The sequence below is a fragment of the Thalassophryne amazonica genome, chromosome 12 (assembly GCF_902500255.1).
Source record: "Thalassophryne amazonica chromosome 12, fThaAma1.1, whole genome shotgun sequence".
NCBI classification, from domain to species: domain Eukaryota; kingdom Metazoa; phylum Chordata; class Actinopteri; order Batrachoidiformes; family Batrachoididae; genus Thalassophryne; species Thalassophryne amazonica.
The window spans coordinates 43,752,022-44,040,379 of NC_047114.1; the positions used below are offsets into that span (position 1 = coordinate 43,752,022).

Sequence of the window (288,358 nt, forward strand, 5' to 3'; positions counted from 1 at the left end):
CCCGTCCAGCAGGCTGTACAACCTCTCACGTCCTGAACGCGAGACCTACATCCGGGACTCATTAGCTGCCGGGCTGATCCGGAACTCCACCTCCCCAATGGGTGCTGGTTTCTTTTTGTGTGCAAGAAAGACGGTGGACTCCGTCCATGCATTGATTACAGGGGGCTGTACGAGATCACGGTTCGCAACCGATACCCTCTGCCCCTGTTAGATTCAGTGTTCACGCCCCTGCATGGAGCCCAAATATTTACAAAACTGGATCTTAGGAATGCGTGCCACCTGGTTCGGATCCGGAAGGGAGACGAATGGAAGACGGCATTTAACACCCCGTTAGGTCACCTTGAGTACCTGGTCATGCCATTCGGCCTCACAAACCGCCCCTGCGACGTTCCAAGCTTGGTAAACGATGTCTTGCGGGACTTCCTGCATCTGTTTGTCTTCGTATATCTAGACGATATACTCATCTTTTCCCCGGATCCTGAGACTCATGTTACGCATGTACGTCAGGTCCTGCAGCAGTTGTTGGAGAACCAGCTGTTGTGAAGGGCGAGAAGTACGAGTTCCACTGTACTTCTTGTCCTTCCTGGGGTTCATCATCTCCTCAAACTCCATCGCAACCCGATCCGGCCAAGGTAGCGGCGGTGAGAGACTGGCTCCAACCAACAAACCGTAGGAAACTGCAACAGGTTCCTTGGTTTTGCTAATTTTTACCGGAGGTTCATCAAGGGCTATAGTCAGGTGGTTAGTCCCCTGACAGCCCTGACCTCCACAAAAGTCCCCTTCACCTGGTCGGATAAGTGGTTAGACAGGAGCTGCACGAGTGTGTGATTGGAGGTGGAGGTGCTCCCTCCCAAAAGAACACAGACGGTGGAATTACTGAGTGTGCGAACTCACACTCATCAAAACTGTTTCTGTTCTCTGCCAGCAGTACCCGGTCTGACAGCTGGAGACGGTGGCCACCTGGGGCTCCAGAACTTGGCGGCTCCGGTGTTCTCTTCGGATCCGTTGGCAGTGAAGGCGTGTGGGATCCGGCTCGGTTCTAGACGGAGGTCTCCTATCCTCAAGCCTGCCCACACGTCACTTAACATTTAATTGTCTGTGGTACCAAAACTGTGTTTGTCTGTATTCCGTTGTGCATTTCACAACATTAAATTGTTACTGTTTGGCTTATCCATTGTCCGTTCATTTAGCACCCCCTGTTGTGGGTCCGTGTTCTTACACTTTCACAACACTTTGCCTCAATTTAGATGATGGACTGCTTCAAGTTTAGAGCACATAAACAATGTCAAATGTATATGTGTTGTCTTTAATTTTGATGTGTGCCATTATTATGGTAAACAAGTAATAATTATAGATTAATTGCTGTATCTTGTCTGAGATAATTGGAGTGTAAATGTAATTGTCCTTTTAGGGATCAATAAAGTTGTCTGAAGTTTCTGAAGTATGGAGCATTTTAAACTGTATAAGATTATGTTTAACATTAACTGAACATCTATCCACATTCTGTGCATTCTTCAACTCCCCATTCAGCTCATCTACAACCCCTGGCAAAAATTATGGAATCACCGGCCTCGGAGGATGTTCATTCAGTTGTTTAATTTGTAGAAAAAAAGCAGATCACAGACATGACACAAAACTAAAGTCATTTCAAATGGCAACTTTCTGGCTTTAAGAAACACTATAAGAAATCAAGAAAAAAGATTGTGGCAGTCAGTAACGGTTACTTTTTAGACCAAGCAGAGGAAAAAAATATGGAATCACTCAATTCTGAGGAAAAATTATGGAATCACCCTGTAAATTTTCATCCCCAAAACTAACACCTGCATCATATCAGATCTGCTCATTAGTCTGCATCTAAAAAGGAGTGAACACACCTTGGATAGCTGTTGCACCAAGTGGACTGACATGAATCATGGCTCCAACACGAGAGATGTCAATTGAAACAAAGGAGAGGATTATCAAACTCTTAAAAGAGAGTAAATCATCACGCAATGTTGCAAAAGATGTTGGTTGTTCACAGTCAGCTGTGTCTAAACTCTGGACCAAATACAAACAACATGGGAAGGTTGTTAAAGGCAAACATACTGGTAGACCAAGGAAGACATCAAAGCATCAAGACAGAAAACTTAAAGCAATATGTCTCAAAAATTGAAAAATGTACAACAAAACAAATGAGGAACGAATGGCAGGAAACTGGAGTCAACGTCTGTGACCGAACTGTAAGAAACCGCCTAAAGGAAATGGGATTTACATACAGAAAAGCTAAACGAAAGGCATCATTAACACCTAAACAGAAAAAAAACAAGGTTACAATGGGCTAAGGAAAAGCAATTGGGGAGTTGGGAATTGGGAAAAAGGCACTGCGGAGATGGCTGTCATTACATCATCAATAAATGCACAAGTTTACATTGATATTTTGGACACTTTTCTTATCCCATCAATTGAAAGGATGTTTGGGGATGATGAAATCATTTTTCAAGATGATAATGCATCTTGCCATAGAGCAAAACTGCAAAAACATTCCTTGCAAAAAGACACATAGGGTCAATGTCAATGAGCAGATCTGATTTCATGCAGGTGTTAATTTGGGGGATGAAAATTTACAGGGTGATTCCATAATTTTTTCCTCAGAATTGAGTGATTCCATATTTTTTTCCTCTGCTTGGTCTAAAAAAGTAACTGTTACTGACTGCCACAATTTTTTTTTTCTTGATTTCTTATAGTGTTTCTTAAAGCCAGAAAGTTGCCATTTGAAATGACTTTAGTTTTGTGTCATGTCTGTGATCTGCTTTTTTCTACAAAATTAAACAACTGAATGAACATCCTCTGAGGCCGGTGATTCCATAATTTTTGCCGGGGGTTGTATGTGTAGCCATGCTGGACAAGAATCTGACATGGGGAGGATTTTCTCCACCAAGCAAGCATAGACCGATGAACAGCTCAATAATGCATTTTATAATTTGGAAGGGCAAAGCCTCCAGCTTCTTCTGGTTTACAAGGATGCTTCTTGGAGATCCTAATGGATTGATAGCTCCAAATAAAAAGGTACCACATTAAATCTAATTACTTAAAGTAAGACTGAGCCACAAACTTGGACTAGACTTGAAGAGATGTATGAACATGGCAGTACAACCATCTTAATTGCATTAATCTACCTACAGAAAATTGAAAGAGCTTTCCAAAAATTATACTTTATTTAAGCAGTTCAGTCTTGTTATACCAGTTTTTCCTCACAAGCTCCTTCAGTTTTTTTGTCACAGTCACTTCAGAAAAGTTCTCATAAACCTTCTTAAAAGGACTGGACTGTAGATATATCATATAGACTTCCTTGGAGACTGACATTAATCACCTTTTCCCATTAACAGAAATTCAGACAATTTACCAAAGTTTCTAATTAATGCCAAAAGGGGTGTTAATGGCTTTGAGTGGCTTGAGGCCAAAAGAAGAATGTTGTTTGCACATAAAGAGATATGTGTCATGCATCTGTCCCGTCTACTGCACTTCCTGTGTTATTTTGTATTCTCTCGTCTCGTGCGTTGTCATGGCTTCTTCCTGTTGTGTCTCTCCAGGTTTTTCTCATCAGTGTAACTATGTCTCTGTCTATTTAACCTCTCTCTCCTCCTACACTCTTTGCTAGACTGTCTTATTGCATCATGCTGAGCTTTCCTGCATTCCTTGTCTTTGATCCCCCGGTGTTCAACCTCTGCTTCTTGTCTGGTTCCAAGTATTTGCCTGCCTTACCGACATGAGAACCTGTCTGCACCACAATCGAGCTATCCGTTCCGTGTCTTGGGTATCACAATATGGTGTTTTTGTACAAACATATCAATAGGGAATACTGATTGGCTTTGTCTAATACTGGCAGCAAATGGTTCAATAATAATTGAAAAGGTGTGAGATACTTTTACTGGTAATCATTGAGGTGGCTGGTCGTGTATAAATTATCTCAATCCACTTGATAAAGGGCAGGGGGATCCAAATCCAAATTTTTGAGTGTAAACAACTTATAGCGCCACTCCACTTTGTCAAAGACACACTGCACATCGAAAGAGACTATTACTGCCTCATCTGTATGTGCTGTGTAGTGGTGTAAATTTAACTACATATGTCTACCTCGTATAAAGCCTGTTTGATCAAGATAAATAATAGAACATATGTCCCCCTTTAACCTGTTGGCTGTGACTTTCCCCAAAATTTTCATAGGCAACAGTGAAATAGGATGATATGATGAAACAAGACTAGGGTCATGACCTGATTTGCCTTATAGAGGGTAGGGGTAACTTTAAATTTAGCTTTGAGTGATTCAGCATACATAATAAGAGAAGTGATATTTTAGAGTTGAACACCTTGAAAATTCAGTATTAAAGCCATCTGGTCCCACTGATTTATTGTTGGGAAGAGAAGAAATCACTTCCTTTATCTCATTCAAATTTATATCCTTAACCTGCGAGAGAGATGATTCTATTGACAATTTGCATAAGCGCAAACACTCAAAACATTTTTCTATTGCACCGAGACTGGGTTCACCTTCTGACTGATCTTCTTTGTCTTTCGGCTGTTCCCGTTAGGGGTCACCACAGCAGATCAATCGTTTCCATCTCACCCTGTCCTCTGTATCTTCCTCTGTCACACCAACCACCTGCATGTCCTGCCTCAGCCAGGGCTGGACTGGGGAAACTTTTCAGGCCGGGCATTTTTAACCAAGACCAGGCCACCACCAGGTATCGAAGGGGAAAAAAATTAAGCCTGCTGTGACAGTGTGTTTTTTTTTTTTGGTCCCTTAACCGATCAATGTGCACCAGGAGACACATACATTTTAACACTATAAGAAGCATTATGAAAAGTTCTCCCGAAATACAGTTATCATAGGACTGGATGACTGAACCAATGACTGGATACAAAGGTTGAACTTTTGAAACTGCAATACACAAAAAGGCCACAAGATGTAGACAGTTGTCTATCTCACTACAAGCTACAAGTAACATCAAGGATTTCTTTTATTACCAATTTGTGTTGCTAATCAACTTAGGGAATGACTCTCAATTTAAAGTAAAATGTTAGGTATGTGAAATTATGCCAGGACTTGGGAAAATACATTTTAGACAGGGATGCCATTATACCACGGCACTGCACCGCAGACTGTGCAAAACAGCATACTTCGTATGACCGACGCACGACCGTCACACAAATAGAATAAAGAATAAAGAAACAACCTGGCAGCGGCAGCATGGTAGCTAGCCATGCACACCATTTGCACAGGTTACATTGCTAGGCTAGGTTACGTGACTGGCAGAGTTAGCACGAACAAAAATTATATCCAACCTTAATTCATATCTGAGTGACCAAGTTAGACAGCGCTTTACTTCAGACCAGAAGATCAGAATGTCTCTTTCACACGCAGATGTCTGATTTATGAACAAGTTAGGTTGCTGTTCATCAATTAATAGCTGAAGTTAACCTTCACTTACCCTCATGGCCGTAGTGGTCCCCGCCTTGTCCACCTGTTGAACTTCTTCTCTGCCACTTGCTGAGGCTGCCTGCCGCAGATGTGGATGCTCCGCATCCATGTGGAGCAAACATATCTGTTATTTTAAGACATTTTGCAGCATCTGCCTGAAGGGCTACTCTCTTCTGATCCCTGGCTCTTTCAGCGCCACCTTTCCTCTTCTTGCCACCATCCATATCGCTCGTTATCGCTCTGTCCGGCACTGGCACACTGTGTAGCCCAACCGAGGCCCGAGATGGAGGGGTAATTGGCCTGCCCCTCACCTCATTGGTCCAGGCCACAATCAATCATGACTAAAGGACCGATCTACCAGTTTATGCACCAATAGGAGGGTTTATATACCGGTATCCAGTGTTGCCACAGTTACTTTGAAAAAGTAATCCAATTACTGATTACTGATTACTCCTTGAAAAAGTAACTTTACTGATTACTCAATTGTAAAAGTAACTAAGTTAGATTACTAGTTACTTTTTAGTTACTTTCCCCAGCTGCCCACAAAAACCCTCTGCTACCTCAACATGACAATGATACTTGTTTTGCCAAAACTCACTTTATAGTCACCCTTTCTTGACTTCAATGAAAATATATACTTGTTTTATAAAAAGTCAAATAAAGACCTCTTTCTTGACCTCATATTTAACTGTTGACAGCACTGTAACAGTAAAACTTGTAATTTCTAACCTACATTGTTAATAAATAGATAGATAGATAGATATATACTTTTAATGTCCCCATGGGGAAATTTGTCTTGGACTTCTCAAAAATCATGACCCATACAAAGATACAGAACAAGACATAAACAGTTCATAACAATAAATAAATAAATACATAAATAAAGAATAAAAATAAATAAAAAAACATACAAGTACTAAAACCTCCTAATGTGCCTGATTGTTAGCGGTGTTTATTATGATATTTGTTAAGGGCTATGATTGATATAGGAACAAAAGAGTTCCTATATCTATTCAGTCTGCAATGGGGGACTCTGAAACGCCGGCCTGATGGTAGCAACTGGTATTGCGTGTGCAGAACATGGGAGGAGTCAGAAAGAATTCTGTCCGCTTGCTTCATCACGCACTGATCAAAAATTGACTGAGGATTGTTATACTGTTTCAAACCAATGATTTTCATTGCTGTGAGAACAAGGTAGTTTAATTTTGATCTTAGGGACACAGGAAGGTTCCCAAACCAAGTGGTTTTTAAAAATATAGTTCCCAGGGTGCTTGGCTGAACACTCATTAGTATATAAAGTAAAAAGGACAGGTGAGCTCACACATCCCTGTGGTGCTCCAGTACTGATGTCTTTGATTTGGAAAAGGCTAGAATTTACCTTAACCTGCTGTGTTCTGTTTGTCAAAAAAGAGTGAAACCACCGTATAAGTGACGGGTTGACATCCAAAGCTTTAAGTTTCTGAATTGTAACTGTAAATTGTAAATTGTAAATGTAACTATTAAATTCTTTCTAACATTTTTTTAACATTTAAATTTTCTCTAAACATTTTACTTGTCGAAATTATTATTTTAAGTAGTATTAGTAGTTGTAGTAAAAAAAAGGCTTCAAAACTGGACCTTTAATCTAGGGGTGTTGTGAGGGGGGGAACATCCTTGCCCCATGCCCCCATTCCATCTGGATTCGCCCCTGCTTTGGCGTTTGAGCACAAAGAATGGATAACATTTATTTATGCAGAAAACATGACCAGATTTACAGGTAAGAAAGTTTTATTGTGTTTTCACATCATGTGGTCCTCAGAAAGAGAGTTTATGTGCATTTGAGTGGAAAATAGTGTTAGTTGTTGACGCGTCGCGGAGGATCAGCTGTTTTTAACGAGTAGATACGGAGCGGCTCAGATCAGCTCTCCAAACCGTCCCACCTGAGCTGTCCCTCTGATATGTTCATTCCTAATCTTGTCCATTCTTGTCACTCCCAAAGAGAATCTCAACATCTCCAGCTCTGCCTCCTGTCTTTTTGTTAGTGCCACCGTCTCTTAACCGTACAACATAGCTGGTCTCACTACTGTCTTGTAAACTTTCCCCTTCACTCTTGCTGATATTCTTCAGTCACAAATCACTCCTGCCACCTTTCTCCACCCACTCCACCCTGCCTGCACTCTCTTCTTCGCCTCTCTACCACACTCTCCATTACTTTGAACAGTTGACCCCAAATATTTAAACTCATCTACTTTCACCACTTCTACTCCTTGTAACTGCACTATTCCACTGGGCTCCCTCTCATTCACACACATGTACTCAGTCTTGCTTCTACTGACTTTCATTCCCTTTCTCTCCAAAGTATATCTCCACCTCTCCAGACTAGACTCAACTTGATCTCTACTCTCACTACAGATCACAATGTCATCTGCAAACATCATAGTCCATGGGGACTCCCGTCTGATCTCATCCATCAATGTGTCCATCACCACTGCAAACAAGAAAGGACTCAGAGCTGATCCTTGGTGTAATTTCACCTCCACCTTGAATGAGTCTGTCATTCCGACTGCGCATCTCATCGCTGTCACACTATTCTTGTACATGTCCTGCACTACCCTAACATACTTCTCTGCCACTCCAGACTTCCTCATACAATACCACAGTTCTTCTCTTGGCACCCTATCATAAGCTTTTTCTAAGTCCACAAACACACAATGTAACTCTTTCTGGCCTTCTCTGTACTTCTCCAACAGTATTCTCAGAGCAAACATTGCATCTGTAGTGCTCTTTCTCGGCACAAAATCATATTGCTGCTCACAGATCTTCACCTGTTTTCTAAGCCTAGCTTCTACTACTCTTTCCCATAACTTCAGGCTGTGGCTGATCAACTTTATGCCTCTGTAGTTACTGCAGCTCTGCACATCACCCTTGTTCTTGAAAATAGGAACCAGCACACTTCATCTCCACTCCTCAGGCATCCTCTCACTTTCCAAGATTTCATTAAACAATCTGGTTAGAAACTCTACTGCCATCTCTCCTAGACATTTCCATGCCTCCACTGGAATGTCATCTGGACCAACTGCCTTTCTACTTTTTATCCTCTTCATAGCAGCCCTCACTTCTTCCTTACTAATCTCTTGTACTTCCTGATTTACTCTCACCACATCATCCAGCCTTTTCTCTCGCTCATTTTCTTTATTCATCAGCTCTTCAAAATATTCCCTCCACCTTCTCAGCACACATCCTCACTTGTCAGCACATTACCATATGCATCTTTTACCACCCTAACCTGCTGCACATCCTTTCCAGCTCTGTCCCTTTGTCTGGACAAGTCCTTTTCTTCTTCCTTACTATTCAACTTCTTGTACAGCTCGAAATATGCCTTTTCCTTCGCTTTTGCCACTTCTCTTTTCACCTTACACTGCATCTCCTTGTACTCCTGTCTACTTTCTTCATCTCTCTGACTATCCCAAAACCTTTTCGCCAACCTCTTTCTCCTTATGCTTTCCTGGACCTCTTAATTCCACCACCAAGTCTCCCTGTCTTCCTTCCATTGTCCAGATGTCATACCCAGTACTGCCCTAGCTGTCTCCCTCACCACATCTGCAGTACTTTTCCAGTTGTCCAAAATTGCTTCCCCTCCAACCAGTGCTTTGCTCACCTGCTCGCTAAATTTCACACAACAGTCTTCCTCCTTCAGCTTCCACCATCTGATCCTTTGTTGAACTCTCACTCTCTTCTTCTTCTTTACCTCTAAAGTCATCCTACAAACAACCATCCTATGCTGTCTAGTGACACTCTCTCCTGCCACCACCTTACAGTCTCTGATTTCTTTTAACTTGCATCTCCTATAAATAATGTAGCCCACCTGTGTGCACCTTCCTCCACTCTTATATGTTACCCTGTGCTCCTCCCTTTTCTTAAAGTAGGTATTCACCACAGCCATTTCCATCCTTTTTGCAAAATCAACTACCATCTGTCCTTCCCCATTCCTATCCTTGATACCATAATCTACCCATTACTTCCTCATCACCTCTGTTCCCTTCACCAACATGCCCATTGAAGTCCGCTCCTATCACCACTCTTTCATGCTTGGGCACACTCTCCACCACCTCATCTAACACACTCCAGAAATCTTCTTTGTCCTTCATCTCACAACGGTGGGGCATATGCACTGATGATATTCATCATCACCCCTTCAATTTCCAACTTCAAACTCATCACCCTGTCAGACACTCGCTTAACCTCCAACACACGTTTAACATACTCTTCCTTTAAAATGACCCCAACACCATTTCTCTTCCTGTCCTCACAATGGTAAAACAACTTGTACCCACCGCCGATGCTCCTGCTCTTACTTCCCTTCCACTTGGTCTCTTGCACACACAATATGTCTACCTTTATCCTCTCCATCATATCAGCCAGCTCTCTCCCTTTACCAGTCATACTACCAACATTCAAAGTCCTCACTCTCATTTCCACCCTTCTAGTTTTCTTCTTCTCCCGCTGTTTGTGGAAACGTTCTCCTCTTCTTTTTCGTCGTCTTCGTTCACCTTCTGACTGATAGACATTTGTAAAAGGTAGCAAAGCATGTATTAGTTTCTTCAGGGTCTGCAGGGTTGGGTAGGATTACTTTGAAATGTAATCCAAAAGTAATCAGATTACAAGTCATCCAAATGTATGTACATACATACATGTAATTCACACGTATTATTTCAAAGTAATCCTACCCAACCTTGAGGGTCTGTCAAGTGAGTGCCGTCACTCATCTTAATGGAATGTATGGCTCTGGAAGCCTGAGAGTGCCTTAAATGAGGGGTTAACAGCCAATGTGGTTTATCATCAAGATCAAAAAACATTTGTTTTACTTGGCCCAGTTGATTGTCTACTTCAGTTGGCCTTTCTTGCCCGTACAAGACAATAAAGTATTCTATTCTATGTGACCCCTAAGGACAGTCTTCAATGGCTTTCCAACATGTAGAATTGTCAACTTCACCCATGCCATTAGAACTAATGTAAATGTTTATTTTAAAGGAGTCAGTTGAGGTGGCTCGGGCATCTTTTCCGGATGCCCCCTGGACGCCTCGCTGGAGAGGTGTTCCGGGCACGTCCCATTGGGAGGAGGCCCCGGGGAAGACCCAGGACACGCTGGAGGGACTACATCTCTTAGCTGGCTTGGGAACGCCTTGCTCTACACCAAACAAGAGGTGAGACTAGATGAGAGACTAAATATGTATAAAAGTTGAATTAAGATGTTTGGTGAAACAAAGATGTTTAAAAACACACTGAGATTTTTAAATGTTAAAAAATGATGTTTAAAATATGACAAAAGGTAAAAATAGAAGAATAGAAAGTTTTCAAAACACATTTAAAATGTTTGAAAAGGGTATAAAATGTGCAAAATAATAGAAAGTTCTTTAAAGACATGTTTAAAATGTTTATAAAAGCTGTAAAATGTGTAAATGCAGAGGGAGCGCCTTCAAAACAAATAAATATATTTAAAATGTTTTTAATCCACTAAATGGTGGATGCAGCCCGTGAGCTGTTGCCAGACAGACGACATCTTGCTTAGCGTTATTATGCGTTGTCAGACATACACTGACTTAAACTTGGGTTAACCCTCTGGAGCAGACGCCATCGTATATGACGGCTGAGTACAAGTTTTACTAAATTATAAATAACTGTTGTGTGGGCCGCCAGAAGAGGAGGTACTGCTGGCCCACCACCAGAGGGCGCCCTGCCTGAAGTGCGGGCTTCAGGCACGAGAGGGCGCTGCCGCCATGGACACAGCCGGGGGTGACAGCTGTCGCTCATTACCTCTTGACAGCTGTCGCTCATTACCTCTTGACAGCTGTCACCCATCTACTCAACATCATCTCACTCCATAAAGACCAGACGTCATCTCCACCTCGTTGCCGAGATATCATACTTCATTGGAGGTAATATCCTCAGCCGTTTTGTAATTGCAATATTTGTATATTGTGAGTGTTTGCAGGAGTACCAGTTCCTCCGTCGGTGGAAGCTGTGAGAGCGCTGAAGGCACTCTTTTCCCCTGAGGAATCTACAGTACTCTGCAAGTTATTGAGTGAGAGGTGGAGGTGGCATTCTCACCGTTGTTGTTACTGGGTGTACACACACCCACACTTGACTGTCTTTGTTCTTCGCCAGCAGTACCAGATCCGACAGTCGGGGACGGTGATCACCTGGGAATTCGGGACTTGGCGGCTCCAGTATTCACCAGGTTCTGGGGCGGCGGAAATCGTGTGGTTCCGGCTCTTCTTAGGACAGACGTCTTCTATCCTCGAGCCTGCCCACACGTCACCTTTGTGGATTGACTGTTATGATATTCTGAGATTGTCTGTATGTTCGTTGTGCACATTCACAACATTAAATTCTTATATTTTGGCTCATCTATTGACCGTTCATTTGCGCCCCCTGTTGTGGGTCCGTGTCACTACACTTTTCCAACAATAACTTTTTAATGATATGAGATAGAAACTTACTTTTTTTTTACTGAAAAGGGAACTCCGCGCACTTTTGAGACAGCCATCCACCATGTTATTACTCCTCATAGAAGCTGTGTGATGACGTGCACAATGTGAGTGTTCAATCGGAATTGGTTCACCATCACATCGTTTTCCAATATCCAATCGTAGGGCAGAGGAGTCTCACATGGTATCCCAAAGACTGTTAGGAGCAGCCATATGTTACTCTTTGGGATGTGAATGCTGTTTGAACAGCCCTCTGGCTGCTGGCTCCATGTGTAAAAGTGCAGCGTTGTGCATATGAATGAATGATCAGCATAAGGACTCATACAACCTCAGGTGGTGGACCAAAGAGTGCCACTGCAAGCAACCCAAGAGAGAGTCAACGCCATAGAATTAAAAAGTTTGTGTTGTAAGCCTTTCTATAATAGAAGACAGAAACTGCTTTGAGATGTGGCATAAAGACAAACAAAACACATGGACCATTTTGCATATATTGTTCAAAATGTGCATTTGTGTTTATTGTTAGAACATTTATTTTGTAAATTCTCTTTGTACAAGATCCAAAACTGCCTTTATAAAGTGTCAAAATAGTTGTTTATTATAGTTTGTGTGTTTTGAATAAATGTGTGAAAATTATTCTGCTTTATTTTTTTTCCTTTCTTATTTCTGATTGTAAACCTTTATTACACTTATAAAAAAAAACACCACTATAGCATAAATATTCTGAAAGTACAGGTTGTCCTGAAAAAAAAAATATCTATGCCAGGCGAGTGAACTGCCCAAAAAATGCCCTCGGACCCCAGAGGGCTAAAGTGATCTGAAAATGCTGTTTTGTGCAGTATTCGGGTGCAGCGACAAGCTGACAAAGGACTGTGGAGTGAGCTTTCATAAGTGAGTATTATATGTAATATTAATGATAGGGGGGTTACTGAAATTGCTGAACAAAGGTTAGAATCTTTTTTTTTTGTCAATTTCTATTCTGTAATGTAGTGACTTCAGTTTTACTGCCTGAATGCTTTGTCATGATAAATATCTCACCATTCGTTTAGCGATTTAATTAGAAGTCTGTCTCATAAGTCTCAATTTGTCACTTTTTAATTAACCTCTGTTTTTTTCTTCCTGGGATATTCTGTAAGATCAAATTCATAGAATGGAAATGTTTCTGTTGTGAAAGTGTAGGAACACGGACCCACAACAGGGGGCGCAAATGAACGGACAATGGAGTAAGTCAAAATAACGCTTCACTGTTGTGAACGTGCACAACGAATACAACCAATCACGGAAATGAACAACAGTCAATTCACAAAAGTGTCGTGTGGGCAGGCTCGAAGATAGGAGACGCCTCTCCAAGGTAAGACCGGAACCACACGGCTTCCTCCGCCACAGGACCCCGGGAATACTGGAGCCGCCAAGTCCCGAACTCCCAGGTGGCCACTGCCTCCGCGTGTCGGACCTGGTACTGCTGGCGAGGAACAAAGGACAGTTAGATGGGGGCGCGTTTGCACCCAGGACTCCGAACAGCAGGGAAGTTACCTCCACCTCTCGTTGGAACAGTAATCCACAAACTAGCACAATCCAAAAAGATACACTCCGTTAGCTTCGATACGTTACCTCTCCGGTAGAAACGATATCTCGGCAATGAAGTGGAGGTGCCGTCCTGCTGATATACCCCACTGATGATTGCCGTCAGCTGTCTCAGGTGATGGGTGACAGCTGTCACCGTAGCTGCTCCCGTGAGGCGGCGGCGCCCTCTGGTGCCTGGAGCCCGCACTCCAGGCAGGGCGCCCTCTGGTGGTGGTGGGCCAGCAGTACCTCCTCTTCAGCGGCCCACACAACAGTTTCTTTCTCTCTCTCTCAATTTGATGAACTCTTTAAAGTTAAGATAAAATTAACTTTTAATTTTTTTAGGCATTTCATTTGGTATAACCAACTCAAACAATCAATTGAATGAGTTTCAGATATTTTATTAAGTTAGTATAGCTATTTCTTTTTGTGATATATATACAAAGCCACTGAATTACTTTTTAGAGTGCACACCAGAGGTGGGATGAAGCCACCATCAAGTCACTCTCAAGTCATGAATCAGCAAGTCCCATGTCAAGTCTCAAGTTATAATGACAACCAATTGTTTGCAAGCTGACTTGAGACTTGACTTGGGACTTGCTGATTCATGACTTGAGAGTGACTTAACTGTGACTTCATACCACCTCTGGTGTATACACACACACACACACACTTGCATATGCAGGCTAATGACACAGCAGAGGAGCAAACATAAGATAAAATAGAGGAACTTTATTTGAATTAAGTCAGTGAGCACATCTATTTATCCAAGTCTTTACAATCTGATAGTCACATTTACAAAATTTCACTTACAAATTCAACTGATTCATATTCAGGGAACAACTACATTCTCAGAGATGTTAATTACCTATTTGGATTGTAATTGTTATGGTTTCAGCAGAGCAGTGAGTGTGTATTTGTGCACTACTTACACATTCAGGCAGTCTGTTTGCCACACTTTCTGTTGTTTTATAACTGTGGCAGTGTATTTTTATTATTATTATTATTTTTTTTTTTTGCTGTGCCGGTGTTACCTTTCTTTTTTATTTGGTTGTTTTGGTCAGCCATGAGGATTTCTGCCTCCTGCCAGGGTGAAGCATATGGGGTGTTAGAACTAAATTCCTTCCATTTCCAATCCCTCCAAAGTATTAAGAAATACACTTCAAAATGCTAAATGCAATTTATCCTTCTAATGAGTTCATATGAAAAAGATAATTTGATGTAAATAATTGTTACCTATGCAAAGACTTTGAATGTAGCACAATACAAAACTTGTGGAAATCGGTACACCAATGGCTGATCTCCGGTTCTGCGAACATAAACTCTTTTTATAAAACCATGCAAACTGGTATTTCCTGGAAAATAAACATCTTGAGTTTCTAGTGAATATTCTTATAATAATCAAATTTTATATACATAAATCTTGTATGTCAAAATCTCCCCATCTTGGCCTGCACTAAAAAAATTAACTTTTTCTGTTACTGAAATGTATGAAAAAGGTTTAAACTGCCCAAGCTGATAAATTCTGTATGCTTGTATCCGAATACTACATACTATAACCCCTTGTATCTGTTTATCTTTTCTGTGTTATTATATAGTCTTTGTTTATTTTTTTTTATCTTGGTCTTATTTCTATATTTGTTTAATTTTATTTATTTAGGAATTCTTCAATTGTTTAGTTTTTCTTTTTTATTTATCACCATTATTTTATTTTTTATTTTTTATTTTTTTTTTTTTTTTATGCTTTAGATAATAGTTTGCTACTGCATTATAACGGATACAGTCCATGTGACCCAATGAGAAAATGATGTAATGCAGACTGATTTTTTTTCTTTGGAGGTGTGTTTATCATGTTTGCTGTTATATCTTTCTGCTATATATACTGAGAACTGTCATTGCATTATTTTGTTCCTTTAGGTTCCTTTAATCATCGGCATAATCAGCAGCAGCTCACTACCTTTGCACTGTCAGGGTACATGTGATCTATAAAAAGAGAACATACGATTAGAAATTACCTGTTCTATTAAGTGCTGATACGATGGCTCATTATATCTACAGCTACAATGAATTATAAGAAACTGGTGTTAACACTTATCACACCTGAACAAACCAAAGACTACACGGCTAGCATGCACTGGTTGTTACTAGCATTAGCATGTAATGTACTCCTACTGCTAAATGGTCTCAAATACAACAGAACTAAGAACAAATAGTATGAAACCCAAACTACACTTTGCTCATACAGTGACAAACACATAACAATCATTCATGTAGCTCTCATGATATTACACTTATGTTTGTCAGCTACACACATAACTTGAGCTGCCAATGTGGCTGCACATGTCCTAGCAACATGTTGAAGTAATTACAGTGTTGTGCAAGTCTTGAGCTAAAGAGCACACTTACCAGTGCTTGCCACTAGAGGTCTCACTACACCTTGCTATAACTAGAACATCTCTCAGTGAACTCACTGCCTTTCCAACACTGAGTAAAATGTATAGATAAATAAATGTATCCTTATTCTGCAGATTGCAATGCTTTATGCTACTGCTGTGGTGAGCATATTGAAGTTTCTTAGAGCTTGTTAAAATTATGTCTATTAGTGCTTTTGATGTCTAAATTATGAAACAACATGACACGATAAGTGAGTGGTTGGGGTGTATTATGTGCTTCAAAATGCCTAGCTTCGTGCCATTAAAGTGTGATGTTGGCACAATCCCAGAAATTTCTCCTGTTTGCTCACAAAAAGCAGATAATTTAACAGTTGAAACGTGTTTCTGTAGTCTGACTTGTATGTTTTAATCTTTAAACGAATGTATCACTCCATAAAAAAAAATGTAAACTTTTTGTTGTGGCGTGATACGCAGAATAGTAGGAGCTGCATGCTAATGCTAGTAACAACCAAGGCATGCTAGCCGTGTAGTCTTTGTTAGTTTAAATAACTTTGTGTTTTCATAGTGGTTTTTATGGAGTAATACATTAATTTAAATAACTTTAAACTAATGTATCACTCCATAAAAGAAATTAAAACTTTTTATGGCGTGATACCTTAAATAACTTCTTGTTTTCATATTGTTTTTTATGGAGTGATACGTTATTTAAACTAATGTATCATTCCATAAAAAAGCCACCAACCAATCAAAGGCTGTGAGAGAGAAGACAGTATCTGGCCCAATTCAGGGCCTGTTGTCAGACTAAGCCAGTGATTGTTCACCTTTCGGCGTGTGCGTACTGGTATGTTGATCGTATGTAATCGTGTGATGACGTAGTGGGTACTGACTTTCTGATTGGCTGAGAATTTACATACTACCAGAAGTATCCTACAAATAATATTCTCGCCACTGATCTGTATATATAACACTATCTGTGTTATATATAGAGATCAGTAATTCTTGCACGCCGCTGTGGTTGCCATGGTGCATCGGTGACTCTGTGATTGATGGCGGAGTCTGTTTGAGGAATCCGTGTATGCCTGCACTTATCCAGGATTGTCACCTGGCTCATACTATACATACATGCAATACATAGATGCCTCACCTTCCAAAGAATTTCTGAGACTTCGATTTGGTTTTGAAGAGAATTACTGCACCTTTTGTGAATGTGAAATTGAGACTGTTGATCACTTGTTTTTTGATTATGTATTTGTGAATGTTTTCTGGGAGGAATTCTGTTTCTGGTGTTCATCAAAATTTGCATCTCCGTCTCATTTGGGCAAAGAGAATGTCTTATTTGTTATAGCTGCAGATGATAGACAGCAAGATTTAGCTTTGAATGTTGATGATGGGGAAATGTTTCATCCACAAAACAAATATATGAAGACCAAACCAAACTTCAATGTTTTTCACAAAGCGCTTTGTATATTCTTTCAATCACTTAAATTTATGAAGAAGAAAAATGGTATTAAATTATATAATTTTGTTAAAAACTGTAAACTTAATGAAAACCCTGTATATGTAACTTCCTGTTCTAATTTGTTTTTTGTTTGTTTTTGTTTTATTCCCCCCAGCGTCTGCAGTTTGCTGTGTGTTCTGTGTATGTATTTTGTGCTTGAATTGAGTTGTCAATGTTGTTGCTTTGTTGTAGAATTGTCAATAAAGTTGTCTTAAAAAAACTTGCTGCAACGTAATCACTGAACGTATTCCAGCGTCGCCGCCATATTGGATGGGACTCCTCACAATAGGCTCGCACCAGAGTCAAGCGGAATCAATGGAGAGTGAGCAAATTTGCTAACTCTTGTGGGCCCTTCTGGAAATAAGTCCTTCATTGAAATTTTCGTTGGTTACTCACATTAAATAAGAGAACCTCTTTGCTGGTATTTTGTGCTGCTTATGGTTGCAATAATCGGCGCAGTATAGAAAGTATAGTATAGAAACCAGATTGTGTGGGATTACCTTTCATAAATAACATTGAACAATAATTTTGGTTATTTTACCATTTTACAGCAGGAACTGGTGCTCTCTCTCATTAGCTGCGTTTCCATCCAACTAGTATTGCAACTCAAGCGAATTTTCGTTAATGCGGCAAAAGGAAGAGTGCATTTGTGCGCATTTCCATCCACTTGTTATGCGCTTTTGTTTCACAGTTCTTTGGAATTGAGTGCTGTCTGTATTTCACAAAGTAAGGCTGCACCACATCGGAAAATTAACTCCACTGGAGTTACAGAGTGCCAGCACACGCAAGAAGCTGTGCAAAGCAGTTCTTTTTCAAGGCTTTTAGCTCTCCAGCACCAGTCAAAAGCCTAACAAGGTAGTTTAAGACCCAGGAATGACCTTGAACTTTCTTTTCTTGGCCTTGAAAAAAAAAATGTTCATCACTGTAACAAATATTAAAGCAAAAATTCACACAGCCCAAGCTCTCCCCTCGGGACATGAACTCCCAATCTCCAGCATGGAAGTCGGACTCCCTAACCAGAAGGCTAGAACCCAGAGCTCTGGCCTTGTGACCAGAGAATTCTTTTGAGCTGTTGGGAGTGAGGTTTACTAACTACATATGCACAGTGACACCTGCTGGCCTCCATTACATAAACTCAACTAAAATGAGTGAATGAAATGCACTGGAAATACATCACCGACACTTAAATGCACCAAAACTTTAAATGCAGTTAAAGGAACTGACTTGTTATAACAACAATTCATTTTTGAGTTAGTTTAATTAATGGAAATGAGTGACTATAACTTTTTTCAAAGCTTGAGTTACATTAACTTAATTATTGAATTAAAATGGCGTGTTCGGTTTAACAGGAGCGGCTTGGTGGTTAGCACTGTTGCTTCGCAGTGAGAAGGTCATGGGTTCAATTCCCGCGTGTGGCCTTTCTGTGTGGAGTTTGCATGTTCTCCCCATGTTTGCGTGGGTTTCCTCCGGGTGTTCCGGTTTTCTCCCGCATCCAAAGACGTGGGTTAGGTGGATTGGAATCTTTTAGTTGCCCATAGGTATGCGAGTGGGTGTGAATGTGTTTGTTTGTCTGTTTGTGGCCCTGTGACAGACTGGCGTCCTGTCCTGGGTGTACCCCACCTCGCCCTCTATGACTGCCGGGATAGGCTACAGCCCCCCGTGACCCTTGTTTGGACTTAGCGGTTGAAGATGAGTATGTGCGTGTGTGTGTATGGTTTAACTGTGTGTGTGTGTGTGTGTGTGTGTGTGAGAGAGAGAGAGAGAGAGAGAGAAATACATTCAAATCAATCAATCAATCAACTTTTTTCTTATATAGCACCAAATCACAACAAACAGTTGCCCCAAGGTGCTCCATATTGTAAGGCAAGGCCATACAATAATTATGAAAAACCCCAACGGTCAAAACGACCCCCTATGAGCAAGCACTTGGCCACAGTGGGAAGGAAAAACTCCCTTTTAACAGGAAGAAACCTCCAGCAGAACCAGGCTCAGGGAGGGGCAGTCTTCTGCTGAGACTGGTTGGGGCTGAGGGAAAAAAACAACCCAAACTTATTTCTTTACTAAATTATAAAATTAATTTATACATTTATCATATGCCATACCATACTTTGTTAAAAGAGCTTAAGACAAAGTCTTTCAGCAGGAAAGTACACATTTTTAATGTGTGACAGCATCCTGTATCGTAACTGAATCTCTGGTGTTTCTAACAAACCGAACCGTGGTTAAATCGGGTAAAAAATTCAGGGAGTTATGGATTATTGTAATTGGCTTCCGCAGTACAAATAAATTCACTGGGGGCGCAATAGGGACCCATCCAAGATGGCGGCCGCGCGGAATACGTCAGCTCCACTGATCTCTATATATCTATGCGGGCCGATCGTCGGGCTCGCAGCGGCCGCGCTTGGGGCGTCTACGTATATAATGTCTGTGGTAGTATCCATGTCTGCTCATCCTGGCTTGGTCTCTGCGAATGCTCCTGTTTTGGATACGACGATCCCAGCGCAGTCACTTATCCTGGATGCCTGAATGTCACGTTTTTGCAAGGGCCCAGCTCTCATATCAGTCCTTTCGGCACAGAGAAAAGGTAAACTTGGCACAGATTAGAACAAACGTCCCGTTTTCAGCGCATGCGTAGATAGGGAATAGTTTGGAAACTTGCAAAACGGTAAGAGCTCAATAACTAAAATATAACTTTCGTTTAATTTACACGTGATTCGATGCACTGTGATATGCTAATCCTGATTAACGAATAAATAAATAAATCGAAGATCATCAAATAATCCAAAATAACTTATTTTCTCGTACCATTAATGTAGTTTTCCACAGTTTTATACCATGGTCAGTGAGAATTCCATGTCTAACTGGCGTGCGTTATTTTCGTGTATATGCACACGTAGTTCGGTGAGTTAAGTCACTGTAATATCACTCCGCTCTGGTCGTCACCATAGCAACGCGCAAATCAGTTGGCGCAGATCAGCGACGTTTTGACAGGTTAATGACAGAAACGCGATAAAACATGGATTTCCAATGAATTTTAATATTTTTGGCCAAAGTAAAACGTTTGAGGAGAGCAAACGAGAAGAACGTACAGCAAAAGCAACGGCGTAAAGATTAAACATCGGACGAACTGGACAAGATTGAAGACGGGAAAGAGAAGAGAACACAAAAAAAGTTAACTTAAATAAATATTTGTGTATTAGCTCACTGTGTGGGACTATGGTATAAGCCAGTGGCGGCGCCAGGAAATTTTTGTTGTGTGGGCTGAGAGGGAGCTGGGGTAAAAGTTGGAGGGGCTCCACAAAATGTCATTGAAATTAACAATATATAGTAAATTGCTTTATAAATACCATGGTATATGTTTTAGTCACCTGTGCTCCTCTAAAATGTGGTATAAATGCACACACACATCACTTAGAATCACGTGCTTTGTGATCCACAAACACACATTTCTCATTTGTAACTTGTGTGTGGGTTTTTACAAATAAATGTTTATTTGCAAAACTGAAAATTCTGTTTGTGAAGGGTGATTCAGCATTGGTGGATCACCGAACACACACATTCATCACTTTGCTCAGTTACACAATATTGAGACATTCTCAGCGCAAAACTACAGTTGAGATCCACAAATACGAGGTCTGTGAGAAAAGTAACGGACCTTATTATTTTTTTCAAAAACTATATGGATTTGAATCAGACATGCTTGAACCCTCGTGGGCATGCAAGAGTTTTTTCACGCCTGTCGGTTACGTCATTCGCCTGTGGGCAGTCTTTGAGTGAGGAGTGGCCCACCCTCTCGTCGATTTTTTCATTGTTTAGGAATGGCTCAGAGACTGCTGCGACAGGAAAAACACCTCCGTTGGAAACCTTAACGGACAAGTTGGAACATGCCCAAGCTGTTAAACAATTTCTCAGATACTCACTTGTTGAAAGCCATCAAGAGCCGCCTGAATTTTACAAATGGTTTTCAACACGGAGGTGTTTTTCATGTCGCGGCGCAGACGGATTTGCCACGTCGTCACGGATCTGACTCGGCAAATTCGTCCGCACGTTCTTTCATTACAAAATCTCCTTTAACAGTGGAATGTCCGGGTAAACTCCTGATGCCGGGTCCTGGGTGAACAGAGCTTTAAATTAGGATGTTTTCAGCTCGAAACAGCCAGACGGACGCCACCTCCGACCGCGCCGCGCCGATCCGCTTTGTGGACTGTGCTTAAAGTGAAAGAAACTCCACAATCTCTCATCAGCCGTTAAACTTTACACCGAAAACCAGCTGAATTTCTCGAATAGTGTCCACACGGATATCCGTCACCGATCCTGAAAAAAATTTGATAAAGCAACGCACGCCGTCTCCAGCAGTGTCTCAGACAAAGAGATTCCGACGGGAGGGGGAGTCCACACCTCACTCAAAGCCTGCCCAGAGGCGAATGACGTCACCGACAGGCATGACAAAACTCACGCATGCACACGAGGGTTCAAGCTTGTCTGACGTAAAAACATATGAATCAAATCCATTTATTTTTTGAAAAAAATAAAAAGGACCGCTTTTTTTAATCACAGACCTTGTATGTCAGTCTCTATTCACATTATTGGCAGAATTATTGGGGGGGCTGAGGGGGGCTTGGCTCATTATTGGGGGGGCTTAAGCCCCCCCCAAGCGGCCCCCTTGGCACCGCCACTGGTGTAAGCGGATTAAGCAACGAGAAGCCGTGCATTATACGGTTTGAATGCACTTCTTGGAGTAACACTCCGCTTCGCGTCGTGGTATTTTAGACTCCGCATTGTGCATTCAAACCATATAATGCACAGCTTCTCGTTTAATCCTTACATATGCGCAGTGTGGACCAACTGAGAAAATCATTATCAAAAAGAAAGTGACGTCTCGTTTTCCAGAAGGAATACAGTCTCTCCTTTGTGCACAAGTTCATTTTTTTTTAGAGTAGCCACATACTCAGATTAGGGTTGAAAAAAAAAAGAAAAGCTTATTTTAATTTAACCCGGTTAGTCCCATGGAGATTGAGATCTCTTTTGCAAGGGAGACCTTGGACAATTACAACGTTTCCAAATCACCTAAGATGCATGTCTTTAAATACGGGAGGACCCCACGCAAACACAGGGAGAACATGCAAACTCCATACAGAAAGGCCATGAGTGGGAATCAAGCCCATGACCTTCTTGTTGTGAGGCAACAGTGCTAATCACTAAGCCATCATGCTGTGATAATAATCAACTAATTGAGGAAATAATTGATTAGATTCAAATCAATTACTTGTTTTTCCATGAAATATCAGAAAATTTTGAAATAGGTCAGTCATTGTTTTCCAGAGCCCAATGTCTGTCTTATTTGTCCACAACCCAGACACATTCAGTTGGAAGTGGCTACGCAGGAAACACAAACTGTATCCAAAATGTTTTGCTTTGGTATTAGAACGATTTCCCTACAAAATGCATTTTGAAAACACTGAAGTGTAGATTTTCCTTAACATCTTAACAAAATATTTCAGAATGTTTCATTAAGTTGTCTTGTTTTTATGTATATTTTCAAGAACTGTATAGGTTCTAGCTCTGGTTTTGATATCCGCCCTTTTGTTTAATCTTATCATTGAAGGTCAGCACATCCTGTTCTTGCAGGCTCGTCTGTTGCACTTATCATCTGTTCTGCATCTGCTTGGAGTGTCCTGTTTTGCGCAGCATAAGGTCATAAAGGTCACAACAGTCAAAATAAACAATGTAACAGATACCACACAACAGGCCTGTACAAATAAATGAACAAAAGAGAAAGGTACAAATGTTTAACAGTGATAACTTATATACAAAATCTTTAACAGTGGAGATGATCCCTCTTTTGTTCTGGACGAGGAACCATAGCAGGTGGATCCACCGACGTGCACACAGATCTTCACAGTGGGTCAGATCACACGCTTCTGTTTGTAGTTTCTCCAGGACTCAGACACTATGAGCTCCATCCCGGCACCGAGTCCTGGAACTCAGAACAACAACTCAGAGATGCAGACACACATTGCTCCAGCAGTGGCTCCAGGCACTTTTCATTTAAAGCGTCGAGATAAACGTTCCTCTTTCGTTCCTTTTGTGCTCTTGATTCGCAGGCTATTCGGTGATAAAGCTTGTTCGTCGACCTTTTCTGGATGATTTGTGAATATTTTATTTTATTCCATTCGTTCAGGAATCGTTGTATACCGTGTGACTGGGCCATTATATTCAAAGAAATTGCAAGTTCTGAAAGGTAACTGAAAATTATTTGTAGTACTTCTATAGTTATATGCTGAAGATGTGTGATTAGTACACATAATGGAAAAATGTTGGAGGGACTGGTAGCAGAATTTGAATTGGGAGCCATGCGAACTGTTAGGTAATCTAAGACCAAACGAATCCACAACAGTTTGTGGACAGGCTGGGCATCATGAAGGGCTGAGTCAGTCATGTAAATAACGACTGCATTTCACACCGACAGCTGTCAACTGATGACCTCAAAACTCAGCTTGTGCATTTTGATGACATCAGAGCTGTGAAAACTTTTGAAAATGTTTTGAAAACATTTTGATGAAACATCTTAACAAATAGATAATCAGTTGTATAAGTATGCAATTCATTTCTCTTAACTATTCCCTTATTCCTTGATATTATGTATATGTATGATTCCAAAATCTGTTATTACATCCACCATGGACGTAAAAAACAATCCGCATTTATTTATTTGTCTGTCTTTTAGCAGGATTACTAGAAAATTGCTGCACAGATTTTGACAAAGCTTTCACCACAGGTACATATTTGACCATGGAAGACTCCATTAAATTTTCAATCAATCAATCAATCAGTTTATTTATATAGCCCTTTCCACAGCCCAGAGGGTAACCAAAGCACAATAAGCAAATTTAAAATGGACATATCAATAAAAATATACATGCAAAATATTTGCAGATAGAATTGATCTTTTATTTACAAACAAAACAGATACAATAAACAAAATTTATAGTACGAGGTCTGTGATAAAAGTAACGGACCTTATTATTTTTTTCAAAACCATATGGATTTGAATCACGTGTGATTACATCAGACATGCTTGAACCCTCGTGGGCATGCAAGAGTTTTTTCACGCCTGTCGGTTACATCATTCGCCTGTGGGCAGTCTTTGAGTGAGGAGTCGCCCACCCTCTCATCGTTTTTTCATTGTTTAGGAATAGCTCAGAGACTGCTGCTTTGTTTGATAAAAAATTTTTCAAAAACTGTAAGGCACAACTGAGTGGACACCATTCGATAAATTCAGCTGGTTTTCGGTAAAAATTTTAACGGCTGATTGAGAGATTTTGGTCTGGTAGTGTCGCTTTAAGGACGGCCCACGGCGCCTGACGGCGATCTGCGCTTCGAGGTGGCAGCGTCTCGCCGTTTTAAGTTGAAAACTTCCACATTTCAGGCTCTGTTGACCCAGTAAGTCGTCAGAGAACAGAGAACTTTCAGAAGAAGTCGGCATGAGGAGTTTATTCGGACATTCCATTGTTAACGGACATTTTGTAATGAAAGAACGTGCGGGCAGAGTCGCATGTCGGGCCGGACCCGACCGCGGGGGTCGCGACAGGAAAAACACCTCCGTGTTGGAAACCTTAACGGGCAAGTTGGAACATGCCCAAGCTATTAAACAATTTCTCAGTTACTCACTTGTTGAAAGCCATCAAAAGCCGCCTGAATTTTACAAATGGTTTTCAACACGGAGGTGTTTTTCCTGTCGCGGTGCACACAGATTCGCCGACTCGTCACGGAAACAATTCGGCGAATTTGCGTGCACGTCTTTCATTACAAAATGTCCTTAAACAGTGGAATGTCCTCATAAAGTCCTCATGCCGGCCTCTTCTGAATCTTCTCTGTTCTCTCACGACGTCCTGGGTGAATTAAGCCTTAAATTAGAATGTTTTCAGGTCGAAACAGGCCGACGACGGCGCCTGGAAGCGCTGTGCGACGTCCCGCTCCGTGGGAAGTCCTTACAACGACAGAAACACCCCATAATCTCTCATCAGCCGTTAAACTTTTCACCGAAAACCAGCTTAATTTCTCGAATAGTGTCCACTCGGATATCCCTCACAGGTCCAGAAAAAATGTTGATAAAGCAACGCGCGCCGTCCGCAGCGGCTATTCAGACAAAGAGATTCCGACGGGCGGGGTGGAGCACTCCTCACTCAAGGCCTGCCCACAGGCGAATGACGTCACCGACGCGTGAAAAAACTCACGCATGAGCACGAGGGTTCAAGCTTGTCTGACGTAAAAACATATGAATCAAATCCATTTATTTTTTGAAAAAAATTAAAAGGACCGCTTTTTTCATCACAGACCTCGTATATTAACTTGTCTTTCAGACCATAACCTTATTATGTTCTCCAGGAAACTAAGCAAAAATCGCTCTCTCTAGATTTTTATAATGTTTCCTCCCCTATGATTACATCCCAAAAAACATGCAACAGTGTTTTGAGGATGAAATTAAAAAGACAAATTGGCAAGACATCCTCTCCTCAAAAAATACAGAGGATAACTGCAGGATACTGTTTCTTAATAGGATTTCTGAGATAAAAGATGCCTTTAGCAGTAGGGGCAAAAGAGAGCAAAAACACATCATCTCCCATGGTTAGACTCCACCTGTAGGACGTTAATGAAAAAAAGAGACTTATTACTTAAACAAAGTCTCAAGTCTGGGCTGTCTGTCGACAGACAGAGATTTACTCATACTCGTAACAAGGCAATACAACTGTTAAGAAGGACCAAGGCTAGTTTATTTTTTTTTTTAATACCATTGAAGGGGCCAAAGGGAATGGCAGAAAAGTTTGGCAACTATTAAACAAATTGCTAGGGAAAGAAAACAAGCAGGGGCACACTGTACATGAACTGAAAAATAATGATATCCTGGTTAAGGACCCTACAGTATTGGCCCAAACGTTTAATGAATACTTCCTAAACAGTGTGAAAGCTATAACAAAGGTTTTTGCCCCCTCTAATGTTTTGCCAAGATCAGTTTTAAATGATCATTGTGTTTTTAGACTAGAGCAGATTACTGAATCAGAGGTAAAGAACATTATTTCTGCTTTGAAATGTTCAAAGGCCAAGGATACATCTGACTTAGACACCAACTTCCTAAAAACATATTCTAACGCACTGATAAAACCAATCACTATTCTTGTTAATCAGTCAGTTATCTCAAACGAAGTACCATCATCCTGGAAATTAGCCACCTTAACGCCCATCTTTAAATTTGGGGATAAGACATCGGTGGTTAATTACCAACCAATCAGCATTCTCAAAATTACTGATCGAACATCTGAATAGAGGACCTAATCTACTTCATCCAATGCAATTTGGCTTCCATCCCCATCACTCCACTGAGTCAGCAAGCTGTGTGTTTTTAGAAAAGGTTAAGTATGTCCTGGATAAAAACTTGTATGTGGGTGCTGTGTTCCTAGACCTTAGAAAGGCATTAGACACAGCAGACCACCAAAAACGGGTTTGGGTCTGGAGACTGGCTTGTCCACTCCAGGACCTTGAAATGCTTTTTACGGAGCCACTCCTTCGTTGCCTGAGCGGTGTGTTTGGGATCATTGTCATGCTGGAAGACCCAGCCATGTTGCATCTTCAATGCTGTCACTGATGGAAGGAGGTTTTGGCTTAAAATCTCACGATACATGGCCCCGTTCATTCTTCCCTTAACACGGATCAGTCGTCCTGCAGAAAAACAGCCCCAAAGCATGATGTTTCCACCCCCATGCTTCACAGTAGGTATGGTGTTCTTGGAATGCAACTCAGAATTCTTCTTCCTCCAAACACAACGAGTTGAGTTTTTACCAAAATGTTCTATTTTAGTTTCATCTGACCACATGATATTCTCCCAGTCAATTTTTCAATTCAATTTCAATTTATTTTCCTTTATATAGCACCAAATCACAACAGAGTTACCTCAAGGCGCTTCACACATGTAAGGGCTAACCTTACTAACCCCAGAGCAACAGTGGTAAGGAAAAACTCCCTCTGAGGAAGAAACCTCAAACAGACCATACTCAAAGGGGTGACCCTCTGCTTGGGCCATGCTACAGACACAAATTATAGAACAATTCACAAAACGAATATACAGGAAATGCTGTTGGTGCACAGGACAGGAGGGTTGCCAGCACAAATACAACTCCCATCTCTGGATGGAGCTGCACCTTAAACAGAGTGAAAAAACAGAATCAGGCATCAGAAAGACAAGAAATACAATATAATTTCTCAGCATTAAACAACAAGAAAAACAGGAAATACAAAGTTGATTGCCGGCCACTAGCCTTAAGCTTCACTAAAAGACCCAGAATTTAGGTAAAATTGAGGCAGTGGCCTGCTGGGTTTCCTAATAAAATGAATTAAAAGAGTGAAAAGCACAGAACTATACTATGCCAGTATGCTAGCCATACGAAAGGGAAAATAAGTGTGTCTTAAGTCTGGACTTGAAAGTCTCCACAGAATCTGACTGTGTTATTGATGCAGGACGATCATTCCACAGAACAGGGGCATGATAAGAGAAAGCTCTATGACCTGCAGACTTCTTATTCACCCTAGGGACACAAAGTAGTCCTGCACCCTGAGAACGCAAAGCCTGGGCCAGAACGTAAGGTTTAATTAGGTCAACTAAGTAGGGAGGTGCCAGTCCGTGAACAATTTTATAGACTAGTAGCAGAACCTTAAAATCTGATCTCACTGGGACAGGGAGCCAGTGAAGGCATGCCAAAATGGGTGTAATGTGGTTGAACTTTCTGCTTCATGTCAAGTCTGGCTGCAGCATTTTTAACCAATTGAAGCGCCCTAATGCTAGACTGCGGTAAACCAGAAAATAGAACATTGCAGTAGACCAATCGAAAAGAGACAAACACATGAATCAGGGTCTCAGCATCAGTCATAGACAGGATGGAACGAATCTTCGCTATATTTTGCAGGTGGAAGAAAGCAGTCCTCATAATATTTCTAATGTGGAGGTCAAAGGAAAATGTAGGATCAAAAATTACCCCAAGGTTCCTAATTTGTCAGTGTGATGTATGATACACGAGCCGAGGCTGAGCGTTAACTGGTCAAATTGATGCCGATGTCTCACTGGACCCAGAACCATCCTTTCAGTCTTATCAGAGTTTAAAAGTAGGAAGTTTCTAGACATCCAACTTCTCACTGATGCAAGGCAATCTTCTAAGGATTTTATGTGAACGAGATTACCAGCAGTTACCAGCATGTATAACTGAGTATCATCAGCATAACAGTGAAAGGTAATCCCAAAACGCTGTATTATGTGTCCAAGGGGTGCTATATAAAGGGAGAAAAGCAGGGGGCCTAAGATGGACCCCTGTGGAACCCAAAATTTCATGTCACTAAGGTTAGAGGTAGTGTTACTGTACAAAACACAGTGAGAATGACTGGTCAAGTATGACGTCAGCCATGCAAGGGCACTCCCAGTAATCCCAAAATGATTTTCCAACCTATCAAGTAGAATATGATGATCCACGGTATCAAATGCAGCACTAAGATCTAACAGCACCAGAATGGTAGTGGTGTCCGAATCCATTGTAAGCAGAAGATCATTCACCACTTTAGTGAGAGCTGTCTCTGTGGAATGATATTTTCTAAAATCAGACTACAGTGGCTCAAAGAGATTATTCTTAGTTAGATAGTCCATAAGCTGCCGTGACACAACTTTTTCCAGAATTTTAGAGCAAAATGATAGATTTGATATCGGCCGATAGTTTTTCAATACACTGGGGTCAAGATTAGGTTTCTTAAGTAATGGTTTAATCACTGCATATTTGAAACATTTAGGAACAGTTCCAGAAGTTAAAGAAAGATTAATAATTTCCAGCACAGTCGGCCCAAGAGTGGTCCACAGGTCCTTAAACGGTTTTGTTGGTATAGGATCAAATAAACAGGTTGTGCTTTTTGTTGACATTATGAGTTTCATCAGCATGCCTAGTGAGATACTATCAAATTCTGTAAATCTAAATATCATGGTCCCACACAGTGAGCTAACAGACAAATATTTATTTAAGTTAACAGAACTTGATAAAAATGTGTGAGTATTTGGGACTATTTTATACCAGTCTCAAGATATTTTGTCTGCGATGCACTTACCGAGTCTGCGGGCTCGTGCCGCAGCGGGCCACTAGCACCACCCCCCCTCTCTGCTGTGTCAAGCTGCGGCCAACTCTGGTAACAAGTCCAGAAACTACGCTCGCTGTTTTGATGCGGGGCCCGCAAGGATAGAACCGTTCTCTTCTTCTTTCCCGTCTTCAATCTTGTCCACCGTTCTCTTCTTTCCCGTCTTCAATCTTGTCCAGTTCGTCTGACGTTAAATCTTTGCCGTTGCTTTTGCTGTCCTTCTTGTTTGCTCTCCTCCTCTTTACATTCCTCAAACATTTTATTTTGGCCAAAAATAATAAAATTCACTTGGAAATCCACGTTTTATCGTGCTTCTGTCATTCACTTGTCAAAACACAGCTGATCTACACCAACTGTTTTGCGCGTTGCTATGGTGATGACCAGAGCGGACTGATTATAACAGTGACTTAACTTGCCGAACTACATGTGCGTATACATGAAAATAATACACGCCAGTTAGACATGGAATTCTCACTGACCATGGTGTGTGTGTGTATATATATATATATATATATATATATATATATATATATATATATATATATATATATATATATATATATATATATATATATACGAGGTCTATTAGAAAAGTATCCGACCTTATTATTTTTTCAAAAACCATATGGATTTGAATCACGTGTGATTACATCAGACATGCTTGAACCCTCGTGGGCATGCGAGAGTTTTTTCACGCCTGTCGGTTACGTCATTCGCCTGTGGGCAGTCTTTGAGTGAGGAGTCGTCCACCCGCTCGTCGATTTTTTTCATTGTTTAGGAATGGCTCGGAGACTGTTGCTTTGTTTGATAAAAATTTTTTCAAAACTGTAAGGCACAACTGAGTGGACACCATTCAATTAATTCAGCTGGTTTTCGGTAAAAATTTTAACGGCTGATGAGAGATTTTGGTCTGGTAGTGTCGCTTTAAGGACGGTCCACGGCGCCTGACGGCGATCTGCGCTTCGAGGCGGCAGCGTCTCGCCGTTTCAAGTTGAAAACTTCCACATTTCAGGCTCTGTTGACGCAGTAAGTCGTCAGAGAACAGAGAACTTTCAGAAGAAGTCGGCATGAGGAGTTTATTCGGACATTCCATTGTTAACGGTCATTTTGTAATGAAAGAACGTGTGGGCAGAGTCGCATGTCGGGCAGGACCCGACCGCGGGGGGTCGCGGCAGGAAAAACACCTCCGTTGGAAATCTTAACGGGCAAGTTGGAACATGCCCAAGCTGTTAAACAATTTCTCAGTTACTCACTTGTTGAAAGCCATTAAAAGCCGCCTGAATTCTACAAATGGTTTTCAACACGGAGGTGTTTTTCCTGTCGCGGCGCACACAGATTTGCCGAGTCGTCACGGAAACGACTCGGCGAATTTGCGCGTACGTCTTTCATTAAAAAAAATGTCCTTAAACAGTGGAATGTCCGCATAAATTCCTCATGCCGGCCTCTTCTGAATCTTCTCTGTTCTCTCACGATGTCCTGGGTGAATTAAGCCTTAAATTAGGATGTTTTAAGCTCGAAACAGGCCGACGACAGCGCCTGGAAGCGCTGCAGGACGTCCCGCTCCGTGGGAAGTCCTTACACCGACAGAAACACCCCATAATCTCTCATCAGCTGTTAAACTTTTCACAGAAAACCATCGTAATTTCTCGAATAGTGTCCACTCGGATATTCCTCACAGGTCCAGAAAAAATTTTGATAAAGCAACGCGCGCCGTCTCGAGCAGCGTGTGAAACAAAGGAATTCAGCCGAGAGGGCGGGACCACATCTCACTCAAGGCCTGCCCACAGGGAAATGACGTCACCGACACGCGTGAAAAAACTCACGCATGCGCACGAGGGTTCAAGCATGATTGGTGTAATCGCATGTCATTCAAATCCATATAGTTAAAAAAAAAATAAAAGGGTCGGTTTATTATCTAAGAGACCTCGTATATATATATATATAGAGAGAGAGAGAGAGAGATGGGGATGTTGTCGGGCGGTGGAAGGAGTACTTCGAGGATCTCCTCAATCCCATCGTCACGTCTTCCGTAGAGGAAGCAGAGACTGGGGACTCAGAGGTGGACTCATCCATTACCCAGGCCGAAGTCAACAAGGTGGTTAGAAAGCTCCTCGGTGGCAAGGCTCCTGGGGTGGATGAAATCCGTCCTGAGTACCTTAAGTCTCTGGATGTTGTGGGACTGTCTTGGTTGACACGCCTCTGCAACATCACGTGGCGGTCGGGGACAGTGCCTCTGGATTGGCAGACCGGGGTGGTGGTCCCTCTGTATAAGAAGGGGGACCGGAGGGTGTGTTCCAACTATAGGGGGATCACACTCCTCAGCCTCCCCGGTAAGGTCTATTCCAGAGTACTGGAGAGGAGAATTCGACCGATGGTCGAACCTCGGATTCAGGAGGAGCAGTGTGGTTTTCATCCTGGTCGCGGCACACTGGACCAACTCTACACGCTCCATCGGGTGCTCGAGGGTTCATGGGAGTTCGCCCAACCAGTCCACATGTGTTTTGTGGATCTCGAGAAGGCATTCGACCGTGTCCCTTGGGGCACCCTGTGGGGGGTGCTCCGGGAGTACGGGATCCGGGGTCCTTTGCTAAGGGCTAGCCAGTCCATGTACGACTGCAGCAGGAGCTTGGTTCGCATTGCCGGTAGTAAGTCATACCTGTTTCCTGTACACGTTGGCCTCCGCCAGGGCTGTCCTTTGTCACCGGTTCTGTTCATTATTTTTATGGACAGAATTTCTAGGTGCAGCCAGGGTGTAGAGGGGGTCTGGTTTGGGAACTACAGAATCTCATCTCTGCTGTTTGCGGACAATGTGATTCTGTTGGCTTCGTCAAATCAGGACCTTCAGCGTGCACTGGGGCGGTTTGCAGCCGAGTGTGAAGTGTGCGGGATGAAAATCAGCACCTCCAAATCCGAGGCCATGGTTCTCGACCGAAAAGAGGTGCTTTGCCCTCTTCAAGTCGGTGGAGTGTCCTTGCCTCAAGTGGAGGAGTTTAAGTATCTCGGGGTCTTGTTCACGAGTGAGAGACGGATGGAGCGTGAGATCGATAGACTGATTGGTGCAGCATCTGCAGTGATGCGGTCGCTGTATCGGACCATCGTGGTGAAGAGAGAGCGGAGAATTTACCGATCGATCTACGTTCTGATCCTCACCTATGGTCATGAGATTTGGCTCATGACCGAAACAACGAGATCGCGAGTACAAGCGGCAAAGATGAGTTTCCTCCGCAGGGTGGCTGGGCACTCCCTTAGAGATAGGATTAGGAGCTCGGTCACTCGGGAGGAGCTCGGAGTTGAGCCGCTGCTCCTCCACATCGAAAGGAGTCAGTTGAGGTGGCTTTTTTTTTCTTTTCCGGATGCCCCCTGGACGCCTCGCTGGAGAGGTGTTCCGGGCACGTCCCATTGGGAGGAGGCCCCGGGGGAAGACCCAGGACACGCTGGAGGGACTACATCTCTCGGCTGGCTTGGGAACACCTTGGGGTTCCCCCGGAGGAGCTGGGGGAGGTGTGTGTGGATCGGGAGGTCTGGGCGGCTTTGCTTGAGCTGCTGCCCCCGTGACCCGACTCCGGATAAAGCGGAAGAAAATGGATGGATGGATATATATATATATATAGAGAGAGAGAGAGAGAGAGAGAGAGAGAGAGAGAGAGAACTGAATAAAATGTCAGAGCGCTGCTGGTTGTGCAAAAGCCATTCTAAAACAAGGTTTTTAATTTAGATTTAAAAAGACCCAGATCAGTGGTGGTGCAGATCTCGGAAGCTTGTTCCACAGTCTGGGTGTGACCACAGAGAAAGCCCGGTCTCCCCAGTGGCAGTATCTGGACCTCAGAACTTCTAGTGCACACTGGTTAGAAGATCTCAAAACTCTGGCTTGGTGCCGATGTGTCAGCAGTAAGTATGGCTAAGTATGGCAGGGCCAAGGGGGACTTTAAATAGGCTTTGAAGTATTACGTCAAAAATACTGCATGGATTTTGATGGCATTTTCACCACAGATACCTATTAGGCCTGGAAAGACGCCATTAAATTTTGGAGGTGATTCGAATCCAGATTCTGGGTCAAGTTTCACTTTATATAGGCTTTGAAGGATTATGTCAGAAATACTGCATGGATTCTCACCAAATTTGCAACACAGATACAACCCCTGGCAAAAATTATGGAATCACCGGCCTCGGAGGATGTTCATTCAGTTGTTTAATTTTGTAGAAAAAAAGCAGATCACAGACATGACACAAAACTAAAGTCATTTCAAATGGCAACTTTCTGGCTTTAAGAAACACTATAAGAAATCAGGAAAAAAAATTGTGGCAGTCAGTAACGGTTACTTTTTAGACCAAGCAGAGGGAAAAAATATGGAATCACTCAATTCTGAAGAAAAAATTATGGAATCATGAAAAACAAAAGAACGCTCCAACACATCACTAATATTTTGTTGCACCACCTCTGGCTTTTATAACAGCTTGCAGTCTCTGAGGCATGGACTTAATGAGTGACAAACAGTACTCTTCATCAATCTGGCTCCAACTTTGTCTGATTGCTGTTGCCAGATCAGCTTTGCAGGTTGGAGCCTTGTCATGGACCATTTTCTTCAACTTCCACCAAAGATTTTCAATTGGATTAAGATCTGGACTATTTGCAGGCCATGACTTTGACCCTATGTGTCTTTTTGCAAGGAATGTTTTCACAGTTTTTGCTCTATGGCAAGATGCATTATCATCTTGAAAAATGATTTCATCATCCCCAAATATCCTTTCAATTGATGGGATAAGAAAAGTGTCCAAAATATCAATGTAAACTTGTGCATTTATTGATGATGTAATGACAGCCATCTCCCCAGTGCCTTTACCTGACATGCAGCCCCATATCATCAATGACTGTGGAAATTTACATGTTCTCTTCAGGCAGTCATCTTTATAAATCTCATTGGAACGGCACCAAACAAAAGTTCCAGTATCATCACCTTGCCCAATACAGATTCAAGATTCATCACTGAATATGACTTTCATCCAGTCATCCACAGTCCACGATTGCTTTTCCTTAGCCCATTGTAACCTTGTTTTTTTCTGTTTAGGTGTTAATGATGGCTTTCGTTTAGCTTTTCTGTATGTAAATCCCACTTCCTTTAGGCAGTCTCTTACAGTTCGGTCACAGACGTTGACTCCAGTTTCCTCCCATTCGTTCCTCATTTGTTTTGTTGTGCATTTTCGATTTTTGAGACATATTGCTTTAAGTTTTCTGTCTTGACACTTTGATGTCTTCCTTGGTCTACCAGTATGTTTGCCTTTAACAACCTTCCCATGTTGTTTGTATTTGGTCCAGAGTTTAGACACAGCTGACTGTGAACAACCAACATCTTTTGCAACATTGCATGATGATTTACCCTCTTTTAAGAGTTTGATAATCCTCTCCATTGTTTCAATTGACATCTCTCATGTTGGAGCCATGATTCATGTCAGTCCACTTGGTGCAACAGCTCTCCAAGGTGTGATCACTCCTTTTTAGATGCAGACTAACGAGCAGCTCTGACTTGATGCAGGTGTTTTGGGGATGAAAATTTACAGGGTGATTCCATAATTTATTCCTCAGAATTGAGTGAGTCCATATTTTTTTCCCTCTGCTTGGTCTAAAAAAGTAACCATTACTGACTGCCACAATTATTTTTCCTTGATTTCTTATAGTGTTTCTTAAAGCCAGAAAGTTGCCATTTGAAATGACTTTAGTTTTGTGTCATGTCTGTGATCTGCTTTTCTCCTACAAAATTAAACAACTGAATGAACATCCTCCGAGGCCAGTGATTCCATAATTATTGCCAGGGGTTGTAGATATTAGAGCACGGAAGACTCAAATGAATTTTGGAGATGATCTGGATCCAGATTGTCGGACGTCAGAAATCTTGGTTTGCTCTTGTGGTAACTGATTATTTTTATTTTTAAATTTTTGCACAGAAAGGCAGCAATGACATCCTCACTCACTCCTGCAGAGTCTCACCATGATGAGAGTACTGATGAGGAATGAATAGACAATATAATCAATCTAATATCCCTGTATAGACAATACTCACTCACAATACATACAAGTATAGATCTGGCATTTAATTGTAAAGATGTATATAAATGGCTATAATAAAGATATACGAGGGCTGTCAATAAAGTAATGGTCCTTTTTATTTTTTTCAAAAACTATATGGATTTCATTCATATGTTTTTACGTCAGACATGCGTGAACCCTCGTGCGCATGCGTGAGTTTTTCCACGCCTGTCGGTGACGTCATTCGCCTGTGAGCACTCCTTGTGGGAGGAGTCGTCCAGCCCCTCGTCGGAATTCCTTTGTCTGAGAAGTTGCTGAGAGACTGGCGCGTTGTTTGATCAGAATTTTTTCTAAACCTGTGAGACACATCGAAGTGGACACGGTTCGAAAAATTAAGCTGGTTTTCAGTGAAAATTTTAACGGCTGATGAGAGATTTTGAGGTGATTCTGTCGCTTTAAGGACTTCCCATGGTGCGAGACGTCGCGCTGCGCTCTCAGCCGCCGTCGTCAGCCTGTTCAAGCTGAAAACCTCCACATTTCAGGCTCTATTGATCCAGGACGTCGTGAGAGAACAGAGAAGTTTCAGAAGAAGTCGGTTTCAGCATTTTATCCGGATATTCCACTGTTAAAGGAGATTTTTTTAATGAAAGACGTGCGGACGGATCCGCGCGTCGGGACGCAGCCGACGCGGTGCGGCGGCACAGGAAAAACACCTCCGTGTTGATAACCATTTGTAAAATCCAGGCGGATTTTGATGGCTTTCAGTGGAGTGAGTATATGAGAAATTGTTTAACAGGCAGGACATGTTCCAACTTGTCCTTAAGGCTTTCAACAGAGGTGTTTTTCCTGTGGCGGAGCGTCGCGGCGGCTGCGTCCCGACGCGCGGACCCGTCCGCACGTCTTTCATTAAAAAAATCTCCTTTAACAGTGGAATATCCGGATAAAATGCTGAAACCGACTTCTTCTGAAACTTCTCTGTTCTCTCACGACGTCCTGGATCAATAGAACCTGAAATGTGGAGGTTTTCAGCTTGAACAGGCTGACGACGGCGGCTGAGAGCGCTGAGCGACGTCTCGCACCGTGGGAAGTCCTTAAAGCGACAGAATCACCTCAAAATCTCTCATCAGCCGTTAAAATTTTCACTGAAAACCAGCTTAATTTTTTGAACCGTGTCCACTTCGATGTGTCTCACAGGTTTAGAAAAAATTTTGATCAAACAAAGCGCCAGTCTCTCAGCAACTTTTCAGACAAAGGAATTCCGATGAGGGGCTGGACGACTCCTCCCACAAGGAGTGCTCACAGGCGAATGACGTCACCGACAGGCGTGGAAAAACTCACGCATGCGCACGAGGGTTCAAGCATGTCTGACTTAAAAACATATGAATGAAATCCATATAGTTTTTGAAAAAAATAAAAAGGACCATTACTTTATTGACAGCCCTCGTATATCAATAATCTAGTGAGATTTTATTATTTAAGTATTGATCAAGAAAGGTTTTAAAATTATGTATATGTTGGTACACAAATGTATATAAACATTTTTAAAATGTTTCGGAGAATCTGCACTTAATGTTTTCAAGACGTTTCCCCCAAATCTTTTACCAAACAAACCAAAATCTTTCTAAGATGTTTCAAAACATCAACTTGTTTCCTGGGTATTGTAAGTAAGTCCCTTCGGCTGCTCCCTTGTTTGCACTTGGGGTCGCCACAGCAAATCTGAGGTGGATCTGCATGTTGAATTGGCATAGGTTTTACGCCGGATGCCCTTCCTGACGCAACTCCACATTACATGGAGAAATGTGGCAGGGGTCGGATTTGAACCCGGAACCTTCTGCACTGAAACCAAGCACATTAACCACTTGGCCACCACCCCTGCCTTCCTGGGTATTGTAGCTGTATTAATATCATTCGTACATTACACAGCCTTGAATGGTTATGTTTAGGTGTAGGATTAGTGGACATGGTTAACGTAGATTAGGAATCTGCATATCAATAGCAAATATGTGTACAAGCACGTAGCCTCATGATCACATGACCTATATTGACCAATGACAGATACACTACGTACCAAAAGAAGTTCATTATAAGAATAGTGCTATGTATGGATTGCCACTGCCTACTCAGTTTAAATTCACTGTCAATTTTGCAAGTGAATGGAGAGGTCTGCAGTTTTTATCGTAGGTACACTTCAACTGTGAGACAGAATCTAAAAATAAATAAATAAATAATAAAAAAATCACATCGTATGATTTTTAAATAATGAATTTACTGTTTACTGTTATTTGATGCAATAGGAAAAACATACCTTAATATTTGGTATAGAAACCTTTTCAATTTCAGAGGTCAGATGTTTCCTGAAGTTCTTGACCAAGTTTTCTCACACTGCAGCAGGGATTTTGGTCCACTTCTCCATACAGATCTTCTCCAGATCTTTCAGGTTTCGAGTTTCAACTCCTTCCAAAGATTTTCTATTGAGTTCCATCTGTGAAATATATAAGGAAGATTCATCCCAATCTGTCTATGGCTGATTCATGCTTTTATCTCTTCTAGATTGGACTATTGTAATGCTCTATTTTCTGGTTTACCACAGTCCAGCATTAGGGGTCTTCAGTTGGTTCAAAATGCTGCTGCCAGACTCTTGACATGAAGTAGAAAGTCTGATCACATTATGTCCATTTTGGCATCCCTTCACTGGCTTCCTGTCTCTGCGAGATCGGATTTTAAGGTTCTGCTACTAACCTATAAAATTGTTCATGGACTGGCACCTCCCTGCTTGGCTGACCTGGTTAAGCCCTACATACCATTCACAGGGTGCAGGACTTCTCTGTGTTCCTGGGGTGAATAAAAAGTCACAGAGCTTTCTCTTATCGTGCCCCTGCTCTGTGGAACGATCTCCGTGCGCACATAAGGCACTCGGATTCTGTGACTTTTAAATCAAGACTTAAGACCCATTTTTTTTCCCGTTTTATCATTAGTATATTATGTTATGTGTTTTTATTCTTTTTACTCTTTTATGGTTTTGCTCTTTTATTATGTTTTTAATCTTTTAATTAATTTTGTTCTGTTGTTCCGAGTTGTGTTGTATGAAGCGCCTTGAGGCGACCTCGTTGTGAGTTGGTGCTATATAAATTAATAAATTTGATTTGATTTTGATTTGAGTTCAGGTCTGGAGACTGGCTCGGCCACTCCAGGACCTTGAAATGCTTCTTACGGAGCCCCTCCTTAGCTGCCCTGGCTGTGTGTTTGGGGTCATTGTCATGCTGGACGACCCAGCCACGACCCATCTTCACTGCTCTTACTGAGGGAAGGAGGTTATTTGCCAAAATCTTGCAATGCATGACCCCATCTATCCTCCCTTTAATATGGTGCAGTTGTCCTGTCCCATTTGCAGAAAAGCACCACCAAAAATGATCTTTCCAATCCTGTGCTTCACGGTTGGGATGGTGTTCTTGGGGGTTTTTTTTCATTCTCCAAACACAACATGTGGAGTTGATACCAAAAAGCTCTATTTTGGTCTCAGCTGACCACCTGACCTTCTCCCATGCCTCCACTGGAGCATCCAGATGGTCACTGGTGAACTTCAAACGGGCCTGGACATGCGCTGGCTTGAGAAGGGGGACCTTACGTGTCCTTGCAGGATTTTAAACCATGACAGCGTAGTGTGTTATTTATGTAATCATTGGCCAGGTCCTCCCATGTAGTTCTGGGCTTTCTCAGAATCGTCCTTACCCCATGAGACGAGATCTTGCATTTTCTAATAATTACACCAACAGTTGTTGCCTTCTCACCAAGCTGCTTGCCTATTGTCCTGTAGCCCATCCCAGCCTTGTGCAGGTCTACAGTTTTGTCCCTGGTGTCCTTAGACAGCTCTTTGGTCTTGGCCATGGTGGATAGGTTGGAGTGTAATTGACTGATTGTGTGGACAGGTGTCTTTTATACAGGTAATGAGTTCAAACAGGTGCAATTAATACAGGTAAAGAGTGCAGAATAGGAGGGCTTCTTAAAGAAAAACAGGTCTGTAAGAGCCAGACTTCTTGCTGGTTGTTAGGTGATCAAATACTTATTTCATGCAATAAAATGCAAATAAATTATTTAAAAGTCATTCAGTGTGATTTTCTGAATTTTCTTTTAGATTCTGTCTCTCACAGTTGAAGTGTATCCATGATAAAAATTACAGACCTTTCTTGTAGATGAGAAAACTTGCAAAATCGACAGTGAATCAAATACTTTTTTGCCTCACTCTATATGTTTCCTTGGTGTTGGTGTAGAATAAGTCCAGTATTTATGTGTGTGTGTTTGTTTATATATATAGCCTTCTTCTCCAGACTTGCCAGTGTCACTGACACCATAGCTCCCTGTAGCATTTAGCTTAGCCATCAATTTAGCTCAGCTTAGCCAATAATTCAAAGGGCTTAGAGCTGGTCCCCTTCACAGCTGCCCTGTTAAAAGCAGCCACTCAGTGTTACCTTTCTGTTCGACTCTGTGATCACAGAAGCGGCTTCCTCAGCAAGACTGGCCGGTGTCCTGCATGTAGCATCTTAGCTTAGTGTGATGCAGTGCATAGGCACAAACCACAAACACAGCAAGTTCCACACTTTCAGGAGAGGAAACACGCTTTCTTAAGTATTTTCTCTTGGTCACACAAAACGGAAGGATAAAATCCGTGGTTACATCCATGTTTTGAAGACCATTCTCAGTCTGTGCAGGGCTTCACTTGTGCTGTTTTTCTGAAACATTATTAAAAGAAACTCTTGGAAAATCTGGCCACCTGCAACACTAGTCATTTTAGTGTATCCTTGTTAAACACAGATTTTAACCATTTTGACATATTTACTATCAAAGTCCACAAAAAACACTGATTTCACATTGTAAAAAACTAAAATTTTCCCAGTCATTTCAGTCATGACATCATCAAAGTCCATATTCCTCACAGTTTGACATTTCTGAGTGTTTATCAGCAGCAGGTGAAATCAGGCTAATTTCCCCATGTTTATGACTTAATTTTTCAGGTTATATAGCACCAAAAATAAAACAAAATACATCAATTTTTCATAATTCATTTTTAGTTAAAATAGCTTATTTTGACATTTTATTTAGTGGCGATACACACTTTAACAATCCAGCACCATTGACAAGGGAGGTAGACATTGTTCACATCACAGAATCTGTACTTTTAGAGTTTCAAATGATCTTTTATTAAGTACTGACTCAGGTGATTCAACTGTTGTTGTGCTTTTAGATCTTACTGCAGCATTTTACACTGTAAAATTCACCTGGAACATTTTGTGGGCATCACAGGTAGGGCCTTAGAGTTGTTCAGGTCCTATTTATCACAGAGGACCTTCTTTGTCCACCTTAGTGACTCTGTATCATCCTCTGCCCCTCTCTCATGTGGAGTCCCCCAATGTTATAATCTTGGTGCAATCCTCGTCTCCCTGTACCTCCTCCATTTGGGTTTGATTTTTAAAAAACATGGCTAATTCTACCATATTTATGCCAATGACTCCTAAATCTACCTCCTATTCAAAAGAAATGATGTCAAATCCATAACACCACTGTCTTCACAAGTCTCTAAATACATTAGTACCAATCTTTACATCTGACCTAGTGAAACCATATGTTCCATCGAGGTCGCTCGGGTCCTTCAGTTGCTCTTCGTCCCTAAAACACAGCTAAAAACCATGGGTGACCAAGCTTTCTCATTTGCTGCTCCCAGACTTTGAAATGAGCTCCCTCTATATGTTAGGTTGGCCCCCACATTGCCTGTTTTAAAGACACATTTTTATTCCTTGGCCTTTAACTTAGAATGATAGTGGTGTGTTCTGGTGTAATATGTCTCTTGTTGTGTCTTTTGTTCGGATTTGTTGTTATTTTATTGGTTTGTTTATCTGCTTTACAGCACATTGCTAAAGGCCCCTTCACACATAACACGAAAAAGGCAGAAACCGGAAGAAAATCCGTGAACCAAAAACAAAATGGGGAACCACGAAACATTCCACCTGCTGTCAGGAGGGGCACATGGTTGGACAGGTGTGCACGACACTGCAGCGACGGTATCGTGCACTCTCGTGTTCACACGGATGAACACAGTGCGAGCACGTGGAAAGTCACGCACACAGCAGTGGAGGAAATTTTTTTTTTTAAAACACCACAATTCACTATACTTAATTCCTGTTAGAAAGAGCAGAGTTCGCTTTCGCCTAGATGTACACCAGGAACTAATGAAATGACGTGGATTACTGTTATCCCTTTTATGTTTTACATGAATTACCTGATGCGCTTGTCTCATGAAGAGCCTGCCTGCTCCCATGCCATGAAGAGTTGGGCTTCGCTGCAAATGTGATCTGTGTTTTAATTATTACAATGTGGGGAAATCCCGCAGTGATACACGCCTCGCGGGGACGTCCCGTGGGGTGATTTCCTGCATGGCACGATATTCACCAGTGTTGCGGTGCGCTGATGCAGCGGTCAGCTGAAGCAATATGTTTTAATTTATTCCCATGTCAGAACAGCATGCCGATATCTGTGCTTCACATTACAGTTGTGTGAGCTCGTATCCTACAACCCACTACAGGTGTTCCCCAGCTATGACTTGCGAGCACAGATATCTGAAGAGCTGCAGGTCGCAGGACACACTGACCTCTGTCAGCGGACCTCGGCAGCTCACAGAACAAAAAGGCTCACTCTCTGTTGCTTTGTTGTGTGATTTTAATTTTATGTATGTATTATTGTTTGTCCTGCATCTGTCTGATGTCTGTGTTTATGATATAACACCTTGCATGCACGGTCACGTCCATCTTTCAGTCGGTGGTCAGCCTACATGCACCGTATGTCTACAGCAGAGTGTATGAGCAAAGCAATCACACATGAATGAGTTCATGCCTTCACCATTATTTGCAGTGTTGGGGAAAGTAACTTTGGAAAGTTACTTCATTAGTTAATTAATACAGTTATATTTTACAGTTACTTCATACAGTTAGTTCATTAGCAGCTGCGGACACCTTGTTGGCAGCTGCTGAATGTAATTAATAAAGTTACTCATAATCTAATTTGGTTATTTTTAAGATTTAGTACTCAGAAAAGTAACTATTAGTTACTTTGCTGATGAGTTACTTTGCTGATTGCTCAATCTTACGAGTAACCCAGTTACATTACTCGTTACCTTATTAGTTACATTACTTATTAGTTGCAAGTTTTCGGCAGATACTAATAAAGTAATTGCATAATGCTGCTAATGAAGTAACTGCATAAAGCAACTGTATAAAGCAACTAAAAAAGTAACTTGTCAAAGTTACTTTTCACAACACTGCTTATTTGTTTTTTTAATTTCCATGCTTTCTGTCTGTCATGTAAACTACAGTTTATGTGGTGAAAGTGACATCAGCTGGTCGAGCGGCTTTATACCGTGCTGCACGTTCAGACACTGGCAGGTCCTTATGAGGGCATGAGCGCCCACACACACATGTGCATTGTGTGTTCTCCAGCTGAGTTGCAGTACACAGCGTACACCTAGACACTTTCCACAGACAGGTCGAATGTGGTAGCCTACTGTCTACTATTGTACCAGGAGCGTGAATAGCCCCACCTTTTCTGAGTGTCCAGCAAGTGGTGTTAGATGTTCGTGTGTGGCACCTGGAATTTGGCCAACACCTGCCGAGAGGGGGATCAAATGAGCATGCACAGGGCATTCGCTGTCTTTTGACTGCTTGTATGCATGAACGGTTGTGGCGACAGGTGTATAAGGCATTTGAGGCAGCTCCGATTGTTCAGGAATGGCATGCAATTCCTCCTTCGTGCGCTAGTCGGCTTCAATCGTGTTATGTGTGAAGGGGCACTAAACTCTGCTGCTTTTTTAAAAATTGCTCTATAAATAGAGCTGATTTGGATTATATATATACTGTATGTTACGTCTTTAAACTTTGAAGGTAGAACTGGCAATATTGTATTTACCCCAGTGAAAATATGGTAGCGTGGTTAGGTTAGCAACACAGTAGGTTGTATTTATTTCCATATACAGAATTGGAACACAAAGGACATGCTTCAGTGAATATCTCCTAATTTATCTACCAAAGCGATAAATCAACGAAAAGTCCAACTGAATGCCATGGTTCAAATTACAGATGGGGGGAAACCTCAGCGCCTGAGGGCGAATTCTTGTTCACACAGGGGGAAGGCATGTCGATCCAGTAAATGAATAGAGAGGTCAGTCATGTGTGATAATTTAATTGCTTGATTTTGTAAGGGATGTCTACACAGGTGTCATCATGGAGGGGGAGCCTCTCTCTGCACTTTGTACGCCTGCTCTGGTGGTGGATGTTGACATAGTGAAGAGAAATGCCCAGAAAATGAGAGAACGCTGCCAGAAACTTGGAGTCCAACTTCGACCACATATGAAGACCCACAAAACTCTGTATGACTCTGTATGACACAAACATGCATTTCCAGTACTGTCATTTAACCAGTTTTGAGTAAAATCTGCTATTGTTTTTCCATCTAGTGAGTGTGCTGATATAATGACGGCTGGTTCACAGAGGTGCATTGTAGTCTCCACTTTGGCAGAGGCCTGCTTCTACGCTGACAATGGATTTGATGACATTCTTTATGCGTATTCTCTACCGTTTGATAAGGTTCTTAACACTCATATGACACTGTACCTGCTACACTAAAACTGTGACTAACCTATACACAGTGTTGCCCCGAAGGCTCAGTGGCTCATGAAAATACAGGACATCGCCACTCAAACAGTCATCATTACACTGCTGGACAAATCCTTAACAAAAATCAAATGTCTGGCAAAAAAGCTGTTTTCCGCCTGGCATTTTGTCTGGTGACAGAATAGTATAGAGAAATCACAAAAAAAGGTTGGAGGGCAAAAAAAAAAAGCAGATTTTACCTGCAGCCACTCGTATGTTTTCTGTATTCCCAAATCAAATGTCTACAAGAGTTTGTCGTAAACTCTGTGAAACACAGTAGCATGTTTTTTTGTTTGTTTTTTGTTTTTTGTTTCATGCAGAATGCAAAAGGTGAAACCTTCGAAAACTGGATGCAGACCGTTATCATAAACCGGAGTACAAAAACCCGTTGCATGGATGCCAAAGTATAATCCAATCTAGACTTGGTGCATTTCAGAAAAATTAACTCTTCTCATCCTTAAACCATTTAAGAGAAAGTAGTGTGCAGTTTTGCTAGTGGTAATGGCGTTACACCTGAGCAAATAACACCCAAATATTCACTGAAACAAAACAAACATTCAGTCTGGCTCTGAAAGTACTGTTAGGTTCTTTTATCATGGTGAGTGATCGTCAAAAAGAATTGGACAGGACACGGACTTCAAAGTTTAGATGTTATATTGTAAAGAGTTGTTACACTGATACAGGAATCATCTCAGCGCTGGAATCTTGAACAGGTCGCATGCAAACACCTGGAACAAAGAACCCAGATTTGCACTCTACACTACCTTTTGTTCCTTCAGCGAAGCCACCCCCATATGGGCGGTCCTTAACCTGGCTTGAATCAGCATCTATGTGAGGCTGCAAAGTGTAGTGAAAATTGGTGCTGTCTGTTCGCGGTGCGTTCATGGTTGTGATGTAAAAATCTTATAGTGTGTGTTTATGTATGTAGTGTAGTGTGATGCAATAACGTGACGCATGCTGATTGGTTTTATCAATTAAACATCTATATAAAGATCAGATGGTTTTATCAACTAGACAGTTGTAAAAAGAGCAGATAGTTTTACCAAATACAAGGACATTTTTTGCATCAGCCATTTTGAAAAGCAGTTAGGTTAAGATCAGCTAGTTACAAGGACATTTTGGATGTGTGTCAGCCATTTTGTGTTATGCATCATGGAACACTCTTACAGTACCAATAGCCTGATTCTGGTCAAGAGAGGAACTCCACTGTTAGAAGAGGTCTGAGATTAGAAAAATCTAATGTGTCAAAATAAACAATATCAGCAGGGTTGGGTAGGATTACTTTGAAATGTAATCCAAAAGTAATCAGATTACAAGTAATCCAAATGTATGTACATACATACATGTAATCCACATGTATTCTTTCAAAGTAATCCTACCCAACCTCGAATATCAGGGACATGAGATAAACTCAGGAAAAGCTAACATAGTCTTGCTAAAGTCAGACAGCTAATGGCTGCTAGCTGTAGTCATAGAAAGTTTAAAGAAGTTAAAGTGAGATAATGAAAATAGCTTATGCCAAAAAAGCTAAACGAAGCATGTAAATATCAGAGAAACATTCTTGTAAGCTAGCTAAAGTCAGTAAGTTTGGGAAAGTGAAGTAACGTCAGAAGAAAAAAAAAAATCTTGCTTAAAGTCATAAAAAGCTCAAGAAATGATATTTAGCTTTATGATACACAACAATGTTGTCAAGTTCAAGATAACGGGAAATGCTCACAAAATGAGCATGGAAACAAATTATTTATTTATTTATTTATAGCTCTTTAATAATAAATATGTCAAGTGCTTTAATATGGTGTAATTTATTGTATTCTTTACTGTGCAGTTCCACTCCAACCAGTAGTGTCTGTGTGGGTTTGCAGGTGGAGAACTGTGCAGCGCTTTCAGAGAGGCTGAATCTGTTCCAAGTCTTACTGGATCACCGTGATGCTCTACAACAGCTCAAAAATAGGCCACTGAGAGACGGTCGGCAGTGGCACGTCTGGCTGAAACTCGACTGTGGCAATGGAAGAGGTGGGGGAGGGCAAAACCTGGACACAGTTAATCATCTGTTAGAGGTCAGTCACCTGCTGAGCCACATGTTTATTCTGTGCCGTAGCTGGTGTCTTGCACTCTGACCCAGAGGCTCTCCAGCTGGCTCAGGCCATTGATGAAGCAGAGGGAGTGGAGCTAACGGGAGTGTATGCCCACTGTGGGAACACCTACAACTGCAGAGGGGTGGAGCAAATACAGGCCGTTGCTCAGGAAACGACCACTTTGACGTTACAGTTCATGGAAAAGTAAGAAAAAAGACAGCAGACCATCAAATTCAACTGCAGTCAAGAAAGATCCACCAGAGGCCAATTAGACCACAAGCAATAGTTTTAGAAAATTTAGTAGTAATTGCTCAATACATTTCCAAATAGATCCATAAGTATTTGGACAATAGTGCAATTTTGTTATTTTGCCCATGTACAGTGCATCTGGAAAGCATTCACAGCACTTCACTTTTCCACATTTTGTTATGTTATAGCATTATTCTGAAATTCATATTTTCCACAAAAGCCTTTGCCACAGCATCCTGTTTCCACTGATCATCCTTGAGATGTTTCTACAGCTTAATTGGAGTCCACCTGGGGCAACTTCAGTTGATTGGACGTGATTTGGAAAGGCACACGCCTGTCTGCATACATTTAAGTTTCCACAGTTGGCAGTGCATGTGAGAGCACAAATCAAGCATGAAGTCAAAGGAATTGTCTGTCGACCTCTGACACACGATTGTCTTGAGGCACAAATCTGGGGAAGGGTAGAGAAACATTTCTGCTGCTTTGAATGTCCCGATCAGCACAGTCAATCAATCAATCAATTTTTTTTTATATAGCGCCAAATCACAACAAACAGTTGCCCCAAGGCGCTTTATATTGTAAGGCAAGGCCATACAATAATGATGTAAAACCCCAACGGTCAAAACGACCCCCTGTGAGCAAGCACTTGGCTACAGTGGGAAGGAAAAACTCCCTTTTAACAGGAAGAAACCTCCAGCAGAACCAGGCTCAGGGAGGGGCAGTCTTCTGCTGGGACTGGTTGGGGCTGAGGGAGAGAACCAGGAAAAAGACATGCTGTGGAGGGGAGCAGAGATCGATCACTAATGATTAAATGCAGAGTGGTGCATACAGAGCAAAAAGAGAAAGAAACAGTGCATCATGGGAACCCCCCAGCAGTCTACGTCTATAGCAGCATAACTAAGGGATGGTTCAGGGTCACCTGATCCAGCCCTAACTATAAGCTTTAGCAAAAAGGAAAGTTTTAAGCCTAATCTTAAAAGTAGAGAGGGTGTCTGTCTCCCTGATCTGAATTGGGAGCTGGTTCCACAGGAGAGGAGCCTGAAAGCTGAAGGCTCTGCCTCCCATTCTACTCTTACAAACCCTAGGAACTACAAGTAAGCCTGCAGTCTGAGAGCGAAGCGCTCTATTGGGGTGATATGGTACTACGAGGTCCCTAAGATAAGATGGGACCTGATTATTCAAAACCTTATAAGTAAGAAGAAGAATTTTAAATTCTATTCTAGAATTAACAGGAAGCCAATGAAGAGAGGCCAATATGGGTGAGATATGCTCTCTCCTTCTAGTCCCCGTCAGCACTCTAGCTGCAGCATTTTGAATTAACTGAAGGCTTTTTAGGGAACTTTTAGGACAACCTGATAATAATGAATTACAATAGTCCAGCCTAGAGGAAATAAATGCATGAATTAGTTTTTCAGCATCACTCTGAGACAAGACCTTTCTGATTTTAGAGATATTGCGTAAATGCAAAAAAGCAGTCCTACATATTTGTTTAATATGCGCTTTGAATGACATATCCTGATCAAAAATGACTCCAAGATTTCTCACAGTATTACTAGAGGTCAGGGTAATGCCATCCAGAGTAAGGATCTGGTTAGACACCATGTTTCTAAGATTTGTGGGGCCAAGTACAATAACTTCAGTTTTATCTGAGTTTAAAAGCAGGAAATTAGAGGTCATCCATGTCTTTATGTCTGTAAGACAATCCTGCAGTTTAGCTAATTGGTGTGTGTCCTCTGGCTTCATGGATAGATAAAGCTGGGTATCATCTGCGTAACAATGAAAATTTAAGCAATACCGTCTAATAATACTGCCTAAGGGAAGCATGTATAAAGTGAATAAAATTGGTCCTAGCACAGAACCTTGTGGAACTCCATAATTAACTTTAGTCTGTGAAGAAGATTCCCCAATTACATGAACAAATTGTAATCTATTAGACAAATATGATTCAAACCACCGCAGCGCAGTGCCTTTAATACCTATGGCATGCTCTAATCTCTGTAATGAAATTTTATGGTCAACAGTATCAAAAGCAGCACTGAGGTCTAACAGAACAAGCACAGAGATGAGTCCACTGTCCGAGGCCATAAGAAGATCATTTGTAACCTTCACTAATGCTGTTTCTGTACTATGATGAATTCTAAAACCTGACTGAAACTCTTCAAATAGACCATTCCTCTGCAGATGATCAGTTAGCTGTTTTACAACTACCCTTTCAAGAATTTTTGAGAGAAAAGGAAGGTTGGAGATTGGCCTATAATTAGCTAAGATAGCTGGGTCAAGTGATGGCTTTTTAAGTAATGGTTTAATTACTGCCACCTTAAAAGCCTGTGGTACATAGCCAACTAACAAAGATAGATTGATCATATTTAAGATCGAAGCATTAAATAATGGTAGGGCTTCCTTGAGCAGCCTGGTAGGAATGGGGTCTAATAAACATGTTGATGGTTTGGATGAAGTAACTAATGAAAATAACTCAGACAGAACAATCGGAGAGAAAGAGTCTAACCAAATACCGGCATCACTGAAAGCAGCCAAAGATAACGATACGTCTTTGGGATGGTTATGAGTAATTTTTTCTCTAATAGTTAAAATTTTGTTAGCAAAGAAAGTCATGAAGTCATTACTAGTTAAAGTTAATGGAATACTCAGCTCAATAGAGCTCTGACTCTTTGTCAGCCTGGCTACAGTGCTGAAAAGAAACCTGGGGTTGTTCTTATTTTCTTCAATTAGTGATGAGTAGAAAGATGTCCTAGCTTTACGGAGGGCTTTTTTATAGAGCAACAGACTCTTTTTCCAGGCTAAGTGAAGATCTTCTAAATTAGTGAGACGCCATTTCCTCTCCAACTTACGGGTTATCTGCTTTAAGCTACGAGTTTGAGAGTTATACCATGGAGTCAGACACTTCTGATTTAAAGCTCTCTTTTTCAGAGGAGCTACAGCATCCAAAGTTGTCTTCAATGAGGATGCAAAACTATTGACGAGATATTCTATCTCCCTTACAGAGTTTAGGTAGCTACTCTGCACTGTGTTGTTATATGGCATTAGAGAACATAAAGAAGGAATCATATCCTTAAACCTAGTTACAGCGCTTTCTGAAAGACTTCTAGTGTAATGAAACTTATTCCCTACTGCTGGGTAGTCCATCAGAGTAAATGTAAATGTTATTAAAAAATGATCAGACAGAAGGGAGTTTTCAGGGAATACTGTTAAGTCTTCTATTTCCATACCATAAGTCAGAACAAGATCTAAGATATGATTAAAGTGGTGGGTGGACTCATTTACTTTTTGAGCAAAGCCAATAGAGTCTAATAATAGATTAAATGCAGTGTTGAGGCTGTCATTCTCAGCATCTGTGTGGATGTTAAAATCGCCCACTATAATTATCTTATCTGAGCTAAGCACTAAGTCAGACAAAAGGTCTGAAAATTCACAGAGAAACTCACAGTAACGACCAGGTGGACGATAGATAATAACAAATAAAACTGGTTTTTGGGACTTCCAATTTGGATGGACAAGACTAAGAGACAAGCTTTCAAATGAATTAAAGCTCTGTCTGGGTTTTGATTAATTAATAAGCTGGAATGGAAGATTGCTGCTAATCCACCGCCCCGGCCCGTGCTACGAACGTTCTGACAGTTAGTGTGACTCGGGGGTGTTGACTCATTTAAACTAACATATTCATCCTGCTGTAACCAGGTTTCTGTTAGGCAGAATAAATCAATATGTTGATCAATTATTATATCATTTACCAACAGGGACTTAGAAGAGAGAGACCTAATGTTTAATAGACCACATTTAACTGTTTTAGTCTGTGGTGCAGTTGAAGGTGCTATATTATTTTTTCTTTTTGAATTTTTATGCTTAAATAGATTTTTGCTGGTTATTGGTAGTCTGGGAGCAGGCACCGTCTCTATGGGGATGGGGTAATGAGGGGATGGCAGGGGGAGAGAAGCTGCAGAGAGGTGTGTAAGACTACAACTCTGCTTCCTGGTCCCAACCCTGGATAGTCACGGTTTGGAGGATTTAAGAAAATTATCCAGATTTCTAGAAATGAGAGCTGCTCCATCCAAAGTGGGATGGATGCCGTCTCTCCTAACAAGACCAGGTTTTCCCCAGAAGCTTTGCCAATTATCTATGAAGCCCACCTCATTTTTTGGACACCACTCAGACAGCCAGCAATTCAAGGAGAACATGCGGCTAAACATGTCACTCCCGGTCTGATTGGGGAGGGGCCCAGAGAAAACTACAGAGTCCGACATTGTTTTTGCAAAGTTACACACCGATTGAATGTTAATTTTAGTGACCTCCGATTGGCGTAACCGGGTGTCATTACTGCCGACGTGAATTACAATCTTACCAAATTTACGCTTAGCCTTAGCCAGCAGTTTCAAATTTCCTTCAATGTCGCCTGCTCTGGCCCCCGGAAGACAATTGACTATGGTTGCTGGTGTCGCTAACTTCACATTTCTCAAAACAGAGTCGCCAATAACCAGAGTTTGATCCTCGGCGGGTGTGTCGTCGAGTGGGGAAAAACGGTTAGAAATGTGAACGGGTTGGCGGTGTACACGGGGCTTCTGTTTAGGGCTACGCTTCCTCCTCACAGTCACCCAGTCGGCCTGCTTTCCCGGCTGCTCGGGATCTGCCAGGGGGGAACTAACGGCGGCTAAGCTACCTTGGTCCGCACCGACTACAGGGGCCTGGCTAGCTGTAGAATTTTCCACAGTGCGGAGCCGAGTCTCCAATTCGCCCAGCCTGGCCTCCAAAGCTACGAATAAGCTACACTTATTACAAGTACCATTACTGCTAAAGGAGGCCGAGGAATAACTAAACATTTCACACCCAGAGCAGAAAAGTGCGGGAGAGACAGGAGAAGCCGCCATGCTAAATCGGCTAAGAGCTAGTAGCTACGCTAAGCTAGCGGATTCCTAAAAACACAGTGGCCTCCATCATCTGTAAATGGAAGAAGTTTGGATCCACCAGAACTCGTTCTAGAGCTGGCCGTCCGTCTAAACTGAGCGATTGGGGGAGAAGGACCTTAGTCTGACAGCGTGACCATTGGGTTCTTGGTCATTCTGACAGAGCGCCAGCATTCCTCTGTGGGGAGAGGAGAATCTTCCAGAATGATAACTATCTCTGCAGCAATCCACTAATCAGGCCTGTATGGTAGAGTGGCCAGACAGAAGTCACTCCTTAGTAAAAGGCAGCCTGCCTGGACTTTGCCAAAAGCCACCTGAAGGACTTTCAGACCATGAGAAACGAAACGAGTGTCATTTTTGGAGGAAACAGGCACCATCCTTACAGTAAACCATGGTGGTGGCAGCATCATGCTGTGGGGATGTTTTTCAGCAGCAGGACCTGGGAGACTAGTCAGGCTTGAGGGAAAGATGAATGCAGCAATGTACAGAGATCCTGGATGAAAACCTGCTCCAGAGTGCTCTTGACCTCACACTCGGGTGACATTTCATCTTTTAGCAGGACAGTCACCCTAAACACACAGCCAAGATATCAAAGGAGTGGCTTCAGGATAACTACGTGAATGTCCTTGAGTGGCCCAGCCAGAGCCCAGACCTGAGTCTGATTGAACATCTCTGGAGAGATCTGACAATTGCTGTGCACCGATACTCCCCAACCAACTTGATGGAGCTTGAGAGCTGCTACGAAGAGGAATGGGCAAAACTGCCCAAAGATAGGTGCACCAAACATGTGGTATCATATTCAAGAAGACTTGAGGCTCTAATTGCTGCCAAAAGTGCATCAACAAAGTACGGAGCAAAGGCTGTGAATATTTATGTACGTGTGATTTTTTTTTTTTTTTTTTTAATTTGCAAAAAAAAAAACTTTTTGTTGTCATTGTGGGTTGTTGTGAGTAGAATTGTAAGGGAAAAATGAATTTATTCCATTTTGGAATAAGGCTGTAACAACAGAATGTGGAAAAAGTAAAGTGCTATGAGTAGAATGTTGAGGGGTTTCTTTTTTTTCTTTCTTTTTATTTTTTTTAGCAATTCCAAATATTTTTATACATAGAATCTCTTAGTAAGTAATTAGATAAACTCAATATCAACATTATTGTCAAATCAAATCATCACTTTTACATCAGTTTTCTTTACACATTTCAAGGGATGGACACATGAACATTTCCATGTCATAGAAAATGTGTTGAACTTATTTTTCATTAATCATTATGAAATGCATACAGTTTGGTTCAAGGTGGGCGGTAAGGGACACTGGAATAAATTAGTCACACAGTATGGCTTTTGATTATACTGTACTAACATTGTTATCTTTAGCCTGCACCAGTGAACTCTGAGAATCATAAGAACAGGTCTTGGTGGTTTTAGGCTCACCTCCAATCTGTGAGACCTCAGCTTGTGACAGGGTGCAAATAGAGGAGTTGTGGTATTGTTTGAGGCAGTGGCAAAGATGTATGTGAGGGTAGTGCAAGATATGTACCATGACAGTGTGACAGCAGTGACATGTAAAGTATGACATGCATTAAAGGTGGAGGTGGGATTACTCCAAGGATCAGCTCTGAGTCCTTTCTTGTTCACAGTGGTGATGGACTATGGTATTTGCAGATGACATTGTGATCTGTTGTGAGAGTAGAGGGCAGGTTTAGTCTGGTCTTTAGATGTGGAGATATGCTGTGGAGAGAAGGGGAATGAAAGCCAGTAGGAGCAAGACTGAGTACATGTGTGTGAATGAGAGGGAGCCCAGTGGTATAGTGCGGTTACAAGGAGTAGAGGTGGTGAAGGTAGATGAGTTTACATACTTGGGATCAGCTATCCAAAGTAATGGACTGAAGAATATCAGCAAGTGCGAAGGGGAAAGTTTGCAAGACAGTAGTGGGACTAGCTATGTTGTATGGCTTAGAGTTGATTGCAGTAACAAAAAGACAGGAGGCAGATCTGGAGGTGGTAGAGCTGAAGATGGTGCGATTCTCTTTGGGAGTGACAAGAATAGACCGGATTACAAAAGAACATATCAGAGGGACAGCTCAGGTGGGACAGTTTGGAGACAAAGTGAGAGAGGCGAGATTGAGATGGTTTAGACATGTGCAGAGGGGGGACCCAGGGTATACAGGGTATATAGGGAGAAGGATGCTGAGGATGGAGCCACCAGGGAGGAGGAAAAGAGGGAGGCCAAAGAGGAGGTTTATGGATGTGATGAGGGAGGACATGCAGGTGGTTGATGTGACAGAGGAAGTTACAGAGGACAGGGTGAGATGGAAATGACTGATCTGCTGTGGCAACCCCTAACGGGGGCGGCTGATAGAAGATGAAAGAAAGAAAGCCAATCAGAACAGCTGTAGTAACGATAATATCAGGATTACAGGCCACAGAAAGTTGTTTGTTTGTTGAGAGATGGCTGAACACCATGTCTGACCACAGTTACATGGCTTCTTTTCAAAACCTCACTTTGAAGCTTGGTCACATTGAAGAGTGTCAGTGGAGTTTTTACTCATTTAGTGTTCAGAGCAATTTGATGGTATGAATTTATATCAATCAATCAATCAATTTTTTTTATATAGCGCCAAATCACAACAAACAGTTGCCCCAAGGCGCCTTATATTGTAAGGCAAGGCCATACAATAATTATGTAAAACCCCAACGGTCAAAACGACCCCCTGTGAGCAAGCACTTGGCTACAGTGGGAAGGAAAAACTCCCTTTTAACAGGAAGAAACCTCCAGCAGAACCAGGCTCAGGGAGGGGCAGTCTTCTGCTGGGACTGGTTGGGGCTGAGGGAGAGAACCAGGAAAAAGACATGCTGTGGAGGGGAGCAGAGATCGATCACTAATGATTAAATGCAGAGTGGTGCATACAGAGCAAAAGAGAAAGAAACAGTGCATCGTGGGAACCCCCCAGCAGTCTACGTCTATAGCAGCATAACTAAGGGATGGTTCAGGGTCATCTGATCCAGCCCTAACTATAAGCTTTAGCAAAAAGGAAAGTTTTAAGCCTAATCTTAAAGTAGAGAGGGTGTCTGTCTCCCTGATCTGAATTGGGAGCTGGTTCCACAGGAGAGGAGCCTGAAAGCTGAAGGCTCTGCCTCCCATTCTACTCTTACAAACCCTAGGAACTACAAGTAAGCCTGCAGTCTGAGAGCGAAGCGCTCTATTGGGGTGATATGGTACTACGAGGTCCCTAAGATAAGATGGGACCTGATTATTCAAAACCTTATAAGTAAGAAGAAGAATTTTAAATTCTATTCTAGAGTTAACAGGAAGCCAATGAAGAGAGGCCAATATGGGTGAGATATGCTCTCTCCTTCTAGTCCCCGTTAGTACTCTAGCTGCAGCATTTTGAATTAACTGAAGGCTTTTTAGGGAACTTTTAGGACAACCTGATAATAATGAATTACAATAGTCCAGCCTAGAGGAAATAAATGCATGAATTAGTTTTTCAGCATCACTCTGAGACAAGACCTTTCTAATTTTAGAGATATTGCGTAAATGCAAAAAAGCAGTCCTACATATTTGTTTAATATGCGCTTTGAATGACATATCCTGATCAAAAATGACTCCAAGATTTCTCACAGTATTACTAGAGGTCAGGGTAATGCCATCCAGAGTAAGGATCTGATTAGACACCATGTTTCTAAGATTTGTGGGGCCAAGTACAATAACTTCAGTTTTATCTGAGTTTAAAAGCAGGAAATTAGAGGTCATCCATGTCTTTATGTCTGTAAGACAATCCTGCAGTTTAGCTAATTGGTGTGTGTCCTCTGGCTTCATGGATAGATAAAGCTGGGTATCATCTGCGTAACAATGAAAATTTAAACAATACCGTCTAATAATACTGCCTAAGGGAAGCATGTATAAAGTGAATAAAATTGGTCCTAGCACAGAACCTTGTGGAACTCCATAATTAACTTTAGTCTGTGAAGAAGATTCCCCATTTACATGAACAAATTGTAATCTATTAGACAAATATGATTCAAACCACCGCAGCGCAGTGCCTTTAATACCTATGGCATGCTGTAATCTCTGTAATAAAATTTTATGGTCAACAGTATCAAAAGCAGCACTGAGGTCTAACAGAACAAGCACAGAGATGAGTCCACTGTCCGAGGCCATAAGAAGATCATTTGTAACCTTCACTAATGCTGTTTCTGTACTATGATGAATTCTAAAACCTGACTGAAACTCTTCAAATAGACCATTCCTCTGCAGATGATCAGTTAGCTGTTTTACAACTACCCTTTCAAGAATTTCTGAGAGAAAAGGAAGGTTGGAGATTGGCCTATAATTAGCTAAGATAGCTGGGTCAAGTGATGGCTTTTTAAGTAATGGTTTAATTACTGCCACCTTAAAAGCCTGTGGTACATAGCCAACTAATAAAGATAGATTGATCATATTTAAGATCGAAGCATTAAATAATGGTAGGGCTTCCTTGAGCAGCCTGGTAGGAATGGGGTCTAATAAACATGTTGATGGTTTGGATGAAGTAACTAATGAAAATAACTCAGACAGAACAATCGGAGAGAAAGAGTCTAACCAAATACCGGCATCACTGAAAGCAGCCAAAGATAACGATACATCTTTGGGATGGTTATGAGTAATTTTTTCTCTAATAGTTAAAATTTTGTTAGCAAAGAAAGTCATGAAGTCATTACTAGTTAAAGTTAATGGAATACTCAGCTCAATAGAGCTCTGACTCTTTGTCAGCCTGACTACAGTGCTGAAAAGAAACCTGGGGTTGTTCTTATTTTCTTCAATTAGTGATGAGTAGAAAGATGTCCTAGCTTTACGGAGGGCTTTTTTTATAGAGCAACAGACTCTTTTTCCAGGCTAAGTGAAGATCTTCTAAATTAGTGAGATGCCATTTCCTCTCCAACTTACGGATTATCTGCTTTAAGCTACGAGTTTGTGAGTTATACCATGGAGTCAGGCACTACTGATTTAAAGCTCTCTTTTTCAGAGGAGCTACAGCATCCAAAGTTGTCTTCAATGAGGATGTAAAACTATTGACGAGATACTCTATCTCACTTACAGAGTTTAGGTAGCTACTCTGCACTGTGTTGTTATATGGCATTAGAGAACATAAAGAAGGAATCATATCCTTAAACCTAGTTACAGCGCTTTCTGAAAGACTTCTAGTGTAATGAATCTTATTCCCCACTGCTGGGTAGTCCATCAGAGTAAATGTAAATGTTATTAAGAAATGATCAGACAGAAGGGAGTTTTCAGGGAATACTGTTAAGTCTTCTATTTCCATACCATAAGTCAGAACAAGATCTAAGATATGATTAAAGTGGTGGGTGGACTCATTTACATTTTGAGCAAAGCCAATAGAGTCTAATAATAGATTAAATGCAGTGTTGAGGCTGTCATTCTCAGCATCTGTGTGGATGTTAAAATCGCCCACTATAATTATCTTATCTGAGCTAAGCACTAAGTCAGACAAAAGGTCTGAAAATTCACAGAGAAACTCACAGTAACGACCAGGTGGACGATAGATAATAAATAAAACTGGTTTTTGGGACTTCCAATTTGGATGGACAAGACTAAGAGTCAAGCTTTCAAATGAATTAAAGCTCTGTCTGGGTTTTTGATTAATTAATAAGCTGGAATGGAAGATTGCTGCTAATCCTCCGCCTCGGCCCATGCTACGAGCATTCTGACAGTTAGTGTGACTCGGGGGTGTTGACTCATTTAAACTAACATATTCATCCTGCTGTAACCAGGTTTCTGTAAGGCAGAATAAATCAATATGTTGATCAATTATTATATCATTTACCAACAGGGACTTAGAAGAGAGAGACCTAATGTTTAATAGACCACATTTAACTGTTTTAGTCTGTGGTGCAGTTGAAGGTGCTATATTATTTTTTCTTTTTGAATTTTTATGCTTAAATAGATTTTTGCTGGTTGTTGGTGGTCTGGGAGCAGGCACCGTCTCTACAGGGATGGGGTAATGAGGGGATGGCAGGGGGAGAGAAGCTGCAGAGAGGTGTGTAAGACTTCAACTCTGCTTCCTGGTCCCAACCCTGGATAGTCACGGTTTGGAGGATTTAAGAAAATTGGCCAGATTTCTAGAAATGAGAGCTGCTCCATCTAAAGTGGGATGGATGCCGTCTCTCCTAACAAGACCAGGTTTTCCCCAGAAGCTTTGCCAATTATCTATGAAGCCCACCTAATTTTTTGGACACCACTCAGACAGCCAGCAATTCAAGGAGAACATGCGGCTAAACATGTCACTCCCGGTCCGATTGGGGAGGGGCCCAGAGAAAACTACAGAGTCCGACATTGTTTTTGCAAAGTTACACACCGATTGAATGTTAATTTTAGTGACCTCCGATTGGCGTAACCGGGTGTCATTACTGCCGACGTGAATTACAATCTTACCAAATTTACGCTTAGCCTTAGCCAGCAGTTTCAAATTTCCTTCAATGTCGCCTGCTCTGGCCCCCGGAAGACAATTGACTATGGTTGCTGGTGTCGCTAACTTCACATTTCTCAAAACAGAGTCGCCAATAACCAGAGTTTGATCCTCGGCGGGTGTGTCGTCGAGTGGGGAAAAACGGTTAGAAATGTGAACGGGTTGGCGGTGTACACGGGGCTTCTGTTTAGAACTACGCTTCCTCCTCACAGTCACCTAGTCAGCCTGCTTTCCCGGCTGCTCGGGATCTGCCAGGGGGGAACTAACGGCGGCTAAGCTACCTTGGTCCGCACTGACTACAGGGGCCTGGCTAGCTGTAGAATTTTCCACGGTGCGGAGCCGAGTCTCCAATTCGCCCAGCCTGGCCTCCAAAGCTACGAATAAGCTACACTTATTACAAGTACCATTACTGCTAAAGGAGGCCGAGGAATAACTAAACATTTCACACCCAGAGCAGAAAAGTGCGGGAGAGACAGGAGAAGCCACCATGCTAAACCGGCTAAGAGCTAGTAGCTGCGCTAAGCTAGCGGATTCCTAAAAACACGCAAAGTGAATAATGTGTAAATAATTTAGAGGTGATTCAGCAGAAGGAGTGCTTTAGTTAAGGCACGTGAAGATTACACTGTGAAACAAATCGTAATCTAGATAACTAGATCAATCTAACTGCACAGATTAAACAGCTAACAGATACAGCAAAACACCACTGTGCTCCGGAACAGGAAGTGATACAATACCGCAGTGAGAGCGCAGTATATCACCCAAAATGAGAAGGAAAGGCTGTTTTTTCACTCTCCCTTTTTTCAGACGCTTGGTTTGAGTAAGTCATTGTTTATTGGCTGTCAGCAATTAATGGCTTCAGGGCTCGCAAACAATTTTAACATTTCCATCAAATTGAGATTACCTGAGGGGACCTGGTTATGCTCTGTCATTCCAGGCGTGCCATGTTAACAACCACACTTTAGAAGAAACATGTTATTGTTCCATTGGAACTACAAGTAGACATGATTAGTATATTCTAGCTAAATGTCCTGTAGAAATACTTGGTCTAGTAGTGAGTTCTTTCAGCTTCTCTCGTTTTTTCACTTGGGGTCACCACAGCAGACCCCATATGGGTCTGCATGTTGATTTGTTCACCACTGCGCAGGAATAAATATTAGGAATAAGAACTCTTACTCCTTTGAATAAATCTGGATAGTACCTGCAACCGGATGTTGAGGAGTCTCACTGAAGACTATGTAATTTTAACTGACTGTTTCCTGTGTTCCTGTATTTGTATTTTATGTTGTTGTCTGTTGTACGATTGTATGATTTGACCATTTTAACCACAGCATTGCAAGCCCAAGACAAATTTCCCTTGGGATAATAAAGTTGACCTTGACCTTGAACCAATCTGATGTAGGCATTTTTAGCATGACTAGCATAACCTTTTCAGTACTTTAGTTTAGCCTCAAGTGTGCAAGCCCAGGAGTTGCTACAAAAAAAACATCTTTCCTGTTAGTTACAACAGGAGAGGTGACTGTGCTGATCTGACCAACAGTTATCCACATGCATGTCAGGAAGAAAGTGCACCGCACGGTCATATGTTGAATATCTGTGGGTTCTCCATCCTCTAGGCTGAAGGCTGTTGGTATCACCTGTAAGTCCAGCATTGGCTCCACCCCCTCCTGTAGTCATCCAATCAAAGACATGGCACAGCTCAGCGAGGTGCATCCAGGAAACTATGTCTTCTATGGTGTGTGGATTTTTCAGTAGGTGGAAGTAAAATAGTGTAATGACAATAAAACAACCACTGCACATTTTGAAAGTAACTCTGAGGTTTTATATGTTTTAGTGTTTTGTTGGTTGTTTTTTGATGACTTTAGATGTGCAGCAGTCTCTGATTGGATCCTGCACTCTGGAGGATGTAGCTGTGAGGGTTTTGACCAGAGTCATCGGCCACTGTCCTCACAGGAACCAGCTCCTGGTTGACTGTGGGTGGAGTGGACTCAGGTATGACATTCATCAGTTGTGTGGACTATCTTTGCAAAATGGCCTCTATCTACTAAAATGCTATTGAGTGATACTGTCATGTGTCGGACGCAGCCCGGAGAACCGACCAGCGTTTGAAGGACCCAGTATGAAATAAGCAGAGCACGGTACAAAGGATAACAGAGTTTAATAAACATAACAGTGAAGTGATACGAAAACAACAAAAGAGTGCGCGGTCTGGCGTGGTGGATTGCGGTGCGCTCCCTGCAGCGCTAACGGTCCGGAGCCAGAAAACTGTTCGGACCCAAGGACCCCTGCCGACACCCCCCAGGTGGCCGCGACAAACCGAGTCTGTGAAAGAAGAAATCATTATGTGAGTCCACACTCAACACACAGAGAGACCACTCAAAGGTGTACAAACAGCAAACACTTCCTGGCTTAATTGCAAATCAGCTTCCCACCCTGCAGGCATAGAACACCCTGTTCACAAAACTCCACTGCAGTGGAAGCTGATTTAAACGACTAACATACAGCTCAATATAATAAGGTGTGAGAGACACCACATTTACTGACTGTATAAATGTTAGTCACAAAACCAAACGTACCTCAGGAAGTGTGCTGACGAGCGTGAGACCTCACCCCCTCCTCTTTCACAGACCATGCATCAAACCTGGACGTTCTCTGCATCCACTGATGGGAGATGGCTCTAGAGACGACGATCTCACCCGTCTGGTCACAAGGTTGAGTCTCTGGCAAATACACACTGTGTACTCCAGTCTTAAATGCCACCATGTTCCAATCCATGTAGATGCACCACAGCTGTGAGTCCTGACGAGCCGCAGGTGATCAGCCTCAGGTGATCAGGGTGAGGTCCTGATAAACTCAGCTACACAGCCACTCAGTCCCAAATGCGCACCACCTGGGAGGAAAACCAAAAGACAGAAACAGAAGACACACAAAAGCCAGCCAGGCACGCCAGCCACAACAGATACAACACATATTGGTATAAATTAATAGCCTAGATAACTGTTTGTTTGTAATATATATATATATATATATATATATATATATATATATATATATATATATATATATATATATATATATATATACGGTAGTGTTCAGAATAATAGTAGTGCTATGTGACTAAAAAGATTAATCCAGGTTTTAGGTTTTGAGTATATTTCTTATTGTTACATGGGAAACAAGGTACCAGTAGATTCAGTAGATTCTCACAAATCCAACAAGACCAAGCATTCATGATATGCACACTCTTAAGGCTATGAAATTGGGCTATTAGTAAAAAAAAAAAAGTAGAAACTACCCCTTACTACCCCTTCCAAAGCTGGTGCCTATTTATATTTCATATTCATATTTCATATATTTTATATTTCTCAATGTGGGATTCCATCATCTACAGTCCATAATATAATCAGAAGATTCAGATAATCTGGAGAACTTTCTACACGTAAGCGGCAAGGCCGAAAACAAGCATTGAATGCCCGTGACCTTTGATCCCTCAGGCGGCACTGCATTAAAAACCGACATTGTGTAAAGGATCTTACCGTGTGGGCTCAGGATCACTTCAGAAAACCATTGTCAGTTAATGCAGTTTGTTGCTACATCTACAAGTGCAAGTTAAAACTACCATGCAAAGTGAAAGCCATACATCAACAACATTCAGAAACACCGCCGCCTTCTCTGGGTCCGAGCTCATTTGAAATGGACAGACACAAAATGGAAAAGTGTGCTGTGGTCTGATGAGTCTGCATTTCATTTGTTTTTGGAAATCATGGACATTGTGTCCTCCGTTCAAAAGAGGAAAAAGACCGTCCAGATTGTTTCCAGGGCAGAGTTCAAAAGCCAGCATCTGTGATGGCATGGGGTGTGTTAGTGCCCATGGCATGGGCAGCTTACACATCTGTGATGGCACCATCAGTGCTGAAAGGTACATCCAGGTTTTGGAGCAACACATGCTGCCATCCAAGCAACGTCTTTTTCAGGGACGTCCCTGCTTATTTCAGCAAGACAATGCCAAGCCACATTCTGCACGTGTTACAACAGTGTGGCTTTGTAGTAAAAGAGTGCAGGTACTAGACTGGCCTGCCTGCAGTCCAGACCTGTCACCCATTGAAAATGTGTGGCGCATTATGAAGCGCAAAATATGACAACGGAGACCCCGGACTGTTGAACAACTGAAGTCATACATCAAGCAAGAATGGGAAAGAATTCCACCTACAAAGCTTGAAAGGATTCAAAAGAATTTTATTGTCATATGCACAAAAGAACATGTTCCCTGCACAATGAAATGTGTTTGCTGCATTTAACCCATCCTAATTGCCAGTTAGGAGCAGAAGTCACCTTTAGGTGCCCGGGGAGCTTCAACAATTAGTGTCCTCACTTCCCAAACACTTATCGAGTGTTGTTAGAAGGAAGGGTGATGTAACACGGTGGTAAACATACAACTGTCCCAGCTTTTTTGAAATGTGTTGCAGGCATCCATTTCAAAATGAGCAAATATTTGCACAAAAACAATAAAATTTATCAGTTTGAACATTAAATATCTTGTCTTTGTGGTGTATTCAGTTGAATATAGGTTGAAGAGGATTTGCAAGTCATTATATTCTGTTTTTATTTACATTTTACACAACGTCCCAACTTCATTGGAATTGGGGTTGTAACTGATCTCTAGTTAATATGAGTAATAAAGTAAAGCAAGTCCTTTATAGGCCTTGAGGCCCATTGGACCGGATGCTAAGATAAGATCAACTTTATTTATCCCGAAGGAAATATTGCACATAACTCAGAATAACTGAATAACTCTGTTATTATGTATTCATCCTGCTAAAAGGGGAAGAATTATACAGTCTGATTGCCACAGGTAGGAAAGGCATCCTGCGGCTTTGTGTGGTGCACCTCAGTGGTCTCACTCTATGGCTGAAGGTGCTCTGACAGGAAGTTACTGTGGCATGGCATGCAGGCGGTGGGAGGTGTTATCCAGGATGCTGAGCAGTTTCCTCAGCATCCTCCTCTCTGATACCTTCCTGAGTGTTTCTCTTGTTCTCATGGTGTGAAGTGAGCAAGAGTCCATGACTCCCCTTGGATGGGATGCCAATCCATGGCAGGTACTACCCCTGCCAAAGCTGGTGCCTATCTATAACTGGGTGGACTGAGACAATGCAGAGTGCTTAACACGTAGCTCAGTGGATAAGGAGCTGACCTGCTTCATATCCAACTCATGCTACTTGTCTGTATCCTCGGAGAAGGCACATAATCTGCACTGTCTCAGTCCGCCCAGCTGTAAAATAGATACTAGCCTTGCGAAGTAAGTGTGAGGCATCATTGTAAAGCACTTTCAACATCTGTTCTCTTATCTTCTCTTGGGATTTCAACCTAGGTCCACATGTTGGCAGGTCAGCTCCATATCCACTGAGCTACCTGCTCTGCAGTTAATAAGTGTAGTGTTGTATTATTTGTAGTAATTATAGTATGAGCAGCATTATCATTATTTTTGAAATCATGAAGTTTTGCTTTTTCACTAAAAATCAACTTAACCCTTTTCTTCAGTTCATAATTGCAGAGGGAATACAAATTCAAAAATTATGACTATGTAACTCATGTCCTCACCACTGCCGCTCCGATTAATATCTTCCATTTGCATGTCTTTTATTTGTTATGTCTTTTTTGACACTTCACTCTTTTTGCTCACTCAGTCTGGATGGAGCTGGAAAACTTCCCACGGGATACACTGTGATTGAAGGACATCCAAACCTCAAGTAACTCAGTCTGTTTCCTGCACTCACAGAGCTACAGTTGTAACTGTACTGAAATACTGACAACAGGAGTTTCCTGCCAGGTTGTTGTCTATGACCCAGGAGCACGGCAGAGTGGAGCCCCTCTCAGGTCAGCTGGACTACAACAAATACCCGCTGGGGTCGCTGCTCCACCTGATGCCCTACCATGTTAGTAATACTGCTCTATCGCTCTCCCTTTTTGTGTCTCTTCATGACTCACTGTGTCTTTGTTGGATTCTGCAGTCATGTGCAACCGCGATGATGCACCCTGTATACCACGTGCACTCTGAGGGACATCTGGTGGGGAGGTGGATGCCCACACGCGGGTGGTGAAGAGCTGTTGCTCACGCATGACCTTCCAAAGTTGTAGCCACTCAAGCTCCCAGGTGTTGATTATATTAGTAGTGAACAAGAGCAATCCGAGATTTCTGACATCCGCCAAAGCTTGACGAGGACTCATAATAAATATGACTCACATCGTGTCACAGACTTTACCTGGATCCAGATTCCACAACACAGTGAATAAATGCGAACTGATCCAGAATTGTCCGACAAGATGCTGAAATCTGATATTTAATTCACAAGCTGAAACAAAACGATCTTGGTTTTACATCATGTTGTTGTATCTGTGAAGTAGTTTTGACATAATCCTTAAAAGTCTACAAAGTGAAATCCTGATCCAGAATCCAGATCTCGATATAGATCACCTCCGAAATTTAATGGAGTCTTTCATGGCCTAACACCAATGTGTGGTGAACATCCGTTAAGTAGTTATGATGTAATCCTCAAAATCCGACAAAGAGTACAAATTGAAATCCTGATCCAGAATCTAGATCCGGATCACCTCCAAACTTTAATGGAGTCCTCCATGCCCTAATATCTATCTGTGGTGCAAATTTGGTGAGAATCCGTGACGTAGTTTTTGATATAATCCTTAGAAGCCTATATAAAATGAAATCTTGATCCAGAATCCAGATCTGGACCACCTCCAAAATTTAATGGAGTCGTCCATGGCCTAATATCTATCGGTGGTGAAACTTTTGTTAAAATCCGTGCAGTAGTTTGATGTAATCCTGCTAACAGACAGACAAATAAATAAACGCTGATGATTTTATTATGTCCTTGGTGGATGTAATTACCTGTAGTTCAATAATAAATATATAAAGTCTGTAATCTCCAGGTGCATAATATGCACAGTAGTACTGTAAAAGTCAGAGATAACTGTGTATAAATACTTGAAGATTTAACATTTTGAGTGAAATGTTGTTGTTACAACTATTTTCTCATCTGACTAATATAATGATGCCGCATGTTTAAATGTATACATTTATAATGAAAACCAAGTAAATCTTGCATGCAGCGTGTGACGTGCTGGAGTTTGAAACCAGTAAAATGAGTGTGATGCAAAGGAGATGATTCCTTTTTTTTACTTTGCTTGTTAGAGCTTAGCAGATAATGCTGAAAAAAAAATCACATAAAGCCCAATCACAAAACTACAAAGTAGAAATCTTTAGGAAATGTGCATTTGTTTACACACACACACACACAAACATGCATATGCATATGCATATGCAGCTACAGTGAAGCAAATAAGTGTTTGATCCACTGTTGATTTTGCAAATTTTCCCACCTGGAGAGGTGATGGTCTAGTGGTTAAACGTTTGGCATCAGACCAGACGATCCTCGGTTCAAACCCCAGCCTGACCATAAAATCACTAAGGGCCCTTGGGCAAGCTCCTTAATCCCCAAGTTGCTCCTGGTGTGTAGTGAGTGCCTTGCATGGCAGCACCCTGTCGTCGATGTGAATGGGTGACTGTGAGGCATAACTGTAAAGCACTTTGAGTGATGAAGATGGAAAAGCGTAATATAAATGCAGTCCATTTACCATTTACAAAGAATGGAGAGGTCTGTAATTTTTTATTGTAGGAACACTTCAACTATGAGAGACAGAATCTAAAAAAAATCAGAATATCACATTGTATGAATTTTATGTAATTTGCATTTTATTGCATGAAATAAGTATTTGATCACCTTCCAACCTGTTAGTTTTTCTTTAAGAAGCCCTCCTATTCTACACTCTTTACCTGTATTAATTTCACCTGTTTGAACTTGTTACCTGTATAAAAGACACCTGTCCACACACTCAATCAATCACACTCCAACCTGTCCACCATAGCCAAGACCAAAGAGCTGTCTAAGGACACCAGGGACTGGTGAAAGACAGAGTGCGCGCTGTGAGAGCCCATCGAACCCTCTCGCGGCAGGTTTCGGCCATTTCCAGCTGACACACATGAACATCTAACACCGCTCGCTTGGCACTTAGAAAATGTGTGGCCATTCGCACAAAGTGCCCCCACAAGTGTGGCTTTGCAAACAGACACAGTGACACGTTGGTGTGTACATTGAACTGACGGGTGTGTCCGCTGACAGGAGCAGCTGTGGAGATCTGTGGTTCTGGGCGTCACAATTGGAGAACACGTACCATGTTTGGACGGACATGAACCAACAGCTGTCCACTGTGACGCGCGTGTGTCTGCTTGCTGTCCTCACATGGACATACATAAAACATATATCGCTGTTGCAATGGGCTGCAGTGAGCGTGCGCGTGGCACGGACATTAACAGTCTACCCCAGGTGAAACAGACCGTCAGATCATAACACGCAGTGGGCGATCTGAATGTTACGTCACCCACTTGAGCTCTGTTCCACATGACACTGTGTCTGCAGCGCGCCGTCCACAAGACACACCTATCGGGCAGGACACGCGCGCGGGCCCGGCTGGACACGCTGCCAGCAGATGTGGACACAAGAGCGCTTTGCGTCTCATTCATGTCATTTCATGTCTGTGATCATGGGTCATCTACAGAGGAACAGACGGATCATATTTGTATTGCCCACTTGATAAGAGGGATTCAATACAATGCCATGTTTTTATATGGTGTGTGGTTGTATTTTTTTTAAAATACGTCCATGTCCTTCTTGATATCAGGCATTCCACACCTTTTACAGGACAGTGATGGTAGCTCAGTGGTAACGTTTCTGGCTGGCAATCAGAGCTTTTGGAAATTGCATGTTCGAATCCTGTGGGTAGCATGTATTTTTTATTTTTCACAGCAGCTGCGTAATGTGGTTACACATGCTGCAGCTGCTCACAGTGTGTTCCTGCGCTCACGAAACCGTCGCAGCGGCATTGTTCACGCCCGTTGGCTCAATGTTTTCATGATTCGCTCATACGAGCTGTTCTGCTGTGATTCGCCCTGATTTGTACTTATTCGTACTATATATGTGTGAAGGGGCCCTCATATGTGAAAATCTGCAAAAGCAGCCAGGAAACAGAGAAGGGTAGTTTCAGGACGATCCAGGCTAATTATACATAAAGAGGCGTATCTATACACCTCCCACTCGTCACTAACAACTGCCATGGTTAATTAACATAAAGGGGCGTGTCTATATACCTCCCTCTTGTCACACAACTCCAAGGGCAATTTAACATAAAGGGGCGGGTCTATAAACTTCCACTCATCCCAGTTGGTGTTTTTCTGCCGAAAAGATGTTTAAAAAGCGTAGCTTACCTTTAACAAGATGTTGAAAGCATGTTCAACTTTAATTTTCAAAATTAGGTTTTTCACCATGCTTCAGGTTTTTTCACCCTCTACAATGTACCAACTATAACAGATCATAATTTTGGAGCCTAACTAACAAGGCACAATTATAATTACTATTTTAAAGCTGGTAATGCAAATCCGTGCAAAAAGCTGATGAAAAATACTTTGACATCTTCAACGTGATATTGTCTGGACCTGGTGCTTTTTATGGTTTCATTTCCTTCAAAAGCTTTATAATACCTACAGTTGTAACCTGAATCAAAGGCATAAGTGGTGTTGCCACCTGTCCGAGAGGAGGGAAGTGGTATTTAGAGCATCTACCTTGAGTATGGCAGATGTAGCAATTCCATTTACTGTGTGGAGTGCTGGCACACCAGTCAAACTTTGCTTTAACCTCTTGATGTAACCATAAAAAGGTTTTGTATAGTTGCTTGCTGTATTTTCAGCAACTTATTTCATTACTTCATGGTTTTTATGTATGTGGCCTTTGGTACAAATTTATCGCCGTAAATATGCTTCAAATTTTTGCTGAGATAAAGTATTTTTACCTGTCTTGATGCAAAATATGTGTTGTTTTTTCTATTATGCCATTAACTGCATCAATTCATGTTTTTGTACTATTACTCCTCAGTGCTTTCTCTGTTGTGCACTGCGTGATTCAAAAAATTATTTTCTGAGTAAATTATTATGCCCAACCTGCACCACCTTAAAAAAGACTTGTTGTCATGAATATACTCGTGACTGGTGTATGCATATATTCATTTATTCCTAACTTTAATTTGTAAACCTTCCCACTCTCCAGCTCAATAGGTGGCGGTAGTTACTTTAGGTAACCTCATAGACTGAATGATAAACCCGCAGAGCGACTTGCATCTTGGGAAATGTTGTTTTATTGAAGCTGGCGTTCTGGTTGGCCAATGTGTGACCTTTCACGTGTCACGTGGTTTAAAATCGCAGGCTGATGGCGCGAGAATATTTTAGTTTTGCACACTAGCTTTAAGAGTTTTAGGTTTATTATTCGCAGGCGATATTCGCACTTTCAGGTAAGTTTCCATCACATTGATTGTTACTCGTTAATTCAGTTTGACAGAGATGAGAGTTTTTGAAACTTTAAACCTGGCACGCAGTTTTGTGCTGCTGCTACACAAACACTTTAAAGATCATGATATAGCATGATGTAATATATTGACATACATTTGTAAACTGGTTATCGATCATTGAGGTTTTGAACGTGTTCGTTACAGATGAGTAAAGTTTTAAAATTGTTGCCTGTACTTTTTGAATGTCAACACATCTGTGCCTCTGTCACGTACTGAGATTACCCCCCGTGCCAGATTTGTATGTTCTCTATCTGCGTATGCGGAAAAAAATGGGAAGTTTGTTCTGTACTGAGTTTACCTTTCCTTTGTGCGAAAAGGACCGGGAGCTGGTTTTCATTTATGGAGAAATATAACCCGCCTGTAAACCTGATTTTGACCCGCACATAGAAAGGGTAAACTCAGTACAGAACAAGCTGTTTTTCGCGCATGCGCAGAGAGCGAATATACAAATTGGTACGAGGTAAATATATGTAAATTATTCACTCAGCCAAGGTCATGGATGCGATTTTGTCCATCGGTTGTCAGGCTTTGGACAGTACAGATCCAGTCTAAAGAGATGCCAAGATTAAAAGTGGCTGATGCAGATGTTTCAAAAGCATGTCACGAAGCACCACAAAGGACCACAATGACTTTGTGTACATTTTAGTCAAGTACATACTGTTGTGGATGACTGACCGCCAGTTTTTTTTTTAGATTTTTGCAAATTAATTAAAAATTTTAAAAACTAAAAAATAAGTATGTAAGTATTCACAGCCTTTGCCCAGGTGCATCCTGTTTCTACTACTCATCTTTAAGATGTTTCTACAGCTTAATTGGAGTCCACCTGTGATAAATTCAGTTGGACATGATTTGGAAAGGCACACACTGTGGGATCCGGTTAGTACTTGGATGGGAGACCTCTTTGGAACACCAGCAGCTTTGGGTGTCTCTCCAGGTAAAACTGGAGTTGCGTCAGGAAGGGCAGCCGGCGTAAAACGTATGCCAACTACCAATACAGACCTGGCTGTATCCGCTGTGGCAACTCCAAACAAAAACGGGAGCAGCCAAATGGACAACAACAACACACCTGTCTACATATAAGGTTCCACAGTTGACAGTGCATGTCAGAGCACAAACCAAGCATGAAGTTAAAGGAATTGTCTGTAGACCTCTGAGACAGGATTGTCTTGCTGCACGAATCTGGGTATGAGTACAGAAACATTTCTGCTCCTTTGAAGGTCTCAATGAGCACATTGGCCTCCATCATCCATAAATGGAAGACATTAAGATCCACCAGGGCTCTTTCTAGAGCTGGCTGCTCGTCTAAACTGAGAGATAGGGGAAGAGGGGCCTTATTCGGAGAGGTGATCAAGAACCCAATGGTCACTCTGTCAGAGCTCCAGCATTCCTCTGTGGAGAGAGGAGAACCTTCCAGAAGGACAACCATCTCTGCAGTAATCCACTAATCAGGCCTGTATGGTAGAGTGGCCACAAGGAAGCCACTCCTTAGTAAAAGGCACATGGCAGCCTGCCTGGAGTTTCCCAAAAAGCATCTCAGACCATGAGAAACAAAATTCTCTGGTCTGATGAGACAAAGATTGAACTCTATGGCGTGAATGTGAGGCGCCATGTTTGGAGGAAACCAGTCATCATCCCTACAGTGAAGCGTGGTGGTAGCATCATGCTGTGGTGATGTTTTTCAGTGGCAGAAACTGGATTGAGGGAAAGATGAATGCAGCAATGTACAGAGACATCCTGGATGAAAGCCTGCTCCAGAGCGCTCTTGACCTCAGACCGGGGCGACGGTTCATCTTTCATCAGGACAATGTCCCTATGCACACAGCCAGGATATCAAAGGCGTGACTTCAGGACAACTCTGTGAATGTCCTTATGTGGCCCAGCCAGATCCCAGACCTGAATCCGATTGAACATCTCTGGAGAGATCTGAAAATGGCTGTGCACCGACGCTCCCCATCCAACCTGATGGAGCTTGAGAGGTGCTGCAAAGAGGAATGAGCAAAACTGCCCAAAGAAGGTGCGCCAAGCTTGTGGCATCACATTCAAGAAAACTTGAGGCTGTAATTGCTGCCAAAGGTGCACAAACAAAGTATTGAACAAAGGGTGTGAATACGTACAACCCCTGGCAAAAATTATGGAATCACCAGCCTTGGAGGATGTTCATTCAGTTGTTTAATTTTGTAGAACAAAAGCAGATCACAGACATGACACAAAACTAAAGTCATTTCAAATGGCAACTTTCTGGCTTTAAGAAACACTGTAAGAAATCAGGAAAAAAAATTGTGGCAGTCAGTAACAGTTACTTTTTTAGACCAAGCAGAGGGAAAAAAATATGGACTCACTCAATTCTGAGGAATAAATTATGGAATCACCCTGTAAATTTTCATCCCCAAAACTAACACCTGCATCAAATCAGATCTGCTCGTTAGTCTGCATCTAAAAAGGAGTGATCACACCTTGGAGAGCTGTTGCACCAAGTGGACTGACATGAATCATGGCTCCAACATGAGATGTCAATTGAAACAAAGGAGAGGATTATCAAACTCTTAAAAGAGGGTAAATCATCACGCAATGTTGCAAAAGATGTTGGCTGTTCAGTCAGCTGTGTCTAAACTCTGGACCAAATACAAACAACATGGGAAGGTTGTTAAAGGCAAACATACTGGTAGACCAAGGAAGACATCAAAGCGTCAAGACAGAAAACTTAAAGCAGTATGTCTCAAAAATCGAAAACGCACAACAAAACAAATGAGGAACGAATGGGAGGAAACTGGAGTCAACGTCTGTGACCGAACTGTAAGAAACCGCCTAAAGGAAATGGGATTTACATACAGAAAAGCTAAATGAAAGCATCGTTAACAGCTAAACAGAAAAAAACAAGGTTACAGTGGGCTAAGGAAAAGCAATCGTGGATGACTGGATGAAAGTCATATTCAGTGATGAATCTCGAATCTGCATTGGGCAAGGTGATGATGCTGGAACTTTTGTTTGGTGCCGTTCCAATGAGATTTATAAAGATGACTGCCTGAAGAGAACATGTAAATTTCCACAGTCATTGATGATATGGGGCTGCATGTCAGGTAAAGGCACTGGGGAGATGGCTGTCATTACATCATCAATAAATGCACAAGTCTACGTTGAGATTTTGGACACTTCTCTTATCCCATCAATTGAAAGGATGTTTGGGGATGATGAAATCATTTTTCAAGATGATAATGCATCTTGCCATAGAGCAAAAACTGTGAAAACATTCCTTGCAAAAAGACACATAGGGTCAATGTCATGGCCTGCAAATAGTCCGGATCTTAATTCAATTGAAAATCTTTGGAAGTTGAAGAAAATGGTCCATGACAAGGCTCCAACCTGCAAAGCTGATCTGGAAACAGCAATCGGAGAAAGTTGGAGCCAGGTTGATGAAGAGTACTGTTTGTCACTCATTAAGTCCATGCCTCAGAGACTGCAAGCTGTTATAAAAGCCAGAGGTGGTGCAACAAAATACTAGTGATGTGTTGGAGCGTTCTTTCGTTTTTCATGATTCCATAATTTTTTCCTCAGAATTGAGTGAGTCCATATTTTTTATTTATTTATTTTTTTTTCCCCTCTGCTTGGTCTAAAAAAGTAACCGTTACTGACTGCCACAATTTTTTTTTCCTGATTTCTTATAGTGTTTCTTAAAGCCAGAAAGTTGCCATTTGAAATGACTTTAGTTTTGTGTCATGTCTGTGATCTGCTTTTTTTTTCTACAAAATTAAACAGGCCGGTGATTCCATAATTTTTGCCAGGGGTTGTATGTACATATATGATTTCTTATTTTTTTGGTTTTTAATACATTTGCAAAAAAAAATCGTGTTATTATGGGGTTCTGTGAGTTGAATTTTGAGGTGGGGGGAATTAATTCCATTTTGAACTTTTTGGATTTCACATAGACTAAGAACACTTTTGATTTCCCCAGCAGGAACTGAAGGATTTTGCTGGGCTGCCTTACTCAGCCTTATGTTTTAACATGGCCCTGGATAAGTGGTATTTGTTGTTTAGAGCTTCCGTATTGAGGGTGGCATCACTATAGCCTTGATTATCAGGAAATCATATCTACAGATGAAAACCATGTCTGAAGGTGTCATGCTTTTAAGACCACTGCCCGTTTTGTTTATGTAATTGCTGATTAACTGCTGTTTTCTTAATATTTCCCTTTCAGTCATGAGTGTGTTGGAAGTGAAGTTCATTGGAGACAGAGATGTTCTGGAGCACATCGTGGACAAACAGGAGGGTAATGAGTTACTTTAACCCTCTTGCCAAAGTGCTTTGTTTTTGAGATTTGACCATCTGCATTTCTTTGTCTAACTTCATAAGACGTCCCAGGCAGCAATGGATCTGTTCAGAAATTGGTAATGTTCAAGACCCCTGATAAGCAACAAGCTACAGAGGACATAGAACAGGACATCAACAGATATGAATGCTTTGACGAGCAAAACTATGTCCAAGCTCTCGGGGCAGAAAACTCAGAAGGTGAGTGAGAAAGCATTTACGTGTGAGGTGGGGTGGGGTTGGGTTTGGAAGCTACTGGTACTGATGTTCTTGAGCTGCCGCGTCATCAAACTGCTTTGCATTCCAATTGGAAACCGCTGAGGCAAACTAGGTGTCTGTGCGTACAGTTGTGTTAAAAATAATACCAGTGTGTTTTAAAAAAACTGAGTAAAGCTGAGCTTTACTCAGTTTTTATTTCCATACACACAAATGCATTGGGAACAACGCACGTTCTATTCCAGATCAAAACATGAAGAAAAATTTGTCAAATGTGTTTATTATTTTGCAGAAAGTGGGGGGAATTAGGCTGGTCAGAAAAAAAATAGCGGTGTCTGCATTTTTCTTTACAAACTCAAACATTTATTGTATAAACTGAAAAATGTTTGAAGATTTGGCTTTCCTGTGAATCACTGGATTAATATTTAGTTGTATAACCACTGTTTCTGAGAAGTGCTTCACGTCTGTGTTGCATGGAGTCGACCAGCTTCTGGCACCTGTGAGCAGGTATTCCAGCCCAGGATGACTGGACTTCATTCCGCAATTTCTGTGCATTTCTTGGTTTTGCCTCAGAAGCAGCATTTTTTTATGTCACCGGACACGTTTTCTATTGGATTAAGGTCCTGGGATTGGGCTGGCCACTCCATAACTAACCCTAACCAAGATGCTGCTCACTTGCTGGTGTGTTTGGGGTCAACGTCTTGTTTAAACACCCATTTCAAGGGCATTTCCTCTTCGGAATAAGGCAACATAACCTCTTTGAGTATTTCAACGTATTCAAACTGATCCATGATCCCTGATATGTGATGAATAAACCCAACACCATAGTATTAGAAATATTCACATATCATGATGATTGCTTCAGTGTGCTGTGGCTTGAATTTAGTTTCGGGGATCGTCTGACAAACTGTCTGCGACCCCTAGACCCAAAAAGAACAATCTTGCTTTCATCAGTCCACAAAATATTGTGCCATTTCTCTGTCGGCCATTCAGCGTGTTATTTGGCAAATTGTAACCTCTTCAGCACGTCATTTTTCAACAGTGGGGTTTTTTTTGGTGGCTTCTTGCTCACAGCTGGGCTCCAGATTGGCATCTTCTAATTGTTACAGTACTCACAGATAACTTTAGACCTTCTTTGATCACCCTGGAGCTGATCATTGACTGAGTCTTTGCCATTCTGGCTATTCTTCGATCCATGTGAATGAGGGTTTTCCATTTTCATACACATCTTTCTGGTTTTGCCATTTTAAAGCATTTAAGATCATTTTAGGTGAGCAGCCTATCCTTTTCTGTACTTCTTTATATCTTTTCCGCTCTCCAATCAACTTTTTAATCAAAGTGCGCTATTCTTATGAACAGTGTCTGGAATGACCCATTTTACACAGCTGTTCAGAGAGAAATGAACTACAATCAACATGTACAACATTTACCGCCTTCGTCCTTACAGCCTAATATTGCTGGTCCTTCATTTTCTGTAAAGTAATAATAGATTTGATTTTTTTTTTTTTATATATTTTATTTGGGATAGAGTGTGCAGTGTTCCCAATGCATTTGTGTTAATGAAAATAAACACTATTTTTTTAAATACAGTGCTATTATTTTGAACAGAACTGTATTTACAAATAGATATTCTGCAGACACACTGACGATGAACTCTGTTAATCCTGCGCTTGTCCTGCAGGGAATAATAAAAAAAAATAGGTGTACTTAATAAATATTGATTATCAGATGCATTTTATTGCTCATACGTGTCAGTGCTGGTATTGGGGTGAAATTTAGCTATAATTAAGAGTTGATGGTACCCCCCCCCCCCCCAAAATGTTGTTGGTGTATAGTAAAAACAATTTTTGTTCCAATACTTTTTGGTACAGGGGTTCTGTGTTAATATATGTATAGTTTCAGTACTTAATATCTTGTCATTACAGAAGATGAGGAGAGAGTGTCCAGAGTGGCTGGATCCTCCATTTTTACATTTCAGAAAGTCAAACGCACCAACAGCATGGCGCAGACAGGTGACAGTCTCCATGAACACTCACACACTTTCTTATACAATACAACTTCAGCTACATGATTATTAATCTGATTTTCAGAAAGCTACAGTTCTTTTTTTGTGCGTTTCTGTACATAGCAAATGAGTTGGCACGGACTCCAGGAAAAAGCGTAACCTTCAGTGCAACTCCCAGCATTGAACCTTCCACACCCACTCGACCAGGCCACAGTAAGTTACAGTCGCCCTCTCTTACATTTTCATGTTAGTGCAGTCCTTTCTCCATATATGTACAACGCAATCTGTCCCATCTTCCTCTAGACCACAGAGTTGAAAGCCGAACCCCACAGAGGGTAAGACCAGAATGAACTAATCTTCATTCCCAGATACACGTAATGCCCGACAACCTCGTTCTTGGGACTGTTGTGTTTCTCTAATCTTTGCTCATGTTACTGTTGTGTAACAATGCTGTTTTTGTTGTTTTGTCCTACAGAGCAAGAAGGTGCAATTTGTATCCACCACACCCCACAGGCTCAGAAAACGAGTGACGAGTGAGTGTGACGTAACAAAGACAACAGCATGTCACATACAGTTGTGTTCCCAAGTTTCCTTTGGTCCAATCCCAATGTCCACCTTCATGTACTCACTCACTTTGAAGCGCATTTCTACTAAGTGCGTGAGGAGTTAAGGCTGTCTCACTTTCAGTTCATCAAGCGCTCTAAGGCTTACAGTGCATCCAGAAAGTATTCACAGCTCTGCACTTGTTCCACTTTTATGTTACAGCCTTATTCCGAAGTGGATAAAATTCATGTTTTTCCTCAAAAATCATTCATACAATACCCCATAATGACAAAGTGAAAAATGTTTGAGATTTTTGCAAATTTATTAAAAAATAAAAAACAAGAAATCACCTGTACGTAAGTATTCAGTCTTTGCCATGAAGCTCAAAATTGAGCTCAGGTGCATCCTGTTTTCACTGATCATCCTTGAGATGTTTCTACAGCTTAATTGAAGTCAATTCAGTTGATTGGACATGATTTAGAAAGGCAGACACCTGTCTACATATAAGGTCCTACAGTTGACAGTGAATGTCAGAGTGCAAACCAAGAATGAAGTCAAAGGAATTGTCTGTAGACCTGTAATTGCTGGCAATGGTGCATCAACAAAGTATTGAGCAAAAGGTGTGAATACCTATTTACATGTGATTTCTTAGTTTTTATTTTGAATAAAGTTGCAAAAATGAAAATAATAATTAAAAAAAAAAAAAAAAACTTCTTTCGTGTTGTCCTTATGGGATTTTGAGAGGAAAAAAATTAGTATACTCCATTTTGGAATAAGGCTGTAAACATAACAAAATGTGGAAAAAGTGATGCCCTTTTTACCCACTTCTTGTAAGTTGGCATTTCTGCAGACTTTAGCTCAGGGAATTAAGCACAGTTCACAGCGTTGTAATACCAAACAAAGGGTTACCAGGAGAAACCTGGAAGTTTAAAAAAGTAAATAACCAGTACATGGTTCAGCCACAGACTCATGAACCACACCCTTTCAAAAAGGGTGAAAAATTAAGAAAACTTGGCATACTTTGTGCACAGGTGTCGTTATTTAGAAAAAAGAAAAAAATAGATTTTAAAAAGCAACAAATGTGAAATTGGAGGAATGCAAACATTTTGTGTATTACACACATAGTTTATCATTGATTTAAATTTTGACTTATTGATGCTGTTTTGTTTTTTTTTTGTTTGTGTTGTTTTTTAAGAGAAAATAATTGGATAATTGGCACTCACCCACTCATGTTCAAATCAGGAAATCACCCCCTTAAATGCCCTCGTCATGAACAAAGTCATAAAACAAAAGACACCCTAAATTAAAAGGTCTCAAACCCAGATTCAAAATAAATGAATAGGCCAGTGACTAAGATTTATGTATTTTAATTACATATGAGATTTCTATACATTTGGATTATATTTTTAATATAAAATTAATAAACTTAATGTGACATTGTCAGTCGAGCATGAATGAAACAGGTAAAAAATTAGATTTAGGCAATAGGCTACTATTAAACTTGTGCTTTAAATTTACAGTATAACAACTCAATAAATGCATTTATTATAAATCACTTTGTATTACATTGATGTGAACCAGTTTAATTGAGAAATATGGCTTTTAAGTTTTATTAATTTAGGTTAAAACTGCAAAGTAGGCCTAAATTGTTTTTTTTTTTTTTTTCCCCTTCAGTGCGCAGTGGTAAACAACATGACTGTGTTTAAAGCTTGGTTGTTATTTATTCCATTTTGAACCCTTCCAACTGCTTTCATTCAATCACTTTCCTGGTGATGGAAAATAAATCCATGCAATAATCAGGATTTAGGAAGGACACTGGGATTGAGCCACTCATCATAGACAGGAATGTCATGGCAATATTGGGCTTTCAGTGATTTATTGAACTTTTCTTTTTTGGGGTAAGAACAATTGGGTGGCATACATCTTTGATAGAAAAATGATTCAGAATGTGGTGCACAACAATTAATTTATTTGGGATTTTCTGAAGTCAACACAGTGTCACAATTATACATACACTCATTTAGATTATTATTGGGTGGTACTAAACCTTTTGGAATTTCTTTAGTTGGCAAGTTCTCTTAACATCCCATTCTCGGTAAAGATAAACTCCAGCTGGGAGTCTCAGTGCCAACATTAAAAAAAGAAAAGTTTTTGATTGTTTGCACATATTGAACTGACCAACACACAGTAAGTGAGAGAGTTCAAAGAGGTCAGTGTAGATCTGAGAAAGAATACTGCAAATTCATACGAGTAATGTCTCTTGGAGCCATTTCTAAACAAATGCAAGTTCCATATTTATTAGGTCATACAGTTCTATACATATAGAAGCTATTGGGAGCTGGATCCAGTTTATCAAGTGCTGGAAGAAGACCCAAAATATCACCCTTAGGTGAAAAGGAAATTTATTTGGATGATCAGAAACTACCAAAGAACCACCAAGGCACAGTCCTGCCATGAACTGCAAGCTGTTGAAGCATCAGCATTGCTGTCTACACTCAAATGAGTTTTTATTGCCATGGATTGATGGGCTACGATTTAAGAAAGAAGCCCCTGCTCTAAAATCAACACTTTCAAACTCCACTGAAGTTTCCAGCTGACCACATGGCCAAAGGAGAAAACAAAAATAGGGTTCAAGAAAGACTTCAAATAAATCACTGAAATTCTAGTATTGCCAAGACATGTGTGCCCATGCTGAGCCTACAGTGCATCCAGAAAGTATTCATGGCACTTCACTTTTTCCACATTTTATGTTACAGCCTTATTCCAAAATGGAGTAAATTCATTTTTTATTCATAATACATAATGATAAAAAAAAGCTTGGAAATTTTTTGCAAAATCATTAAAAATAAAAAACTTAAGAAATCACGTACAAAAGTATTCACACCCTTTGTTCAATACTTTGTTGTTGCAACTTTGGCAGCAATTCCAGCCTCAAGTCCTCTTCAATATGATGCCACAAACTTGGTGCACTTATCTTTGGGCAGTTTTGCCTATTCCTCTTTGCAGCACCTCTCCAGCTCCATCAAGTTGGATGGGGAGCATTGGTGCACAGCCATTTTCAGATCTCTCCAAAGATGTTCAATAGGATTCAGGTCTGGGCTCTGGTTGGGCCACTCAAGGACATTCACAGAGTTGTCCTGAAGCCATTCCTTTGATATCCTGGCTGTGTGCATAGGGTCATTGTCCTGCTGTCAAGAGTACTCTGGAGCAGGTTTTCATCCAGGATGTCTCTGTACATTGATGCATTCATCTTTCCCTCAATCCTGACTACTCTCCCAGTTCTTGCCACTGATGAACATCCCCACAGCATGATACTGCCACCACGCTTCACTGTAGGGATGGTGCCTGGTTTCCCCCAAACATGACACCTGGCATTCACGCCAGAGAGTTCAATCTTTGTCTCATCAGACCAGAGATTTGTATTTCTCATGGTCTCAGACTCCAGGTTGGCTGCCATGTGCCTTTTACTAAGGAGTGGCTTCTGTCTGGTCACTCTACCATACAGGCCTGATTGGTGGATTGCTGCAGAGATGTTTGTCCTTCTGAAAGGTTCTCTTCTCTCCACAGAGGAATGTTGGAGCTCTGACAGAGTGACCATTGGATCTTGGTCACCTCCCTTACTAAGGCCCTTCTTCCCCGATCACTCAGTTTACATGGGTGGCCAGCTCTAGGAACAGTCCTGGTGGATCCGAATGTTTTCCATTTGTGGTTTGATAGAGGCCACTGTGCTCATGGGGGGCCTACAAAACAACAGAAATATCTCTGTCCCCTTCCCCAGATTTGTGTCTCTGACAATCCTGTCTTAGAGGTCTACAAACAATTTCTTTGACTTCATGTTTGGTTTGTGCTCTGATATGCACTGTCAACTGGGGGACCTTATATGTAGACAGGCGTGTGCCTTTCCATATCATGCCCAATCAACTGAATTTACCCCAGGTGGACTCCAATTAAGCTATAGAAACATCTCATGGATGATCAGTGGAAACAGGATGCACCTGAGCTCAATTTTGAGGTTCATGGCAAAGGCTGTGAATACTTATTTACATGTAATTTCTTAGGGTTTTTTTTATTATTATTTTTAATAAATTTCAAAAATCTAAAAACATTTGTTTTATCACATTGTCATTATGGGGTATTATGTGTAGAATTTTGAGAAAAAACATGAATTTCATCCATTTTGGTATAAGGTTGTAACAACAAAACGTGGAAAAAGTGCAGCTCTATGAATACTCTCCGGATGCACTGTGTAAACATCTCACCACAACCATTCAGTAAAATTAAGCTTTAGCTACGATCTAAACTAGTCTGATATTTTTAGCCCCAAGTCTCAGATCAGATAGTGACAGTGAATTGTCACCTTCGGACTCTGGGGAAGAGGAGGATGATGAAATGGAAGAAGAACCAAAAGTACAAAAAGAGGACAAAGAGAGCTTGAAGAACCCGAGAACACCTAGCAAAGGTTTGTCTGCTGCTCTCTACAAGACCCCTGCCAAGAAGTGCAGGACTGTTCCTAAAACCCCCCAACAGGTATGTTGCTTTGTAGACCAAGTACAACTCATTATTCCCTACAGTATAGTTATTACAATAATTTTTTTTCCCTTTGTAGCCAAGTCTGGTTGAGGAGTATTTTGAGGCCCACAGCAGTTCAAAGGTCTTGACATCAGACCGCACCCTTGCACGTTTAAACATCCCTAAACTTGATAGGGTCAGTATGTAACAGGTCATGCTCTAAATATTTTCCACCTGATCCTCTTTTTGTTTTTGTGTAAGTATGTTCTAATTTTGTATTTGCAGGAGACACTGGTCCGGCTTTTAGAAGGAAAGCCATCCTGCTACTCAACAGACATTCAAAAGCTCCACCAAAAACACAGAAAACATTTTAGCAAGTGGATGGTACAATTACAGTGAGTGCATTACAACTTTTTAGAACCTATTTATTGCATTTCCATAATATGTAAACATTGTTATGAGATAGCACGTGTATGTGTACAGGTTGGGCTTCAGTGTACTTGTGCATGGCCTCGGCAGCAAAAAGGCTCTTCTGGAGGACTTCCGTGTGTCACATTTGGCTGAAGAAATCCATCTGGTGGTCAATGGATTTTTTCCATCCATCACTCTGAAATCGGTCAGTATTGACACACAGTTTAAACTAATCCTGCATTGTTTAGTAGCTCAGAATGTATTCAAAGTAAACCATGAGAAAAAAGTATCAAATCAAAGAAACGTGAAAGTAGAAAGACTGAAGTAATAAGCAAACATACATTGATGTTTTGCCTCTAATTTAGAATTGGTGAAAAAATGTGCCCTAAATGTTTTTGTGTGTGTGCAGACGACAGATGTAGACTTTGACATTTTACAGTATTTACAGCTGTGGATATTGTTACAGTAACCGTATGTATGTGTTGGTAAGTTATTACGGCGATGATGTGATACCCTAAACCTAACAGCCCAAATATCCCAAATCTTCCACAGATACATGAACCAAAAGAATAATAGACACAAGAAATGTTGGTTGATATGAAGGGAGAGAAAGAACAAAAAGCCTTGTTCTTCCCGTCGGAGAATCAAACCCTGGTCTCCCACATGACAGGCGTGGATACTTACACTACACTAACAAGGAATTAGCAATGAACCCAATCACAGAACATCAATTACGGCAGCTGCCGTAAGCATAACCTCAAGATTTAGGGTCACGACTGCCGTCACTGTAACCACTTCCTGTTTTGAACCATAATGTAAATAACTAGACTTTTTTTTTTTCAGAAATAAGAAAAAACACAAACATTTTATTGCCAGAGTCAAACCAGATCTGTAGAAAGTGATATAATTTAGTTACAGTTATAATACACAAACATTGATTGTGTAAGTATTGTCACTGGTATAGTGTTGTGATTATTTGAGGACTCTGGTGTCTCCACTTAAATGGTAAATGGACTGCATTTATATAGTGCTTTTCCATCTGAATCAGAAGCTCAAAGCACTTTACAATGATGCATCACACTCACCCATTCACACAGACACACTCGCACACCGATGTCAGGGTGCTGCCGCACAAGGCGCTTACTACACACTGGGAACAACTTGGGGATTAAGGATCTTGTCCAAAGGCCCTTAGTAATTTTGCGGTCGTGCTGGGGTTTGAACCGAGGATCCTGTGGTCTGAAGCCCAACATTTATCCACTAGACCATCACCTCCCTCACTTGAGTGAGTTGATTATCTTAAACTACTGGAAAACATGAATTTCATCCATTTTGGAACAAAGGATGTAACATAAAATGTGGAAGACATGCAGCACTGTGATTACTTTGTGGATGCACCGTACATACAGTTAGGATAAGGATGTAAAAAAGAGCCAGCTGATACTGACACCCCCACCCCAAAAAAAACTGCTAGGGGATGATACAGTAGTGTTCAGAATAATAGTAGTGCTATGTGACTAAAAAGATTAATCCAGGAAACAAGGTACCAGTAGATTCTCACAAATCCAAAAAGATCAAGCATTCGTGATATGCACACTCTTAAGGCTATGAAATTGGGCTATTAGTTAAAAAAAAAAAAAAAAAAAAGGTAGAAAGGGGGGTGTTCACAATAATAGTAGTGTGGCATTCACTCAGTGAGTTCGTCAATTTTGTGGAACAAACAGGTGTGAATCAGGTGTCCCTATTTAAGGATGAAGCCAGCACCTGTTGAACATGCTTTTCTCTTTGAAAGCCTGAAGAAAATGGGACGTTCAAGACATTGTTCAGAAGAACAGCGTAGTTTGATTAAAAAGTTGATTGGAGAGGGGAGAACATATACGCAGGTGCAAAAAATTATAGGCTGTTCATCTACAATGATCTCCAATGCTTTAAAATGGATGGAAAAAACCAGAGACGTGTGGAAGAAAATTGAAAACGACCATCAAAATGGATAGAAGAACAACCAGAATGGCAAAGGCTCACCCATTGATCAGCTCCAGGATGATCAAAGACAGTCTTGAGTTACCTGTAAGTGCTGTGACAGTTAGAAGATGCCTGTGTGAAGCTAATTTATTTGCAAGAATCCCCCGCAAAGTCCCTCTGTTAAATAAAAGACGTGCAGAAGAGGTTACAATTTGCCAAAGAATACATCAACTGGCCTAAAGAGAAATGGATGAATATTTTGTGGACTGGTGAGAGTAAAATTGTTCTTTTTGGGTCCAAGGGCCACAGACAGTTTGTGAGATGACCCCCAAACTCTGAATTCAAGCCACAGTTCACAGTGAAGCATGATGGTGCAAGCATCGTGATATGGGCATGTTTCTCCTACTATGGTGTTGGGCCTATATATCGCATACCAGGTATCATGGATCAGTTTGGATATGTCAAAATACTTGAAGCGGTCATGTTGCCTTATGCTGAAGAGGACATGCCCTTGAAATGGGTGTTTCAACAAGACAATGACCCCAAGCACACTAGTAAACGAGCAAAATCTTGGTTCCAAACCAACAAAATTAATGCCTCGCAGATGTGAAGAAATCATGCAAAACTGTGGTTATACAACTAAATACTAGTTTAGTGATTCACAGGATTGCTAAAAAAGCAGTTTGAATATAATAGTTTTGAGTTTGTAGCGTCAACAGCAGATGCTACTATTATTGTGAACACCCCTTTTTTTTTTTTTTTTTTTTACTAATAGCCCAGTTTCATAGCCTTAAGGGTGTGCATATCACGAATGCTTGGTCTTGTTGGATTTGTGAGAATCTACTGGTACCTTGTTTCCCATGTAACAATAAGAAATATACTCAAACCCTGGATTAATCTTTTTCGTCACATAGCACTACTATTATTCTGAACACTACTATGTATGTATGTATGTATGTGTATATATATATATATATATATATATATATAATATATATATATATATATATCGCAACGAGATATAATAATAATAACTGTAAATTTTGAAAGCACAGCTGTCAGTATTTCATTAACCCAATTCCTGTTGTTAGTGTAGTTAGATCAGCAACACAGGGTCTTGTTTTTATTTGTAAATTCATTTTCACCAAATGCATGCTCCAGTGAGTATCTCCTAATTTATTTGCCATAGTGATTAAGCCAACACTAAGCAATTTGAATGCTGTTGTACAAAATACCAGGAGAGTATGCTCGGTGCACAATTTTGTTTTCTTGTTGGCTTTTAGAATCTTCCAACGTTCCAGTCTCCTAAATTTCCTCAGAACATTACACATCTGAAAGCAATTTTCACTCTGACCGTAGTTCTTCTGTGAGACTCCTTTTTCCACAATGGGTGAACGGGGCAGTTAATTATTGCTGTGGTTCTTTGTCTGTTGTGAACATAACAAAGGACTTTTATGTAGTGCAACATTTCTTGTAAAAAAAAAAAAAAAAAAAAAAAAAAAAAAAAAAAAGCTACATTTGTCATCTGTAGGCAAAATGTTAAGTGTACATTTTGTATTACCAAGCATGGTAAGACTACAAATTGAGGCTCCAATTACAGATTTGAGTTGATTCACTGGCTTCAGATACCAGAGGATTTCCCATTGCACCACAAACCACTCTTGCAAAAAAAAAAAAAAAAAAAGTGCTTTAAATGGGCAGGAAATGTGTTTGCATTCCATATGGCCAGCTCCCAGGGTTCACAATCATCTGATGGGCGGGTCAGCAGTGTTTCTAATTTTTTGTTGTAGAGTAGAAGTTTGTTTTCACTTTGGCAATCTTTTGTGTTATTGTCAATCATTTTTCTGTATGTATATGCTTTCACTGCAGATCCTAAATGCTTTGACAGTAGAGGTTCTGGAGCACCAGGGGACTTTCCGAACACCCTCAGACCAGATCGAATATATCACCAAGACCTTCAAAGACAGTTAGTGCGCCTGTGGATTGCCTCTGCATCACAAGATAAGTCTCGAGTTTGAGTAATGGTTGTAGTTTACATTTGAATCATGTCTTACAGGCCCAGATCTCCATGTGTACTTGTTAATCCATAATATTGATGGACCAATGTTGCGAGGAGAGAAGACCCAGAATGCACTGGGGCAGTTGGCAACCTTGTCTAACCTGCACTTAGTTGCTTCCATTGACCACATCAATGCTGCACTAGGTGGGTTTGTGTTTGTGGACTGCAATGATAGAATGCACATTTATGTCATTATTACACCCATTCGTGGTAGTAGCACATGCCAGGGCATTGTTTTCACTCTGATGTGTCCATGTGTGACTCGGGATATTGATTAATTTTGAAGCAGATTTACTATAATAGAACAAAGTGATTTGGATGAGAAAAAAAGGCTCTGCATACAGTACTGCTGTGTGTGGGTGTGAAAGTCAGTTAAAAGTGGTGTGTGTATGTGTATATATATATATATATATATATATATATATATATATATATATATATATATATATATATATATATATATATATATATATATATATATATATATATATATATATATATATATATATATATATATATATATATATATATATATATATATACTGAACAAAAATATAAATGCAACACTTTTGGTTTTGCTCCCATTTTTGTATGAGATGAACTCAAAGATCTAAAACTTTTTCCACATACACAATATCACCATTTCCCTAAAATATTGTTCACAAACCAGTCTAAATCTGTGATAGTGAGCACTTCTCCTTTGCTGAGATAATCCATCCCACCTCACAGGTGTGCCATATCAGGATGCTGATTAGACACCATGATTAGTGCACAGGTGTACCTTAGACTGTCCACAATAAAAGGCCACTCTGAAAGGTGCAGTTTTGTTTTATTGGGGGGGGGATACCAGTCAGTATCTGGTGTGACCACCATTTGCCTCATGCAGTGCAACACATCTCCTTTGCATAGAGTTGATCGGGCTGTCAATTGTGGCCTGTGGAATGTTGGTCCACTCCTCTTCAATGGCTGTGCGAAGTTGCTGGATATTGGCAGGAACTGGTACATGCTGTCGTATACGCCGGTCCAGAGCATCCCAAACATGCTCAATGGGTGACATGTCCAGTGAGTATGCCGGCCATGCAAGAACTGGGACATTTTCAGCTTCCAAGAATTGTGTACAGATCCTTGCAACATGGGGCCTTGCATTATCCTGCTGCAACATGAGGTGATGTTCTTGGATGTATGGCACAACAATGGGCCTCAGGATCTCGTCAAGGTATCTCTGTGCATTCAAAATACCATCAATAAAATGCACCTGTGTTCTTCATCCATAACAGATGCCTGCCCATACCATAACCCCACCCCACCATGGGCCACTCGATCCACAACATTGACATCAGAAAACCGCTCACCCACACGATGCCACACACGCTGTCTGCCATCTGCCCTGGACAGTGTGAACCGGGATTCATCCGTGAAGAGAACTCTCCAACGTGCCAAACGCCAGCGAATGTGAGCATTTGCCCACTCAAGTCGGTTACGACGACGAACTGGAGTCAGGTCAAGACCCCGATGAGGATGACGAGCATGCAGATGAGCTTCCCTGAGACGGTTTCTGACAGTTTGTGCAGAAATTCTTTGGTTATGCAAACCGATTGTTTCAGCAGCTGTCTGAGTGGCTGGTCTCAGACGATCTTGGAGGTGAACATGCTGGATGTGGAGGTCCTGGGCTGGTGTGGTTACACGTGGTCTGCTGTTGTGAGGCTGGTTGGATGTACTGCCAAATTCTCTGAAACGCCTTTGGAGACGGCTTATGGTAGAGAAATGAACATTCAGTACACAAGCAACAGCTCTGGCTGACATTGCTGCTGTCAGCATGCCAATTGCATGCTCCCTCAAATCTTGCGACATCTGTGGCATTGTGCTGTGATAAAACTGCACCTTTCAGAGTGGCCTTTTATTGTGGCAGTCTAAGGCACACCTGTGCACTAATCATGGTGTCTAATCAGCATCTTGGTATGGCACACCTGTGTGGTGGGATTATCTCAGCAAAGGAGAAGTGCTCACTATCACAGATTTAGACTGGTTTGTGAACAATATTTGAGGGAAATGGTGATATTGTGTATGTGGAAAAAGTTTTAGATCTTTGAGTTCATCTCATACAAAATGGGAGCAAAACCAAAAGCGTTTATATTTTTGTTGAGTGTATGTGTATATAAAATCAAACTTAAGGTCATAGCTATCCTACTCAAAGATTTTGGAACCTATACAGATTAAACAAGATGGAAGGGTTGTGTGTTCATTAAGGATGAAGTGGTTCAGTTTTGGACAGAATTTCTCAAATGTCAAGGCTACACAGAACCGTCCTGTATATTATGCTGCGTTTACACATAAGCAAGACGCGTTACAAATGTCATATTTGCGTCATTTTTGGCACATTCCTGACATTCTTAATAGGACTTAACACATCTGAAAAGGTTTCTTAATAATGCATGTTGGTGCATGTGGAGCATGTTTTTTGGCTGTCCAAAAATCTTCCACGAATGTCACGTACCACTCTCATTTCGCCTCATGTCGTGGAGGTCGCAACTGAGCATGTTGATCCGTCTTGATTAGTGGTGATCCTTAATAGAGTGTGACAGTGTTCTTCTCTGACGTGCGCACAATTAAACCCTGCTGCACCACATTCAGTTTCATTACTGCAGTATGCTGAAGAACTACAGTGACGCCAAGTTGGCCAAAAGTTTCATTCCAGTGCTCCTCAGCGTGCTCCTGCAGGTGTTCCACCTGCTGCATGTGCCTGATGTTTGGGAAAACGTGTGAGACAAGAGCCATGTGGAGCCACACATCTGGCTCTGTCTTCTCCTCCTTTCTGCATCACTCCATGGAACAGAGCCCAACTAATAATGCAATCACAAAGTTCTTCTGCTGTGGCTTTTGAGGAGCAAACTGGAGCGATCTGAATTGTTCAGCAACTGATGGTTGGATGAATATGGGGTGTGTGGAGACAGTTTGCCTCATTCACAACGTGACAGAACTTAGTGATGCACTGTTGAGCGCAATAGCGCACAACAATGCGGTACATTATTCTTGACCGTGCGTAATGGTTCCTGATAATTCTCCAGCAACACGTGCCATTAATCATAACGCGTGGTAACAGGTTGCAGCAGTTCCTCAGGACACCTGATGCCTCTGCCTCAAATCATCACATTCGTGATCAGCAGCCAAGAATGTATAATTCGTGGCATTCGTGACATATCTGTCATTATGTGCAAACGCAGCATTATGTTACAAGTGAATCACAAAGAATGAATTTTGGTTGAATCAGTGTCAGACCTGTAAAGTGTGGGTGTTGGACTCTTTGAAACACTTTGACTGTAGGTTTGTTGTTTTTGTTTTTCTTCCTTTTGTTAAAATAGTAGAAAATGACTTATTTGGAATGTGTGTTTTTGTTTTTTGTCATGTGTGTATTCCTAGTGTGGGACCAGTTTAATCAGAGTCAATTTAACTGGCTGTGGTGGGAGTGTGTGACGTTCCAGCACTATGCAGAGGAGACGTCGTACGAAAACTCTCTGCTGGTGCAGCAAACCGGTGCACTTGCTCTGTCCTCCCTTACACATGTGCTACGCAGTTTGACACCGAATGCAAGGTACCGCACACACCAGGCCAGTGCTGTAAAAAAGTTTGTTTGTTCTCTTTGTAATCATTTGTCACTCCAAACTGTGTTAATGTTGAATCTAAATTTAGTGGATATCTTTTTCTTTTTAAGTTGAAAACTGATCCAATAGCAACATTCCCCCAGTTAAAAGTATTTATCTCAGTAAGTCCCTTCAGCTTCTCCCCTTTCAGTCATCACAACATGGATCTGATTGGCAAGTCAACTTTATTAGTCAGTTCTGCAGTGCATACACAGACATATTGAGAATTGAAATTTTGTTACTTTCAGTCTCCCAGACAGCACAGAGTAAAAACAGTGCATGAGCTATCAACAACAGTAAACAGTAAGAATATAAAATATATAAATTCAGTAGAATATGGTCAGTGAGGTACCTGGTGGTAGTAGTACGTCTTGTCAAACTGAGCAGTAATTCAGCATTGATGAGCTTATTCAAACTGATTTAAAGTGCATGTCGTGCATGAGCAGTCCTTGGAGATGTGGTGGGTGTCGGGAGTAAGAAGTCAGTGTCAGGCAGGGGGTGTCATCAGGATCCAGAGTTTGTGTGTGAGGGGGCGCAGCAGGGGAAATGGAGGAAGATCCGGGAGAGAGTTGAGTGCTCTGACAGCCTGGTGAGTGAAACTGTCCCTCAGTTGGCTGGTCCTGGCCCGGAGACTCCGCAGTCTTCTCCCTGATGGTTGCAGGCTGAGGAGGCCTTTTAATGGGTGGGTGGGTGGGATCTCCTGCCATGCGGATGGACTTGCGGGTTGTTGTCTGCTGTCACTGAAGTGATGGGCGATCATCCTGGAGTACTGCCTCTTAGCCTCTCTGATGCTACGTGACAGGTTGGCCCTTGTCCTCAGGCCGACCTGATCTCCTTCTTTAAAGGCACTGTTCCGAGCCTTCAGAAGCCTGTAGACCTCTTCTGACAGGCTTGAACTGTGATGGTCTTAAGGACTGTTACATCATCAGTGCATTTGGTGATGTAGGCAGTGACGGAGTCCATGTACACCTGGAGGTCGATGGAGGAGTTGTGGGACACAGCTTGCGTGAACACTTCCAGTCTGTGGTGCTAAAGCAGTCCTGAAATGCCTCTACAGATCCCTCTGGCCACACTCGTACCTCTTTCCAAACTGGTTTGGTGATTTTAACCAGTGGTCTGTATGCTGGCATTAGCATGACAGTGATGTGATCTGAGGCACTGAGGTGGCAGAGGGGAGGGGACGAGCCTTGTAAGCTCCCCTCTGGAAGGTGTAGATGTGATCCAGAATGTTATTTCCTCCAGTAGGAAAGTCTGTATTGTTGCAGTTTGGGAAACACAGTCTTGGGGTTTATGTGGTTAAAGTCCCTGGCCAAGATGAGGAGAGCATCTGGGTGGGCTGTCTGCTGCTCACAGATGTGGTGGAAAACTTCATTCAGCACCTCACTCCTGCTGTTATTATTGGAGTTCGGGGGAATGCACACCGCGGTGATCATAACAGCCATAAATTCCTTCTGTAAATGGTAAATCGACTGCATTTATACAGCACTTTTCCCATCTACGTCAGAACCTCAAAACATTTTACAATTATGCCTCAGATTCACCCATTCACACTGACACACTCACACACCGATGTCAGAGTGCTGCCACGCAAGATGCTCACTATACTCCGGGACCAACTAGGGGATTAGGGACTTGCCCAAGGGCCCTTAGTGATTTTCCTGTTTGGCTGGGTTTTGAACAGAGGATTGTCTGGTCTGAAGCCCAACGCTTAACCACTAGACCAGGGGTGGGCAATCATGTACCATGAAGGGCTGAGACACTGCAGGTTTTCCTTGCTACTAATCACCTGAGCAGGTGATTTCATTATTGATCAGGTGTGTATGTTCAAGAGAGAAGCTCATCAGCAGACCCACCTGCTGAGGTGATTAGTAGCAAGGAAAACCTGCAGTGTCTTGGACCTCGTTGCCAACCCCTGCAATAGACCATCACCTCGCCACCTCTGTAAATAGGTGTTTATCACAACAGTGTCCCAACACCAGGCATGATTGATGTAAACACAGAGCCCCACCCCTTGTGTCTTACCTCCTTTGATGAGGGCTCTGTCTGCTTGATAGCATGCTAGCTGCTCGAACTGAATGGCATGGTCCGGGACGATGTCGTTAAAGCATGTTTCTGTAAATACAACAGTCTCTCACATTCCTCTGTGTATTCCATAAGAGCCATATGTAATCCATTTTAGTGTCCACAGAGTGTGTGCTGGCAGCACAATGGGTGGGACAGCCGGCTTTTGAGGGCTAGCCACTAGCCTGGCTCAGATACTTGCGTGCTTGCCCCTCTTCTGTTTCTGTTCACACACTTTGTGGCGCCTCCACTCTGGGCGAGGTACAGGCGTGGGCGCTGGTGTCGCAGACCGAATAGTCCCACCCTAAAAATCGGTCCGCCTGCCTTCACTGCGCATGCATCATTTTGGACCACAGCAGCATGTCTCTTCACCCAAAGCAATCAAATGGATTAATGGGATTATTAACCATCAGATGACAAAGTAAAAGCTCTTAAAGCATTCTAAAGTCAAGTTTAAGCAGAAACTAGGCCGTTTTAAGCAGAAACTCGGTGAAACTCGGTGACGTTTTGAAATGACCGACGCGCAGTGAACGCATCAACAGTTCTTGTAGCCGTGGTGCTGCGATTGCTTCATCTGTCTTTTATGATGAAATAATGCTGAATTTATGTGGAAATGATTGTTGTACAAAAGCTTCAGATATGTCGCTGAGATAGATGATGACTGGAGTGCAGTTTGAAGCAGAAACAAGGTGATAAATCCGTGAACCGCAGCTAATGATGCATATGCAGTGAAGGCAGGGCGGACCGATTTTTAGGGGGTACCATTCAGTCGGAGACACCAGGGCTGGTTCTGGCCTCCAGAGCAGACCACAGGCTCGTAACACTTCCTCGTACTCTGGGTTCTGCCCATGTCGAGCAGAAACCCGCAGCTATATGTGTCTGTCTCAGGTGTGGAACACGACGACAAAAAAACTACACCGTATTGTTAGGAGACACTGCAGCGTGAGCACGCGCTGCCATCTTGATGATCAGTGTTGTTGTTGGTTGTTTGAGACGATGTTTATTTGGCACAAGTTTTACACCAGATGCCCTTCCTGATGTACAACCCCAATTCCAATGAAGTTGGGATGTTGTGTGAAATGTTAAAAAACAGAATGTAATGATTTGCAAATCCTCTTCAACCTATATTCAATTGCATACACCACAAAGACAAGATATTTAATGTTCAAACTGATAAACTTTGTTTTTGTGCAAATATTTGCTCATTTTGAAATGGATGCCTGCAACACGTTTCAAAAAAGCTGGGACTGTGGTATGTTTACCACTGTGTTACATCACCTCTCCTTCCAACAACACTCAATAAGCATTTGGGAACTGAGGACACTAATTGTGAGTGTCATGATTGGGTATAAAAGGAGCATTCCCAAAAGGCTCAGCCATTCACACGCAAAGATGGGGCGAGGATCACCACTTTGAACAACTGTTTGAGAAAAAAAAAATAGTCGAACAGTTTAAGAACGATGTTTCTCAACATTCAATTGCAAGGAATTTAGGGATTCCATCATCTACAGTCCATAATATAATCAGAAGATTCAGAGAATCTGGAGAACTTTCTGCATGTAAGCGGCAAGGCCGAAAACCAATTCCTGTGACCTTCGATCCCTCTGGCGGCACTGCATTAAAAACTGACATCATTGTGTAAAAGATCTTACCGCGTGGGCTCAAGAAAACTTCAGAAAACCATTGTCAGTTAACACAGTTCGTCGCGACATCTATAAGTGCAAGTTAAAACTCTACCATGCAAAGCAAAAGCTATACATCAACAGCATCCAGAAACGCCACTGCCTTCTCTGGGACCGAGCTCATTTGAAATGGACAGACGCAAAGTGGAAAAATGTGCTGTGGTCTGATGAGTCCACATTTCAAATTGTTTTTGGAAATCATGGACGTCATGTCCTCCGGACAAAAGAGGAAAAAGACCATCCAGATTGTTACCAGCGCAAAGTTTAAAAGCCAGCATCTGTGATGGTATGGGGGTGTGTTAGTGCCCATGGCATGGGCAACTTACACATCTGTGATGGCACCGTCAATGCTGAAAGGTACATCCAGGTTTTGGAGCAACACATGTTGCCATCTAAGCAACATCTTTTTCAGGGACGTTCCTGCTTATTTCAGCAAGACAATGCCAAGTCACATTCTGCACGTGTTACAACAGCGTGGCTTCATAGTAAAAAATTGCGGGTACTAGACTGGCCTGCCTGCGGTCCAGACCTGTCGCCCATTGAAAATGTGTGGCGCATTATGTAGCGCAAAATGCGACGATGGAGACCCCGGACTGTTGAACAACTGAAGTCATACATCAAGCAAGAATGGGAAAGAATTCCACCTCCAAAGCTTCAGCAATTAGTGTCCTCAGTACCCAAATGTTTGAGTGTTGTTAGAAGGAAAGGTGATGTAACACAGTGGTAAACATACCACTGTCCCAGCTTTTTTGAAACATGTTGCAGGCATCCATTTCAAAATGAGCAAATATTTGCACAAAAACAAAGTTTATCAGTTTGAACATTAAATATCTTGTCTTTGTGGTGTATTCAATTGAATATAGGTTGAAGAGGATTTGCAAATCATTGTATTATGTTTTTTATTTACATTTTACACAACAACCCAACTTCATTGGAATTGGGGTTGTAAATCCACATAAGGAACGGGCAGGGGTGGTCTTGAACCAGGAACCTTCTGCTTTGAAAACAAGTGCACTAACTGCTTGGTCACCATGCTGCCCCAAATGTATTTGATCCAGGGTGTGGGTATCTCGCTCACTTCAGCCATAAAGGCTTTTGAGCATTAACTGACTGCTTTAAGGTTACACTGAAATTAATATCTAAATTATAATCTACTTTATACAAGCCAAAATTAGAAAACGTTGGGATGGTATGAAAAATGCAAATTTAAAAACAAACAAAAGCTAGTGATTCATAATTTGCTCCGGCTTTTATTTCATTGCTCACAATATGACGCAAAGATGTTTCATGTTTTGTGTGGTCAACTTAATTTCATTTGTTAATATACATCCATCCATTGCATTTCAGGTCTGTAACACATCGTAAAATAGGTGGGATGCTAAAGCATTTTTCCATCCAGCTATTGATGAATGGCTGTTCTTGATGCAGTGCCATCTGAGGCATCGGAGACCATGGGTGTTCACACAGATGTCTGCACCCTTGTCCTTTACACACTGAAATTCCTCCAGATTTCCTTGAATCATTTAACATTATGCTCTGTGAAGGGAGAACTATGCAAATCCCTTCCAGTCTTTCTGTGAGGAACATTGTTTTTTAACATCTATAATTTTTCTCATGCATTTTATGGAGTTTCTCTGCCCATCTTTGCTCCTTGAAGACTCAACCTTCATGGATACCGCTTTTATACCAAATCATGACTACAGTCACCTGCTGATATCACTCGTTTGGAATAATAGTGCAGGAATGGATGCACAGTATATTCACAACTGAAATGAAGTTGAACACAAAGCATAAAATATCCTGGGTTCATACTGTCTGCATTGAAACAGAAGTAAATGGAAATGTAGGAATTACTGTGGGCCTTTTTTTTTTTTTTTTTTTTTTTGCATTTTCAATACATCCCAACTTTTTCTGCATTGTTGTATGTTTTCTTAAAATCTAGTTTGTTTTTGTCATATTAAAGAAATGGAAAGCAGAGGGATTTCTAGACATTCACGGCAACATGTTCATAATTCTAATCCAATTACATTTTTTCCGTGAATCTGACTGGTTAATCGTATGACAGTCAGGTGTCTAGTATCTGGAACGGAGCAAAAATATTACACCGGTGGCCAAAGATGTATTACTCTGCACCCTGACCGGTGTTCTGACGAGATGTGATTACTGTTGAATGTAATTCCTGTCTTCCACGCGCAACAGTGCAGTATTGTCGGGACGCAGAACTTTTGAGACTCAGAATTCCTCAGAACATCCTCAGAAATGAATGAGTGGACAATCTAATTATTAGATTTAATGTCTTAACAAAACCAGTTTCTTTTGGCTTATCCCATTTTTGGGTCACCTTGTTGCTTTGGCCCACATTTTATGCCAGATGTCCTTCCTAATGCAGCTCTGTCAGGAGAATGGCATACAAGTGACCTTGAACCGGCAACCTTCTTGTTGGGAAGCAAGTGTCCTAACTTGCTGCTCCTTTATTACTTTTTGTGTTCACTATGGTTTGGAATTGGGTAACTTTTTGCGTTATGTTGGTAAAAAAAAAAAAATATTTTGTGTTTACATTGGCAGATTCTGTTTTAACAAAACATCTGATGATTAAATGCAACAAAACTGTTTGAAGAATTGTTACAACTCTGCTTCTCAGTGTACCTATTCTTTTTTTTTTCAGAGGGATTTTTAAACTTTTGGTGAAATTCCAGCTAGAACATCAAGACGATCCTTCATATACGGGTGTGCACACCTTCAAAACTGAAGACTTTTTTTTTTTTTCTTTTAACGATGGTAACATTGATCTATGACTAATTACACTTTCTTTTCATTGTTTGTGCTGTCCTCAGGACTGTCATTTCAAGAATTCTACCAGCGTTGTCGAGAAGCTTTCTTGGTGAACTCTGACCTCACGCTGAGGACTCAGCTGACAGAGTTCAGAGACCACAAGCTGATTCGGACTCGCAAGGTGAGTTCTGCTGCTGCTTCTTTTGGCTCCTCCCATTAGGGGTCGCCACAGCACATCAATCATTTCCATCTCACTCTATCTTCTGCATCTTCCTCTGTCACTCCAACCACCTGCATGTTCTCCCTTACCACATCCATAAACCACCTCTTTGGCCATTTTCTCCTCCTGCCTGGTGGCTCCATCCTCAGCATCCTTCTCCCTATATACCCTGGGTCCCTCCTCTGCACATGTCCAAACCAACTCAATCTCGCCTCTCTGACTTTGTCTCCAAACCGTCCCACCTGAGCTGTCCCTCTGGTATGTTCATTCCTAATCCTGTCCATTCTCATCACTCCCAAAGAATCGCAACATCTTCAGCTCTGCCTCCTTTTTGTTAGGGCTACCGCCTATAAGCTATACAACATAGCTGGTCTCACTACGGTCTTGTAAACTTTACCCTTCACTCTTGCTGATATTCTTGGGTCACAAATCACTCCTGCCACCTTTCTCCACCCACTCCACCCTGCCTGCACTCTCTTCTTCACCTCTCTAAAACACTCTCCATTACTTTGGACAGCTGACTCCAAGTATTTAGGTTGAGTTGTGCTTGTTGTAAGTCTGCAGACTCTATGGTCACTAATACGTTTGTTCTGATGACCTTCCAGGGTGCAGACGGGGTGGAGTACTTAATGGTTCCTGTTGACACAAACACCTTAGTAGATTTCCTGGAGAAGGAGGGAAATGAGTGACAAGGCTGCAGACTGTTGCTAAATACAGCATGTGACTCCAGATCAGAGTCTGCTCCTGTTTCAAAGACATCACACAGACCTTTACAGGTAGTTGGATCATAAAGGCACCATCATGTTTGATACTTTCAAAGACTGCCCTTTGCTACTTTCAAAGACTGCCCTTGTTAGTGATTTAAATTAGAATATTGGTGAAATTGAGCTACTAAATACCCCTTTGCTGCACTGTGACGTTAACATTTTTTATGTGGTGGTGTCCCAGCAATTGTAATAAAAAAATATATATCAAGTGAGAAGCTCATGGACTGCAGTTTTTAAGCTCTTTAATTATAAAAACACATTTACTGGTATATCATTAAGCAAAACTACAATTACAGCAATGAAATGCAAGTACACATCCATAATTAATTTCTTTAACATTGTCATGCCTTTTTGGTAAGCTAATATTTGTCAGTAGCCAAAAATAACTGAAATGGAAAGCAACAGCCACTAGCAGAGAGGGTGCCTTGTGCTCTCCCTCATTCTCTTTCTCTCGACCCACTAATTGAGTCTCACACAGAGGCATGGGTCCAGATACGGACTTTGTGACACGTCAGTTTGAAAAACTGCTGCTGACCTAAACTGTGGCTGCTGCAGAACTTCATATGAATGTTGGATGTATAAAAATATGAAAATCACGGCCATATTTATGTGTGAACAAAATGTAAAAACCAGTTTTGAACAATATGACCTTTTCAATGAAAGGATAAGGAAGAGGAACAACATGGACCGGTTTCCAAACATCAAGAAATTTGGTGTGTTTGTGGTACAATGAGTGCATGTTGAGAAATGGCTCAGTGATGGTTTTCAGTTGGTTTCATTATTTTCAGTGAACCTGAGAGATCCAGAGTCTAATGTAGAAATCTCGAGTCTGTTCCGCGTAGCTTCATACACAACTTGAAGCTCATCTTCATCCAAATCCTTCAGCAGCAACAACACTGCGTCGAGTGTGTGTCTCTGAAAATGTCAATAAAGGTGATTATTTCTAAAAGCATTAAAACTGCTTTGTGTTTCTGGAGTATTTTACAAAAAGCAGAGCCTACCTTCTTCACAGCCGGTTTGTTTTCCTTGGTTGATGGAGAAGAGGAAATGGAGGGAAACTTGTCTCTGGAGAGTGGTTTCATCCCCAACTCTTCCCTAATTTTACTACAGAGAGGGGGCGGTAAATATGTGTAGATCTTAAAGTGTCTGTAATCACTGTCACAATAGCAGAGGTGTTTTCTGTGAGCAGATGTCAGTCCATGAGGCTTACTTGGTCTCCTCCATGTTATAATTGAGTGGGTCATTCTCTGCCTCTGAATCTGGAAGCCCATTATTAGAAAGCTGGTTCTGGGCATCACCAGATGGCGTTGTGATCTCCTCCCCCTCCAGCACAGCTCGTGCAACTTCATCCTCTGTCACGGCTGCACACACACAGTCACTGCACACACATTCTACATGACTCATTGCAGATGCAACAACAGTGCTGCAGACTCACACTGGTTGTCCAGCTTTTGGAGGCGCGGCAGACAGCGCAGAACGGTCATCCGGTATTGGCTGTGATCCATCCCACAACAGGGGTTTTCAGCCAACCAGAGCACTCTTAAGCGTATCAAGGGGCGCAGGTGGCAGAGCTCAGAGAGTGAAGGAATCATGTTCTTTCTCAGGAAGAGCTCACGCAGACACAAGCAGCTAGCCAGAGAAGTGAGGGATGAGATATAGTTGGCACTACACACACAAACAAATAAATCACCATGATGCATTTGACTCAAACCATTCTGTGTCTGTGCCAGACCGGGTGGAGTTAAACCAACCTGAGTGTCAACACCTCAATATTGGGCATCTGAGAGAAGATAGAAATCTGTGAAGAAAGGGAGTTACATCTCAAATATCACCAGCAGTTGGGACAAAAAATTTGGACACCCTCAAAGGATTTGATTGTCTTCCAGCACATACAGAAGCTTCAAGTTTTTCATTGTATTTACATCCAACTTGGGTGAACTGCGAAGGAGCAACAAGACATTATAGGGTTCTGCCTTTTCTTAAGGGATCCAGTGTAATTTGCCAACTGACTGTAAAGACCTGGATCCAATTGAATATGCATTTCATGTCAGGTCTGGGAGCACGTGGTGCTGCTGCACACTGCGATATCTGCCACATTAAAGGACTGTCCTGGATGGTGACTACCCAAGCAGACCAGCCATCTATCTGCTATAACCAGGTGATACATGGGCTTCTCCTTGGCCTTTTTCACTTTCTGGGGTCAACACTCAGCCATCTATAAGTGTGGCATGTGGCTGTAGGCTTGTGGCCAATAGCCCAGAACAATGCAAGTAGTGCACCTCAGCGTATCCAGTATTCATATGACACAGCCATTCCAACAATACCAAAAGGGTCCACCAGAGAGAGACCTTGAACCAAAGACATCCAGCTGTCTTGGGTCACTGGTTAGTGTCGCAACCACAAAATAAGATCAGAAGCCCCAAAACCCCGAAAACTCAGACCTTTTTTTTTTTTTTTGCGATGTCTGCACCACTTCAATGGCACAGTTAAAACACAATCATATATCAGTAGCAGATGGAAGATGTCTAGACTGCCTCCGTTCCATACAGCACTCGCAGCACCCATATAGTATAGACTGGCTATGATAGCCAGCAACTTAAAAGGGATCCCATGAATTTTCAGGACGTCATAAAAACCAGGCCAAATCAAATGTTTGAAAATCAACACAGGCTACACAGAAGCTGTACTGATATTCACACTTGTGTTCAGTACCATCACTTGCCATGACTGGTCGAGGTAATGTCACTGCCAAGATAAATTAATCTTTCAACTGGAAATTGTTTTGACTTTGATCCTGATGAAATGACCCCTTGTTTTATCACACAAGAGTGGAACGTACACTCAACAAAAATATAAATGCAACACTTTTGGTTTTGCTCCCATTTTGTATGAGATGAACTCAAAGATCTAAAACTTTTTCCACATACACAATATCACCATTTCCCTCAAATATTGTTCACAAACCAGTCTAAATCTGTGATAGTGAGCACTTCTCCTTTGCTGAGATAATCCATCCCACCTCACAGGTGTGCAATATCAAGATGCTGATTAGACACCATGATTAGTGCACAGGTGTGCCTTAGACTGTCCACAATAAAAGGCCACTCTGAAAGGCGCAGTTTTATCACACAGCACAATGCCACAGATGTCGCAAGATTTGAGGGAGCGTGCAATTGACATGCTGACAGCAGGAATGTCAACCAGAGCTGTTGCTCGTGTATTGAATGTTCATTTCTCTACCATAAGCCGTCTCCAAAGGCGTTTCAGAGAATTTGGCAGTACATCCAACCAGCCTCACAACCGCAGACCACGTGTAACCACACCAGCCCAGGACCTTCACATCCAGCATGTTCACCTCTAAGATCGTCTGAGACCAGCCACTCGGACAGCTGCTGAAACAATCGGTTTGCATAACCAAAGAATTTCTGCACAATCTGTCAGAAACTGTCTCAAGGAAGCTCATCTGCATGCTCATCGTCCTCATCGGGGTCTCGACCTGACTCCAGTTCGTCGTCGTAACCGACTTGAGTGGGAAAATGCTCACATTCGCTGGTGTTTGGCACGTTGGAGAGGTGTTCTCTTCACGGATGAATCCCAGTTCACACTGTCCAGGGCAGATGGCAGACAGCGTGTGTGGCGTCATGTGGGTGAGCGGTTTTCTGATGTCAATGTTGTGGATCGAGTGGCCCATGGTGGGGTGGGGTTATGGTATGGGCAGGCATCTGTTATGGATGAAGAAAACAGGTGCATTTTATTGAGATACCGTGACGAGATCCTGAGGCCCATTGTTGTGCCATACATCCAAGAACATCACCTCATGTTGCAGCAGGATAATGCACGGCCCCATGTTGCAAGGATCTGTACACAATTCTTGGAAGCTGACAATGTCCCAGTTCTTGCATGGCCGGCATACTCACCGGACATGTCACCCATTGAGCATGTTTGGGATGCTCTGGACCGGCGTATACGACAAGCGTGTACCAGTTCCTGCCAATATCCAGCAACTTCGCACAGCCATTGAAGAGGAGTGGACCAACATTCCACAGGCCACAATTGACATCCTGATCAACTCTATGCGAAGGAGATGTGTTGCACTGCATGAGGCAAATGGTGGTCACACCAGATACTGACTGGTATCCCCCCCCAATAAAACAAAACTGCACCTTTCTGAGTGGCCTTTTATTGTGGACAGTCTAAGGCACACCTGTGCACTAATCATCGTGTCTAATCAGCATCTTGATATGGCACACCTGTGAGGTGGGATGGATTATCTCAGCAAAGGAGAAGTGCTCACTATCACAGATTTAGACTGGTTTGTGAACAATATTTGAGGGAAATGGTGATATTGTGTATGTGGAAAAAGTTTTAGATCTTTGAGTTCATCTCATACAAAATGGGAGCAAAACCAAAAGTGTTGCTTTTATATTTTTGTTGAGTATAAAATTGTTCATTTGGAGCGCTCTTGCCAGAATATAGACGAGCAGTGGGTCACCCCTCCGAGTCTGGTCTGCTTGAGGGTTCTTCCTTGTTATCATTAGAGGGAGTTTTTCCTCACCATTGCCCCCCTGTCTGCTTTCTAAGTAGGGTTGGTAAGGTTAGACCTGTCTGAAGCACCTTGAGGCAGTATTGTTGTGATTTGGTGCTATATAAATAAAATGAATAGAAGAGAATCACAACTGATTACCAGTTTTTCAACTTCTAGTGACAATGCATTTGTTTTCAATATGTGGTAGATGGCTAAATGAAACTGTCTGCCATATACAGTATTCGTAGCTCTCAGTTCAGATAGTAAAAGAACAAGTTAAATTAGTGAAATCTAAATTCAGTAAGATTTTAATTTAACCTTTATTTAACCACATTAGTCCCATTGAGACCTAGACCTCTTTTGCAAAGGAGCCTTGGAAAATTATAAAGTTTCCACTTCACCTAACCTGCAGAATCTGAAAGGAAACCCACGCAAACACAGGGAGAACATGCAAACTCCACACAGAAAGGCCACAGGTGGGAATCCAACCCATGACCTTCTTCCTGTGAGGCAAACCATCATACTGCTCAAGATTTGATTTAAATACTCACATCAGTCAAGTTGTATCCCCTGCAGAAAATAAAGCACAAACATTAACGACAAAACCATGTCTTGGAAACAAGTTGTACTCTTGTCAGTTGCTTTAAAAAATGAATAAATAAAAAATAATAGGCAACTAATTACCAGCAGTTTAGTTTCTTCACACTTTCCAAGTCCGAGGCCCTGGCTTTGGCCAGAACTAGCTTCCGTGTCAATTTCATAATGTTTCACGAAGCTCGGCACCTTTTGATTATTTATTTACAGGTAACATGTAATTCACTTTATCCTGTCAAACAGCAGCGGCCGTTAAGACACATTTTAACTCTGGGCCGCGTTTTGGACACCAGAACGCAGCTCCATTCGCTTAACTTTAGCCTATATATAAATATGTATACAATGCATGAACCGCTTTGACGCCACGTCTGAAATATCGCACTATCATCACGGGCGGATTAAAAAAAATAAATAAAAAACATTGGCGGATGTTTTGTTTTGTCATTATGCCTACACCCCGGAAGCTGTCCTTCCGCGAAAAAGGAACTGGGTTGAACTTTCACGAATGGTCTCTATGGTTCCACCCTATGCAGTCTGTGGTTCCACCTTAAAAAGTACCAAAACGCCTGTCAACCTTTTCCTGAAATGTTGGGCAATAAGTAAATAAATAAATAAATAAAAATGATAATAATAATAAATCCTGCGTGGATTTTCTGAGATAAAGTGGAACGAAAAGAAGCTAGAGGGGACACTTCGTGTGATGTACCTACTGTCAGGAATACAATATTTTAGAATGTTTGCTACAAATTTTTATTTATTTATTTATTTTTAAGAAAAGGTTTTCTCTACGGGGCTTTGTATGTTGTACTATTTGTTTACATTTTTAAAATATATGTAAACAGCTATTTGCTTTTGTATTATTAGCAGTATATGGTAAAATCGGGGCAACACAAAAAGTTTAAAAACAAATAACTAAAGGAAAATAAAAAATACTTGCTTTCATTGCGGACCAGAGGAATTATTGCAATAAGAAAACTCAAAGTCCCACAATGCAACGCAAACAAATTTGTAAATTGCGCCTGCGCAGTGGCCAAGTTCTCTTTGGATTTACGTCTTCCGTGAGACGATGGTGAGCTTTGAAAGTGTCCAAAAGAATCTGCAATAATCTGTGTATTGCTTCGTTGTAAACGAAGTAATCATGCATCTCCAGGCCGTTAGGAGTCTTCGAATGTCAGATTCGTACCTCATTTATTTGATTCCGTGATTAAAACAATGACGATGGCGTTGTTTCCATGTCTCCCCTTAAGACAAATAAGGCTCGCCGCACAAGCTAGTCATGTTGGCTTAATGTCGACTGTTAAATTTCATTTTGAGCGTCAGTGCAACGGATATGCTTTTGTACGATATGAAGTGGAGTTTTAACAGAGTTTGTCTTCTTTAAAGCCCTCTGTAGTTTGGTTTTAGGCTTAGCTTTCGGAGAGCTTGATATGTTGGGAGGCTTACGCTAATAAAGTAGCATGAACGCTTCACTGTAGTTCTCATAAGATTTTGAAGTGTTTAGTTATGTGTTTAACTACATCATCCTTCCAGGAGTTTAACGCTGAACACCGCTGAAGATCCACCTTAGTTAGTTATTCTCCGATTTAGCAACATAACTAGATAAATGGCAAACGTCAATCCAGCGGCGTCGCATCTTCGCAAACGTGTTTTGTTTTCACAGTGTGCTGCGATTTTTGACGTAAAAGTCGGCCCGCTACAATTTCCAGAAAAGACGAGCCATGCAGCCAGAGCAAACTCGTTTATGGAGTGATTCACCCAAAATAGCTGGTTTGAAAAAGGGGGAAAATAGTTCATTTGGGAAGGATAGTATTATTGTTATTATTGTTAAGGCCCTTCAGGTTAAGCGATCATGCTACACAAACCACAAAGATTACAATTCTAGCAAACCGGAAACTTCTTCACATCTCTTGCACAAAATTGTACTCAAGATGTGATATTTAAAATACATGTATTGGGTTCTGAACATCGGAGCTAATTACACAACTAGGGGCATGTATTGATGTTTTGCATTGTTTGTCCATACTGTCTGCAGGCCAAGCGCACAAAGAAAGTGGGGATTGTTGGTAAATATGGCACGCGTTATGGTGCGTCACTGAGGAAGATGGTGAAAAAAATTGAAATCTCCCAACATGCAAAATACACCTGTTCTTTCTGTGGCAAGGTAAGCAAGATCATGGAGTTGCTGTATGATGTTTGACTGCCACTGCACGCAGAATAGACCTTAGCCGTACCTCTCATGTGGACCTGCTTCAGGACAAAAATACTGCCGTAATGTATTTTTATTGATGACTGATTCACAGTTACCCAATAGTAAACAATGAAACATCAAAAATACATTTGTTTTGGTGACTTTCTGAACTAGGGCTTATTTTTTTATTTTTTTTTTAACACATAAGATGGTGGAAAGTTCTAGAACTTGGGGGGTGGGGGGGGGAACTGACTGAATTAACTTTTGAAAATAATTTTGAACCTGGTAGTTTGTTTTTTGTGAAATAATTTTGTTTCTGTGTGCAAAGTAAAATAATTTAAGCATTCAGAACAAAACTAGGATGTTTAGGAATGCTGTATTAAATTCCTTGTTCTGTTAAAAAATCACTTGGGAAAACTTTAAAGAAAATGTTAAATTTCATGAAGGGCTAATAATTTTGTCATCATCTGTAAATATAATGTAACAAAAATGTGTCCCAGAATTTTTATGAGTTGTATTTCCATAACATTGGCAGGCAGGGGTGGTGGCCAAGCAGTAAAGTGTGCTCCAGTTCAAACCCCACCCCTGTCCATTCTCCATGTAATGTGGGGTTGAGTTAGGAAGGGCATCCGGTGTAAAACCTGTGCCAAATCAGCATGCAGATCGACCTCAGATCGTCTGTGGTGACCCTGAAATAAACAAGGGAGAAGCTGATGGGACTTAACAATTCTATAACATTAGCAGATAGACTTTGGACCGTCACACTGATCTGGATCGAACTGCACTTAAGCAGTTAAGGGGAACATTCTTCTATTCTGTGACACACTGTTGCTACAGCCTATGCATGCATAAATACAAATTAACTGATAAAACAATTATTTAAAAAGGGAGAGATGCAAAAAAAAAAGGAAAAATCAAAGGATAAAAGTGAACTTAATGTGTTTTCTATTCTGGGAGTGACTTTTCTCCAAAATACCGGGATAAAGGCCCTGTCATACCGCAACAATTTAGCCAGTGTATGCCAACTGTATTAAAAACCGCTGGCGTACATCTAATATCTTACATTTTGTGTGAGTCAAGAGCACATTGAAGCTCACTGATATACGCCGTAATACGCTGATCACCTCGAAAAATTTTGGGCATGCTGAAAATTTTCAACACATGCCAACGTATGACTCATACGTCCCGCACATGTGTGACATAAGTTGTAGGTAAGTTATGCGATTGTTAACATATTTCTTGTAATTTACTCAAGTCAATACGTCCATTAATGCTGTCCACTGATTGGATGAAAGCTGCAGTCCTCGTGCAAAGAGACTGTTTCATTCACACAACGGAGTAAATATAAAGTCTTCCCTGTTCGTTTCAGTTGGATTCATCGTCACAGTCTGACAAACACGTATCCACATAAAGCGTCATGATTTTGGAAAATGACATCTGAAAATATTTTAATTCCTTGTTGTGGCTGAAGAAATGTAACATTTTAAAGCAAGTACCTCTGTGGTTTTTCTGCTCCAGGTGCGTTTCTCAGAGGCTACTGGTGTCGCTGTCTGATTAGTTCTCCCATCTGACGAGTCAGATGGCGAGAACTGATCAAAGCACCCTGTCTGATCAGTCATACAGGGGAACCATTCAAAGCACCCGTCGGTCTGATCAGTTCCCCATCTGATCAGTCAGACGGTCTGATCGGTTCCTCCGTGTGATTGATCAGATGGGGGAACCGATCAGAATGCCTGACTGATTGCTTCGGTCGCTGTGTGACTGCAACGGGTGCTTGAAAAGTTTACAGTCACAGCACTTCATTCATCCGTGGCAGCGTTTACCACAGTCATCAGTCGACTCATCAGCATTCTGCTCACGATAAAACTATCCACCATTATAAAAATAAAATAAGGTTAAATTACTCTTGTTTCTGACCTGCACCACACCGTGCAGTACCGACCAGAACCGCTTGGTGGAAACGGGGTATATGCTGGCTAATCATCAAGGTGTGAACGCTTCAATAATTTGTTTGCCGTATGCCAGCGTTTATACCTTGAGCAGCATATGCGGGCTGAATCGTCAAGGTGTGACAGGGCCTTAAGCATGCACACTGGAGACACAGTTAAGGTGTATAGTCTTGCCTGCTCACATTAATTTTCATTTTGTGAGCTTGCTCTCAGTTGTTTAGTTTTTAAGTGTAATGCCATACAACTAAGTTGTCATTGCTTTTTGACTGTTGCTTTGATTTCTGGACCTGGTTGTTTTATGGAAATCAGGTTTGACCTAAATTAGGGGATATTATTGATGTGAATTATGGACCGTTAATTGAAGGAACAGCAAAAGACTTGAATCGGTGGATGTTGTGGATCATTATCTGTAATTGGTAGAATCAACACTTTGAAAATGAATGTTTTACTCAACTTTTTTTATATGTTTCAGAATTTGTCATTGCCATCAGGGTTTGTCTTTAGAATAAAAAAAATGTTTGCCATTCATTTTGGAATAACAGGAAGGCTGGGCTGCTTTCCTGTACACTGCCTTTTTATTGGGGGGCGGGGGGGGTCAACTGCCTGGACTTTGCTGTATTACATGCTCCGCTTCTCTGAGAGAGACCCTCCTTCTCCCCGAAATGTATAAAGTATGTTCAGGATCTTTATCAGACTGATTCAGACATAATGATGTCATTTGGAGAATTGAGAAGTAGGTATAAATTGAATAGCAAACATTTCTATAAATATCTTCAAATTTTTATAAATGCAAAATGGGAACAGAGGCCAAGGGAACCTCCCCAAATGCAAATTGAAGAGAAGGTGTTATTTATATTTCTTTTTCTCTTTCCTTATTTTCTTTGTATAAAAGTTTGAAAATGAAATAAAAAAACTGTGTAAAACTGTGTAAAAAAAAAAAAGAAAAAAAAAAAGCACAGTTAAATTTGTCATCTGTTGACCGATTCTACCCACAAACTTTACCTGACTTTATCTGGTTTGCTGTGTCAAAGCAGATGTCAGACCCATTTTATTTTGAACTGAAGAGATCATGTTACATGTTTCACTGAGTGAAAACTATTTATTCATTAAGAAATTAATTACCATTTATGGATCAAATTCGCTTTTGCTGATTTTGTACTTGCAGACCAAGATGAAGAGGAGAGCTGTGGGCATCTGGCACTGTGGGTCGTGCAAGAAGACTGTAGCTGGAGGAGCCTGGACCTACAAGTAAGTGTGTGTGTGTGTGTGCGCCTGCGCATGCATGCGTGCAAACTTTGCAGTTAAGGATGAGTATCATTTAAGATTTTTGCGGAGCTGCTTATCGGCCCCTTAATTTAATGGTGTTATCGGTATCTTTTGGAGGGGGAAAAACAAATCTACTTAAGAAGGCTTTATTTTTTGTACACCACATAATGGTCAAGCAGAGCCACACTTTCTGAGCATTTTAATCCCCTCCACCATCATCTGTTCTGTGTGGATGCTTGAGAGACTGGCTGATCATTCGGTTTTGTTTTTACCCAAGTCCAAAATATGACCATGGGGTATTGCAAAGGCCCTGCATCCATCATTCCTATTACTGCCAGGGTCTTCAAATTCACAGGGAGCATTCTTGGGGCACAGACCTTGGACAAGTTCAAAGATGGGTGACCTTGACCTATTTGAAGAGGTCAAATGGTCACATTCTGTTTCTTATTTTTATGCTCATATGGCTGAGGGTATTTTAGCATTGTGTTATGTTTAATGTTTGAAAGGATAAAAACAAAAAAACATTGATCAGCCATTCTTGAAAACCTCAAAAATACTTGGATTTTAATGTTATGTTTTCAAGGTTTAAGAAGAGCTTGAATTCTGGATAAAATCATTGAATGCTTCAAATTGTAATGTAATTGTAAGTTTATATTTACTCTGTTACATCCATCTTGTGGAATATAAAGTGGGAGTTTTTCAGGACTTTCCAGAAATCTGGGTTTGTACTTCGTGGTGAACGTTTCTGATTTATTTTGTTTTTCTGGCCCGCGTCAGATTTAGTCTGTTCTGATTTCATGACGTTTGTATTTGTAAAATTGTTTTGAAACGTCTCTCGTGAGATGCCACAGTGGATATTAACTCTCACATTTTCACTTCCTGATCGCAAAGTGTAGGATAAATATAACGTGTTGCCGCTCGTCCACACAGTGGCAAATGAGAGACGTGACTAACGGATTTTACCATGAACTCTGCACCGTGTTGAAACTACAAAGAAATAGATGGAAACATTGTTCACTTGCAGGGAGACTATTTAAAGTTCATCAGGAATAAATTCAAACGGGTGTGGTTTGAGCAAAACGGACCAACAAAAAAGCTAGTACTCCCAGTAAATCTTTGATCTTAAGATATAGTGCATCTGGAAAGTAATCACAGTGCTTGACATTTTATGTTTACAGCCTTATTCCAAAATGGAGTAAATTCATTTTTTTTTCCTCAAAATTCTACTCTCAACACCCCATAATGATATGAAAAGGTTTTTTTGCAAATTTATTAAAAATAAAAAACTAAGAAAGCACATGTACATAAGTATTCACAGCCTTTTCGCTATTTTGTTGCTGTGCTTTTGGCAGTAATTACAGCCTTGAGTCTTCTTGAATATGATGCCACAAGCTTGGTGCACCTTCTTTGGGCAGGTTTGCTCATTCCTCTTTGCAGCACCTCTCAAGCTCCATCGGGTTGGATGTGGAGTGTTGGTACTAGGGTTGAGCCGGATAAAGCATTTTTGACGAGCACGAGCATGATCCGAATAAAACTCATCAATGTCTGTGCTCGTGCTGAAGGAAAATCCTGATTGGCTAACTAACTGTCTTCACGCTCTGTGATTGGCCAGTCACTCACAGCGCCCACCCCTCCGTACACAGACACGTTTCACTGCAGCTTCTCACACACACACACACACAGGAACTGATCTCTCTCTGTGCTTGGCTAGATTCTACCTCATGTTGTCGGTACTCTAAGTTTTCTTCAGCTCACCTCTTTTTCAGTTTGTCTGATATTTTAATTTACTTGTGAACTTGTTTCGTATCATACGTGGTGCTTTTGACAAGACAGAGCTGAAAACGGCTCGTGTCGCATTGGTCACTGCCTCCACTCCAGTCAGGTTTTTATTTATTTATTTATTTTAACCATTTGTCTGCTCTTTGTTTTGTTGGTGATATAAATTCAGTTGGAAAACTTTGCTCCTACTGCTTTTGAGAAGAATACAGTGAACAAGGCTGACATATTATTTCCCTGTTTGCCATCACTGGATGTTTGCATGAATCACCAAGTTCACACAGATCATTAAAAAATAAACAGTCTTACAGACCACTTAGACACATACACACAAAGTAGCCTATATTAACATTTCTATTGTATATGGCTGCATGAAGTATCTGACACTTTCTCACTGCAGTTCATAAAAATAAATTGGTCAGTCAAACAACCTCTCTCCCTCTCACACAGTCACTCAGTCACACACACACACACACACCTTAATCAATATTGTTTAACTTTGTGTGGGGAAAAAAATTCCAAGAATGTTAGGTAGTAAAAATAATTGAAAAAAAAAATATCACAGTTTGATCATAAAATAAAAAAAACAGTTGTGTTGAGTCTGACAACTCTTGTTCATGCATAGTCGTTCATAATTTCCTACTACATTGAATGTCAATTCTGAGGCTGTTCTGTTATTCATTTATACACTTAAGAATATTCATGTTCTGAGTTTATAAAAAAAAACTTGTTCTGTAAAATAGTTACTTTACTATTGTGGTCAAAAACATTGACTCTCAATTCTGAGGCTGTTCTGTAAATATTCATTCATACACTTAAGAATGTCCATGTTCTGAGTTTATAAAAAAACTTGTTCTGGAAATAGTTCTTTTGTGATCAAAAACATTGATTTCAATCTCAATTTTGAGGCTGTTCTGTAAATAGTTTTCAAATAAACAATAAATATAGCAACTTCTGATCATCCATCCATCCATTTTCTTCCGCTTTATCCGGAGTCGGGTCGCGGATCCGCCCAGGCCTCCCGATCCGCACACACCTCCCCCAGCAATGCCGGGGGGACCCCAAGGCTTCCCAAGCCAGCCAAGAGATGTAGTCCCTCCAGCGTGTCCTGGGTCTTCCCCGGGGCCTCCTCCTGATGGGACTTCTGATCAGTCCATATTAATTTCAGACTTAAAATAATGTACTGATTTAAGCCCCAGCCATTTTTGGGTTAAACCACACCCACTTCCGGTTTAGGCCCCGCCACACTACAGAAGAGTACAGATATGGATACAGATAATTTAGATGGTTGAACAGATACAGATAGTGGTGTACTCGCTCATCCCTAGTTGGTGCACAGCCATTTTTAGATCCCTCCAGAGATGTTCAGTCAGATTCAGGTCTGGGCTCTGGCTGGGCCACTCAAGGACATTCACAGAGTTGTCCTAAAGCCATTCCTTTGATATCTTGGCTGGACTGTTGCGATGGTCTTTCATCTTATGGAGGTTTTGTTCTTGTACTTGCAAGTGTCGCAGTTAGCTTCATGTTGTATAAAACTGGCATCCAATAATAAACCACTGAAATTATCACAAGGTAGAGGGGCATCATGGAGTTGAAGGTGTAAAGGAGGTAACTGATGGGTTAAGGTTATGTTTATGCATCAACCTTGATGTTGCATAGTATAACTACCAATGAGTGCTGTACTATTAGACACTTGTGTTTTGCGTAGGGTCCCATATCAAAAACTGACTTTTTCTTTAATCCCTGGCCCAAGCAGAGGGTCACCCCTTTGAGTCTGGTCTGCTTAAGGTTTCTTCCTCAAATCATCAGAGGGAGTTTTTCCTCACGGCTGTCGCCTGTGTGCTTGTTCTGGGGGTTGATAAGGTCAGACCTTACGTGTGTGAAGCTCCTTGAGTCGGCTTTGTTGAAGTAAAATACTTTCCGGATGCACTTTATACACTCTGTCCCTTTCGCACACAGACCCATGTAAAAGTATTGTTCAGCTGTCTGTCTGCGTTGTTCATGTTTGTCCACAGTACACGGTCCATGTCTCTTAACTCAAACAGTTGGGAGTTGGTCCATGTCATGGCTCTGCTGTTGAGGTCCAACAACAATCGCCATCATCATGTGCCCTCACTTTCTCTCAGGCTGTTTGTGCTCACATTTACAAACAAATATGCGGCATTCCTCTGAGAATCACTGGCTCTGCATGTTAGCAGCTTAGGTTAGTATGGCGCAACACTGGCATAAACCACGAACAGAACCGGTTCCACGCTTTCGGGGGAGGCATACAATTTTTTTGTTCTCCTGGCCACATAAATGGAAAATCCCTCTTTTGATCTGTTTTTTGAAGCTGTGGCAGCTTCATTTTTTTGCAGTCTGTCAGTGAGGCACGTAAAATAAAAAAAAGGTCCACTTACACCCCCCCCAAATCACATCCGTGGGAAAACTGCAACTAATAAACACCATGACTGGTTTTGATGGACCCTCCCAAAACACTCCTGTTCACCATTTTGAACTGTTAAAAAAAAAAAAATGCACTTTTTCTTTTCACTCCAATACATCAGCCAGAGTGTCTCTGGGGGGTGGTTCGAAAAGTGACATCGAAAAATTAATATTTAGAAGGCTATTCAAATTTGAGTTTATCAGCAGCAGGATAAATCAGGCTGAATTCCCTATGTTTATGACTTAATATCGCTGGGGCTATGGCACTAAAAATAAAACACTATTCACCAATATTTTCATAATTTTTTTATTTATTTAGAGTAGTCTGTTCATTTGACATTTATCAGAAATGTGCACTGTAATCATGAGTCAAATCATCAATCAGTTTCAAAGTGATTTCAGCTTGAATATTAAAATGAACTGTTTGAATGTATTCTGGTGCTGTTACTGTGTGTGTGTGTGTGTGGGGGGGGGGGTGATGTGTGAAATGTTTCAATGTGAAGAAAAATCTGAATTTTGAGCCTCTTATTAAAATGCACTTTTTAAATTTTGTTCTTTACAGCACAACTTCTGCTGTCACAGTCAAGTCGGCAATCAGGAGACTGAAGGAGTTGAAGGACCAGTAAAGCAGTGCAACACTCACTGCTGGATTAGGGATGTCTATAATTTATCGGACCCTGGTGTAGCCTTAAGTTCCAAAAAATAAATCTGATTGGAGCTGATTGATTTCTATGTCTGTGTTATGATTTATGTTTGAAATTCAGACTTGTTTGGTGCTCCTACAGTCCTGCTAACTCTCTATCATTATAAACAATCACACTGTGAATTTATTTGAAAATATTATACGGAGACTTATAGATGCTGCCTAACTAGCAACAAAATCATTTTTGGTAGAGAGTATTACAGTCTGCCACTGTGTCGTCAGCTGGGCCCATCTCACCTTTTCTGTTTGTGCTGTGTTGATTTTGCTTTCAGCGCATCTGATTTAGCAAATCATGAGTTCGTTCCTGAGAAATGGACAACATGCAGAGCAGGAACATTAGAGTGCTACATTTGGGTGTGCACATGATGTGCAATTCTTCATTGTTGCTAAGCAGCACCATGACCTGCACAGTTCTGCTGCTGGTTGTTGTTTAATTGCTGTTGTGTTGGAAATTTAAATTGTATTTAGCTCCTCACTTAAATCATGGTGTGTATTTAGTTTGAAACTTGACTTTGTGAGATAATCTGTGTAGTGTGACCGGTCTGCTGAAGCAGCAGCACAGTGGGCTTCCACGGGGCCTCGGGTACGGGTATGCCTATACAGCCTACTGCTTTAACTGGATATATAGTTAATAAGGTTGAATGTAGGTATTTTGTTATTATTTTAGTAAGCATAAAACTGTCAGAAAGATGCCAGACGACCTTATTGGACAGTTCAACAACTCTGCATCATTATAAAAGGAGAAATAAAAGTGTGGTCCCATGTGTCAACACTACCTTTAAATTCAATTGCCGTTTGTGAGCAGCTGCCGTCTTGAAATGTCGGACTGGAAAGGTTTTGGAAATTGTAAAAAAAAAAAAAAAAGGAGTCCTGACAGTTAACTTCCTGAAGATGGCAGTAAAATAAAAGCGGAGGTGTGTGGAAGAATGACCACCAGGGGGCGCACTGACCCGCACTCTGCTGAAGCCGTCATGGCGGCCTCCAGTGTGTTTCGAGCAGGTCTGTTTAACCATAAAGTTGCCATAGTCACCGGCGGAGGCTCCGGTATCGGTAAAGCCATTTCTTCAGAACTCCTGCAGCTCGGTGAGTACGTTTACATAATGATATAACAGTTCGAAGTTATGTGTGACCTTAAAACCAGAACTCCGGCTGGACTTTGGTACGAAGGAGCGAAAATGTTCTGGAACGAGGATTGTGCAAAATAAAAGAAAGCAATGTGAATTAGCTTTTTCTAAAGCCTAGGATTTTCTTTCAAAACTTTCTAGTTGCCAGATGGTGCATGGAGGTTATTCCTGTACCATTTTTTTTTTATATTCGCTATCTGCGCGAAAAACGCGCAGTTTATTTTGTACTGAGTTGAGTTTACACTTTATGTGTGCAAACCAAAATCAGGTTTACATACGGATATTTTCACACAGAAAAGAAACTCGGTACAGAACAGCCTTCCCAGTTTTTGCGCATGCGCAGATAAATGGTCAGGCAGTGGACGTTGGGACGCTCTCGTTTTGGCCCAACAACTATACAGTTTTTGTATAATCTGTGTTAGTCCGCGGCCAACCTGCTTGATGAATTCCTGCGCAAAATTTAGGTCCCAAACAATGCTGTATATACAATGAAAGTGCGTTTTCATGGGTAACAAAAACATCAGGAGTATATTTGGCACAAGAACTTGTGTATCTCATGTGATTTTACACCTAAATGAGTGTAACTATATTCGCACTCATCCAGCAGCATCTTCTCATGTCGACAAATAAGCGAAGTGCGCGTGGGTCAGGCGAAAGTAGTCTGGCAAGCTATCCCACAATACCCAAATAGCAGAGATGTCGCTCCGAGAGCGCCACGCTAAGCAGGGTGTATAGAAGGTTTTCAATCACGTGACCGATTCGCTGCAGGACAGGTGCCGTCTCCATTCTGGATTACAAGGAGGCTGGCGCGTGATAGAAAAATGTACGGTTATTACGAGGCTTTAAATCCTTGAGATAAAGCTATTTATCATGATAGATGTGTAGCAGTTGGTTCAGTGGATCCGTATCTTGTACCAGATAGTGAGTTTAGTGTTAATGTAACGAACTGGCCGACAGTGTCACACTGCGATATTGTGAACTAGGAAGCTGGCGACCAGGTCAGCCTCGCCGGCCTCCTGCAGAGCATCACAGCGGAGCTCTGAAAGCAAGGGCCTAGGTTTGGTCTCAGCTTTGGTAGGGACACTACCCCGGCCCCCCTGCCCACCACCACCACCCCCTAACACACTCATACCATTAGACGCACAAGTACAGCATAATACATAACATATGATGACATAATGCTGAATAATTTAACACTTTATTTACATTATTAAGTGTGTAGGCAAACAAACAAATAGCTTAAATAACAAAATTGCACCCAACATCACAAATCTATTCTATAGGCCTACACCTGAGAGAACAAGACAAAAAAAAAACTTGTAGAGCTAACAAAAAAAAGGTTTTTGCAACCAAGATGTATAATCTATTCTCTTCATCAATAATGCAGTTGTAGGTATCTGGCAACCTAATTTGCCAAAAAAAAAAGGGCTTTCCAATGATATATGGTGTATTACGGTAAACGTAAGCCTGTGATGTCATAACGCAGAGGAAAAACATGGAAGTTTCACACTAGTGCGCGCTGATTCTCATTACCATAAGTTCTCATGTAAGCCCTCACTCTGAAAAATTTCAACACTGACAGCAAGCCAAGAACCCGTGCTTTCCAACAGTATGCTATATGTTGCATATATTACGGTAAAGTGCGTTCGGTGACTTTTGAAACGAGGGAAAAGTATGAAAAAGAGCGCAAAAGTGACAGAAAAGTACAGAGACTTCTTTTTCTGCACTGGAGCCACCCATCCTCTGCGCTCCGGGACCTCCCACTTTACAAATTAAGCACTGCCTGCCACCACGAGATGCGCTTTGTTTATGTCCATGTGAGAAGAACGTGAGCCAATGAAATTGCAACATGGGTAACCCTGTCACTCTGGCATGTCGAAAACACAAAACGTGACGACTAAAATTATCGACTTCGCAAAAAAATAGTGAATGATTTTGTTATATAAAAAAATGCTAAATATTGGTAGGGACTATTTTGCCATCCCAAAATATTGGTTGTGACTTGTCCCTATGGTCAGTATGCAAACCTATGCCCCTGTCTGAAAGAGGAGGTCGTCTTGAAGTCCTGAGCGATTTCTCTCACCAGGCGCTGGAAGGGCAGCTTGTGGATCAGCAGCTCGGTGCTCGAGGACCACAATGTAAATAAGCATCCGTATTGGAAGCGTTCTTGCGTTATCCTCTGCAGTATTTTTATGTATTGTTATATAATTTTATTGCCAAATAAAATAAAATTCTGGGAGCAGTGGATTTCTGTTAGCGGCGGATCTCTCACAGCGCCACAGTGCCGTGAGGCTTCTTCACATCGACGTTGAAACTTGTGCAATTGTTCGCCAAATGCACGAAGTGTAAACACAGCGGCCACCGCGTTGTAATCCAGAATGGCCACGGGACACAAAATGACGTGACCGATACGTCACATGAAAACCCTCTATACTAATCTAGCACGGGGGTCATCTCAGTACGTGACACAGTTTTGTCTGCTCCACTCCACATTAAAGCTGGACCTGGTGGTGCATCAGGTCAAAGTTTTACAAACTTCTCCAATCACAGCCACAGGAGCCTATAATTCCAGTGTTGTTATGGGTGTCTTGGTGGCTTCCGACACTTGTTTACTTCTTTTACACTCAGTTTTTGAGAACTGCCTGCACTAGGCAGATTTATCATAAAGTACAAAACTGTCTTTGCTACTGATTGATGTCAGGGATGTCTGAGACATATTCAGTAACAAAAACCAAAATGATCCGCACAGCCACAGCATTCCGACACAAAAAGAGGCTGCATTTAACAAAAACTAAATGTAACGTTTCGGGCACAGCCCTTTATCAGACAATCTGCTCAATGTGGGACACCTTTTGCGGGAGAAATCCTCCTCAATCAGCTCAATAGGCAGGAGTCAAAAAAGTATACAAATGATACAACAAAGATACGCACATCCAAAACACACAAAAAGGCGTGCAGGACCAAAAAACATACCAAAAATGATCTGCACAGCTACAGCGCTCCGACACAAAAAGAGGCTGCATTTAACAAAAACTAAATGTAACGTTTCGGACACAGCCCTTCATCAGACTGCAGAGGCTGCATTTTGTTAAATGTAGCCTCTTTTTGTGTCGGAGCGCTGTGGCTGTGCGGATCATTTTTGTTTTTGTTTTGATGTTTTTTTTTTTTGGTCCTGCACGCCTTTTTATGTGTTTTGGATGTGCGTGTCTTTGTTGTATCATTTGAGACATATTCAATGACTAGGAATTCATTAATCTAAAGACCGATGGATCTAAAACAGATTTGTATTTTTTAAAAAATCCTTTTATTATTCAGTTATTTATGGACCTTAAATGGGACTGTGCATGAAAAAGGCTAATTCCTGAATAGTCGCTGTGATGTTTTTGTTAAACACATTGAATAACAGTTAAAAAAAACTACATGAAAATTCAGTAAGGTATATCTTCTATTATACATTCCAAATATAAGGTGGAACTCTGCTAGTGTATACTAAGGTACATCTAAATATCTTATTAAAAAAAAGAGTAGAGCCACTTAGGTGCCTGGTCTTGAGAACCAGGGATGGTAGGTATTTAAACTAATAACTCATATTTAAACTCAACTCTGAGAGGATAACAACAACAACAACAAACAAGTAATTGTGCGATTAATTATGGACATGATGAACCTCTGGTCACTGAAGACAGTTTAGTGCCAGCTGTAAATCAGGCTAAAATACTTTCTAAATACATTCTGGATCCAATACGTTTTAATACAAGACACATTTTATTAAGTGTAAATGTGGCTAAAGAACAAAGGCTGGATCCACCCCTTGGTTCAGATCAAGATTCTGGTGCTGTACTACACCACATCCACAGGCTCTGAACATCAAGAAAATCAAGGAAATCATCGTCGACTTCAGGAAGCACAGATTTGACCCAGCCCCTCTCTACATCAATGGGGAGTGTGTGGAAAGGACCCATACCTTCTTGTTTCTTGGCGTCCTCTTATCTGCTGACCTTTCTTGGTCAGAAAACATCACTGCAATAACCAAAAAGGCTCAGCAGTGGCTACACTTCCTGAGAGTCCTCAGGAAGCACAATCTAAATTCCACCCTGCTGCTGACTTTCTACCACTCATCCATCGAGAGCCTGTTGACATACTGCATCACGGTGTGGTATGGCAGCTGCACCGTGGCAGATAAGGAGCGGCTCCAGAGAGTTGTATGGGTAGCACAGAAGATCACTGGCTGCCCTCTCCCCTCTCTGAGGGACATCTACACCTCCCGCTGCCTCAGCAGAGCCAAAAACATCATAAAGGACAGTTCTCACCCCTGCCATAAACTTTTTGAGTTGTTACCCTCAGGGAGCCGTTACAGGTCCCTGAAGATGAGGACAAATAGATTTAAAAACAGCTTTTTCCCTAGTGCAATAATCACTTTGAACTCTGACAAACACTGATCTTTTCTGCCCTATTGGACTTGACAGTGATGCGCATTATTTAATTTTATGTATTATTTGATTTTATTTATTACTGCCAAATTTTATGTGTGTTTTTTATACATATATACATATACTTTTTATATTATGTTGGCACTGACTGAGCTTCAATCTCACTGTACATTTGTAAAAAGTAACTCCCTTCGGCTGCTCCCTTGTTTGCACTCGGGGTCGCCACAGCAAATCCAAGGTGGATCTGCATGTTGATTTGGCACAGGTTTTACGCCGGATGCCCTTCCTGACGCAACTCCACATTACATGGAGAAATGTGGCAGGGGTGGGATTTGAACCCAGAACCTTCCAAACTGAAACCAAGCGCATTAACCACTTGGTCACCACCCCTGCTTCACTGTACATTTGTATAAGTGACAATAAAAGGCATTCATTCATTCATTCAGAACCACCTTGGCTTTTGGATGGCAACCACCCAGGGAAAACAACCCATCCATCCACACATCTTTAAAATAACCGTGTTTGGCTTAAGCCAGGTGAAGCTTGGGTGTCCCCTTGTCCCAGATCCATACTATGACTTAATGGGTTCTTCTTTGGCCTGTGACCAGTCTTCCACCAAGTTTTGTGCAAATCAGTTAGTTAGGTTTGTGTAGTCCTGCTGACAAACCACACTGAAAGCTCACTTTAGCAGTGATAATGAGACCACTTCACCACACCGACTTGTGTCCGTGTGTGTTCAGGCTGCAGCGTGGTGATCTCCAGCAGAAAGGCAGAGAAGCTGGAGGCAGCAGCTCAGGAGATGAGACAGAAAATCCCTCCCTCCAGCCCGGCATGGGTGACAGCCGTACCGTGCAACATACGCAACGAAGATGAGGTCAGCTGATACCGACCTTCACCTGCAGGAAGCTGTATTCATGCTGTCAGCGTGCGTTTGCTGAGGACGGTGTGTGTGTGTGTGTGTGTGTGTGTGTGTGTGTGTGTGTGTGTGTGTGTGTGTGTGTGTGTGTGTGTGTGCGTGCGTGCGCGGTAGGTGAAAGCGCTTGTATCATCCGTGTTGAAGGAGTTCAGCCAGATAGATTTCCTGGTTAACAATGGAGGAGGTCAGTTCAGCAGCCCAGTGGAGGACATGACCTCCAAAGGCTGGAAGGCTGTGATAGACACCAACCTGACCGGAACATTTCACTGCTGCAAGGAAGGTGAGATGGTCGCACAGTCTGTATGGCATCAGTGCGTTTGTGTGTGATGAAGCTCTTGTGTGACCTGTGTGTGGATGTTCTGTCCACAGTCTACACTGCATGGATGAAAGAGCACGGCGGCGTGATTGTCAACATTATTGCTGACATGTGGCGAGGTTTCCCTGGCATGGCGTAAGCACCAATCCTCTACCAAATTCAAACTGAAAACTCACGCACGATTACCCCTCTTTGCCGAACTTCTGCATCTCCTCCTCACAGCCACACAGGGGCAGCAAGAGCAGCGGTAGATAATTTAACCAAGAGTCTGGCCATCGAGTGGGCGGCCTCGGGAGTCCGAGTCAACGCTATTGCACCTGTGTGTACAACTTATACGTCAGATAAGTATTTACCTCAGAAAGGTGTGATTATGCAGTGTTTTGTAATTTTTCTGTGTGATTTCAGGGCACCATTTTTTCCAAAACTGCAATGGCGAACTACAAGGATGTTGGGCCGCATCTTTTCAAGATTTCCGTTCCTTTTAGTCCCGCAAAGAGGCTGGGAGTACCAGAAGAGGTGCACAACGACTACACCACACCCATAGACTGTTAATGGAAGCGATTCCTCTTGTGACAGCTTAGAGTAGGGTTGGGCGATATGACCTAAAATACATATCGTGGTATAAATTGAATCCCTTCACGGTAATGATATATATCGCAATATAAATGTAAGTGTAAAAATTATAATAGAAGTGTTTCTGAATGGGCCATATAGTCTCATAGCAAGGCTAAAGTGATTTAAAAAAAAACTTGTAATTTTTAGAACATTTATTGAGCAGATCTCAAAACTACAGTTACAATTTGCAGAAGGCACATCTAAGATACAAGCCTAGATTTGATAGTAGAGAAGCTTGAATCTTCGACTGGACTGGGTTGCTTGACGCGAGGACGTTTCGCTTCAAATCGCAGAAGCTTCCTCAACTAAAATTCTTGCTCTGGTAGTCTGGTAGCAAGAATTTTAGCTGAGGAAGCTTCTGCGATTTGAAGCAAAACGTTGTCGCGTCAGGCAACCCAGTCCAGTCGAAGATTCAAGCTTCTCTACTATGGAAACCATCTGGACAACTGCGAGCCTTCACAGAAGCCTAGATTTGACGTTTTGGTGAAGTTTCATCTCTTGAACACTAGATGACACACTCGCTCTGAATATGGGAACTATTTTCAGAATGGAAGCATTTCCTAATTTTCATAATGCAACAATAACAACAACAAAAAAACATTTCCTAATTTACTCATATTTGAAGTCAGTCTGGGTAAGTCCTCATTCCCTGGCTGATTTTCTGCACCCAAGTAGAAAAATCCTTGTGTTATTTAATGTGGCACTTTCTTAAATGTTTGATTCAGGTCACGACTGAGCGTTCGCCTCCGCCCGGAGCGTCCGCTGAAGTAAGCAACGGCTTTGCAAATATTGCACGTTGCTGTCTTGGCTTTGTGGTGTTCAGGGAACACGTCCGCGACAGAACTCCTCAATGCTGGCCTGTTTAGGTGACTGCTAAGTGCAGAAGACTGCTCGAAACACTCCTTGCCTCAGCTCAGAACACCCCCACCCCTCCTTCCTGCACTCTATCTGCTGCAGGAAAGGAGCGGTGCTTCACACACATTTCACAGAGTTTTCATGGATCGAAAAAACTCCACAGGTTGTATTGGAAGCGTTATTGCGATTGGTTGGTGGAGTCCAAATCTCTACCGCAGCCCAGACGTATATCATTTCTACCATCAACCGCCAATACCATGCAGCCCTACTTTAGAGTTAAATGAGCACATCTGCTCCAAGTTCAAATGGAGGAAATTCTTTTAAGCAGAGATGCTCTTCGTGCACAGGTTGACTTTACTGACATCAGATTGAGTTTTCATAATCACAACACATCCTGGCTGCAGCAAACTCTCAGATATAAACTGGCAAATCAAAATACTTCAAGTTTTAATCACACAGATTTTTTTTTTAATACAGCATCTAAATGAATATTTTACATATTTTCATCTTATCAAACTGTTTGTCAATATACTAAGAGACAGCTGTATGTGTGTGAGTGTTCCTCTCCTCTTCAAACGCCACTATGGAATTGAACCAAACCTGGCATACACGTACTTTGACATATGAGGAGTGATATAGGCTATTGACCACTTTAGTAGTAGTTAAGGGGCGAGGCACTTTTGTGCTGCATCATCAGCAAGTGTGCTAAAAGGCTGGTGTCATACTTTTCCATTCTTTTCTTTTTCCTTTGAACTTTTTACCTTTTAATTTTTGCAAGTAGTAGTAGTAATTGCAGCTGTCTCTTCTTGAGGCAGCGTTAGTCGTGCCCTAACCTTTCTCTGGATAGGTGGGAGGTGATACCTTTGTTGGTGAAAATGAAGTTTTCATTTCAGTCTCTGAATCAAACTTGCCCTGGGGTGGGCCATTGGCTAGTTCCACAATAATACAAAGAACCAGGTAATTTGCATGCATGCTAATTTACTGATTGTGTCCATAGAGTTAACTCTGTGCATATTTGGGCATTGGCAGTTTTTCTTATATTGTTTTTGTTTATCTGGTCTTCAGTTGATTTCAAATTTTACATATCCTTTAAAGTTCAGTTAAATCAGTGGGTAGAGTTTGTTGGGTGTGGTAAATCTGCAAACTCCACAGCATGTGTAACACTTGAAATCTCCTCTAGAGCTTTTACCTTCCAACTTATCAGTGAAATAAATAATGCGTCCCTGTCTGTAAATCAGCAGCCATCAAATGTCTGTGACTTTTGGCCCTTTTAAAAATTGGGTACTACATGCAAACTGCTGTAATTTTTACACCAGATTTGAATATAATTACGCTTAAACTGAGAATCTTCAATGGAAAAGCACATTTATTGTTTTCGTTCTCATGCTGTGAAAGTAATACAAGCTTTGCTGCTGTCCAATTATATATGGGCCAAACTGTGGCTTTAACCAGGGCCTGTATTGATCAGGGTTCTCAGAAAATACTGATAAGAACACTGCTAATAATTGACTTGGGCATACAAAAAAATTATTGGCTCGAAGTTACACTTAAAAGTTCATTATGAAGCATCTCAGTACCACTTTAGGCGAAGTGTAGGTCTAAATCATCAGTGTCAAACTCAAAGCTGATTCACAAAACTTGCTGCAGTTTATATTCGGGGGCGAAATTGCTCGGGCACAAAGTGTCTCCCTTCAGCTGATTTTGGTGTCACATGCTGTCACTTTCTGTTCAGATCTCGTCTGCGGTGTGTTTTATGCTTTCACCCGCTGCCTCGTTCATCTCTGGAGCCACCCTAAAGGTCGATGCAGGTCAGAGTCTTTACCGCTCCGTATGGGAGATACCTGGTGAGTACAGTTTTGAAAACGTGCTTGTATCTTTATGTTGCTTTTTGCCATAGGTTAATATATATAATTTTTTTAAATTTATGTGTTCATGTTCAGACCACAACGCCTGGCCTGAGGCTCCAGAGGGGGAAAACCTGGACTCTCTGAGGGAGCTGCTTAACCCAAAAAGTAAACTGTGATCACTTTTAAGACATAGAAACCAGTGTGTGTGTGCATACACACATATACTTTGCCAATAAAAGAATCATCACATCATGTAGGTGTGTTTCCTCTGCAGGGATTTGACCCTCGGTTCTGACCTGCCTTTTATGTTATTTCTGAGATTTTCAGCACGTGAAAACATTTTTCCCACCATATAAATTACATTTTGTAGCTACATTATCACAGATGGACACTGGATGAGACAGGCCAAGATTTATTCATATAAATGAAGTCAGTCTGTACCACCGACCGCTGGTTTCGCTGTCTGTCTGTTGCCTCTTGTGTTGACTTTGTTCAAGGCCCCGTCACACTTAGTAAGAATCAAGCTGACTCAAGCAGAATGTCAATAAAACCAAAATTCATGCCACATCTGGGAGAGAATACGAATTGCAGAAGACAGCCGTCCAACCACAAACTGCGTTTCGACCCGCCCGAATGATTCATGCACACACCGTGCACATTAAGCCTCTGAACATGGTACAGATGTAGGTGGAACACTTTAGGATTACCCAGACAGCTGTCAGACTGCAGTGAGAATATGACGAATGCACTTACATTCACACTTACATTACCGTACGAGTGAGGTCCGATTGTGAGTCGAGGAAACATATTCCAGCAGTGCTCACTCTGCACTTGTGGTGTGTTCAGGCACAGTCGGGACATTCAGGCGTGGCAGATCATGTCAAACTGCCCCTCGAACGTGACTAGATTACATCAACAGCTGTTTTCATGCTGCATGAATATTTAGATTGCAGTCAGATTGCGGTCAGACCGCACTCCGACCGCCATTCGATATATTTCCACCTCGACTGTTTTGCACATGTACATGTACAGTCAGGGCCGGCCACAGGAAGTTGCCCAGTTTATACTGTTCTCAGACTGCTGTCCAACATCCTTGAATGCACCACGACACTTCGGGATGTGGGTCGAATTTTCATTTGGACACCATTTGGCCTGTAGTATGACTGGGGTAACAGTAACTACATGGGTTCAGTCTGCTTCCTGAACTACATCATTTCTCTTCATCCATCGGTTCAGTTTTGTCCTTGTGTTAATTTATGATATTTAAATTTCTATAAAGTAGGGACAAAAATGTCTTGTATAATAAAAATATACTGGAAAGGGATGAAGCTAGCCATCTGCATGAAATGGTAATTTCCAAACAGTGTTCTTGAATCAACATTGCAACCTGACATACAGCAGTAATATTCTAATAGCATGCAGAAAAGTAAAAAATAATAACAAAGATTATTTTTAATAGCACATACTGTTGAGGTGCAGCTTCTCAGTCATTTCACAGAGTTTTCCTGGATCGAAAAAACTCCACAGGTGGATCTGATGAAAATAATTTGAGCATCCAGTTTACCATCTTCCATACACCACCAGGATGTGGATGCGTTACTAAAAGTACTTTTTTCCATTAGGATTAGATGTGTTGTATTTGTGGAGAATAGAAGTAGACTCAATGGTCCTAATCATTAAGTGAATTTGTCATTAGTTCTTGGTTGACAAAATAAAGAAATGCCTAATTCTTTATCTTCTGACCATCACCATTTCTAGCCCTTGTTCTGGACACACTGAAACTACACTCATTTGTTCAGGACTAAAACAAAATCTTGTACTTTTGAAATCAGCACCAGTTCCTCCACAAAGCAGGTACTGTTCTATGCGGTAGGAAAGCAAATAGGATGCAAATTGGCTGTGACAGAATTGTCACAGAAACAAGGCTGTGTCACCACGATCAGCTAGTTATAGCGAGCACAAAATTATCACACAATCTATGTGGATAATTTATGTGAATGTGATGTTTTTCTTGAATGATGTACGATAGAACTGTAAATAAAAACAAAAACATGAATAAATGAGGCTTTGTGAAGAAATGTTTGTGTCAGACTTTTTTTAATCCTCTGTCTGTCTGCAGACGGCTCACTTCACAAAATTATAGACAGAATATTTAAAACATTTTTATGGAAGCAGTAAGTTTTGCGATTTGTAACAAGTATTAAAGTTTTAGGACACTTTAGGTCTGCATTCAGTATTTCTCTATTATTTCATTGTTTTGATGTAAAGATGGTGTGACAGGATGTGCGAGCCTTGAAGAAGTATTGCTCTTAAAGTGCTCTGTAGTCATGATGTGTTTTACAAATGGAGACAAAAAAGTAGAGGGAGGAAGAAGTGGGAAATAAATGATTTCAAACAGTGCAAATCTCCACTGTTTTATCCTGAACTGCTTGTTTGGTTCCAGGCCATCATCATGACTTTATGACTTTATTTTATGACTTAAATGTGAAAAAAAATCAACTGACCACTTGAATTTTCAATAGGCAGGCATAGAGGTCAATTGAAGAATTACACGGGTCAAAAATTTAAAATGCTGCAATCATATTGAAAACTACACCACATTATTTGTCTGATCATAAAGATTCCAAAAATGTATAGTTTGGACTATCTGACAATGTTATGGGGTAAAAACAGCAAGAATGGTGACCAAGGTCAGTTTCAGTTTGTACAGGGGTCAAAAGTTAAAGTTGCTCCAATTTTGGTAAAAAGTGGTGCAAATTATAGTGTTTTTTTTTTTTTTCTTTTTTTTCAAAAGAGTAATGTCTAAGCAGTATTTGTGCCGAATTTGGTGCTTGCATCACCAATTGAAGGATTCTTCTGTAAATATTATCTGCTACACTACTCCCTTCCTGTCTGTGAGGTCTGATTTTAAGGTTCTGTTGCTAACTTATAAAATTATTCATGGATTAGCACCTCCCTACCTATCTGACCTAATTTCACCCTACATACTGGCCCGTGCTCTGCGTTCTCAGGGTGCAGGACTACTTTGTCCCTAATGTTAAAAAAACGTGTAGGCCACAGAGTCTTCTCTTAGCCTGCCTTGTGGAATGACCTCCCTGCAGAGATGAAACAGTCAGATTCCGTAGAGACATTTATGTCCAGACTAAAGATGCATCTATTCCCAGTATAGTTAGCTTACTGGTGTAGTATGAAACTATGCCTCCTGTCCTTTTAATTCATACTATTAGCACTGGAACAGGTCTATGCCTCACTACATCTAAATTGTGGGTCTGTTAGTTAAGCACAAGGCTAGCTGCCAGCGACCACCTTAGTAATCTCTCTGCTTCCTTATTCATTTACTTCTGGTGAACAAATGCCTCAGGTGCAGTTATTTCCGGCTGACTGATTCTGCTCTTTTTCTCTCTATCCAAAGCACTGATGACACCTTTGACGGATCCTGGCCCTGCACCCCAGGGCACCAGACTGACCTCAGGATGTCCTTCCTGTTGCACCAATGACTAGTAGTCATACTTCTTCAAGACCTAACCAGAACTGGACACTGACACCAGTAAATTAAAGACCCATGTTTGACTGCTTTTAAGTTTAATTAAGGACTCTGTTTTTGTTCCTCTTCTGTTTTTTTTTTTCTGTTGTGATTTTTCCATTTCTTCTGTTAAGAAATTCTTGTAAAATCTGTTAAAACCTTGTAACTTTTAGAATGGCTTAAGCAGTGGGTCACTCCTCTGAGTCTAGTCTACTTGAGGTTTCTTTATCATCGGAGAGAGTTTACCACTGTCACCTGTGTGCTTGCTAAGGGGGTTTGGTAAGGTTAGACCTTACTTGTGTGAAGAGCCTTGTGGCAGCCTTGTTGTGATTTGATGCTGAATAATAAGTAAAATAAATTTAATCTTGTTAAAGCACAAGCTCTACAGTTAGGCCCTTAAATGCAGGCAACAGTTTCTCAATTAACCTCGTATTAAGCAGTTTATTCATTCAGAAGCTTTTGCAAGTAATTCCATCAAATTCTAGAATCTTCCATGTCCTTTAAGGATGTATTCATCTTTGTGTATGCTGAGGCCCTACTGAAAATCTGAAGGTGAATAAAAACTGAAATAAATCAATCTTGTAACTATTATTTTTAAGTAACTTAAAATGTAAATCGTGGATATTTTACTTCACACACTGACTGGTAAAATGTAACATGCAGAATGGCAAAAAATAAATTATTGCAGAATACACATTTTCGAACTTATGATGTATTGCAGAAGTGAAATTGTTTTATGTATATTGGGAATATTTTTGACACCAAAATGAAGTCCAAAAGTCTGCTTGAAGTGATGTTTGAGACTCTTATCTGGGCAAACAGTTCGTTGCCCCATTTGCAAAATTCAACATTGTTTGGTTTTTGTTTGTTTTTCTTTTTTTTAAAAAAAGCCTCAGTCCTGCTTCCTCTTCCTGCTCAGTTTCCTCAGGCACAGTTTCATGCATTTTACAGTCACAATAGCAACAACAAGCACAACAGTAGCCAGAAAGGCCATTACATCCAGGGTGAAGTACTGGAACCAGTTGAGGCTGTGGACAGCAGCTTTGAGGTGTTTCGCTCCTTTGTGCCGCATTACAAACTCTGTCCAGTAAACAGAAAGTTCCAGAGGGTCAAGCGGTTGGTCGTTATGGAGTGCTGAAAGTTTCTCCACATTTTCTTTATACCTACACACACACACAATAAGGGCACTGAGTAGTTCCAAAGCAACATAGGTTATTTTCTTGAATAGCAAAACCATAGCACATATTTAGTTACACCCAAACTTACACCTAAGATGAGGACATGCTGGCAGCAAAAAATTAGACAGTTGCATGAAAAGACCTGATATTCATAACTTGGTCAACTGTTTTACGGAGATTCAGCTCACTGACAAGCAGAGGTATCAAGCAATAATTTTTCGGGGCATTTCTATCAAATTTGATTTTGACCTCAGAAAAGCAGGTCAGCAAAAATTGGTTCCGGAGAACTCCTGATACACCTTAATAGTAGTTGTGTCTTATTTGTAAATCACGAATCGTGATGCATCATCAGTAAACAATCATCTGTTCAACTTACCAGAAGCCATTTGCCAGATTTTGACACCCTTTTTCTAACTAAAACTAAAGTTAATAAGGGGAAAAACCTTCAAAAACTGCATTTTCTCCAGTGTTTTGGAGATGATCACAATTTATAGTCAATGACAGATTGACCAGCAAGGCAGTGGGTTCATGTCTGCTGACAAAATATAAACTTACGACTGACAGTACAGAAGAAAATTACTGGTGGATGATTATTTCCTTACTTGTTCCAATTACAGACTCAACATTCAGATGATATTCAGTAATGATGTGTTTAGGTGTTAGACCTATAGTGATGAGTACAACATTCCTCTAATTACTCAGTGTGCTGAGGTGATCACTTACTTGGTGTTATTGATGACATCATTCAGTCCTTGAAGGAGGCTTTCAGTAGTGATGGAACGAATGTCCAACACCACGCCCACTCCCCTGCTTGCCATTCGTCTTGCATTATCAGGCTGGTCCCCAACAATCGGCATCATGAGCATGGGAACTGCATGGCACAGACCCTCAAAGAGGCCGTGTGAGCCAGCGTGAGTGATGAAAGCACGAACTCCACGGTGTGCTAATAAACAAAGTGAGATGTGAACAGACCATGACAGGAGGACATCAGACTGACACTACATATTTCAGCTTGTGTTTATGATTATTACCCAGCAGGTCATTTTGGGGCACCCATTTCATTATCTTAACATTTTCTGGGACGTTGTCAGGAAGTGGACCAGTGAACCTCCATATTACCTGTCCAGAGAAACTACAGATGATTCATTCATGAAATAAAAAATGGATTAGACACTATTTAGCTCCTACCTTCTGGGGAATCTGTCTGAAGGCTTCTAAAAACACTTTGGTTGTTTCTTCTGGCAGATCTGACACCATAGAGCCCAGTGTGAACACTATGAACCCGTGCTTCCCTGACACCCAGGACTCCAGATCCTTCAGAAACACAAAGTGAAGGACTCTGTTCATGCTCTCTATATATGTACGGTGGTCCACCCACTAGTATTGCTAAACTAAAGATAACTCTGTCTTAAGAATGGTCTCAAGACCACTTTTTGAACACCTTTTTGCTCTGTCTTGTCTTGATCTCAGACACAGAGGACTTGGGATTTTATTTTGAGACCAGAACAGTAGGGCTATCACTAAATTATCTGCACTTCAGTCACTGAATGGTTGACCTCTTTGGATTAAGCACCTTATGCTGTTTGAAATCATATCTTTTTTGAAGCTGACACATTCATTCACAAGCAAACTTGTACCTGTAACACAGAGAAAACTTTTGTTTGTTTATACTCTTGAAAATTATTCTTAAGCATTAATGTATTACATACTGTTCCTAAAGTTTACTTTTAATACTGTTTTTTTCCTTTGCCAAAGAGTCCACAATCTTCATTATATCACAACTATTACAGCTCATGCTTTGTCTATATTTAGCTATGTACGGTGCACCCAGAAAGTATTCACAGCGCTTCACCTTTTCCACATTTTGTTATGTTACAGCCTTATTCCAAATTGGAGTAAATTCATTTTTTCATCAAGATTCTACACACAATACCCCATAATGACAATATGTTTTTTGAGGTTTTTGCAAATTTGTTCAAAATAAAAAAACTTAGAAATCACATATACATAAGTATTCAGAGTCTTTGCCATGAAACTCTAAATTGAGCTCAGATGCATTCTGTTTCCATTGATCCTCCTTAAGATGTTTCTACAGTTTAATTGGAGTCCACTTGGGATAAATTCAGTTGTTTGGGCATGATTTGGAAAGGTGTCTACATATAAGACAGAATTGTCTTGGGGCACAAATCTAGGGAAGAGACAGAAACATTTCTGCTGCTTTGAAGGTCCCAGTGAGCACAGTGGCCTCCATCATCTGTAAATGGAAGAAGCTCTGATCCACCAGGACTCTTCCTAGAGCTGGCTGCCCATATAAACTGAGTGATAGGGGGAGAAGGGCCTTAGTCAAGGAGGTGACCAAGAACCCAATGGTCACTCTGTCAGAGCTCCAGCATTATTCTGTGGAGAGAGGAGAACCTTCCAGAAGAACAACCATCTCTGCAGCAAACCACCAATCAGACCTGTATGGTAGAATGGCCAGACAGAAGTCACTCCTTAATACAAGGCACATGGCAGCCCACCTGGAGTTTGCTAAAAGGCACCTGAAGGACTCTCAGACCATGAGAAACAAAATTCTCTGGTCTGATGAGACAAAGATTGAACTCTTTGGTGTGAATGTCAGGCATCATGTTTGGAGGAGACAAAGATTGAACTCTTTGGTGTGAATGTCAGGCATCATGTTTGGAGGAAACCAGGCACCATCCCTACAGTGAAGCATGGTGGTGGCAACATCATGCTGTGGGGATGTTTTTCAGCTGCAGGAACTGGGAGACTAGTCAGGACTGAGGGAAAGATGAATGCAGCAATGTACAGAGACATCCTGGATGAAAACCTGCTCCAGAGCACTCTTGACCTCAGACTGGGGCAACGGTTCATCTTTCAGCAGGACCGTAAGCACACAGCCAAGATATCAAAGGACTGGTTTCAGGACAACTCTGTGAATGTCCTTGAATGTCTCAGCCAGAGCCCAGACCTGAATCCGAATGAACATCTCTGGAGAGATCTGAAAATGGCTGTGCACCGACACTCCCCATCCAACCTAATGGAGCTTGAGAAGTGCTGCAAAGAGGAATGGGAAAAACTGGCCAAAGATACGAGGGCTGTCAATAAAGTATAGGTCCTTTTTATTTTTTTCAAAAACTATATGGATTTCATTCATATGTTTTTACGTCAGACATGCTTGAACCCTCGTGCGCATGCGTGAGTTTTTCCACGCCTGTCGGTGACGTCATTCGCCTGTGAGCACTCCTTGTGGGAGGAGTCGTCCAGCCCCTCGTCGGAATTCCTTTGTCTGAGAAGTTGCTGAGAGACTGGCGCTTTGTTTGATCAAAATTTTTTCTAAACCTGTGAGACACATCGAAGTGGACAAGGTTCGAAAAATTAAGCTGGTTTTCAGTGAAACTTTTAACGGCTGATGAGAGATTTTGAGGTGATACTGTCGCTTTAAGGACTTCCCACGGTGCGAGACGTCACGCAGCACTCCCAGGCGCCGTCGTCAGCCTGTTTCAAGCTGAAAACCTCCACATTTCAGGCTCTATTGATCCAGGACGTCGTGAGAGAACAGAGAAGTTTCAGAAGTCGTCGGTTTCAGCATTTTATCCGGATATTCCACTGTTAAAGGAGATTTTTTTAATGAAAGACATGCGGACCTGTCGGCGCAGGAAAAACACCTCCGTGTTGATAACCATTTGTAAAATCCAGGCGGCTTTTGATGGCTTTCAGTGGAGTGAGTATATGAGAAATTGTTTAACAGCTGGACATGTTCCAACTTGTCCTTAAGGCTTCCAATGGAGGTGTTTTTCCTGTGGCGGAGCGTCGCAGCAGCTGCGAGCCGACGCTGCAATCCGTCTGCACGTCTTTCATTAAAAAAAGATCTCCTTTAACAGGGAAGTGGGAAGTCCTTAAAGCGACAGTATCACCTCAAAATCTCTCATCAGCCGTTAAAATTTTCACCGAAAACCAGCTTAATTTTTCGAACCGTGTCCACTTCGATGTGTCTCACAGGTTTAGAAAAAATTTTGATCAAACAAAGCGTGAGTCTCTCAGCAACTTCTCAGACAAAGGAATTCCGACAAGGGGCTGGACGACTCCTCCCACAAGGAGTGCTCACAGGCGAATGGCGTCACCGACAGGCGTGGAAAACTCACGCATGCGCACGAGGGTTCAAGCATGTCTGACGTAAAACATATGAATGAAATCCATATAGTTTTTGAAAAAAATAAAAAGGACCTATACTTTATTGACAGACCTCGTAGATGCGCCAAGCTTGCGGCATCAAATTCAAGAAGAGTTGACGCTGTAATTGCTGCCAAAGGTGCATCAACAAAGTATTGAACAAAGGGTGTGAATATTTATGTATGTGTGATTTCTTACAACCCCAATTCCACTGAAGTTGGGACGTTGTGTAAAATGTAAATAAAAATAGAATACAGTGAGTTGCGAATCCTCTTCAACCTATATTCAATTGAATACAACACAAAGACAAGATATTTAATGTTCAAACTGATAAACTTAATTGTTTTTGTAGAAATATTTGCTCATTTTGAAATGGATGCCTGCAACATGTTTCAAAAAAGCTGGGACAGTGGTATGTTTACCACTGTGTTACATCACCTTTCCTTCTAACAACAACACTCAATAAGCGTTTGGGAACTGAGGACACTAATTGTTGAAGCTTTGTAGGTGGAATTATTTCCCATTCTTGCTTGATGACAGTCCGGGGTCTCCGTTGTCATATTTTGCATTTGAATTGGGGTTGTAGTTTTTTGTTTGTTTGTTTTTTAAATAAATTTTCAAAAAATTCAGAATCACAATCAAATGCCAAGTCCGTTTGTAGGTACAAGGAATTTGATCTGGTGTTTGTACATAAAAACAAACAGGAAAAACACTTAAGTAGGTACACTTAAATGTTTTTCCTGATAAGAAGTAGCAAAATATCAATCAATCAATCAATCAATCAACTTTTTTTATATAGCGCCAAATCACAACAAACAGTTGCCCCAAGGCGTTCTATATTGTAAGGCAAGGCCATACAATAATTATGAAAAACCCCAACTGTCAAAACGACCCCCTATGAGCAAGCACTTGGCTACAGTGGGAAGGAAAAACTCCCTTTTAACAGGAAGAAACCTCCAGCAGAACCAGGCTCAGGGAGGGGCAGTCTTCTGCTGAGACTGGTTGGGGCTGAGGGGAAAGAACCAGGAAAAAGACATGCTGTGGAGGGGGGCAGAGATCGATCACTAATGATTAAATGCAGAGTGATGCATACAGAGCAAAAAGAGAAAGAAACAGTGCATCATGGGAACCCCCCCACAGTCTACGTCTAAAGCAGCATAACCAAGGGATGGTCCAGGGTCACCTGATCCAGCCCTAACTATAAGCCTTAGCGAAAGGAAAGTTTTAAGCCTAATCTTAAAGTAGAGAGGGTATCTGTCTCCCTGATCTGAATTGGGAGCTGGTTCCACAGGAGAGGAGCCTGAAAGCTGAAGGCTCTGCCTCCCATTCTACTCTTACAAACCCTAGGAACTACAAGTAAGCCTGCAGTCTGAGAGCGAAGCGCTCTAATGGGGTAATATGGTACTACGAGGTCCCTAAGATAAGATGGGACCTGATTATTCAAAACCTTATAAGTAAGAAGAAGAATTTTAAATTCTATTCTAGAATTAACAGGAAGCCAATGAAGAGAGGCCAACACGGGTGAGATATGCTCTCTCCTGCTAGTCCCCGTCAGTACTCTAGCTGCAGCATTTGAATTAACTGAAGGCTTTTTAGGGAACTTTTAGGACAACCTGATAATAATGAATTACAATAGTCCAGCCTAGAGGAAATAAATGCATGAATTAGTTTTCAGCATCACTCTGAGACAAGACCTTTCTGATTTTAGAGATATTGCGTAAATGCAAAAAGGCAGTCCTACATATTTGTTTAATATGCGCTTTGAATGACATATCCTGATCAAAAATGACTCCAAGATTTCTCACAGTATTACTAGAGGTCAGGGAAATGCCATCCAGAGTAAAGATCTGGTTAGACACCATGCTTCTAAGATTTGTGGGGCCAAGTACAATTACTTCAGTTTTATCTGAGTTTAAAAGCAGGAAATTAGAGGTCATCCATGTCTTTATGTCTGTAAGACAATCCTGCAGTTTAGCTAATTGGTGTGTATCCTCTGGCTTCATGGATAGATAAAGCTGGGTATCATCTGCGTAACAATGAAAATTTAAGCAATACCGTCTAATATACTGCCTAAGGGAAGCATGTATAAAGTGAATAAAATTGGTCCTAGCACAGAACCTTGTGGAACTCCATAATTAACTTTAGTCTGTGAAGAAGATTCCCCATTTACATGAACAAACTGTAATCTATTAGACAAATATGATTCAAACCACCGCAGCGCAGTGCCTTTAATACCTATGACATGCTCTAATCTCTGTAATAAAATTTTATGGTCAACAGTATCAAAAGCAGCACTGAGGTCCAACAGAACAAGCACAGAGATAAGTCCACTGTCCGAAGCCATAAGAAGATCATTTGTAACCTTCACTAATGCTGTTTCTGTACTATGATGAATTCTAAAACCTGACTGAAACTCTTCAAATAGACCATTCCTCTGCAGGTGATCAGTTAACTGTTTTACAACTACCCTCTCAAGAATCTTTGAGAGAAAAGGAAGGTTGGAGATTGGCCTATAATTAGCTAAGATAGCTGGGTCAAGTGATGGCTTTTTAAGTAATGGTTTAATTACTGCCACCTTAAAAGCCTGTGGTACATAGCCAACTAACAAAGATAGATTGATCATATTTAAGATTGAAGCATTAAATAATGGTAGGACTTCCTTGAGCAGCCTGGCAGGAATGGGGTCTAATAAACATGTTGATGGTTTGAATGAAGTAACTAATGAAAATAACTCAGACAGAACAATCGGAGAGAAAGAGTCTAACCAAATACCGGCATCACTGAAAGCAGCCAAAGATAACGATACATCTTTGGGATGGTTATGAGTAATTTTTTCTCTAATAGTCAAAATTTTGTTAGCAAAGAAAGTCATGAAGTCATTACTAGTTAAAGTTAATGGAATACTCAGCTCAATAGAGCTCTGACTCTTTGTCAGCCTGGCTACAGTGCTGAAAAGAAACCTGGGGTTGTTCTTATTTTCTTCAATTAGTGATGAGTAGAAAGATGTCCTAGCTTTACGGAGGGCTTTTTTATAGAGCAACAAACTCTTTTTCCAGGCTAAGTGAAGATCTTCTAAATTAGTGAGACGCCATTTCCTCTCCAACTTACGGGTTATCTGCTTTAAGCTACGAGTTTGTGAGTTATACCACGGAGTCAGACACTTCTGATTTAAAGCTCTCTTTTCAGAGGAGCTACAGCATCCAAAGTTGTCTTCAATGAGGATGTAAAACTATTGACGAGATACTCTATCTCCCTTACAGAGTTTAGGTAGCTACTCTGCTCTGTGTTGGTATATGACATTAGAGAACATAAAGAAGGAATCATATCCTTAAACCTAGTTACAGCGCTTTCTGAAAGACTTCTAGTGTAATGAAACTTATTCCCCACTGCAGGGTAGTCCATCAGGGTAAATGTAAATGTTATTAAAAAATGATCAGACAGAAGGGAGTTTTCAGGGAATACTGTTAAGTCTTCTATTTCCATACCATAAGTCAGAACAAGATCTAAGATATGATTAAAGTGGTGGGTGGACTCATTTACTTTTTGAGCAAAGCCAATAGAGTCTAATAATAGATTAAATGCAGTGTTGAGGCTGTCATTCTCAGCATCTGTGTGGATGTTAAAATCGCCCACTATAATTATCTTATCTGAGCTAAGCACTAAGTCAGACAAAAGGTCTGAAAATTCACAGAGAAACTCACAGTAACGACCAGGTGGACGATAGATAATAACAAATAAAACTGGTTTTTGGGACTTCCAATTTGGATGGACAAGACTAAGAGACAAGCTTTCAAATGATTAAAGCTCTGTCTAGGTTTTTGATTAATTAATAAGCTGGAATGGAAGATTGCTGCTAATCCTCCGCCCCGGCCCGTGCTACGAGCGTTCTGACAGTTAGTGTGACTCGGGGGTGTTGACTCATTTAAACTAACATATTCATCCTGCTGTAACCAGGTTTCTGTTAGGCAGAATAAATCAATATGTTGATCAATTATTATATCATTTACCAACAGGGACTTAGAAGAGAGAGACCTAATGTTTAATAGACCACATTTAACTGTTTTAGTCTGTGGTGCAGTTGAAGGTGCTATATTATTTTTTCTTTTTGAATTTTTATGCTTAAATAGATTTTTGCTGGTTATTGGTAGTCTGGGAGCAGGCACCGTCTCTACGGGGATGGGGCAACGAGGGGATGGCAGGGGGAGAGAAGCTGCAGAGAGGTGTATAAGACCACAGCTCTGCCTCCTGGTCCCAACGCTGGACAGTCACAGTTTGGAGGATCCAAGAAAATTGGCCAGATTTCTAGAAATGAGAGCTGCTCCATCCAAAGTAGGATGGATGCCGTCTCTCCTAACAAGACCAGGTTTTCCCCAGAAGCTTTGCCAATTATCTATGAAGCCCACCTCATTTTTTGGACACCACTCAGACAGCCAGCAATTCAAGGAGAACATGCGGCTAAACATGTCACTCCCGGTCTGATTGGGGAGGGGCCCAGAGAAAACTACAGAGTCCGACATTGTTTTTGCAAATTTACACACCGATTTAATGTTAATTTTAGTGACCTCCGATTGGCGTAACCGAGTGTCATTACTGCCGACGTGAATTACAATCTTACCAAATTTACGCTTAGCCTTAGCCAGCAATTTCAAATGTCCTTCAATGTCGCCTGCTCTGGCCCCCGGAAGACAATTGACAATGGTTGCTGGTGTCGCTAACGTCACATTTCTCAAAACAGAGTTGCCAATAACCAGAGTTTGATCCTCGGCGAGTGTATCGTCGAGTGGGGAAAAACGGTTAGAGATGTGAACGGGTTGACGGTGTACACGGGGCTTCTGTTTAGGGCTACGCGTCCTCCTCACAGTCACCCAGTCAGCCTGCTTTCCCGACTGCCCGGGATCTGCCAGGGGGGAACTAACGGCGGCTAAGCTACCTTGGTCCGCACCGACTACAGGGGCCTGGCTAGCTGTAGAATTTAGTAAAATATAGTAAAATAGAAGTAAAGTAAAATAAAAATATAATATATACAAGAACAAAACTATATATTTTTAAAACTTTTTTCATGTTGTCATTATGGGGTGTTGTGAGTAGACTTTTCAGGGACAAAATTAATTTAGTCCATTTTGGAATAAGGTTGTAACATAACACAATGCGTAAAAAGTGTAGTGCTGTGAATACTTTCTAGATGCACTGTATGAAGATAGATGAAAGAGGATTTACTTCATTATATCTGGAGAGTGTGTGAGTCCCTGTAAGATCAGTTTCAATGTTGATACCCATCAAATAGGTGCATGATTTGCAAGGAGGAAATTTAAAAAAATGCAATTGCTGATATTTTCTGATATTAGGTGCAAGGCTTACCTCTGGTAAAGGATTTCTCACTTCACAGTTGATGCCACCAACCATCACCACATTGGGCATGAGCGGTCGTGGGAAGTCAAGTGTGAAGTCACTTCTGTAGAAATTGTTTTATATTACACACACACGCGTGCACACGCACACACACACACACACACACACACACACAAACATTTTGTCACTGGGATGCAACTAACTGTTAGCACCGCCACCAAGTTAAGTTAAATCAAGTCTGCGAGCATGCACTGGAGTCATATGTCACCGTACATCATTACACCACTGAACCACCTTAGGCCCTGGATGGCAACCAGCCCAAGCAAACAAACAGTCTATCCTCAGGTATCAAAAGTAATAATCTATCTGCCGCTGCCAGTTGAAACCTGTCCATCTACTTTAAATTTCTTCTATCACATTCACAGAAGCCTGTAATATCTTCAGAGTTGTCTTGGGGTCTTGGTAATGTCCCTGGCTATTTTCCTTCTTGGATGATCACTCAGTTTATGAGAACTGCCTGTGGAAATGAATGTCCAACACATTTTCAAGGACTAGGGAATATGTATCCATCTCCTAACTTATCTAAAGGAAACTTGCTGTAAAAGTACTGATTTGTATGTTTTTTAAATAACTTGTATTTAGGTTGTGTCCAGTTACTTGGGCTCTGAAAATGGAGCAACTGGATATATACAAATGTCTAAATGGTTAAAGATATTTTTATAAAGCCCCTTGGATTGAAGCCAATAATCTACACCACAAGAACATCTTGACTGTTTCATTTCACCTACACTGTGTTGGTGTACAGAGGCAAAATTATAGAATTTCTGACTGCCCAAATACTTATGGATCTGATTGTACACGCTTACCTTGTCTATTGGTGTCACAGAATGCACTTGGCAAGTATTCGGACATGTTACATGTCCTTACTTGGCGGTCTTATGATAAAACCAGTTAGACTGATTAAATTAATTGGTAACATTTTACAATAACTGTACATTAATTAACATTAGCTATTGTGTTCATGATCAATTTCATTTTCAATTTATTTTCATTTATATAGCATCAAATCACAACAAAGTTGCCTCAAGGCGCTTTACACAAGTAAGGTCTAATAATCATGAACTAACAGTGAATTAAGTGTTAACTGTGTTTCATAAACATTCATTAATGGTGTTCATATTAATTAAGGTAGTAATTTATACACTAATTAATAATTTTTCAAGATACTGAACAACAATAATACGTAATGATGACTAAACACAGATAACTTTTCATTCACTGCTCAATAATGTTTATTACTACATTAACTAATGTTAATTACTCTTTCACTCATTGCCAACCACTTATCTGGAACCTGATGGCAGGGGCAACAGCTGCTTTCTTGGGCCACATTGATCACCTCTGAGTGGGGGATCCCGAGGCCAGTGTGGAGATATAATCTCTCCACCTAGTCCTGGGTCCTCCCCGCGGTCTCCTCCAGGTGGACCTGCCTGGAACACCTCCCTATAGAAAGGCACCCAGGGGGCATCCTTACCACATGCCTGAACCATCTCAGCTGGCTCCTTTCAATGCGAAGGAGCCGCAACTCTACTCTGAGTCCCTTGCAAATGACTGAGCTTCTCACCCTATCTCTAAGGGAGACACCAACCACCCTCCTGAGGAGACTCATTTCGGCCTCTTGTACCTGTGATCTAGTTTATTTGATCATGACCCAACCCTCATGACCATAGGTGAGAGTAGGAACAAAGATTGACCAGTAGATCGAGAGCTTCACCTTTTGGTTTAGCTCCCTTTTCGTCACAACAGTACGGTAGAGCGAATGCAATACCGCCCCTGCTGCGCTGATTCTCAGCCAGTCTCATGCCCCATTGTCCCCTCACTCATGAACAACACCCCAAGGTACTTAAACTACTTCACATGGGGCAAGACCACATTGCAATCCATTGGCTTCCTACTGAGAACCACAACCTCAGATTTAGAGGTGCTGATCCTCATCCCAGCTGCTTCACACTCAGCTACGAACTGATCCAGTGAATGTTGGAGGTCACAGGCCAATGAAGCCAACAGGACCACATCATCTGCAAAAAGCAGTGATGAGACCGTGAGCCCACCAAACTAATGTTAACGAATGTAGCCCTATTGTAAAGTGTTATGAATTAAACATGTTTATTGCTATTTTTTTATTGTGTAGCACTGAATGCTGCTTTGATGAGGGTTTAGCATTAGGCTGCAACATAAAATGTAAAAAAAATTAAGGATGCTGATGACTGCATGTCAGTGCACTTTATGCAGAGCACAGATGTGCTGTGTATCCTGTATGAGTGAGCACTGAACATTTTACACATTATTACCTCAGCAGCCAGATGTCAGAGTCTGCCAACACTTCAGCTACTCCCACCTCCTCACCCAGGAAGTCATAGGCTATTTGGTCGAAGTGCCAATACAGCAGGCGGCATAACAATGGCTCCAATAAAGCAATCTGAAAGTCAGAGGTGTCACAGGACTACAATCAAAAGAGCAAAGTCATTCGTGTTACTGATTGGGTTACGGCAATCCAGCATTAGAGGTCTTCAGCTGGTTCAGAACGCTGCTGCCAGACTTTTGACATGTAGCAGAAGGTCTGAACATATCACACCCATTTTGGCATCTTTACACTGGCTCCCTGTCTCTGTGAGAGCAGATTTTAAGGTTGTGTTATTGACTTATAAAGTTGTTCATGGACTGGCGCCGTCTTATCTTGCTGATCTGGTGGAACCTTACACCCCGGCCTGGGCTTTGCGGTCGCATGGTGCGGGACTTCTCTGTGTTCCCAGGGTGAAGAAGAAGTCAGCAGGTCAAAGAGCTTTTTCTCATCGTGCACCCACCCTGTGGAACGGTCTTCCTGTAACCATGAGGCAGTCGGGGTCCGTGGACATTTTTAAGTCAAGACTTTAAACCCATGTTTCTTCTCTTTCTTATGAATAGTTTTTTTTTATCTGTTTTATTCTTTTTACTTCTGTTTTTAATTATGTATTTAAATTTTTTATTCATTTTTAATTATTTATTTATTTTTTATATTGAATTGTTCTGTGTGAGGCGCCTTGAGACAGCTTTTTTTGTGATTTGGCACATTACAAGATGATTAAATTGAACGGAATTGATTGAACTACATTTCCATTGGAACGGATCCCATAACCTTCCTACACTAACATCATACTGAACTGTGTATACGATTGTGGCTATCAATGTGTAACAAGGTGAAGTCCAGAATGAAAAGATGTTTCTACTATCTTGGTTAGTAGAAACGTCCTCTTAATTACAAAGAATGTGGTGTTTGAACCCCACCATGGCCATGAACACAGTGGTATTCAAACCCTGCCATGGCCATTAAGGTATGTCATCTGGTCACAAGTATGATGTTCATTTTGTGGAAACCTGTATGTGGTGTCCAATAAATGTACTGGAATCACTGTCTTTTGAATACAGTTGCGTTTGACAATTTACATAAACTCATCATGGACGTGAATGTCATGTTAATTTTGGGCTTTTGATGATGTCTTTGAACTGTTCCATTGCCAGGATGGAATGATGAGCACTGAGCAGCATACATTATTAATTACTATAAAAGGCAAGAATTGAGTGCAGGAGTGTGAATTTATTTTTAATCCACACAGGATCAGAATTACACATACAGACTGTCTTTTAACATGATAAGGCTAAGGCATGTCAACTCCTCATTAGTGATCACCATTGATTACAATGAGTAGTTTCTTTTTGCCATCATAAAAACGATGTGTTTAACAGTACTCATTGGACTGAGGCTGACCAATACTCAGAACAATGGAAAAGTCCAAGGAACGTAGTGGAGGACAATTGTCAATTCACGTAAGTTGGGGGAAGGTCTCTTGGAGACATTTCTAAACAACTGTACGTAGATTCCAAGATCCTCCGTTCAAATAATTGTATGCAAGTTAGTCAGATATGTCACCACTTTGCCAAGGTCTGGTAGAAGATCCAAACCGTCACCCTCAGAAGAGAGGAAATTGGTTAAGATGTACAGGAGCAATCCAGGAACCACCCAGGCTCAAGCAAACTGGAAACTGCTGGAACACCAGCGTCACTGTCCACAGTGAAGTGAGTTTTACATTATGAAGGACTGAGAGGGTGCCAACCAAGAAAGAAAGAAGCCCTTGCTCCAGAATTGACACCTTGAATCTTGACTGAAATTTGCAACTGCGGACAAGTGTGGAAAATCCACTGTGTTGGAATACAAGTGTGCAATAACTGCTGTTTACAATCCCCATTAACCTGGCACATTGTAACATACAGTGAGTCAAAGATGTATTTGATCCACTGTCGATTTTGCACGTTTTCCCACCTACAAAGAATGGAGAGGTCTGTAATTTTCATCGTAGGTACACTTCAACTGTGAGAGACAGAATATATATATGTCTTTTATACAGGTAACAAGTTCAAACAGGTGCAATTAATACAGGTAAAGAGTGCAGAATAGGAGGACTAAAAATAGGAGGACTAAAAAAAACTGACAGGTCTGTGAGAGCCAGAATTCTTGCTGGTTGGTAGGTTATCAATTACTTATTTCATGCAATAAAATGCAAGTTAATTATTTAAAAATCCTACAATGTGATTTTGTGATTTTTTTAAATTTATTTTTTAATCTGTCTCTAAAAATTACAGACCTCTCCATTCTTTGTAGGTGGGAAAACTAATAAATGAGAAATAAATCATACTGAAAAATAGAACAAATTGGGAAGTGACAAATAATGTCATTCTATCCAATAAAACAGTCTTTGTTTGGATTGCAAAATTAATAGTAGTTGCTCCCAGAATTAATTTTACAGAATAAACTTCAAAGTACTGTCATGCACATGCTTGCTTATTTTTGTCAGTCAGGACATTGTGCTCACCACAGTGTTGGCAACTCTCTGTGGGAAGCTCATTTTATCCGTGTATCCAGAAAAGAAGCGAGGGACATACGAGGGTGGGGAGGGACATCCTGCAGCCTTCATATCTAAGGAACACGGAATCCCTCTTAGCACATTAATGGTTGGAATACCTGAAAGTGAATAAGAGATAGCCAGTGAGAAAATGCCCACACACAAACGCAGAAATAAATGTAGCAGGACTTACCCAGTTTCCGAGCTACCAATGAGCCTGTGGGAATCAACGGGTTTGTCAAGACAGCATCAAAGTTCTGCAGAGTAAGAACCAAATACGAGAATGATCAGCAATACATCAACACTACTTTATTTTGAAGGCCAGGAATTCTATTTTCTCTGTACATATCTATCTATCATGCATTTCTTTCAGCTGCCCCTGGTCCCTTGGGCTCACGACAGTAGACCTGGTACAGATATGCATCGGGATTTGGTACAAGTTTAAGATGGATGCCTTCCTGACCCAACTACAGTTTGACTTGGATGGGCATGCTCACAGCTCCTTGTGTTTTCAAGCTGCTTCTCAGGATAACATCATGTCTTTATCTTGACACCAAAAAGATAGCTTGCATGATGATTGCAAAACAATCTTCCTTAGAGGGGAGGAGCTTAGGGCCCCTTCACACATAACAAGGTTGAAGCCAACTGGCGCACAAAGGAGGAATCATATGCCACTCGTGAAAAATTGGAGCTGCCTCAACTGCCTTGTACAGCTGTTGCCACAACCATTTGTGCACACCAGTAGCCGAAAGACAGCGAGTGCCCTGCAAGTGCCCATTTGACCCCCTCTTGGCAGGTTTCAGCCAAATTCCAGGTGCCACACACAAACATCAAACACCTCTCGCTGGGCACTAAGAAAAGGCGGGGCTATTTGCACCCCTGGCACGATAGTGGAGTGCAGATGACCACATATGAGCTGTCTGTGAAAATTGTCTAAGTGCCACATGAGTGTGCATTATCAAGCAACACACATTGGTGTGACTGTGCCAACTCCCCCCCTTCACACACACACACACACAGGGGCCACACCATGATCCAACATTGTGGCTGAGTGCAATTACTGTCCAGCACGGTGCGCAGCTGTGTGCTGCAACTCAGCTGATCACATGAGGACACACCAGCGTCTGAGTGTGCACAGCACAATGTGAAATTAATCAGCTGGCCGGGCAGACTGATGTCACGTCCACCACAGACAGAAAGAGTGGAAATTAAATAAAACAAATAAGGGTAAAGGTGTGAACTCATTCATGTGTGATCGCTTTGCTTATATGCTTTGCTGTGGACATATGGCACCTGTCAGCTGATCGTCGACCCGTGCATGCAAGGTGTTAAATTAAAAACACCGACATGAGACAGATGCAGGACAAAAAATAATAACACATACAATAAAAATAAATGAGTCCACCCACCACTTTAATCATATCTTAGATCTTGTTCTGACTTATGGTATGGGAATAGAAGATTTAACAGTATTCCCTGAAAACTCCCTTCTGTCTGATCATTTTTTAATAACATTTACATTTACCCTGATGGACTACCCTGCAGTGGGGAATAAGTTTCATTACACTAGAAGTCTTTCAGAAAGCGCTGTAACTAGGTTTAAGGATATGATTCCTTCGTTATGTTCTCTAATGTCATATACCAACACAGAGCAGAGTAGCTACCTAAACTCTGTAAGGGAGTTAGAGTATCTCGTCAATAGTTTTACATCCTCTTTGAAGACAACTTTGGATGCTGTAGCTCCTCTGAAAAAGAGAGCTTTAAATCAGAAGTGTCTGACTCCGTGGTATAACTCACAAACTCGTAGCTTAAAGCAGATAACCCGTAAGTTGGAGAGGAAATGGCGTCTCACTAACTTAGAAGATCTTCACTTAGCCTGGAAAAAGAGTTTGTTGCTCTATAAAAAAGCCCTCCGTAAAGCGAGGACATCTTTCTACTCATCACTAATTGAAGAAAATAAGAATAACCTCAGGTTTCTTTTCAGCACTGTAGCTAGGCTGACAAAGAGTCAGAGCTCTATTGAGCTGAGTATTCCATTAACTTTAACTAGTAATGACTTCATGACTTTCTTTGCTAACAAAATTTTGACTATTAGAGAAAAAATTACTCATAACCATCCCAAAGATGTATCGTTATCTTTGGCTGCTTTCAGTGATGCCGGTATTTGGTTAGACTCTTTATTCTTCTTCTTACTTATAAGGTTTTGAATAATCAGGTCCCATCTTATCTTAGGGACCTCGTAGTACCATATTACCCCATTAGAGCGCTTCGCTCTCAGACTGCGGGCTTACTTGTAGTTCCTAGGGTTTGTAAGAGTAGAATGGGAGGCAGAGCCTTCAGCTTTCAGGCTCCTCTCCTGTGGAACCAGCTCCCAATTCAGATCAGGGAGACAGATACCCTCTCTACTTTTAAGATTAGGCTTAAAACTTTCCTTTTCGCTAAGGCTTATAGTTAGGGCTGGATCGGGTGACCCTGGACCATCCCTTGGTTATGCTGCTTTAGACGTAGATTGTGGGGGGTTCCCATGATGCACTGTTTCTTTCTCTTTTTGCTCCGTATGCATCACTCTGCATTTAATCATTAGTGATCGATCTCTGCCCCTCTTCACGGCATGTCTTTTTCCTGGTTTTTTCCCTCAGCCCCAACCAGTCTCAGCAGAAGACTGCCCCTCCCTGAGCCTGGTTCTGCTGGAGGTTTCTTCCTGTTAAAAGGGAGTTTTTCCTTCCCACTGTTGCCAAGTGCTTGCTCATAGGGGGTCGTTTTGACCGTTGGGGTTTTTCATAATTATTGTATGGCCTTGCCTTACAATATGGAGCGCCTTGGGGCAACTGTTTGTTGTGATTTGGCGCTATATAAGAAAAAAGTTGATTGATTGATTGATACAATAATAACTACATACATAAAATAAAAATCACTGAAGGAGTTGCAGGATGTCAGCATGCTGTCCTCGCATGCGTGAGTTTTTCCACGCCTGTCGGTTGCGTCATTCGCCTGTGAGCAGGCTTTGAGTGAGGAGTGGTCCAGCCCCCTCATTGTTGTTTCATTGTCAGGAAATAGCAGAATGATTTGGGCTTTTTTCATCAGAATTTTGGCAGCTGGAAACCATTAGAAAAATGTATCTGGCTTTTGGTGAAAATGTTACGGGCTTGGTAGAGAATAAGGAGTGTTACTGTTGCTTTAAGGACGGCCCCCAGTGGCTGTGGGGCGCACCGCGCTCCGAAGCCGCCATCGACAGGCTGAACGACCATTTCATTTCTAAACGGATGGCTGTCTGGGTCCGTGACCATCGTGTGCCATTTCTCTGGTTATCACAAGAGCTGGACATCAACCATTTTCCGTCAGATTTCACTTTTAACAAGAGATTTTGTCATGGAAAGCTGAGCAGAGGCTTCGCATGTCACGATGGATTCGCTACTGGAGCGAGACAAAACCACCTCTGTTTTGGTCTCACAGCATGGCTTTGAGATGGCGTTCAGACAGCTGTCGGTGGTTTTTCCATCGAGTGATTATCCGAGAAATTGTGGATGTGCCTCGACATGCCAGAACATGTCCTGTGAGGCTTCATCATGGCGTTGCTTTGCGCCATGCGGCACCGCCGCGACACGCGAAGCCTCCGTTCCTCTTTCCATGACAAAACCTCCTGCAACAGTGGAATGTGCCATTCATTTCCAAACTGGACGCTGTGTTTTATCTGGGATGTCGTCTGACTAGCACAGGAATTGTGAAAAGACGTGGACATCAGCACTTTTTCGGCACATTGAGACAGATGTGCGAAGGAATTCCGCATGTTAAAAGTGTTGTTGTTAAAAGTGAAATCTGGCGGAAAATGGTTGATGTCCAGCTCTTGTGATAACCAGAGAAATGGCACATGATGGTCACGGATCCAGACAGCCATCCGTTTAGAAATGAAATGGTCGTTCAGCCTGTCGATGGCGGCTTCGGAACGCGGCGCACCACCAGTCGCTGGGGGCCATCCTTAAAGCGACAGTAACACTCCTTATTCTCTACCAAGCCCGTAACATTTTCACCGAAAGCCAGATAAATTTTTCTAATGGTTTCCAGCTTCCAGTCTCTAACAGTTTCTAAAAAAATTCTGATGGAAAAAAAGCCCAAATCATTCCGCCATTTCCTGGCAATGAAACAACGACGAGGGGGCTGGACCACTCCTCACTCAAAGCCTGCTCACAGGCGTATGACGCAACCGACAGGCGTGGAAAAACTCACGCATGCGCACGAGGGTTCAAGCTTGTCTGACGCAATCACACGTGATTCAAATCCATATGGTTTTTGAAAAAAATAATAAGGTCGGATACTTTTCTAATAGACCTCGTAAATTAAAACAAATATTGCTTCAGCTGACCGCTGCATCGGCGCTGCATAGACGTTCCCGCTAGCTTGGCTAACGGGGAGTTCCCCTTTGGCTGACCTGGTAGAGGAACGGTCTTTTGGTGCGAGCCGGGTGGGTTCGATCCCCCACCGTCGTCCCGGCCACGAAGGTCCTGCTGCTTCAATCTGGCGTCACGAACAGGATGTGGATCACAGAGTATGCTAATGTAGCGGGATGAAAGTCCCGGGTCCCAATTGAAAAGACGTTTCCGCTAGCTTGGCTAACGGGGAGTTCCCCTTTGGCTGACCTGGTAGAGGAACGGTCTTTTGTGCGAGCCGCGTGGGTTTGATCCCCCACCGTCGTCCCGGCCACGAAGGTCCTGCTGTTTCAATCTGGCGTCATGAACAGGATGTGGGTCACAGAGTATGCTAACATGCACCTGTGACTTCGGGACGAAGTCAAAAATGGTGGGGAGATGTGTAGCGGGATGAACGTTCCGGGTCCCAATTGAAAAGATGTTCCCGCTAGCTTGGCTAACGGGGAGTTCCCCTTTGGCTGACCTGGTAGAGGAACGGTCTTTTGTGCGAGCCGCGTGGGTTCGATCCTCACCATCGTCCCGGCCACGAAGGTCCTGCTGCTTCATAATTAAAACACATCACATTTGCATTGCAACATGTTCACCAGTGGATCACTGCGCGCTGGACACTGCATGCCAGCTGATGTGTTTATGACACGAGAGCTCGATCTTCATGAGACGAAAGCCCGGCTGATGTCCTCATGAGACGAATGCATCAGGTAATTCATATAAAACAGAAAAAGTAGAACAGTAATCCACGGCATTTCAGTACTTCCTGGTGCACATCTCGGCAGAGGCTTCCACTCTTTGTAACAGGAATTAAGTATTATAAATTATGGTGTTTTTTATATTTTTGCTTTCGCTGCTGTCTGTGACTTTCCACGTGCTCGCATTGTGTTTGTGTACGCGAACATGAGCGTGCACAAAAATGTTGCCGCGGTATCGTGCACACCTGTCCGACCCTGTGTCACTCCTGACAGCAGGTGGAATTTTTCACGGCTCCCAAATTCATTTTTTTTTTCGTTCTTTCAGCCTGTTCCTGCTTTTTCGATCAAAGTTATGTGTGAAGGGGCCATTAATATTGTGAATGAGTTTAAGTAGCTACGGTTGACTGGATTCCACATTAGCTTATAAAGTCATGTGAAATGGGTGTCAAATAAGGTCAAGTTCATCACAGAACTTCCTACCAATCGGGCCCTTTTGAACATAACTAAATGCAGCTGCATGTTTTATAGTGTGATGCATACACTTGACTTTTTGGGTCAAGTCGTGTACACACCAAGGCCTGGATCCCTGGTGTGAAAGCCCTCTGGTTCAAGCTGGGACTTGTTCTTTTTTTCATATCTCCATCTATTTATTTAGTTCTTTAATACATTACATTAATTTTGTTCATTTTGTTTGGTTGATCATTTTTGGATTTTTGGTATAACTAAGCAAAGTACATATCTGCCTGAAACTATGTGGACGACAAATCAACAGACAATTACTGCCACCACTTATAGTCTGGTGTCTTCACAATGCTGCACTTTTTCCATATTTTTTATGTTACAGCCTTATTCCAAAAGAAATAAATAAAAAAAAATCTCTAAATTATACACACAGCACTCCATAATGACAATGTGAAGAATAATTTTTTATGAGATTTTTGCAAATTTATTAAAAAAAAAAAAAAAAAAAAAAATTACATGTACATAAAACCTTTGCCATGAAACTCAAAATTGACCTCAGGTGCATCCTGTTTCCACTGATCATCCTTGAGATGTTTCTACAGCTTAATTGGAGTCAACCTGGAGTAAATTCAGTTGATTGGACATGATTTGGAAAGACACACACCCGTCTACATATAAGGTCCCACAGTTGACAGTGCTTGTCCAACTCAGTCTCACGGATTGTTGTGATTCAGCAGCATGAAATATTCATTAATCTACTGGTTCCTCATATTGTCATGAAAAGTGCAAAATGTTCATCATGGGAGCACAAATTCATTCTAATTCATTCCGTGATGGCTGCACATAATTAAAAGTGCAGTGGGGGGTTGGGTGGTTATGGTTAGGGTTAGGGGAAGCAGTACAGTTAGGTTAAGGTTAGGGTTGGGGGTAGGAGTAGGGTTAGTAATATTGAGTTAAAAAAAAAAAACCCCGTCACAAAAATCTGAATAATTTCGTGACAGGAGGATGAAAAAACATGAGACTTGGCTGGCATGTCAGAGCAGAAACCAAGCATGAAGTCAAAGGAATTGTCTGTAGATCTCCGAGACAGGATTGTTATGAGACACAAATGAGCACAGTGGCCTCCATCATCCATAAATGGAAGACATTTGGATCCACTAGGACTCTTCCTAGAGCTGGTTGCCCATCTAAACTGGGCGATCAAGGGAGAGGGGCTTTAGTCAGAGAGGTCACCAAGAACCCAATGGTCATTCTGTCAGACGTCCAGCATTCCTCTGTGGAGAGAGGAGAACTTTTTAGAGGAACAACCATCTCTGCAGCAATCCACCAATCAGGCCTGCATGATAGAGTGGCCAGACAGAAGCCATTCCTTAGTAAAAGGCACATGGCAGCCTGCCTGGAGTTTGCCAAAAGGTACTTGAAGGACTTTCAGACCACGAGAAACAAAATTCTCTGGTCTGATGAGACAAAGATTGAACACTTTGGTGTGAATGCCAGGCATCATGTTTGGAGGAAAACAGGCACCATCCCTACAGTGAAGCATGGTGGTGGCAGAATCATGCTGTGGGGATGTTTTTCAATGGCAGGAACTGGGAGACTCGTCAGGATTGAGGGAAAGGTAAATGCACCAATGTACAGAGTCATCCTGGATGAAAACCTGCTCCAGAGCGCTCTTGACCTCAGACTGGGGCAACGGTTCATCTTTCAGCAGGACAGTGATCCTAAACACACAGCCAAGATATCAAAGGAGTGGCTTCAGGACAACTCTGTGAATGTCCTTGAGTGGCCCAGCCAGAACCAAGACCTGAATCCAATTGAACATCTCTGGAGAGATCTGAAAATGTCTGTGCACCGATGCTCCCCATCCAACCTGATGGAGCTTGAGGGATGCTACAAAGAGGAATGGGCAAAACTCCTCAAAGATACGTGTACCAAGCTTCTGGCATCAAATTCAAGAAGACTTGAGGCTATAATTGCTGTCAAAGGTGCATCAACAAAGTATTGAGCAAAGGGTGTGAATATGTATGTACATGTGATTTCTTAGTTTTTTATTTTTAATAAATTTGCAAAATTTTCAAAACATTTTTTCATTTTTCATGTTGTCATTATGGGGTGGTGCCAGTAGAATTATGAGGGAAAATTACTCCATTTTGGAATAAGGCTGTAACATAACAATATAACACAATGCTAATATACCCTCAGCCATATGAGCATGTAATCAATGAAAGAGTGTGTAGAAAGAATGTGACCTTTTGACCCATTAGAATAGGTCAAAGTTAGCCATCTTTGAACCTGTCCAAGGTCTGTGTCCCAAGAATGTTCCCTGTAAATTTGAAGGCCCTGTCAGTAAGAGGACTAGATTTATGCTGAGCACAGACAGACAGAAAGATGGACAGACGGGAGGACAGATGGACGCAAAGTCTTCACAGTCCCTGATGGCCATATTTTTGGACTCAGGTAAAACATATGGTAAAGTGAAGCACTGTGAATACTTTCTGAATGCATCATCATTTGCATCTTTGACTTAACAGTCTGTCTGACTCCGACTGATGACCACAGCTGCAACTAAACTGTCATCAATCACGCATCCACTAACCATCCAGCAGGCGGACACGTCTATGAAATATTACGTAGGCAAAACAATGTTGCTTTTATGAATGATCTGGTGCATCAAAGTTCAATACAACTGCAGATGTACAAAGGGTTTCCCTTCATTATATAACTGTTTAATTTCATCAGTTATAAGATGATAGTTTTTGAGTTATCATGGTAAACTAGAGGGGATGGACATACCGAGGAGTTTCCAAGACCATTATTAAATACCTTATTTTTATTGCCCTCATGCTTTTTCCTATCTGTACAAACATTCATTTTTCTATACCTGCTTAGTCCAGTTAAGGGTCCCCGTGACCCTTAACTGGACCCTATCCAAGCAGTGATTGGGTACAATCTGGACAGTGCATCACAGGGCCACATATCTAGACAAACACACATTTCATTTCATTTTTTTTATATAGCAGCAAATCACACCAAAGCTGCCTCAAGGTGCTTCACACAAGTAAGGTCTAAACTTACCAACCCCTAGTGCAAGCACACAGAGAACAGTGGTAAGGAAAAACTCCCTCTGATGATATTGAGGAAGAAACCTCAAGCAGACCAGACTTAAAGCGGTGACCCTTTACCTAAGCCATACTATTAATAAAACATTCTTAACAATACAGAGGAACATCAAATTTTGTTATTAAGTCCCTGTTGGGGAAGTGTAATGACACGGACCCACAACAGGTGGCGCAAATGAACGGTCAATGGGTAGTCAAATAAATACAATTTATTGTGGCAAATGTGCACAACAGGTCGAATACTATTTTTAGACAGTCAATCACAAATGTCAACAGGTGACGTGTGGGCAGGTCCGAGGGTAGGAGACGCCTATCCAGAGAAGAGCCGGGGCCCACAAGGTTCCACCGCCAACGAAGACCTGCAGCAAACTGAAGCCGCCAAGTCCCGAGTCCCCAGGTGGCCTCTACTTCAGCTGTCAGATCCGGTACTGCTGGCAGGAACAGAAGACAGGTTAATGGTGGGTGTGTGCACACCCAGCAGAACAATCAGCAATTCAGTTCAGTTCCTTTTGTGGGAGAATCTCCACCTCCGACACAAAAACACAGTAGTGCAGAGCCTGAGAGCTACTTATCCATTTTGGCGTGAGGGGTGAAGAACGTCACTCCTACACGGACCACAAAACTCAGCACCAGCTGAAAGCAGTCACCAGGATCTCCTGCAAACACTCAGAAAAAGATCACGTGCGTACGGCACAGTCAAACGGCTGAGAGATTACCTGAGTGGTAAACTGATATCTCGGCAGAGATGTGGTGTCTCCTCCAGTCTTATATGGGATGGGATGATGATGAGAGATTTCTGACAGCTGGTAGTCCGGGCTCCTGGGTGGCGACTGTGCCCTCTGGTGCCTGAAACCCAACTACAGGCAGGGCGCCCTCTGGCGTTGGCCAGCAGTACCTCTTCTTTGGGCGGCCCACATAACAGGACCCCCCCCTCAACAGGCGCCCCCTGGCGCCCGACCTGGCTTGTTGGGGTGTCGCTGGTAGAACTCGGCCAGGAGGGCCGGGTCCAGGATGAAGCTCCTCTTCACCCAGGAGCGTTCTTCAGGTCCATAACCCTCCCAGTCCACCAGATATTGGAGACCCCAACCCCTCCGGCGAACATCCAGGAGACTGCGGACAGTCCACGCAGGCTCGCCGTCGATGATGCAGGCAGGAGGCGGCGCAGGTCCAGGGGTGCAAAGGTCCGAGGTGTGGTATGGTTTGATCTTGGAGACATGAAAAACAGGATGGATCCGCAGTGAAGCCGGGAGTTTCAGCTTCACTGCGGCTGGACTGATGATTTTGGTGATCCGAAATGGTCCGATATATCTGTCCATCAGCTTTTGCGACTCCGTGTTGAGAGGAATGTTCTTTGTTGACAGCCAGACCTCCTGCCCGGGCTGATATTCCGGGGCCGGGTCACGTCGGCGGTCTGCATGGCTCTTCGCCCTCGTCTGGGCTTTCAGCAGGGCAGAGCAGGCTGCACGCCACACCCGACGGCACCTCCTGAGGTGGGCCTGGACCGAGGGAACCCCGACCTCTCCCTCCACAGCCAGAAACAATGGGGGCTGGTACCCCAAACACGCTTCAAATGGGGAGAGGCCAGTTGCTGATGAAACTTGACTGTTATGAGCGTACTCGATCCAGGCCAGATGTTGACTCCAGGCCGTCGGGTGCGCGGAGGTCATACACCGCAGGGCCTGTTCCAGCTCTTGATTAGCCCGCTCTGCTTGTCCGTTGGTCTGTGGGTGGTACCCGGACGAAAGGCTCACGGTGGCCCCCAGTTCCCTGCAGAAACTCCTCCAGACCTGGGAGGAGAACTGAGGACCACGATCCGAGATGATGTTCGTAGGGATACCATGCAGACGTATGACGTGGTGGACCAGGAGGTCTGCAGTCTCCTGGGCTGATGGGAGCTTCGGGAGGGCCACGAAGTGGGCCGCCTTGGAGAACCGGTCCACTATCGTCAGGATGGTTGTCATACCCTGGGACGCCCTCTGGCATTGGCCAGCAGTACCTCCTCTTCGGGCGGCCCACATAACAGTCCCTACAGACATCCAGGAGAACACCAGTTGGTTGAGGGGGGTTGGGTCTTCAGAACCAGTCTTCACCCGTAGTCCATTTTGCAACTGCCATAGTCGACCTTTATTTTTACTCATGGGTGTAGCCGCACAGGTGTCAGCACCACAGTCAGAAGTCGTCCACATCGTCAGTGGGCCCCCTTCATATTCACACCTACTGTCAATTTAAAGTTTCCAGTTCATCTAACCAGCATGTCTTTAGAAGTGGGAGGAAGCCGAAGCACCCAGAGAGAACCCACGCAAACATGGTTAGAACATACAAACTCCACACAGAAAGGACCTGGTGGGAAGTGATACCATGAGTTTCTTGTTGGGAGACAACAACCATGAAGCCCATTGCACAAGGTCTGTTAGAAAAGTATTGGACCTTTTTATTTTTTGCAAAAACCTTATGGATTTGAATCACGCGTGATTGCATCAGCCAAGCTTGAACCTTCGTGCGCATGTGTGAGTTTTTTCACATCTGTCAGTTGCGTCATTCGCCTGTGAGCAGGCTTTGAGTGAGCAGTGGTCCACCCCTCTCGTCGGATTTTCATTGTGAGGAAAATGTCTGAACGGCTGGAGCAGCGCTGCATCAAAATTTTCCAGAAACTGTGAGAGACAGCCAAGTGGACACCATTCGGAAAATTCAGATGGCTTTCAGGGATGATTTTATGGGCATCACACAGATTAAGGAGTTTTACAGCCGGTTTAAAGACGGCGCACAATGGCGGAGGGCGCGCCGCGCTCCGAGCGGCGAGCGACAGGCTGAAACGACCAGATCATTTCCAAACTGAATGCTGTGTTGATCCGGGACGTCGTCTGACTACCAGAAAAATGGCAGAAAAGGTGGACATAGCACTTTCCCGGCACATTCCACTGTTGAAGGAGATTTTGTCATGAAAACAGGCACGGAGGAATTTGCCACGGAGCCACTAATGGTGCGGAACGAAAGCACCTCCGTGATGGTCTCACAGGACATGTTGTGACATGCTCAGCTCTTCGACAATTTCTCGGATACACACTTGACTGAAAAGCCACCCAAAGCCGTCTGATTCTTCCGAATGGTGGAAGAGCTGGGCCCGTGAGACTTCCAACACGGAGGTGCTTTTTGTTCCACGCCATTAGCGGCTCCGTCCTGACGCATGAATTCCGCCACACGTCTTTCATTACAAAATCTCCTGTAACAGTGTAATGTGCCGAAAAAGTGCTATGTCCACCTCTCTTGCCATTTCTCTGGTAGCCAGACGACGTCCCGGATCAACACAGCCTTCACTTTGGAAATGATCTGGTCATTTCAGCCTGTTGATGGCCGCTCGAAGCGCGGCGCGCCCTCAGCCGCTGTAGGCCGTCTTTAATCCGGTTGTAATGCTCCTTAATCTGTGTGATGCCCATAAGATCTTCACCGAAAGCCATCTGAAGTTTCCGAATGGTTTCCACCTGGCTGTCTCTCATAGTTTCTGAAAAAATTTTGATGCAGCAAAGCGGCAGTCGCTCAGCCATTTTCCTGACAATGAAAATCCGCCGAGGGGGCTGGACCACTCCTCCCACAAAGCGTGCTCACAGGCGAATGACGCAACTGACAGGCATGAAAAAACTCACGCATGCGCACGAAGGTTCAAACTTGGCTGATGCAATCACATGTGATTCAAATCCATAAGGTTATTGCAAAAAATAAAAAGGTCCGATACTTTTATAACAGACCTCGTATATCGTGAAAACATGCCAGATGCAGCATAACCTTGTGGTGTTGAACTGCATTTGATTTTACAGATGGTCCTGTGGTCAACATTTTGCATCAAACTCACGCATTCTGAAAGATTATTAATCATATTATAATGTCATATTTTCTGTGTCAGTCACACTCACCTGCTGTGACAGGTGCGAGATGAGAGTGGCGTTGAACAGTAGACTCTCAGCAGTGGTATGGATAGAGTTGATGATTTCTTTTATTTGTGATATTCGCATCTTTATGTTGTCCATGAAAGGCTGTGAAGATTTGCGCAGTTGATCAGTTAGTTTGGCCACCATAGCATCAATGAAAGCCTTATCATAAGGAACGGGAAAGGTCACAGTGTTGTAGTGTTTCCCTGGTCCCATCCGTATGCTGATCTCTGGGATCACAACAGTGACCTGGTGTCCACGCCGACCCATTTCTTGGGCAATGGCCTTTATTCCGATCCAGTTGCTCCCATCCATGGGAATGACCAGTAAGTTACCTCTGAAAGTAGATGATCCAGGTCCATCTAGAGTGTCTGTCGTTTCCACCTTTTCCACCACAGAGCGGCTCGTCTTACCTGCATTCACAATCACTTCCAGATCTGTGTTTAGCAGGAGGTACAGAAAGACTGCTGCTGTCAACATGATTTTCTTTCCTGTCTTGTCAACAGCTCACTGAAGTAAAGCACCTTAAAGTTGGCTGCAAACTGAAGGTGTGACAGACTGCAAAAATGCACCCTTTTAGTGTTGAATGCACATTCCTTCTCTTCCGCTCAGCCAACTTTTGAGTGCAAAGTCCTGAAACGAGTGTGACAAAAGCAGCTCTGTAGATCTGGCATCAGCAAATGCAGCAGGTCATTGATCTCAGCTTGTCATTGATTGCACACAATTTTAATTTGAAAAATTAGCAGAAACTTGGATGCAGTAATGTCAAGAATTTTCAATATATTATCAATTATTAATGTCTTTACTTTGTTTTGCTGTCTTTTGCTGATTTTGTCTTTGATCTCATTCTTCATATACACATTTATATACATGTTTCAATTATATAATGTGTTTCATTTTAATATTACTCTCTTTGTTAATCACTGATTTGCTAAAGTACGTAGTTATATTCACTACATTGATTGATTGATACATACCTATTCACCATATTCAGTGAACTGTTTTAAGTAATCATTAACTGCTCACACGGGAAGATGAACAGATGAACTTTGGCTCAGTGAGAGGGCAGACTGTTTTGCTGAGATCATGTTTTTGTTGAGCACAGATGTACGTTTTAATTAACAGTTCAGCCTTGAGCTGGGAGCGGTGTGACCTGCGTATTAGTTCAGGGTTACGCTGTTTACTTCATGAGACTGGAAGCTTAAAGCCATAACAATTTCATATCGATGTGAGAATAGACTTGGTGGCACTATTTGTTTGGTATTTTGTCTTTTCTACACTCAACAAAAATATAAACGCAACACTTTTGGTTTTGCTCCCATTTTGTATGAGATGAACTCAAAGATCTAAAACTTTTTCCACATACACAATATCACCATTTCCCTCAAATATTGTTCACAAACCAGTCTAAATCTGTGATAGTGAGCACTTCTCCTTTGCTGAGATAATCCATCCCACCTCACAGGTGTGCCATATCAAGATGCTGATTAGACACCATGATTAGTGCACAGGTGTGCCTTAGACTGCCCACAATAAAAGGCCACTCTGAAAAGTTTTATCACACAGCACAATGCCACAGATGTCACAAGATTTGAGGGAGCGTGCAATTAGCATGCTGACAGCAGGAATGTCAACCAGAGCTGTTGCTCGTGTATTGAATGTTCATTTCTCTATCATAAGCCATCTCCAAAGGCGTTTCAGAGAATTTGGCAGTACATCCAACCAGCCTCACAACCGCAGACCACGTGTAACCACACCAGCCCAGGACCTCCACATCCAGCATGTTCACCTCCAAGATCATCTGAGACCAGCCACTCGGACAGCTGCTGAAACAATCGGTTTGCATAACCAAAGAATTTCTGCACAAACTGTCAGAAACCGTCTCAGGGAAGCTCATCTGCATGCTCGTCGTCCTCATCGGGGTCTCGACCTGACTCCAGTTCGTCGTCGTAACCGACTTGAGTGGGCAAATGCTCACATTCGCTGGCGTTTGGCACGTTGGAGAGGTGTTCTCTTCACGGATGAATCCCGGTTCACACTGTCCAGGGCAGATGGCAGACAGCATGTGTGGCGTTGTGTGGGTGAGCGGTTTTCTGATGTCAGTGTTGTGGATCGAGTGGCCCATGGTGGCGGTGGGGTTATGGTATGGGCAGGCGTCTGTTATGGACGAAGAACACAGGTGCATTTTATTGATGGCATTTTGAATGCACAGAGATACCGTGACGAGATCCTGAGGCCCATTGTTGTGCCATACATCCAAGAACATCACCTCATGTTGCAGCAGGATAATGCACGGCCCCATGTTGCAAGGATCTGTACACAATTCTTGGAAGCTGAAAATGTCCCAGTTCTTGCATGGCCAGCATACTCACCGGACATGTCACCCATTGAGCATGTTTGGGATGCTCTGGACCGGCGTATACGACAGCGTGCACCAGTTCCTGCCAATATCCAGCAACTTCGCACCCCATTGAAGAGGAGTGGACCAACATTCCACAGGCCACAATTGACAACCTGATCAACTCTATGCGAAGGAGATGTGTTGCACTGCATGAGGCAAATGGTGGTCACACCAGATACTGACTGGTATACCCCCCCAATAAAACAAAACTGCACCTTTCATAGTGGCCTTTTATTGTGGACAGTCTAAGGCACACCTGTGCACTAATCATGGTGTCTAATCAGCATCTTGATATGGCACACCTGTGAGGTGGGATGGATTATCTCAGCAAAGGAGAAGTGCTCACTATCACAGATTTAGACTGGTTTGTGAACAATATTTGAGGGAAATGGTGATATTGTGTATGTGGAAAAAGTTTTAGAGCTTTGAGTTCATCTCATACAAAATCGGAGCAAAACCAAAAGTGTTGCGTTTATACTTTTGTTGCGTGTATATGCCTGTATGCAAGTTATTCTTAATAAATACAGGAAGCGAGTGGGCGGGGCCCTTCAGAGCTGACGAGGCGGTCTGTGACAAGGTTCACGCTCGTTCTGCTCTCTCCTGATTCAGGAAAAAAATTCAGTGTCTCCTGCATGGTTATTTTCTGTGTTAACTGAGCTGTTCTTTTCCAGGTCCAACTCTGAACACCTATGACAAGTAACATCAGATTTACAGTGCATTATCCTAATATATGGAGTGATGATGAAACCAAAAATCCACATTTATGAATCATCAATAAATTGCAGTTTATATAAAACAATGCAAATTTAGGGATCATTACAAAATGGCACAATATGGATACAGTGGTCATCAACCAAGTTCTGTTGTAAATGACATGTCAAAGATTAGGGGATTATCAACAAAGCTCTGTCTAAATAACAAAAGACAGCATTGGGAATCATCAATAAATTGCTGTCTGAAGGACAAAACAAAGAAAGATCTAGGGATCATCAATAAATTACTGTCTAAATGGCACTACGCAATTTTTTTTTTTTTTTTACCTCATTCTGTTGTGTGGGCCGCCAGAAGAGGAGGTACTGCTGGCCCACCACCAGAGGGCGCCCTGCCTGAAGTGCGGGCTTCAGGCACGAGAGGGCGCTGCCGCCACGGACACAGCCGGGAGTGACAGCTGTTACTCATTACTTCCTGACAGCTGTCACTCATTCTTCATCATCTCACTCCATAAAACCCAGACGTCATCTCCGAGATATCATACTTCATTGGAGGTCATATCATCAGCCATTTGTGTTATCTTAAGCTGTATATTGTGAGTGTTTGCAGGAGTACCGGTCCCTCTTCCTGTGGAGGCTGAGTGAGTGCAGGACGGCACTCTTTTCCTCTGAGGGATTACTGTAAATACATCAGCATTCTGAGTGAGAGGTGGAGGTGGCATTCCCACCGTTATTGTTACTGGGTGTACACACACCCACACTTGACTGTCTTTGTTCTCGCCAGCAGTACCAGATCCGACAGTCGGGGACGGTGATCACCTGGGAATTCGGGACTTGGCGGCTCCAGTATTCACCAGGTTCTGTGGCGGTGGAAATCGTGTGGTTCCGGCTCTTCTCAGGACAGACGTCTTCTATCCTCGAGCCTGCCCACACGTCACCTTTGTGGATTGACTGTAATTATATTCTGAGATTGTCTGTATATTCGTTGTGCATATTTCACAACATTAAATTGTTACTTTTTGGCTCATCTATTGGCCATTCATTTGCGCCCCCTGTTGTGGGTCCATGTCACTACACTTTCACAACACATTCACTTGTGTGTGTGTGTGTGTGTGTGTGTGTGTGTGTGTGTGTGTGTATATATATATATATATATATATATATATATATATATATATACACTGGTAAAATCCACAGCCATTGACATTTTTAATTTGTTCTGCTGATGGAGTTTCCTGCTATGATGGCTACTTTTGAGTTCTAAAACATAGAACTGTGTAGCCAGTTAACAGTAAATATAGACAACTGAAATACACATATTTAGGTAAAGGCAGAAGTTAAAACAAATTTGTTTAAAAGAGAATGTAGATTAGGCCTACTGTGTCCTGTAATACAGGTAAAGTCTCCAAATTGTTTTAAGAAAAATAAAACAGGTAACATGTTGTGCATGCAGTCAGATCCATAAGTAGCTGGACAGTGACACAATTTTTGAACTTTGCTTAATGTTAAGGAGATTGGTGAGGGAAGCTACCAAGAAAACTTTAACATACCATACCATACCACTTTATTTATATTGCACATTACACAAACAGAGTAGTTTCCAAAGTGCTGTACAACAAATAAAAAAAGTAGTAGGTTTCTGTAGGTGTGACAATACTATGCATAGAACAGCTTTATTTGGTTGTGTGCTTCATGGTGAAGTAGCACAAAGAAGGATTTTCTTTAAAAGATGTGAAAATCCTTTTGTGTTCCAATTCTCCATAAAGCTGTGGAAGCCAAAAGTTGCATTGCACACAGTTTTTCCAGTCACGGAAACCTGTTACTCTTTCAGAGTTGTTGTAGATATCTTGGTGGCTTCCCTCACTTGTCTCATTCTTACATGTTTACTCAGTTTTTGAGAAGTGCCTACTCCAGACAAATTTCCAATGCAGTACCATACTGTTTGTATTTCCCTAATCCTTCATTTTCTATACCCACCCAGGATGCCAGTCTATCAGTAGCTTGTACACAGAAAAATCTACACACCTACAGTTTCCAGTTCACCTAAATTGCATGCCTTTGAAAATGGGAGGAAGTCCATACACCTGGAGAGAACACACAAACTCCACACAGAAGAGACCAGGCGGGAAGAGATCCCAGGACCTTCTTGTTGAGAGGCAACAGTGCTAACCACTATTCCACCATGCTGCTTTTTTTTATTTTTTTTTTATAATGAATGTAAATAAAGTTCAAGACGTTCATGTGTCCATTCCCTGACTTGTCTCAAGAAAACTGGCTACAAAAGTGATTCTTTGTATTAACAATAATCCTTGTATTTAGTTTGGCCTCCAACAATGTAAGGACTGTGTATATAAATGGATGTAATTCTGAAATTATTAATGTAATATTTTTGTTATCCCTGTTGAATTAAAGTGAAAAGTCTACACTACACACATCTTGAGGTTTTTTTTTTGTCTTTCAGTTCCATTGTGATGTTGTACAGATGCTCCAGAAGGAGTTTTAAACGTACGAGGGCTGTCAATAAAGTATAGGTCCTTTTTATTTTTTTCAAAAACTACATGGATTTCATTCATATGTTTTTACATCAGATATGCTTGAACTCTCGTGCGCATGCGTGAGTTTTTCCACGCCTGTCGGTGACGTCATTCGCCTGTGAGCACTCCTTGTGGGAGGAGTCGTCCAGCCCCTCGTCGGAATTCCTTTGGCTGAGAAGTTGCTGAGAGACTGGCGCTTTGTTTGATCAAAATTTTTTCTAAACCTGTGAGACACATCGAAGTGGACACGGTTCGAAAAATTAAGCTGGTTTTCGGTGAAAATTTTAACGGCTGATGAGAGATTTTGAGGTGATTCTGTCGCTTTAAGGACTTCCAACACAGCGGGACGTCGTGCAGCGCTCCCAGGCGCCGTCATCAGCCTGTTTCAAGCTGAAAACCTCCACATTTCAGGTTCTATTGATCCAGGACGTCGTGAGAGAACAGAGAAGTTTCAGAAGAAGTCAGTTTCAGCATTTTATCCGGATATTCCACTGTTAAGGGAGATTTTTTTTAATGAAAGACGTGCGGACGGATTGCAGCGTCGGCTCGCAGCCGCCGCGACGCTCCGCCACAGGAAAAACACCTCCGTTGGAAGCCTTAAGGACAAGTTGGAACATGTCCAGCTGTTAAACAATTTCTCATATACTCACTCCACTGAAAGCCATCAAAAGCCGCCTGGATTTTACAAATGGTTATCAACACGGAGGTGTTTTTCCTGTGCCCGTCCGCACGTCTTTCATTAAAAAAATCTCCTTTAACTGTGGAATATCCGGATAAAATACTGAAACCGACTTCTTCTGAAACTTCTCTGTTCTCTCACGACGTCCTGGATCAATAGAGCCTGAAATGTGGAGGTTTTCAGCTTGAAACAGACTGACGACGGCGCCTGAGAGCGCTGCACGACGTCTCGCTCCGTGGGAAGTCCTTAAAGCGACAGTATCACCTCAAAATGTCTCATCAGCCATTAAAATTTTCACCGAAAACCAGCTTAATTTTTCGAACCGTGTCCACTTTGATGTGTCTCACAGGTTTAGAAAAAACTTTGATCAAACAAAGCGCCAGTCTCTCAGCAACTTCTCAGACAAAGGAATTCCGACGAGGGGCTGGACGACTCCTCCCACAAGGAGTGCTCACAGGCGAATGACGTCACCGACAGGCGTGGAAAAACTCACGCATGCGCACGAGGGTTCAAGCATGTCTGACGTAAAAACATATGAATGAAATCCATATAGTTTTTGAAAAAAATAAAAAGGACCTATACTTTATTGACAGACCTCGTACTTATTACGTTTTGTGTGTTGTCTACGTTAGCCACAGTGTTGATGCACACAGATGCTGATAGTGCAGCAGATAACAGAATAGTTGCAGAGGAATCCTTCAAATCTGGTTACAAGCACCAAAGTTTTCTTTTGGTACATATTTTAGAAAAATAACGTTAGCCATTTTAATTTTCAATAGGGGGCCAAGCAGGGGTCAATTGAAGAACTGCATAAGGGTCAAAAAATGTTCCAATCATATTGAAAACTATACCACATTATGTGTCTGATCACAAAGATTTCAAAAAAGTATAGTTTGGACTATCTGTGACTATCTGTGATGCCTCCGTCGAGGAGGCATCTTTTCCAGATGCCTCCTGGACACCTTGCTGGAGAGGTGTTCCGGGCATGTCCCATCGGGAGGAGGCCCCGGGGAAGACCCAGGACATGCTGGAGGGACTACGTCTCTCGGCTGGCTTAGGAATGCCTTGGGGCTCCCCTGGAGGAGCTGGGGGAGGTGTGTGTGGATCGGAAGGTCTGGGCGGCTTTGCTTGAGCTGCTGCCCCCGCGACCCGACTCCAGATAAAGCGGAAGAAAATGGATGGATGGATGGATGTGTCACTGTCCAGCTACTTATAAACCTGAATGTAGTATTGACCGCTGCAGATTCTGTCAGACAGGGAGCAGAAAAACAGGATCTGTGCAGGTCTCTAAATTCACCATAGTCAGGGAATGTTCCTTAGATGATAGTGTGTGCGTGAAGTGGAAATTAAGAAAGGTTGTTGCCACTATTGTCCTTAAATTATTTTCAGATGTGAGAACAAGGTGAAAGGTGCCTTACGCAACTGAAGTAATTATAGGTATTTGTATACCACACAACAGCTTCTCTATTCAAGGATTAACAAGCTGGTTGCCATTTCACCCTACATACGAGGTCTGTCAATAAAGTATAGGTCCTTTTTATTTTTTTCAAAAACTATATGGATTTCATTCATATGTTTTTACGTCAGACATGCTTGAACCCTCGTGCGCATGCGTGAGTTTTTCCACGCCTGTCAGTGACGTCATTCGCCTGTGAGCACTCCTTGTGGGAGGAGTCGTCCAGCCCCTCGTCGGAATTCCTTTGTCTGAGAAGTTGCTGAGAGACTGGTGCTTTGTTTGATCAAAGTTTTTTCTAAACCTGTGAGACACATCGAAGTGGACACGGTTCGAAAAATTAAGCTGGTTTTCGGTGAAAATTTTAACGGCTGATGAGAGATTTTGAGGTGATACTGTCGCTTTAAGGACTTCCCACGGAGCGAGACGTCGTGCAGCGCTCCCAGGCGCCGTCGTCAGTCTGTTTCAAGCTGAAAACCTCCACATTTCAGGCTCTATTGATCCAGGACGTACGTCGGGACGCAGCCGGCGCGGTGCGGCGGCACAGGAAAAACACCTCCGTGTTGATAACGGCGGCTTTTGATGGCTTTCAGTGGAGTGAATATATGAGAAATTGTTTAACAGCTGGACATGTTCCAATTTGTCCTTAAGGCTTCCAACGGATGTGTTTTTCCTGTGGCGGAGCGTCGCGGCAGCTGCGAGCCGACGCTGCAATCCGCCCGCACGTCTTTCATTAAAAAAAATCTCCCTTAACAGTGGAATATCCGGATAAAATGCTGAAACCGACTTCTTCTGAAACTTCTCTGTTCTCTCACGACGTCCTGGAAAACTCACGCATGCGCACGAGGGTTCAAGCATGTCTGACGTAAAAACATATGAATGAAATCCATATAGTTTTTGAAAAAAATAAAAAGGACCTATACTTTATTGACAGCCCTCGTACAAATTACCTGGATATGAAGGCTTGAAAGATTTTTCTCTTTGTTTCTTTTTTAATGCTGAAGAAAATGTCTGCAACAGGCTGAAAAGCAGTAATTTGAAGAGGGATCATCACACACCCTCCTTGTCTGACTTGGCTTTTTGGTACAGCTGGTTACGGAGGAGTCAACGAATGTTCTGGCATTCCTTCTTTTTTCAAGTACGTTGGAGGCGGCCCTTATAAGATCTGTAGAAAAAATAATTTCATACTTAACTCTTACATCTGGCACACATTCACTGTCAGGACTAGAAGGAGACAAAATGTGTTGATTTCTCATTGGAGGCACCAGTTTCCAGGAGCCTCTTCCCTTTTTCTCCGTTGGAAATCTCATGCACAACTTTGTGTCCCCTTTTCCTCTGAAAAGCCCACAAGGATCATCAAATGCCCCACCCACATCCCCACTATGTCCAGGCTAGAACAATGGCCTATGATTAACACAGGATGACCTCAAACATTCCTGTGTTCTTTTATAATTTAGAGCCAATTGCAAATTGTAAAACTATCTGATATTATATTTGTTACTTCCCAGTCAGTATTTCCTGAAAATAACTGATTTTACTTAATGGCTGTATCTAAATACTCTATATATCTGGATGTGACAATACTGGTTATTGAAAGTTGGCTATGTTGTATTTGTTATTGAAGGCATCAAGTGGAATATCTCCTGATGTTATTTATTTTCCATCAAGGAAGCTGTGTTTCACCCCTTTGTTTATTTCTTTGTTTGTGTGACTGTGAACAGGAATACACAAAAACTAATGAATCCATTTTAATTAAACTTGGAGGAGGGATGGGACATGGTACAAAGAAAATGCTATTTAATTTTGGTGTGGATCTGGATCAAGGGGCAGATGAAAAACAGTGATATTGTTATTTCATTGATGAGTTGGTGAGCTAGAATGTTGAGGACATTTGGATTAATTTGTCTAAAATTAATGCACAAATTTTCATGAGAAAGAAAAATTTTATGTTTTCCATGATTGTCTCATTGTGAGTGTACTTTGGTTCAGATCCAGATAATGTTCCAGATCTGATGTACAAAATTCATTGTTTTTATTACATCCGCCAGTAAAATCATTGGCGTTTATGTATCTGTCTGTCTGCCTGTTAGCAGGATTACATCAAATCTAGTGCACAGATTTTGACGATATTTTCACCACAGATACATATTAGACCATGAAAGACTCACTTTACAAAGGCTTTGAAGGATTATGTCAAAACTACTACACAGATTATCACCAAATTTGCACTGCTGATAGATATTAGGGCATGGAAGACTCCACTGAATTTTGGAGGTGATCCGGATCTGGATTCTGGATACAGTTTCACTTTATGTAGGCTTTGAAGGATTACGTCAAAACTATGTCTGCATTTATATAGTGCTTTTCCATCTGCATCAGATGCTCAAAGCACTTTAAAATAATGCCTCACATTCACCCGATGTCAGGGTGCTGCCATACAAGGTGCTCACTACACACTGGGAGCAACAGGGGGATTAAAGACCTTGCCCAAGGGCCCTTAGTGATTTTCCGGTCAGGCTGGGATTTAAACCAAAGATTCTCTGGTCTCAAGCCCAACGCTTAACCCCAAGACCATCACCTGTTCAGAGTTATTCAGTGACTCAGAGTTATGCGCAATATTGTCAAAGATCTTGTGCAAATGTCTTCCAGTCATTTCACATATATTTGTTGTACTTATTGTAAAAAAAAAAAGAACAATGTTCACCATTTCAGTACTTTGGTAAAATAATTTCCTTTGGGATAAATAAAGGTGATCTTATCTTATATACACAAACACACACACACACACACACACACACACACACACACACACACACACACACACACACACACACACACACACACACACACACACATATATATATATATACAGTAGTGTTCAGAATAATAGTAGTGCTATGTGACTAAAAAGATTAATCCAGGTTTTGAGTATATTTCTTATTGTTACATGGGAAACAAGGTACCAGTAGATTCAGTAGATTCTCACAAATCCAACAAGACCAAGCATTCATGATACGCACACTCTTAAGGCTATGAAATTGGGCTATTAGTAAAAAAAAAAAGTAGAAAAGGGGGTGTCTAAGGATTTACAGTGAAGCCAAAAATGTTGGCATTACTTTAATGTTCACGCTTTGGTAGATTTCCACTTCCTGACTCTTGCAGTGATCTACACAAAGCAAAATGTCACATTTTTTGTTATAAAGGTGAGCAAATAAATGTTGCTGGCAGGACATTTGAATAAGAATTTTGCAGAGGGGAATCGTTTACATAAATCGTATAAATAAAAAAAAACTACATCCATTCGCCTTCGTTATATGATCAATGATCATCCCACAGGTATTTCACCAATAACTGTTATTGTTAATTGTATCTGTTGTGTGGGCCGCTGAAGAGGAGGTACTGCTGGCCCACCACCACAAGATGGCGCCCTGCTTGAAGTGCGGGCTTCAAGCACGAGAGGGCGTCGGAGCGACCAGGAGTGACAGCTGTCACTCATCATCCGTACCAGCTGTCACTCATCCACATCACCACCACCATAAAGGCCGGACTGCAACTCCACCTCCCCGCCGAGAAATCAGCTACCATTCAGGTAATTTTCTCTGCTGAACAAAACCTTGTGTAATAGTCTGAACTCTTTTGCAGCGGTTTTCCTGTGATGGTGTCCTTATCTGTGGGATTGGCGTTTGGTGTGATCAGCGACGGCTTCGCTTCACACCCCAACCAGATAAGTGATTAGACAGGAGCTGCACGAGTGTGTGATTGGAGGTGGAGGTGCTCCCTCCTTACTGAATACAGACTGTGGGATTACTGAGTGTGCGTCCTCACACTCATCAGGACTGTCTCTGTTCTCTGCCAGCAGTACCGGGTCTGACTGCTGAAGACAGCGGCCACCTAGGGCGCAGGGCTTGGCGGCTCCGGTGTTCTTCAGCTCCGTTGGTGGTGGAAGCTGTGTGGGATCCGGCTCTTCTCTCGCCAGGCGTCTTCTATCGTCGAGCCTGCCCACACGTCACCTGGTGTATAATTGACAGTCCACCATATTGTTATTGTCTGTACGTCGTTGAGCGATTCACAACATTAAATTGTTACTTTTGGCTTATCCATTGTCCGTTCATTAACGCCCCCTGTTGTGGGTCCGTGTCACGACACTTTCACAACAGTATCTGTATGAAAGATTGAACATTTGAGGGCATAGTCTCAAGGTATAATCACAACAACGCATAGGCTCATGATATTTAGGAATTTGAATGCTGGTTTTACAGTGGATATTTCTGGCACTGAGCCATATACTATATGTATGCGGGTGTCAGTAAGGTTTATTACTGACACTTTCCACCATTTAGGTGCCCATATACTGAGACTGGCAACGTTCAACGTCTCAGGTTTTGACTGACAGGCGTCATATTTTTTTTCAACTCCAGCATGATGTTGCATTGATCACATTATAAATCACACACAGCACAGCAATTTGTTGGATGCATAGTTTTACTCTCTAAAAAGCTTAAAAATGAGGGGATGTTGTGCATATGAATGCAAAAATCGATCTGCAATTGGTTATAAAATGTAAAGTTTTTTTGCAAATACAGGAAGGTGAAAAATAAGAGCAAATAAAGCAGTATCCAGCTTATGTCTCTGTCAGACAAGTTCATATTCAAGCTTATAAATAGTGTGTAGGATCCTACGGCGCATCCGAAAAGTATTCACAGCGCTTCACTTCTTCCACATTATGTTACAGCTTTATTCCAAAATGGAGGAAGTTATTTTTCCCCTCAACACAATACCCCGTAATGACAATGTGAAAGGTTGTTGTTTGGCGGGATTTTTGCAAATTGTTTAAAAATACACACACACACACACACACACACACACACACACAAAAAAAAAACCCAAGACATTCCATGTACATAAGTCTTTGCCATGAAGCTCAAAATTGAGCTCAGGTGCATCCTGTTTCGACTGATCATCCTTGAGATGTTTCTACAGCTTAATTGGAGTCCACCTGGGGTAAATTCATTTGATTGGACATGATTTGGAAAGGTACACACCCTGTCTACATATAAGGTCCCACAGTTGACAGTGCATGTCAGAGCACAAACCAAGCATGAAGTCAAAGGAATTGTTTGTAGACCTTTGAGACAGGATTGTCTCAAGGTATAATCTGGGGAAGGCTACAGAAACATTTCTGCTGTTTTGAAGGTCCCAGTGAGCAAAGTGGCCTCCTTCATCTGTAAATGGAAGAAGTTTGGATCCACCAGGACTCTTCACAGAGCTGGCCGCCAGTCTAAATTGAGTGATCAGGGGTGAAAGGCCTTAGTCAGGGAGGAAACCAAGAACCCGATGGTCACTCCGTCAGAGCTCCAACATTCTTCTGTGGAAGAGGAGCTTCCAGAAGGACAACTATCTCTGCCGCAATTCACCAATCAGGTCTGTATGGTAGAGTGGACAGACAGAAGACATTCCTTAGTAAAAGGCACATGGCAGCCCACCTGGAGTTTGCCAAAAGGCACCTGAAGGACTCAGACCATGAGAAACAAAATTCTCTGTTCTGATGAGACAAAGATTGAACTCTTTGGTGTGAATACCAGAGCTCATGTTTGGAGGAAACCAGGCACCATCCCTCCAGTGAAGCATGGTGGTGGCAGCATCATGCTGTGGGGATGTTTTTCAGTGGCAGGAACTGGGAGATTAGTCAGGATTGAGGGAAAGATGAACGTAACAATATACAGAAACATCCTGGATGAAAACCTGCTCCAGAGCACTCTGGACCTCAGACTGGGGTGACAGGTCGTCTTTCAGCAGGACAGTGACCCTAAGCACACAGCCAAGATATCAAAAGAGTAGCTTCAGGTCAAGTCTGTGAATGTCCTTGAGTGGCCCAGCCAGAGCCCAGACCTGAATCCGATTGAACATCTCCGGAGAGATCTGACAATGGCTGTCTACCGACGCTCCCCATCCAGCCTGATGGAGCTTGAGAGCTGCTGCAAAGAGGAATGGACAAAACTGCCCAAAGATAAGTGCACCAAGCTTGTGGCATCATATTGCTGCCAAAGGTGCATCAACAAAGTATTAAGCAAAGGGTGTGAATACTTATGTACAAGTACATGTAAATTTGCAAAAATAAATAAATATATAAATAAGTACGTAAATAGGTTTTCATGTCGTCATTATGGGGCGTCGTGAGTAGAATTTTGAGGATGAAAAAATTAATTTCATCCTTTTTGGAAAAAAGGCTGTAACAAAACAAAAAGTGGAAAAAGTGAAGCGCTGTGATTACTTCTGGATGCACAGAAGACACTACCTGTTATGACGTTTATGTAATTAACATGTATTCCTTAAACATATTTATGTCATACAAAGAACCCCACAGCAATGCCATTTTAGGTTATAAATAGTTTATCTATTTTGTCCTACGTTCCTTGCCGTAGTTTTGCCGTAAAGTAACAGTAATTGTCGTTCTTTAAGTCTGTCGTCAAAGGTCATAACAAACCGGGCAGGTGCTGTTTTCTACTTAAAACTTCATATTATTTCGCTAGAGGTACAGTTTGGTGCGCTTTCGAAGTGAGTGAAAATATTACCTTTCAAGGTCTGAAGGAGTAAATGAGTATTGTATCTTGTCATAATGTCATGTTAGCTTGGTAGCTAATTAGTTACAGCGACGCTGTTTACTCTCACAAAATTATTTTTTCACTTTGTATTAGTATATTTTCGTTATGTAACAATGTATCATTGGTACTATTAAGGCAGATTTGCTAAATATATCGAATTAATAGTTGGCCGTGTCAGATTATGCAGCTAATATGCACAAATACAGCATGTCGTGGATTTATTCAAAAATTAATATATAAAAGAGTTACCGATTATAACATATAAAGCATAAAATACATCGTGCAAACATTAAGTATTACTGTTTATCTTTGGTTAGCTTCCCTTTTCAATAGCTGGAGAGATAAAGTAAAAATGGTCAATTGGTTTGAATATATTCCTGGGTTTTTTGTTTATTTATTTTTTTTACTGAATACACATTGTAACAATTTTGTTAACTAAGGATATTCCCAGCATAAATTATAAATGCATTGTATATTGTTGGTCTTTCTCTGAGGTCGAATTTTACAAAAAAAAAAACACATCAGTGTACTCGTGTGTATCTCAGTGTACTACTTATATATTTTGTTGCAATACTCTTAAAGACTGTTATCAAAAACTCAGAATTGTTTGTCTTCTATTTTTACACTTTGTGTTTTGTTGCTCTGATTGTAAGCATTCCTCCAACTGTGGTGTATCTTAGTTGTAAAAACAATAACATGAGCAGCTCACACTAAACATGAGGCCGAGATCCACTGGAAAGCAGTTTAATAATAATGACATCTGCTTTCAGTATGGGAGGTGATCACGTCCCCAGCAAGATGTCTATGCCAGACTGGCAGCAGTGGAAAGTGAAAGGAACACCGCTAGAGTTCACACAACAGAGGCTGGAAGCCAGGGGCCTGAAGGACCCATGGTTACGGTCAGTAGTAGTCTGTTCATCCTGCTCTGCACTTCATTCAGTTATCTACCTAAAACAGATGTGTTCAACCACATAAGACCTGAGATACAGAACTTTCTCATTTCATAACTCTGACTTCATCTAACTGTATGTATTTTTGTGAACAAATTCAATAAGTTGAGAAACCTTTGAAAAAATGATAGAGATGATTGACAATTTAAATCAGCAGTGGTTTGTGCTGTAAAAACTATGGACTTCAGTCTGGCCTTGCTTGCAAATTATTTTTAATACTCCATGTTTGTGGCTCACTTCTCTGTGCATGAGCCAGCTCACAGGTGCCTCAGTGTTGCCTATTCCAGCAAATGCAGAAGGCCCCGGGGATGCTCGCGCTACACTTCAATTTTTGTTTTTCCCACCCAATCATGTCAATGTCAGTCATAAATAAACACACAGACAAGCTTCACCCTAAGAGCTGAAAGAATCCTTGCTTGAATGAAATAATTAATTGTTTATATAAATTTGGCAGGACGGCTGTGGTTGCTAAACTCTCATAAAACTGTGCATGTGTAAGAATGTGCACGCCTGTGCTGTGTTTAGCTCACATCATCTTGATAATGTCTGTGACTTGATTCATTTTATCGTGGCCCTCTCAACAATATTGCATTAATGATTTGTGGCAGTAACAACAAGAATTTGGTAAATTGTTCAGCCCAAGTGTAGTGCAGAGGAAGATGATAAATATGGAGTTCTTTTGGACCCCAGCATCAAGAATTTCCACTGTGATACTCTTGTCTCTTTTTCTCTCTGTAGTAATGAGGCATGGAGATATTCGGGTGGGTTCGCTCGACCTGTGACAATAACAGAGGTGCTGTTCAGAGGATTCAGGTGGGGTTTTGCTGCCTTTGCTGTTGCCCTGGCGATAGAATACTCCTTCTTCCCCCCAAAGAAAGGTGGCCACTGATCTGGAACACTGACCGCACCACAATGGATTCTAAAAATATCACATATGTTCTGTTGATTAAATTTCTCTATGATCACAACCTAGTCTCTTTTTGTGTGTCCACGTGGTCTCGGGGATGTGGATGACTGCAGGTGTCACTGAAGTAGTAATGAATTATTGTACAATTAATATGCATAAATAGATCTGATGACAAATTAATGTATTTGTTTGTACATAAATAACAAATTATGAAGCAATTATTTGGCCTTTTAAAGGGCATTAAAAACAGGAATTATAAAAAAGAATGTACAAATAAAATATTAATTGCCCCAATAAATAGTTCAAATTAAAAAGAAATTTACAAAACAAACAAAATGTTGATTTTAAAATCCATCAATCAATTAAAAAAATAAATGGATTTTAAAAATCAGTTTTAAAATGTACTTTAAAATCAATAACTGAATTCACAAATTGAAATTTAAAGAATGTAGATTATCATCTGGTACTGTATTGATAAGGACAATTTATTTTTGCAGGCTGCTTTTCTATATCCTATTAGCTTTTCAATTTACTTTGTCATTTAGCTTCTCCTTTTAGACTTGGAATTTAACTTTTCCACAAAGAAAAGCAGTTCAAATTAGGAATGGAATCAATGGATCTTTTTGGTCACATTACAGCACACAGCTGAAAGGTCTGTTCTTCATGCTAACACACAACCCTACCACTGTGTGCAGTCTGGATTGACTCCAAATTGGTTGAGTTACTATGACCTTGACAACCACTAATATGACTTCATATTAGTGTTTAATAGTAAGTATATATATATTTATATATATATATATATCACTAATTCCTCAAAATAGTAATTTTATCTCCTATAAGCTTTGAGCTAAGTATTTTACCTTGGCCTGTGGCTTTGGGTTTTAGCTGATTTTCTCAAAATTAAACTGCTTTTTCCTTCACTCACACTTAGTCATTGTACTAAAATTGGTCTAAATCTTATCAAACTCCCTGGATTATTTTATTCACAAACAGTCACGCCAACATACAACCTAAAACAATGCCATTGTAGCAGCTAGTACTTTCTCTCTCGTCTGTGTTGTGCGTTGTTCACTCCTCCGACTTGCTCCCCTCGGGATGCAAACACGATCTCCAGCATGGGAGGCTCTAACCAGAAATCCCAAAACCTGGGCTCTGGCCCTGTGGCCAGAGTCCTATTAGCTGTTGGGGAGATAAGTTTACTGCCTCCTATTACACAGCGACTCCTGCTGGTCTCTGTCACTGCCACGTGTGGCTGCTACAAAAATTGGAGTAATTGACGGTCATCCAAAGTCCAAGTGAATTGAGTTTGGGGGGGGAATCGTTAAGGGTGCAGGCCAAGGTTACAATTTTGGCTCAGTGCTGGTGGAGGGTATTAAAATTGATGTTTTGAGGAATTGTTATATACACACCCATAGTTACTATTAAACACTAATATGAAGTTAAATATCTTCTTTCTAGTGGTCACATGGCCTTGATTTATAACTCAACCTATTTACTATCTATAAGGTGTCCTTGCAACAAAAATATTTTGTAATTTACAGAGTGAATAAAATTAATTTGTATCTAAATTACCTTGTGAAAATCAATGAAAGTTCATATGAAAATGCAAGGAATTTTAAGAAAATTCAATATTTTATTTCCACATTATCAAGGTTCCACTCTGAGCTTTAGCAAATACATGGAAAATTAATTGAATAATATCCAAGGTGTAGGATTAAAAAAATAATTAACTATTCACTTGTAGAAAAGAGTTTCCCTTCTGGGCTTTTTTTTTTCTTTCCTTGCGGTCTGACATCAGCAGCCTGTGGAGCAAAATCCTGTGGATGACAAAGGCATTTAAGAATTCTCAAGTTGTCTTTATTGTTATTAGGCAAACTTTATATCAAACTGTCAGAAAGATTCACTTTAGACTAGAGTCCAACAGATATATCGATTGGCTGACTATCAGCCGATATGACCCTTTCACAACATATTGGTATTCGGCATTATTTTTGTCAATATGAAAACTTTTATTTAACAGAATAAACATTGCAGAAAACACTTTGGTTGTTGGAAATTGTCATTACTTTGTCTAGCAGCACTGATGCCATTAAGCTGTCAAGCATCATTAAGACCCCCATCAGAGCTTGGTGATATAATTTGGTTAGTGGTTATATTTTTAAGTTCATGTTTAAACTGCCATCAGGCCTCAGTTGCTTTTTTTTTTTTGTCATTTTTACCATTTTTTCCGTACATATAGACAGGTATACTGTATCTGTCGGACTCTACTTTAAACTATAGACCACAGCAAGCTGAAAGAGTATCTACTTCCAATTTGTGGGTGAAAATGCGTAAAAAAAATAAAAAAATAAAAGATGCTTCAGCTGTTTTTGTGTATGTATGTTGATTTCTAACATGGTGTATCCGCCACAATAAAAAGCAACAAATTTGTTGAATCATTTGCAATTCAGATGGTGTACAGCCAAATAAAGGCAGAGCAAATTATCAAACAAACAGGTGCCACTGTTAAGTTAATGGCATCATAATTGCTTAAAAACTCTGCTACTGCAAAATTTACACATACAGTCAGGTCATCTTCTGGCACAACTTTAGTCCTGCTTCCTCTTCCTGCTCAGTTTCCTTAGCCACAGTTTCATGCATTTTACTGTCACCACAGCAACAAACAGCACCACTCCAGCCAGGAAGGCTGCAACATCCAGACTGAAGTACTGAAACCAGTTGAGGTTATGAAGAGCAGCTTTGAGGTGTTTTGCTCCTTTGTGCCTCATTACAAACTCTGTCCAGTAAACAGAAAGTTCCAGAGGGTCAAGCGGCCGGTCGTTATGGAGCGCTGAAAGTTTCTGCATATTTTCTTTATACCTGAACACATAAAGAATCACAGCACAGATTGAATCCAGCATCAAAGTGGCTTCTAAAAGGTATTTTGATGAGCAAAATAGTGGCTTTTTTTTTTTTTTTTTTTTTTTTTTTTTTTGAAAATCAGCATCTGCTTTGCATGTAATTTGTATCAAGATGGATTTCACACACAGTTTAAGTCTAAAATGGTCTAGGCCATAAGATAAGGTCTGAAACTCATTACAATTCTTATCCTTCTAATCACTGACTGTCTTAAATCATGAAGAACCATTTAAAATAACATAATGTTTGTTTGTGGGTGTGGTGAGGAACACTTTGGTCCTGTGTGCACTTTTTGAATATTCTTGCTCTGGATGTGCTGATCTGATTGTAGCAGTCAGTTTCAGGCCAGATCAAGGTGGTCTGTGAGTGACTGCTACTGGTTAAACACAAGCCAGGTAGATCAGTCTGCATTCTATCTTGTTTAACCTCATGGCGCTCTGTGCTAATGTAGCTCATAGCCATCACTGTATTATTGCTTTTTGCTCGTTCACTAGCAGCACTGCTGCTCTCAATTTAACAACATAGTTACGCTGTGTTTTGCTTCAGATATGTACTAGGTGTTTCTGATGAATGACACATGAGATACAGTTCTTTCAGCCAATCAGGTAGTACTTTCCACGTTTTTATCTGTGCTTTCCTTCTACAAACAGGCACTGTGCAGGCCTGTTGCCAGAAGGGTGAGGGTAAAGGTCCACTTTTGAAAACATTTAAAAAATTTTTACGCATTATAAAAATAATTATTTGTCGTGGTGAGCAAGATGGTCTTTTGGTCCATTCCTGGACGGGATGGTGGAATGTGGAAATGACTGAACAGGTCCAGTCTTGCCATGCACTGTTTCTTACAGAGTCTACACATGGTTGCTGCAGGAAGCTTCTGCTTCTGTCCTCTTCTCCTCTGTGTTGTTGGTCCGCATTTTTTTTCAAAGACTTCCATTCCACTGTGGACCAATGTTCGCGAGCTGGCTCAGTCCCTTGTGTGTTCTTCCCAAGTCTCAGCATCTCTTGAGGTTGTGCTTCAGGAGGTCCTTGTGGAGGTTCTTCTGCCCTCCTCTAAGTATTTTCCTTTTCTCAGCTGGGAGTAGAAGATCTGCCTGGGAAGTCGGCCATCATCTATCCTGACAACATTTCCCACCCACCGAACACTCTATGCTCTGGAGTTTGGCTTCATCCAGGACGTTGATATTGGTGTGATAGTCTTCCCACCTGGTGCGTAGAATACTCCTCAGGCAGCATTGGTGGAATCACTTGAGGGTCTTAAGGTGGTGGCAGTAGGTGGTTTGGTTCCACATCTGTAAAGCAGGGTTGGCATAACAATGGCTTTGTAGATGAGGATTTTTGTCTTGTGTTGAAGGTCTGTTGTTGAAAACGGGTGTGAAGCTGGCCGTAGGCAGTTCCTGTGCACATGACTCGGTATTAGAGCTCGTCATCGATGTCAGCATTTCATGACACATGGCTGCCCAGGTATGGAAATTGGGTCACGTTTTCCAGGACCTGATCGTGCAGTTTCACAGCAGGAAATTTGGGATTGACCACATTGGATGGAGGCTGACACAGGATATGTGTCTTCTTCTGTTTGATGTGAAGACCAAGCTTGATGTAGACATTCTCCAAAGTTTCTAGGATTTTCTGAAGATCGTCCATAAAGGATGACATGCTGCTGTTAGTGACATTATGAAGAAGAATGTATTCTTAAAAACTAAAACACAGCCACCAGTCTTTCATCAGTGTCATTCATTCAATATTATTACAATATTACTAGTGTTCTAGTTTAACTACAGTGCTGTACTAAGTGGAATTGGTAAGAGCCATTTAAAAAAAATCTGTGTATTTTGTTAATTTGTAATATCTAAGAAAATACAGTATCAGATTGGGACTCTGTACTGGCATATGCTCAAAACGAAATGCCTTGGACTGGGATTGGGAGCAAGAACATTTGATTGGAACATCTCTGTTTCTTACTGTTCAAAGGGAAACGTGTTCTAGTCAAACAAACATCCACTTTGTTTCAGTGTTTGTTTTATTGTTAAATATGTACCCCTCTGCCCTGAGAGGTATTACTGACAGATTCATTTGTAAACATGATGCAAGTCTGGTGGATTATCTGATTATTTTCATTGAAGACACAGACATTCTCCACATCCACATCTCAGATGAGACTGACTTTTCTGTGACTTGTGACTGAGATCAAGAAATTTGAATCCACTAAATGTATGCAGATATGTATCTAGTAGCAAAGCACCCGTCCTTCACACTGTGAAGAAAGAGTACTAATTGTGAGTCACTGACCCGGGAAAGTGTGCAGCAGTATACTGAGACAATGTTTTAGCTTCCAAAAGAAAGCTTTCAAAGCATTTTGAAGTAGCAGCTACACACTGAGCCCTTATTTAAGAAGGTTAAACTTAATCTTTTTAAGTCCTAATATTTATGAAATGACTGACTCTGTAGTGTAATGAAAATGGATATAACTTTTATTTTTTTCTGATTATGTTATGAAGTTGTCAATACAACTTATCTATCACAACGCCAGGTGGCAGTAAAAGACATTTGCAACAGTAACAGCGCCACCTAGTGTATACTGAAGTATGATGGGAATGACGGATTTATTTTAATAAATTATGAAAATGCACAAAATTAAAGGCAAGACTGGAAAGAAAGTGTAATAAAAACATGCTGACATTTGTTTGCAATAATTAAGAAGCAATGCTTTCACAAAACTATACTGTTTTTATGCATTTTTGGGGTGAGGGGGGCCCTGCCCAAGTGCTATTTTCGGTGTCAAAACGGGGCTCGTAGCACCCGAACCATAATCTCTGGAGCAAATGTGATGGTAGTTTTGGAATCTGTGGATGCTTTTGCCCTAGAAAACATCTTCATATAACTTTCAATAACCTACCGTGATGAAATACGAACGAAACAAAAAAGCAGTGTTCAGTGACAATGCATTGAATGTCATACATGGAAACTAGACGGATTCATACTCACTAGGCGAAAACGCCATCTGGCGGAAATTGACGGTATATCACAGATCGGCGGTTCTAAAAAATGGGCAATTAAGGGGATTTGTGAAAGAGACATGATGTGCGTCTGTAACTACAGAGGATATGAGAAGGTCGAGAGCGTAGAGATGATGTGTGAGGTGAGCAGATCCAGAGAACATTGAGGACAAAAATGGGACCTCCACGCTTAGTGTGTGTTTTTGTGTTACACCCAGTGGCGGCTCCTGAAAAATTTCTTAGGAGGAGCAATTGTTCTGATAATGATTAAGACAACCCATTCAGTCAGTACATTAAGTAAGACAATTGTATCAATTTGTTGTTAGTTGAACAGCAATACAACAATACCTCCACTAGATGGGAGCATACACCAGAAAGATTTCCTCTCTAGCTATATAGTAAATTACAGGTGAAAAGCTACGAAAGAATGTTGCATCCAGGTATATTCACAAGCAAAATGTTAATCACAGTGAAGTGGCCCTACAATAAATTAATCCACTTATTCACACTGGGGCCAACTTGGGATGAAGGATCCTGCACAAGGGCTGTTACTGATTTTCACATAGAAAAGCGCTGTATAAATTTTTGTGTGTGGAATATTCTCAGGTAAAATGAGATGATCTGGGTTATTTCTGTTACATATGTCCCAGAGGTGTTAAACAAGCTGTGACATATATTCATTTCAAGAGAACATCTGTGTAAATACTCATAGAATTGTGGGACTTTGGAGATGTCATGTAAAAGATGATTTTTCACAATATGACCCCTTTAATAATCATATTGACTCCAAGACTATTTCATTTTTAAATCTGTCCATTAATATTAAAATCTGGGTGAAAACCATCAATAATGAAATACACTCAACAAAAATATAAACGCAACACTTTTGGTTTTGCTCCCATTTTGTATGAGATGAACTCAAAGATCTAAAACTTTTTCCACATATACAATATCACCATTTCCCTCAAATATTGTTCACAAACCTCCTTTGCTGAGATAATCCATCCCACCTCACAGGTGTGCCATATCAAGATGCTGATTAGACACCATGATTAGTGCACATGTGTGCCTTAGACTGCCCACGTGCTTGGTGTTCGCTCTCCTGCTTTTATAGTATTTCACCACCATAAATTCGGAATTAGAGAATTAAATCAGATTGTTAAACTCGCAGAAGGTGGGTTAAAAAGAGAAGAGAGGCAAAGAAGACCTGAAAATGTCCAAATCACGGGATAGACACGCCTCGTCGTCGAAAACTAGCAGCGCAGCAGAACAAGCTAGTAGCGCTAGCTCACCGATAATTAATACAACTGCGAACGACCTACTTAGTGCCATTGAGTCGCTCAAAACTGAGCTGAAACAGGATAACGAAAGAGTGAGAAAAGATATCAACATCTTACAGCAAGAATTGAGCGGCAAACTCGATTCAATGACTGAGGATGTGAGAGGTCTGTCAGAAAGAGTGGAGGAAGCGGAGACCCGAGTGGGATGTGTGGAGGACGCGACACTAGATCTGACCCAAGCTATGACCGAGAGTTTGAAGCGACAAAGGCGGCTTCAAGACAAACTAACTGAATTGGAGTCGACATCCCGCAGAAACATCAGGATTTTTGGAGTAGACGAGCGGGAACGCCCAAAATCAATGGTACAATTTATCTCAGATTTTCTAAAACGAGAGTTAGTTATCGACAGACCTGGATTTAAAAATACAGCGTGCGCACCGCATCCCAGCAAAGCGTCCTAGTGCTTTCCCAAGAACCATTATAGTTAATTTCCAGGAATTCACCACTAAAGAAATGATCCTCAAAGAAGCATGGAAAAAGAGAATCCAGTCTAACGGCACAAGTGTCTTTTTTGATCACGATTACGCATTGGAGACGGTTCAAAAGCGCAAGGAATACCAGCAGGTAAAGAAGGCGTTGAAGGAGCGGGGAATACGCTTTCAAACTCCGTATACAAGCGTACGTATCCACTGGGACGACGGTGTGCGAACATACAGTACGGCGCGAGAAGCCGGGCTCGAGCTGAGGAGACGCGGGTTTGAGGTGGAGGTTCCCGCCGCAAATAAAGACGACGACGCGCAATTCTGGCTTCAAAAACTCCAGGGGTGGCAGTATGTGGGGCAGAAGTCAAAAGAAGATGCGTCAGCAGCAGCGCGAAGAGCAAAGGACAAGCTGAAGGAGTTCCAAAGAAACGACGAGGAACGAGATTAATAAGAAGCTATTTTCCTCAGATAGCTAAACATATAAATTCGGCGGCCCCCTCAAACTTTGGAATTGGAGAGAGGACACCAGGAGATGGCGCTGTAACGTTGGACACTCAGGTTTGAGATGTTTATGTCACTCAAACCTTGTATAGGGCACTCCCACCTCGGGGAGATTAGCTCTGGACCTTCCAACGGGGTCGAGGTGGAAGAGATATATAATCCACCGGATGGAAGTCAGAAGTATTATTATTATTTTTTCTGTTTAAATAATTATGTTCTTGTTGTTCTTGTTCTAAGGTTCAGTTTTAGTGTGGGGCTTATTATTATGATATACAGCTTATATGAGCGGGGGGAGTGAATTAAAAATAGTTTCAGTTAATATAAACGGCCTTGGTAATCCAATTAAGAGGAGCAGACTATTAACAAACATAAGAAGGTACAAAGCGCAGGTGATTTTCCTCCAAGAAACCCACCTGTCAAAAGCAGAACATGAGAAATTTAAAAAGATGGGCTACAAGAACTCTTTTTTTTTTGCTCCTATAAAAATAACAGAAGAAGAGGAGTAATTACTCTTATAACTAACTCTGTAAATTTTGAACTGTTGGAGGAAGACTGTGATAAAGATGGGAGATATGTGATGGTCAAAGGAAAGATTGATAATGTCATTGTCACTTTAGTTAACGTATATGCACCTCCAGGAGGAGATCAGAAATTTTTTCAATTATATAACAAGATCACTACAAAGACTGAGGGTATACTAATAAGTGGAGGGGATTGGAATACTGTCCTAAACCATGCCAAGGATTCAACTAGCACCAAAATATATAAAAAATAATAGAACAAAAAATCTCAAAAAGTTAATAGCAGAGGCGGCACTTATAGACGTGTGGAGAGATCTTCACCCCCAAGACAAAGACTATACCCATTACTCAGCAGCTCATAAGGTGCACTCCCGGATTGACTTTTTCTTAATGAACACCGTTGATAGACACAGAGTTAAAGACTGCAGAATAGGAGTAGCAGATAGATCATAATTCTATACATTTAACAATCCATTTAAAGAATCAAAACAGGACAACATTATGGAAGATGAACACAAACATCCTCAGTAATGAAAAGGTTGTACAAGAAATTAAAAAAGAAATTCAAGATTGCATTATAGTTAACAAAGACGACCAAATAGAGCCCATAATAATATGGGACACTGTCAAAGCTGTTATGCGAGGCAATTTGATTTCTAGAATGGCTCATATTAACAAAATGAAAGTTCTTAATCAGACCAAATTAGAAGAAAAATTGAGGGAATATGAAAAAAAAACATTTCGACAAAAGTGAAGCCTTAGCTAAATGCCTAAAAGATATAAGATACCAACTGTCAAATCTGGCGAAAGAAGAAACAGGGAGAAAATTAAAATTCATTAAACAAACCTTTTACGAATCAGGCCCGAAAGCGACAAGATTATTGGCAAAATGTTTAAGATCTCAAAAATTGAGAAATGTGATCTATAAGATCCGAGATCCACATACTAGAGAAATTAACAGTGAACCAGAAGAAATTAAAAAAATCTTTCAAATCTATTTTAAATCTCTATATGATCAACCAGATCAAGTAGATGGAAAAGAAGTTGAGGATTTCATGGCTAAATTGGACCTCCCCAACATAGGTACAACTCAGAATAAGACACTATCTAGACCCATAACTAAGGAAGAACTGGACGAGACAATTAATACGTTAAAAAGTAATAAAACTCCAGGGAGTGATGGTTATCCTAACGAATGGTACAAAGTTTTTAAAGACGACTTAACTCCCTTAATGTTAGACTCATTTAATTGGACACTTAAACACGCAAAATGTCCTCCATCATGGAGAGACACAGTCATATCAGTTATACTAAAAGAAAAGAGAAATAAGGAATACTGTGAATCATATCGCCCAATTTCTATATTGAATGTAGACTATAAATTATTTACTTCCATAATAGCAAGAATAGAGACTTTCCTTCCTGATATAATAGACGAAGACCAGACAGGATTTATAAAAGGAAGGCAAACTCAAGACAATATTCGACGTACTCTACACATAATTCATGAGGCCAAGAAACAAAATATACCATTAGTCTTAGTAAGCCTTGACGCTGAAAAGGCATTTGATAGAGTATGTTGGAGATTCTTATTTGCAGTCTTGAAAAGATTCGGATTCTGTAACGATATTAAGTGCATACAATCCCTATATTATAAACCAATGGCAAGAATTAAAATAAATGGTGATTTGACAGAGAGATTTGAGCTTTTTAGGGGCACTAGACAGGGTTGTTGTTTAAGCCCTGCTCTCTTTGCCTTATTTATTGAGCCCTTAGCCCAACACGTACGACAAACAACCCAATTGAAAGGAGTAACGGTATCTAAAGAAGAGCAAAGACTAAGTCTTTTTGCGGATGACATAATAGTATATCTCCGAAATCCTGATCAAACATTTCCCAACTTGATAAAAACCCTAAAGGATTATGGAAGAAAATCAGGTTACAAATTAAATATTACTAAGACTCAGGTTCTCTGTATCAATTACAAACCAGTTGAATATATCAGACAAAAATATAATCTTAATTGGGACTCAGAACAAATAAAATATTTAGGGATTTATCTGACCAGAGAAGATAAAACATTATTTGAGGCTAACTACGACAAAATAAATGAGGTAATATACAGAGACTTGACAAAATGGACAAACATAATTTTGGACTTTAGTTCCAGAATTGAGGTAATTAAAATGAATGTTTTGCCCCGTCTATTATATCTTTTCATCTCTTTACCAATCCAAATACCAGATACACAATTTGTAAAATGGGACAAACTAGTGAGCAGTTGTATTTGGAAGGGAGCAAAACCTAGGGTGAGGTATAAAACCCTCCAACTGGATAAAAATAAAGGAGGACTCGCCCTTCCAAATTTTAAAGAATTTTTTCTAGCAGCCCAATTAAGATATATTGTTTTTTGGTGTTCTCCGGAATTTAGCTCTAAATGGAAAAGTATCGAAACTAATTATGACACATGTATACCTCAATCAAGACTGGGTGACAAAGTCAGCCCACAGCCCAAAGAAAAGAATCCAATAATTGAATTCTCTATTAAAATTTGGTGGGATACAATAAACAAATTCAAATTAGAAGGAGACAGTAAATTATTGACATGGCCTTCTCTTTCTCCCAACTTTAGAAGTGGTCAGCTAGACTGTACATTCAAAAGGTGGATTGACAGGGGAATCACAGCCGTGACCACATTAATCAAAGGAAGAGTTTTTAAATCTTTTTCCCATTTAAAAAAGGAGTTTGCCCTAGATGACACTGACTTATTTAGATATTTTCAATTAAGACATTTTTATAACTCTGAAATTACGTCTCATCTTTCACAAAAAAGCAGTGAATTAATTGAGATGATAACTGGTGCATATAGAACATTGCCTTCAAAAATTATTTCCAAATTGTATAAATGTTTGCAACTCCAATGGAACTGACTCAATGTATGTCAAAAAAAAAGTGGGAATCTGAGTTACAACTCAATTTGTCAGAGGATGATTGGCATTCTGTCTGCCTTTTCCAGCATACTACAACCGCCTCTAGACAATGGAGGGAATTTGGCTGGAAAAATATAAGATATTTTATTTCACCACTTATCAAAAGTAAGCAGCTCAAATCTCCTCAACAGTGCTGGAGACTCTGTGGTAGTTCGAGTGCCAGTCATTCTCATATTTTTTGGACATGCCCTATTCTCAGACCCTTTTGGGAATCCATAGCTAAAGAAATGGAGGATATACTCGGCTACAAGATTCCTAATGACTTTCAGAGTATGTACTTGGGTTTAACCTCTGAGAAGGTTTTACGGGCAGAAGATATTTATCTTTACAAAGTGATGTTGATTGCAAGCAAGAAAACCATCACAAAGAACTGGCTGAGAAACACCACTTTAACACTGATGCAATGGAAAGAGATTATGGAGGGAATCTTTGAGATGGAAAGAATTACTCACCATTCAAGGCTGCAAGTACCAATTTTTAACCAAAGGTGGAAGAAATGGTTAACCTATAAGACTCATGTATAAAACCGCATGCTCTCGACCATAATGTAACCCTACCGTCGCCCCCCCCCCCTTTTTTTTTTTTTCTCTCTCTCTCTAATGGGTGTGTGAGTGTTCTCAATTGGTTCCTATTGTTCATGAAAACTGCATAAATAAAAATTGGGGAAAAAAAAAAAAACTGTTTTAAGCCTGTCAGAGCGCCGTGAAGCTGTTAATTAACAATTATGAAAGCAAAACACATTGTTAAATAAACAAATTCCCACATTTGAGGTAAAACAATGACCATTATTAAAGCAAGTTAACTTTGGTATGAAAAGTATTTAACCTGTACTTTACCTCCATGTCTCGTTAAGCAGGAGGAAACATTAATGATGCTGTTTTAACCACAGAAACTAACCAGTGCGTTGTGGCTGCGCTGATCACGTGATTTACTTGCCACTATTAAAAAAATTTATACTTCTGATCTGGTGCTGTTGTTTAAACTGTGCAAAAAGTATCCAAAGGCACAGACATCTAACCCAGTTATTGCTCTCAAAGGCATTTTATCTACAGACCAAGTCAGTGACATTTAAACAAAATGGAGCAAAGTGTGATCACTCACAATTTTAAAATACAACACAATACTAAAATACCCTCAGTGGTATGAGGATGTGATCAATGAAAGAGTGTGTAGAAAGAATGTGACCTTTTGACACCTTAAGGTTAGTCACACATAGCAAGAATGAGCAGGAATCGAGCAAAATCAGCCGCAATGGGGAAAAAACAAACGTCGAGTTGCAGTTGGGAGGGACAGACAGTTGGACAGCTGTGTACGACTGCCCGGTGACCACGTAGAATGTGGGTGGATCCAGTCCAGACTGAGTCGTGCTCACACGCATAGCCGCAGCCCAAACATTGTTGAACAACAGTACAGTGACACAGACTGCACCAGAATCATAAATAAAGCACTCAGATAGCTGGACGGATATGCTCGAGTGTTGTTACTCACTCACTCACCCACTCACTCACTGATTCACTCGTGCACTCGCTCTCTCATGTGCACTGACCTCTGAGCAGGACATTGAGCTGACAGAATGGACATGCGTGTCCCACACATGAGACTGTCAGCACTGTGCTCACGAACACAGCAAGGCAAGGGCGATGTGTTGTACACATGGTGTGCACGGGAGGGGGATATATTTATGTCATGGTGGACGAGGCATTTGTGAGCCAATGTTGTCAGCACATGGTGCAGCCGGGACTTCACCACAGGCGGCAGTGCCTGGCCGATGTCCAACCTGCTCTGTGACTGGAAGTGAGTTTACATGTTTATTTATGTTGTCATGGGCTGGCAAAACAGTTCTACCATAATTTCTTTGACAAAGTTCAATGATAAACGTCATAATATGTCTATTATGGGCATGACCTCCCATTCAGCTGCATTGCAGGTGCAACGCCAAGCCTCTGATGTGCACAATGATGCATTGACTCGCAGACGGTGCTTTCGGTTTGATTGCGCAATCTCCACAGCCACTTCACACATACATGTTGCATACCAACAATTCCATTGCACTCCCTGAACAGGATCCAGTGGAGGTGCACATATGTGGGACATGTGGGCAGGATTTGACATGCCAGATCCATTTCGGGGTTCCCCTGACCGTGATCAGATTGTTACGAATGCTGTTATGATGCTGTACGAATATGTTGATTGCAGTGGGATTGCACTCAGATTGCACACTGACTGTCGTTCACTGGGTGTCCCACCTGCACTGCGCCAAAAGTGTTTTGAACATGTGCAAAACATTTGAAGCAGCCACACGAATGGGCCCACCCATGTCGACTGCTCTGACACTGCTGTCCGATGTTTTCAGTCATTTGGTCGCCATTTGGCCTCACTCCTGCTATGTGTGATGGGGGTCACAGCCAGCTTTGAACGTGTCCAAGGTCTGTGTCCCAAGAATGCTCCCTGTGAGTTTGAAGACGCTGGCAGTAATAGGACTAAACCTATGCTGAGCACGAATGGACAGACAGACAGATGGATGGACAGGCAGACACAAAGTATTTACAAAACCCGATGGCTATATTTTGGCATCGGGTAAAAAATGTGGAAAAAGCGAAGCACTGTGAATACTTTCTGGATGAACTGTAGTTTGAATCTTTGATTTAACAATCTGTTTGACTCTGACTGATGAGCAGAGCTGCAACTAAACTATCATCCATCCTGCATCCACTAACCATCCAGCAGATGGACATATCTATGAAATATTACAATTCAGTTTCAATTTATTTCATTTTAGATAGCGCCAAATCACTGCAAAGTTGCCTCAAGGCTCTGCACACAAGTAAGGTCGAACCTTACCCCCCCCCCCCCCCCAAACAAGCACACAGGTGACAGTGGTATGGAAAAACTCTGATGATATTGAGGAAGAAACCTCAAGCAGAACAGACTCACAGGGGTGACCCACTGCTTAGGCCATTTCAATAGTTAAAGTACGTAAAATATGTACGTAAAATATTATATTAGCAAAACAATATTGCTTTTATGATTGATCTGCTGGATTCCTCCTTTTCCTGTTTGGCAGTGCATCACCCACATCACCCTTATGAACAACCCACCACTGGTTATGCCACTATAAATAAGATGTGAAACATAATTGGGTCTGTGTGTAGACAGATTTTTGTGAACACGATAAGCTCCAGCCCCCTGCGACCCTTAATTGGACTGAGCGGTTGAAGGTGTGTGTGTGTGTGATAACTGATGATCAAAATGTCAGTAGGGACGCACTGATCCACATTTTTTCATTTCTGGTCCAATCCCGATGCCTGAATTTGGATATCTGCCGATACCAATACTATTACTGTACCAGAGCTCTGTTTGCTTTAATATTATTATTATTATTATTGTTGATTTTATGAGGATATTTTGTATGCCAGTTATACAGCTTCATGATGAAGTGTTTTGATGAGGATTTTCTTAAAAAGAAGACCTGAAAGTTGTTTTTTATGGACTTAAGAGAACACTGCTCTCTCTGTCTCTCTCCCCTCAATTTCAATGGAGCTTTATTGACAGGGGAAACATGTTTACATTGTCAAAGCAAGTGTTACAGTAAAAATTAAAAATCAAGTACTCTCTCCCTCTGTCTCTCTCAATTCAATTTCAATTGAAACATACATTCACATTGTCAAAGCAAGTGTTGGAGCAAATAAAATAAAATAAATAAAAGTCTTCTCCCCCTCTCTCGTGCTCGCTTTCTCTCCCTCTCTCTCTTTCTCTCTCTCTCTCTCTCTCTCCCTCGCTGTTTTCCTGCTGAGCAAACATGGAATTTTTTGGAAACATGAAGCCTTTCAACTGTAAAATAAACCGTAAATTTCTAAATGTATCAGCGACACTCACGCGAGTAACTCTGGATTCATACCAAAGGATTTTGATGGAGTTTTTCCCATTCAGTAGATAGAAAGTGAAGCTCTGTTTAGCTCTGCTCCTGACTGTGCTGCACTCTGAGCTGCTGTTTCATAGCATTTCACAGCCTCTGGATGATGAAGCGGCTGATCTTTTTCACTAACAATTAGTTCATTTTTTGGAAAATTTGTGCACAGACCATTTGAACCCAAGTGCTGGGTGGAAATTTGCTACTACCCGTGGCTTGGAACCCTTGACTGTGGAATAAACAGCTCGGCTTTAGCTCAGAAACCAGCAGAGAGCATGCAGCACTTGAGAGATTTCACAAACATGGCTTCTATCCTGTATCAGAAAACACCTCAGGTTGTATCAGTATTTTCCGATACTTGAATTACGTTGGTATCGGAAGCCGATTCCAATATTGGATCGGTGCCAACTTTACATGTCAGACATAGAAAGCCGTCAGGAAGTAGATGAGCTTATTAGATTTTAGGAGGCTAATAAGGAAACGTGTGTCATTATGTGCCCCGAGTGCCTCTTTTTTATGAGGTACAGTAGTAAACAAACAAAAATTATTCCAACATTCCTCTAATTACTCAGTGTGCTGAGCTGATCACCTACTTGGTGTTGTTGATGACATCATTCAGTCCTTGAAGGAGGCTTTCAGTAGAGAGAGAATAAATGTCCAACACCACACCCACTTCCCTGCTCACCAATCGCTGTGCATTATCAGGCTGGTCCGCAATAATTGGCACCATGAGCATGGGAACTGCATGGCACAGACCCTCAAAGAGGCTGTGTGAGCCAGCGTGAGTGATGAAAGCACGAGCTCCACGATGTGCTAATAAACAAATTGAAATGTGAACAGACCATGACAGGAGGATATCAGATTGACACTACGTATTTCAGATTGTGTTTGAAGATTACCCAGCAGGTCATTCTGAGGCACCCATTTCATTATCTTCACATTTTCTGGGACATTTTCAGGAAGTGGACCAGTGAACCTCCATATTACCTGTCCAGAGAAACTATAAATGATTTATTCATAAACTTAAATATACAACGGACATGATTTAGCTCCTACCTTCTGTGGAATCTGCCTGAAGGCTTCTAAGAAGACTTTGGTTGTTTCTTGAGGCAGAAATGACATTACGGTACCCAGTGTGAACACTATGAACCCATGCTCCCCTGACACCCAGGATTCTAGGTCCTGCAGAAAAAACATAGTGGAAGATTCTTTTCACATTCTCTGGACATCAAAGATGCCCCTCCACAATAAAATTAGGTACAAAAAAGCAAAGTGGTGCACAATCTGATTTTTTTTTCTTTCATTCCTGGGAAGTCATTCTGCTTACTGATCACTGGGCCCAAGCCAATACAAAGTACCAATGTAATACCAGAGTTTTGCTTTCTGCTTATGTACATTTAAAACTGGTACACCTCCCCATCTGATATGAACCTAACCATACTGCATTGTATCTCCTTTTGATGGGAATAGGTGGCTTAGTGGTTAGCACTGTTACGTCACAGCTTGAAGGTCTCAGGTTCGCTTTTGAACTCGTCCTTTCTGTGTGGAATTTGCAAGTTCCTTCTGTGTTTGTATGGGTTCCTTACCTTACCTTACCTTTAAAACAAACATGGCAGAGTTTGTTTTGCTGACGGACGACGTTTGTAATGCGCGGCATGGTGGACTTCATCGTCAGAATTATTTTGGACTCCTATTTAAAGTTTGCTTTGGATTGTTGATGTCAAAGCAGCAGTGACACACCAAAGCTGGATTAATTTCTGACGTGATTTTTTTCTCTGCACTGAGAAGTCCCTTTTCTGTTGTTTGTAAATTAATATAAAATGACAAGGATCTATTTTAGCTGTTATATAAAAGAAATAATGAATGTTTTCACACTGGAAACACAAAGCCTTTCAACTGTAAAATAAACCGTAAATTTCTAAATGTATCATCAGCGACACTCACGCGAGTAACTCTGGATTCATACCGAAGGATTTTGATCGAGTTCTTCCCATTCAGCGGATAGAAAGTGAAGCTCTGTTTAGCTCTGCTCCTGAATGTGCTTCGCCTCATTGAATGGTATGTTCCAGCTTTCACATCATGAAATAATCGTACCATTGAACTCATAAACATTCATCATTTGTATACTATGCAGTGCATATTAAATTCTTTTGAGAAACACAGAATTTCAAAATTACTTGCTGAAATGAGTGCAAAAAATGTTTCCTACTGTGACCTTTGTGTGATAATGACTAATTATCAGTGTCAAAAATTATGTTATGCACAGACAAGTAAGATAAATGTGTGCAACTGCTTTTTGGAGAACAGTGACTAAACCTACCATGCACATTATATACTGTGAACTGAGTCGCGTTTCTAAATGCATGTAATGCACACTGTTTGTCTGTGAGAGAGCATTGTATGTATGTATGTGTGTATATATAGATATATATATATATATATATATATATATATATATATATATATATATATATATATATATATATATATATATACACACACACACACACACACACACAAGTATATAGGAATGTAAAGGCCTTACCTCAGGCAGTGGATTTCTTACTGCACAGTTGATGCCACCTACCAGCACTACATTTGGCATGAGAGGTTTTGGGAACTCGAATGTGAAGTCTAACCTGCATAAACAGTTTCACACATCAATATATATTTATTGAATACAGGAGAGCATTTGAAATATGAAGGTCATAGTGTTTTTTTTATATATAATTTTCTGTGCAGGGGTGGTGGCTAAGCGATTAATGCACTCGGTTTGAGTGTGAAAGGTTCCCAGTTCAAACCCCACCCCTGTCCCATTTCTGCATGTAATGTGGAGTTGCATCAGGAAGGCACCTCGAATTTGCTGTGGTGACCCTGGGGTGCAAACAAGGGAGCAGCTGAAGGGGCTTAGTTTTTTTAATAACCTTCTGTGTGGCTGATTGTCAAATAAAAAAGTTCAGAAAGAGCAAAAATAAACAAGCAAATTTGAAAGTTTGCTCGACCACAGAGGGCAGAATTCTACAACTGAATAAAATAACCATGACTTTTCCTACAGCTGCCTGTCTTCCCTAACTGACAAAGAGTTCAGAAGGGCCTTAAAAGAAGTAAGACCAAGAACCTGATGGTCACTGTGTTGTTTACAGATAAGCATTGTAATAGCAGAGCTAGATGCCAATCAACAGAGGGCGCTCCAGTTACAGATTAGAAAAGAGAAAGTAGGAAGAGAATGAGTAAAGGTTTTGTACCGCTGGCCTGCTGTGATGCACCTGCTATTGTTCCGTTAAAGAAATGTTGATGAAGAGCTAAGCTTTTTATTTTGTCTACACCACAAACAGAATAAACTGGTGACGAGGACGAGCGCGTCGGGGCCGTGCCCACCTTTTTTTCCACGTTGGTGAGCCACCTATACCGTTTGCTACATGGCTGAAGATGTTTGAAAATTACATGCTTGTTATCAATGCTACGGGAGACGCATGGCCAGATGCTAGGAAAAGAGCCGTGCTGCTACATTGTCTTGGACCAGAGGGACAACGCCTCTTTTACACTTTACCGGACCAAGAAGATTCTATGCAGACTGCAATGGTCGCGCTGGAGAAACACTTTGTGCATAAAGTCAATGTCGTGGCATGTAGAAACACTTTCAGACAACGTGTTCAGCGCTTGGACGAGTCAGCAACTCAGTACGTGGCTGTGCCAAGGGACCTGCCTGCACCATGTGGATTTGGAACGATGGAGGGTGAGATTATAAGAGATCAGCTCATCTGAAATACATATCTCAGTGCAGTGAGAGATGAAGTGCTTCTTGAAGACAATCTTACTTTGGCAAAGGCGCTTACTATTGCTACACAAGTGGAGGCAGCAGTCAGAAACTCCAACCTGCTAACAGCTAACAGACACGTCCCTACAGCACCGGTACAAGCCGTCAGGCTGTCCCGCTGAACTTTTCGGGGGAAGAGAGAGACGTGCCCCACCAAGGCTACTGTACATGACCATTCCAAACTTACCACAAATACAAACAAACAACAACGCAAATGCTTCAGATGCGGATCTAACAAAAACCTTGCAAGTGACAAAAACAGTCCGGCTGCTTCAGTAAACTGTAATAACTGTGGCAAAAAGGGATATTTTGCAAAGGTATGTAGATCTACTGCCAAAACTGTAAACCAAATACAAGAAGTTGTTATGTGGGAGCTAGCCATCCTCTGTGTTGAGAACGTTAAACTGTCACAACAGCCTTTGATAAACATCCCTGTACAATCAATGTAGAGGCACCTAAAGGAACATTCTGTGGAGCTAATTATGGGTACTGGAGCTGCTGTAGCTATACTGCCTGAGTCAATGTACAAAAAGCTCTTTGGACACTGCACACTGGAAAAGTCCAAAGTTAGACTTGTTACTTACTCCAGAGGTCACTGACCTGTGCTTGGTTGTCTCCATGCACGTACTGCAACTACGGAGAAAAGTGCTACTGTGCCAGCTACCTTCTACATCGTGGAAGATGGATCTCCCCTGCTAGGTTTGGATCTGATTAAAGGCAAAGTGATTCTCAACAGTGCAAATCCGCCATCTGCTGGTGAGCCTGAATGCACAGTGCACAATATTGACAGTAATCCAGCTCAAACACTCAGATGTGTCAAAGGATTCATTTACAAAGTACAAGTCAGCAATACAGTACATCCAGTACGCCAAAAGTTATGACATCTACCACTCAGCATACATGAAGAGGTCTCAGCCGAGCTAATCCGGTTGCTCCAAGCTGGCATCATTGAAAAAAATGATGCCTCTGAATGGGTGAGTCCTGTAGTAGTGGGAAGGAAACGCAAAGGGGGTTTGCGCTTGTGTGTTGATCTGCGTGAACCAAACAAAAGTGTTGTCATGGATGGTTACCTGCTCCCTCACATGGAGGACCTGTTTGCTGAACTGTCTGGTGCTACGCACTACAGCCAGATTGACCTAAGCTCAGTGTACCACCAGTTACCACTACACCCCGAGAGCTGCAAACTGACTACCTTTATAACACATGATGGCTTGTCCCAGTTCACCTGAGTCCCATTTGGTTAGCATCCACTCCATCTGCATTCCAAAAAATGATGGAGACAGTACTGAAAGACATACCAGGTGTACAGAACTACCTGGATGACATCATTGTCTGCAGTGCTTCAAGAGAGGAACTTGATCAGCGCCTACATGCAGTCCTAAACCGTTTAAGTGAGACTGGCTTACAAATCAACTTTGGGAAGAGTGCATTTACCCAAACACAGGTTACATTCTTGGGACATGTTATTTCGAAACATGGCTTGCGCCCAAGCACAGACCACGTTACTGCTATTGCTGAAGCACCTGCTCCTAAAGATATTCCAGCACTGTGCTCATTCTTAGGTCTGACTTCATGGTTTAGCAAGTTTATTCCTGACTATGCTACACTTATTGAATTCTTGCGACAACTGCTCATGACCAGTCCGCAGGCTAAACTACACTGGGACAATGTTGTGGATGGTTATTTCAAAACACTGAAACAAATGCTACTGGACAGTCCTGCCCTTGCCATGTACAATCCAAAATTGCCAGCAGTAATCATGACGGATGCTTCCAACTATGGCTTAGGGGCTGTCCTAACACAGATTCACCCCGACAGTACAGAGTGCATTTTGGCTTTTGCTTCACGCACACTTACCCTTGCTGAAATAAAATACTCCACTACTGAAAAAGAGGCCCTTGCCTGTGTGTGGGCTGTGGAGAGATGGAGGACGTACGTTTGGGGCTGCAGATTCACGCTCTGTACAGACCATCAGGCCCTGACTACATTCCTCAACACAAAAGGTATGAACAGCAAGGATGAGAGTCCCTCGGTGGTCAGCCAGACTCGTGCTTTCAGTACGACATGGAATACTGCCCTGGGAACCAAAATGTGATGGCACACTGTCTCTCGTACGTTCCTCTTGAGTCAACTCCACCAACTGAACCTGAGCCAGACCTGCTCCTGGAGATAGCCGAAATCTCCCCTCTCCTTACTGCGCTGCCCCTTGCTGACTTCAAGGCAGAGTCTGAGGACTGCTCCGAATTGCACAGCTTAGACTTGTCTGTCAGTCCAAGTGGTCCAGGTCCAAAAAGTCACTTCCCAGTGAACTGCAACCGTACTTTCTTATGAGGCACGAACTTGCTGTTGACTTCCCTCTGATATTTTGAGGTACTCGCTTGGTCGTTCCAAAGTCACTCAGAGAATGGGTAGTACACCTGGCACACGAGGGGCACCAGGGAATTGTAGGCACTAAACAAAGCCTCAGAGAGCTTTACTGGTGGCCAAACATGGACAGTTTAGTTCATAGTATCCTCACCTCCTGCACAGTTTGCCAGGCATGTGACAAAAGTGCAAAAGCGTCACCTGTACCACCACAGCATGCAGAGTTTCCTGAGGGCCCCTTTCAACATGTGGCAGTGGACATTGTTGGTCCTTTTGAATGGGGACCACAGGACTGCTATCACCCTGGTGGACTACTTTAGTAAGTGGCCTGACATAACTTTCACCCCAAATGCTACTACTGTCCTTTCCTTCCTGTCCACAGTGTTTGCACGTGAAGGTAACCCCTGTGCTGTTACTACTGATAATGGCCCACAGTTCACATCTGGTGATTTTGCAGATTTCCTGAGGGAGAGAGGAATCAATCAAACACAGAAAAATGAGTGTTTAACATCCCCAGGCCAACGGATGCGTTAAAAGGTTCAACAGAGTGCTCAAAGACTGTATCCAAGGAGCACAAGCGGCTCAAATGCGTGGAAGCCTACAGTGACTGTCATGCTCCAAAGTTACAGAGCCACACCCCATGCTACAACTAACGAGTCTCCATCCCAGCTTCTCAGGGGAAGGCCAATGAGAACCAAGTTCCACATCCTGCCACAACTGGATCACAAAGGACGTTACAACACATTGAGATTCAGAGTTGCTCTGAAGCAGGCCCAAAGTAAGTGCAACACTGACAAAAAGAGAGGTGCTAAACCTCCCAAACTCACAGTTGGAGACAAGGTGCATATACAGAAGCCCTTTCATGCTGGGAAAGGAGAGAGACAGTACACTGATCCTGTGTCCGTTCAGCATCAAACTGGATACAGCACCTTCATCTTAAATGATGGGAAAAGGTGGAATGCAACACATCTTTCTCTATGCCCAGAGAAAGCACAGGAACCACCTCCTCAAGATGGTCCAGCGGAATGAGACGCAAGCTTACCAGAGGCTTTGCTAAACCATGCCATTCCACAAAGAGCACACAAACCTCCAGCATGGACCAAAGACTATGTACCGAAATAGCATTAAAAGTTATAGAAAGTATTCCTTTCATTTAAAACACAAATACAGCTAAAATGTTGCTAGTTATTGTATAGTAAAGTGTTCAATGGTAGCTACAGCTGCTCACTTTAAGCTACAAAAGGTTTAAAACAGAAAGATATACTGTGTTGAAATGTGTGACCAGAGGACCTTTGTGGCTGGGATAGTGGTGGGATCGAACCCCGGACTGCTCGATCTAAAGACCAGGGCTCTACCTGGTCAACCAAAGGGGAATCCCCCATTAGTCAAGCTAATGGGAACATCTTTTCAATCCTGACTTCATCCTGCTACAAATGGCAGCAATACTAAAAACAGCTATACGGGAAGGAAAAGCTGACGTTATTGTTGATGTTGTAAAAGCTCAAAACTACCATTTAATTCTTAAGCTGCACGTTAAAAAATGTTCAAGGAGATGTATCCTTTTCTGAGTAACGGGAGATGTGTTTATAGATAAGCGTTGTAATAGCAGAGCTAGACGCCGACCAACAGAGGGCGCTCCACTTACAGATTAAAAAAGAGAGAGTAGGAAGAGAATGAGGGAAGGTTTTGTACCTCTGGCCCGCTGTGATGCACCTGCTATCATTCCGTTAAAGAAATGTTGATGAAGAGCTAAGCCTTTTTATTTTGTCTACACCACAAACAGAACACTGTAATTCAGATTCACAGACAAGAGAAACTTCATAAAGGACAGCCATCACATCAAAGCCTCAGCAATCTGGCCATAAAAACTCAAAGACATGTGATAGTCTGCTGGGAGTTTGAGTGACAAACAAGATTCTCTGATCTGATGAAACTAACAAGTTGACCTTTATTCTTTGCACCATCAAAGAACAGTGATGATGGATAACATCAATTTTCGTTGTCAGCTTCAGCTTTTATTTCTGTTTGAATGATTGGACTTCAGACAGCTTTGACAGTGGTGAGGGTATAAATGACTGTTTGCCCTGTACCCTGTCCTCCAAAGGAAGATAGTAGCAGAGGGCTGATGCACACTTTGCACTCTCTGTACACCATGTCATAAATGCACAAGTGAACATGCATATGTCTGTAATGGGTTTGTTATTTTTATTTTGTGTATGCATGCGCATGACTTCATTATGAAGTCATTCATGCCAATCAGAAATATTTTGGTGATTAGTACAGTAGTGTTCCGAATAATAGCAGTGCTATGTGACTAAAAAGATTAATCCAGGTTTTGAGTATATTTCTTATTGTTACATGGGAAATAAGGTACCAGTAGATTCAGTAGATTCTCACAAATCCAACAAGACCAAGCATTCATGATATGCACACTCTTAAGGCTATGAAATTGGGCTATTAGTAAAAAAAATAGAAAAGGGGGTGTTCACAATAATAGTAGTGTGGCATTCAGTCAGTGAGTTCGTCAATTTTGTGGAACAAACAGGTGTGAATCAGGTGTCCCTTATTTAAGGATGAAGCCAGCACCTGTTGAACATGCTTTTCTCTTTGAAAGCCTGAGGAAAATGGGATGTTCAAGACATTGTTCAGAAGAACAGTGTAGTTTGGTTAAAAAGTTGATTGGAGAGTGGAAAACTTATACGCAGGTGCAAAAAATTATAGGCTGTTCATCTACAGTGATCTTCAATGCTTTAAAATGGACAAAAAAAAAAAACACACGTGGAAGAAAACGGTCTTGTTGGATTTGTGAGAATCTACTGAATCTACTGGTACCTTGTTTCCCATGTAACAATAAGAAATATACTCAAAATCTGGATTAATCTTTTTAGTCACATAGCACTACTATTATTCTGAACACTACTGTACATACTTTAGATCATCCATCTAGGCTTTGTGGGTGGCGATATGCAAACACAAACAAGCAAAAAAACGGTGCTTTTCAGACCATGTTTTCTTTTAGGTCCCCTTCACACAGTATGAATGTGGTTGATTTGCGCATGAAGCAGGAATTGTATGCAATACGTGTAAAATCGTAGCTGCCTCCAACGCCTCGTACACCTGTTGCTACAAATATTTGCGCGCACCAGCGGCTGAAAGACAGAATGTGTGCTGTGCGAATCCATTGAACCCTCTCGCGGCAGGTGTCGGCCAAATTCAGGCTGACACACACGAACATGTAACATCGCTTGTTCGTCACTTAGAAAATGTGTGGCCATTCATACTGTTAACATGACAACATTCAGCAGACAATCACTGTGGAACTGGATGTGAAATTTGTCTAACTGCCCCCACGAGTGTGGCTTTGCAAACAGACTGACACGTTGGTGTGTGCCCTGAACTGACAGGGACTGTGTCCGCCAACAGGAGCGGCTGTTGAGATCTGTGGTTCTGGATTTCCCAGCTGGGAACACGTACCATGTTTGGATGCACATGAACTAACAACTGCCCACTGATGCCCGTGTGTCTGCTTGCTGTCCTCATGTGGACATGCATAAAAACATATACCGCTGTTGCAATGGGCTGCAGTGAGTGCACACGGCGCGCATATTGACAGGTGAAACGGACCGTCACATCATAACAAGCAGCCGGCGATCTGAATGTCACGTCACCCACGTGAGCTCTGTTCCACATGATGCGGTGTCAGTCCTGCGGCGTGTCATCCACAAGACACTCGTGTCGGGAAGGACATGCGCGCGAGGCCGGCTGGACATGCCGCCATCAGATGTGGACATAAGAGCATACTGCTTCATCATTCATGTCATTTCATCACTGTACATCTGTGACCATGGGTCATCTACAGAGGAACACTCTTGTATTGTCTGCTTGATAAGAGGGATTCAATGAAAAACTGTGTTTTTATTTGGTGTGTGGTTTTATTTTTTCTTAAATATGTCCATGTCCTTCTTGATAACAGGCATTTTTCTGCACCTTTTATAGGACAGCGATGGTAGCTCAGTGGTAAAGTTTCTGGCTGGCAGTCAGAGCTTTTTGGAAAGTGCAGGTTCGAATCCCGTGGGTGGCATGTATTTTTATTTTTATTGTGGTTACACATCACGCAGCTGTTCACACTGTGTTCCCGCATGCACAAAACCATTGCAGCGGTATCGTTCACGCCTGCCCATCATCTCGATGTTTTTGTGGTTCGCTCATGTGAGCTGTTCCACCGTGATTCAGCTTGAGTTGTACTTATTCGTACTGTGTGTGAAGGGGCCTTACCTTTGACTAATCTAGTCCAAAATCTAGTCATTTCTCTATCTATCCAAGATTTCATACGTCCTTTCCTCATTTTGTACTGACGACTTTCTGAATGCACCGTGTTCATGCAGAGTTTGTACAGAGGACAAACTTGGTATGTATGCTCTAACTGTACACATAAATGAACACTGTGACCTTTGCATCACTTATTACCTCAGCAGCCAGATGTCAGAGTCTGACAGCACTTCAGCTACTCCCACCTCCTCTCCCAGGAAGTCATAGGCTATTCGGTCAAAGTGCCAATACAGCAGGCGGCATAACAATGGCTCCAATAAAGCAATCTGGAAGTCAGAGGCATCACAGTGCAACAAGCAAAAGAGTAAAGTCATTCATATTCCTGATTGAACTTCACTTCTGTTGCTTAATTTTAGTAACGATGGAATTAAAGTCATTCTGAACATTCTGCTTCTTTTAAATGTTGCATTGACCATACATGGCTAAGTACTTCAAGAGGAGTTAGAGAAAGAGAGAAGAACAAGAGCTGACTCCCTGTATTGCATAGGTGTTGCAGTTGTGCCACCATGTGGAGTCATTCGCCGTCACTCAAGGGTGCTGGAATCATTCCAGTAATATAAACCAATGCAAACCAGTCACTTGACAATGATGCAGTATACATAAATTTATCTTAATAAAATTATGAAAAACGAATTAATTAATTAATAACACTTACTGCAAATGCATTTGATACTAAAATATATTTTCTTGAATTGAGAAGTAAGGACAGAATGAGTGAGAATGAGAATCAGTGAGTTATAACAATGTACATTTTAAAACTCCGTCATTGCATGCCAAACTTTATAAATCTGTGCAGCCGTCTTGCATGTGTCAGCTTAAAAATTAATGAATTGTTAGATATTAAAAGTCCTGGCAAAATTGTAAAAGATTAACAGTAATACAAACAGATTCTTTCTTCAGCTTTGCAGCATGTTGATGTGTTTAACTTGTGCATTACAAGCTGCACGCTATCATCATGGTCACCACCAATGCTCCTGTCACGCTAGTGCAGTTTGTCATTTTCCTTTCAAAAGAAACAAAAACTAATAAAAATATACAACAGATACAGCTTTTCTTTGGTTTAAGCAACCATAACAGGCACAGATAAGACGTTTCCACAGGAACACAGGCTCGCATAATCCATAGAACCAGATGAATAAAGTAGTACAACAGTAAAGAGATAAACCAGTTGAGTGGGTTTTAACACTGCAGGACATTGCGTTCATTGCAGTGACTTTGTGGCTGACTCACTGCAAGTTTGCTCATTTGAGGGTGGCGGTCCTGAACGGTCTCATGTAGTTCTCTCTTTGTCTATGTTTATGACAGAAAAATAAGAAGAATTTCCCGACTGACTTGGGTACGCTTCAGGATCCCCCAGGAAGATCTAGAGTGCTTTGTCGCGTATAGGGAAGTGTGGGATGAGTTGCGTGGCTGCTGCCACTGCGACCTAGACCTGGATAAGTAGCATAAAATGAATGAATATGAAGTACAAAGAGCAAGAGTAACGGCTACTCACTGTTTAAAGTGCAATCTAGAGGTAATACAAGCAAAGCCCTTCTGAGTGTCTCGACTATAATTTAGATGTTTAGTTTAAATGTTGACACTTTCACCTCTCAGTTCAACTTGACCTGTCAGACTGTCTTAGATACCATGGCTCCGTTGAAAATTAGACCTTCCAAACCTCGTTCTGAGCCTTGGATGAATGATGTTACACGCACTGCCAGGCGCAAGTGTAGGAGAGCTGAGCAAAAGTGGAAGAAGGACAGGTCTCAGGTGTCCTTCCAGTTACTACGTGACAGCTGGAGTTTTTAATCAGAAAACTATGAAGGCTGCTAAATTTAAGTACTTTTCTGATGTTATTGCTTCTAACTGTCAGAATCCTCATGTTCTTTTTAAGATTGTAAATTCTGTTTTAAGTGCACCACAGTTGGATTGTCTGGAGAGCTCCACTGAATTGTGTGAGAACTTCATTAGCTTTTTTCTTAAAAAGGTTGTATCAGGGTCCTCATTATTTCTTCTGCTTATGACCCTTCTATCTCTGTGACATGCTCAGCTGTTTTTGACCAGTTTGAGTCTGTCAGTTTGCCATCTTTGAGGGATATTATTGGTCATATGAAGCCTGCTGGTTTTCCTAATGACCCCATTCCACCTCATCTTGTTAAAGAGGTCTTTTCCACATTGGCACCATATGTATTGAATATTATTAATGGGAGTTTGGTTTAATGGTATAGTGCCTGCCAGTTTCAAGAATGCAGTGGTGACCCCACTTATTAAGAAACCTGGCTTAGATTCTTCTGAACTTTCCCATTTTAGGCCAATTTCCAAACTTACTTTTCTGTCTAAAATTTTGGAGAAAATTGTTTACTGCCAGTTGAGTTTTTTTTTTTTTTTAAATAATCATGACACCCTGGAGTTGTTTCAGTCTGGTTTTAAATCCCATCACAGTACTGAGTCGGCACTGCTGCAGGTTTTTAACGATATTTTTGTAGCTACTGATTCTCGTCATTGTGTTGTTTTGGTCCTGTTGGACCTAACAGCGGCCTTCGATACAGTGGACCATCAGATCCTCTTGTCTCGCCTGGAAAACTGGGTGGACATTAAGGGTGTTGTTTTAGATTGGTTTAGATCCTACCTATCAGAGAGAAGTTTCTGTGTCCGCATTGGAGCTGTTAAATCTTGTGAAGCATCCCTTACATGTGGGGTGCCTCAAGGCTCCATACTTGGTCCTCTTCTTTTTTCTCTGTATCTACTCCCAATGGGATCAATTTTTAGGAGACATGATATCTCATTTCACCTTTATGCTGATGATTGTCAAATTTATGTGCCACTGAAGCAGCAAAATACATACTCTGCGAACCATCTCTTTGAGTGCATTGGTGACATTAAGGCATGGCTGTCCATAAATTTTCTACAAAAAAAAAAAGAGTGAGGTTTTGCTGTTTGGACCTAGTGACACTTCCAAAATTAATGTTGATCTGGGTCCCATGAGTCAGTATCTGACACAGACAGCAACAAACCTGAGTGTAAATGGATAGTGATCTTAAATTTGATGCTCAGATTAGGTCAGTAGTCAAATCCAGCTTTTATCAACTTAGACAACTGGCCAAGGTGAAGCAATTTCTTTCACAGCATCATTTTGAGATTTTAATCCATGCTTTTATCACTAATCGCTTGGACTACTGCAATGCACTTTATGTTGGGCTGAATCAGACACTGCTTACCCAACTACAGATGGTGCAAAATACTGCTGCTCAACTTTTAGCTGGTGTTAAAAAATGCAAACACATTACACCGGTTTTGGCCTCACTTCACTTGTTCCCAGTTCACTTTAGAATTGATTTTAAAATTATTTTACAGTAGTGTTCAGAATAATAGTAGTGCTATGTGACTAAAAAGATTAATCCAGGTTTTGAGTATATTTCTTATTGTTACACAGGAAACAAGGTACCAGTAGATTCAATAGATTCTCACAAATTCAACAAGACCAAGCATTCATGATATGCACACTCTTAAGGCTATGAAATTGGGCTATTAGTAAAAAAAAAAGTAGAAAAGGGGGTGTTCACAATAATAGTAGCATCTGCTGTTGATGCTACTGATTGTACTCTCTGAAGGACTTTTTTAAATAACCTCTTTATTTTCCCTTACCAAAAGTAGTACATGGAAGTATGTTTCAAGTATACTTCCAGTTTACTTTTTTTTAATTTTTTGGTAAGGGTTGCTCTCTGAAGGCCTTTTTAATAGACTCTTAATTTTGCTCTCTGAAAGACGTTTTTTAATATAACCTCTTAATTTTGCTCTCTGGAGTACTTTTTTAAATAACCTCTTAATTTTGCTCTCTGAAGGACTTTTTTTTAAAATAACCTCTTAGTTTTGCTCTTTGGGTGACACCAGGACAATGCATTCCACTTAAAAATACACGTGTTTCTCAATTGCCCTCAAAACTATTGGAATTTTGTTTATACCATTTCAAATCCACAAAAAAAACAAAAAAAAAAACAACTTAAATTATCTTCCTTGAACTCAAACTGAAAGTAAATCTCTACAACTTCATATATATTAAATATATATATGTATAAAACAGCTTCCTGATGAAGTGGTGTAGAGGAGGATTTTCTTAAAAAGAAGACCTGAAAGTTCAGCTACAATTTCCCAGAAAGTACATCTGAGATGCAAGCCTGGATCTGGTCCTGTATGCATGAAGCATCTCAAAGTCCTCTCAAAGAGGTCCTAACTTAGCCTAAAATTTCCCGGCAAGGAATCTTAGCCTGTGAACCAGGAGGTGTCTGAGAGCAAATCTGAGCAAGAAAGAGTCTGAAACTCCTATCATAGTGAGGAGACGGGGTTGACCCCATTGCTAGGTAAGACGTGGTCCTGTAAGAGCTGTGACTGGTTGTCACAGAAAGGGAAGGGGAAATAAAAATAAATGCACTCTGCACTCCTACATATGAATGAGCATTAAAATCAACCGATCATATAACTCCATTAAGAAATGCGTAATCGTGAGAATAATTTAATGTCATGATGATGATACTCAGCAAAATTAAATTGGAGCGATCACCAGGCCGGTCACTAAACCTATAAATTCTTGTGCTGCAATGCATTATGGAAGTTCTGGGTTTGGGAGTTTTAAATGTTTCTACTGTGGTTCATGTTAGTTTAAAAATGTTGTTCGTGTTGTTGATTTATTGTGTTTTTGTAGTTCAGTTGGTTTAGTAAGTTAAGTGTCACCATGTTGTCACCATAAGTGAAAAGTGTATCATCTTTTGACCCCTGCCTGGTCACTTGGGTCTCCAGCTACATCACCGACAGGCCGCAGTATGTCAGGCTGAGGGTCACCACATCTGACATTGTGATCAGTAGAACTAGAGCACCCCAGGGTACGGTGCTGGCCTGTCTTCTCTTCACCCTGTACACCTCTGACTTCTGCTACAACTCTGAGCTGTGTCACATCCAGAAGTTTGCAGATGACACAACCATTGTTGGATGCATCAGGGATGACAGAGAGGAGGAGTACAGGAGTCTAGTGAGGGACTTTGCTGCCTGGTGCCACACAAACCATCTACAGCTCAACACCTCATAGACAAAGGAGCTGGTCATTGAATTTGGGAAGTCAAGACCAAGTCTGTTTGATACTTTGTGTGCTTCTTACCCTGTGTGCTGCTATGCAATGCTGTTGGAACCTCAATTTCTCTGATGGAGTCTTCCCAAGGGATCAATAAAGTTCTGCCTAATCTATCTGCCTAATTGTGCCTCCGTGCACGTCCCTGTTGCTGCTCATTATGTGCTCACCAAAGTATTGACAGTTCTCTGTGTGAAGGTCATTCGATCCATATATCCTGAAAAGAAGCGAGGCACATATGAGGGTGGAGACGGGCAGCCTGCAGACTTCAATTCCAAAGAGCACGGAATCCCTCTCAGTAAATTAATGGAGGGAAGACCTGAAAGTCATGAAGAGACAGCGTGTGATAATATACACAAAATGGACACAAAAACAACGGAGATCATTTAAGTGCGGCTGCTGTCACCTAATTTACGAGCTATTAACGAGCCTGTGGGAACCATGGGGTCTGTCAAGACAGCATCAAAGTTCTACAGAATGGAAAGAACACATCGGAAGATGTCTGCATCAATATTTCTTTGTTCCTTTAGTTCAATCTGTGGGAATTCTATTTTCCATACACAGTGTATTGTTTTCAAATCAGATGGTATTCAGCATTTCAGCCACACCTTTAATCCCCAAATGTTATCATACCACAATCAAAGTAATCCATCTTTTAGTTTTCCATAATCACACTCACCTGCTGTGACAGGTACGATATGAGACTGGCGTTGAATAGTAGACTCTCGGCAGTGGTATGGATAAAGTTCATCATGGTTTGAATTTGAGAAAAATGTTTCTTTAACTTGCCCATGAAAGGCTGTGTAGATTTACGCAGTGCATCACTGTATGCGGCCATTAAGGCATCGACAAAAGCCTTATCATAAGGAACGGGAAAAGTCACAGTGTTGTAGTGTTTCCCCGGGCCCATCCGAATGCTGATCTCTGGGATCACGACAGTGACCTGGTGTCCACGCCGACCCATTTCTTGGGCAATGGCCTTTATTCCGACCCAGTGGCTCCCATCCATGGGAATGACCAGTAAGTTCCCTCTGAAAGCAGATGATCCAGAGTCACTGACATGAGTTATGTCAGTAGGTCCAGCTGAAATGTCTGATCTTTCCACCTTTTCCGTAATAGATCCACTGGTCTTACCTACAGTCCCAAATACCTCCAGATCTGTGTTTAGCAGAAGGCACAAAAAAACTGCTGCTCTCAACATGATTTTCTTTCCCGTCTTGTCAACAGCTCACTAAAGTAAAGCAGCTTAAAGTTGGCTACAGGCTATAAGTATGACGGACTGCAAAAATCCACGCTGCCTCAGCTTTGGCCTCTGAACTAACATTCCCTCTCTTCCACTCAGTCAGCTCTTGAAATTCCTCTGTGAATCAGCTCAGTTCAAAGTCCTGAACCAGGTGACAATAGCAGCTCTGAGGACCAAGCAGCAGCAACAGGTCACTGATCTCAGCTGGTCACTGATTAAGTTGCTGCAGTGTAATTCATTTTTTATGACTCTCCATAAATGCATACATTCATATATAAATACATATATATGTATATGTACAGTGGGGCAAATAAATATTTGATGTACTGTTGATTTTGCAAGTTTTCCCACCCACAAAGAATGGAGAGGTCTGTAAGTTTTATCGTAGGTACACTTCAACTGTGAGAGACAGAATCAAAAAAAAATCTGAAAATCACACTATGATTTTTAAATAATTCATTAGCATTTTATTGCATGAAATAAGTATTTGATCCACTAGAAAAACAGACCTTAATATTTGGTACAGAAACCTTTGAGCTCAGACATTTCCTGTAGTTCTTGACCAAGTTTTCTCACACTGCAGCAGGGATTTTGGTCCACTCCTCCATACAGATATTCTCCAGAACTTTCAGGTTTGGAGTTTTAGCTCCCTCCAAAGATTTTCTATTGAGTTCAGGTCTGGAGACTGGCTTGGCCACTCCAGGACCTTGAAATGCTTCTTACGGAGCCCCTCCTTAGCTGCCCTGGCTGTGTGTTTGGGGTTACTGTCATGCTGGAAGACCCAGCCATGACCCATCTTCAATGCTCTTACTGAGGGAACGAGCTTGTTGGCCAAAACCTCACAATACATGATTCCATCCATCCTCCCTTCAATACGGTGCAGTCGTCCTGTCCCCTTTGCAGAAAAGCTGCCCCAAAAATTATGTTTCCACCCCTGTGCTTCACAGTTGGGACGGTGTTCTTGGGGTTGTTCTCATCCTATAAACACAGCGAGTGGAGTTGATGCCAAAAAGCTCTATTTTGGTCTCATCTGACTACATGACCTTCTCCCATGCCTCCTCTGGATCATCCAGATGGTCACTGGTGAACTTCAAACGGACCTGGACATGTGCTGGCGTGAGCAGGGGGACCTTGCTGCCCTGCAGGATTTTAAACCATGACGGTGTCGTATGTTACTAATGTGATCTTTGTGACTGTGGTCCCAGCTCTCTTCAGGTCATTGACCAGTTCCTCCTGTGTTGTTCTGGACTTTGTCAGAATCATCCTTACCCCACGAGGTGAGATCTTGCATGGAGACCAAAACTGGGGAAGACTGACAGTCATCATATGTTTCTTCCATTTTCTAAGAAATGCGCCAACAGTTGTTGCCTTCTCACCAAGCTGTTGTCCTGTAGCCCATCCCAGCCTTGTCGAGGTCTACCCTGTCTCTGGTGTCCTAGACAGCTCTTTGGTCTTTGCCAAAGGTTGGAGTGTGATTGATTGAGTGTGTGAACAGGTGTCTTTTATACAGGAAAGGAGTTCAAACAGGTGCAATTAATACAGGCAAAGACTGCAGAATAGGAGGGCTTCTTAAATAAAAACTAACAGGTCTGTGACAGCCAGAATTCTTGCTGGTTGGTGGGTGATCAAATACTTATTTCATGCAATAAAATGCAAATTAATGAGTTACTGACTGAATGCCTTGCCATAGTCATCTGGGGTCTTACGTGTCAGTGAAGTGTGATTGGATTTTCTGTCCATAGGCACGCTTGGCTGCTCTCATGCCCCGGTTCAAGTTGGCCATCACTGATCTGAGGGCTTCCTTGTCTCCAGACTTGAAAGCAGTGTTCCGTGCTCTCAGGAGCTCACGTACTTCCCTGGTGAACCAGGGTTTGTCGTTTGCCCTTGTGGTGATGTGTTTTATGACAGTCACATCTTCCATGCACTTGGATATGTAGCCTGTCACAGACTTGGTGTATTCCGTTATGTTGACATGCTGGTTGGAAGTGGCGGCCTCTCTGAAAACATTCCATTCTGTGCGATCAAAACAGTCTTGTAGTCCTGAGGTGGCCCCCTCTGGCCAAGTTCTGATCTGCTTCACAGAAGGTTTACACTTCGATAGCAGTGGTCTGTAGGCTGGAAAGAGCCTGATTGAGAGGTGATCTGAGTTTCCCAGGTAGTGGTGGGGAACAGCTCTATATGCCTGCTTAACATTAGGATACACCTGGTCAAGAATGTTTTCTCCCCTTTTTGCAAAATCCACGTTTGTGATAGTGAGGGAGTACTGTGTTCAATTTGGCTTGATTGCCTCAAGTGGAGGAGTTTAAGTATCTTGGGGTCTTGTTCACGAGCGAGGGACGGATGGATCGTGAGATCGACAGATGGATCGGTGCAGCATCTGCAGTGATGCGGTCGCTGTATCGGGCCGTCGTGGTGACGAGAGAGCTGAGCAGGACGGCAAAGCTCTCAATTTAATGATCAATCTACATTCCGACCCTCACATATGGTTATGAGATTTGGCTCATGACTGAAAGAACGAGATCGCTAGTACAAGCGGCTGAGATGAGTTTCCTCCGCAGGGTGGCTGGGCGCTCCCTTAGAAATAGGGTGAGGAGATCGGTCACTCAGGAGGAGCTCGGAGTCGAGCCGCTGCTCCTCCATGGCAAAAGGAGCCAGCTGAGGTGGCTCGGGCATCTTTTCCGGATGCCCCCTGGACGCCTCGCTGGAGAGGTGTTCCGGGCACATCCCATTGGGAGGAGGCCCCGGGGAAGACCCAGGACACGCTGGAGGGACTACGTCTCTCAGCTGGCTTGGGAACGCCTTGGGGTTCCCCCGGAGGAGCTGGGGGAGGTGTGTGTGGATCGGGAGGTCTGGGTGGCTTTGCTTGAGCTGCTGCCCCCGCGACCTGACTCTGGATAAAGCGGAAGAAAATGGATAGATGGATGGATGGATGGATGGATGAAATCACCCGTGATTATGTTGGCAGCGTCTGGATTTGAGTCCTGCATCGAGTTTACAGACTGAGTGCGTCCTTTGTGTTCGCGCTGGGCGGCAAATACACAGCTGTTATAGTGACGGCTGAAAACTCTCTCGGCAAGTATGTTGGACGGCACTTGACTGTTAGAAATTCTATGTCCTCAGAACAGTGGCTTGAGATGACTTTAATGTTACACCAGTTGTTGTTGATGAAAATGCACACACCACCACCTCCTGATTTACCGCTGAGAATTTGACTTCTATCTGCCTGGAACGATGTTAGACCATCCACCTGAATGGCGTTGTCTGGGACAGTGTGGTTAAACCATGTCTCTGTGAGGATGATGGCGCTGCAGTCTCTCACCTTTCTTTGTGTAGTTAAATCCAATCTGAGGAAGTCCATTTTGTTTTCCAACGAACGAACATTGGAGAGCACAATCGAAGAAAGTGCAGGTCTGTATGGCTTCGCTTTTAGTCTGGCACTGATACCCGCTCGGCAACCCCGCTTGCTAGCTCTAGCACACCTCTTGCGGCACATGCTAGCTCTCTCCCATCGCTTGCGTCACCTCACGCTTCGGCTGGTGAGTCTGCTGCTTTGCCGGCCCCTGGGTCTTGCTGGTGTAAGTTTCCTAGCTCGCGGAGTGCATCGAGTTCCAAAGTCAATGTAACTCCGGAAAGATCTTATGAAAAGTTGCAGTTACGTAATCTGAGTAGTAGGCTTCTGTTGTAGACTCTTTTTGTACAAGACTGAGACGAAAGAGACGACACATTTAACAAAAAAAAAGCACATCGCTAACGGGACCTGAAGTAGCCACTACCAGTACGGGCGCCGCCATTAAGTTCCAATGAAGAATAGCATTTCCCACTTTTCCCACATGTTGTCATGTTACAGCCCCACTACACAATAGATGAAACTCATCTTTTTTTTTTCCCCTCAAAATTCTATATTCAATACCCCATAATGGCAATATGTTTTTTGTTTTTGTTATTTAGATTTTTTTTGCTTATATATATATATATATATATATATATATATACTCAACAAAAATATAAACGCAACACTTTTGGTTTTGCTCCCATTTTGTATGAGATGAACTCAAAGATCTAAAACTTTTTCCACATACACAATATCACCATTTCCCTCAAATATTGTTCACAAACCAGTCGAAATCTGTGATAGTGAGCACTTCTCCTTTGCTGAGATAATCCATCCCACCTCACAGGTGTGCCATATCAAGATGCTGATTAGACACCATGATTAGTGCACAGGTGTGCCTTAGACTGCCCACAATAAAAGGCCACTCTGAAAGGTGTGGAAAAAGTTTTAGATCTTTGAGTTCATCTCATACAAAATGGGAGCAAAACCAAAAGTGTTGCGTTTATATTTTTGTTGAGTGTATATACGAGGTCTGTTAGAAAAGTATCCGACCTTTTTATTTTATGCAAAAAATATATGGATTTGATTCATATGTTTTTACGTCAGCCAAGCTTGAACCTTCGTGCGCATGCGTGAGTTTTTCCACCCCTCTCGTCGATGTTTCATTGCGAGGAAATGGCGGAATGATTTGGGCTTTTTTTCCATCAGAATTTTTTTCAGAAACTGTTAGAGACAGGCAGCTGGAAACCATTCGAAAAATTTATCTGGCTTTCGGTGAAAATTTTACGGGCTTCACAGAGAATAAGGTGTGTTACTACAGCTTTAAGGACGGCCCACAATGGCGCACGGCGCGCCGCACTCCAAGCCGCCATCGAGAGGCAGAAACCACCACATCATTTCTAAACCGAAAGCCAGATAAATTTTTAGAATGGTTTCCAGCTGCCTGTCTCTAACAGTTTCTGAAAAAATTCTGATGGAAAAAAAGCCCAAATCATTCTGCCATTTCCTCGCAATGAAACAACGACGAGAGGGGTGGAGCAGTGCTCACTCAAAGCCTGCCCACAGGCGAATGACGCAACCGACAGGCGTGGAAAAACTCACGCATGCGCACGAAGGTTCGAGCTTGGCTGACGTAAAAACATATGAATCAAATCCATATATTTTTTGAAAAAATAAAAAGGTACGATACTTTTCTAACAGACCTCGTATACCATCAACAACAACAAAAAAATGAAAAGCAATGTTTTTTTCTGTATTTAATCAAAAAAGTTCACCCATGACTAATTTTGAAATGTTTATACTAGGCAGCATTTGGGGGGATTTCCAAAAACTAAAACCCTAAACAAAAACAAAAGGAAAAAGCATGATGACTCGGCGATACAATATAATCACTACTGAAGTCTTACAAATGCTAAGAATTTATTGAAAGCCAACAGTGCTGTGCAACACTGCCCACATTCAAAAAAGTTTTACATAAGTGTACAAACATGGGTTCATGGGTGAATTATTTTAAAGGTAGCTCAAAGGTGAGTTTACTGTATTTACTTATGCTTAAAGGCTCGTCTACATGTGATACAGGAAGGTGTTTTGGAGGACAAAAATTAAAAAGTTGTATCCCTAATAAGCAAATACCATCAAGACCAACTCTGTTTATCATCTGAGATCTGATGGGATCTTACGTACACAGAGAAGACTGGCCACTATTTTGAGTGCATAATAATATTTTTTACAGCTTGATCCACCCTAATGAAGGGTTATTAGGTTTTAATAAAACCAAATGGAAAGTTTTACACATAGGAAATAGAAATCCTGGCTATGGTTATTATATGAATGGAGCTGTATTAGGAAATGAGTGAAGAGAAAGATCTGGGTGTGTTTGTAGCTGACAATCTGTCCTCCTCTAAGTATATTGCCAAGGCTGCAGCTAAGACAAATAGTATAGTAGGTAAGATCATGTGAGTATTCACTGATCTATATCAGTGAATGCCTCTTCTTGAATATTGTGTACAAACCTGGTCACCTTATTTGAAAGAGATAAACATCTGTTGGAAAAAGTTCAGAGGTGTGCAAGTAAATTGGTATCTGAATTACAGCAGATATATGAAAGTAGATTAAAGAATTTAGGGTTTAACAACTTTGGAAAGTTATGGAACACTTAATTGAAATGTACAAATTAATGTATCATGACTGATGAATTAAAAATAAAAGTCTTGGGTCCGAGAGTTGTTGTTAGCGTTCGTCCCTCATGTGAAATTAGTTTCGCTCATTCGTTTTTTGACACACAAACTGGATCGTGTAGGCCAGCAGGTGGCGATACACTCCGTGTAACACATTACAAAACAGACGTAGAAGAAGAAGCATCCTTCCTCAGAAGTCGAGGTATGCTATGGCACACATCTTGGAGATGATTTAAGGTATGTTTACTTGTTGACGGTGTGAGTTGTTTGTACAAGGAGGCTGCTGGTTGGTTTATTGGTCCAGTTATGTCATTATTAATCTCCCCCACCCTTGCTGGGTTCTTAAACTAAGTGGGTGTCGTCGTGTTTACCCCTCAGCAGCAGCAGCACTGTGTCAGCAGATTCGTCACACATTCACAAACATGTAAAAATAAATAAACTTTCTGCAGTCTTGTGTCGAGCCGGGTTCGAATTCACTGCAGCAAAAGCATTTAAACAGGAAATGCTTGATTTATTTGGCCAAAAAAATAATAAAAATGCATGTATGTGTTTGCTAACAAACACTGGTAGTTTTTGACTTAGGTAAAGTTAGAAAGATATTCACAGATTCGAAGTTCACGGCTCAATAGATCTGAAGAGAAACGTTGTAGAAAGACAAAAACCACTAGTTTCTAACCTCAGGAAGGTAGACAACGAGCTACAACCTTATTTTTATCCATAGGAGCCGTCCTCTGAGCTGAAAAAAATAACACTGATCTGAACGGGCAACCGGCAGAGAAACGGAAGCTTAGGGACCGTCTACAAAGTGCATACATGGAAAAAAAAGACACCAGAAAGTTATTGAATAAATCATTGTAATAAGGAGTGATATCACCAAATTCACTGCACACATCAGTGGGGTCCTGCTGACTATACTACAGAGCTCAGTTTGGAAAAATGCCATTATGAAAAACTTTGCAGAATTTTTTATTTTTTAAATTTTTAATAGCATCAAAGTCACAAGATGTGGTGTCACCAAATTCACTGCAAACAACAGCCGTGTCCTGTTGATTATACCAGAGCACTCAGTTTGGGAAAAAGTAATTTTAAAAAATTTTGAAGAATTTTTCATTGATTATATTTTCAATAGCATCAAAGTCATAAGGTGCAGTGACACAACATTTACTGCACACAACAGTGGTGTCCTGCTGATTATACTACAACACTCACTTTGGAAAAAAGTCGTTTTCAAAAATTTTGGAAAATTTTGATTGTTTAAATTTTCAATAGCATCAAAGTCATAAGGTGTAGTGACACAAAATTTACTGCACACAACAGTGGTGTCCTGCTGATTATACTACAACAATCACTTTGGGGAAAAAGTCATTTTCAAAAATTTTGGATAATTTTTGATTGTTTATATTTTCAATAGCATCAAAGTCATAAGGTGTAGTGACACAAAATTTACTGCACACAACAGTGGTGTCCTGCTGATTATTCTACAACACTCACTTTGGGGAAAAAGTCATTTCAAAAAAAAAAATTGGAGAATTTTTGATTGTTTAAATTTTCAATAGCATCAAAGTCATAAGGTGTAGTGACACAAAATGTACTGCACACAACAGTGGTGTCCTGCTGATTATACTACAGCACTCACTTTGGGGAAAAAGTCATTTTAAAAAATTTTGGAAAATTTTTGATTGTTTAAATTTTCAATAGCATCAAAGTCATAAGGTGTAGTGACACAAGATTTACTGCCCACAACAGTGGTGTCGTGCTGATTATACTACAACACTAACTTTAAGAAAAAGTCATTTTTAAAAAATTTGGAGAATTTTTGATTGTTTAAATTTTCAATAGCATCAAAGTCATAAGGTATAGTGACACAAAATTTACTGCACACAACAGTGGTGTCCTTCTGATTATACTACAATACTCACTTTTGGAAAAAGTCATTTTCAAAAATTTTGGAGAATTTTTGATTGTTTATATTTTCAATAGTATCAAAGTCATAAGGTGTAGTGACACAAAATTTACTGCACACACCAGTGGTGTCCTGCTGATTATACTACAGCACTCACTTTGGGAAAAAGTCATTTTAAAAAATTTGGAGAATTTTTGATTGTTTAAATTTTCAATAGCATCAAAGTCATAAGGTGTAGTGACACAAGATTTACTGCCCACAACAGTGGTGTCGTGCTGATTATACTACAACACTAACTTTAAGAAAGTCATTTTTAAAAAATTTGGAGAATTTTTGATTGTTTAAATTTTCAATAGCATCAAAGTCATAAGGTGTAGTGACACAAAATTTACTGCACACAACAGTGGTGTCCTTCTGATTATACTACAATACTCACTTTTGAAATATAGTAATAATTTATGACAATTAATGAACTAAATAAAAGAGACCCCTGCTGTTCAAACTGAGCACTGCTACTAAAAGGTGATGACACAGAAATGACGTTTCCTTTTTGGTAGGTATAAAGACTTCCTCAGCATTGAGTGAAAGCCAAAGTCTCCAAGCTAAGTGTTGTAGTGTAAACAGCATGATAGGGAGTATATGTGCTGATGTTTACATCACCCTACAGCTTATAAAAGTGCTGTAGTATAACTAGCAGGACACCGCTGATGTCGTGGATACCTCCCCCATCTCAACACAACCTCCTTCACAAATCACTGTGGACCAAGTCAGAGAACAGCCAAGGAAACTTCATCCCATGAAAGCGGCAGGCCCACGCAAGGTATGTCCCAGACTACTGAAGACCTACGCAACTGAACTGGGAGAACCGCTATGACATATCTTCTCCCTAGCCTGCAGTGAGGGAGAGTGCCCACCCTCAGTTAGACTTCATGCATCCTTCCAGTTCTTTAGAAGAACCAGCCCAGCCAGCTGAATGACTTCCGACCAGTGGCACTCACTCCACACCTGATGAAGTTGGAGCGGTTCTTCCTCGACTCCCTCAAACCCCAGGTGCAACACACCCATGACTGTCTGCAGTTTGCATATAGTGCAGCTGTTGGTGTGGAGGATGCCATCCTCTACCTGCTACAAGTCCACTCACACCTGGATAATGGGAAATGGCACAGTGAGGATTCTCTTCCTGGACTTCTCGAGTTCCTTCAACACCATCCAGCCCGTTGTGCTCCAGGACAAACTGAATAGGATGTGAGTGGACCCCTGCCTGGTCACTTGGATCTCCAGCTACCTCACAGACAGACAGTATGTCAGGCTGAGGGGCACCATATCTGACGTTGTAATTGACAGCACCAGCACACCCCAGGGCACGGTGCTGGCCCTTCTTCTCTTCACCCTGTAGACCTTAGACTTCTGCTACAACTCTGAGCTGTGTCACATTCAGAAGTTCATATATGACAAAACCATTGTTGGATGCATCAGGGATGACAGAGAGGTGGAGTACAGGAGCCTAGTGAAGGACTTTGCTGCCTGGTGCCACACAAACCATCTACAGCTCAAAACCTAAAAGACAAAGGAGCTGGTCTTTGACTTTTGGAAGTCCAGACCAAATCCACAACCAGTTCTGATCCAGGGAGCTGAGGTGGAGGCTGTGGATTCCTAGAAGTACCTCAGGCTGTGGCTGGACATCAAACTGGACTGAACAAACCACACCAACCACCTGTACAGGAAGGGACGGAGCAAGCTGGACTTTCTGAAGAGGCTGCAGCCGTTTAACAGGAAACTCCTGTGGATGTTCTACCAGTCCATAGTAGCCACCGTCCTCTTTTAAACTTTGGTGTGCTCGGGGAGCGCAGCATATCCAAGAAGGACACATTCAGGCTGGACAAACTGACCAGGTGGACTGACTCTGTGGTTGGCATGAAGCTAGGCTCTCTGGTGATGCTGGCAGAGAAGAGAACACTGGACAAACTGCTGGATATTATGGAAGATGTCAGTCACTTTCTGCACACCGTCATTAGTTACCAGAGGAGCCTCTTCAGCCACAGACTGTTCCTTCTTAAGTGCAGGACCAACAGACTGAAAAACTCCTTTGTCCCTCATGCAGTCAGACTGGAGAACTCCTCACTGGGTGAGGAGGAGTAACAGGAAGACCGATGATGGGAAGGAGAGAAACAGTAGGAGCCAGTAAACCAGTATTGATCCGTATGTCTGGTATTTATATTTACAAACAGTTTTTTTTTTACTTTCACTTTTGATACTTTGTGTGCTTCTTACCCTGTGTGATGCTATACAGTGCTGCTGGAACCTCGGTTTCCCTGAGGGATTTTTCGTAAGAGATCAAAAAAAGTTCTATCTAATCTCAGCAGACGTGTGCAGGAAATTTTGTGTCATTACACCTTCTAACACTGACACAATTGTAAATTTAAACAACAAATCTCTCAAATTTTAAACAATGACATTTTTCCAAACTGAGTATTGTAGTATAACTAGCAGGACACCACTGCTGTGTGCAGTAAACTTTGTGTCACTACACCTTATGCCTTTGATGCCATTGAAAATATAAACAATAAAAAATTCTCCAAAATTTTTGAAAATAACTTTTTCCCAAAGTGAGTGTTGTAGTATAATCAGCAGGACACCACTGTTGTGTGCAGTAAATTTTGTGTCACTACACCTTATGACTTTGATGCTATTGAAAATTTAAACAATCAAAAATTCTACAATTTTTTTTTAATGACTTTTTCCCCAAAGTGAGTGTTGTAGTATAATCAGCACGACACCACTGTTGTGTGCTGTAAATTTTGTGTCACTACACCTTATGACTTCGATGCTATTGAAAATATAAACAATCAAAAATTCTACAATTTTTTTTTAAATGACTTTTTCCCCAAAGTGAGTGTTGTAGTATAATCAGCACGACACCACTGTTGTGTGCTGTAAATTTTGTGTCACTACACCTTATGACTTTGATGCTATTGAAAATATAAACAATCAAAAATTCTCCAAATTTTTTTTAAAATAACTTTTTCCCAAAGTGAGTGTTGTAGTATAATCAGCAGGACACCACTGTTGTGTGCAGTGAATTTGGCGACACCACACCTTATGACTTTGATGCTATTGAAAATTTAAACAATAAAAAATTCTCCAAATTTTTTTTGAAAATAACTTTTTCCCAAAGTGAGTGTTGTAGTATAATCAGCAGGACACCACTGTTGTGTGCAGTAAATTTTGTGTCACTACACCTTATGACTTTGATGCTATTGAAAATTTCAACAATCAAAAATTCTCCAAATTTTTTAAAAATAACTTTTTCTTACAGTTAGTGTTGTAGTATAATCAGCACGACACCACTGTTGTGGGGAGTAAATCTTGTGTCACTACACCTTATGACTTTGATGCTATTGAAAATTTAAACAATCAAGAATTCTCCAAAAAAAATTTTTAAATGACCTTTTTCCCAAAGTGAGTGTTGTAGTATAATCAGCAGGACACCACTGTTGTGTGCAGTGAATTTGGCGACACCACACCTTATGACTTTGATGCTATTGAAAATTTAAACAATAAAAAATTCTCCAAAATTTTTTTTAAAATGACTTTTTCCCAAACTGAGTGCTCTGGTACAACCCCTGGCAAAAATTATGGAATCACCGGCCTCGGAGGATGTTCATTCAGTTGTTTAATTTTGTAGAAAAAAAGCAGATCACAGACATGACACAAAACTAAAGTCATTTCAAATGGCAACTTTCTGGCTTTAAGAAACACTATAAGAAATCAAGAAAAAAATATTATGGCAGTCAGTAACGGTTACTCAATTCTGAGGAAAAAATTATGGAATCACCCTGTAAATTTTCATCCTCAAAACTAACTCCTGCATCAAATCAGATCTGCTCGTTGACATTGACCCTGTGCCATGACATTGACCCTACGTGTCTTCTTGCAAGGAATGTTTTCGCAGTTTTTGCTCTATGGCAAGATGCATTATCATCTTGAAAAATGATTTCATCATCCCCAAACATCCTTTCAATTGTCCAAAATATCTACGTAAACTTGTGCATTTATTGATGATGTAATGACAGCCATCTCCCCAGTGCCTTTACCTGACATGCAGCCCCATATCATCAATGACTGTGGAAATTTACATGTTCTCTTCAGGCAGTCATCTTTATAAATCTCATTGGAACGGCACCAAACAAAAGTTCCAGCATCATCACCTTGCCCAATGCAGATTCGAGATTCATCACTGAATATGACTTTCATCCAGTCATCCACAGTCCACGATTGCTTTTCCTTAGCCCATTGTAACCTTGTTTTTTTTCTGTTTAGGTGTTAATGATGGCTTTCGTTTAGCTTTTCTGTATGTAAATCCCATTTCCATTAGGCGGTTTCTTACAGTTCGGTCACAGACGTTGACTCCAGTTTCCTCCCATTCGTTCCTCATTTGTTTTGTTGTGCATTTTTCGATTTTTGAGACATATTGCTTTAAGTTTTCTGTCTTGACGCTTTGATGTCTTCCTTGGTCTACCAGTATGTTTGCCTTTAACAACCTTCTCATGTTGTTTGTATTTGGTCCAGAGTTTAGACACAGCTGACTGTGAACAACCAACATCTTTTGCAGCATTGCATGATGATTTACTCTCTTTTAAGAGTTTGATAATCCTCTCCTTTGTTTCAATTGACATCTCTCGTGTTGGAGCCATGATTCATGTCAGTCCACTTGGTGCAACAGCTCTCCAAGATGTGTTCACTCCTTTTTAGATGCAGACTAACGAGCAGATCTGATATGATGCAGGTGTTAGTTTTGGGGATGAAAATTTACAGGGTGATTCCATAATTTTTTCCTCAGAATTGAGTGATTCCATATTTTTTTTCCCCTGCTTGGTCTAAAAAAGTAACCATTACTGACTGCCACAATCTTTTTTCTTGATTTCTTATAGTGTTTCTTAAAGCCAGAAAGCTGCCATTTGAAATGACTTTAGTTTTGTGTCATGTCTGTGATCTGCTTTTTTTCTACAAAATGAAACAACTGAATGAACATCCTCCGAGGCCGGTGATTCCATAATTTTTGCCAGGGGTTGTATAATCAACAGGACACGGCTGTTGTTTGCAGTGAATTTGGTGACACCACATCTTGTGACTTTGATGCTATTAAAAATTTAAAAAATAAAAAATTCTGCAAAGTTTTTCATAATGGCATTTTTCCAAACTGAGCTCTGTAGTATAATCAGCAGGACCCCACTGATGTGTGCAGTGAATTTGGTGATATCACTCCTTATTACAATGATTTATTCAATAATTTTCTGGTGTCTTTTTTTTTTTCCATGTATGCACTTTGTAGACGGTCCCTAAGCTTCCCTTTCTCTGCCGGCTGCCCGTTCAGATCAGTGTTATTTTTTTCAGCTCAGAGGACGGCTCATATGGATAAAGATAAGGTTGTAGCTCGTTGTCTACCTTCCTGAGGTTAGAAACTAGTGGTGTTTGTCTTTCTACAACGTTTCTCTTCAGATCTATTGGGCCGTGAACTTCGAATCTGTGAATATCTTTCTAACTTTACCTAAGTTAGTTTTTGAAAAATGAACAACAAAGTTGAATTTTCTTTTTTTTTTTTGGTTACAATTGGACGACTTTGTATTGATTCATTTTTAATTATCTTGAAGAGGTTGGTGTAGTAGAGGGAAAAATAGCCTGCAGTCAAGCAGAATAGTTTGCATCTTGATGAAGCTGTAGAGAGAGTAGATATCATTGGAGAATTTTTCCATCTAACAACAACGGTGTTGCTTTGAACAAGTGTTCCATATCAAAGTCTATGAATGGTATTCATTTGGGCACTTCCAGCAAAACAGTCTCATGGCTACTGAAATTCCAAACGAGAAACATCAAATACTGGTAGCCATGTACTTTGGCTACCTAACTGTATGGAAAAGAAGAATTTCAAGCAACTTGAAGGAACTTAGGATTTGTACTGTGCATTCAATTTCAGCCACTGAAAAATAGCATTTGTCAACTCAAAACCACCTCTTTTCTTCCTTACACTGTCACTCTGCCTCTCGCTTACCACAGGATTTATTGTTATTGTTTTATTGTATGGATTCCAGAGTGTTAGGAGCATCATCTTAATTTCAGAAAAAGTATGATTTTTCCTGAGACTGGATGACACAAATGGTGCAGTCTCTTTCCGTAACGTAACAAAAAAGATGAACTTTTTCCTCATTTCACATTGCTGCTAGATACACAGCTAAATCACCAGTGTCAACCTAACACTGACAGGATAGTTTACATATGGTCCTGCTCTGGTCAGAATCGGGCCATATGTACACTGGCAGTGTTAATTTAACACTGGTGATTTTACTGTGTAGGACTGTCAGATTCTTGTATTCATCTCATCTACCTCCGCTAGTTGCTTTGAAATAAAATAAGGAAATCCTCTCATAAGCTCTGAGTGGAACTGTATCAAATTCTGTAACGTGACGTACGTTATCACTGAGATCTAATGACTGAAGTTTAATTTCCTGTTAATTCGTCAGTGAGTGGGAGCAAGTAGTTATTGTTATGAGACAAAGGTGGCAGCATGTTCACCCACAATGCAACAGGAGTTGCAGCCCATTTCCTGCATGGAGGAAACAGACCTCATGGACCTGAAATGACCAGCCAGATGTTTTCAGTCCAGCAACATCAGATAAGCAAGCAGGTAAATATCAATTGCAAACCACTTCCTGGTGTTGCAGATGGCCACTGTGTCATTGTGAATAGTCAGGATGAGGTCTTCACCTTAAAGAGAGAACACAAGATCCCTTGCCACTATTGGAAGATGATGACCCACAGGCTGTACCTTCCCTGGACAACACCAGACTTGGTCTCAAATGATGATCAACTGGGTGAAATGGGAGAAACTACTTATAGTTGAGAAGCAACTCAAAACAACATGGAAGAAAAGATCAAACTCCAGGCATGCTATCCTGTTAATTTTAGCAATGCATTCTGAAGTGGTAAGGGAGTGGAAAAACGAGAGTTCATTGGCGCATCCCAGTTTCGATGGCCAAAGAAATCAAGGTCTGTTTGAGAACAGGAAACAATATCAGGATCTTCTCTAGTCATGTCTGTCTGGTAAGACATAATCCCTTTTTCATTGATGAAAGACTACTGAAAGATCTATGACAGAAATACAAGGAACTCACTAAGAAACTCCACTAAGCAATTATATTGGACACTGTCAGTGGTGGGCACAGTTCCGCTAAGCCACTAATCGCTAATTGTCAAAGCTAACTTTTTTGTTAGTGGATTAGCTTTTCAGCTAACTTCAGAAACCATCAGCAGACAAATTAGCAGATAAATTTAGTTCCAATAACTTTTAGACTGCTAACGGTGAAAAACATTTATAAACCCTGTTGGCTCCTGTCTGCTATGTATTTTGCAATGGTGAGGCAGCTAAGCGGAGCTGAGCTCAACTCTACGCAGCAGAAGGGGCCTGTCTGCCAGGCTGCTACAAAAAACAAAAGTCATTACCCTTTACTGCATACAGTGGTCCAGCCGTTAGGCCGAAGTCCTCAAAAGGAAAGTGGGTTTGACTTATGGTTTTGATTTATAAACCAGATTAATCCAGATAGTTTAACTACATTAATCAATCAATCAATTTTTTTTTTTATAGCGCCAAATCACAACAAACAGTTGCCCCAAGGCGCTTTATATTGTAAGGCAAGGCCATACAATAATTATGTAAAACCCCAACAGTCAAAACGACCCCCTGTGAGCAAGCACTTGGCTACAGTGGGAAGGAAAAACTCCCTTTTAACAGGAAGAAACCTCCAGCAGAACCAGGCTCAGGGAGGGGCAGTCTTCTGCTGGGACTGGTTGGGGCTGAGGGAGAGAACCAGGAAAAAGACATGCTGTGGAGGGGAGCAGAGATCGATCACTAATGATTAAATGCAGAGTGGTGCATACAGAGCAAAAAGAGAAAGAAACAGTGCATCATGGGAACCCCCCAGCAGTCTACGTCTATAGCAGCATAACTAAGGGATGGTTCAGGGTCACCTGATCCAGCCCTAACTATAAGCTTTAGCAAAAAGGAAAGTTTTAAGCCTAATCTTAAAAGTAGAGAGGGTGTCTGTCTCCCTGATCTGAATTGGGAGCTGGTTCCACAGGAGAGGAGCCTGAAAGCTGAAGGCTCTGCCTCCCATTCTACTCTTACAAACCCTAGGAACTACAAGTAAGCCTGCAGTCTGAGAGTCTGTCAACTCTGTCATTTGTACAAAGTGAAAATATAATACACATCTTTTAATTTTACAATAATGCACTAATTCTGAAGTATTAAACATGTTGGGCAAACACCTTGTTGGGCAAAGTCCTAATCTTAGCTAGGTGGGCTGCAGAATCCATGCAGTCTGCCTGGTTAATTTATCATGGAGTCATGAGGTCTCCAGGCAAACGTGTTTGGTGATGTCAGTACATTGTGCAAGAGGCAAAGGTCCAAGTGTTGAGGGTGCTGGTGCTCCCTGTCTTAATGTATAAACTGTGAAATCGGGGCAGTAACCAGTGACCCAAGTCAACGACTTGATATCTTTGGTACCAGGTTTCTTCAGAGGATCCTTGGCTACCACTGGAACGACTTTGTGCCAAATAAACAGTTAGCCTCTTTGGGAGATTCGGATGAGGAGTATTGCTTGCACTGTGAGGGAACGTTAGCTATGACATTTTGGTTCTGTGGCAGGTTTTCTGAACATGATTCAGCATGCACGTGCCTGTGCTGTGTGTGTTAATTCTTAATCATTGCCCGCCTGTGTACTTGAACTTAATCTGTGTTGATAATACATCAGTTTTCGGTGTTGGTGTCTGTTACAGATCATTGGATTATTGTCTGAAGTGGAAAAACGCTATGTATTCCACACGGCACCAGACCTCTAGTATAGCCCAAGCAAGTCAGACTTTGGAAGAAGATGTTATTCAGCGCAGATTTGGGAACAAGAGACTGAGAAGGAGGCTGAAGGAACCACAGCGTGGCAACAGTGTTGTTTCTACAGATGTGAAGGCCAACTTTGACTTAATCAGTTTCACTGATGGCAGACATGAAAAAGATGCTGTTTCAGAGAAGGACAAAGAACACTTTGGAGAAGTAGATGTTGAAGCATCCAAAGAACAGTGCAACTCTCCCAGCAGCACATCTTCTGGGCCCACATTCACATTGTTTCGAACTACCATGAACCCAAATTTTTTATGTGGTCTGTGCTCAAGCTGCTGGAAGCTCTACCAAAAGGCAAAGAGGATGAAGACACCAATCAAAGACAAGCTGTTAGACAATGGTGAATGGAATATGTTCTTTACTAGTTCAGTCCCTTTGGATAAATCTATTTTAATCTGGCCAAAATTCCCCCAATATAAAATATATTTTAGTATATTTATTAAATGACTGAAATATATAAAATCTCTCACATAACAATAACGAGTAGGTTTCTTTAGAAATAGTATTTATGAAATATGAGTTAAGTAAAATAATAGTTTATTATGATCATAGCCAATAAACCTAACTATAATCTGCTGAATTTGTAGTTTTTCCTTGAGAGCAGTTATTGGAAAAATTGGAAAAAAAATGTTCCAAGGTCCTTCTAAATTCTATATATTTCATCCAATTGTAGTTGATAATTGGTAAATACTGTCATTGTGTTGCAGGGCTGTTTCCTTATTTTAGGGAAGGTTGCAGTCTCTGTATAATATGTTGTATAATTGGCTTGTCATTAGGAGTGATGTGGAGGCATTGCACCTGACGTTAGTATGAGTGTACTGCCTCCATTGTGAAAAACAGGATTTTCAGTGTTAAAAGAATACATACTTGGAGTGATTGAGTACCAGAGTTAGGAGAGCACCTCAAAGCACTGATTCATGATGGATTTAATCGTTCACATCTTGAAAATTGCTAGCATCACATAATGCAATGCTAAAACTGGCATGAAAGCTTTCTAGCGTCACAAAATGTGATGCTAACAGGCGTCACATAACTTAATGATAATGGGCTAATGTTAGCATGAAAATTTGCTAGTGTCACACAAAGCAATGCTAATAGGCTACCATGAGCAACAGGATTTATAACGCGTTTAAAAACATACTTAGTTAAAGGTATGTGTTTTTCAGTATTTTCATTGGCAGATTAGCATATAATGGACACAGATTTGGTCCTTAGAGAATTATGGTATATATTACGAAATAAAGGCCAGATACTAAAGGATTATTTACCGAGAAGGATATATATATATATATGAAAATAAAAACACGCAAATATTTTGGGCTCATTGATAGACCTGGTCGCTTTCTTCACCTCCATGAACGACTTGCTGGCCAAGGTCTTTAGCTGGTAAGCTTTCAGTCTGTGTGTTTTTTCCGATGCTGTTTAGATATTTATGGAGTATGTTCATGTCCGATTTGGTTTTTCTAATCGTGTTTTAAGCTTTCTGGTAGGGATGTCCCGATCCGATCACGTGATCGGAAATCGGCCCCGATCACGTGGTTTCAGACTTGGATCAAAATCAGACGTTGCATCCTGATCAGGAATCTGATAGAGATTTTATCCTCATTATTTTGATAGCGCTATTTCAAGCTCATTATTGCAGATTAATGGGCCTTTCACACATTGGAGGCGTCACGAATCGGTTTAAAAAGCATTATTTTCAATGAGATGTGTTGCTTTTTAGAGGCGTCTGAAGCGTCGCATCAAAAGCCGAGGTAAAGCGACGCTTCTGACGGGAGTGCGCATTGCCGCTTGTCAGCAGGCTGACGCGGTCAAAGTTCAACCCAATCTTTTTTTAAAATTTTATTTTATTTTTTTATTGAACAAAAGAAAAAACATAAGTTCAACCCAATCCAACTTTTGACGCTCTGAGCTGTGACGTAGTTTTGCGCTGTCCAGTAGGAATGACACATCGGGCCAAAACACGGAAGACTAGTGGCAGAAACCACTGATCTTTACAAAACAGATCAGTGCAGAAACCACTGATCTGTACAAAACAGAAACGTGTCACAGGACTGCTCATTTATAGAGCAGTTTTCTGAAGAAAAATCCTTGGAAATGTTTTTTGTTGTTGTTGTATGTTACCTCAAAATTTCTGATTACTGTTTAAAAAAAGTTTAGAACACTTGTAATTAAAATAGGTAAATCAATAAATGGTTCTTTAGAAACCTTTCATCTGTAAATTAAAACCACGTTATTTCAGATTAGATCATTTCTTGTTTATTTTTAGACAAATAAAATAACATGGAAATTTGTACCTTTTTTTTAAGTCTGGTAGATTATTACTTGATTGTTCAAGCTACCTCAAGGAGAATTGCACTAAGTGATAAATAATAAAATAAGGTGATTAAAATGAAAATATTATATATTTAGCATTTGTTCATTGTTCATTCAGTTTTTTAAAGTATCGGATCGGGACTCGGTATCGGCAGATACTCAAAATCAGATGACTCGGAATTGGATCGGAGCCAAGAAAACCTGATCAGGACATCCCTACTTTCTGGTTTGTAACAAAGCCTGTTTTTGACTGTTCGGAGCTGTGTTTTCATCTTGTTGCATTTTCAAGCTCGTCGCAAATCTGATACACGTTCCGGACCCATTGTCATGGTAATGGTCTGATAAGAGAGAATATTAGACCAGAAATCAGTGCATATTGTAGCCGTATAATAAAAGATTATATTATTTGTTTATTGGTTAATTACGAAACACGCAAAACGCCATAGTGACGAAGCAAAAATGGACTTTTAGGAATCCCTTTAGATTTATTAAAAGCAGAAGTTTAACATTGACCCCAATTCTCATACCCACCTCATACTTCTTAAAATGAACTTAAAATTTTCTACACCTTGTTTGGAGTTCACCTGTGGTCACATCTATTAATTGGGTATCATTAGTTAAAGACACGCACCTGTGGTCTCACTGTAGAAACACTAAATCCCAGGCCATCAACTCAAAGGTCAAAACTGACAGGATCGAGTTCAAGCACAGGTCTGAGGAAGACTTTAACTACACTTTTTTATATTTTAAATACATACAGTAGTGTTCAGAATAATAGTAGTGCTGTGTGACAAAAAAGATTAATCCAGGTTTTGAGTATATTTCTTATTGTTACTTGGGAAACAAGGTACCAATAGATTCAGTAGATTCTCACAAATCCAACAAGACCAAGCATTCATGATATGCACACTCTTAAGGCTATGAAATTGGGCTATTAGTAAAAAAAAAAAAAGTAGAAAAGGGGGTGTTCACAATAATAGTAGTATGGCATTCAGTCAGTGAGTTCGTCAATTTTGTGGAACAAACAGGTGTGAATCAGGTGTCCCCTATTTAAGGATGAAGCCAGCACATGTTGAACATGCTTTTCTCTTTGAAAGCCTGAGGAAAATGGGACGTTAAAGACATTGTTCAGAAGAACAGCATAGTTTGATTAAAAAGTTGATTGGAGAGGGGAAAACTTATACGTAGGTGCAAAAAATTATAGGCTGTTCATCTACAGTGATCTCCAATGCTTTAAAATGGACAGAAAAAACAGATGCGTGGAAGAAAATGGAAAACAACCATCAAAATGGATAGAAGAATAACCAGAATGGCAAAGGCTCACCCATTGATCAGCTCCAGGATGGTCAAAGACAGTCTGGAGTTACCTGTAAGTGCTGTGACAGTTAGAAGACACCTGTGTGAAGCTAATTTATTTGCAAGAATCCCCCCGCAAAGTCCCTCTGTTAAATAAAAGATGTGTAGAAGAGGTTACAATTTGCCAAAGAACACATCAACTGGCCTAAAGAGAACTGGAGGAATATTTTGTGGACTGACGAGAGTAAAATTGTTCTTTTTGGGTCCAAGGGCCACAGACAGTTTGTGAGACGACCCCCAAACTCTGAATTCAAGCCATAGTTCACAGTGAAGACAGTGAAGCATGGTGGTGCAAGCATCATGATATGGGCATGTTTCTCCTACTATGGTGTTGGGCCTATATATCGCATACCAGGTATCATGGATCAGTTTGGATATGTCAAAATAATTGAAGAGGTCATGTTGCTTTATGCTGAAGAGGACATGCCCTTGAAATGGGTGTTTCAACAGGACATTGACCCCAAGCACACTAGTAAACGAGCAAAACAAAATTAATGCCTCGCAGATGTGAAGGAAAGCATTAAAAACTGTGGTTATACAACTAAATACTAGTTTAGTGATTCACAGGATTGCTAAAAAAGCAGTTTGAACATAATAGTTTTGAGTTTTTAGCGTCAACAGCAGATGCTACTATTATTGTGAACACCCCCTCTTCTACTTTTTTTTTTTTTTTTTTTTAACTAATAGCCCAATTTCATAGCCTTAAGAGTGTGCGTATCATGAATGCTTGGTCTTGTTGGATTTGTGAGAATCTGCTGAATCTACAGGTACCTTGTTTCCCACGTAACAATAAGAAATATACTCAAAACCTGGATTAATCTTTTTAGTCACATAGCACTACTATTATTCTGAACGCTACTGTACAAAAGAAAAAATATATATACACACATGAATGCATCACTTCAGTGTACGGTGCTCCTGGAAAGTATTCACAGTACTTCACTTTTCCCACATTTTATGTTATAGCCTTATTCCAAGATGTTTTAAGTTCATTTTTTTTCCTCAAAATTCTACACACAGTACTCCATAATGACTGTGGAAAAGCAATGAAGAAATCATGTGTACATAAGTATTCACAGCTTTTACCATGAAGCTTAAAGTTGAACTCAGGTGCATCCTGTTTCCACTGATCACCCTTGAGATGTTTCTACAGCTTAATTGGATTCCACCTGGGGTAAATACAGTTGATTAGACATGATTTGGAAAGACACACACCTGTCTACATATAAGGTCCCACAGTTGACAGTGCATTTCAGAGCACAAACCAAGCATCAGGTCAAAGGAATTGTCTGTAGACCTCCGAGATCTGCACCAATCTGGGGAAGGGTATAGAAACATTTCTGCTGCTTTGAAGGTCCCAATGAGCACAGTGGCCTCCATCATCTGTAAATGGAAGACATTTGGCTCCACCAGGAGTCTTCCTAGAGCTGGCCACCCGTCTAAACTGAGTGATTGGTGGAGAAGGGCCTTAGTCAGGGGGGTAACCAAAAACCCGATGGTCACTCCGTCAGAGCTCCAGCATTCCTCTGTGTAAGAGGAGAACATTCCAGGAGGACAACCATCTCGGCCGCAATTCACCAATCAGGCCTATATGGTAGAGTGTCCAGACAGAAGCCACTCCTCAGTAAAAGCCACATGGCAGCCTGCCTGGAGTTTGCCAAAAGGCACCTGAAGGACTCTCAGTCCATGGGAAACAAAATTCTCTGATCTGATGACACAAAGATTGAACTCTTTGGTGTGAATGCCTGGCATCATGTTTGGAGGAAACCAGTCACCATCCCTATAGTGAAGCATGGTGGTGGCAGCATCATGCTGTGGGGATGTTTTTCAGCAGCATGAACTGGGAGACTAGTCAGGATTGAGGGAAAGATGAATGTAGCAATGTACGGAGACATCCTGGATGAAAACCTGCTCAAGAGCACTCTTGACCTCAAACTGGGGCGACGGTTCATGTTTCAGCAGGACAGTGACCCTAAGCACACAACCAATATATCAAAGGAGTGGCTTCAGGACAACTGTGAATGTCCTTGAGTGGCCCAGCCAGAGCCCAGACCTGAATCTGATTGAACATCTCTGGAGAGATCTGAAAATGGTTGTGCACCAATGCTCCCCATCCACCATGATGGAGCTTGATAGGTGCTGCAAAGAGAAATGGGGAAAACTGCCCAAAGATAGGTGCACCAAGCTTGTGGCATTGTATTCCAGAAGACCTGAGGCTGTAATTACTCCCAGGGGTGCATGAGCAAAGTTTGGAGCAAAGGGTGTGAATACTTATGTGCACGTAATTTCTTAGTTTTTTTTAAATTTTTAATAAATTTGCAACAACAAAAAAAAACTTTTTTCATGTTGTCATTATGGGGTTTTGTGAGTAGAATTTGAGTGAAAAAAATGACTATTTTGGAATCAGGCTGTAACATAGCAAAATGTAGAAAAAGTGAAGCGCTGTGAATACTTTCTGGGTGCAATATATATTTAGGTGTAGCTTTAAAAAAAAATAGAACTTCAGGAACAACTTTAATATTTATGTCAGATATTTAAGAAAGTGAAAATTTTATACTCATAAACGAAAATGTTTCAAGCCTTTTTTAATTTTGATAACTAAGGCCTACAGCTGGAAAAAAATAGAAAAAAATGTACCTCAAAATATTAGAAATGTAATGTCAAGTTTCATTGGCTCTCTATTTATCCAGTATAAATACCATGAATTGCTCAGTCTGGTTCAGTACACACAGCCATAATGATGTCGAATTGTGCTGGCTTGACATTTGTCCAAAAGACACTCATTGACATCCTCCACAAGGAGGTAAGCCACAGAAGATCACTGAAAGGACTGGCTTTTCAGAAATTACTCTATCAAAGCATATTCATGGAAAGTGGACTGGAAGAAAAGGGTGTGGTAGGAAAAGATGCACACGCAACAGGGATGACCACAGCCTTGAGAAGATTGTCAGGTAAAGGCGACTCAAGAACTTGGGGGAACTTCAGAAGAAGTGGACTAAGACTAGAGCCAGTGCATCAAGCGCCACCACATGCAGACTTGTCCAGGAAGTGAGCTACAAGTGTCGCATTCCTAGTATCAATTCACTCCTGAACCACTGACCATGTCAGAAGCATCTTACTTGGGCAAAGGAGAAAAAAAAAAACTGCACTGTTGTTCAGTGGTTCAAAGTCTTCTTCCAGACATGCTACCTACCCACAGTGCCAAAAATAGTATAGTAACTGGTTTGCCAATCATGATATAATTTCTGTACTTGATTGGCCCCATAAACAGTACCCCATGGATTATCCCTGGGATATTATCAAGAGGAAGATGAGAGGCACCAGACCCAACAACACAGACAAATGCAAGGCTGCTGTCAAAGCAACCTGGATTTGATCGCCTCCATGCTGCATCGCATTGATGCAGTAAATCATTCAAAATGTGCCCCAACCAAGTACTGAGTGCATAAATGAACATATTTTTCAGATGTCAAATTTCTGTGTTTTACATCCTTTTTTATTGACTTTTAAAATATTCTAAAATTTTTAGATAGAAATTTTCAAATGTTAAGCCTGTAGGCTATATGTGAGTCTATAACATAAAAATACATTGAGGTACCGGACAGAATATTGAAGTTTTCCACAACATTCAATTATGTATTTATTTTTAGATGTGTCTGCATGATAGCTTACTACAAAATATTTTAATTCTGTTTGTTACACATCTGGTCACTTACAGTACCACTCACTTATAGTAGTTGATGAAAAGGTGTATAATTTGACCTCTTCAAAGAGGGGAACATTTCATTTGCAGTTTAGTGACTAGCCACGAATGAATTATAATATTACTGTAGGAGCTGTTATCATTTTTGTTAAATTAAGTGCATGCTTATAGCGGTACCTTTGGTTTGTTTTTAGTTAGAAAATTAAAGTAAAAATCTTTTGAACAATTTATTTTTGAGTGTCAGTATACTCTTGACCTTTTGAAGATTTGTGCAACAGTAATTGCAATTGTACATAAAGTAATCAACAAGGCTGTTTACATGCTGCTAATGAGGATGTGTCTAGTTAATGAGGTGAATATACATATATGACTTGAGTTTTGTATTTGGGAGAACCTTAACCTGTTTCCCCACCCAAAAAAACACATGATGAAAAAACTTTATCTCATTTCAGTACATACAGTGATGAAAACAAAATTAATAATCATAAACTTTAAGTTGTTTGCTGTTGAAGAAATGTTGTTTTAACACACACAACTTTGCATTTTCAGATCCCACCTCCTGGACATGTGACCAGTGGGTCCTGATTAAAAAATGGCAACCCAGAAGGCATTGTCACAAGAGAAGGTACGAGTGGTGTTTTGGAGTCGTATACCTGAACTGGTTTTAGTAGAAGGAAGAAATCTAATTTATGATGAATCACCAATGATGGAACAAAATAAACACTTTTATTGTGACATTTTTCTCTTTCATCAGGAAGTCGTTAGTGCAGGTGGTTGAGAAACAACTTACTATCAAGAAAGGTGGGAGGCGATATGAGAGTTGTTTGCGGGAACAAGAACCTCCAACCTGCTCAAGACCTCACATTTTCTTACAAAGGCAAGCAAAAATAAATTCTCAGAACACCAGGTCACAATAGTTGGCCTTTTTCTATTTCCTCTACCATTGTGTAAGCCCAGAGGTCAGGTCAGATCTAGGTTCTGGTACTGCACATAAATGCATCCACCATTCTATGAAATCACTTTGGGTCTTGGATGGCAAACAACTGGTCCATGCAGACTTCATGAAAGTTGACATCAATCTGCTCCAGCCAGTTGAAACATAGTTGACCCATCGGCTAGCACGTCCCAGCCTGCAGTATTTTTAAAAAGTACAATTTCAAGTGCCCCTGCCCCAAATATTTATTAAATCAATAAACAAAAATAGCCCCACCCTTTTGGCTGTAACCTGCATACATGTTTTGACTTAATTTCTGGAGACGCATAAATCAGATGGTTTAAAATCCATTTGGACCCCTTTTGTCTGGACAGTTTATATGTGAAACATTTAATTATGACCCAAGCGAAAACAGGGATTCATCAGTTGACACATTTAATTCATTCAGAAAGGATACATCATATACTAAATCTGACATCAACACACTTTATTTTGTCACCTTTGACTTGACTGAATCTGAAACTATTCAGTGGTTTGTGTTTGAAAACATCATTGCAGAATTGTCTGTAATGATAATGATCAAACTATAGACTTCAGATCATTTATTATCATTGATTATTACATTATATCATTTTCAAGCCTCACTGTGTTCTAAAGTACTATAACAGAGTGTCAGCCCGTGTGAGCATTTGCCCCCCTCTGCTGCCCGTAAAACAGCGCACCAGATATTTTACACTCTCCTTGCAGGTAGTGAGCCCACATGGAGGTGACGGTGGATTTTTTTTGTTTGTTTGTTTTGTGCTCACCCTATCTCTAAGGGTGGCTGGGCGCTCCCGTAGAGATAGGGTGAGGAGCTTGGTCACTCAGGAGGAGCTCGGAGTCGAGCCGCTGCTCCTCCACATTGAAAGGAGTCAGTTGAGGTGGCTCGGGCATCTCTTCCAGATGCCCCCTGGACGCCTCGTTGGAGAGGTGTTCCCTGCACGTCCCATTGGGAGGAGGCCCCGGGGAAGACCCAGGACACGCTGGAGGGACTACATCTCTCGGCTGGCTTGGGATGCCTTGTGGTTCCCCCGGAGGAGCTGGGGGAGGTGTGTGTGGATCGGGAGGTCTGGGTGGCTTTGCTTGAGCTGCTGCCCCCGCGACCCGACTCCGGATAAAGCGGAAGAAAATGGATGGATGTTTGTTTTGTTTTCTTTCCATTTCAGACCGAGCCACAGGCTTGTACACTCGGTGTCAGGGACTCAGCACTCTCCTAGACTCAGCACCCCCTGCCTTCACTGCGCATGCGTCATGGTGGAGCGTCAGCAGCGATTAACAGATTATCACCTCGTTTCTGCTTAAAGCTGACTTTAGAATGATTTAAGAGGTTTTACGTTGTCTTCTAATGGTTAATAATCACGTTATTCCCTTTGACCGCTTTGGGTGTAGATCATCAGACTCAGAGAGAGGGTCTTAGATGTGCTGCTGTTGCACTGTGATCGCTCCCCGGTCTGTTATGTGGAAATGATTGTTGTATAAAAACTTCAGATATGTCGCTGAGATCGATTGTGACTGGAGTGCAGTTTGAAGCAGAAACGAGGTGATAATCGGTGAATCACAGCTGACGCTCCGAAATGATGCATGCGCAGTGAAGGTACAGTGAAGGCAGGGGGAGTGCTGATCTCCTCACACTGGCCACCAGGCACTTGCCTGAGACCTGTTGCATATTTAAAGCAAAGGAGAGTGTTATTGTGCTTTTAACTTGTTCACTGCTGCTCTGTGGTCCAGCGGCTACAGCAGTGACTGCTTGTTTGCGCCGCTGGCACTGCACATTTGAAACAAAGTAATGGGGAACTCGGACTAATTTAGTGACCTAATTTTTCCAACACTGAGCGAGCAATCAAAAAATGCCTTGGTTGGGCTCTTCTCTTCAATCGGATCAGCATATGCCTAGTTTTAATTTTTATTAATTTATGTTGTGAGGCATTATTGTAAAGTGCTTTGAGCGTGTGATGCAGATGGAAAAGCGCTGTATAAATGCAGTCCATTACCATTTATGTTTTTAACACTTGCGCGATTCAACAAGCGAGATCTGCCCGGCGTGGCTCTTTACTTTTCCTGGGCAGTCAGGCAAGTCTGCTTGACTTGTTTGGTCACTTCCCGAAGCACTGCCCCTCCCTAGTCGTATAATTGGAAACGTGTGCGTCAACCCCTCACAAGTTGTCTGACATGGTGTGCACGTTCTAAGTTATGGTGATATGTACAAGGCGCCCGCCTGACAATTTGGTGAGGTAGTTTATAGCACAATTTTTGGGGTATGTTCAAAAAGCAAGCGATGATCGGATGCCGCCCTGCAACTTGGGTTATTTAAATCTTCATGGCAACAGAAGGGTAAAGCTTGTTAAATATTGCTGTTTCATTGTTTGTTTGGGGGTGGGGGGTTCCAGTCAAATATTGCTGTAACATAATATCTTCTAAGGTTTATTAACAAGCTCTCTATCCACACATGCCGCTCTCTCTGTACATTATGTGACCTGTAATAGCGGAGTCTGAAAAAGCTTACAAAAAAGTACAAAAGCTTCTTTGTGATAGTTGAATTTTTCGAAATACGCATTTCTATTAAGCATGTTTTCAATGCGCTGCTTCAAATTGTGCAGTTTGGAGGGTTATGGTCATGGGTTGTTGCCATCCAACCTGGATTGGTTCTGTTGTGTGGTGTATGTGCGACGGAGGTCAGCAGGAGTCGCTGTGCATATGGTAGTCAGTAAACCTCACTCCCCAGCAGCTAAAGGACTCTCTGGCCACAATGGCCAGAGCACAGGTTTTAGCCTTCTGGTCAGAGCACCCGCCTCCCATGCTGGAGGTCGAGTCTGTTTCCTGAGAGTGGAGCAACAGTGAAGTGAGAGACAAACACAACATAGAGATTAAATATGCAGTGGCACAGTGTATGCTTCCAGTCTCAGCTTTACTGTAGGCTCCAGTGGTTCAGATTTTCATCGTTGTGCATGTCAGAATTCACTGACATGCACTGAATCACTGAATTGACATGCACTGAATTCACTGAATCAGAATTCACTGTCGGTGCCAAAGTTTCTTTATGGGCCTGATCACCATGGCAACAAACCAATCCTAGTGCATCCTTGGAGAAATGCTGATCTGAATGTGGTGTTCTTTTGTCTCAGGAACCTTTCACAATGTGCCAAAGTTCCAGTGAGAAGAGGCAGAAAGAAAGGCAGAAGAAAAAGATCAAGAGATGATGTCCAGGATGTTAGAAAAGTGAAGCAGCAAAGAATCCACAGCAGCCGTTTCCAACAAAGCATCAGCACTGGTTTTACTGACAGCAGAATTCCTGCTCGCAGCAGAAGTTTTAATGGTTACGACAAACAAAAAGATGAGAGAAATAACGCTGAAGACCTGGTATTTGAATTGATTCCTTCCACAGTCACCTTGGAAACCACCAAGACAGAAGAGGCCCCCACCAAGAAGCAGGCGCAAAAGAAGACCGGGTCGTTCAGAGACTTGCTTGTACAATTGCGTGGCAACAGCAGTGTGATTGTGCAAGAAACATGTTCGTGAGGTATGCATGCATGTGGCTTTTCTGTTTGGTTTGTTTGAAATCTAGCATTGAAGTTTGTCTGTTCTGCATATTCCAGTGCTAAAACTATCAGCATTCGTCCACCGAGGGTGTGCAAACCCGTCTTTCCATATGAAACTTGGCAGTTTTTACCAGGTGCTGTTCATGAGTTTGTTTTTGTATATACCAAATGGTTTTCAGTGTGTTATTTCCAGCAGCTTTCACTAAAATTTTCTTCTTCCACTTAAAACAACTGTTTTCAGAAAAAGTGGTCCAGTGAATTTTTAACATTTGTAACAGGCCACCCTCAGCAGTGGTAGTATTTGTAGCTGATTCCCTAATTTAAAAATACTTTGAGTACGCTTCAAAAGTCCTGTTGCAGTTCTGTGATTCAAAAAAAGCACTGTGAATAAAGTTATTCCGTTTGCACTTTATCCTGGAATTTTTTACTTTGTTATACTTTCATTTATCATACTGTTGTGTTCAAAATAATAGCAGTGTTTAAAAATAACAGTGAGTAAAGCTCAAAATCCTTATAACATTTATTTCCATACACATAAATGAATTGGGAACACTGCACATTCTATTTCAAATCAAAACATGAAGAAAAATGTATCATTTATGACTTTACAGAAAGTGAAGAAAAGGGAATATATTAATTATGCTGTTCAAAAAATAAATAAATGGCAGCGTCTGCATTTTTCTTTACAAACTCATTTACTGTATAAAGTGAAAAATGTTTGAAGATTTATCTTTCCTGTGAATCACTGAACTAATATTTAGTTGTATAACCACTGTTTCTGAGAACTGCTTCACATCTCTGCTGCGTGGAGTCGACCAGCATCTGGCACCTGTGAGCAGGTCTTCCAGCTCAGGGAGACTGGACGACATTCCACAATTCCTCTATTTCTTGGTTTTGCCACAGAAACAGTATTTTTGATGTCACCCCCCAAGTTTTCTATTGGATTTATGTCCCGGGATTGGGCTGGCCACTCCATAATGTTAATCTTGTTGGTCTGGAACCAAGATGCTGCTCACTTGCTGGTGTGTTTGTTGAAACACCCATTTCAAGGGTATTTACCCTTTGACATAAAGCAACATGACCTCTTTGAGTACGAGGTGCCTTCAATAAGTTTTGAGACTTTATACATAGGGGCAGTTATAATCATCCCACACTCTTGTAATTTTGACGTCATTACCATATGTCTAAGGAGATAATCTAGCAATTTTTGTTATTCCAGGTTGAAAGAGACGGCTGTATGTGGACATTAAGCGGACCCTGCTAAATCATGTTCGTCACAGCTGACTTTTTTGCAAAACACATTCGGGACAGGAGGACACTTTGGAAGAGCGATACGCTATAAAATTTTGTGTTAAGCTCGGAAAGAACGCTGCGCAGACTTATGACCTGCTTCAGGCTGCTTATGGATTAAATTACATGGGCAAAGCATCAGTGTTTCGTTGGCACAAAAACTTTAAGGGTGGCAGAGAGTCTGAGAGATGATGAGGTGGGAGAGGGAAGTCAGAACACCAGAGCTGGTGGGGAAAATTCGTACTTTTATGGATGAGGACCGTCAAATGTCAACAGACAATAAGTGTAGAGTTTGAAGACAAGTGTGGGAACTGTGCACACGATTATTCATGATGAACTGAACATGCGGAAGATTTGTGTGAAGTTCAGGACAATGCACCAGTCCACAACTCCATCTGTGTTTCCAAGTGTGCTATGTGACTAAAAAGATTAGTCCAGGTTTTGAGTATATTTCTTATTGTTACATGGGAAACAAGGTACCAGTAGATTCTCACAAAGCATTCATGATATGCACACTCTTGAGGCTATGAAATTGGGCTATTAGTAAAAAAAAAAAAGAAAAAGTAGAAAATGGGGGTCTTCGCAATAATAGTAGTGTGGCATTCAGTCAGTGAGTTTGTTGATTTTGTGGAACAAACAGGTGTGAATAAGGTGTCCCCTATTTAAGGATGAAGCCAGCATCTGTTGAACATGCTTTTCTCTTTGAAAGCCTGAGGAAAATGGGACGTTCAAGACATTGTTCAGAAGAACAGCATAGTTTGATTAAAAAGTTGATTGGAGAGGGGAAAACTTATACGCAGGTGCAAAAAATTATAGGCTGTTCCTCTACAATGATCTCCAATGCTTTAAAATGGACAGAAAAAAAAGACGCGTGGAAGAAAACAGAAAACAACCATCAAACTGGATAGAAGAATAACCAGAATGGCAAAGGCTCACCCACTGATCAGCTCCAGGATGATCAAAGACAGTCTGGAGTTACCTGTAAGTGCTGTGAGAGTTACAAGACGCCTGTGTGAAGCTAATTTATTTGCAAGAATCCCCCGCAAAGTCCCTCTGTTAAATAAAAGACGTGCAGAAGAGGTTACAATTTGCCAAAGAACACATCAACTGGCCTGAAGAGAAATGGAGGAATATTTTGTGTACTCATGAGAGTAAAATAGTTTTTTGGGGGGGGTCCAAGGGCCGCAGACAGTTTGTGAGATGACCCCCAAACTCAAGCCACAGTTCACAGTGAAGCATGGTGGTGCAAGCATCATGATATGGGCATGTTTCTCCTACTATGGTGTTGGGCCTATATATCGCATACCAGATATCATGGATCAGTTTGGATATGTCAAAATACTTGAAGAGGTCATGTTGCCTTATGCTAAAGAGGACATGCCCTTGAAATGGGTGTTTCAACAAGACAATGACCCCAAGCACACTAGTAAACGAGCAAAATCTTGGTTCCAAACCAACAAAATGAATGCCTCGCAGATGTGAAGAAGTCATGAAAAACTGTGGTTATACAACTAAATACTAGTTTAGTGATTCACAGGATTGCTAAAAAAGCAGTTTGAACATAGCTTTGAGTTTGTAGCGTCAACAGCAGATGCTACTATTATTGTGAACACCCCCTTTTCTACTTTTATTTAACTAATAGCCCAATTTCATAGCCTTAAGAGTGTGCATATCATGAATGCTTGGTCTTGTTGGATTTGTGAGAATCTACTGAATCTACTGGTACCTTGTTGCCCATGTAACAATAAGAAATATACTCAAAACCTGGATTAATCTTTTTAGTCACATAGCAGAACTATTATTCTGAACACTACTGTATTTGACCGAGATGGGCATCAAGACAGTTCCTCACCCTCCCTACAGTCCAGACCTTGCTCCCTGTGACTTTTGGTTGTTCCCCAAGCTCAAAGAAAACCTTAGAGGCAGTCCTTTTGAAACAATTGAGATGATAGAGGCTGTGACAAGGGTCGTGGACAGGTTCACACCAGAGGACTGCCAGGGGGCCTTCCAGAAGTTGTTGGAACGATACAAGAAGTGCATTGCATCTGGAGGGGAGTACTTTGAAGGGGACTAGAGTTTCGTGCTTGTCCAAGGGAAAAAAAATGTCCCTACGAAAAAAGTCTCAAAACTTATTGAAGGCACCTCGTATTTTGATGTATTCAAAATGATCCACAATCCCTGGTATGTGATTACTTCATGTTTTGATTTGGAATAGAATGTGCAGTGTTCCCAAAGCATTTGCGTGTATGGAAATAAAAATTATTATAAGGATTTTGAGCTTTACATACTTTTTAAAACAAACTATTATTTTGAACACGACTGTATGAAATTCTGATAATTCCATAAGGATGATGAATTCCTTCTCGTGGAAGTTAGTGGCTGTATATTGGTTTTACAAAGTGAGGCCATATTTTTGTCCACATGGTGGCGCCAGTTTGTGAAGGAATCAAAATGCCATAAACCATGAGTGACAATTTTGACAAAGGTTTGTGGTGGTGCTGATTCTGGAGGAGGTGTGAGATAAGTGAAGAAGATGAGGGGCAAAGCTGGTTCTATCTTGAGTGTGCAGTTAGAAATGTTGTGGATTGTGTTGCTGTTGACTTACAGGATTAGTGTGCTGGGAGAGGATGTAGGATTAACATTCACATCTGACAGGAAATATCTCACGAGTGTAGGAGCCTCACATCACTGTTAAAACAAAACCTTTGCTGTGTTTTCAGGAAGGTGACACAAGAACACAAACCCATATTTCTCTCATGTTGAAGAATCAGAAGCCGAATGACAATTTGGTCTTCTGGATCAAGCTTTATGAAGCAGTCCTAATGGCCCCTTCACTCATTTGAAAGGGGAGCAGGATGAGGCTGCAGTGCCATCTGATCGTGCTCACGACTGTCGCACAGCATGTCGAATGCAGGTCGGACGAATCATGCTGCGGCCGAGGGACTGCACAAAATCATTGGCCACATCAAACCCTGGCCCGAATGGCGCAATCAAGCCAGCCTTCACATCAGCGGCCGAATGATGGCGAATGGCACACGAGTACTCATTTGACCCACTGTCAGAGGAGACTCAAGTTTCAAAGTGTGAATTATTAATTTTTATTTATTTATTATTTGACTTCTGAATTTTGGTTACCCCAATCCTTCACATCTATGACATTGTTGGCCATTTTTGACTTTTTATTTTTTTTTGATGGGGGGAGTCTTTGAATCATATCAACCCAGATATCTCATTAAAGGGCAGTTTATAGAATACATTCATTGCAAATTGTAGTAAGTTGCATGCAGCATTAAGTCTGCTGGAGCTGCCTGAGGATATGTGTTTGGCAGCTGAATGATTCCTGTTTCCATCTGCAAAATCGCCCCACAATTTTCTGGTAGGTGAAAATAGAAAAATCAGGATTAATACTTAAGTTTTTGTTCTGGAACTTCACCCCATAGTGTTGAGTGTTTCTTGCAAGGACTGCAAACAATTCAGTGGCATTTACTTTTTAATACACTAAAATTTGAACTCAAAAATATAGAACCAACATCTAATTTGCATTTTGTCATTGTCGTTGATATTATAATAGCCAAGTGGCCTCTGTGCATGTGTGTGTGTTTGGCTTTGATCACGCAGAAACTGGTTAGAGCTGGCATTTGCTGTTTGGCATGCTTATGTATTTTGGGTCAAGGATGAACGCTGCGAAAAATGGAAAGTTGATGAGACTAATATTTTTGGAGAAATTGGTTAACCAGTAAACAATGGACATTGTGCTGCAATGCTCCATGGAAGTTCGAGGTTTTGAGGTTATAAATGTTATTGTGGTTTATGTTAGTTTGACAGTTTTGTTAGTGTTTTTGATTCATTGTGTTTTTGCTGTTAAATTGGCTTAGGCAGTTGAGTTCAGTGTCATGTTGTTGTCACTATGAGTGAAAAGAGTATTGCTTTTGATGGCTTCCACCATTGTCTCTGTTTGTGGGTGTGTAAAAATTAAAGGCACCTGCTTGCAGCAGAATGCAGAAAAAATAAAAAAGCTCTGCATGTGTGCAACCACACAGCTGACATTTGCCGTTTGGTATGCTTATGTATTTTGGGTCAAGGATGAAAGAAACTGCAGATTTTAAGCTAATGTTTGTAACGGACATTCAACACATAATGCACGTTGTGGACATAATTCACCATACCAAGGCATGCATACTGAGTTTTCCTGTCTAAGCAATGTGTGTCCCTGCTATGCATAAAGCTGATTCCTGTTCTCAAAGTATCTCGGCCTCTTTGATGTATCCTAGCTGGGACTGGCACTTTGTTCCTGTTCTGGTTACATGTTGACACGTGAAATGCATATCAAAGCCTCTTGGCCTCTTTAATGTTTGTCCCTGTCAGGCATGTAACAAAAGGCTGACTCTTTGATGTTTTCCTGTTGGGACCTCAGTGTTATTAATGAGCATGTTTGAGCTATATAAAAAGTCTGTGAATTGTGTGAAATGGGGAAGAAAAGGATAAATTGAAAAATAAAGAATGAAAATAAACAACACACAAGTGTATTGTCAAGATGGAAATTGTCGCTTCTTATTTTCAGCCGTCACAATTTCCACACATTGCTGCTGGCATTTCAGCATGTTTGTGCATTTGTTTTCTGTATAATAATTAATGGCTCAGCGTTGTTGTCGTAAAAGAGTCAAATGTATTAAAAATTATAATATTTTTAATTTATTTTTATTTATATATTGATAATAATAGCAACAATAATAATAGTAATAATAACTAATAATGCTACAATACAATTTTAGAGAAAGAGACAAAAGAACCTGATAAAACAAAACACATCAGAAAATATAAAACCAACAATGAACATAAATAAATATAGAAATAAATGTTTCCTGTGAACACCTAGTGACTCTTACACCTCCACTTCATCCCTGTTTTATTTAATTTTAATGATTATTTGTTTCGGTCAAAACACATCTAAGCTGTGTTTTTACACAAGAAAAATAAAATGCAGTTAACTGCACATTTGTGTCTTTTTTCATGAAAATCTGCTTTTAAAGATCACATATTACACTTTAGTCAGGCCTTTAAAAATGCTTTCATGGACTCTTGCTGTAATATGTTGTCAGTGGTTGAGATAGTTGCTGTAGGCATCTAAAAATGCTCATAATCAGGTGAAACCTGATGGAAATCTCTTTGTGGTGTGTCGGTGATGTATGTATGTGTAAAATAAAACAAAACACTACTCCAGGTATGTTTTTGACAAGAATATAACATCATAACTTTGTTACAAGCTCAAATGTTGATGTTGTGTGATAAAGGCCTTTTAATAATAACTCAAATAAATAATGGCAAAACTCACATGTAAGTAAAAAAAAAAGCGATTAATTGAAAAAATAATCTACTGATTAATCGATTACTAAAATAATCATTAGTTGCAGCCCTAGTGTTTAGGCTGAAATAAGACATGTCTTTCCTAAAAAAAAAAAAAATCAAAGTCTGGATTTCAAAAAAGAAGAGAAAAGGACAGGAAAAGAAAACTAAATGATGGAAAACAATTGCTAGCCAAATTCTTTGAAAAGCGACGTGAGCTTGAAAATGAGCTATATTGAGTGGTGCAATTTGGTCCCCCAGACCCCCCAACTCAATATTGCTCCCCCAGCTTTAAAAAGAGTTCTGACTCCCAGGTGTGACACAAGGTACACATGATTTAGACCTGGTTTGACTACGCATTACAAATTTGGTGTTTGTGTTAATAAAAAATAACAGTGGGGTGGGGGGCTTCAATATGGCTAGAACCTAGGGCCCAGAATTTGGTGCTACGCCCCTGTCTGTGACAGCTGGGATAGACTCCAGCCCCCTGCGACCCTTAATTGGACTAAGCAGTTGAAGATGAGTGTGTGTGTTTCTAAAGATTTTGGCCTTTATTTCAATAACTGTTTACAGAGAGAATTTTCACTTCTTTGCAGTGATTGTGTAGAAAGAAGTTTCTCAGCCTCTGACTTAACCCGAGACTGTTCAGCCCTATAGACCACAGCACAGTGAGCTGATCATCTCAAACATTTACACTTTTTCTGCATGCGTTTGTCACCTCACGTTTGTGTGCGTCCTCACACTAAGGCAAGATCAGAAACTCCTGGTGGCGCCTGTCCTGATTTATCAGACTCTCATTGTCTGTCTCTTTACTGTGTTTCCTATTGCCAGTAGGTCACTATTATCGCTGACCTGGGGTCTTTGGGGCCAAAACAATTCAAGCACTGTGCGCGCACGCACAGCACAGTATCCTGTGATAAAATCACTACCAGCACCTGACACCTCAAAAACAGGAAAAACGTATCAGCAGGAGCACAGATGTGTTGGAGTATTTAGGGGAGGAGCGCAAACTGAAGTGTATTTATATCTGCTCAAGACTGAAGTCTCAGCTTCACTCTGCACATAGCTGAGGAGGAATCGAGGCACCACCTTCATCATGTCTTATTATGAGGTGAGCTACAACATCTGCATCTTCATGTGTGCAAACTCTTTCCCAGCTTCTCATTTTCGCTCTTTTACGTTCAGCACATCCTGTTTGAGTACGACTACAATGACACAGCCTCGGGTTCTGGTTCTGGAGACCTGGGGGTGGACCTGGAGGAGCCTTGTGGTCTGGCACACATGGCGACTGCTGAGCTTCAGCGTGTCTTCCTGCCCATAGTGTACGCGCTCATCTTCACAGTGGGCATCACTGGAAACGGCCTGGTCGTCATTGTGCTGGGCTGTCAGCGCAGGTACGATGTTTGGTGGCTATTTAAGCATTTTATGAGAACAAATGAGACAAAAACTTGACCCGCTCTGATTTGGTGTTTGTTTGCAGGTCCAAATGCAGCCTCACGGACCGGTACCGGCTGCACCTCTCAGCGGCTGACCTGCTCTTTGTTCTGGCGCTGCCCTTTTGGGCTGTGGATGCAGCTCTGGCAGACTGGCGGTTTGGGTTGGCCACCTGTGTCGGTGTGCACGTAATCTACACGGTTAACCTTTACGGCAGCGTCCTCATCCTGGCCTTCATCAGTCTGGATCGGTACTTGGCGGTGGTCCGGGCCACAGACACAAACACCGGCGGCCTGAGGCAGTTGCTGGCACACAGATTAGTGTACGTAGGTGAGTGTGTCACTGCTGAATTGTTTTCATTTGTCGTCCTTCTCCGTCTCGTTCTAGCTATATCTTGTCTCGCCAAGTTGTTTAATTTTTTTCACTGAATAGCCTTCATCGTGGCTTTTTTGTTGTTGTTGTTATTGTTTAGTCACCAGTCTGTCTTTGTCTCGCTTCCATCCAGGTACCTGGCTGCCTGCCGGTCTATTGGCGGTGCCCGACTTGATATTTGCACGAACCCAAGAAGGCGCCGAGGGCACAACTCTTTGCCAGCGATTCTACCCCGTGGAGAGCGCTCCTCTCTGGGTGGCAGTCTTCCACCTCCAGCTGGTCTTGGTGGGTCTGGTCATACCAGGTCTGGTTCTGCTGGTGTGTTACTGTGTGATCGTCACCAGACTGACTCGAGGCCCGCTGGGAGGCCAGAGGCAGAAGCGGCGAGCGGTCAGGACCACCATCGCACTGGTGTTGTGCTTCTTCGTGTGCTGGCTCCCATACGGGGCCGGCATCTCTGTGGACGCCCTGCTGCGCCTTGAGGTGCTGCCCAGGAGCTGCGGCCTGGAGGCTGGGCTGGGGGTGTGGCTGGCGGTGGCTGAGCCCATGGCGTTTGCCCACTGCTGCCTGAACCCGCTGCTATACGCCTTCCTGGGGGCAGGGTTCAAGAGTTCAGCACGTAGAGCCCTCACTCTGAACCGGGCCTCCAGTTTGAAGGTTTTACCGCGACGACGTAATGGAGCCTCAACGACCACAGAGTCAGAATCCTCCAGTTTACATTCCAGCTAGTGTGTGTGTGTGTGTGTGTGTGTGTGTGTGTGTGTGTGTGTGTGTGTGTGTGTGTGTGTGTGTGTGTGTGTGTGTGTGTGTGTGTGTGTGTGTGTGTGTGTGTGTCAGTCTGCTGGACCAGCGTTTGTCCTCTCCCTCATAGTGGAGGTTCTCTGTAAATAGTTATTGAAATCATTTTTGGTGCTGTTGTGTTCTTCTGTTCCAAATGTTTGTAATAAAATATTCAAAATATTCTGCTCTTGACTTGAAAGTTAATGGGTCACAGCTGAGACTTGTCCTCAATGATTGTGATACAAGAAATTAGAAGAATACAAGAAATTAAATTTCAAATGTATGAACCAAACTCCCACTTTTCCCAGGACTTTATTAAAACCGTTTGAGACCCACTGTGCTGCTGTTAAAGATGAATTTGCATAGTTTAGAATGCATCAAAATTGAAATGTCAACAAGCCTCATTAACCATATGAATAAAGGCATCGGACAAAAGATGAATAGTGACACACAGAATAAAATCATGCACAAAATGAAATTATTCAAGGAACAAACATCACATAAAACAGCAACAAATCAACATTTTTCCCAGAATCAAACCAAATTCAATTTGTGGTGTTGCAGTACCAAAAAAAAAGAAGAAATATTTGGTTTGCCAGAGAAACGTCATTGGCAGCACTCAGCACAAGTTTTAGTTGCCTAGGTATTTTAATTTGCCAATAAATAAATAAATAAATCTATCATTGGGTAAACAGAAAATGTAACTTGAAATATCCAAACATACATTCATATAAAAAAGTGTATTATGTAAAAGAAATGAAAAGTGGTCAAACATTTTATTTATTTACTAACATGAAATATTTGGCAGTGCTTAAATAATTAGCATTTTGTATATATTTGATGTGACTAAAACCTTTGCACAGTAAAGCATATTGAAGGGAACTGTACAGAAGTCAGTTGCACAAAAGTATTTTATTTCCTTGTATATATCATTTGGGGTGGGGGGTTATACCTCCAAGTGAAAGAGCAAAGCAATTCAAGTTTATGTCTCCCCCCTTCAAAATTTGGTTTATGTAATTGAGGAGAAGTATGGTGCAAAGTTTCATTTAATTTTGTGAATGTTCTCTTTGTCTTTGTGATTTTACAAAAACTATTCAAAAACATTTCTGTAAAGAAGTTACAACCCCAATTCCAATGAAGTTGGGATGTTGTGTAAAATGTAAATAAAAACACAATACAATCACTTGCAAATCCTCTTCAACCTATATTCAATTGAATACACCACAAAGGCAATATATTTAATGTTCAAACTGATAAACTTTGTTGTTTTTGTGCAAATATTTCCTCATTTTGAAATGGATGCCTGCAACACATTTAAAAAAACTTAAGAGTGGGCAACAAAAGACTGGGAAAGTTGATGAATGCTCAAAGAACACCTAATTGGAAACACGTGAGTGTCATAATTGGGTATAAAAGGAGCATCGCCAAAAGGCTCAGCCATTCACAAGCAAAGATGGGGCGAGGATCACCACTTTGTGAACAACTATATGAAAAAATAGTCCAACAGTTTAAGAACAATGTTTCTCAACATTCAATTGCAAGGAATTTGGGGATTCCATCATCTACAGTCCATAATATAATCAGAAGATTCAGAGAATCTGGAGAACTTTCTACACGTAAGCGGCAAGGCCGAAAACCAACATTGAATGCCGTGACCTTCGATCCCTCTGGCGGCACTGCATTATTGGGTAAAAGATCTTACCACGTGGGCTCAGGAACACTTCAGAAAACCATTGTCAGTTAATACAGTTCATCACTACATCTACAAGTCTTTTTGGTGTAGTCAATTGATTATAGGTTGAAGAGGATTTGCAAATCATTATATTTTTATTTACATTTTTTACAACATCCCAACTTCATTGGAACTGGGGTTGTATCATGGCCAATCAGTGTGTTGATTTTGAAAATTCTGTTTTTTACACTGTCAGTTTTCATGAGTCTGATATCTCTGGACCTCATAACTTGTTATTCATCATTTCTGACCTGTAAAGTGTAGTATGGAGGTGCAAATTTGGGTGAGTTGTTATTCATAAGTCCCTCTGGCGTTTTCTGCTTATTTCTATTTTACAGATGAAACTAATCCGTTATCAACTCTCAAAACTCATTTTCAAAGCCTGAATAAAAGGTTCTATATTCATATACTCCCCAGTCCATGACAACACAGATAGTTGCCAGTGATCACTCAATCATAAAATTATTCTGAAAACCTGATTGAATTTAATCAGGTTAAGTACATTTTTCAAAAAAAAGGAATCGTTTGCACCACCTGTTGTGCTTAGTTATGTTACTGGGTAATGAGTATCTTATGTCACAGAATCAACTGGACCTTGAACTTGTTTGACTATTATGGAACCTGATCATTCAACACAGTCAAAGCTATTCTATTTATCAATCCAATTAGCTCAACCAATAATTTTGTATCATGTATTACCAAAATTGCAGCAGTTTTAATGTTCAAACCCTGCACAAGCTCAAACTGACCTTTGTCACTGCTTTTAGCGGGTTTTTTTAACTCCATAACATTCAACCACACATAGTCCAAACTATACAGTACCTATTTAGAATCACTATGATCAGACCAATAATGTGGTATTTTCAATATGATAAGAGTGTTTTTAAATTTTGTAATCTATCATTGACCCCTTCCTGGCAGCTACCACCCTGGGATGACTATCCTACATTTTTGTTGAGGCCATGGTACACTGAGACTGGATTGTAAGTGTTGTTTGGCTTTGCGCACATTTTGAAATAGATGCCTGCAACACATTTCAAAAAAGTTGAGACTGGGCAACAAAAGACTGGGAAAGTTGATGAATGCTCAAAGAACACCTAATTGGAAACACGTGAGTGTCATGATTGGGTATAAAAGAAGCATCCCCAAAAGGCTCGCCATTCACAAGCAAAGATGGGGCGAGGATCACCACTTTGTGAACAACTATATGAAAAAATAGTCCAACAGTTCAAGAACACTGTTTCTCAACATTCAATTGCAAGGAATTTAGGGATTCCATCATCTGCAGTCCATAATATAATCAGAAGATTCAGAGAATCTGGAGAACTTTCTACACGTAAGCGGCAAGGCCGAAAACCAACATTGAATGCCATGACCTTCGATCCGTCTGGCGGCACTGCATTACTGGGTAAAAGATCTTACCACGTGGGCTCAGGAACACTTCAGAAAACCATTGTCAGTTAATACAGTTCATCGCTACATCTACAAGTCTTTTTGGTGTAGTCAATTGATTATAGGTTGAAGAGGATTTGCAAATCATTATATTTTTATTTACATTTTTTACAACATCCTAACTTCATTGGAACTGGGGTTGTATCATGGCCAATCAGTGTGTTGATTTTGAAAATTCTCTTTTTTACACTGTCAGTTTTCATGAGTCTGATATCTCTGGACCTCATAACTTGTTATTCATCATTTCTGACCTGTAAAGTGTAGTATGGAGGTGCAAATTTGGGTGAGTTGTTATTCATAAGTCCTTCTGGCTTTTTCTGCTTATTTCTATTTTACAGATGAAACTAATCCGTTATCAACTCTCAAAACTCATTTTCAAAGCCTGAATAAAAGGTTCTATATTCATATACTCCTCAGTCCATGACAACACAGATAGTTGCCAGTGATCATTCAATTATAAAATTATTCTGAAAACCTGATTGAATTTAATAAGGTTAAGTACATTTTTCAAAAAAAGGAATTGTTTGAACCACCTGTTGTGCTTAGTTATGTTACTGGGTAACGAGTATCTTATGTCACAGAATCAACTGGACCTTGAACTTGTTTGACTATTATGGAACCTGATCATTCAACACAGTCAAAACTATTCTGTTTATCAATCCAATTAGCTCAACCAATAATTTTGTATCATGTATTACCAAAATTGGAGCAGTTTTAATGTTTAAACCCTGCACAAGCTCAAACTGACCTTTGTCACCGCTTTTTGCTGTTTTTTTTAAACTCCATAGCATTCAGCCACACATAGTCCAAACTATACAGTACCTATTTAGAATCATTATGATCAGACCAATAATGTGGTATTTTCAATATGATAAGAGTGTTTTTAAATTTTGTAATCTATCATTGACCCCTTCCTGGCAGCTACCACCCTGGGATGACTATCCTACATTTTTGTAGAGGCCGTGATACACTGAGACTGGATTGTAAGTGTTGTTTGGCTTTGGGCGCAGTCTAATGCTGAACTCGCAATGTGAGTGAACGTCAGGTATGACGTTATGGTCATCTGTTGCATTTTCCTGAGCATCACCCAGCATGCAAATGACTCGGTGCTGAGGAAACTAGCAACTGAAAAGGCCCAGGCGATGCCCATGTGCCACCTCACTGCAATACATAAATGGCTACATTAGGAAGATGGGGATGGACTGGTGGTCTACCTGGATGGAAGCCAGGGTGGTTCCACAGGCTGGTGGATATGGTGATGTGTAGCACCACTGCATGTTCCCAGACCTGACTTAAAAGATATTAGTGGGCATGCAGTACTGATCTGAATTATTGACATCCTTGACTGTATTGTTAAAGGTGAAAAGTGGTAAAGTGAATTGGGTAATCAGCAAAAACACACTTATTTTGGTTTTAAGATAAGCTCTAAGGACACTGAAAAAACCTTGGTTTGCAGATAGACACAACATTTACAAAAATGTGCTCATGGGCTTCACTACAGCCTTAGAAATAACAAGTCGAACTTTAAACTGATGACTGAACAGGCCCAGACTTGACTTGCACTGGGTTGAACAGACGCTGCACGTGGTTACTGTGGGAATGCTTCTGCTGGTCAAGATGAGGGTGAACGCTGGCCTAATATTCTCCCTGCATATTGTCTATGGTAATAGGGACAGGAATTAAGGTGATCTACTGCTCAGCCGCTGAGTACTACAAAACAAGTACACATACTACAAAACTAGAAAAGGACTCAGAGAGCACATAGTATATATATATATATACATATACATATTCTATTTCTATCTCATTTTCTTATTTTATTGTACTGTTACAAGTATTATTATTATTATTATTGCTTATCCTTGCACACGCTGTTTGATGAATATTTTCCTCTACTTGCACCCATCTTGTGTGTGTTTTTGAGAGCTGACGTAACGTGAATTTCTCCTCTGTGAGATCAATAAAGTTTTATCTTAATGTTATCTTCAACAAACATAAATAATTGGCGAACTGCAATAAAACTTCTGCTGACATATGGAGGAAGGCATTTATTAACCCATCTTCTGTGTTAGGAGGTTTTTAATGCAGATTTAGTCCAAAGACCAAATCACATCATGTGGAAGTGTTGGGGTGATCCAATTTGGATTTGTAATCTCTCAAAGAAGACAAACAGTCATTTAAAAGCCTATAACTCCTTCAGAGTTGTCTTGGGTGTCTTGATGGCTTCCTTCACTTGCCTCCTTCTTGCACGGTTGCTCAGTTGTTGGGAATTGTCTGCTCTATACAGATTTACCATACCGTTATTACTTCTTAATAACTGATGCAAATGAAGTCCAAGACATATTCAGTGACTTGGGAATGTTCATGTATCCATCCCCTGACGTGTCTAAAGAAAGCTGGCTGTAAAAGTGATGTTTGTTTGTGTTATACTTAGAGGGTGTGTAGACCTTATGCATGCCTTTTTTTAAACTCTTATATTTTGTATTTCATTTATGCCATGTTGTAGAGATTATTTTTCACTGTGAGTGTAAAGGGCATCATTTTAGAATTTTTAGTGATCTTTTTGTTCAACCCATTGAATTAAATTTGAAAGTCTACACAACAAGGACATCTTGATTGTTTTAACTCATCTCCATTGTGATGGTATACAGAAGCAAAATTAATCTTATCATTATTATTAATTTTTTAAAAGTCACTGCCCAAATGACCCTGGGCCTGTCTGTTGGTTGTGTGTTTGATTTATATTGATGTTAAAAGCAGTTTAGTTTTATTATGTGAGAGAGAAGAGAGCATCAAAGGTTCAAGAGGCCTAGTTTCCATCAACACACTTGTCGACTTCCACCTGGAAGTGGGAGAAACACAAGCTGGAAGTTTAGGGTTTCCCGTTTCCTGGAGCTGAGAGGAGGAGGATAAAGATGAGTGCTGTGAGAAAGATGAAAAGGACGACCATTAACAGTGTTACTTATGCTGGGCTTTCATTCTTTTATATGTATTTAATTTAGGTAGTTGCGGGTAACATGTGTGCCCAATTATTATATATCTAGTAAATTAAAAGCAAACCTTCACCTGATGCATTTCAGATGTGTGGTCTCTCACGCACACACATTTCTCAGCTATTCATAGTGCATTCAAAACAGGAAAGACTTCCTGCAGTTAGTTTGAGGAAAAACAAGCAACTTAAACAATCAGGCACAGAGTGCTGTGAGAAGCTGGACACTAAAGGACAATCACACAAAAACACCACAGCTATGGAAGTTCAGAGCGTGTCAATTACAAAGTTTTTCAAAAGTCTCAGCTGTGTGCTTTTTAACACCTTCCAGATGGAATCTTATTCTCCCTGATTAATTACAACATGACTAAAAGCCAGAAAATGTATATTTAAGAAGGGCTATAAATGTGAGAGAATTCAAATGTTCCGTCCCGCATTTAGAATATGTTGTTTATTTAGAGGTTGTTAATGTCGAACAACTTCTTGATCTTTGCATTTTTTGTGTGTGACTAAAGGGGAAACCCTTAAAAAATAACCGGAAACCGTTTGCCCGAGCAGTGGAAGATGATCCTTGCAGAGAGAAATCGTGTTCCAGGTGCACATCTATATGAAAGATTTGGATCTGGTTACTGCATGCAGTGAACACCTCCTCTGCACCACACCAGCCACCACCCTCAAGACCCTCGGTGGTCTCTGGTGGGTTTTCCTTTTCCAGAAATGAAGACTGAAACGGTGATTAACACAAGTCCTGGTTTCAGCACTTGAGAAGCTGAGAGAAGAATCAGAGTATCTGGGTTTGCAGTTGTCGTGGGTATCATTAAGCCCTGGCTTTGATGCCAGCTTAAAAACATTAGCTTATTGTGAGGTTATAAATTAATTCCTTTCTATAATATCACACAAATTTTTCATGTTAACCTGTTTAAAACCAGGTGACTCTCTGCACTTAAATAACACATCTCTTGCTGTCTGTTTTTCCTCCTTAAAGATAAAACAGCATCTTGATTGTTCGTGTTGCTGCAGTAAAATGCAAAGGTTGAAAATTTTTAACTTTTGACAGGAAATACCATTGGTGTGCAGCTGCCACAAGCAGCGCTCATTGTGAACATCTGGTTTTCCATCTGCTTCTTACAGCTGCCATGTGAATGCAACATAAAGTGAGTGAAGACTGGATGGCTTTGGTGCTCAGCGTCTCCAGAGGATCCTTGGGTACCTATGGGATGACCTTGTGTCAAATGAATAGTTCCTTGGAGAGACACGGATGATGTGTACCACTTGCATTGTGAGGGAACATCAATGAAAACATTGTGATGTTTTTCTCTTGGCATGATTCATCCATGTTGAAGACCCCCAACACCTGTAAATGTCAAGGAGACACCCACATTTCGCCTGGCTCTGGCAGATTAATGACTACTTTCGAAATGTATGGAAGGGCAGGTTGTCTGCCTGAGTGGTTGCTATCCAGTATCTGGGGTTGTTCTGTAGTGTGGTGGATGCAGTAACATGACACACTAGCACATTTTGCCAAACCAGACCCTGACCTTCTTGACCTAAACACAAACAAACACAAATAATGTTAGACTGAAGCAACACACACATTTGAACTGTCTCATAGTTAAATAATTCACGATGCTTCAAACAAATACTGCTGATGCCCAAATCACACCTTTTCCCCAAAAAGCACACAGAGCACACATTTTGAGACAACTGTAATAATGTAGATAATTATTAAATAATGGCTTTAGTATTAAACAAGATAAAAAAAATTATTCATTAGGTTTTTTGTTTATCTCTCTGAGTGCTACAGGAGTTAAAAGTCTGTAAAATCAATATATGCAGATGTAATTTTAGCACAAAAGATGGGTTAGCCTAATCTGATTGCTGAACAGTTTACTTTGATGGATGTTCCCCCCACTGGCCGAAGCCCCGAAGGGGGATTATGTCATGGTGATTTCCATCTGTCTGTCTGTCCGTCCGTCCCAAAAAGGGTATAAGTGTTCTGAAGTCAACTCCACTTACATTTTTAGTAGGAATTTTGTGAAACTTGGTACAAGTCCTTGTTATAGGTTGGTAATACACATATTATCATATCATTCGACTTGGGCCCGTTTTACCAGAGTTATGGCCCTTGATTAACAAATCTAGACTCTGTCAGTTTCAGGATTGGGTGCCTGCATTCTGACATCAACTCTTCACACATTTTTAGTCTGAATTTTTGGAAACTTTTTGAATAACATCAAACAAAAGTAGTAATTTGGGATATAAAAAAAATTATTATTATTTAAGTATATATTATATTAGAAGTCTGGGTTCTATTTTTTTTCATGTGTAAAAGTCCAAAGGTTCCCAAACCTTTGCATACAACATGTCGTTCTTTTTTTATGCCCCGTTGGCCAAAGGCCGAAGGGGGATAATGTTGTGTCGATTTCTGTCTGTCTGTCTGTTTGTCCATCTGTGTTGAGTGGGCCGCCAGAAGAGGAGGTACTGCTGGCCCACCACCAGAGGGCGCCCTGCCCGAAGTGCGGGCTTCGGGCACGAGAGGGCGCTGCCGCCACGCAGGAGCCACCGGAGTGACAGCTGTCACTCATCACCCTTACCAGCTGTCACTCATCACCACTCATCAACCATCCCATAAAAGCCAGACAACATCTTCACCTCACTGCCGAGATATCGTCTACCCATAGGTAAACTCTCAGCCGTTTTCTGGTGCCAAACGCACAATTGTTTAGATTCTTTGCAGGCGTTCCTGATTACTATCTGCAGCTGGAGGCTGGGATTTGGGGATCGTGAGGAAGACGACGGACTTCGCTCCTCACGCCAAATTGGGATAAGTTATCAGGCGCTGCACGTAATATTACTGTGTTGGCGGTGGAGGTGTTTTTTCCCACCTGGAGTGAAACTACAGACAGTTTGCTGACTGTTTACTGGGTGTGTCTTCACACACTCACCTCAAGCTGTTTTCTCTTTATCCTGCCAGCAGTACCAGATCCGGCAGCTGAAGACGGTGGCCACCTGGGGACTCAGGACTTGGCGTCTCCAGTGTGTTTCCAGATCCGGTGGCAGTGGAAATCGTGTGGGGTCCGGCTCTTCTCTGGACGGTGCTCTCCTATCCTCGAGGCTGCCCACACGTCATGTTTGTGTAATTGTCTGTAATCCATATTCTGGTTCTGTCTGTATTCCATTGTGCACATTTACAACAGTAAATTGTTATTTATTGGCTCATCCATTGTCCGGTTCCTTTGCGCCCCCTGTTGTGGGTCCGTGTCCCTACACTTTCCCAACAATCTGTCTCAAGAAGACTTTAAGCGTTCTGAAATCAACTTCTCTCACATTTTTAGGTGGAATTTCATGAAATGGTACAAGTCCTTGATATAGGTTGAAATACACATATTGTAATATTGTACAAGACTGACACATTTTGGCAGAGTTACGGCCTTTGATTATCAAACCTAGACACTGCCAGTTTCATGACTTGGTGTCTGCATTGTGAAATCAACTATCACATACTTTGAAGTGTTATCAGAATCAAGCATGTGTACCAAAGCAGCATTTGCCAGCGGGGGATATTGTGCTCTCAGAGCACATTTGTTCAGTCCTTTTGTCAGTTGATGTTTAGAGTGTTATTTCTACTTTAATGGAATAACACTTTTGTTTACTTTTTGATCAGAATACTGGATTTAAATTGGATGAACTGTGACTAAAATAACTCATGCATTTGAACACAACAGCTGGTTATCACATTAAACTAAAACTATGTTTGTTCAGATAGATTAATAATCATGTACTTGTTTATTTAAACAGCAAGAATGAGAAGACTGACTTGTCTACCTGTTTTCTATCCATTCACAACTTCTGTCCTTTTTGTACTAATAGTTTAAATGAATTAAAGCTGCAGTGTGTAGGATTTAGTGACATCTAGTGGTGAAGAGCAGGTTGCATTATGTCATTACTTGTCATGATTTTGTTTCCTTTCATTTTTGTGCTTTTTTTTTTACAGGGATTCATGTTCTCTTGCCTTCTTAGAAATAAGCAAGATGTATGATCCTCCATTTCACAAAAATGAGGGTTCTCAAACTTGTGAGCCTGCACGAACAACCAGCAGACAGTGTATAGGGGAGCAACCACTCATTCTTCTTTTTTCTTCCATCTTCTGGCTGTGCTGCAAAATGTGAAAGGTGGCGTAATGGTGTCTCTGTTGGGCGACTGTATTGTCATGGCAGTGCAACATGGTGCACACCCTCCCCCATAGATATGAAGGGCTCATTCGAAGCTTATAAAACATCAGCTTATGTAGCTAATTACGAGGTCTATCAGAAAAGTATCCTACCTTTTTATTTTTTTAAAAACTATATGGATTTGAATGACATGCGATTACACCAATCATGCTTGAACCCTCGTGCGCATGCGGGAGTTTTTTCACGCGTCGGTGACGTCATTTCCCTGTGGGCAGGCCTTGAGTGAGATGTGGTCCCGCCCTCTCGGCTGAATTCCTTTGTTTCACACGCTGCTCAAGACGGCGCGCGTTGCTTTATCAACATTTTTTCTGGACCTGTGAGGAATATCCGAGTGGACACTATTCGAGAAATTAAGCTGGTTTTCAGTGAAAAGTTTAACGGCAGATGAGAGATTATGGGGTGTTTCTGTCAGTGTAAGGACTTCCCACGGAGCGGGACGTCGCGCAGCGCTTCCAGGCGCCGTCGTCGGCCTGTTTCGACCTGAAAACATCCTAATTTAAGGCTTAATTCACCCAGGACGTCGTGAGAGAACAGAGAAGATTCAGAAGAAGTTGGCATGAGGAGTTTATGCGGACATTCCACTGTTAATGGAGATTTTGTAATGAAAGAACGTGCGGGCAAATTCGCCGAGTCGGTATCTGTGACGGCGCTGCAAATCCGTCTGTGCCGCGACAGGAAAAACACCTCTGTGTTGAAAACCATTTCTAAAATTCAGGCGGATTTTGATGGCTTTCAACAAGTGAGTAACTGAGAAATTGTTTAACAGCTTGGGCATGTTCCAACTTGCCAGTTAAGGTTTCCAACGGAGGTGTTTTTCCTGTCGCGACCCCCCCGCGGTCGGGTCCGGCCCGACATGCGACTCTGCCCGCATGTTCTTTCATTACAAAATGTCCGTTAACAATGGAATGTCCGAATAAACTCCTCATGCCGACTTCTTCTGAAAGTTCTCTGTTCTCTGACGACTTCCTGGGTCAACAGAGTCTGAAATGTGGAAGTTTTCAACTTGAAACGGCGAGACGCTGCCGCCTCGAAGCGCAGATTGCCATCAGGCGCCGTGGGCCGTCCTTATGGCGACACTACCAGACCAAAATCTCTCATCAGCCGTTAAAATTTTTACCGAAAACCAGCTGAATTTATCGAATGGTGTCCACTCAGTTGTGCCTTACAGTTTTGAAAAAATTTTGATCAAACAAAGCAGCAGTCTCTGAGCCATTCCTAAACAATGAAAAAATCGACGAGAGGGTGGGCGACTCCTCACTCAAAGACTGCCCACAGGCGAATGATGTAACCGACAGGCATGAAAAAACTCTCGCATGCCCACGAGGGTTCAAGCATGTCTGATGTAATCACATGTGATTCAAATCCATATGGTTTTTGAAAAAAATAATAAGGTCGGATACTTTTCTAATAGACCTCGTATATGCTAATGAACAGATGGCTACAAATGCTACATTCCATTTTTGCTAATAGTACATCCCTTCGGCTGCTCATTTGTTTGCACTCAGGGTCGCCACAGCAGATCCAAGGTGGACCTTCATGCTGATTCTGGCACAATTTGTACACCGGTTGCCCTTCTTGACACAACTCTACATTGCATGAAGGAAGCATGAAGGAATGTGGCAGGGGTAGGGTTTGAACCTGGAGCCTTCTGCGCTAAAACCAAGCTCACTAACCACCTGGCCACCAAACACCCTTAAATAACTGTTGCATTCTCAAAATTGTTTACAAACCCAATTCCAGTGAAGTTGGGATGTTGTATAAAATGTAAATAAAAACAGAATAGAATGATTTGCAAATCCTCTTCAACCTATATTCAATTGAATACACAACAAAGACAAGATATATACTTTTTTAATTTCTTTTTATTGAGGTTCACACAGGCAATGAAACTATTTAAATTCAACAGAGTTATAGAACCATTTTTTGAACATTTTTCAAACAAATGAAAACAAAGAAAAAAGAAAAAAAAGTAAATAAAAAATATCAGGTCGCACCGGACAAAAATCATAAAATAAAACTTGGGAACTTGGGGTTATATAATAATAATAATAATAATTGTCTCTCTCAATCAGTATTACTACTCAGAGTACTAAGTGTATTTTTTAGAATTGTTGCCCAGGTATCATTGTCTATCTGGCAGTTTATGTCACTCTGCCGCTGCTTGTGGATGTGTTCACTCGAGTGGTTAGCGTTTAGACCTAAAGTCTTGTAGACATGAGAGATAAATTTTTTCGGCATGGGTTTTTTAAGGATATTTTCTAAAAAACACTCATTGTCTTAATTGTAAGTATCTGTAAAAATGAGACTGCTGTAGAGAGTATTTACTTTTTAAGCCCTCAAAGGACTCCATTGTTCTTCCTTCATAAAGTTTGGAAAGCTGATCCAAACCTCTTTCGTGCCAGGTTTTAAACACTGAATCTTGACATGAGGGGGGAAATCTGGATTCCTCCATATGGGAGCCAGAAGAGAAAACTGTTTTTGAAGCTTGAAGTAAATTTTAATCTTATTCCATGTGATCAATGTGTTTCAGACAATAAAGTTATTCTGAACTTCTAGTTTTACCTTCTTACAGTTAACAAAAGGGCAGTCCTTCAGTGCCAGTAAGCCACAGTTTCTAGATTCCATGTCAGTCCATGTATTTGTGATGTCTGGATTCACCCATTCATAAATGTACCGAAGTTGTGCTGCCCAGTAGTATAATCGCATATTTGGGACCCCAATCCACCTTGTTCTTTGTTTCTCTGTAGTTTTCCTATTTTCATTCTAACCTTTTTTCCTTGCCAAATGAATTGTGTAAATATTTTATTTAAATCTGTAAAAAAAACTATTTGGCATTGAATTTGGCAACATCTGTAGAGGGTATAATAACCTAGGCAATATATTCATTTTGAGCATGCTTATCCTACCCAGCCAAGAAACAGGTAGAGTTCCCCATCTGTGCAGGTCTTCACTAATTCATGTAAAGATTGGTTTAAGGTTAAGCTTGACTAATTTTCCCAGAGCAGGACCAATCCTCATTCCAAGGTATATTATCTCTTTAGGTGACCACTGAAAGGGAAAGTTACTAGGTGCAGCACAGCCTGTCATAGCCACAATAAGCATGGCCTCTGTGTTTTGTAGATTAACCCTAAAGCCTGATACATGTCCATATTGTTGCAGGCATTCGAGTAGGCATGGTATAGTAGTGTCTATATCAACTAAGTATAGCAGAACATCATCTGCGTACAGAGAAATTGTATGCATTGTGCCCTTAACATTGAGACCTCTAATCATTGGGGTAGATCTAATAAGTTCTGCCAGAAAAAAAGGGGGGGTAAAATAGGGTATATTTGCTGGTTTCTCTTATTTGGTTGTTTTTCACATTAATGTAAAGGTAAAAAAAAAAACAAGAGGCGAGGGAAAGAGGATGGAATGAAATATAATGTATATGGTCTCTCTTGGTTGTTTTTTACAGTGATGAAAAAAGGGGGGAATGAAATAGGATGTCTATACTTTCTCTTATTTGGTTGCTTTTCACAGGGACGTTAGAAAAAAAAAGAAGGAAACCCATAACGTAACTAAATCCACTATGCGCCATCGTCTCCTGTATTATTACATTCAGTTTTCAGTAGTCAGTCTCTCACTGTATTATTAATGTCCATTGGCCTCCCCTATATAATGACTTAGCTGTCAGGCCATGATGAGCATGACTCAGATTACTCCAGATTGCTCCAGATTACCTTATGATCAGCTCTCAAGTGTTGTTTTTCTGGAGCTCTTCGACATACCTCTGTGCTTTTGCTGTAGTTTTGAAGAGCTGGACCTTATTTGTAGCACAGCTGGGAAGAACATCCTGTAGGGGATCACCAGTGCTTGGAGTGACCTCTTTACCCCCAGGAACTCACGCCGTCTTTTCTCCACTGTGGGTGAAAAAATCCATGAAGCGATGAATGCGGTTCCCAGATTCCCTTATTTCACCCATGCTCCGTGCCTTTTGCATCCCCCACTCGCTTTTCACCGGTTTTTACCTTCTCGCACACTGAGCTCACTGACTTAGCTATCTCGTCTGTATCTGACTTAGCTATCTGGTGAATACTCCTTACCTCCCACTTATTTTGGCTACCAGATCTATTTCCTTGCCATCCACCATCTTGTCCGAGCCGCTGGTTGTCAATCCCACCTGGTTTTTCCGTGATTTAGGTTGCAAACCTTGTCCTTCTTCGGGTGTCGTTGACCACAGTTCGCGCAGTGACATTACGTCTCTAGTCGTGCTGTTTTGGCTGTATCAGAGCATCTCTGAGGTTTTCAAAGTTGTGTTTCGTCCAGGAGCTCTGCTTCACCGCTCCTACTCCCTCCACATCATGTGACACCCCCCCAAGACAACATATTTACCTCCGCCAAGGAGGTTATGTTTTCGGTCACGTCCGTTTGCTTGTTGGTTGGTTGGTTGGTTGGTTGGTTAGTTGGTTGGTTGGTTGGTTGGTTGGTTGGTTGGTTGGTTAGCAGGATTACTCAAAAAATCCTCAACGGATTTCAATGAAATTTTTTTACCAGGGGTGTATATTGACCTAACTTAGAAGTCATTACATTTTGGTAATCATCTGGATCACGATCCGGATCCAGTATTTTGATTCTTTATCATTGCAGGATAGGGCCAGTTTCAACATTTTTGCATCTAGCTTCATGAAGACGGGTCACAAAGGCTGAACAAAAATTAAGTTACAACACAACAATAATTTAGCATTTGTTTCTCCTCACTGAACAACTTATTAGAAAATTAAAAAAAAAAAACTTGTGTAGTTCAAGCAGTTTCTCTTTATAAATACATTTGGTGAAGATCTAAGGGTTTAACCACTAAATCTGAAACATGACGGTAGATGTGTGAAACGACATGGAATAAGTCTCTTTGTCAAAGGGTATTCCATGTGATGTCAGTGACCCTATGGCCTTGGTGGAGGTTTGCGCTCTCCGAGTGCTTCTAGTTAATGTTCAAACTGATAAACTTTATTGTTTTTGTGCAAATATTTGCTCATTTTGAAATGGATGCCTGCTACACGTTTCAAAAAAGCTGGGACAGTGGTATGTTTACCACTGTGTTACATCACATTTCCTTCTAACAACACTCAATAAGCGTTTGGGAACTGAGGACACTAATTGTTGAAGCTTTGTAGGTGGAATTCTTTCCCAATCTCGCTTGATGTATGACTTCAGTTGTTCAACAGTCTGGGGTCTCCGTTGTCGTATTTTGCGCTTCATTATGCACCAGACATTTTCAATGGGTGACAGGTCTGGACTGCAGGCAGGCCAGTCTAGTACCTGCACTCTTTTACTACAAAGCCATGCTGTTGTAACACCTGCAGAATGTGGCTTGTCATTGTCTTGCTGAAATAAACAGGGATGTCCATGAAAAATACGTTGCTTGGATGGCAGCATGTGTTGTTCCAAAACCTGGATGCACCTTTCAGCATTGATGGTGCCATCACAGATGTGTAAGTTGCCCATACCATGGGCACTAACACACCCCCATACCATCACAGATGCTGGCTTTTGAACTTTGTGCTGGTAACAATCTGGATGGTCTTTTTCCTCTTTTGTCTGGAGATACAACGTCCATGATTTCCAAAAACAATTTGAAATGTGGACTCATCAGACCACAGCACACTTTTCCACTTTGCGTCTGTCTATTTCAATTGAGCTCAGGCCCAGAGAAGGCGGAGGCGTTTCTGGATGTTGTTGATGTGTGGCTTTTGCTTTGCATGGTAGAGTTTTAACTTGCACTTGTAGATGTAGCGACGAACTGTGTTAACTGACAATGTTTTCTGAAGTGTTCCTGAGCCCACGCGGTAAGATCCTTTACACAATAAAGTCAGTTTTTAATGCAGTGCCACATGAGAGATCAAAGGTCACGGGCATTCAATGTTGGTTTTCGGCCTTGCCGCTTATGTGTAGAAAATTCTCCAGCATCTCTGAATCTTCTGATTATATTATGGACTGTAATTTCAATTTTCAATTTATTTTCATTAATATAGCACCAAATCACAACAGAGTTGCCTCAAAGTGCTTCACACAAGTAAGGTCTAACCTTACAAACCCCCAGAGCAACAGTGGTAAGGAAAACCTCCTTCTGAGGACATACAACTCCCATCTCTGGATGGAGCTGCACCTTAAACAGAGAGAAAAAAACAATCAGGCATCAGAAAGACAAAAAAATACTGTATAATTTGCCAGCATTAAACAACAAGGAAAAACAGAGAAATACTAAGGTGATCACCAGCCACTAGCCCTAAACTTCATTAAAAGACCCAGAATTTAGGTAAAGTTGAGGCCGCAGCCCACTCAATTACTAATAAATGAATTAAAACAGTAAAAAGCGCAAAACAAAACTGTACTAGTATGCTAGCCATATGAAAGGGAAAATAAGTGCGTCTTAAGTATGGACTTGAAAATCTCCACAGAATCTGACTGTTTTATTGATGCAGGGAGATCATTCCACAGAACAGGGGCACGAGAAGAGAAAGCTCTGTGACCCGCAGACTTCTTATTCACCCTAGAATAATGTGGAGATGATGGAATCCCTACATTCCTTGCAACTGAACATTGAGATACATTGTTCTTAAACTATTGGACTATTTTTTCATGCAGTTGTTCACAAAGTTGTGATCCTCCCCCCATCTTTGCTTGTGAAAGGCTGAGCCTTTTGGGGATGCTCCTTTTACGAGGTCTATTAGATAATAAACCGACCCTTTTATTATTTTTTTTAACTATATGGATTTGAATGACGTGCGATTACACCAATCATGCTTGAACCCTCGTGCACACGTCATTTCCCTGTGGGCAGGCCTTGAGTGAGATGTGGTCCCGCCCTCTCGGCTGAATTCCTTTGTTTCACACGCTGCTCGAGACGGCGCGCGTTGCTTTATCAAAATTTTTTCTGGACCTGTGAGGAATATCCGAGTGGACACTATTTGAGAAATTAAGCTGGTTTTCGGTGAAAAGTTTAACGGCTGATGAGAGATTATGGGGTGTTTCTGTCGCTGTAAGGACTTCCCACGGAGCGAGACGTCACGCAGCGCTTCCAGGCGCCGTCGTCGGCCTGTGTCGAGCTGAAAACATCCTAATTTAAGGCTTAATTCACCCAGGACATCGTGAGAGAACAGAGAAGATTCAGAAGAGGCCGGCATGAGGACTTTATGTGGACATTCCACTGTTTAAGGACATTTTTTAATGAAAGACGTGCGCGCAAATTCGCCGAGTCGTTTCCGTGACGACTCGGCAAATCTGTGTGCGCCGCGACAGGAAAAACACCTCCGTGTTGAAAACCATTTGTAAAATTCAGGCGGCTTTTGATGGCTTTCAACAAGTGAGTAACTGAGAAATTGTTTAACAGCTTGGGCATGTTCCAACTTGCCCGTTAAGGTTTCCAACACGTCCGGCCTGACATGCGACTCTGCCCGCACGTTCTTTCATTACAAAATGTCCGTTAACAATGGAATGTCCGAATAAACTCCTCATGCCGACTTCTTCTGAAAGTTCTCTGTTCTCTGACGACTTACTGGGTCAACAGAGTCTGAAATGTGGAAGTTTTCAACTTGAAACGGTGAGACGCTGCCGCCTCGAAGCGCAGATTGCCATCAGGCGCCGTGGGCCGTCCTTATGGCGACACTTCCAGACCAAAATCTCTCATCAGCCGTTAAAATTTTTACTGAAAACCAGCTGAATTTATCGAATGGTGTCCACTCAGTTGTGCCTTACAGTTTTGAAAAAATTTTGATCAAACAAAGCAGCAGTCTCTGAGCCATTCCTAAACAATGAAAAAATCGACGGGGGGGTGGGCCACTCCTCACTCAAAGACTGCCCACAGGTGAATGATGTAACCGACAGGCGTGAAAAAACTCTCGCATGCCCACGAGGGTTCAAGCATGTCTGATGTAATCACACGTGATTCAAATCCATATGGTTTTTGAAAAAAATAATAAGGTCGAATACTTTTCTAATAGACCTCGTATATCCAATCATGACACTGACCTGTTTCCAATTAACCTGTTCACCTGTGGAATGTTCCAAACAGGTGTTCTTTGAGCATTCATCAACTTTCACAGTCTTTTGTGGCCCCTGTGCCAGCTTTTTTGAAATGTGTTGCAGGCATCCATTTCAAAATGAGCAAATATTTGCACAAAAACAATAAAGTTTATCAGTTTGAACATTAAATATCTTGTCTTTTTGGTGTATTCAGTTGAATATAGGTTGAAGAGGACTTGCAAATCATTGTATTCTGTTTTTATTTACATTTTACACAACACATTGTACATTATAACGTTACACCTTTAGAAGCAACAATCTTATTCAATGCCAACTGAAGCTGAAGTAAAATATGTGATTATATTATTAGATTCTTTATCATAAAATACAGAAAATATACTCTACACATCAGCCCTGCAGGATGCTGATACATCCACAGTGTGTGTGTGTGTGTGTGTGTGTGTGTGCGCGCGCGCGCGCGTGTGTGCGTGCGTGTGTGTGCGTGCATGTGTGTGTGTGTGTGTGTGTGTGTGCGCGCGTGTGTGTGTGCGTGCGTGCATGCAACAACAGATGGTCAGGTTCATTCATGGTCAGACTTGAGCTTTCCGTTGTTAAACAATCGTGGGAAAAATCAGAGGTCAAGACAAAGAAATAAAAAGAAAATGAGAGAGAAAGAGAAAGAGAGAGAGAGAGAGAGAGAGAGAGAGAGAGAGAGAGAGAGGCTGGTCTACAGCCAAATGACCCGTAACAACTTCCTGCTTAGTTGCTGCTGCATGAACACAATGCGACAGGTGAAACCAGCTGCCTGCTGGCAGTGTTTTTATAAACTGGCCTCAGCAGATGGAGAATAATGTGAAAACAGAAATAGAAGTGAATAGAATAATAGAATTATTCCCACTTCTACAACCCAGTGGTGTGAGTCAAAAAGGATTCGGTGAGGAACCACGTCCGTGCAGGTTTTTCACCTTCTCACTTCTGAATGTTAGTTCTTGGTGTTTAATGAATGAGCTTCTGCAGTGGTTTGCTGCAGACGTGTTCAGATCCAGGTCAGATGTCTCCACGCTCACCACCACACACTCAAACTTTATTGTGTGGAGTTGTTGCACATTTTGCACATTCCTTCTGTGCCCATTTATCTATTCCAAGGTGCACTTCTGTCTGCACCTTTGAGCAGGGCACTGACCTCTAAGTCAGAGTTACACAGAAACAATTTCTTCTGAACGGGTGTGATGAGACACCTGCAGATGATTAAACAAATAAATTCATACACAATTCAATTTCAATTCAATTTATTTTGTTTATATAGTGCCAAATCACAACAAAGCTGCCTCAAGGCACTTTACACAAGTAAGGTCTAACCTTACCAACCCCTAGATCAAGCACACAGGTGACAGTGGTAAGGAAAAAGTCCCTCTGATGATATTAAGGAAGAAACCTCAAGCAGTCCAGACTCAAAGGGGCGACTCTCTGACCCTCTGCTTAGGCCATTCTACCAAAAAGGTTTACAATACAGAACACAACACAACAACAACTGACCAGAGTCCATGCAAGCGTCCAGTCCACCATCAGGGCGGTCTGGGGAGTCATCGAGCCACTTGTTGACTGCATCCAGCCACATCTCAGACAGAGAGAAAAACAGAATCAGTATGCCAGAAAAACTACACTTAAGGTATAATTCGTTACCAAACGCATACACTGTATGAGACCTTTTCCATTTTTAACAGATCAGAAGTGATGAGTAGGTGATGGGCAGATCTGCTGTCAACAGACTAATGTGGACGGGAAGATGGAGGATTCCACATCAAATCCAGTTGTAGTTTACCACTTTACTTTTTAATCAGGTGGGAAATACTCATTCTGTGAATCTGTGATGTGAGAAAGTTTGCTACACACCTGAATTTTAAGTTTGTCAGGACTAGTATTTGGGATGTTTTTATGTATTTGAGCTTCTCTTTACCCTCTCATCATGATGCTTTATCACTTTTACTTCCAGCCTTTCTTCAGAGTCCTGGTCTTGATTTCCCTGCCATGTTTTGTGAACTATCTGCCTGTTTTTTTGGACCTTGCCTTTTGCCTGATGTTTTGGTTATTGTTGCTGTTTATTGACTGCCTTCTTGTGTACTGAACCTTGCAAGCCTCCTCAGTAAAACCTTTTGAGCGTGTCTGAGCTCAACATTTGTGTCCAGCCATTTCGGGTTACAGAACCTGTTATTTCAAAGTGAGTGAGATTCATGCGTCAGTGCACAGACATTTTCAGATCTCTCCAGAGATGTTCAGTCAGATTCAGGTCTGGGCTCTGGCTGGGCCACTCAAAGACATTCACAGAGTTGTCCTGAAGCCACTCCTTTGATATCTTGGCTGTGTACTTATAGGGTCATTGTCCTGCTGAAAGATGAATCGTTGCCCCAGTCTGAGGTCAAAGTGCTCTGGAGCAGGTTTCATCCAGGATGTCTCTGTACATTGCTGCATTCATCTTTCTCTCAATCCTGACTAGTCTCCCAGTTCCTGCTACTGAAAAACATCACCACAGCATGATGCTGCCACCACCATGCTTCACTGTAGGGATGGTGCCTGGTTTCCTCCAAACATGGCACCTGGCATTCACACCGACGAGTTCAATCTTTGTCTCATCAGACCAGAGGAGTTTGTTTCTCATGGTCTGAGAGTTCTTCAGGTGCCTTTTGGCAAACTCCAGGTGGGCTGCCATGTGCCTTTTACTAAGGAGTGGCTTCCATCTGGCCACTGTACCATACAGGCCTGATTATTGGATTATTGCAGAGGTGGTTGTCCTTCTGGAAGGTTCTCCTCTCCCACAGAGGAATCCTGAAGCTCTGACAGAGTGACCATCAGGTTCTTGGTCACCTCCCTGACTAAGGCCCTTCTCCCCCTATTGCTCAGTTTAGACAGGTGGCCAGCTCTAGGTGGATCCAAACTTCTTTCATTTACAGATGATGGAGGCCACTGTGCTCATTGGGACCCTCAAAGCAGCAGAAATGTTTCTGTACCCTTCCCTAGATTTGTGCTTCGATGTGCCAGATTTGTTAGTCGATGTAGGATTGAGGTTTATAGAATGACTTTGAGGCAAAGAACAGGAGGAGAGTAAGAGCAGAGGGCTGAACTAAGGGTCAGATCATGGAAGCTGCAGGAGGAAGACTTGTGTGAAGGTGAGACAGACACTGGTAAGAAGTGAAGAGATGCTGGACAACTGTACAACTACTGTGGCAGTTGAAGAGAGAAGTTACAAATGTTAAGAAAATTCGGTGAAGCTTAACCCTGCAAGAGTGAAAAGGAAAACTATACTGTACACTTTAGAGGTGCTGAACAAAAAGACAGGAGACAGCAGATGAACACTGTAGAACAATCTGCAAGCAAAATGAGAGAGATGAGATTGGGGATGGACAGAGGAGGGATGTAAAGTGTATCGTGAGAAGGACATTGAGGATGGGGCCACCACACAGGAGAACAGGAATAACATGGAGGAGGTTGTGAGGAAGGACATACAGATGGTTAGTGTGACAGAACCCTCATGTGGTCATTTATAGTTACTACACTTCTTACAAACTATGTAAGGTGTTTATCTCTCTGTCTGACATGCTTGACAAGTGGTCGTGTGCAGCTGTCCAGTACTTACAGAAATTATGCAGTTTTATATCTTAAAATGTTGTTTTATATAAATTAGTAAGTCCCTTCGGCTGTTCACTTGTTTTCTTTTGGCTCAAATTTTATGCTGGATTCCCTTCCTGACTCAACACCACGTTACATATGTGACCGTAGGACCTTTGTGGCCGGGACGGCAGTGGGATCGAACCCGAACGGCTCGCACTAAAGACCATTCCTCTACCAGGTCAGCCAAAGGGGAATTCCCCATTAGTCAAGCTCGCGGGAACGTCTTTTCAATCAGGACCCAGGACCTTCATCCCGCTACATATCTCCCCACCATTTTTGACTTCGTCCCGAAATCACAGGTACATTTAAGCATGTTCTGTGACTACCCACATCCTGTTCGTGACGCCAGATTGTGACCATAGGACCTTTGTGACTGGGACGGCGGTGGGATCGAACCCGAACGGCTCGCGCTAAAGACCATTCCTCTACCAGGTCAGCCAAAGGGGAATTCCCCATTAGCCAAGCTAGCGGGAACGTCTTTTCAATCAGGACCCGGGACCTTCATCCCACTACACATAGACAATATGTCAGGGGTTTGAACTGGGAACCTCCCACACTGAAGCCAGGTGCACTAACCACTTGATCAGCACTCCTTTTATGTAAATGACATATTTTTAACATTGGGTTTTGGGGATCGTTGCAAACCAAGAACCAAGATGGTTCCCAATGGCTCCTTGATGTAATGTGGAGTAATGCACTGCCGTACACTCCCATAGCTGAAAGTTGAAAACTGTTCACACATTTTAATTTATTTAATTTTTTTTTATATATATAAAATACATTCGTCACTTTTTAAGGATTGTGCAGTGCTGTATGTCCGGGTTTAATTGGATTTGGCAGAGGCATGAGCTCTACTAGTTGCTCTTCTATGTGACTTAAATTTTCAAATACGGAGATCTGTTTATTATTGCAAAATTTGTCTCATTATTAATGTTGTTGTAAAATTCCTTCTGGAACGATCTACATTGCCACAATCAGTACACTTTAAAAAATAAACTTTTAATTTTTTTTATTTTTTATTTTTATTTTTAAATCGCTGTTTTCCGGTAGAGCAGAACGCCCCTTTTTAACAGGAAAACTGTCACGGAGAGAGGAAAAAAAAATCAATGTATCGTTTTGCGTTTCAGCACCTCATTGGCTCCAAACTCGAGAATATTTACACAACGTCTCGTGATTAGTCAGCGTTGGCGCGCCAAGCGTCACGTGGTATTGGTTTTCGCGCGAAATCTTCGTCAGTCGTTGTCTGTGTGTCTGTGGAGGAAAAGTCCGGTTTTTGTAACTAAACTTTGTTTTTCTTTTGCTCCAATTGGATCGAGTTTGACGATGGATGCTGCCACAGCTACCGCGGAGAACACAGCAGAGATCAGAGACGAACTGTCAGAGAAATGCCAGAAGTTATTTCAGGCGTTTTTGGAGGAGTGAGTCTGCTGCTGAAAAACGTGGTGCATTGTTACAACCCGAGTCCGACCTGATCGTCGGTGGCAGAGGGTTTAGACTTTGTTTTCTGTGTGTTTAGGTTCCAGGGCGGGGACGGGGAGGTGAAATATGTGCGGGAGGCCGAGGAGCTGATCAGGCCGGAGAGGAACACTCTGCTGATCAGCTTCACAGACCTGGAGGGCTTCAACCAGGAGCTGGCCACCACCATCCAGGAGGAGTACTACAGGTCCGTGAACTCAGCAGCTACTCACTTCAACAGATTTGTGAAAATGGTTATTTTTGTGTTCTGGTTCCTACAATGTTACAGTTTGATGATTATCTTTGTATATACACCATTAGAAATGAGTGGATGGCTTTAGTGGATCAGCGGGTTTCCGGTAATCAAAGGGTTGGTGGATTGATCCCATTTAACACGTGGTAAATACCAGGAAATGTGTCTCTTGATCTCAAACCCAAATGTCTCCGGTAGTGAGTGAAGTCACCCCACTCCAGCTAGCCATGCTCTTTAAGAATGACTAGTTTAAAGTTATGGACCTGCCGGTGTGATGTGTAGAAGTGGGCAGTGCTCCCTGCTTCTCCCATCAGTGGGATTTTTACCTGGCAGTTACATTCCCCGACCTTGAAACATCATCTGACGTATGAACAGTGTATTATGTCACCGGTGTGTATAAATAATTTATTACATGAACAGATAAGAATTGAAACATTTTGTTACTAGAGTGGGGTGACTTCACCTGGGGTGAGTTCACAGTGGGATGACTTTGCTATGAACCAATGTGAAATGCTATGAACCAATGAAAAAGCAGTCCTACATATTTGTTTAATATGCGCATTGAATGGCATATCCTGATCAAAAATGACTCCAAGATTTCTCACAGTATTACTGGAGGTCAGGGTAATACCATCCAGAGTAAGGATCTGGTTAGACACCATGTTTCTAAGATTTGTGGGGCCAAGTACAATAACTTCAGTTTTATCTGAATTTAAAAGCAGGAAATTAGAGGTCATCCATGTCTTTATGTCTGTAAGACAATCCTGCAGTTTAGCTAATTGGTGTGTGTCCTCTGGCTTCATGGATAGATAAAGCTGGGTATCATCTGCATAACAATGAAAATTTAAGCAATGCTGTCTAATAATACTGTCTAAGGGAAGCATGTATAAAGTGAATAAAATTGGTCCTAGCACAGAACCTTGTGGAACTCCATAATTAACCTTAGTCTGTGAAGAAGATTCCCCATTTACATGAACAAATTGTAATCTATTAGATAAATATGATTCAAACCACTGCAGCACAGTGCCTTTAATACCTATGACATGCTCTAATCTCTGTAATAAAATTTTATGGTCAACAGTATCAAAAGCAGCACTGAGGTCTAACAGAACAAGCACAGAGATGAGTCCACTGTCTGAGGCCATAAGAAGATCATTTGTAACCTTCACTAATGCTGTTTCTGTACTATGATGAATTCTAAACCCTGACTGAAACTCTTCAAATAGACCATTCCTCTGCAGATGATCAGTTAGCTGTTTTACAACTACCCTTTCAAGAATTTTTGAGAGAAAAGGAAGGTTGGAGATTGGCCTATAATTAGCTAAGATAGCTGGGTCAAGTGATGGCTTTTTAAGTAATGGTTTAATTACTGCCACCTTAAAAGCCTGTGGTACATAGCCAACTAATAAAGATAGATTGATCATATTTAAGACCGAAGCATTAATTAATGGTAGGGCTTCCTTGAGCAGCCTGGTAGGAATGGGGTCTAATAGACATGTTGATGGTTTGGAGGAAGTAACTAATGAAAATAACTCAGACAGAACAATCGGAGAGAAAGAGTCTAACCAAATACCGGCATCACTGAAAGCAGCCAAAGAGAACGATATGTCTTTGGGATGGTTATGAGTAATTTTTTCTCTAATAGTTAAAATTTTATTAGCAAAGAAAGTCATGAAGTCATTACAAGTTAAAGTTAAAGGAATACTTGGCTCAATAGAGCTCTGACTCTTTGTCAGCCTGGCTACAGTGCTGAAAAGAAACCTGGGGTTCTTATTTTCTTCAATTAGTGATGAGTAGTAAGATGTCCTAGCTTTACGGAGGGCTTTTTTATAGAGCAACAGACTCTTTTTCCAGGCTAAGTGAAGATCTTCTAAATTAGTGAGATGCCATTTCCTCTCCAACTTACGGGTTATCTGCTTTAAGCTGCGAGTTTGTGAGTTATACCACGGAGTCAGGCACTTCTGATTTAAGGCTCTCTTTTTCAGAGGAGCTACAGCATCCAAAGTTGTCCTCAAAGAGGATATAAAACTATTGACGAGATAATCTATCTCACTCACAGAGTTTAGGTAACTACTCTGCCCTGTGTTGGTATATGGCATTAGAGAACATAAAGAAGGAATCATATCCTTAAACCTAGTTACAGTGCTTTCTCAAAGACTTCTACTGTAATGAAACTTATTCCCCACTGCTGGGTAGTCCATCAGAGTAAATGTAAATGTTATTAAGAAATGATCAGACAGAAGGGGGTTTTCAGGGAATACTGTTAAGTCTTCAATTTCCATACCATAAGTCAGAACAAGATCTAAGGTATGATTAAAGTGGTGGGTGGACTCATTTACATTTTGAGCAAAGGTATGATTAAAGTGGTGGGTGGACTTATTTACATTTTGAGCAAAGGTATGATTAAAGTGGTGGGTGGACTCATTTACATTTTGAGCAAAGCCAATCGAGTCTAACAATAGATTAAATGCAGTGTTGAGGCTGTCATTCTCAGCATCTATGTGGATGTTAAAATCGCCCACTATAATTATCTTATCTGAGCTAAGCACTAAGTCAGACAAAAGGTCCGAAAATTCACAGAGAAACTCACAGTAACGACCAGGTGGACGATAGATAACAACAAATAAAACTGGTTTTTGGGACTTCCAATTTGGATGGACAAGACTAAGAGTCAAGCTTTCAAATGAATTAAAGTTCTGTCTGGGTTTTTGATTAATTAATAAGATGGAGTGGAAGATTGCTGCTAATCCTCCGCCTCGGCCCGTGCTACGAGCATTCTGACAGTTAGTGTGACTCGGGGGTGTTGACTCATTTAAACTAACATATTCATCCTGCTGTAACCAAGTTTCTGTTAGGCAGAATAAATCAATATGTTGATCAATTATTACATCATTTACTAACAGGGACTTAGAAGAGAGAGACCTAATGTTTAATAGACCACATTTAACTGTTTTAGTCTGTGGTGCAGTTGAAGGTGCTATATTATTTTTTCTTTTTGAATTTTTATGCTTAAATAGATTTTTGCTGGTTATTGGTGGTCTGGGAGCAGACACCGTCTCTACAGGGATGGGGTAATGAGGGGATGGCAGGGGGAGAGAAGCTGCAGAGAGGTGTGTAAGACTATAATGGTATGGTAGGAGATCTTGGACATGGCTTTGCCTCTTCCCAAGATGCAAAAAGAGAAAATGCAATCAAACATATTTCACAGGACTGCAATGAACCGTTATTTTCAAACATCAATCTGTTGATGACAAAATACTGATGAGCATTTTTCAGATCCCAAGATGACGTACAAATGTCTTGTTTTGTCTACAACCCAAAGATAAAGGAAAGAAACCAGAAAATAATCACATTTAAGAAGCAGAAAACATAGTTTGTGCAAACAAGACAAAAGAATCAGTTACCAGATAGTTGGTGGTTAGTTTGATAATTGATTAATTGTTGCAGCTCTAATACAGAATAAACAATTTAATTGGCCTCAGTGTTCCAATATGTTCAGGGAAGCTGCACAGCATCAGAATTTCTCTACTTCTTGAATTTGACCTGGACCATATTGGAATTATGATGCTGTGCAACACTTCGAGAATCACAAACCAACTTTCTGCACTTCTGGAAGTGGCTGCCACAGTGTCAGAAGTTGGCGTATGTTGTAAGTGTCGCCTCTTTCTTCTGAAATTAGAATAGAGGTCAGAAGCATAAAAACGTGTGTGCGGTTCATTAAAAAAAATAATGGTAATATTGCAGTTACAGAATCCAGACAGGAACTGCAAGGATTAACTGTTAAATCCATTACCAACTATTTTTATAATTGATTAATTATCTTTATTGTCATTTAAAAATTCAGAACTTATGATTTCAGCATGTGATTCATATTGGCTGATTTCTGGTCTGATATTTTCCCATACCAGACCATTACCACAACAATCAGTCTGGATCACGTATCAGATTCTTTACAAACCAGAAAGCTAAAAACATGATTAGAAAAACCAAGTTGGACATGAACATACTGCATAAATATCTAAACAGCATCAGGAAAAAAAAAACACACAGGTTGAAAGCTTACCAGCTAATGACTGGACCATATGTTAAGCAAGTTCTTCATGGAGGTGAAGAAAGCAAATGGGTCTGACTGCGAGCCCAAAACAGTTAGCTTTCATAGATAAAATCTAAAAAGGAGTGCTGCGTGGGTCAACAAATTGTGAATCAAAAAGTTTTAAAAAAAAATGTTTATACACAGGTGCTCAGTTGGAGATAGTGGTGCTATTAAGTAAAATGCACTTCCAATCTCCTCCAATTATGTGAGTGTAGGCGTATACTAGCTTCCTCCTTATTAAAGGAGGACTGTGACACCTGTGCAAAACCTGTTTGATATCCTGAAGAAGGCCATGCTGGGCTGAAACGCGTTGGTGCATATTTTAATTATATAGCCATGCCACAATAAAGGCTTTTTAATTTAATTTTCACAGAGTGCTTTGGAGCTTTGTTTTTGGTCTTCCTGAGGTTTTCACACAAAAGAGCTCTTTTTCATACTGAGTTAGCTTTCATATTTGGTCAATACTGTACGTTTGCATGTTTTTATATATATATATCAAATAATAAATTATTATCCTTGCTTGCTCAGTTTGCACTGTCAACACCTCAGTCTGATATTTTCCCAGACAGACCCCGTGCTCAGTTAATAATCCTTTAATTAATAAATAAATACACACACACACACACACACACACACAAAGTATTCACAGCACTTCACTTTTTCCACATTTTATGTTACAGCCTTATTCCAAAAAGAAGTAAATAAATTTTTGCCCCTCAAAAGTAAGCTCACAACACCCCATAATGACAACATGAAAAAAGCTGTTGTTTTTATTTATTTATTTACTTTTTTTTTGTGTAAATTTATTAAAAATCTTTGGGCAGTTCTACCCATTCCTCTTTGCAAAGCCTCTCAAGGTCTATCAGGTTAGATGGGGAGCGTCGGTGCACGGCCATTGTCAGATCTCTCCAGAGATGTTCAGTCAGATTCAGGTCTGGGCTCTGGTTGGACATATCTTGACACTATACCATACAGGCCTGATTGGTAGATTGCAGCAGAGATGGTTGTCCTTCTGGAAGGTTCTCCTCTCTCAACAGCTCTCTGTCAAAGCTCCAGGAGAGCATTTACAGAGTGACCATCAGGTTCTTGGTCACCTCCCTGACTAAGTGTTGGGGAAAGTGAGGAACACGGACCCACAACAGGGGGCGCAAATGAACGGACAATGAAGAAGTCAAATAACAAGGTTTTACTGTTGTGAATTCGCACAACAAACACAACAGATCACAATTGTAAAAATAAACCAATTCCACTGGTGTCGTGTGGGCAGGCTCGACGATAGGAGACGTCCGTCCGAGTCGAACCGGAACCACCCGATTTCCTCTGCCACCGAACCCCGGGAATACTGGAGCCGCCAAGTCCCGAACTCCCAGGTGGCCACTGCCTCCGCTCGTCGGATCCGATACTGCTGGCGAGGAACAGAAACAGTCAGATGTGGGTGCGGCTGCACCCAGCAACACGTAGGGTGGAAACACCACCTCCACCTCTAGTCACAAACAATACTGCAGTGTAGGGTACTTATCCGATATGAATCTAGTTCAGTCTTCAGCTGTCTTAAGCACAAGCAAAAAGGTTATTCCTCAGAAATGAGATGACTGGCTGAGTGCGTTACCTTCCTGGTAGAACGATATCTCGGCAATGAGATGGAGATGCCGTCCAGCTGATATACCCCTCAGCTGATGGATGTCAGCTGTTTCAGGTGATGGGTGACGGCTGTCACCTGGGCTGCTCCTGTGAGGCGGCAGCGCCCTCTGGTGCCTGGAGCCCGCACTCCAGGTGGGGTGCCCTCTGGTGGTGGTGGGCCAGCAGTACCTCCTCTTCAGCGGCCCACACAACACTAAGGCCCTTTTCCCCTGACTGCTCAGTTTAGACTTCATGCTTGGTTCGTGCTCTGACATACGCTGTCAACTGTGGGACCTTATATGTAGACAGGTGAGTGCCTTTCCAAATCATGTCCAATCAACTGAATTTACTCCAGGTGGACTCCAATTAAGGTGTAGAAACATCTGAAGGATGATTAGTGGAAACAGAATGCACCTGTGCTCAATTTTGAGCTTCATGGCAAAGTCTGTGAATACTTATGTGCATGTGATTTCTTAATGTCAAAACTTTTTTCATGTTGTTATGGGGTATTGTGTGTAGAATTTTGAGGGGGAAATAAATGTATCCATTTTGGAACAAGGCTGCAGCATATATGTGGAAAATGTGAAGTGCCGTGAATACTTTCCAGATGCACTTTGTATGGCATCATCTTGTGTTTTGGAAACCCAATCAACGTTGTTTGCTATTTTCTGATATTTTGTGGACCAAACAACAAATCCTTTTAATCCAGAAAGTTTTCAGCAGATTAACAGATCATTGAAAATGATCGTTGGTTGTATTCCTTCTGCATACAGACTCGCTCTGCTGTCTGTGTCGTTTGATTCATGTAAAGATTTTTGTGTTTTCAGGGTGTATTCTTTCCTGTGTCGGGCCGTGCGTAACTTTGCACGGGATCATGGAAATGTTCCTCTTAACAAAGAGTTCTACGTTGCCATCCAGGATCTCCCCACCAGACACAAGTAGGACACACGTCCAAGCATGTGTTTAGTTTTACGTTGATGTGCTGTTTGTGCCTTTTCTCCTTGATCAGCAGTTCTCTAACACAAGAGAACCGCTTGATTTTGAGAGAATTGGTTAAAAGTCAAGGTCGCAGTTTAAGGTTATAATGTTTGACCCAGTGATTATATATGTGGAATATTTCATGTGGCTGTTTTGAGGAATTGGTTACTGTGAAACTGTACAGTGTTTTGGTTTCATGATTGTTCATGCTTAGGAATTTTTAATCTGGAATTTGCCGCTGCACATAAAGATCATGTCCATACTGAGATTTTACCAAATGGTATTTAACATAAAAGAAAAGGAGTAACTAGACACTTCAGTGACAGCACCATTATATCAAGGAATTCTGGCTATATGAGAGTTAGGGTTTAAAGAGATGTAACATTTTACCACAAACTATTGTACTATGGTTCATAATTCTACTGGATGACTTATAACAAAGCAGAAGTAATTTATTCACACATTTTGGACAACCAGTTTTACTGTCTACGTAAGTCATGCTACTCAATTATGCTTTAACAGCTTTTCAATCTTTTAACATTTAATTAATGTCAGTAAATCTTGGTAACCTTTACAAATCAAATCTGTGTGACACAAAAATGGAGACATTTCTGCAAAAAGTACAAAAATTTATTGTTGGTCAAAATTCACAGTGAAATACAAATAGGTGTATAACTCCTAGTGTCCTATTCTGTCCTCATAACGTTTTGCATCAGCGACTCTGAGAAAACCATCTGAGACACACACAACATACATATTTTTATTACTGCTGTCAGGTGATTAAAATTAATGCAATTGATTATGAGGTCTGTGATTGGTTAATCTAAATGAATCACATTTAATTGCATGTATAATTTTTCAAAAATAACACCACTCAGGACTGTTTGTGTTTGGGGCATTTAATAATCTGCAGTAAAATTAGAGGATCTGGGTTACTTTTGTTACATTTGTCAAAGAGGTGTTAAACAAACTGTGACATAAATTGATCTTAAATCAGGAGAATGTTGGTAAAAACACATAAAATTGTGTGAGTTTGCATTTGTTAAAGGTGATTTTGTACAATTTGACTCCTTTAATATTTATCTTATTGGATCCAAGACCAATTCGTATTTAAATCTGTCCATTGAACATTAAAATCTGCATAAAAAACATCATGAAATAAACATTTTTGATATGTTTTAATAAGATTGTTTGTGTTCCGTGACGATGTTAATTAACAATCGTTAAAACCGAACCAACATGTTGTGCATGAACAGTTCTCAAAGCAAGTTACTTTAGTATGGAAAATATTGACATATAACCCAGTTATTACTCTCAAAAACACGTCTTTATTTACAGACCAACTCTGACTTCAAAACAAAACTGAACAAAATGCGACGTAACTAAAGGTGCTATAGGTGCTGTAATTAATTAATCTAAATTAGCACTTTATTTTGACAGTCATAATTTTAATACTTAAAAGCAACAGCTTGCAGTTATTACATCATTATACGCTAGACTTATTTATGAGCTACCTACGAAGTTAATGATAGCTACAATTCGCTTACTCTCTTGCGTTGTCTCTTAGCAGCTTGTATCCTCTTGTCTTCGGCTTCGTGCTGTTGTATGGCTTCTCAAAGTCTCTTGTACGTTTCAAGTGTATTTTGTCTCACCGCCTGCAGCCTTCTTTTAAAAACCCCCAGAACAAGCAGCAAATGCACCATCACCTCGATGTCCTCCATTGTTGTTTGCCTCGCGTATTCTTGAGGTTGGCGCCCACGTGACTTGTTGAAGTGGCCAATCCGAAGGCGAGAATTCATGCTTCCGTGACTGGCCGCCGCTCGGTGACAATACACTCTGGCTGTATGCTGTTCTATTGAAATCAGCCGTTTTTTTTATTGTCTCTAACTTGCTACTAACAGCCAGCTGACAGCTCTCATTGCCTTGAACGGTGAGATTTATACACCAAGCTGACCTGAAATTAACCATTGTACATTAAATCGACTTTATTGACGAGTCTAATCCCTTTGAAAAGTGACATATTACATGTATTTGTATTGAGCTCGCCAATGTTGTCACAGAGAAAACCCGTCCCTCGAGGTTAAATGTCCAGATGACCGACCTTGACAATAAATCAACATTGCGGCAGTTTCCCACAACTGCACTCTGATGACCTCGCCCATGTTGAGGAAGTTCTCAATTGATATAGAAAACGACAGGCCTGGTACCGAAACTGAGTCCAGTCCAGTAGAGTGCTAAAACTATATCATGGAAAAGGGTCTTAATATGAGGCTGATTATCATCTTTGTATTTGTCATGTGACCATTGACTCTGGGCGACTGTGAAGGTCATAACTGTTTAACTCTTAATCAGATGTCAAGGCCACACAAAACCAAACATTATGTATCACTGAATCGCAAAGAATGAATTTGCATGAATCCATGTCAAACACATAAAACGCACGTGCTGAACCTTAAACCTTCTGAGTGCTCTTACTTAAATTTCTTAGGGCTTCTCCTGTTTTTGCTCAGGGTTGCCTCAGTTGAGATGATTTGGCACAGTTTCATTCCAGATTCCCTCCCTGACACAACACCAGATGTGCATGGAGCACGGATGGCCTTGAAATGGGAGCCTTCTCTTTCAGGGCCAACGGAGATACACAAGCGTATTTTGTTAAAAAAAAAAAAAAAATCATGTGTTCAGTGTAATCCTATGGGGGGAGGGGTGGAAATTCTTTGTTTTTTCTATTTTTAAACATTAATGCAGGAGTGAAATATGAAACAGACCTTTGTTCTTGTGGAATAGAATCCGGGAGTTGTCGTCCATGCGTATCGGCTCCCTGGTGAGGATCAGCGGTCAAGTGGTGAGGACTCACCCAGTGCACCCGGAACTGGTAAGATCAGATGCACAGTGGTGGTTAGGCCACTAGTGGGCAATACAACCCTGAGAATTTATGTTCAAATCATGAACTTTGATTTGTAGAAGAAACATTTTTCACAAACATTAGTAGTAATGGTTAGAATTATTCTCAATAACACACTATAAATTTGTAAACTAGAGACAACTGGTTATATTCGGAAAGAAGCTTAACAATGCAGCAGTGACTTCATTCTTCTTTCTTCATACTCAAAGGAGAATTCCAACTTTTTTTTTAACCTGGGCCATGTTTTAAGATTGTTTTGGGTTAAACATTTCACTCGGGACTAAAAAGATTTTAGTTTGAATGTTAAACCAGAGGAAATGTACAAGACAAACAGAACTCACTGCAGTAAAATGCTTCTGGTCACTGAATACCCTAAAATATAATTAGTGTCAGCGAGTGTGGAGTATTTAGTTGTCGGTGCACATGGTTCCAAGTCTGGTTGCACATCAAAACTGAACAAACACGTAAACCAACTGGGCATTGAAGTGAAAGACAGTGCAGTGTTTGAATCGGCGCTTGCCGAGTTGTCAGTAATTGTGTTTAACTTACTATCTGTAGCAACAGACCCTTTCAGACTTTAGGGGAAAGTTTGTTGTTATAGATATCATGGTAGTGATGTCGGAAAGCGTAACGTGTCACTGCGTTATATAACGCGTTATTGGAATCCCAGTAGATGTTCATTTATAATTGTTGGTGTGAGGAAACAGCATTGTTTTTCCATTGTTTTGTTGCTGCAGGTCAGTGGTAACTTCCTGTGCATGGACTGTCAGGCGGTGATCAAAGACGTGCCTCAGCAGTTTAAATATTCCCCGCCCACCATCTGCAGGAACCCCGTCTGCAACAACCGCTCCCGCTTCCACCTTGATACACACAAGTCCAAGTTCATCGACTTCCAGAAGGTATCTGCGTGTTTCCACGGGGTGGATTGTGGTCTTGTTACTGATGGAGGCACTCAGGGTTGGGCTTCACTGTCTGTGTCCAGGTACGGATCCAGGAGACGCAGGCGGAGCTGCCTCGCGGTTCAATCCCGCGCTCTGTTGAGGTCATCCTGAGGACAGAGGCCGTGGAGACTGCGCAGGCTGGAGATCGCTGTGATTTCACCGGGACCCTTATTGTTGTGCCGGACGTGTCCCAGCTCAGCACTCCAGGTGAGTCTGCCAGACAGTGTCTTATTGTGTCCACCATCGCATCACTTCTGAAGTCCTTTAGATGTTGACTTGACTGCTTTGTGTATCTGGGTGTCTTCTGTCCAGGTCTGCGAGCTGAGACCAGTTCCCGCGTAGCTGGAGGCAGGCAGGGCTTTGAGGCTGAGGGTTTGAGAGGTCTGAAGGCTCTGGGAGTCAGAGAGCTGTCTTACAGGCTGGCCTTCCTGGCCTGCCACGTGGCCCCGACTAACCCTCGGGTAAGAAACACAAACATCTCATTTCCATAGTAACGGCAGCATCCTAGAATGTTCTAAATATATACAGTGAGGAAAATAAGTATTTTGATTGATATTGATATTTGAACACCCTGCGATTTTGCAAGTTCTCCCACTTAGAAATCATGGAGGGGTCTGAAATTTTCATCTTAGGTGCATGTCCACTGTGAGAGACATAATCTAAAAAAAAAAAAATCCGGAAATCGCAATGTTATGTTAGTGCTGCAAATAAGTATTTAAACACCTATGAAAATCAATGTTAATATTTGGTACAGTAGCCTTTGTTTGCAACTACAGAGGTCAAATGTTTCCTGTAGTTTTTCACCAAGTTTACACACACTGCAGCAGGGATTTTGGTCCACTCCTCCATACAGATCTTCTCTATATCTTTCAGGTTTGGAGTTTTAGCTTCCTCCAAAGATTTTCTATTGAGTTCAAGTCTGGAGACTGGCCAGGCCACTCCAGGACCTTGAAATGCTTCTTACGGAGCCCCTCCTTAGTTGCCCTGGCTGTGTGTTTGGGGTCATTGTCATGCTGGAAGACCCAGCCATGACCCATCTTCAATGCTCTTACTGAGGGAAGGAGGTTTTTTGCCAAAATCTTGCAATACATGACCCCATCCATCCTCCCTTCAATACGGTGCAGACGTCCTGTCCCCTTTGCAGAAGAGCACCCCCAGAGTATGATGTTTCCACCCCCATGCTTCACAGTTGGGATGGTTTTCTTGGGGTTGTTCTCATCCCCTAAACATGGTAAGTGGAGTTGATTCCAAAAAGCTCTATTCTGGTCTCACCTGACCACATGACCTTCTCCCATGCCTCCTCTTGATCATCCAGATGGTCACTGGTGAACTTCAAACGGGCCTGAACATGTGCTGGCTTGAGCAGGGGGACCTTGCTGCCCTGCAGGATTTTAAACTATCATGTGTTACTAATATAATCTTTGTGACTGTGGTCCCAGCTCTCTTCAGGTCATTGACCAGGTCTTCCTGTGTAGTTCTGAGCTTTCTCAGAATCATCCTTACCCCACAAAGTGAGATCTTGCATGGAATCCCAGACCGAGGGAGAATGACAGTCATCTTGTGTTCCACTTTCTAATAAATAATCATAACAGTTTTGTCTTCTACCAAGCTGCTTGCCTGTTGTCCTGTAGTCCATCCCAGCCTTGTGCAGGTCTACAGTTTTGTCCCTGGTGTCCTTAGACAGCTCTTTGGTATTGGTTATGGAGGACAGGTTGGAGTGTGATTGGTTGTGTGTGAACAGGTGTCTTTTATACAGGTAACAAGTTCAAACAGGTGCAATTAATACAGGTAAAGAGTGCAGAATAAGAGGTCTTCTTAAAGAAAAATTAACAGGCCTGTGTGAGCCAGAATTCTTGCTGGTTGGTAGGTGTTCAAATACTTATTTGCAGCAGTAACATACAAATAAATTATTAAAAAATCATACATTGTAATTTCTGGATTTTTTTTTTTTTTAGATTATATCTCTCACAGTGGACATGCACCTAAGATGAAAATTTCAGACCCCTCCATGATTTGTAAGTGGGAGAACTTGCAAAACCGCAAGGTGTTCAAATACTTATTTTCCTCACTATATATATATATATATATATATATATATATATATATATATATATATATAAATTCATGTCACGTGACATACAAAGTACCAATCAAATGACAAGGATCCACTCAGCTGTTATATAATTGTAATTATAATGACTATTTATATAGAGCTTTCCCAAGAATCAAAGCACTAAACAAAATAAACTCCAATAATAAAAGAATAAATGCCAGTAGTTAAAAAATACACTATAACAATGCACAAAAATCCCAAATTAAAGAGCTCATAACACAAAAAGGTGCGACTTATACAATGGAAGATCCTGTAAGTAAAGAATGTATGAGAATGGCAGTGCTTTCCCTGTTCTACGACTAGATGCTGCGCGTACGTATACACAGTCAGAGCTGTTCGTATATTTACACACATTTCTAAGTAGAAGTTGAAAAAGTTCATGCTTTGCGTAGAAATGTTTGTATACATGGTTTAACCATAACTCTGTGCTTAAATATGCCCCTGGTCTCACAGACGGCACCTTGAGTTAATATATTTATCATCCTTGTCAGCGGCAGAGTCCTATACTTGGGTAAAACTACACAAAATAGTTAAACCTGAATCCTTTCCCATGGGTTTGTGACTTCTTATTAAAGTTACACGCCAGTGTTACGCTGCAAGTAATTATAAATCAGAAGAGACACATCTTCAATTTGGAGTTTAAGGACTCAGTGGACTCGGTCTGTTTCCACAAATAAGTATAAGAAAGTAAAAGAAAAAGCCCCGTGGCCTGCTGGCTTCTTTTTTTACTTTTTTTTTTTTTTTTTTTTTAAGTTAATGGTCTCACTTTTTGTTGCAGTTTGGTGGAAAGGAGCTGCGAGAGGAGGAGCAAACTGCAGAGAGCATCAAAAACCAGATGACTGAGAAGGAGTGGGAGAAGGTTTTTGAAATGAGCCAAGACAAGAACCTGTACCACCACTTGTGCACCAGTCTGTTCCCCACCATTCATGGTCAGCGCGGCCGTCATCCTTTTACTGTTGGAGCATTTAGATGTGCTGGACTCAACCTTATACTGTTTCTTTTATTTTTCTTTTGTGCAGGCAACGATGAGGTGAAGCGCGGCATCCTGCTGATGCTGTTTGGTGGCGTTCCCAAGACGACCATGGAGGGAACCTCGCTGAGAGGAGACATCAATGTCTGTATCGTCGGAGACCCCAGCACCGCCAAGAGCCAGTTCCTCAAGTGTGTAACAGAGGCACATATCATGTTTGCAACGCTGATTCTGTAAGCGATCAAATGTCAGAGGCAGCGCATTGACTGTCCATCCGTACAGGCACGTGGAGGAGTTCAGTCCCAGAGCTGTGTACACTAGTGGCAAAGCAAGCAGCGCTGCAGGTCTGACAGCCGCCGTGGTCCGAGACGAGGAGTCCCACGAGTTTGTCATCGAGGCAGGAGCTCTGATGCTGGCTGACAATGTGAGATTTGCTTCCTGTCAACACACAGTGTGACTCACTTGGGTTTAGCATGATGTCCAGTGGTGTGATAGATGTCTTTGCCTGCAGGGGGTGTGCTGCATTGATGAGTTTGACAAAATGGACATCAAAGACCAGGTGGCCATCCATGAAGCCATGGAGCAACAGACCATCAGCATTACCAAAGCTGGAGTCAAGGTACAGACAGTTTAGCCTCTGCAGATTCTTGCTCCTGTGCCCCCTGCAGGGGTGAGGGTAAAACCAAACCAAACATGGCAGATCCCTGTTCTCAGACTGACAGGTGTGTGATCTGTGCTGCAGGTGCAGAGAATTTTCAAAATACAGTTTGTCTTATTGATCAAGGTTTTTTTTTTTTTTTATTGTACTTAAACAATTTAATATGGGTCCAACAGATTGAGCGGAAAAAAAAAAAAAAACAGGACCCTGAACCTGCTCCAATCCCAGCTCACCCCCCACCCTTCCTCCTCCTAAATGGCAGACTCACGGTGCTAACTACACGAGAAATGAAATACATATTTCGCATTGCCAAGCATTAAAAAAAAGGCAGAACAACAATATTCAGACATTCCTGAAGTAACTATGGTAATTAAAAAAAAAAAAAAACAACCACAGAGGTTTACAATACTATATTTTTGACATCCGTATCATCAACAAATATTAAAAAAGGCTGCCAAATATTATAAAATTTCCTACTAGACCCTCTGATTGTGTATTTGATCTTCTCCAACTTGATATGGTACATGATTTCCCTGATCCAGTGACCATGTGTCGGGGTCATGAGTCTTTCCATTTCAATAATATCAGTCTCCTGGCAAAGAGAGAGCAGAAAGCCAGTGTAGGTCTTTGCCACATTTCAAGAGGGGCGCCCGTCTGGCCTACGCCGAAGAGCACAATGAATGGAAATGGTACCAGAACCTTCCCAAAGATCTTAGAAAAGGTCTCAAAGATGGATTGCCTAAAAGTGCAATGCTTCGGACACGTCCAGAACATGTGTAACAGAGTGGCTGGATCCTGTCCACATCAATCACAAGTGGGGTCCGTGTGTAGACGGTGTACAATTTCAAACTGAATGACTGCATGTCTAAGACAAATAGAAGAGGAGAAGATTCTCTCCATTATTTTATGTCAAGTGTCTTCTGTAGTTGGTTCATTTAAATCTGTCTCCCATTTGTTTTTGAGGGAATCTAGAGGCAGCAAATTATGAGAGGACAGTATTTCATGTATTGTGCATATAGTTCGTTTCTTAACTAGTTTACAATCAAAAATTGAGTCAGTTTGCCTTACATTGGTTTGACAAATGTTGTTTTCTGTACTTTCTCCACATGCAGACTGAGATGCTTGTAGAACCCTAAAGTTGCATGTTTTACCAAAATGAAGCGGTTTTATTTGAATCAAACCATTCTTTGTACTTCTGTAGTTGCCTCTCCGTCGTGTCTAGAACCTGTCCTCAGTGTTCAGTAGTCAACTCCTCTCACTCTTTTAGGCTGAATTTTGTGAAACTTGGTGCAAGTCCTTGTTATAGGTTGGTAATACGCATATTATTTATTGTGTTGTTGGAGTTGGGCCCATTTTATCAAAGTTATGGCTTTTGATTAACAAATCTAGACTGTCAGATTCATGAGTGGGTGTCTGCATTCTGAAATCAACTCCTCACATACCTTGTAATGTTATCAGAATGTAGCAAGAACTTGTACCAAAGCAGCATTTGCCAGTGGGGGATATTGTCCTCTCAGAGTGCTCTTCTTAGGTATCCAAGTGAGTACAGAATGACGCCCCAAAATGTAACATAACCACCCCTAAAACATTTTCACACCTACTGGTGTTATTGGATCAAGTTTGCACTACAAGTGAAACCCCTCTGGAGAGATGGCAGATGGTGAACAGGCATGACACAGTAATGGTGACACGGTCGTAACAAAGACTCCGCCCTCGTCTCCCGCAGGCCACCCTGAATGCTCGCACGTCTATCCTGGCTGCTGCAAACCCTGTGGGCGGGCGCTACGACCGCAGCAAAAGTCTAAAGCAGAACGTCAACCTGACTGCTCCCATCATGAGCCGCTTTGACCTTTTCTTCATCCTGGTGGACGACTGTAACGAGGTACGGCGTCACTGTGAACCGTGTCTGTTGTTGTTCAGAGATTCTCTGCAGATCAGCTCGATGTCGTGTCGTCTCGGTGTAAATGCCACAGATCTGGTGCTGCAACAAGAAGAATAATTTTTGTGTGTGTTAGGTTACAGACTACGCCATCGCCAGACGTATCGTGGACCTGCACTCTCGCGTGGAGGAGTCTGTGGACCGACTGTATACTCTGGATGAGATACGCAGATATCTGCTCTTCGCTCGGCAGTTCAAGCCAAAGGTTTGTGTCTGACCATTTTCACCTGAGGTGTGGCCACTTGTACAATGTTGTGTTCATCTGTGTGTGTGTGTGTGTGTGTGTCTGTGTCCACAGATCTCCACTGAGTCTGAGGAGTTCATCGTCGAGCAGTACAAGCGTCTTCGCCAGCGTGACGGCTCTGGGGGCGTGTCCAAGTCTGCCTGGCGAATAACAGTGCGGCAGCTTGAGAGCATGATCCGTCTTTCAGAGGGCATGGCTCGTATGCACTGTTGTGATGAGGTGCGTACAGAAAAAAAACAGCTTTCTGCTACAGCTTTGGGACTCTGCTATAAGAAAACAAAAACAAAAAAAACATTTAATCTGTAGGAAGTCTCGTTGGATGCTCGGATACAATTATCTTAAGACAGTCTAAATGGTAAACTGCATTGATGTTGTACTTTTCTGTTGGTCAGCTCCTCAAAGATCTTTACAGCCACACCTCAGTTTCACCTGAATTTTTCTCCTGTACGAGGTCTGTTAGAAAACTATCCGACCTTTTTATTTTTTTCAAAAACTATATGGATTTGAATCATGTGCGCTTGCATCAGCCAAGCTTGAACCTTCGTGTGCATGCGTGAGTTTTTTCACGCCTGTCGGTTGCGTCATTCGCCTGTGGGCAGGCTTTGAGTGAGCACTGCTCCACCCCCCTCGTCGGATTTTCATTGTCAGGGAAATGGCTGAGAGACTGCCGCTTTGCTCCATGAAAACTTTTTCAGAAACTGTGAGAGACAGCCAGGTGGAAACCATTCAGAAGATTCAGATGGCTTTCGGCAAAGATTCTATCGGAGGAATTCGCGCGTCAGCACGGAGCTGCTCATGGCGCACAACAACCATTAAACCATTCGGAAGATTCAGACGGCTTTCGGTGGCTTTTCAGTCGCGTTAGTTTCCGAGAAATTGTGTAACAGCTGAACATGCCACAACATGTCCTGTGAGACTTCCAACACGGAGGTGTTTTTTTTTGTTGTGCACCATGAGCGGCTCCGTGCCGACGTGCGAATTCCTCCGCACGTCTTTCATTACAAAATCTCCTGTAACAGTGGAATGTGGCACAAAAGTGCTGATGTCCACGTTTTCTGTGATTTCTCTGCTAGTCAGATGACGTCCCGGATCAACACAGCCTTCACTTTGGAAATGATCTGGTTGTTTCAGCCTGTCGATGGCCGCTCGGAGCGCGGCGCACCCTTCGCCGCTGTGGGCCGTCTTTAATCCGGTTGTAATAATCCTTAATCCGTGTGACGCAGATAGAATCTTCACTGAAAGCCATCTGAATCTTCTGAATGGTTTCCAACTGCTTGTCTCTCACAGTTTCTGAAAAAAATTTCATGGAGCAAAGCAGCAGTCTCTCAGACATTTCCCTGACAATGAAAATCCGACGAGGGGGCTGGACCAGTGCTCATTCAAAGCCTGCCCACAGGCGAATGACGCAACCGACAGGTGTGAAAAAACTCACGCATGCGCACGAAGGTTCAAGCTTGGCTGATGCAATCACACGTGATTTAAATCCATATAGTTTTTGAAAAAAAATAAAAAGGTCGGATAGTTTTCTAACAGACCTCGTATGTCAAGCAGTTTTTATTATATTAAGATTTTTGGTCAAAGGCACTTTAATGTTGGTAAAAGGAGATGAGAGCTGTTCATTCATCTGCTACACCGATGTTTTGTTGGGCTGAGGTGTTGAACATCTGTGCCACCATTCAATAAGGTCTCTTCTCTCAAATTTACACCACTTTGGTGTTGAAGGTGGAGAATGGTTTCAAACCAAGTTATGTCCAAAAAATGCTGTAGGCCGCTGTAGTAGAATTCCTTTCGTGTTTGGCTGCAGACTGCTGTCATTTTTGCTGTCATTTTTAGTGCTACAGACAGTCAATAATTTACTTGAGGAGGTTATGGTCTGGTGGTTAATAGGGCTGCAACAAATGATTATTTGGATCATCGATGAATCTGATGGGGTTTCGACACGATTAATTGGATTAGCGGGGAAATGTTTTTTACAAAATGTGCCAGGGAAACAATTTTTCTCTCCTTCCATCACTTTATTTAACAACAGAACATTATTTGAAAACTTAAAATAATTGAAAATCAACAAATCGTCAAATGCCCCTTGGCTGTTGAAATATAAAATAATAATGAATAAAACAGTTTATACACTCAACAAAAATATAAACGCAACACTTTTGGTTTTGCTCCCATTTTGTATGAGATGAACTCAAAGATCTAAAACTTTTTCCACATACACAATATCACCATTTCCCTCAAATATTGTTCACAAACCAGTCTAAATCTGTGATAGTGAGCACTTCTCCTTTGCTGAGATAATCCATCCCACCTCACAGGTGTGCCATATCAAGATGCTGATTAGACACCATGATTAGTGCACAGGTGTGCCTTAGACTGCCCACAATAAAAGGCCACTCTGAAAGGTGCAGTTTTATCACACAGCACAATGCCACAGATGTCGCAAGATTTGAGGGAGCGTGCAATTGGCATGCTGACAGCAGGAATGTCAACCAGAGCTGTTGCTCGTGTATTGAATGTTCATTTCTCTATCATAATCCGTCTCCAAAGGCGTTTCAGAGAATTTGGCAGTACATCCAACCAGCCTCACAACCGCAGACCACGTGTAACGTGTGGGTTTCACGCACCCTCACATCGGTGTGTGTGACTGGGTGAATGTGAGGCGTCATTGTAAAGCGCTTTGAGCTTCTGATTCAGATGGAGAAGTGTTATATAAATGCAGTCAATTTACCATATACTTAGTTGATAGATACAACAGAGTTTTAGTGTTTTGCATGTTAGATAAAAACGGGAAGCCCTGGCTCTGGTGGCAGCTTAAAAAGTTACCTTTTTCTGAGGTAATTGATTTAGTTCCTCTCTGTAATATCACACAAATTATTCACATTTTCCCCAAGTAAAACCACATGCCTTTGCTCACTTAAATAATCCGTCTCTTGTGGTCCATGTTTCCTCCTCGTTAACATTAAAGGTGACAGTTGGTGATCTCCGTGTGAGCGCAAAGATTGTTTGTGGTGAGACACTCAGTTGAGCACGCTCTGTTCTTTTGACCATCTACAGTGATGCAAAGTAATACCGCATCTCTGTGATGTGATCTTTGAGCAGGAATTTGGAGTGTTGAATCCCGCAGCTCCCACGTGTTTCACAGTTGCGCTCTTTCAGGCTGTAATGTTGATCGTAAGGATTAATTGTTCAGCTGTAGCTGGTGGACGTCATAAACCAGAATTTCTCCAACAGAAAAGGGTCATATCTTTATATTTGAGAAGGTTAAACGGGTTGTAATTGTGAAATAAGTACAACATTTTAGCGTTCATGCTTCTGTCCGTCAGCTAATCGATGCATTAACACGTCAGCTGTAGCAAACATCATTACTGAGACAGATCAGGAATATTTACCAGCACGTAAACGCTGTCAGAGTCACCAAAACTGACCATCATCTCGATGTGCACTGTGAAGTCACTCTTTCTTGAATATGGCCTCTGATCCAGTACTGTTCTTGAGCATCAGTGATTAAGTCACCTGGTCTCAGACTACTGTTAACCTGTGACCTCTGACCTCTTGCTGATGTCTCCAGGTGCAGCCCAAACATGTGAAGGAAGCGTTCCGTCTTCTGAACAAATCCATCATCAGAGTGGAGACACCCGACGTCAACCTGGAGCAACAGGACGAGCTGGAGGAGGAGCAGCAGGAGGAGGAAGGTACTGATGTGCACATCATGGGGTTGGGGGGGGGGCAGTACAGAGGAGCATCAGGTAAAGCAAGTTAATACAAATGTTGAGATACTAAAAATTGTATTTTATAATAAATTACACAGTTTAATTCCTGGGTGATCTCATTTAAATATCTGAGACTTGTACGAAATCTTCAAAGGAATCGTTCATTAATCAACTTTTAATTTGCACGCATCATCACTAATAAATCGAGTCTGAGTTGAAGGTTTGGACAATTGAATGATTTAGTCAGGCATCAATGGCTGACGGGCATTAACGGTGTAGAGTCAGCATAGTGATGATGGCAGATGCAGGTGATTGAGGCTCCGTCTTGTTGAATGGTACATTCCATCTATCACCTCTTGAAATATTCTTTTCATTGCACTCATAAACATTCATTATTTGTATAATATTTCATCTCATTTGTTAAATATTAGTCATGAATAATGTTAAAAACAAAATGATTTTGGATTGCTCCTGTGTTCAACTTTAATCCAAGCCTCAAATTAAAGTTACTGTGGAGCACATTTATGATTTATTAATGGACTAGTCACATGACATGTAATGTAATTAGTTTGCTTTTTTTAAGGAGTTATGAGACACGAACATTTTGGCTTTTAGGTCCCTAGTTTGTAAAAAAAACAAAAAACAAAGTGTTAGTTAACTTTACGGATCTCTACACAAACAGACTGCAGGATGACGCCTCCTCCATTCTTGGGACCTTGGACAAGTTCAAAGATGACCAACCTTGACATATTTTAAGAGGTTAAAAAGTCAAATTCTGTTTCAATCTGTTCCGTTTTGTTTTTGAGTGGCGGGCGTGACAGCCAATCAGTGTAGTGCTGCACCGTGATGTCAGTGGCTGCTCTCTCCAAAATCACTTCGTTTTGTGTGTTTATATACGTTTCTCATATTCTATAAAAGCTAGCGAGAAATAAATACTTCTAAAACTGAAAACCTGATAACACCTCTGGAGTCATTTACAAGACATTTTGCAGACATGAGCATGCATGCTAAATTCTGCTTACTTCCTGCGGCGTTACATCGTTAAATTACTGAACATGTACGTAAAAAAAAAAAATAGGATCTTAATTAATTAAATAACTGCCATTATAAAGCACACAGTGCTTATATGGCTGAGGGTATTTTAGCGTTGCATTATATTTATTTTATGCAAAGCATTTTAGTCTGGTCTTTTCTCATCAACAATAATGTATGTTAATTTTGTTTTAGATCACTGACGTAGTGTCGTCCTCATCTCTTTTACGTAATGAAAAAAATAATTTGTCTCTGCTCATCTGATGAAATTAACGCTGTCAAAGAATAGTAGTTATCATGATCGCCCCACGTCTCCCCTGATTGGAGTTTAATATCCTGTCGTAATACGGTGGGTAATGGTAATACTGCGCTTTAAAACACTGTTGTGCAGATGATGGTTATGCGGACATGTTGCATAAATACAGCTCTTCTGAGACTTTGAAAGAGTTTGGGTTCAACTCTTTTGGTTTTTTAAAATGACACCAGGTTGGACATCTTCATCACAGAATATCCACTCTTTCCTTCTGGTGTAATTTTAATGAAGTCTTTTCTGTGCAGGACACAACATCCCTAATGGAGTGAACGGCATCGACGGTATAAACGGCCATGTGGACGGCCTGAACGACCACGCTGAACCCAGCAGTCAGTCCAAACCTTCCCTCCGTCTGTCTTTCACAGAGTACAGACGCATTTCCAACCTGTTGGTTCTGCATCTGCGCCGGATGGAGGACGGTACGCAACCATTCTTTCTGCTCTGATTCTGACATGTGATGGGAGGCAAGCAGCAGCAGCGCTGTTCTGGATTTACCCGAGTAATGGACGCCACCAAATGCTTCACTCACAAATTTTCTGTTGGTTGTTTTTCTTTACAGATGATCAGTTAATGTGTTCAGTGTGGTAATATATTGAAGGTTACACAGGAAATGAACATGTGTCCAACGTGGATGTGACACAGCTTTAAAATTAATTTCTTATAAGTGGTTTTCTGTAAAGTTGGACAGTTCAGGACACTTTTATTCATTTTAAATTTAATTAGCTGTCTTTGTAGACATAGTCTGTGGGGGGTCTGAACATCATGTTTTCATCTGTTTGTGGACACATTCTTCTGAACATGACGGTCTGAGTTCATCCAGCTGTACATGGGTACCAAGCTTGACTGGAGAAGTAACATACAATGGGAACGGAAGCGATAGGATGACTCAGACAACAAAGGAGAATAGTGTAAAGTACGCACGCTACTTTCAACTTAAACAGAATGACTTTAACTTAACAGGAGCAGCTGACATAACCGGAGCGAACACGTACACAGAGTGCAGTGAGTTACTGTAGCAACACTGCATGCCCATATATGGCACACACATGAAATTGTCTTTAAACGAAATGAAAACAACAAAATAGTAGCGCTGTTCCTGATCAGGGTGTCAAAAGACATACAGGCCAAGGAATTAAAACAAACAACCCCACGAATCTCTTTATTAATAGCCTAAATGACGTGTTTTCTCTCACAGGATGGGAGGAGACACAAAATAAATGCATCTCTACTACTGTGCGGGCATAAATGCTCAGCATTTTGCAGGTGTGTGCGAGACTAGACAGGCACACTGCGGGAACAGGCGGGAGTGTAACACATGTTACAGGTGCGGATGGTAATGGCACGAAATTCAGTGGGAGCTGGCAGGAACGGGATAAAGAAATTAGTCCCGCGCAGGGATCTACTGTGTAAGTCTGTCTAAATATTGGGTTTTTGTTTTGTTTGTAAATCCACTATTGCCGTAATGTTTGTTTTTTTTTTTCTAAGGTTTAAGAAGCTCTCCGTCCATACGGACCACATGTGTTTAGAATGTCATGTGACGCTTTCTGCACGTTGTGTGACCTGTATCTCTGGACAAAGTGTTTGCTGTTTATGTAGCTTTTTCTAATCACCTGGAAAAGCCACCTCATGCCAATTAAAAAAAAAAAATGCCTTCATGATATTCAAGGTTTTTCGAAGTACTCAACTTTATTCTGTGCACAGCTGAGGAAGAGGAGCAGCTGAAGAAAAGCGCAGTGGTGAACTGGTATCTGAAGGAGATCGAGGCAGACATCGACTCTGAGGCGGAGCTCATCAGTAAGAAGGGTCTGATCGAGAAGGTCATCCACAGACTGGTTCACTATGTGAGTTCACTTTGTGTAGCAAGACGCAAAGCACAAACTTTGGATGCGGCTTCTTGGATTTGATGACACATGCGACTTATGTGCTAGGTTTGAATCCAGTCTAAAAACTTGTCTGCATCTGTGTCTGTGCAGGATCACATCCTGATCGAGCTGTCGCAGTCGGGGCTGAAAGGCTCAGAGCCTGAAAGCACAGAAGAAGCGGTTCTGGTTGTCAATCCGAACTACGCCCTGGATGATTAAGCCCCGCCCTCAATCAGTTTGAGTCCTTTGCTCACTGAAAATGTATTTTTCATGACAAACCTTAAAGTCACATTGGTCGGTTTTTGAATGGACATGTTAGCTTTGTTTCGCATTAAATTTGCTGTATATATAGACTAGATTTGGGGTCTTTTTAAACATTTTTGGCCCATCTTTTGTAAATATTCTGCTCTCATTTTTGGAGTTAACTGACTCAAAGAATCTTAAACTTGGACCAGCCCTCGTGTTGACTTAATATTTAAGGATCACATTGTTTATTGGTAGTATTCTGACTTATTTTGGATGGCTTGTAAAATTGTGGCATGCTTGAAGAAAATGTTGGTTAAATAAATAAATGTATATTACTGATTCTGAATGCTGTTGAGTGTAACTTTAGCTGGATCAGCAGAAGTAAACTTCTTCCTAGGCTGTGGTAAAGGTTTAGGCATGTATCCTGCAAAATGCATGAAGGGATGGAGTCCATCACCACGAGTCTAAATGATGTCTGAAGAGCAACCAATCAGATAATGTTATCATGTGCATGATAGAAATTAGGTGCAGGTGTTGGTGAAGTTACATGTTGCTCAAAACGAGCTTGTCTTATTTCCAAAGCCTACGTCAGGTGAGCACCACCATTTGCTAAAAACCTCAAGGTGTTATAAATTTGTGGGTTTCCCTTTCTCAAATGTGAGGATTTGATGCTTTCATTGGTAATGAAATTCATTTTCATAAGGCTGTGTAGTATGATTGGACAGTCTTTGCTTTGAAAATGTGACATTGAGGCGCATTCTCACATCACTAAATTATGACGTGTTTTAGGCCCACACAGTGGAGAAGAAAAAAAACATGCTGACTTCCAGAATAAAATGTTAAATTGATGAGGAAAAAAATTAAGAATATTACAAGAATAATGCTGTAATTTTATGAGGAAAAAAACTGATCGGTCTGCCATCTTTTATTATGAAATAATGCTGAATCTATGTAGAAATGATTGTTGTACAAAAGCTTCAGATGATGGCTGGAGTGCAGTTTTAAGCAGAAACGAGGCGATAATTGGTGAATTGCTGCCAACGCTCCGAAATGACATGCGCAGTGAAGTGGGGCAATATTTAGAGGCGGTTGCTGGGTTGGCGACAGGATTTTGCATCAAGATTTCACTTTATATAGGCTTTGAAGGGTTACATCAAAGCTACCTCATGCATTCTAATCAAATTTGCACCAGAGATGGATATTATTAGGTCATGGAAGACTCCAATGAATTTTGGAGGTGATCCGGATCTGGATTCTGACTCAGGATTCACTTCATCAGCTTTAAAGTATTCTGTCAAAACTACTGCATGGATTTTGACAGAATTTTCACCAAAGACGGATATTAGGCCATGGATGACCATTAAATTTTGGAATGGATCGGGATCCCAATTCTGGATCATTTCTTAAATTTTCACCATTTTGAGGATCGCCTCAAATCTGCGTGATGGATCTTGACA

The 288,358-nt window shown here is 41.4% G+C and overlaps 11 protein-coding genes and 1 long non-coding RNA gene across 16 annotated transcripts; 8 read left to right on the forward strand and 4 right to left on the reverse strand.

The window, feature by feature from the left end:
- Positions 1-40,000: 40,000 nt before the first annotated feature.
- Positions 40,001-55,530, reverse strand: LOC117522479. Its single transcript, XR_004564223.1, has 3 exons — positions 55,519-55,530; positions 50,551-50,555; positions 40,001-40,102 (listed from the first exon to the last, which is right to left on the reverse strand). It is a non-coding gene; the product is annotated as an uncharacterized LOC117522479 (long non-coding RNA).
- Positions 43,778-64,289, forward strand: zgc:162816 (uncharacterized protein LOC571260 homolog). The gene is made up of 9 exons (XM_034183901.1): positions 43,778-43,970; positions 44,058-44,187; positions 46,116-46,266; positions 46,352-46,532; positions 59,571-59,689; positions 59,820-59,946; positions 63,639-63,701; positions 63,782-63,887; positions 63,963-64,289. Exons 1-9 carry the CDS (start codon positions 43,825-43,827, stop codon positions 64,050-64,052), a joined length of 1,113 nt encoding a protein of 370 aa, XP_034039792.1. The 5' UTR covers positions 43,778-43,824; the 3' UTR covers positions 64,053-64,289.
- Positions 64,290-68,216: 3,927 nt separating this feature from the next.
- orc2 (origin recognition complex, subunit 2) lies at positions 68,217-95,550 on the forward strand. Its single transcript, XM_034183835.1, has 17 exons — positions 68,217-68,367; positions 72,617-72,688; positions 72,772-72,927; positions 74,868-74,954; positions 75,071-75,160; positions 75,251-75,282; positions 75,423-75,480; positions 79,809-80,017; positions 80,097-80,195; positions 80,285-80,394; positions 80,483-80,615; positions 84,242-84,338; positions 84,429-84,575; positions 87,849-88,020; positions 94,478-94,539; positions 94,647-94,765; positions 95,410-95,550. The coding sequence occupies exons 2-17, from the start codon at positions 72,619-72,621 to the stop codon at positions 95,491-95,493; spliced, it is 1,725 nt and encodes a 574-aa protein (XP_034039726.1). The 5' UTR covers positions 68,217-68,367; positions 72,617-72,618; the 3' UTR covers positions 95,494-95,550.
- On the forward strand, positions 90,788-111,015 carry rpl37a (ribosomal protein L37a). Its single transcript, XM_034183844.1, has 6 exons — positions 90,788-90,801; positions 97,632-97,637; positions 101,726-101,759; positions 102,723-102,851; positions 105,993-106,075; positions 110,856-111,015. Exons 1-6 carry the CDS (start codon positions 90,788-90,790, stop codon positions 110,917-110,919), a joined length of 330 nt encoding a protein of 109 aa, XP_034039735.1. The 3' UTR covers positions 110,920-111,015.
- On the reverse strand, positions 96,201-101,068 carry cfap410 (cilia and flagella associated protein 410). 2 transcript variants are annotated; one of them, XM_034183841.1, is made up of 7 exons: positions 100,781-101,068; positions 100,648-100,666; positions 97,323-97,369; positions 97,007-97,236; positions 96,782-96,932; positions 96,573-96,675; positions 96,201-96,486 (listed from the first exon to the last, which is right to left on the reverse strand). In XM_034183841.1, exons 1-7 carry the CDS (start codon positions 100,855-100,857, stop codon positions 96,337-96,339), a joined length of 777 nt encoding a protein of 258 aa, XP_034039732.1. In that variant the 5' UTR covers positions 100,858-101,068; the 3' UTR covers positions 96,201-96,336. The 2 variants fall into 2 exon arrangements, with proteins under 2 accessions (XP_034039732.1, XP_034039733.1); XM_034183842.1 differs by lacking the exon at positions 100,648-100,666 and having other exon boundaries at positions 97,323-97,351; positions 100,781-101,066.
- A 912-nt stretch (positions 111,016-111,927) lies between the features above and the next one.
- pecr (peroxisomal trans-2-enoyl-CoA reductase) lies at positions 111,928-124,650 on the forward strand. 2 transcript variants are annotated; one of them, XM_034183839.1, is made up of 9 exons: positions 111,928-112,079; positions 117,291-117,424; positions 117,581-117,746; positions 117,836-117,917; positions 118,005-118,101; positions 118,188-118,298; positions 120,985-121,096; positions 121,193-121,264; positions 124,512-124,650. In XM_034183839.1, exons 1-9 carry the CDS (start codon positions 111,968-111,970, stop codon positions 124,598-124,600), a joined length of 975 nt encoding a protein of 324 aa, XP_034039730.1. In that variant the 5' UTR covers positions 111,928-111,967; the 3' UTR covers positions 124,601-124,650. The 2 variants fall into 2 exon arrangements, with proteins under 2 accessions (XP_034039730.1, XP_034039731.1); XM_034183840.1 differs by lacking the exon at positions 124,512-124,650 and having other exon boundaries at positions 121,193-121,450.
- Positions 124,651-125,479: 829 nt separating this feature from the next.
- Positions 125,480-201,637, reverse strand: LOC117522434 (UDP-glucuronosyltransferase-like). 2 transcript variants are annotated; one of them, XM_034183837.1, is made up of 9 exons: positions 200,978-201,637; positions 200,705-200,768; positions 200,469-200,617; positions 195,336-195,463; positions 135,332-135,425; positions 126,989-127,114; positions 126,832-126,919; positions 126,524-126,743; positions 125,480-125,785 (listed from the first exon to the last, which is right to left on the reverse strand). In XM_034183837.1, exons 1-9 carry the CDS (start codon positions 201,497-201,499, stop codon positions 125,515-125,517), a joined length of 1,662 nt encoding a protein of 553 aa, XP_034039728.1. In that variant the 5' UTR covers positions 201,500-201,637; the 3' UTR covers positions 125,480-125,514. The 2 variants fall into 2 exon arrangements, with proteins under 2 accessions (XP_034039728.1, XP_034039729.1); XM_034183838.1 differs by lacking the exons at positions 195,336-195,463; positions 200,469-200,617; positions 200,705-200,768; positions 200,978-201,637 and adding exons at positions 137,674-137,801; positions 140,230-140,378; positions 140,453-140,516; positions 152,859-153,465.
- Positions 167,072-169,167, forward strand: ndufb3 (NADH:ubiquinone oxidoreductase subunit B3). Its single transcript, XM_034183845.1, has 3 exons — positions 167,072-167,205; positions 168,023-168,151; positions 168,941-169,167. Exons 2-3 carry the CDS (start codon positions 168,024-168,026, stop codon positions 169,089-169,091), a joined length of 279 nt encoding a protein of 92 aa, XP_034039736.1. The 5' UTR covers positions 167,072-167,205; position 168,023; the 3' UTR covers positions 169,092-169,167.
- LOC117522437 (UDP-glucuronosyltransferase-like) lies at positions 171,608-185,983 on the reverse strand. The gene is made up of 4 exons (XM_034183843.1): positions 185,744-185,983; positions 185,587-185,674; positions 185,281-185,500; positions 171,608-171,971 (listed from the first exon to the last, which is right to left on the reverse strand). Exons 1-4 carry the CDS (start codon positions 185,882-185,884, stop codon positions 171,701-171,703), a joined length of 720 nt encoding a protein of 239 aa, XP_034039734.1. The 5' UTR covers positions 185,885-185,983; the 3' UTR covers positions 171,608-171,700.
- Positions 201,638-207,696: 6,059 nt separating the features above from the next.
- Positions 207,697-230,710, forward strand: si:ch211-227n13.3. Of its 2 annotated transcripts, XR_004564217.1 has the most exons (6): positions 207,697-207,787; positions 218,283-218,740; positions 226,325-226,400; positions 226,530-226,652; positions 229,871-230,358; positions 230,391-230,710. XR_004564217.1 is itself a non-coding variant. In XM_034183833.1 (5 exons), exons 2-5 carry the CDS (start codon positions 218,317-218,319, stop codon positions 230,262-230,264), a joined length of 1,017 nt encoding a protein of 338 aa, XP_034039724.1. In that variant the 5' UTR covers positions 207,697-207,787; positions 218,283-218,316; the 3' UTR covers positions 230,265-230,361. The 2 variants fall into 2 exon arrangements, 1 of the variants encoding a protein (XP_034039724.1); XM_034183833.1 differs by lacking the exon at positions 230,391-230,710 and having other exon boundaries at positions 229,871-230,361.
- Positions 230,711-237,865: 7,155 nt separating this feature from the next.
- On the forward strand, positions 237,866-239,688 carry LOC117522552 (C-X-C chemokine receptor type 4-like). The gene is made up of 4 exons (XM_034183988.1): positions 237,866-238,028; positions 238,103-238,311; positions 238,398-238,681; positions 238,857-239,688. The coding sequence occupies exons 1-4, from the start codon at positions 238,014-238,016 to the stop codon at positions 239,450-239,452; spliced, it is 1,104 nt and encodes a 367-aa protein (XP_034039879.1). The 5' UTR covers positions 237,866-238,013; the 3' UTR covers positions 239,453-239,688.
- A 23,102-nt stretch (positions 239,689-262,790) lies between these two features.
- mcm6 (minichromosome maintenance complex component 6) lies at positions 262,791-287,242 on the forward strand. The gene is made up of 18 exons (XM_034183765.1): positions 262,791-262,990; positions 263,089-263,235; positions 269,821-269,931; positions 272,756-272,843; positions 273,611-273,772; positions 273,856-274,021; positions 274,127-274,275; positions 276,706-276,856; positions 276,947-277,088; positions 277,180-277,321; positions 277,409-277,516; positions 279,282-279,437; positions 279,571-279,699; positions 279,793-279,957; positions 283,307-283,430; positions 285,039-285,212; positions 286,495-286,634; positions 286,767-287,242. Exons 1-18 carry the CDS (start codon positions 262,896-262,898, stop codon positions 286,872-286,874), a joined length of 2,457 nt encoding a protein of 818 aa, XP_034039656.1. The 5' UTR covers positions 262,791-262,895; the 3' UTR covers positions 286,875-287,242.
- The last annotated feature ends 1,116 nt before the right edge of the window (positions 287,243-288,358 follow it).

Coding starts and splice junctions, on each gene's coding strand:
- si:ch211-227n13.3 (XM_034183833.1), top strand. CDS start 218,317: ATGTATTCCACACGGCACCAGACCTCTAGTATAGCCCAAGCAAGTCAG. Junction 218,741..226,324: donor AGACAAGCTGTTAGACAATG/GTGAATGGAATA, acceptor TTGCATTTTCAG/ATCCCACCTCCTGGACATGT. Junction 226,653..229,870: donor CCTCACATTTTCTTACAAAG/GCAAGCAAAAAT, acceptor CTTTTGTCTCAG/GAACCTTTCACAATGTGCCA.
- rpl37a (XM_034183844.1), top strand. Junction 101,760..102,722: donor ACGTCTTCCGTGAGACGATG/GTGAGCTTTGAA, acceptor TACTGTCTGCAG/GCCAAGCGCACAAAGAAAGT. Junction 102,852..105,992: donor CCTGTTCTTTCTGTGGCAAG/GTAAGCAAGATC, acceptor TTGTACTTGCAG/ACCAAGATGAAGAGGAGAGC.
- LOC117522437 (XM_034183843.1), bottom strand. CDS start 185,884: ATGTTTTTTCTGCAGGACCTAGAATCCTGGGTGTCAGGGGAGCATGGG. Junction 185,501..185,586: donor GCCTCAGAATGACCTGCTGG/GTAATCTTCAAA, acceptor TTTGTTTATTAG/CACATCGTGGAGCTCGTGCT. Junction 171,972..185,280: donor GATGTCATCAACAACACCAA/GTAGGTGATCAG, acceptor TTATGTGTTCAG/GTATAAAGAAAATATGCAGA.
- zgc:162816 (XM_034183901.1), top strand. CDS start 43,825: ATGGAGGGGGAGCCTCTCTCTGCACTTTGTACGCCTGCTCTGGTGGTG. Junction 43,971..44,057: donor ATGAAGACCCACAAAACTCT/GTATGACTCTGT, acceptor TTTTCCATCTAG/TGAGTGTGCTGATATAATGA. Junction 46,267..46,351: donor CGACTGTGGCAATGGAAGAG/GTGGGGGAGGGC, acceptor TCTGTGCCGTAG/CTGGTGTCTTGCACTCTGAC.
- LOC117522434 (XM_034183837.1), bottom strand. CDS start 201,499: ATGTTGAGAGCAGCAGTTTTTTTGTGCCTTCTGCTAAACACAGATCTG. Junction 200,769..200,977: donor TATCGTACCTGTCACAGCAG/GTGAGTGTGATT, acceptor TCCATTCTGTAG/AACTTTGATGCTGTCTTGAC. Junction 125,786..126,523: donor GATGTCATCAATAACACCAA/GTAAGTGATCAC, acceptor GTGTGTGTGTAG/GTATAAAGAAAATGTGGAGA.
- mcm6 (XM_034183765.1), top strand. CDS start 262,896: ATGGATGCTGCCACAGCTACCGCGGAGAACACAGCAGAGATCAGAGAC. Junction 277,517..279,281: donor TTACCAAAGCTGGAGTCAAG/GTACAGACAGTT, acceptor CGTCTCCCGCAG/GCCACCCTGAATGCTCGCAC. Junction 279,700..279,792: donor CTCGGCAGTTCAAGCCAAAG/GTTTGTGTCTGA, acceptor CTGTGTCCACAG/ATCTCCACTGAGTCTGAGGA.
- cfap410 (XM_034183841.1), bottom strand. CDS start 100,857: ATGAAATTGACACGGAAGCTAGTTCTGGCCAAAGCCAGGGCCTCGGAC. Junction 97,237..97,322: donor ATTGAGGTGTTGACACTCAG/GTTGGTTTAACT, acceptor TTGTGTGTGTAG/TGCCAACTATATCTCATCCC. Junction 96,487..96,572: donor ACAAACCGGCTGTGAAGAAG/GTAGGCTCTGCT, acceptor TGACATTTTCAG/AGACACACACTCGACGCAGT.
- ndufb3 (XM_034183845.1), top strand. CDS start 168,024: ATGGGAGGTGATCACGTCCCCAGCAAGATGTCTATGCCAGACTGGCAG. Junction 168,152..168,940: donor CTGAAGGACCCATGGTTACG/GTCAGTAGTAGT, acceptor TTCTCTCTGTAG/TAATGAGGCATGGAGATATT.
- LOC117522552 (XM_034183988.1), top strand. Junction 238,312..238,397: donor GTGCTGGGCTGTCAGCGCAG/GTACGATGTTTG, acceptor GTTTGTTTGCAG/GTCCAAATGCAGCCTCACGG. Junction 238,682..238,856: donor ACACAGATTAGTGTACGTAG/GTGAGTGTGTCA, acceptor GCTTCCATCCAG/GTACCTGGCTGCCTGCCGGT.
- pecr (XM_034183839.1), top strand. CDS start 111,968: ATGGCGGCCTCCAGTGTGTTTCGAGCAGGTCTGTTTAACCATAAAGTT. Junction 117,425..117,580: donor ACATACGCAACGAAGATGAG/GTCAGCTGATAC, acceptor CGTGCGCGGTAG/GTGAAAGCGCTTGTATCATC. Junction 118,299..120,984: donor GGCTGGGAGTACCAGAAGAG/GTGCACAACGAC, acceptor CTTTCTGTTCAG/ATCTCGTCTGCGGTGTGTTT.
- orc2 (XM_034183835.1), top strand. CDS start 72,619: ATGAGTGTGTTGGAAGTGAAGTTCATTGGAGACAGAGATGTTCTGGAG. Junction 80,018..80,096: donor TTCCTAAAACCCCCCAACAG/GTATGTTGCTTT, acceptor TTCCCTTTGTAG/CCAAGTCTGGTTGAGGAGTA. Junction 80,616..84,241: donor CATCCATCACTCTGAAATCG/GTCAGTATTGAC, acceptor CTTTCACTGCAG/ATCCTAAATGCTTTGACAGT.